The sequence below is a fragment of the Thalassophryne amazonica genome, chromosome 10, assembly GCF_902500255.1.
Source record: "Thalassophryne amazonica chromosome 10, fThaAma1.1, whole genome shotgun sequence".
Classification (NCBI taxonomy): domain Eukaryota; kingdom Metazoa; phylum Chordata; class Actinopteri; order Batrachoidiformes; family Batrachoididae; genus Thalassophryne; species Thalassophryne amazonica.
Window position 1 is genome coordinate 48556009 of NC_047112.1, and position 229661 is coordinate 48785669.

A 229661-nucleotide genomic window follows, 5' to 3' on the forward strand; every position below is an offset into this window, starting at 1 on the left:
GCAGCCATCTACCAGGAAGTTGTAGAGCATTTCATGCTTCCTGCTGCTGACCAACTTTATGGAGATGCAGATTTTTATTTTCCTACAGGACTTGGCACCTGCACACAGTGCCAAAGCTACCAGTACCTGGTTTAAGGACCATGGTATCCCTGTTCTTAACTGGCCAGCAAACTTGCCTGACCTTAACCCCATAGAAAATCTATGGGGTATTATGAAGAGGAAGATGCGACATGCCAGACCCAACAATGCAGAAGAGCTGAAGACCACTATCAGAGCAACCTGGGCTCTCATACCACCTGAGCAGTGCCACAGACTGATCGACTCCATGCCACACCGTATTGCTGCACCGTATTTCATGATATTCTAATTATATGACCAGCACCTGTGTCTGTGTGTCTATATATATATATATATATATATATATATATATATATATATATATATATATATATATATATATATATATATATATATATATATATATATATATATATATATATATATATATATAATTACAACACGTTATTATTGTATTATTTTATTTGGGCGTTCTCGTATCGTCACGTGGCTGTGTTTATGTACGGAAAATTTCCGGACGGATATATTGACAGATCATCCGTCCAATGAAAAGAGAAAATCTGTGAGCGTGCATGTTTAGCAGAAAGAAGAAGCTAACGCGGATGGTCTTAAACCACCATTTAACAAGGAAGAACCGTATCCAAAAACCGTCGCTGCTGTGATTGTGTGTTCTCATGGAGCACACCAACGGGTTATGATGTCGTTACTGGCAGCTAAATTTGTGGACAAGATAACGCTTCTGTCAGAATTCGAGGTAAACACCGCCCCTTGTCGGCTACCTGCTTTAGCATCATGCTAACCCTAGTGCAGACGTTTTGTACAGATAACCGATTTACTCATTTAGGTAACAGGAATGATTAGTCACGTGAAATAGTTTGATATTTACAGTACAGGCTGTTTCTGCAGAAAACGCTTCGTTTGATGATAAACAGAATGTTAAAGGAGCCTTAGTCAATGATTTGGGCGAGTAAAGTTTACAATGTGTCATGATGACAGCAAGATAGGTCATGTGCCCTTCTAGCCCCATTAATGTGTGTATTCATAACACAGCATTCCTTTGAGATGACTGCAGTTCTGTTTATGAAGCATTAAGTAACAGAAAACGACTTAATTGAGAAAAAACTATAGTTCTTTGAATACTTTGAATATGTTCTTAATATCTCCTTTTAAATTTTTTTTTTTTGGGTGGGGGGGGGGGTAAAAAATCAGTCTGTCTGATTATTCAGTTTGAATTAAAGATGTTCATTATATTTTAGTCTTAGACTCATTTTGATTGTCTTTCAGTAAAACATAACAGATGCTGTCATAGAACGAAATATCGATGCACTGCACAAATAGAAAACACAGGATAAAACACAGAATACCAGTCCAAGGTGTGTAGGCCTATGCTGCGTTTACACCGGGTGTGACCAGACGCCACAAATTCGCTTCGGTCGAGTGGCGACGGACGCACCACCATCGCCCGGTGTGTCGCTCTGCTTTTGCTGTGAAAATTCACCCCAGTGTATCATCAAATAGGAGGAGCTTCCATTCCGCTCGCCGGCTCCGGTTGTCAGTCAAGTTAACATGACGGACCTTGATCACACGGAGCGAGTTGTTGTGGAAAGCTCCCAATTCGGAGAGTATCATCATTTGCTGCAGGAGCTGCGTCTGGATGATGGCCGCTTTCAACGGTCCTTCCACCTCTGCAGGACCCAGTTTGAGGACCACCTGTCCCATTCACGCGCGCACATGTAAACAATTAAAAAAAAAACTCTGCTGCTTGCTGTGGGGCTGCTCCTTGCTCTTCCCCAAAAAACTCTGTCATAATTATGTTTAGAAACCAGTCACCATTTGTTTTATTATACATCTGTGTAGTTAATAAGTAAAATAATCTTCATGGATGATTCGCTCGCGCGCACGTAAAAAAAAAAAAAAAAAAATGTCACAAACTCCGCACCCCCTCCTGCGGGGCTGCTGCTTGCTCTTCCCCCAAAAACTTTGTCTTAATTGTGTTTAGAAACCAGTCACTATTTGTTTCATTATACATCTGTGTAGTTAATTAATAAAATAATCTCCACGGACGATTCACTCGCGCGGGCACGTAAAAAAAAAAAAACCTCCGCTGCTTGCTGTGGGGCTGCTCCTCACTCTTCCTCAAACTCTGTCATAATTGTGTTTAGAAAACAGTCACCATTTGCTTTATTATACATCTGTGTAGTTAATAAGTAAAATAACCTTCACGGACGATTCGCTCGCGCGCAGGTACAAAAAAAAAAAAATCCTCTGCTCCCCCTGCTGCGGGGCTGCTGCTCGCTCCAAAAACTCTGTCATAATTGTGAAATAAAGGACAAAAGGGACGTAAGTCCTGCTCACAGGCTGGCTACCAGAGACAGGACATGTTCACATCCAACTCAGTCAAACTCCAAACATCTCCATGTCACTACATATTCAGTCCCTGATTGGTCATCGCGGCGTGACAAGACGAAAAAGTTCAGATTTTTCAACTTGGGGAGGAGGGCGACGTGACGTGACGCGACGCAATATCGCACCACAAATGCACCAATCGCTCAAAATCGCTTCACTCGCATCGCTTCATTCGCATCCATCGCGTCGCGCTGCGTGGCTTGGCGCCAAAACGCGTCCTTCCATAGGGATTACATGGCAACCTGTCGCTGCTGACGCTTGCGTCGCGCCCAGTGTGAACGCGTGAGATTTCTTTAAACCTGTTGATAACTGTCTTTGCATCTGTGTATACACAACATTCAATAATAAATGAAGAGTTCCGATGCAAAACCCAGTAAGTGTTTTTTTCTTTTCAAATGGAGAAAAATACAGTTGAAAATGGAGATTTAAAGGAAACCCTATTCGGAAATGCACAGACTCGTCAATAAAATGAAAACAGTTTGTTCAAATTCTTTCATATTTTGCACACTAATGGTCCCCCTGACAGCCAAGTACATGTTGGCTTCAACTAAAACTTTATTGTTTTGGAGATACTGGGTTTAGCATCTGAACTCTTCAAATATAGGACAAGTGATATTGCACATATGAAGATGCTACAAGGATAAAGTTGCTACAGTGTATTCTATATCCTGCATTCTATATTGCACAGTTCTTTCTGTCAATTTGTATTTAACTGTCTTATGGTGGTGAGTAAATGCTGCCCCTGAATCTGCACATTTTGCAACTCAGGCTACGGTTCTGTCTGTCTGAGGGCAGGAGGGAAAACAGTGTCATTGTTAGTGGTATTAATATACCAAAGTGTAATTTTATGCATTTGAAATAAAATATTGACATTCCACAAGTTAATGTGATTGTTGTTGCCATTACCTATTTAGTTATCATATACTGACAGTTGTCACGGGTGCTGTTACTTTCACTTCTTGTTTACTTTAAGCTGTTGAGTAGACCTTGCTTGTTATATTTAACTCTTTTGGGTTAAATACATTCATCCTACCCTCTGATAAGAATTCACTGATTAGAATTCATTCTTCAGTGGTCCTGGTAAGCAGACGCTCAGAAACTGGAATACTCATTATTTTCCAGGGCTGTGGACATTCAGCTCGACGCTCTGCTCAGTGATCTCACAGCTGCAACTCCTTTCATGTTAACAGAAATTCTTTTTGTGGTTGGATCCAGAAGTGCACAGAGCCTGTCTGTAGCGAATCTGGAGCTACAGTTTCCATGCAAGGCTGGTTTTTAACTTTTTTTTTGTCTGTATTCATCTTTGACTGCCCACACTATAGTGAATTGTTTCTCCCATGTTGCTGAGGGTCATTAGGGTGGATCCGATATGGATCTGCACATAGATTTAACATAGGATGTACTCGAATGCCTTTCCTAACACAGCTCCAGATATACATGAAGAATAGGACACGGGTAGCCTCAAATTAGGAATCTTCTTGTTGGCAGGCAAACATAGTAATGGCTTGAGCCACCGTGCCTCCACTTATGCCACTTTGCTCTAACTTCTCATGCTATACGTACCAAAACTGTCACAATTTGCCCTTATGTATCTGATTAATGAAGAGTGCCTCTTGGAGACGTGAGGGGGACCTAAAATGGCAAGCTACCAAAGAGTTTTGTTACACCAAATTTTACGTTTTGATCATTTTTGGTTATTAGTGACCTTTGCTGGGTTAAAAAAGTAAATATATTCATTTGGTGGTAGGTATGTCCTGTAACATAAGTTCAAATTAAATCTGAGGTTGCTGCAATCACAACCTGTTTGACTCACAGAAAAAATGTATCTTAAAAAAAAAACCCCCTTTCATTATGTATAATCATATTTGTCATATTTTGAATATGTATTTATTTTATATTCTGTACAAATTAAAAGTAAATCAGGCAACATTGCAAATAATGTAAAAACATTCACATAACTCAAAATAATACAAATGATCTGTTAGTGTATATGATATTCACAACAAATTTAATACAGCCTGAATGCAGTTGTTTCAGAGGTGACTGAAAATGACCTGCATAAATCCAAGGACTGCTCCAATGACCAGGGTCAGCTGCCTTCTCCCCACAATAATGTTTATCTTTTATTTTTAAAACCAAAGAAAGGAAGAAGAAAAAAAGAACTATTCAACTTTGGTCAGCTTTTTTTTTTGTTGTTGTTGCCATTTTATCATATTTTTTTTTTTTTTTTTTTTTTTTTGGTCACATTGTTAGCTGAGGAGCTCCCTGTACAGCTCGGGAGGACGTATGTCCCAAAACTGTCATAAAAACTCACTGCCACTGCCAACCCTCCCCTCTCTTCCCTTACTTTCCATGTGCATTTATTTTCAATTGAGCCAATGAACTCAATCTGTAGAACTCAGTCAAGAAAGCAACAATCCACAGAAATGCATAGAGAACAGGAACTGAAGTTCCAAGAAAGCCCGATCGAGGTTGACCCGAGTGGAACCCCTCGTTCAGTCAGATGGTCTTTTCCTCTTCCTCTGACAGCAGTTTTTTTGTTTGTGTGTTTTTTGCCAGCTCTTCCATGACAATGAACATGTAAGATAAGCCTTCTTTTGGCTTGTTCTTATAGCTGCTAGTTCAGCTATAAGAATTGTGAATTGTGTGGGGCATGAATTGTGTATTATTGTCATGCTGTAAAGCAGTTTGTGGTTCTTCTGAGACCTGAGGCTCTTGTTCATAGGACATTGGGTCGTGTCCTTGAAGTTGCAAGGCTGTTTTCTGCTACAAGGTGCTTGGTTGGGACAGAAGCTCCCATTCTCCTGATAAAACAAGTAATTTAGTGATTGCAGTTACTCTGAAACTGTAAAATTAAGGTAAAAATGTTGCATTATTCCTCTTTAATTCTCAAATACTGCCTTTATTTTGCAGCTTGACAAAACAACGCAGTTGCCTAAAGCCGGGCAGGCCTGTGTCTTAGTTTCTTCTGACCAAATCACATGTTGTCCTCCCTTTTGTTAGCTCATACACAGTTTGTTGTGTAACCTCTCCTAACCTAACCTAACCTAACCTCGCTTCTCTTTTAACAAGGCAATTGTTTGGCAAGAAAAATAAGACACGCAGACATACAGTAGGACCACTGCAGCAAAGCTCACAAAGTCATCTGTGGATAGTTCAGTTAAAACAGACTATTTATGAGTATTTCCTTTATCCAATAGATTCCAACAAACTGATAAAAGAGATTTGACATCTTGCTTTGTTTGATTGACTTCTTGACTTTTGATTGACTTTCTTTGTTTTGTTGAGTTGTATATTTGGTGTGTTTGGATTTTGGACTATCCGGTTGTTAAGTGTGATGTAACGCATCATGTGATTTTCAACTTCTGGCTCCAAACAAAAAAGGCGCGCTGTCATTAACATTGAAAACTGCACTGAGATGATCTAATCAGGCTGCACTTAAACCGCTGAACACGGACAACAGCATTAACAACGCAACATAAAACTCTTTGTATAAAACTCTCCTGGTTATATTAACTGGGTTTTTAGACGTTGTTACTGCATTTGTTTTATGTAAAAATGAAGACGCTCAGGTTGCTTCTCTGTTATTTTCAATGGGAGTTGCTGCGAGCTGTGATCGCTTCCTGTTTATGTCATTCAGGGAGAAAGTGAAGTTTGCACTTTAACATCCTGTTTATTGTAATAAAAAAATTTTTATTAACAGACATGTATATTTTACCTGTGCATAATAAAATATATAAAGCAAAAGAAAAAAAGTTTCATTAAGTGTTCTGACCATAGAACCAGACAAATCCGGTTAACGGAGGTGGAGGCGGAGAAGGGAGGGACGGAGGTTTGCGCACAATGTAAACACAAACTAAACTTAAACTGTAGATCCTTAAAAGGATCAAACAGACATAACTTTAATTGTAAACTTGCAGGTCTTTGGACCCGGAAACAGATTCATCACGTGATGTGTTACGTCAGCGCTTAACAACCGGATTGGTACCACAAACATATTTGAACCTAATGTCATCTTGCGGCCCTGCTGTTGAGTGCAGTCAAAAGAAACAGTGGGGGGGAGGAGGTTCTCTTGAGTAACTTTTCAGTGTTTACTCAAGTCTTCTTCACGGCATTTACGGGTCAGCCACAATCATGAATTTTGCAAAGACTGTGATTTTTCACTTTTATCATATGTTGAGCAACTCGTGTCCAATGCAGAATATTGTTATTTAGGGATATTGGTTCAGAATTTCTTGGGGCATCCTCATCACATAAAAATTTTACAGTTATGCATAAAATAACCATGTTTGCATTTTCTGGCATTAACAACTAACCATACAGATTTAGAAAAAAACATGCATACATTATCATAATTTAAGATGGCCTCTTACATAGCAAGGTATTGTTTAGACAAATACTATGATTTGAGAGAATATTTTGACATTTGTATGATCAGTTCCGTTGCAGACCCTACAGCCTGACTATGAATACTATTTGCAGTCTTTTTTCGCCCCACAATTTTATTAACTTAAGATGTTTGTATGAAATGTATTCTAAGCACAAACATGCTCAGAATACAACAATATACATGTTATGTTTAATACTAAAATGAACTTCCATTTTCATTATGAGACTATTATTGACTCTCCATAAATCCCTGGATACAACACACAAATGCTGTTTGATGGCTCTTTTATAGCGCACAAATCCTCAGACAGTTCATATTACCTTACTGTATTTTAAGTTTCAAAGCAAATCAAAGTATTTATATCAAGTCATATTATCAGTTATTTGCAAATTCGTAACACTGAAAAAATACTTGTCAGGGTTCAGATTTTTGCTTCATGTTTGCTCTGCTTTGCTTTGTTTAGTTATTTGGCCTGGTTAGCTTTTCTATCCATGTTAGTTATCTTGCTGGTCTCTTTCCTGCTTGGGTTTTCTCTATTCCTATCTCTCTTGTCTTCCTCTTGGTGCTTGGTGGTGGGCTTTTCACTCTGTCTGCCCACACCCTCGTTCTGGTGCTTTCCACGCACACCTGTTCCTAATTTGCAGCACATCACTTGGGTGTATTTAAGGTTCACAGGTTTCACTAGTCCCTCGCTAGATCAATGTGCCTTCTGCCTCTTTCCAGCTCTGTTCATGTGTTTTCTAGTCTGACTTTCCTCATCGTTTTTGATCATCTGCCTGTGTACCCGACTCCGCCTCTGCCTGATGTTTTTTGTACTGCTGCGTGTTTTGGATTGCCTCAACGTGTACCGACGTCTGCTTGATAACTCACTAAACCTTTTTTGAACTACAGAGCTGTTTGTCTGAGTCTTGCATTTGTGTCCAACCATTCCTGACCATTGAACCTGATAGATTGATCTGGCCAGCCATGGATGACTCAGACGCATTTCAGCGAGTGGTACAGCACTGCAGTCGGCACCTAGCGCTTCAAGGGGATCAGCTGACTACGCTTAACTCTGAAGTTAGTGAGCTGGCTATTAGCAAGCTGGCTAAACACCAGGACCTGTTCATGTCCTCTGTAAGCACTCAGATGCAGCAGCTCTTGTTCAAGTTGGATCATCAGGCCAGCCCGGCTACAGCTACCGGCACCTCTCTTCCGGGTTCGTCAGCAGCCGCACCATCTTCCGTACCCGTACCTGAGTTTTGCAATCAGCTGTCTTGACCCGAATGATTTGCCAGAGAAATTGGTGACGTCAGACCCTTCATCACACAGTGTGAGTTACTCTTTGAACTTTTGTCATCAATGTTTCCATCCGAAAGGACGAAGATAGTATTCATGATAACTCACCTGACTGGTTGAGCAGCGGTATGGGCCGCGGCAGAATGGAGTCATCAGTCTGCTTCCTGCACATCCCTGAGTGCCTTCATGGCGGCTCTGCAACAGGTGTTCCACCATACATCTCCGAGGTGCAAAGCTGCGCTGTTATTGATGAGGCTGAAGCAGGGCAGCCACCGCATTGCAGACTACGCTATAGACTTCAGAATTTTGGCGGTGAAAAGTGAGTGGAACCCAACAGCCCTCCTCTGGGTTAGCCAAGGACATCCATGATCAACTCATCACCGTCAAACTCCCCGAAGAGCTCGACCAGCTCATTGCACTGGCAGTCCGGACCGACCATCGACTGGCAGAGCATCCTCGTCACGAAGCTCGTCATCCTGCTTGCCGATCTGCCACGCCGCTGACCCAACAGCTCCATCTCCCTCTCTTCCCCTCACAACATCGAGGAGCTGATGCATTTTGGCAGAACACGCCTCTCAGCTGAAGAGCGACAGTGGTGCAGATAGGAAGGATTGTGTTTTTACTGTGGACAGTTGGGTCACATGATCTCTGGTTGTCCGGTCAGGGTTGCCACCGCGTGGTCCAGGACCAAATTGTGGATGAGTCAAAATTGTATTTCTCCTTCTTGAACTCAGAATACAATTCCTGCTAATTTAACATCTGACCATTCATCCATTTCAGTATCTGCATTTATCGAGACGCTAATTTATTGTTGTCTTCTCTCGCCAGGACCCTCCGTTTTAAGCTATTTCAGCTCTCGCACCCTCTGGTGGTGTGTGCGGTGGATGGTCATGAACTAGGTCAAATAACCCACTGCACTCACTCTGTTCGCATGATTGTAGCTGGTAATCATTAGTCCATTAGCTTTCATAACTTTGATCAAATGACTGACCAGGCAATCCTGGGGCACCCCTGGCTCCAACAACATAGTCCGAATTTCAATTGGTCTAAAGGTCAGATTAATTCATGGAGACCGGCGTGTAAAGATAACTTTCCTCTGAAACCAGAACCTTCTCCACCCAGTTCTAACCCAGATTTAGCTAGGGTACCTCCTTGTTACTATGATCTGGCTCCCGTTTTCAGTAAAGCTAAAGCCAAGTCTTTGCTGCCACACCGTGACTATGATGGTGTTGTCAAGCTTCTCCCAGGGGCTAGTCCCCTCCTGGGGAAGCTGTTTTCTCTATCAGCACCTGAATGCACCACAAGGCACGAGTATATTCAGTAGTCTCTCGTGGCCGGTTTAATTTGTCCATCCTCCTTGCCCGCAGGGGCGGGGTTCTTCTTTGTTGAAAAGAAAGCTAAGTCACTTCGTCCATGTATCGACTACTGGGGTCTTAATGACATTACTGTAAAGAACCGTTACCCCCTGCCACTCATATCCTCAGCATTCGAGTTGCTCCAGGATGCCAAGGTTTTCATGAACCTTGACTTGCGCAATGCATACCATTTACTTAGGATAAAACAGTAGGATGAGTGGAAAACTGCTTTTTACATATCCATCAGGGACTGCGAATATCTAGTCATGCCATTTGGTCTCACGAACGCGCCAGCTGTTTTCCAGAATTTAGTTAAAGATGTACTATGCAAATTCTTGAATAAGTGCACTTTCGTCTACCTGGATGATATACTGATTTTTTTTTTTTTTCTCTCCCGATCTTGATTTACTCATCCAACATGCCTGTGCTGGTTTGCAGACATTATTACGTAATGACCTGTATGTAAAACCGAAAAATGTGAGTTCCATCAATCCACCATGTCATTTTTGGGATTTGTCCTACCGAGGGTGAAATAAAAATGGACCCTGTCAAGATAGCGGCTGTGTGTGAATGAGAGGTTCCTGGCAGTCAGAAGGAGGTCCAGAGGCTTTTGGTATTTGCCTGTTTGTACCACAAATTTATTCGCAACTTAAGTATCATCGCAGCTGCGCTACATGAACTTCACTCCGGCCGTTCAAGTGGACCCCGGAGTGTGATGAAGCCTTCCAGGTCCTCAAGCATCATTTTCCTGCGGACCCCATGTTGCTCCTCCCTGACCTGGCCCTGCAGTTCGTGGTGGAAGTTGATGCATCCAGTGTGGGGGTTGGTGCCATTTTGTGTCAAATTAATCCCTCAGGCAAGTGGCTGCATCCATGTGCATTCCTGTCCAGAAAACTTACCACAGCTGAATGAAATTATAGCATCTGTAATCATGAACTGCTTGTTATTAAGGTGGCCTTGGAGGAGTGGGGCCACTGGCTAGAGAGGGCGCAAATGATGTTCCTCGTTAATACCGACCACAAGAATCTTGCGTATCTGCGAACTGCTACACGATTAACTGCCAAACAAGCTAGATGGGCCATTTTCTTTAGCCGACCCGGGTTGAAGAATGGTAAACTGGACGCGTTATCATGACAAGGGGATCTGCTGGATGCGTCCTCTGACTTGGGTATGATTCTACCAGAGTCCTGTTTTGTGTCAGCTATAACGTGGGAAATAGAATCCTGAGTTAGGTCTGCGTTGTATAATGAGACCCATCCTCCTGGTTGTCTTCAGGGCAAGTTGTTTGTGCCTGCCCCTCTGAGGGGGGAAGTCATTAAGTGGGGTCACGATAGTCATTTTGCTTGTCACCCGGGAATCAAAAACAATTAACGTGCTTCAATTGTGCCAGTTGGCTCTGGCCGGTCTTCTGCACCCTTTGCTTGTCAAAATGTGCCCATGGTCACACTTATCGATTGACTTTGTAACCAGTCTGCCAGCCTCTTAAGGCCAACACAGTTATTTTGACTATTGTGGATAGGCTTTCTGGGATGGTTCATTTTGTTGCTCTACCTAAGCTCCCTTCTGCCAAAGAAACGGCGGAGTTAATGTTGTCTCATGTTTTCAGGCTGCACGGGTTTCCCCAAGATATAGTGTCAGATCGGGGACCTCAATTTGTTTCCAGTTTTTGGAGGAAATTCTGCTGCTTACTCTGGGTCACCTCCAGTCTCACCTCCGGTTATCACCCTCAAGCTAACGACCAAACCGAATGATTAAACCAAGAGCTGGAAAAGGGTCTCCGGATCCTAGCTTCGCAGCAGCCCACTTCCTCATCTGCTCAGTCATCTTGGATAGAACTTGCACATAACAGTTTATCTACCTCTTCAACGGGGTACTCTCAGTTCCAAGTGGTATATGGTCATCAACCATCCCTGTTTTCTTCTGCCATCTCACACTCTTCTGTCCCCACAGTTCTTGGTCTCATCATCCGTTGCCAACGAACCTGGGAGTGGGCTCGACGAGCTCTGCTTCATTCCTCCACAACTTACAAAGCCCCGCTGACCTGAAACAATCCCTGGCACCTCTCTATGTGAATGGACAGAAGGTGAGGCTCTTCACGCGTACCTGCCATTTCGAAGAATGCCCGGGAGACTCGCTCCCAGGTTCATTGGCCCATTTCTTGTCTCCAAAGTCATTAATCCTGTTTCTGTCCATCTCTGTCTTCTGAGGTCTATGCGTATCCACCCCACATTCTACGTCAGCCAGGTGAAACCCGTCTGTTCCAGCCCTTTGTATTTCAAAGGGCTGGTTGGTTCACAGGCTTCACTAGTCCCTCGCCAGATCAGGGTGCCTTGTGCCTCTTTCCAGCTCTGTTTGTGTGTTTTCTAGTCCTGCTTGCCTCGTCATTTTTGATCACCTGCCTGTGTACCCGACTCCGCCTCTGCCTGATGTGTTTTGGACTGCCTCAACGTGTACCAACCTCTGCTTGATAACTCACTAAACCTTTTTGAACTACAGAGCTATTTGTCTGAGTCTTGCATTTGTGTCCAACCATTCCTGACCATTGAACCTAATTATTTATACTTTAATTTGCATTCTGTTTAAATGAAAAAAAAAAACCTTTCAAGGTAATAATTTAATACATGGATAAAGTACATAGTTGTTAGTGTTATAACCAAGAAAAAACACAGTTACTATTGGAAAACTCATCACAGTAGAACTGTAACAACAAAATATTTTGTTTGGTGTTTGCGTCTTCCAGAGGATGTAAACCCGTGGACAGGGATACCTAAGTAATAGTAGGAGACATTTCAGTGGGGGGCTGGAGCCTATCCCAGCAGTAATAGGGCTTGACAGGAGCGTAGAAAATGGGAGAATAAAAAAAGAATTCTAGGGGCCCATGATTGACAGGGACGCAGAAAGGCCCCTAATACAATTATAATTATAACACTCAGTTATAAACTTACAACCACACATATATTTTATTTACAAGGTATTGGTAACACTAAGTTTATTTGTTTTGGAAACATTTCTCAATGCACATCTCCCCCACCCTCTGTATTTACGTAAAATGCTTCAGTCCACCTGCTGCTCCATCCGAGTTTGGCTGCAGCCAGACTGTGCACTCTGACTTCTCATCTACTTGTTGTTGTGCTGAGCTACAGGGCTGTGCTCTGAGTTCTGTTATAGTTCATCTTTCCTCCTTTGACCATGAGATGCGCGCGCATGCGAACGAACCGTCAAGCAAATTTGGAGATGTCTGGAGTTCTTCTTGGTGTTGCATGTCCTGTCTCAGGACTTAAGTCCTTTTTTGTCCTTTTTTTTTAACTGTAATGTGAGAATTTGAGCAGAGAACAAGGAACTAATGCCTGCAGCCAGACCTTTTTTTTGTTCACATGTGCGCGCGTGAACATGAGTCCATGAGTGGACGAGAGATGTCCGGACTTTTTACTGGATATTTCTGGCAATCAGTCTGCATTTTTTTTCAGTTTTTTTTTTTTTTTTCTTTTCAGCATGTAGTTTTTACTGCATTAAGTACACGGTATAAAAACAATCCTGTGTGATTTATACAATGGAACACAGCAGGAATCATAAATTGGCTTTGAGTCATGTCGGGTAACGCCTCTTTGCCCCGAGTTACGCCTCTTTGCCCTGACTTGCGCTGGAACCACTTCCTTTCTGCATCAAGCACAGGACGCCAAAAAATTAAACATGCTTAATTTTTCGGTGCCCAACTTGCTTCCCCCTTTGCGCCCCTCGCGCCGAGCTGCATCGTCTTGGCACTGAGTTGCTGCCACTCGGCATTGTCATAATGATGCAAGGCGCAACTGGGAGCACCCCCGGTGTGACATGGGCTTTAGTCTGTTGTCTGTTCCTAACTTTGTCCATAAACTAGTTAACTTGTCGACCCCATATTATGAGGTCATATTTCTGAAGAAAACTCTGGATTTATGCATTTCACTGTTGTCAGTTAAATAATCAGTGCAAGCAAACATTTAGCAAGCTTGCTCAAAAAAGGACCCCCCCCCACACCTGAACAAGCCCAGGAATCCCTGAGGTGAGCAGCTGTGTATTGAATTAATCGATTATTATGGAGAAAAATATTAAAGAATAAAAAATTGTTCTGAAATAAAATGCCTATAGTCTGTATTTATTTCAGAAAGATTTTAATTGTTTAAAGAGCACCAGCTACCATTGAAATGTAATGTTTGGTCAGTAGTTGTGGCTCTCATCCTCCTGAACTGAGTGCGTGCAGACTGGATGACTGCTCTTAATCCAATCAGATAAATATTAGCATTTCTGGAAATCAGAAGATTAAATAGCAACAACCAGTCTCATGTATGCATTTTTGTCACTCTACAATATCAGTCTTGTATTTTCAGTGCTTCACCTATCAAGTAACTGTCAAGTTGCATTTTTCTTTTCACTTATATGGGAATAATAATCAAAAATAGCATTAAAATGCGTAGTTTATGTAAAACAGTATTAAAATTTTCCTCTGGGGAGGCCCTCTACAATTTCTCTTCATGGGGCCCAAAATCCTTGGTGGCGCCCCTGGTGCGTGAGGCGGGGTACACCCTGGACAGGATACCAGTCTGTCGCAGGGGCACATATAGACAAACAAACACATTCACACACACATGCACACCTACAGACAATTTAAATTTTCCATTCTACCTAACCTGCGTGTCTTTGGATGTGGGAGGAAGCCGGAGCAGCTGGAGAGAACCCACCCAAACATGGTGGATAAAATGCCAACTCCATGCAGAAAGGCCATAGGTGGGAATCGATCCCGTGACCTTCATGCTGTGGGGCAACAGTGCAAACCACTAAGCCACCGTGATGCCCAATTTGTGTTCTAGGAGTCCAAATTATAAATGGGCATGAACAACTGACATGTAAAATACAGAAAAGATGCAAAATCTCATCCTTGAGAAGCTCTAACCAAATTTGACTTTTTTAAATAAACAAAGGTGATGATGTGTGCTGTAAAAGATTTTTTTAAGCTGCTTGTATGTTACTTGGCAAATTATGTGAAGTCGAAGAAGAATTTACGTCTGTGATATGAGCGTTTATTATGTTGTAAATTTATATGTATTTGCTTGTTTTTGTAGGCTTGACGGCAACAGGCGTTGCACTGGGGTTTTGCTGCAGGCCACCGTGTGGTTGTCTATGGGGTTTTAAGGTGATGCAAAGATGCTGCTGTCCCTGGGCATGCTGATGCTGTCAGCCACTCAGATCTACACCATCTTCACCGTTCAGCTCTTTGCGTTCCTCAACCTGCTGCCTGTGGAGGCTGATATTGCTGCTGTGAGTCAATCTCGTATACCCAAAATGCATCACTCCAGACTGTCAATAAAGGTTGATGCCACACAAAGTGGGTTGATCTTAAAAAACAATCTCATAATGATTAATAATTTCCTCACACTGAGCAGTGTGAGCCTGGAAGGCTTCTTATTTGATTGGTCTTTAAGTAAAAGTTCTTGTGGCATCAAGCACATCGAATTGAAACGGAATATTTAGATATTTAGGCCATTTCCTGAGTGACTTTTATTTTATTTTATTTCCTGAGTAATTAAAAAAAGTATTTATTTTTTGGTCCATATCACCCATCCTTAATGCAGAGTTGAATATTATGCAAATAATGAATGTTTATGAGTTCAGTGGTACGAATATTTCATGAGGTGAAAGCTGGAACAAACCATTCAACACGGCTTTGCCTTGTTGAATGGTGTGTTCCAGATGGAAAAGCTCTATTGAAATACAGTCCATTTAAATTGTAATTATATATTATGTACTTACTATTATGTAATTACTTTCCTTTTCTTGTTGATGTTTTTTTATGTTTCAGTACTCATTTGACAACAGAACAGAGAACTTTGATGACCGCTCTGCACGGTTTGGCTATCGGCTTCCTAGTGATGGATTGAAGGTGAGTTGAGTAGGGGATGATGTTCCCACCCACAGTTGTGGTAAACCAACTTGATTTTCAGTATTGTTGCGACATTTCCACTTTACAGCTCCACTGAATTCAAGATTAACCAAAGGATCTTTGTTTTTAGATTTTCTGAGATAAATGAACATGCATATAATGTGTATACAAAGGAGTGGCGTTGCGAAGAATATTCTTGAAAATAAAACATGTATTTTCAGCTACAGTTTCCCAGAAGGCACATGGCTCAAGTCTCAGTATGATCTGTTATGATAATAAAAGCTTTCCTTTCCACTTTACCACAAAACTGTGCAGCTAGTGATGCAACAGACTAAAATTATGCTGTGCACAGTTTCGACAATCAAAATGGTCATGGTGTGTTGGTGGCTTCCCTCACTGGTGTCCTTCTTTCACACTCTCAGATTTTAACCCTCTGGAGCCGACGCCATCGTATATGATGGCTGGGACCAAGCTTTACTAAATTATAAATAACTTTTTAATGATATGAGATAGAAACTTACTCTTTTTTTTATGCTGAAAAGTTAACTCCGTGGACTTTTGATCCACTGTCAGCCATCTTTGTACTCCTCATAGAGGCTGTGTGATGTCGTGCGGAATGTGTGTGTCCAGTCGAAATTGGTTCACCATCACATGGTTTTCCAAAATCCAATCGTAGGGCAGATTTACCTCACGTGATAAACCAAAGATTTTTTTCAGGAGTGATATCTTACGAGTTGGCCCATTTGAATAGGCCCCCTAACACCTCCAATGCGCCCTGCACCATTACGCACAGCGAAAGTGAAAGCAGATGGAGCAGACGGAGAGCCTCGCATGACAGTCTCACATGCTCAAACAAAGAGTTTGTAACTATCAGGATTGCTCCACTAGTTTGCATTCGAATGTTACTGGATTACTCTGTGGCGCTCTCTCTCTGGCGTAAAGCACTGTTTACCATATCAATGAGGTGAGGGAGAGGGGCCGCTCCTCAGACTGGAGCATAAACACATAGACCATTTTGTATATATTGCTCAAAATGTGCATTTGTGTTTATTGTTTGAACTTTTTTGTTGTACAGTCTTTCACACAAGACCTCAAATTACCTTTATAAAGTGTCAAAACAGTTGTTTATTATAGTTTGCTGTGTGTTTTGAATAAATGTGTGTGGAAAATTATTTCCGCTTTACTTTTTCCTTTATTTGTGATTGTAAACCTTTATTACACGTATAAAACACAACAAAAGCATATATATTATGAAAGAACAGGTTGTCCTGCAAAAAAGACATAAAACTTGATTGTGGGATGCAGGGAGAGCTCTTAACAGCAATAATAAAACGTATATGCCAAGCGAGTGAACTGTCCAAAAAATGCCCTTGGACCCCAGAGGGTTAACTAGAACAGACAGATTGAACATGCTGTTTCTGTTGCTTAATGATGGATGCAAATGAAACCCATGAAACATTCAGTGACTTGGGAATGTTCATACACTCAACAAAAATATAAACGCAACACTTTTGGTTTTGCTCCCATTTTGTATGAGATGAACTCAAAGATCTAAAACTTTTTCCACATACACAATATCACCATTTCTCTCAAATATTGTTCACAAACCAGTCTAAATCTGTGATAGTGAGCACTTCTCCTTTGCTGAGATAATCCATCCCACCTCACAGGTGTGCCATACCAAGATGCTGATTAGACACCATGATTAGTGCACAGGTGTGCCTTAGACTGCCCACAATAAAAGGCCACTCTGAAAGGTGCAGTTTTATCACACAGCACAATGCCACAGATGTCACAAGATTTGAGGGAGCGTGCAATTGGCATGCTGACAGCAGGAATGTCAACCAGAGCTGTTGCTCGTGTATTGAATGTTCATTTCTCTACCATAAGCCGTCTCCAAAGTCGTTTCAGAGAATTTGGCAGTACATCCAACCAGCCTCACAACCGCAGACCACGTGTAACCACACCAGCCCAGGACCTCCACATCCAGCATGTTCACCTCCAAGATCGTCTGAGACCAGCCACTCGGACAACTGCTGAAACAATCGCTTTGCATAACCAAAGAAGTTTTGCACAAACTGTCAGAAACCGTCTCAGGGAAGCTCATCTGCATGCTCGTCGTCCTCATCGGGGTCTCGACCTGACTCCAGTTCGTCGTCGTAACCGACTTGAGTGGGCAAATGCTCACATTCGCTGGCGATTGGCACGTTGGAGAGGTGTTCTCTTCACGGATGATGCGAAGGAGATGTGTTACACTGCATGAGGCAAATGGTGGTCACACCAGATACTGACTGGTATCCCCCCCCCAATAAAACAAAACTGCAGCTTTCAGAGTGGCCTTTTATTGTGGACAGTCTAAGGCACACCTGTGCACTAATCATGGTGTCTAATCAGCATCCTGATATGGCACACCTGTGAGGTGGGATGGATTATCTCGGCAAAGGAGAAGTGCTCATTATCACAGATTTCGACTGGTTTGTGAACAATATTTGAGGGAAATGGTGATATTGTGTATGTGGAAAAAGTTTTAGATCTTTGAGTTCATCTCATACAAAATGGGAGCAAAACCAAAAGTGTTGAGTTTATATTTTTGTTGAGTATATTTCCATCCCCTAACCTGTCTGCAGAAAGCTGTAAAAGTGATGATTTAGTTGTACATATAATTGTTGTACTTAATGGTGCACTTATATATTCCATTATTCTGGCTTTGAGCAAATTAGCAAAGCCTGAATTGTTTTTAAAATTTATTTTGGTGTCATTAAATTTTTTTAAAATGTGTTAGAGCCCAAAGGTGCCCAAGCCTTGTCGGTCATTGTATGTGATTTTGTTTTGTTTTGTTTTTTTTTTTTTTTTTAACAAACTTAAAGCTACTAAAAAGTGCTGAGGTATATATTGATTGGTGATGGTGGTAGTGATGTTGTGAAGATTGTTTTTACCCCTCATCCTGCTGTCTTCACATGTTGATCCACACAGCACACAAACAGTAGGGATGATTCATGTCTGCTATCTAAGCTGGTCATTGTGGTGTTTCCCCACAATCAAGAGCCTGTTTATTGTTGTACAATGGCTTTAGCTATTTCATAGCAAAATGCATTGTGCACTGTTTTGTCTTTGTGTACATGCAGTTGTCTATAATTAGTTCAGGCAATTATGTTTGTGCATTAGCAATCACTGGCTGCTTTGTCTGAACTCAAGTACATTCCATCATCATGGCCATATAATTTTGGTGTCAAATGCTGTTAAACAAAATATTTAAATGCAACTTTGCAAAAAAGGCAAAACATTTATTATTGTTTAGAGTATGACTATCCCAGATAAACAGTTTTTGTTTTTTTGTTTTTTCTTGAGTATAAAGCCCTGTTTCCAATGAGTGATCTAGGTTGGTACGGCACGGTACGGCATACTATTTTGTGCGTTTCAACAAAATTTGCAGAATGTGGCTGTCCACTGCTCTTAGTGATTGGATTGTATCTTAACTGTAATTAGGATGGGTTAAAGGCAGAGGTCAGATTTCATTGCATGTATGTAAAATGAGAATTTCAATTTTCAATTTATTTTCATTTATATAGCGCCATATCACAACAAGGTTGCCTCAAGGTGCTTCACACAAGTAAGGTCTAACCTTACTAAACCTCAGAGCAGCACTGGTAAGGAAAAACTCCCTCTGAGGAAGAAACCTCAAGCAGACCAGACTCAAAGGGGTCACCTGCTTACAAAACAATTCACAAAAGGAGCATACAGGAAATGTTGCTGGTGCACAGGATGGTTTCCTGAACAGATACCACACCCATCTCTGGATGGAGCCGCACCTCAAACAGAGAGAAAAGAAAAAAAAAAACAAATAATCTTGATTTAAAAAAACAAACAAAAAAGTTTACAGTGTGACCTGTTGTGCAAATAGAACTTCGGATCTGGCAGGTTGTTGTACATTGACTGAGGTTTGTGTTTTAACTTGAGATCTGAGTTAAAACAATGACTGTTTTCAGTTGCAGATGCTTTGGTATATCCCAAATTTCTTCAGATTGTGCAATCGTCCCATAAATGCATATGCTGTAAGGTGAAGGGCATATTGTGCTGAAAAGTGTGCAGAATCTGATTCCAGGCTACTAACAAATGAGGGACAACTCATGCCGCATCCTGCCCTGAGTTATTTGCTTTACATAACACTTTTGCAACCAGAAGTGACTTCTAAAGAAAAAGCAAACTGTTTTTTTTAATTGATTTTTATTGAATGAACCAGTGATCATAGTTGTATTATTATAATTTTACCCTCGTTTTAGTGGTAGCCCCACAGTACAGCAGCAACCGCTAAAATGTCTGGAATCACAAGCCTGTTTGTCCCGAGAGGATTCCCAATAAGGAATGGGGCTTCAGAGCTTTTTCTGTTCCTGCTTACACAACCAAAGCTGTTTACGGAGCCTCAAAAGCCACTTCAAGCCTGGGTCCACCCACAGTACATTACAGTTGTGTTTTGTTCTACTTGTGATCTGTAAATGTCATAAGATGGTTATTGATATCAAAGTGGAATTTTGTCAAGAAATAAGGATGCATACATTGAGTTAAACAGTCTCTGGCTCAGACTCGTTCTCCCGAACATCAGGCACAACAGCAGGTGGAGCACCTGTAAGACAGCACTGAGGAGCATTGGAATGAGTCTTAGCCGAGTTGGCGTCACTGTCCTTCTTCAGCACGGTGCAGCAGGGTTTATTAATGATGTTGGGGCCTGTAGTACTTAAGTTGGTACCACCCCATATTTTAAAGGTATCATCTACTTGTTCTAATGGCAATCCTTAACAGAAGAGATTTCAGAGATGATATTCTGATAGAGGATGGTCTGACAAATCTTAAAATGTATAGTTTGCTTGTGTTATGTCTTTTTGTTTTTCTTTCTGGAATTCTTAAAGACCAAAAATTGGCAAAAAAGCAGTATTTTCCTGTTTAATTTCAGTATTGCCTGTTCTGAAGTTGGTCATAGTAAAAGGAATACTCACTCAAATCTGCTACTTTATGGCTTTTACTCTTGTGTTATGATGCCTATAAATTAAAAATACAAGGCTAATCATTTTTGTCTGGGTATTTTTTGAAGTTTTTATGTTTATGTCAAAAAAGGTAATATTTTTCAATTTTCACTAAAAATTCATATTTTTAAAATTCTGATTTAATGTTAGGGATGGGTATTGATAAGATTTTATCGGTATCGATACCATTATCAATCCATTTCCTTATCGATTCCCTTATCGATACCTCCTGTGACTTTTCTGTGTACTACAAGTAGGCTTTACAGGTTTCTATGTCAACAACATTTTATTGAGTCTTATAGTAAATAAATATGAAATTGGTCACTGGATCTTTGATCTCTGGACATAAATAGAAATAAACACAATCTGTAGTCTTTGTCAAAAGCATTTCCTTTCAGACATTAACGGCATGGATGTGTCTCCATACATCTGAGCTGAACTCAGCTGACTGCTGGAGTCTGCAGGTCTGCAGCCATACAGTCTTGGGCTGCTACACATTGGCGCAGGACATCTCATTTTGGGAGAAAAAAATTTTTTTGATCGATTGCAGTTTATTGTTTGTATTACAACGTTTGGAAAGATTTAATTAATTTGATTTAAAGGGTGATTCGCTTTGAAGTTATTTATTCCGACCGGACTCTAGACTCAGTAGAGAGCGGTGCAGCGTTTGGAGCTAAGGAACGGAGGACGATTTTTGTTTCTTTCTCACAAGAAGACAGGAGTCCCAGTTAGTCACTTTTATCCACACAAAAGTGACTCACGATTGACATAATTGAGAGGGTTAAGAAGAGGAGTTGCCGCTTCTGAATAGGAGCGAAGCATTGAACCAACGAAGCAGCGGATTGAAGCACTGCTTCGTTGGTTCAAGGTTCAAAGTGGAACCGCGCTGCAGAAACTGTTGAATACAGACCCGCTGCAGGGTCTGTAATCAGTATAGAGAAATGATCAATGATCACCGACAAACACCCTCAAAAACAACAGCCGCTCTGAAGGACTGATAAGAAAATCATTAAGTAAAAATGCTGTTGATGTCGGTGGATCGAATAATTTTTTTAACGATACCCGAAAAGAACTGGTTCTCGATATTCAACCCTATTTAATGTATTAAGATAATTAGTTTTTGTGTCTTTTAAGGGTGATTTGGTGATTCAACATATCCCTAGTCAGACATCCAAAGATCACAGTAGTTGGAGGCATACAACTTGGTTGAAAGACATCCTAAAACTGCCCTGTCACATTTCAGACTGTACGTCACATTTTGGTTGTTTTATACGCCATTGCCTCATCTCTACATCTGCTAAGACAATCAAGCTTTCTGTATTAAGCTTATGTGACTGGTTTGTTTTGTCTTTGGTACATAGCATAGGATCATAAACTTAATGATGAGGATGCACGATGGAGATGAATATCACATGACATTTCAGCGATCTTTCACATTTCAGCCATCCTTTATTGACTGTCCTGAAATTCTGCCTGTGGACAGCATAGCTGTGGTGAGATCAGATGAGGAGCTCACTCCCTATTACTTGTTCAAATTAATAAAGGCTCCTCACACTCTTGCAGTGTCTGTGACTGACTGCTATAGGTACACTTTTGAAGCTGGATGTACAGTTATTGCAGGTCATTATTTTGAACTTGTACCCAAACAGGATTTTGAACACTATATTGATAATAGGGAGGTGGTTCAAAAAGGTTAAGTGTCTATTCCCCATGGTTTGCCCCCAGTTGGAAAACATGGGAAAGAGACAAGTGTGAGGTCAGCTAAGAGATCTATACAGTGAGCCTTGCCACACATGAAGAATTATTAAGCTTCCTTATCTAACCCATTTGAGGTGTAACTGAGATCCCTTTTCTCAATCTATTGATATATGTGTTTTTGAATCGGTTGAGATGTGTGTTACTGTTTCCCAAGAGCTGTGTCTAATACACCCAGAGTGTATTTAATTGTTAAAGTTGACAGTATGACAGATATTGTAGTGCCTTTCAAAATTAAAGAACTGATATTCTCCAACTGTATGTCACATTCTGGAACTTTGTAAGTGACTTAATAAATGGAAGCCCTGGATTTGAAATAGAAGTTTGTAGTATTTCTTACTTTTAGCAGGACTGTGGCACTGAAACCCATAACAAAAGCAGTAGTACTTTCTGAGCCTAATAAGTTATTGGCCTGGGACAGCTTTAAAAAGCTTTGTATTTTGAAGTTTTGATGGTGCATGATTTTTGTTTAGTGACATAAGACAGAAGCATATATCACATGGTAATATTTTTCTAGACATTTGGGGCCTAAAAAATGATAGTAATTGTTTTTTTTTTTTTTTTTTTCTTAAATGATAAAGCTATTTAAATGTTTCTAACAGTATGTGACATTTTTGGTACAAAGAGTATTGGTGATAAATGTTGACTTTACAAAACTTTGAATTTATATATTGGTTTTATTGCTCAAATCTATTAGGACAGCCACTGATGCATCTAAAATGTACAGTGAATATTTGTATAGAGGTTCATTCTTGATCTGGAAAAGAAAATGAGACTTTTGTAAAACAAAGTTACTTTTTTGGAGCCTTTTTGGAATCAAGTTCTGCCACACTGCATGGATACCAGTCTTAACATTCCAGAGTAGTATGAGTAGGCATACATGATATATAATTTTTTGAGCACATTCTTTTCACAAAGAATTGACTGTAGAAAAATACCTGGACAAGAATAAGCTCTGTAATTGTCATCGCTTTTGCCTTTGAAGTGTATGTTTTCATGTGAAATACAGTTACAGACTGAAAACAGAAGTGGATTTTTTTTTTCCCCTCATAAGAAACATTTTTGTACCAACGTATGTGCTACAAGCTGAACGAAGGGAAAAAATAAAAAAGTCACAATTCGTTGAGAAAAGATGGACGAACGAGTTTTATTACCAAATAGCCTGTGAAACAAGAGCGCAAAAGGGACACAAGAGGAACTAAATGAAACCGAAGCGAACGTTGATCTCGACTCTTTAAGTGAAACGCGCCTGGAGCCATTGCTGGAGCAGTGTGTGTCTACATCTCTGTGTTCCAGGACTCGGCGCTGGGACGGAGCTCATAGCACCGAGTCCTGGTGAAACTGCAAACAGAAGCTGTGGAGATCTGTGTGCATGTCAGTAGACCACCTGCTCTGGTTCCTCGTCCAGAACAAAAGAGGGATCATCTCCTTCATCATCAGAATCCTCACTGTCTGACGATATGCTGTGCGCTGCGTCTTGCTCCAATTAAAAAAAAACAAAAAAAAACAAAAACAAAAGTGTGCCGTGGTCACTGCTGTATTACGTTACTAAGCCATATACATTGATTTATAACAGAAAACTGTCAAAAGGGGGAATAAATATAAGCGTAAAGATGATTTGAATATATCAGAGCAGTAAATTGATCAGTCCATGTGAACGCTGCACATTGAATCCCCATGTGCAGTTATTTCCACTAGCTGATCACTGATCCGCAATGTGAATTTTGCCTTCCAGAACAGCTCTTTATATCATCATTTGAATCATTTACCTGTTGCCACATGTACATAAGGGCCGGATTGTCATTCCTACACTCATTGTTTAATAAAAAATAATAAGCGCATGCAGGAGCTGCTGCTGTCGCTGCATTCCAGTACTGTAGGAAATTACACAACTTTTTTGTTGTTTCAAATTCAGCAGTTGCTTGAGGCATAATAATTGTATCCGCACAAAAGATTAATTCTGGCCTATATAAGGTGCCTGAGCCCATTGAAGCTGACCCCCTCCACACAGATAAAAAAAAAAAAAAAAAAAAAGCAAACCGGCTGAGTTTGCCCTGTAATTTCCGATGGTCCATGAATGCAGCTGCAGCAGCACCACTCAGAAATGGCTTCTGCACTGTGTGAAAATGTCCAGCTGGTCGAATGATGTCTAAGTAAACGCTAATGTTACAAAAACTAAGCAAATGATTTAAAAAACGTCAAGAACAACAGCAAAATCAAATACGGACAAATTGACGTTTTCGATGCCCTTCGTATAAATTTTTGCGACAGTTCAAAAACCCTGATGAAGCCAACACTTCAGGAACGAAGCTGCGTGAAGGTTAAACGATGCCAACGAAAGTCCAGATTTCTTGTTTCGTTAGGGCTTCGTTGCCCTTCGTTAAGTGTCATGTAACTGGTCTTTTAGGTTGTTCTGTTGTTCTGATGTTATTCCACAAAACATTATGTTTGCACTTTCCTGAAAATAAATGTTTTGCCATAAATACTGTTACATGTCTAACATCATACACTCAGGGACATGCACAGAATTTAAGAATCTCAAAGTCAGAAAAGAGCAACCTTGAATATCTTTAATGTGAGCACTCGAAGTGCACGGGCAAAATTTTTTTTTGAATAGCTCAGTTCCTGCAAGAACCTAATCTTACTTTCACTCCTGTCTAATAGTCAACTGTGTATCCTTTTTTGCTGGATAACAGCCTGCAGTCCTTTGTTTTTCAGTAAGTCTCAGACTTGTCTATTGAGGAATCCCAGCCAATTCTTCTTTGTGCAGGCCAGTAATGATATTTACTTTGGTCTTCTGGAGGTAGCTCTTCACCAGGAGTGACAAGTATTTTGGGCCGCTGTCGTGTTGGAAGGCAAAGCAACAAACCAGAACTAGTTTTGCTGCTGTCTGCTTGAGGTGTTCTTTCAAAATCTTCACATATCCTTCATTCCTTGCACCTTGAGGAGATTCCCAGTTCCAGATGCATTATACGCTCCCCACAGCATAATAATCCACCACTGTGTTTCACTATGGGGATGGTGTGCTTTGGGTAATACACCTCTACCTTATTTGTTCAAACATAAAGCACCATATCTGTGGACAAAGAACTATTTTCGGTAAGCCATTCACTTGTGTCTTCGCAGTTTTTCTAGGGTGTTTAGACACATCTCTTACTTGTTTTCTTGCCAGAGTCTTTGAAATTTTTCACTTCCTACCTCTGCCAGGCTTGTTCTGTACTGTGTGGCTCTCTTTGAATTTCTTGATGATGCTTCTTACTTCAGTTCTTGACGCTTGAAAACAGTGATAACTCCTTTTTTTTGAGCATCAACAGTTCTTTTTTCTCAAGGCTAAACTGATTTTCCTTTGATGCTTTCTCAAGTGACACCTTAGACCCTTACTAAAGTTTTTATACAATGTGTACATTGGAAGATAACCTGATTTTACAAGCTTTGAGCATTACAAAGTTAAAGAACATCATTGCACAACAGCAGTCTGTGCTATGGTACAGCAACAGGTCTGTTCTTAAGTGGCTAATATTTTTGACCTTTGTAGTTTTTAGTTTTTGTGAAATAATTTTGTTTTGCTGTGCAAAGTAAAATAATGTAAACATTCCATATAAACCCCTTGCCCTGTTAAAAAAAAAATCACTTAGGAAAATTTGGGAGAAAACATTAAATTTCATAGGGGGCTAATAAGTTTGTCCTCATCTCTATCAGCGGATTCAATTTACTGTGCTCTCACCAATAGCTGAGCCATGTATTGATTGCATTTTATGCATTGTGATTTTGTGTGAAAGCATCTTGTCATGTTTCCGTGTCCCCATCCTGGTCTTTCCACATTCTCTGGAACTCACCACAGACCATACTTTTTTGCATGTGTGCACTAAACTGCTTCTCCATTTTAATGTCACATGCCTGATGGAAGATCTGTCCAGTTTATATATATATATATATATATATATATATATTCAAACTGTATATCTTGACCACATTACAAAATAATGGAGATTTTAGTTTGACTAATTTTGATAAAATTGTCAAAAGAAGTTTTGCTTGGCCATTAAAGAGTTATGTACGGGTGGTGATAGGAATCTTTTTTTATTTATCTTGTTGTTGATGTTCCTTTTGATCTCTTTTGTTTTTAACATTCTTGCCTTTATGACATCAAAAAGACACAAACGGGGTTGGGGAGGGCACATTAGTATTATGGTTTTACAAGATGGTGATCTATGAGCATGATTCATGTATGTATTTATTTAGTTATTTTATTTATTTATATTTAGTATTTGGAGGATTCCCCATAGTTTTTTTTCTGTTTATGCTCTTGTCCATAGAGGTGTGTGTGTGTGTGTGTGGTCTTACTTTTCCCCAACAGAGGGCAGTCTTGCACTGAAGTAGAGCCTTTGGCACTATGATGTCATTGGGAGGTGACAGTGCCGTGTGCACAGGGCAATTCCTTACATGTCCTTTCTGATTGTTGTCAGTGATGTGAGATTTCAGACACCCAACCTGCTGATGACGTGGCGGTCTCTGACCTCAGCGTTTGGTGTGTCACAGTGAATTTAACGTTTGCTTATAACCTGGCAATGCATCCTTTTGTCTCCTCTGACAAGGAGACATAGCACAGAGTGGAATGTCTGCTGTTAAATGTCATGTGTCACTGTGTTCATTTGGCATGTGAAATTCTGCTGTTCTCGTCAGGTCACTGCAGTGTGGCAGGAAAAGGCTTCTCTTACGAGCTCATTCGTCCTCACAGAAAAGCAGTTTGCTGGTGGTTGAGAGAAAATGCTGACATTCTCTGTTAGCCAGTCTGGGGTTTCCAGAGAGACAGCAGTCTGTATTTCCTGTCTACCAGCCTGCCTGCGACACACGCGGTGATAGATGGTGTGACTTACACTAGGTTACGAGCAGCAGTGCTTTAGATGTATGTATATATACTGTAGGTTATTACATCAGCTGTCCCTCCCTCCCTTCCTCCTCCTGTCTGCTTTTTTCATCCCCTTCACCATTTTGCCGTTCTGCTCCCTCTCTTTCCTCGCCCGACTGCCTCTCTTTGTCTCTATTTCTGCCTTTCTCTTGTTTCCTCTTCCGTATTTCTGTTCATGTCTGCTAATCTTTGCTTCCATATTTGCACGTCTTTCTGTTTGCTGCTCTTCCGTTTCCCTTTGTCACCCTGTCAGCTTCTGCATGTCCCTTCTCTTTGTCTCCTTCTCACCATCTCTCTCATTGGTTGCATCGCAAATGCTGTTGCTGGAAAGAACCGAGACAGCAGGCATGGGGAGAGGGAGAAATAGATGGCAGAAACAAGAGCCAGAGGTTTTCAGGCAGCGAGAAAATGAAAAAGGACCATAGCAACATCTGTGAAATTTGTTGGACTTTGTACGTACATGTATATACTCAGGCTTATATGTCTGTTTACACTCATGTTGTCATATATTCAGACAAGGATCTTTTTTTTTATATCTTTTGTAATTTCCATTTCATCTGAAGGGTCTGTATTTATTATACATCCACAAATCATATTAACCGCTTGATGTGGTTGTGATTTTGGGCTGCAACAGAACTGTTTTTTTTTTTTTCTTTTTTTTTTCTGTCTTGTCTTCAGTTTGTTTTTTATGTTCAGTGGTTGTCTGTGGTCGAGGAGTGTTGGAAAATGGAAGTTGGTGCTCAGACTCTGTCTGGGATGCTAAGGTGCAGGAATGTTGTGTGTCCATATGTTGAAATGTACAAAAAAAAAAAAGGTATGAAACTTGTTTAGATACAAAGCCAGCATAACTTGTCATATTTTAATTATTTCATCTTAATATGATATTTTACTGTCCAATCCAGTTTAGAAGTGAATATTGATGTACCTTGGAGGTGTGAAAGAGTGAGCACGAGTATCATTTGGACTCTGCACACATGATGGAAATTTCTAAAATGGAAAAATAAACACTTACAGACACTGACGTAATGACTTTGAAGCAAGGTTACCGCTTGCTTTGACTAAATAAACAAAAACTGTTTCAAAGTCATACCTTGCTTACTTTAAAATACAGATGTTCATTTGACTTAAAGCTCTTTGCACTAAAGTGCTGTGCAAAAGTCTTAAACGCCCCTGAGTTTGGGTGGATATAGTTTTTACTAGCATGCCAGAACATCTGAATGTTAACGTTCAAAAATGACAGTGACAAATAGAGAATACTGTATATGTTTGAAAGAAAGTAGTACATAGAAAAAGTATGACATTTTGAATTAAAAACAAAATACTTTATTATTTTGTAGGGTAGCACCCCAGTGCGCGATTCCCCAAAGACAACAAACTGGCTAATAATAAGCAAGTCCCTTACTTAGTCACCATCGCAGAGCCAAGATGTAACTGAATGTTGATTTGGCACAAGTTTTACGCCGTATGTCCGTCCTGACGCACCACCACATTACATGGAGAAATGGTGTGGAGTTTGAAGTGGGAACCTTCCGCAGTGATACCAAGTGCACTACCACTTGGCCACCACATTCTTAACAAACATAGGCTAATAATCAGTGAATACTGATTTGACCAATGTGATGTTCTTGCACATCTGTAGATGTTTAATAGCTATTCAGATGATATATTTAAGCCTTTGATGCTTAGTATTCTGTATTGTAAATCATATTGAGTTTTTAGAATTGTTTGCAGTATCTTTATGGTTGTCCTTCCCCATGCCTAAGATTTATGCACAGTATTGGCTATTTGAATTCTTTCATTTCAGTAGTTGACTAACAGGACTTTGATGTTTTGGGGATTACTCTCTTTCTGTTTTGTCAGTTTGAGTCTTAAAGAACCACATTCACTTGTACTGAGGTATGTGTGAGTTTATGCCTTTATTGATCTGGTACAAGAATGATTGTTTCATGTTGTATCTGATAATGTCATTATGCCACAGGGCTTCCTGATTGGTGCAAGACCAGAGAATGGGTGTGAGCCCATCGAACCCCCTCCAAAGGACAACTTGACAGGTTCCTTCATTGTCCTCATCAAGCGCCTCGACTGTAACTTTGATGTCAAGGTACAGTTATTGCCACTGTGATACAGAGCCCTATCATCAGTATAATTCATTAACACATCCAACACTTGATATTAATAAGGTTAGTGTTGTTTTATTTTAAAAAAAATTTTTCAAAGCCAAAATAGCATGTTGGCACAGGAAGCACCAGGAAGTTATAAAAACCAGTTCATTCCTGCAGCTGGTAACTTATGAGGGCAACCAGCCATAAGTATAACAATGCGTGCAAGGTTGACTCATACGTGGTTCATGATTAGCTCAACTGAAGCCCTCAGATCACCTCTTTTGGGCACAAAAACAGGAAGGGGCCATTTCCTGCGACACAACTTTCTGCATGAGCATCTACACCTCTGTTATGTCATCTCCTTAAGCTAATGTGGTTGTGTTTGGTGTCAGACTTGTTGAAAAGCTTTTCTCCTACTACATCTGTAACAAAGCTCTGAAACAGAATTTCCATTGGTCAAGGGAGGTGTCATACAAATGTGAAGCACATAAAAGGGGAGCAAAAGAAGCAGTGGAAGGGGAAGGCAGTTCCTTTGCATTGATCTGACACAGAGGACTGATTTCTGTTCAATATTCGCCAAGAGGTTAATTTAAAGTGACGAGGGTATTTTAGCGCGTGTGTGTGTGTGTGTGTGTGTGTGTGTGTGTGTGTGTGTGTGTGTATGTGTGTGAGAGCTTCAGACCTCACTCAGAATTTACTGCATGTTTCAATGTTTTTGCAAGATCAATGTACAGTACAAGATGTCTGTAATACTTAATATAACTTTAAAATGTATACTGTAATCAATTAGTTCAGCTATTATCTTTTATGGTTTTACGTTCAGAATAACATCTTCTTTAGTGACCTTTTTTAAAAGTTGTACACATTAATTATTGCCATACACTCAGGGAATCTGCACCCATTAAGTCTCCTTAATTAGAAAAACTTGAACTATGTGGTCTGAAAGAGTATAAATTTGGCCTCGGCGATGGCAGCTAGTGAATTACTGAGTTGCATTATTAATACAGCGCCCATGCCTGATTTTGTGCTCTGTGCCAGAAGTCATAATGTTAAAAAAAATGACAAGTTTTTTTTTTCCCTTCACTTTTTTTTTTTTTTTTTTTGTCAAATTATGTTTTTTTTCTGTTGCAGGAGGGCCACGGGTGGTGCATCTGTTCCTAAATGCACCTTAAACTGATGTTGTTCATGAATTCAGAGTAAAGTGACATTTAATAGAGTGAGGTGAACAGATTTAGATGGCGAGAGAGAATGAATGAGTAATGGGGTAAAAGAGGAAAACAGCTTTTTGGAATTTTTCTCCTTGCCAGCTGTCTCTCTCATTCCTATTTCAGCCTCAGCTCTCAGTTGTAACCGTTAGACTTTGGCGGTCACCACCTTCAACTGTTCGCCATCACATTTCCCCTCTCTCTTTTTGAAATCAGTTTTATTAGCAGTCTTTCCTTACCTCACTGTCATTTTCCCTTGTGTTCATTCTTTTTTTACTTCGCTCTCACTCTGTATTTTCTGTTGCTCTGCGATTCGCCCATGCAGCCTTATAAGGTCTTACTGCATCATTCTCAACCCGTCTCACTTGCACAGCGACGGGCAGTGAGGATTTCCTGAGCTGAAACATAACCATACTTGACTCCACATAGCTGTGTGTCAGCCACACACACACACGCATACAACCATATACAGTGCACACAATGAAACACACACTTCCATCATGCTGGTATTTCTCAAATTGTGCCACCATTCCAGAGATTGAAGTAATCAGAAGCAGGAAGCACGAGCCTTCTTCAATTTCTGGTATTTTGTAGTCCAAATGATGAAAGGTAACCACACAGGCACAAAACCGGTCCATCCCCATCTCTGTGGTAACCATCTATCTGCTGCAGCCAGGTGAAATGTCTGAGAAAATGTAGTAAACCATGCAAAGAATGTTCTCCTATTTACACCCTATAATCCAGTTGTTAGCTGTCCATGAGGTTAGTTATGTTATAGTGTTTGCAGTATTTATCCTAAATACACCAGAATATACCTAAATCACTTTACCATTTTTAGTGAGCTAAATACTAGTTCACATTTACCTCACGTCTTTGCAAACAAGGGTTGGGATTTCGACCATGGTGAAGTATTATTGTGTACTCATCCTTAATGTGGATCCATCCTAAATGTTACTTCTCCTTTTCCTACCCTACTAAGTATGAAGTTAAATTTCTTGCCTTTCTGTCAGTTTCAAATTTTATATTTGCACAATTTTCAAAGACTACTTTTTTCTCTATTATTGCGAACATGGTATCCAATGCAGCTATCTATCAGCACTGCTGAACATATCCTGAACATGGCACAAAGCAATAAGGTTGATTTTGCAACTATTTCCACACTTACTCCTGTCGCGACCTTTTCTTCCGCCACATACTTTGACTTGTAGTAAGATGTGACAGACATATTTTACACAGTGGCACCTATACCTGATCATAATTACAGTATGATTGAATATTTAATATATGAATATTTAATATTCACAAAATGTTTTGATCAGACATTCAAGTACAGTTGATCTTTTGTAGGAAACGACTACAGTTGGTGTGAACTTTTACTTGTCTTCTATAATTCAGAAAATGTGAAAATGGATGATTCTGCGATGTTATTCTTGCGTAGCAAGGAGCAGAAGTCTGCTGTAGTTAGTTAATCGCTTATGTTAGCTCCATGTTATTCAACAAGTGTATTCAGATTTGTTTTTTTTTTTTTTTTAGTTTTTTAATGTAGGTATTCTCAACACACTAGGCACACATGGGCTGCAAATCAGATTAGTATGCTGCAAGGGTCTAAAACACTTTACACAATGGTCCATTTTTTTATATAACATATGGCCAAAAAACAGCAGACATACTTTATGCAGCTTCATGAACTTTTATTTTTATGGTCCTTTGCATTCGTGATGTAAGGTATTTTTCTAAAATTTTTATGGTGAAGCGAAAATCAACTTTCCACATTGTGGGCAGTATATATTTTGTATCATATCAAAGTACATTTAATCAGTTTTGTGGTGAATCTAAGGGAACTACACCTTTTAACTGTTTCGGACTCTGCCCTGTATATAGTGATCTGGTCAGGCTGTGACTGAGACAACTAAATAAAGATGGCTAATATGTTAAATGAAAAATGATTAATACACATTAGTCTCAGTTCACAAATATTTGTACACAGTGTATCTCTCTGTTTCTAGGCACTTCAAGCACAAACATGATTCTATTCTTTCTTCTGCCGCTCCCTTTCCTCGGGCAGTCTTTTGTGTCTCTCTTACCTTTCAGTCCTGCTGTTATCTCTCTCTCTCTCTCTCTCTCTCTCTCTCTCTCTCTCTCTCTCTCTCTCTCTCTCATCCTCCCTTCTAGTCTGTCTCAGTTCCCTCCAGAAGCTGCAGGGGAAACAAAGGAATAATGGATACCATCTTGACTCAATTGAGGGGTGCACTTCTGTTTGCGCATGCGTGCGCACACTCACACACGCTCATGCGCATGTGTGTGTTGGGCTGAGCACAGGGGTGTTACCCCCTACATCCCCCAGCTTCATTCCGTTGCCTTCCATTTCATTCTCACCTTCTGCAGCCTCCTCCTAGCATTTAGCTGTTAGCATCCATTGAGAGAGAATGTAGCATTTTAATGGCTCCATGACCATAATTGGTAATAAAGCGAGCGCTGTAACACTTAAACCCTCAATCAAGTGTTAACGGCGTGTATGTATGTCTGTGAGAGAGAGCGACAGAGAGGGTGAGAGAGACACAGAGAGAGTGAGACAAAGGGTGGAAAAAGTATGTGTGTGGTGCAACAAGATATTGAAGATTGGTGGTCAGTTATTGGGAGGGAGAGTATGGGACTGGTCGGGGTGGGTTTTCAATTAATGTGTGTGTGTGTGTGTGTGTGTGTGTGAGAGAGAGAGAGAGAGAGAGAAAAGAGGGACAAAGAGAGCGTTTCCACATCCTGGGGGAGCTTCAGTCCTAACCTTTCTAACCTTTTGGTTGGAAGGGTAAAGGGGTGGTTGAGGCAGGAAATGTAATACCCCACCCCCTTCCTGCCCCCCCCCCCCCAAAAAAAATCCTCAAACCTAAAATGTCACTCTGTCTTCTTGCAAGATGGAGAGGGAACAGGCATACCCTGCATCATCCATCCGCCACCACCTTCGACTAACACACAGCGCACACCCTGTTGTCCGACAGCACCCACAGCACATCTACGTTGAATCATAATGTTCATGTTAGGCAACATGTTCTGAAATAGGTGCAGCTTTGTGAAACCACAATGTCCTTCCTGTTCTCGTCTCTTGCTCTGCATTTCTACTGCCTTCCACCTTCTCATGCACAGTGACAATTGTCTTGGCTTAGATTATCAGGCAGGTGTAGCAAATATCCTGACTGAAGCAATCTTGAACATGTTGGTGACTTACATGAGACCCTTGTCCATGGTTGGCGATCAAGGTTTCAATTATCTTTATTTTTTAGTTATCACATATCTTAAACACTTCAAGCTTGAAGCTAATGATGGTTACATAAGTGCAGCTGCATGCTGGTGCGGTGAGCCACAATTTAGGTATGATCCAATTAGTTGACTAATTGCAAAAATAATCGGTGACTAGTAGATTCAAAATAATCATTTGTGGCCTACTAGTTTGAGAGGACTGGCTACATATACACCGGTGTGACTTATATACCGACAGATCACACATTCACTATCAATAATAATTATAATGACTATTTATATGGGACTTTCTCAGGAATCAAACCACTAAACATAATAAACTTTAATAATAAAAGAAGACATGGTAATAATAAAAGTACACTATAACAATGCGCAACAATCCCAAATGAAAGACCTGATAATACAGAAATAAGGTGCAACTTATACTTCAGTGTGATGTATACTCTGGAAAATACGGTAGATTTTCTTTTTTCTAGCCACAGCCACAGTTGCTTAGCATTTGTCTGAGGTCTGGTATTTCCCATCTGACTTTGCTCTGACCTCTGACTTAAGAACATTTGATCATCTGGCCTGTTTGTGCTGCAGAAAATCTGCAGGCGCTGCGTTAGAGACACAGACTTCAGTCTTTGTTTAAACAGTGATTCAGCTTGCTGCACTCACTCTCTGTCTCTCATGATTGGGAATGATTCTGGCTGACTGAATTTATGTCTCGCGTGTGTTGGAGTGTGTGAGCAACGAGCTGCCATTTGTCTGCCGGGCAGCGTCGATTTCTAGGCTGTTATGTCTGCTGTGTTTTTGTTGTGGCAACAAATATTCCAGCCTGCTCTCTTTGGTCTGCAAGATGAACATACACATGCAGAATTTTAAAATTCACCACACTATGAAGCTTATTCATTTGTCTTACTTGTTAGGGCAAAAAAAATAATCCTCAAATTTAAACACAAACTAAATAAGTGCGACCTGAGTTACACCTGTGCAGCAATATCAGTGTAGTCGTCCCCTCCCTGCATTTTGTGGTTTTATTGAACTTTATCTAATCAGTTGTATGGTCCTTGAAAGTGTAGTTAACTCTGTTCCATGCAACATTCTTTTGAATCACCAGTGAGAGACGGGAGGGGTTGAACAAAGGGGAGAGATGACTGAGAAAGGGGGGGAGGATAAAGTTTCACGAGGGACTGGGCAGCATTCTGGAGACGTTGGCATGTGACAGGAAAAGGAGGATGACCAAGCAAAAAGTTGGCCAAAGGAAGAAAAGATGGGAGGGGAAAGCTTGTGGAAGAGAAAAATTGAGACAGAGAGAAGAAAGAGGGAGGGGAAGTGAAAGGAAACAATAATGGAGTTTAGAGAAGAGCTAAGAACAGTTGAACATGGCTGATCTAAAAAAAAAAAAATTAAACTTTGTTTTTGGGGAGCTTTTTGGTTGTTTTTTATTTTTACTTCTTGCTGACAGTTTCAGTAAATTTCACCATACATCCACCAGAACATTGACATTTGCCATTCAAACATCTGTGTTTTCAGCCTCATTTTTAAACATTTTTAAAGCATTTAATGGTAGAGCGTGGACTACACCAGTCTGATGTGGGTGGGACGAATGAAGCACAAACACCCTCCACCTATCTTGAAGTTGCTGACCTAGCTAAAGTTAACATGCTAGGTCACGAATTCAGAAGATTGATTAATACATTTTTTTTTTTTTGCATATGAGGCAGGAGTTATTACAGTGGGTGGCTTGAGTGCGGGGTATCTACAATCGGCATATTGCCTCTATAAAAGTGGCACTATCACTGTTGCTACCATCAGCAGCCCGACATACAAATTAAATAATACTGGAGCACAGACTTCTCAATTACCCACATAACAAAGCATATTATCTCAGATATTTGTAAAATGCGGTAAAACTGCAAACCTGGTTGAGGCTACAGCAGCCAGCAGCAACTGCTAGCAGAGCCTTTGGCCTGTCACACTGTCACTCAAAGCCACCACACCCCTAATTATTGTAACATTGGCTTATAATGGCTTAAATAGATGAATTGTGTAAAATTTCCACTACACCTACACCTTGGTTCTGATATTCTCACACAAACAATCTTCTTTGGTGCAACTGCTATTTTTGTAATGATTTGACAGCACACTAATAGTCTTATTTTGTAATCTTACTGGCAATCTGCTGACTGCAGCATGACGTTAAAAGCTCCTGCTGCGGTCCACATCAGCGCAGTTGGAACTTTTGGTAGAAAGTGTCAGGCATCTCAGTCTGACACCTACTCCACAGATTTAAGTCAGACATTAGTTGGACAAAATAAAAAAAAATAAAAAAACCTTTCACCTCCACCTCTGTGTGTGAACAGCACACCGTTTGCCGTTCAAGCTCCACAATAATTCATTTCACACCAGAATCAGCCAATATGCCATTAAAAAAGCATAAAAGTCTGATTGTTAATGTGGTTTGAGTGATGGCTTGTGGGACGGCAAGTCTGCCATTCTGCAGCACAAGAATGGGAGTTACTAAGTCACGACCCTTCACACTCGGCTGCAAACCACCCCAGTGCACGCTGAAGGTCCTGGTTTGACGAAGCCAACAGGACCACATCATCCGCAAACAGCAGAGATTAGATTCGGTGGTTCCAAAACCGGACCCCCTCTACACCCTGGCTGTGCCTAGAAATTCTGTCCATAAAGGTAATGAACAGAACCGGTGACAAAGGGCAGCCCTGGCGGAGGCCAATGTGCACTGGAAACAGGTTTGACTTACTACTGGCAATGCGAACCAAGCTCCTGCTGCGGTCATACAGGGACCGGATAGTCCTTAGCAAAGGACCCCGGACCCCGTACTCCCAGAGCACCCCCCACAGGGCGCCTCGAGGGACACGGTCAAACGCCTTCTCCAGATCCACAAAGCACATGTGGACTGGTTGGGCAGACTCCCATGAACCCTCGAGCACCCGATGGAGGGTGTAGAGCTGGTCCATTGTGCCGCGACCAGGACGAAAACCACACTGCTCATCCTGAATCCGATGTTCGACTATCGGTTGAATTATCCTCTCCAGTACTCTGGAATAGACCTTACCGGGGAGGCTGAGGAGTGTGATCCCCCTGTTGTTGGAACAGAGGGTTCCACCAGTTGTTCCCAGCAGACCCTCACGATATGTTTGGGCCTGCCAGGTCTGACCTGCTTCCTCCCTTCCCGGCGGATCCAACTCACCACCAGGTGGTGATTGGTCGACAGCTCAGCCCTTCTCTTTACCCAAGTGTCCGAGACAGGTGGCCGAAGGTCAGATGATACGACTACAAAGTCGATCATCGACCTCCGGCTCAGGGTGTCCTGGTGCCACATGTACATATGGACACCCTTGTGCTTGAACATGGTATTCGTGATGGACAAACTGTGGCTAGCACAGAAGTCCAACAACTGAACACCACTCGGGTTCAGATTGGGGAGGCTGTGCTTCCCAATCACCCCCGCCCTCCAGGTCTCACTGTCGCCGCCCACATGGGCGTTGAAGTCCCCCAGGAGAACAATGGAGTCCCTAGTCGGAGCACTATCTAGTACCCCTCCCAGGGACTCCAAGAAGGTTGGGTACTCTGCACTGCCGCTCGGCCTATAGGCCGAGACAACAGTGAGAGACCTTTCCCCAACATGAAGGCGTAGGGACATGACCCTCTCATTCACCAGGATGAACTCCAACACATGGCAACTGAACTGGGGAGCAATAAGCAATGCTACCTCAGCTCGCCGCCTCTAACCGTGAGCAATGCCAGAAAAGTGAAGCGTCCAGCCCCTCTCCGGGAGTTGGGTACCAGAGCCCAAGCTGTGCATGGAGGTGAGCCGTACTATCTCTTGTCGGTACCTCTCAACCTCCTGCACAAGCTCAGGCTCCTTCCCCCCCAGCGAGGTGACGATTCTGAACTGTCCTTAGTCTGGCCTGTCACCTAGGACCTGTTTGCCATGGGAGACCCTACCAGGGGCACGAAGCTCCCGACAACATAGTTCCTAGGATCATCCAGGTATGCAAACTCCCCCACCACGATAAGGTGACAGTTCGAGGGGGAGCGGAATAGTGGATAAGCGGAAGAAAATGGATGGATGGAATTGAGTATACAAATTACGGGCGTTTGTTGTTGTCCGCAACAAAATTGGCCAAAAATAACAAATGTCCCAGTATGAATTACGACAATATTAATAATGTATAATGAATATATGAGGAACACTCACGGATGTATAAAGCATGTATTGAGGAAACGGATCGGATGCATTGCGATTATCACGGAAATATTACAGATGTATTGTGAATGCATCGCGCACGTCTTGTGGAAACAGCGGTTGTATTGCGTATGCGTGGCATCTGCATTGCGGTCATAACAGAAGCGCACTTGGGCCTTTCAGCATCACTATTCACACCAACACCACAGCCTCTGGAGCAATTGCTGGACTTGGACACGTTGAGTGATATGTTGTTGGATGACAGCAACTATCACACTACGTCTTTGGGGATCCATAACTACATCTGTACGTCTCCACAGCTGGACTGGCAGTGACTGGCAGGTATGTCGATTTCTGTTTGTTATGCATGGGCAAACTGTCTGCAAATCAGATGCAAAGCTTACATAATACAAACACTTTATTCGTGGACAATCTGTATGCATTCGCTACAACTTATTTTAGTTTGTGATGTGGACATGATATGCACGCTATATATCCATTTTACACACTGTCCCAGTCCGCTGCCAAGCTGCAATACCCTGTCAGTTGCGGATATCAGCGGATAACGGCGGATATACAGTGCATAGATGAGTATGTATTGAATATGTAAGGCGGCTGTCATCCGCAACCAAAATTTTGTGCAGCTCAAAAATCCTGGCAACAGAAAAACGTGCCTCTGCGAATAATTGCGGACGTGTGCGGGTGTCGGCCGATTCATACAAGCATGTTTCACTGATATTGTGGATGTTTAGTGAATATAAACCACTTTTGTGCGCAATTCATACGCAAATCTTCCTAAATGCCAGTGGGACCGGGCCCTAAGGCCCAGCTTCCTTTTCTGTGGACTTAAACTTTGATGAAAAAGTGAGTGCACGTGCACTCTCGGAGCTGTCAGTGATTAGTAGGGGTATTCTGACAGTAAATATGAACATTAAATTTTGCTTATGTGACGGAGGCCAGCAGGAGTTGCTGTGCAATAGGAGTCAGTAAAAGTCACTCCCCAACAGCTAATAGGACTCTCTGGCCACAGGGCCAGACACCCGAGTTTTTGGACTTCTGGTTAGAGCATCCGCCTCCCATTCAGGAGACGGTAAGTTCGCGTTGTGAGGGGAGCATTTGAGAGGAGTCACACACAGCACAATGCAGAAGCAGAGTATAAGCTGATACACCTATACCCAAATATTCTGAACAACAAAAGAAATAGAAGTATATTTTACAACCCCAATTCCAATGAAGTTAGGACATTGTGTAAAATGTAAATTAAAAACAGAATACAATGATATGCAAATCCACTTCAACCTATATTCAATTGAATACACCACAAAGACAAGATAAGATAAAATGTATTGTTTTTGTGCAAATTCCCAACTTTTTTGAAACATGTTGCAGGCATCCATTTCAAAATGAGCAAATATTTGCACAAAAACAATAAAGTTTATAATTTTAAACATTAAATATGTTTTTATTGCTTTATGAGTAAAAATTCTGTCCGATTTTGTACATGATGTCGCATACAGTAGTAAATGAAGGTGTGTTTGAGTTTCTTGAGTCAATAAACAGAAAGGTAACATTCTGGATTAGATCACAACCAATAATGTGTGTGACTGCCATGTGCTGCAATTAATGCAGTTAAACTTTTGTGCAAAATGGTGAATTTCCTGTTGTGGAATGGCCTACCAGTCCTCCTTCAAGGCATTCTGGACTTGAACAGCAGTGTTTGATATTGGGATATGAGTGCGAACACAACTTTATAGAATATCCCATAAGTGTTCTGTGGGTCTGTCGCGCATCCTCCACGTGTCACAGAAGCTCCTCCTTAATCAGCTGATAGTTGATTCATGAACATTTAAGCTTGTGGCTATGTTCCGTGCTGTCAAACCAGTATCCAGCATGCCAGTGGTGCGTTAATGAAGAGTTTCAGTGAGGTGTGGCATGACAAAAATGCAGCAAATTTAAAATTTTATCATTTATAGGCCCCTCATACCCCAACAAAATCGCCATTCCTAATTGTTACTGATAGCGAGTCATTGGTCAAAACATGCCACGCCTCTGTAATTCTGTCCGGGTGTTCGCCACCATCCATAGTTGAGTTTGTTTGCAAACACATGTTCTGTGACTTAAAACTCACTATTGATAATCTGCATCTCCGTGGTAGACTCAAAGTGACAATTACTTTTCTTGCCGCTTTTTGTACAAAAACCTGCATTTCTTTTGTTGTTTGTAGTCTTTGCACCCATGCAGCTAATGGTGTGTTTGGTGAAACTTACACTGAGTGATCCTGTTCTTTTGGTATTCTTTAATATGAAAAATACTTGTTTTGTTCTGTGAAAACTAGGTTTTGTTTTGTTTTTTCTTTTTTCCATTTACTGTAGCACTATTGCACAAATGATGCGCATGCAAATTCCTGCTGCCCAAATGTTTAGCTCATGTGGTTCACAGGTTTGACAGCATGGAACATAGCCACAAGTTTAAATGTTCATGAAACAACTGTCATCTGATTAAGGAGGAGCTTCCGTGACACGTGGAGGATGCAGTCAAGGTGGAAAAATATCATACGCCAGTTGAGGTGGACTTTAACTGCATTCTGATTGTATTCTAAATATTTTTAGTGTCATAACAGCAATAAAAGCAGGCTTATCGCTTTCAAGGGGACGTCAGATTTTTCAGGCATGTCAAATCCTGCCAGCATGTGCCAAATGTGCAATGGTGCAGCCCGACTGCACCTCCAGTTCGAGTCATTTGGGGTGCAACAACTTGCCCAAATTGAGTCAGAGTGACCCAAACTGCCTATGGTTATGACTACTGTATATTATGTACGTATGTCATGGTGGTGTTTGTGGCTTACTGGAAGTGCAGACATGCACACCGTTCCCGGAACGGGACATGAAAAGCAGACCGCACTCACCTCTCCAGCCGGACAGTGGGACACGCCACAGCTCTGTGGGGCTGGTTGTATCCCATCGCCCCGCGGCTCTTTGGGGCCAATTGTATCCGAGCGCCCTGTGGCTCTCGGGCTGGTTGTATCACACCGCCCTGTGGCTCTCTGGGGCCGGTTGTATACGATCGCCCTGTGGTTCTCTAGGGCTGGTTGTATCCGATCACCCCACTGCTCCATGAGGGCTCATAATAATGGGAGGGCAAGAGACCGTGAGTGACTGAAAGAGAGAGTTAGAGAGAGGGCCAGCGAGTATCCGAGCGCACACTGTTCTTGGCATTTGTATGAAGACCTGCTGTCCCTCCTTTCGGGATTTCGAAGGAAATCCTATTCATGACCTGAAACGTGTAATCCAGGACATTCTGATTATGGGATTAGTGAAATGCATCACTTACTGGTGGCTGGCCTGGTAATTACACATGAGCAGATTTGTGATATGATGACCGCAATAATCTGATCACTCCGTTTGCATGCAAAACAGTACTGCTTTAATCAGAGGTAACCTGGTTAACATGATTTAATTTCATAGATTGGATGTCATTCCAATTGCAGAAGACAGTAATGGCAGGTCTTGAAAGAAACCACAGAAGACGGCACACGGTCCGTCCTCCCCTCCCCTTGCTTGCCTTCCAGACTGCAGGTGGCAATTGAACCGCACCCGTACGGCATTCGATGTGCATTCTTATTATTCTTACTGCATTCTGACAGCATTCTTAGTATTCCTACTCTGTTCCAACTACATTTGAACTGCATTTGAGAGTTTACACACGGAATGTGCACAAATCATTCGAGGCGGGTTCCGCCTACATTCTTAGCATTCATACGCCATTCTTACACAGCTTTCAGAATATCTGTCCCTTCCAAATGTGTCTCAAATTTTGGCTTTTTTTCCCATTCCGCCTGACTCTGCTTTATTCCTGCTCATTCATACTAACTGTGATGGGGCCTTTAACATTAGATTTTGCGTTTCTCAATGCAAAAGCAAGGTGCATTTGTTTTTCATTATAATTTCTAGTATCATTAAAAATGTATTATCTCCTTATCAAACAACTCCACCCAAGAATCAGAATTTGTTGTAACTGAGAAACAGGAAGATGAAGTTAAACATTGAGAAAGCATGAAAGAATAGCACCACCTAAAGAAGAAAAATATCTGTCCTGACTGTCATTTGGCATTAGCACTCTTGTTTTTTAGATTGTGTCTGAATTGTTTACAAATTTTTCCAAATTTGAGTTTTTGTTGTACCAGAAGGATACTTGATATGATTTTTCAGCAGTGTTTGCTTTGTTATTTCTGTCTGGCGTACATGTTATGTTTGACTTAACATGTATGTACTATGCACTTGAAATTGACATTATAATGCATATTTGCATTTTTTACTACAAATCCTGCTGTCACCCCACTGCTATATAATCACACCCCCACCAAAAAAAATACCTCGAGCTGCCACTGACATTAAATTCAGGTTGCTGTCTGCATTCACTGAGGCTTTACATGAAGACAAGGTGGGGGAGGGATGGAAAATTAATATTGATGGATGAGGCAGGAGAAAAGACAAGGAAGCTTGTGGAGGAAGAGTGAGAGTAGGAGGATGTATAGAGAGGAGGTCAGTGATGTAGGAGAATGAAGAGGCGAAAATGTCACATTAAGCAGGGAAGCGAGGTTAACATTAGACTCTCTGAACACAGTCTGTGTCCCCAGTTTGAACCCAGGATATGATGTTTTCAAAAAAACCTCATCCACAATGGTAGCTTTAATATATCAGACCTCATAAGATTTCTGTCCAGTTGCTCTTTCTGTTTATGTAAAACACGATAATGTTTCTGGTAAAAGCACAAGGCAGAGTCAGAAACATGAAACATTTGTGTAATTTGTTCTTCTGTTTGACTAATAAACCAATGACAGAAGCCTAGAATGCTGTTCATTTAATTTTGGACAGATATACATTTGATGTCAGAACCTTACAGTTTACATATGTATATTCTTGATGGCAATATTGGGCTTTCAGTGAAAGTCAGAGTTCAGTGGGGGGAAAACTGTGTGTGATTTGTTTCTGTGACAACAGTAGATGGTTAAAAACTATTATTGTGTACAGAGATTTAAAAAGTACTCGCCCTCAACAGGAACTAAACATCAGTCCAATGTGCTATTACAGATCTTTTTTGTTTTGATTTTTTTGTCTCCATTGTGATAGATTTTGAGTGGCAAATCAGCAAAAGTAAATTTCAACTCCAGGCAGTGGTGGGCACTGTTCAGCTAAAACGATAACTGATAATTATCGAAGCTAATGTTTTTGTTAGTGGATTAGCTTTTCAGATAACTTTTAAAACCATCATCAGACCAATTATAATCTGATAAATTTAGTTCTGATAACTTTCAGTCCACTAACATTTTTTTTGCTGGTAAAGTGAGCAAAGTTTGATCAGTGGTTTATGGCAGACTGGCTGTCGCATGCTGATGACATCATCATTAATCGCAAGATGTGATTGGTCGGTCGACGCAGGGAGTATTGTGGGTAGTGTAGTTTATGTTCACTTTGGACGTTACGTTGTTGCCATCCGCTCGACACAAACAAAATGGACTAAATTTAACATTATTTTATTTTATTTCTTTGTGACACGGGATAATTTAATCACAGAGACTCGGTGGGAGAGAGGAGATCTCACGGCACAGCTGTGAGGGACTTTTCTTCACTGTTCACCTTCACCAGGACGCTTTATGTGGAAGATTTTCTTCAGAATTTAATGAATCCCAGTGAAACTAACAGGTAAGAATTTATATTTACTACTTGTCTTTTACTCTGCCAATCAATGCATTAATGGACGTATTTCAGTTGTTTAAGCCACAGGGTTCAAAGCGTGTGAAAAAAGCAGAAGCTTTTAGTTTGCAAGTGATGGTGTATATAATAGATAGATAAACTGTGACTTCTAATTAGGGATGGGTATTGATAAGATTTTATCTAGCAATTCCGCTTAACGATCCGATTTCTTATTGATTCCTCTTGTGAATTTTCTGTATACTAATAGTTGGCTTTACAGGTTTTCTATGTCAGCAGCATTTTATTGAGTCTTGAAGTAAATAAATATGAAATTGGTCACTGGATAGTAGAGAAGCTTGAATCTTCGACTGGACTGGGTTGCTTGACGCGAGGACGTTTCGCTTCAAATCGCAGAAGCTTCCTCAGCTAAAATTCTTGCTCTGGTAGTCTGACTTCTGTCTTGACTCTTGTAGAGAAGAAAATACAGAAGCCAACAAAAGCTGGAGTTTTTTAAACCTAACCAGACCCCTCCTACCACTGGATACTTAAACTCTACATGGTGGATCTCACAGATTATTGGCATGAATGTCTTTCCAAACATCTGAGCTAAGATCTTGCAGCCGGCTGTGCTGCACGTCAGGATGTAATTCATAAAAAATGCAGGACATCTCATTTTGGGAGGAAAAAAACGTTTTAGTCAGTTGTAGTTTATTGTCTGTATTACAGCGTTTGGAAAGAGGTGTCATTTTTTTAAAAGTGGCAATTCATTTTAAAGTTATTAATTCCGACCGGACTCTGCGAATGGAACGGAGGATGATTCTCGTTTCTTGACTGCAACAAGACAAGAGTCCCGTGAACCAATGAAGCACTGCTTCGCGCTGTAGATACAGTTGATTACAGAGCCGCTGCGGGGTCTGTAATCAGTGTAGAGAAATGATCATTTTCCTGACAGATACACTCAAAAACAACAGCCGCTCTGAAGGACTGATAAGGCAATCGTTAAGCAAAAAGGTGATTGATGTCGGTGATCAAATCAATTTTTAACGATACTCGAAAAGAACCGGTTCTCGATACGCAACCCTACTTCTAATACTCTGTTTTACTGCTTTTGAAAGATGATGACAGTGTTTGAGGTTTTACTTTTTTATTCATTCATTTTTCATGTGTTCTTTTTATGTTTGTGATCCTTGAACTTACCCAGCAGCCCCTGCGGCGCTTAAAGTGAAACTGGTTTATCAGGAGCCGACAGTGTAATCTGATGTGGCCGCGTCCAAATCAATACTAAAAGTTAATAAAGATTAATTTTTTTTAACAGTTTGTCGGTTTAGCGTCATAAAAGATGACTTTTCAGTAGATTCTGTTCCAGTCTCATTTAGAACAATTGAAATAAGATGCTGGTGCCCAGAAAAAAACAAAAAAGCAACACTACATGGACACTAGGCCGCTTTGAACTGTCAATTTGGTGCTGCTGAAATTTTCCAAATGTCTTTCGACTTGCCAAGGCATCTTATTTTCCTGTTTGTGATCCCAAGACTACAGCTGGTATTTATTTATTTATTTATTTTGGTGAAAACATAAAAAACAGGTAATTGGACTGACCAGCACACAGTACAATGTCAGGGTCTTCTCTGAGGTTCAAAAACTGTAGGCCACTGTGGCTAATTGGTGGCAGATGCAGCTAGCCACATGGGAATTTGAATAGCCGCATATTCATTCCAAAGGGAAAAAGATGTGATATGCTACAGCTTAGATGCGTCTGTTCTGATTTCAGTTCACACTATACTGCTCTGTAGTCTGAAGGCTCCTCTGTGCCTCAGTCAGACTGAACTCTGTCGCTCCTTGATACCATTTGTGTGATAGGTGCATTTACTGTATATTTGTTTGTGTTGAGTTGTGGTCGGGGCAGATTAAAGTGGCCACAGGTGCCTGGGGTACATTTCTTTGTGGATCCTCAAAACCCCATGATAGCCACAGAATTCAAGTAAATAGTGCTCACTTAAATTATTGCAAACAATATATATATATATATATATATATACACACACACACATACTTCCATACATACCTACAGACAGACAGACATAAACACACACACAGTACATACATCATACATAACACATATGCTATAAGTAAGATGTACTTAACATTCTATAATACATGCACAGCTAATTATACACACATGCTATATGGATTAATACGTATAAACATACACACATAGCCAAATACATTCATCCATTAACACATGTACAGTCCCACATAAATCTACATGTACCATACCAACTCAATACACACAGACACCACAAAAAAGACTAGCAAAACTGGCCAAAGCAAGTAAAGAAAAGAATTGAATAGAAATAACCAAAAAAAATTACTAGACATTTGCCCCTAACAAAACGTAGAAAACTTAGTGATGGGCCACACCTCCTTCATCCTCGTACCTTTTGAAAATCATATTTTTATACAGCATTTTAAACTGTCTCATATTTGAACATTGCTTTAATTCCACACTAAATCCCTTCAGAAGTCTCACCCCACATACTGATAGAAACGTTTTCTGGTCATACGAAATCTTGGTTCTTTAAAGTTACATTTTAGATTGTAACACTCTTCATGATTTTTTAACAATTGTTGACTATTCCCTGGTCATAGATTATTTTTTGCTTTGAACATTATTTCTGCTGTTTGGTATTGCACAGTGTCAGTAAGCTTGAGTAATTGTGACTTTAGAAATAATGCGTTTGTGTGATCCTGATAGCCAGCTTTGTGAATGATCCGTATTGCTCTTTTCTGTAGGATTACGTTACTGATCGGATTGAATAGTTTCGACAATTTATTTGCAGGTGATGCTTCTTTTTGTTCAGTATTTTAAAAAAAGTCTGTGATATTTGTGAGTAATTAATTGGAATGTTTTGTTTGCACTCTTTGATGCACTGGAAAGTGAACAAAAGCCTCTGTGTGCTCTTTTGCGCACACACTTATTTAATGTGGCTATTCCACAGGGTGCTGTTCCTTCTCGTTTAATCCCGAAAAGCAAATTGGGGCACAATTTGAAGCATCACAGTAACTTTTTGATCTATCTTTGACAACAAACCTGGTATAGGTAGTAGTTAAGGCTGCCATCTGCATCAGTTTTGAAATCGGTGTCATATTTTTGAACTGTTAAAAAATTTCATCCATTTTGCAAAATCGCTGCTTGCGCGTGAAACTGGTACAATCCAAAAAGTGGATGGAATAATGAACAATGTATCTACTACAGCCAGGTAATATGCGAGCATCCCTTGGGACTTTTCTATAACCTGGGAACCTCAACAGGGATACATTTGCATGCTGGATCATGCCCAGGGCAACATGCCACATTGCCAACATTCATTTCAATTAAATTGATTCATACAGTGGAAAATCACAGCATACAAATGAGCAAGGTTTAATCCTTGTCTACCCAAATGGTCAAAGTTGAGGTTCCCTCAGAATACAGTAATTCTGCTGGAGAAAAGGACTGCACATTACAAAACTATAAAACGTTTACTGCTCTGACAAGTACTGGCAACCAGATGGCAGATATTAAGCAATCCTGAAGAGTCTTGTCTTGTTTGAACAGATGCATGAAAGAACGTTGTTGTAACAGATCGACATTGGAAAGATAGAAGGCAAATTATTGGCGAGTTAATGCCTGCAGCATTGCTGCTTGCGTGTCTGAAAAGGGTTCAAATATTTTAGCTGCAGCACCACATGAGGGAACTCTGCAGCCCTGGCAGCAGTACACACTCATGAGAGTGACGATGCAGTAATTACACACACCACACACACACACACACACACACACACACACACACACACACACACACACACACACACACACACACACACACACACACTGGTGATGCAGCAATACTCTGTACTTGGTGCTGTTGCTGTCAGCATTCTGTTCTTGTGACATATGCTTAACGATAGGCCTTTAATGAGCTATTTTCCATCACAAAATGTTTTACATTGCAACAACATACACATTGTGTAAACCAGGTATGATAGAGTTGCACTGAAACAGAATGAACAACAGTTTTTGGTTTCCTGAGGTAATGCATTTTCAGATAAAGTGAGACTTTGCACAACACCAATATGATTAGAGAGACCATTTCAAAATGGGTGGGACTTAGCAAGCCCAAGCAGGCAGTGAGCCAAAACTACATACCATCCTGCTTTGAATAGCTGGAGATTAACATTACCCTGTTCTACCTCCAACTCCCTCACTCCTGTTATTGAGCTTGCCATGTTAACATGAACAAGTTTAGCCACCAGCTCTATAACTGTAGCAATTTAGCAAGTGGAAGTATACAATTTTGTCAAATTGACTTGTCTCAATACTCACTTGCTTCATGAGCAGCAACAATTGAAAGTGTGTGTGTGTGTGTGTGTGTGTGTAATATATATATATATATATATATATATATATATATGTATATATATGTGTGTGTGTGTGTGTGTGTGTGTGTGTATATGTATATACACACACACACACCTTCAACCGCTTAGTCCAATCAAGGGTCGCGGGGCCCAGCAGTCATAGATTGTGAGGTGGGGTACACCCAGACAAACAAACAAACACATTCACACCCACTTGCACACTAAGCCACCGTGCTTCCCCCAAGCATTATAATGTATCGGGATCGATGCATCACTAGTTCTTATGTCTCTCTATAAAGTCATTAGTGTCCTCTTCACTGATGTCTCACCTAATATCTTTTTACTTCACTGTGTGTGCACGACTCTGGCCTCAGCATTTACACACACGGACACACTCATTTAATTTTCTTTTTACATTGCAGAAAGCTGCGTGGGAGAACGGCAACCGAGCCACAGCTTTTGTTGTTTTTCACACAGCCTCTACACACTACACTCCACATTTATGGTACCGGCAAATAACACAACCAAACTATTTGAATAAATTTACATATTCAGATGGTGGCGTGGACAGGAAGGTGTTTGGTATGTCTGTGTATGCACTCAATTCCCCGTTGATTGGGATGTACGAAAGGATGGTGCTTGGATCCATTCGTATGCACACTTTGACACATCTGATTTTTTTTTTTTTTTTTTTTGGTCCTTCCCATTACAGTCCCTCATTTGCATGGAACACACACTCTGTACAAATACAAAATCTACCGTTGTTCTCCCCAAACACCAGCAAACCCTCTTGCTTAAGGCATGTAAACTTATAAAACTGTCAATATTTGTGGTAGAAAGTACTTGTGTAGGTTTGCATGGTAAAAGGATATGTACGGTGTTTGGAAAAATGAAATGAAATTCAAGAACAGCTTTTGCCGTCAAAATTAGGTCAGGGGACCTCTATATGGGATGATGAGAAAAAAAGCAACAGTTTCTTTTTATAATTCTGGCCTTGTCGTACATACTTAACGTGGAATGTTGAAGGCAGAAAAATAACCAAACTATAACTTTGTCATGTCAAAATCACTTGATTAAGACACTTCATCTGAAGATGGTCTAGTCTTTTCAACAGTACTGTGAAACTGTACTATTTACTGAGAAACATAATACTCAGCCACCCTTCTTGGTTAAATAAAGTTGTTTACAAAGGTACACTAAAGGTCTAGGACTTACGCTGATCTCACACTGAAGGCATGGGCGTGGTGTGTTAGTGGCAACCATTGGTGTGTTGCTATACTCACTGTACACACGCCTGCAATGAGTGAAGTTAAGGTATGAGTGTTTGGAACATACACTACAAAACATTTGTCACACCCTGAGTTTGGTGGCGAGTGCTACATGCACCTCTAAATGCCACGCACACGCCTTCTCTGCAAGAGCAGCTTTGTTGTTGCCATATTTTTACAGCCTTTTATATTACCTTTATAATAAAGTTGCTGATTTGAAATATTCTAGGAGTACAATACAGTCCCCCCCCCCCGCCCCATTTAATTAAGACAACCAGAAATTTTTAGTCCAGCCCTAGTTCCCATGTCTATATAGCAGGTTCCTAATTCTGTTTTTTTTTTTTTTTTTTTTTTTCTGGGCACCAGTGTTTTCTTTCAGTTGCACTAAATGAAAATGAGTGTATGTGGGCACTCCAAACTATTTTGAGTTGAAAATCCTGGAACTTTTCAGAAAGAAGCTGTGAAGTCACTGTAGTGTCTTTTCAGGCAACCAGGAGGAGAGGCTTAGAGGCTTATTTTTGCTGTGTGTCTCTCTATAGTCAGTGTCATTCCAAATCTATCACAATAGAGACAAATAATAATATTAATAATAATCATCATCATCATCTGTAATAGCAGATGGGGCAGACATTATGTTCCTGCTGAGGGTTAGTGGTTTTGTCACTGTATACATTATAAGCTCGCGCAGCACCCTCCCCCCCTAAATTTATGGATGCTCTCACAGCGCTTTTCTGCAAGATAGAATTATTATAGACACAGGGCCTTAGTCATATGAAAATGTTAAAAATCTGTTCTTAAAGTAGCGTTCTCTCTGGAATTCAGAAACTGTTAGCCATTGTGGCTGATGGGTGGTAATTTCAAATAACCATTTGAAATTTTTTTGACACTTTTGATCCTTTTATATGTGTATGTCTCAAATCCAACTAGTCATTTAACATCTATTATGGCAGTACTCCAAAATTGTGGCTGTTTTTCTGGGTATAGACTTAACATACATAAAAGTGAATGCTTGCCTATAAATGTAGCTGCACAGTGACTCAGACAAACTGATCTTTCTTTCCATACTCATTCTAGTTTTAAGTATTTGGGAGTAAATATAACTGGTTCTGGTTCTAGGGCTCTGCAGGCCACAAAGTTTACTCTTTCATTGTCCAGTATAAGGTCAGCTTTCAAAGATTTGCTAATTTACTAGTATCTCTTTTAGGTAGGATTAATATAGTGAAAATGATTGTTTTACCCTAGCTTTTATACCTATTTCAGTATTTTCCTTTCTTCTTACCCAAAACCTTTTTTAAATCTCTCACTCAAATCATTTCCTAATTTATATGGGGAGGTAAAACTCCAAGAGTATGTAAATAATTATTACAAAACATCTGCTTAACGGAAGTCTGTCTTTACTTAATTTGATGTTTTATTACTCGGCAGCTAACATTCAAAAATAAATTTGCTGCCTAAAAGATCCTCATACAACTTGAGGTCAGTTAAAAGCTCAGTTGTGATTGTCTACCTCTCTCCCTGCCTTATTATTTTCATCCCTCCCTGTGTCCCTGTCTCAGTACACAGATAATCCTGTTGTACTTGCCTCTCTTAAAATATGGTATCAACTTCAGCTTCACTTCGAATGTGTTTCTGCTTCTTCTCTTGGCCTATTATGTAAGAATCACCTCTTTCTTCCCTCCTTCTTAGACACTGCATTTCATCTATTGGGCAAAAAGGGCATTAAAATTTTCAATGAACTTTTTAAGAAATATCTTTCCTAATTTTACCATTATGTCTTCCTTTTATGGCTTGCCCTCATCTCATTCCTTTCTTTCTTTCTTTCTTACTTTCTTTTCCCCTCCAAATTAGACATTGTGCATCTGCTATTTTTATGAAATTCCCCCTCAGTCCCTAAACATCCTTGGAAGGACCTCTTTGAATGTATGCTCCATAAGAAAGCTCTTATATCACAGATGTAAATCTTGTTCTTTCAATGGACAATCATCCAGTCAATAAAAGTGTCTATAATTGGGAACAAGAGTTGGGTCTGGAATTCGGGGAAGGTTTTTGGGATAAGGCAGTTGACAGGATATGTACATGATTGTCTTGTACAAGGCTTTCCTTAATTCAGTTGAAAGTAGTACACAGGTTGCATTTTTCAATGTCCAAATTATCCAAATTTTTTCCCAATGTTTCTGATCTGTGCGACAGATGTGACTCCTCTTCCTGTGATTTAAGTCATTTGGGTTTTTTTTTTCTTTGCCCTAAACTTCAGCCATATTGGATTTCGTATTTTGATGTTATCTATCATGTTGTTGGCGTCAGGCTGGAGCCTTGTCCGCTGATCACTGTTTTTGGAGATCCTGAAGTCCCCACTATTGTCCCTTACTAACTCACAGGCAGATGTAATTACCTTTACCTCATTGTTAGCATGTCGCAGAATATTATTGTCCTGGAAAGTTACACTTCCCCCATCTATTTCTTTATGGTTGAAAGATGTTATCTTTTTTTAAACTTGGGGGAAAAAAATCAAGTTTAGTCTTAGAGGGAGGACCGATGTGTTTCTAAAAATGTGTCAGCCATGTATTTCTCATCTTAGATCCTTGAAAAATACTGGATCTGATTGAAATAATTGTCATGGGAGTGTGTTATTATTGTTATTATTATTCATTTTAATTGTTATTATTTTGGAGGGCCTGTGGTTGGTATATTGGTGTTGGATATGTGTGGTGGTTTGGGTTGTGCCACATTTACCTACTTCATTGCACCTTCATTGTATTTGCACTTTGTAAGTGATGTGCCGGTGTTTTTTGCTTTGCTCTGTTTTTTTTTTTTTTTTTTTTGTCCTTTGATTAAAAAAACATAAATAAATTTAATGAAAAAAAAAAAAAACAGTTGCGGAAATGAGAAGAAAACATTAAATTTCATAGTGAGACTAATAATTTTGTCTTCATCTGTATGTTGGATGTTTTTTCCTCTCTCTCTCATGGATTAACTTCTAAATCAAATTTTTCAAAAACGTTTTCTCAGAAATGATGCATTCCTCAAAGGTGAGTAGAGGGCTCAGAGGCTTAATTGTTAACAGTGTTTTAAGATGACTAGTCCACTAAGATTACTAAATAGGCTTGAAGATAGTGTTACAAATTACATGCAAGTGGAACAACCAAGAAATCACCTTATGCTAAGTAATCTTTTGTTGATGCATGTCTTTCTTGCTTTGGCCATTCATGCTCATGTTCTGTTTGATTTCTTTTTATTTTAACAGACTTGATGTCTTGTTCCCTATTCCCTCTGTGTTCTGTCATTTCTTCTCTTTTAGTTTCAGGAATGTGCAAAATGTTCTGATCTCTGCCCATGCAAACACAGGGGAAAGCCAAGCAACATATGTTGAATTCCTGTGCAAGTGTAGACACACCTCACTGACATCTAGTCAGCCTGCAGCTCAAAACAGCTCCTTACATTTTGAACAGCCCTTCAGGAACTCTGAACCAGAGTGTCAGCTAGCTGGAGTGTTGAGAGAACACAGGATATCAAACTTTTGCATTGTCTGTTGTATCTCTAACTGGGCCAAATTAATCTTGCAGCTCTTAACATTAATTTTCCATCATTATGCAGAGAAAAAACTTGGGACAAAAACAGACACAGCAACTACAGATACATATTTCGTGTGTTCAGCTTCATTTAATTTAATATGCATCCATTCCAACATTTTAAGGCCTGCAGCACATTCAAAAAAACATTGGGATGCTAAAGCATTTACCACTTCGTAATGCTGCCATTCCTTCTCACAGCACTTACATGTTTGGACATTGAAGATACCAAGTGATAAAGCATTTAAAGTGTTATTTTGGTCCATTCTTTCTGCACACATGTCTTAAGGTGTGCAACAGTATGGAGTCATCGTTGCAATTTTGCTTCAAAATTCTCCACAGATTCTGTACTGGGTACACGTCAGGACTGCAGGTAGACCAGTCCAGTTCCTGTCCCCTCAGTCTCTGCAGCAATGCCTTTGTAATGTGTGTAGAATGAGGTTTTCTGTTGTATTATTGAAAAATGCATGGATTTCCCTGGAAAAGATGTCATTGTGAAGGGAGAATATGTTGTTCTAAAATCTCAAAAGTACGTTTCCACATTAATGCTGCCATCTCTGAAGTGTGAATTACATTTTCCCAAGTACACTGACTTAACCCCATGCTGACAGAGTCTGGCTTTTGGACTTGTTGCTGATGGTCTGGATAGTTCTTTTCGTCTTTTGTCTGGCACACACAGCAGTCAGAATCACATAAAAGACACCTGGAAACCCTCCAGGTTTTTTTTCTCCCAAGCCTAGATAAGATGCTTCTGACATTGCCTCTGTTTTAGGAGTGGTTTGACATGTCTGTACATGGTTACTCTTGATGTACAGACTCCAGCCTCAGTCCCCTCCTTGTGATGCTTCCCCAAGTTCTTGAATCGGTTTTGCTTGACAATCTTCTTAAGGCTGCAGTCATCCCTGTTAGTTGTGCATCTTTTTCTTCAACATTTCTCCTTTATAATGAATTTTCCATGAATATGCATTGATACAGCACTCTGTGAACAGCCAGCCCTCTCTACAATGACCTTATGTGGCTTACCCTCCTTCTGGAGAATGTCAATGAGTGTCTTCTGCACAACTGTCAAGACGGCAGTCTTCCCTATGATTGTGGTTCTGTTTACTGAACCAGACTGGGAGATTCATGGTCTGTACACTGCATGAACAGTTATTCAAGCTTGTTACAGTTATTCAAGCTTGAAATTAAATGTACTGCACGGTATGGTAAGGGTTCAAACGGCTAAGTCTGGCTTGGCTTGCATTTCCACCACCAGCAGAATTGTTTTGTCTGGCAGGCGGAGCATGTGGATGTTGACATGCATGTCATTGAGAGTGCATACGCTGTCGCTCGGTCTCGCCTCCTCCACACGGAGGCTAAACAGAGTAATTTAACATTTTAAAAAAATGTTATTAAAATTTTATTTTGTCCTGGTGGATCATAGGATTTATTTTCATTGCGTGCAGAATGCTGATGAGTCGACTGCTGCCTGTGGTAAATGCTGCCATGAATGAATGAGGTGCTGTGACCCTTTCAACTTTTAATTTTCTTGTTGTGGCACAAAGTGGCAGCTTCCTCTCCTCAGGCGGAGAAACGCACCAGGAGCAGACAAACACAGAGGGACTTCTTTTAAAATGCTACATTTCTTCAGCCCTGAAAAGGAAGGAAGTATTTTCAGATGTCATTTTCCAAAATCAGTACGATTTATGTGGATAATTTTTCATCAGGCCGTGATGATGAATCCAACTGAAAGGACGCAGCAGGTCAGATTAAGTCTTTATGTTTACTCCTTGTGTGAATGGTTTTAATATTTGAAACAGTCTGAACTGTTCTCATGAGGACTGCAGCTTTCAGTTGTTGATCCAATCAGTGGATGTATTTAGACTTATGAGTAACTTACAAGTAATGTGTCTCAACAATCGCATAACTTACCTACCGCTTATGTCCAGCGTATGTGGGACATATCAGCCATGTGTCGAAAATATTGTGCATACTCAAAATTTCTCAACTAACTCACTGTACTATATACCAGTGTGCTTCAACATGCTGTTATACAAAATGCTCAACTTTTACATAACTTACCCATAACTTATTAGACATACGAGGTCTGTCAATAAAGTATAGGTCCTTTTTATTTTTTTCAAAAACTATATGGATTTCATTCATATGTTTTTACGTCAGACATGCTTGAACCCTCGTGCGCATGCGTGAGTTTTTCCACGCCTGTCGGTGACGTCATTCGCCTGTGAGCACTCCTTGTGGGAGGAGTCGTCCAGCCCCTCGTCGGAATTCCTTTGTCTGAGAAGTTGTTGAGAGACTGGCGCTTTGTTTGATCAAAATTTTTTCTAAACCTGTGAGACACATCGAAGTGGACACAGTTCGAAAAATTAAGCTGGTTTTCAGTGAAAATTTTAACGGCTGATGAGAGATTTTGAGGTGATACTGTCACTTTAAGGGCGCCGTCGTCAGCCTGTTTCAAGCTGAAAACCTCCACATTTCAGGCTCTATTGATCCAGGACGTCGTGAGAGAACAGAGAAGTTTCAGAAGAAGTCAGCTTCAGCATTTTATCGGGATATTCCACTGTTAAAGGAGATTTTTTTAATGAAAGACGAGACGCAGCCGGCGCGGTGCGGCGGCACAGGAAAAACACCTCCGTGTTGATAACCATTTGTAAAATCCAGGCGGCTTTTGATGGCTTTCAGTGGAGTGAGTATATGAGAAATTGTTTAACAGCTGGACATGTTCCAACTTGTCCTTAAGGCTTCCAATGGAGGTGTTTTTCCTGTGGAGGAGCGTCGCAGCGGCTGCGAGCCAACGCTGCAATCCGTCCGCACGTCTTTCATTAAAAAAAATCGCCTTTAACAGTGGAATATCCGGATAAAATGCTGAAACCGACTTATTCTGAAACTTCTCTGTTCTCTCACGACGTCCTGGATCAATAGAGCCTGAAATGTGGAGGTTTTCAGCTTGAAACAGGCTGATGACGGCGCCTGGGACCGCTGCACGACGTCCCGCTCTGTGGGAAGTCCTTAAAGCGACAGTATCACCTCAAAATCTCTCATCAGCCATTAAAATTTTCACTGAAAACCAGCTTAATTTTTCGAACTGTGTCCACTTTGATGTGTCTCACAGGTTTAGAAAAAATTTTGATCAAACAAAGCGCCAGTCTCTCAGCAACTTCTCAGACAAAGGAATTCCGACGAGGGGCTGGACGACTCCTCCCACAAGGAGTGCTCACAGGCGTGGAAAAACTCACGCATGCGCACGAGGGTTCAAGCATGTCTGACGTAAAAACATATGAATGAAATCCATATAGTTTTTGAAAAAAATAAAAAGGACCTATACTTTATTGACAGACCTCGTACGCCAGCATATTCGGTATATTTTTCATACGTCGTCATACGTAGGCTAATTGTCAAGCTTGACAGGGCATTTAGATGTAATGAGTCTGGAATGTATAAAATTTTCACATTCTGAAATAACTGACAGGAAAAAAAAATCTAACTTTTTGCACAATATTGTAATTTTTTTATTTTTATTTTTTTACTTGCACCTGTATTTTCTTCTCTCATATTAGTGGCTGGAGCATTCTGGTCCTGCTTGTCAGTGTTAAAAATGCATATGTAGGCTGTGTGTTTCCAGACACACAGTAGCTATTGATACAGCCACACAAAACAATCTCTCAGACAGACAGACAAGCTCGCAGTGCTGCCGCTGCTGTTCCACATTCTGCTTCTCATATGCTTGAGCATAAAATTACAATGACAAGGAACTAACAAAAGACAGTGTTGTTCCATGTTAGCGTGTGTGCAGGCCCACACCCTGCGAGTTTACTTGTCCAAAGTAATTTTCTTCCAGACTCCAGGCCTGACACCTGATACACAGCTCCATCTGTAATCTGCTTCTGTTACTTAAAGTATATACAGCAAAGTATATAAGGTATAAAGTGGATGACTTTTAAGCTCAGACTTTAACTCGGGAAAAAAAAAAGAAAAAAAATCTTCCTGTTTTGCAATGGCACATTCAGCCCACGTGTCAGTGTGTCACTGTCACTGCCTGGCTTTGAGTTTGGTGTTAATTTTGCACAGGAAGGTAGCACAACCTCTGATGAACAATCCTGGTTTGCAACCTGGGGTTCAGGACCTCTTTAGAAGGTGGTCAAAGATCACAGGGAGGTCATGAGCATTTGTCTGATTTAGAGTTGTCAAAATTAGAAGTGCACATGCTATATAAAGTTATCATAACTCACTTATTGGATAATCAACAGTAATTAAAAGATTACTATTTTTCTTTGGATAAACCAAAGAGAAAGGGGGTGGAGAGAAACTATAATCATACATTCATTCATTAATTTTCTGTTCCCGCTTACTTTAAGGGTCAAGAGGGGCTGGAACCTATCCCAACTGAAATTGTGTGAGAGGCGAGACACACCCTAGACAGGTTGCCAGTCTATTGAAGGGCTGACCTACAACCCCAATTCCAGTGAAGTTGCGATGTTGCATAAAATGTAAATAAAAAACAGAATACGATTTGCAAATCCTCTTCAACCTATATTCAATTGAATACACCACAAAGACAAGATATTTAATGTTCAAACTGATAGACTTTTTTGTTTTTTGGCAAATATTTGCTCAATTTGAAATGGATGCCTGCAACACATTTCAAAAAAGCTGGGACAGGGGCAACAAAAGACTGGGAAAGTTGATGAATGCTCAAAGAACACCTGTTTAGAACATTCCAAAGGTGAGCAGGTTAATTGGAAACAGGTGAGTGTCATGATTGGGTATAAAAGGAGCATCCCCAAAAGGCTCAGCCGTTCACAAGCAAAGATGAGGCGAGGATCACCACTTTGTGAACAACTGCTTGAAAAAAAAATAGTCCAACAGCTTTGTTTCTCAACGTTCAGTTGCAAGGAATTTAGGGATTCCATCATCTATAGTCCATAATATAATCAGAAGATTCAGAGAATCTTGAGAACTTTTTCTACACGTAAGCAGCAAGGCCGAAAATCAACACTGAATGCCCGTGACCTTCGATCCCTCAGGCGGCACTGCATTAAAAACTGACATTGTGTAAAGGATCTTACTGTGTGGACTCAGGAACACTTCAGAAAACCATTGTCAGTTAACACAGTTCATCGCTACATCTACACGTGCAAGTTAAAACTCTACCATGCAAAGCCATACATCAACAACATCCAGAAATGCCACCGCCTTCTCTGGGCCCGAGCTCATTTGAAACGGACAGAGGCAAAGTGGAAAAGTGTGCTGTGGTCTGATGAGTCCACATTTCAAATTGTTTTTGGCAATCATGGACGTCGTGTCCTCTGGACAAAAGAAGAAAAAGACCATCCACATTGTTACCAGTGCAAAGTTCAAAAGCCAGCATCTGTGATGGTATGGGGGTGTGTTAGTGCCCATTGCATGGGTAACTTACATATCTGTGATGGCACCATCAGTGGAGCAACGCATGCTGCCATCTAAGCAACGTCTTTTTTAGGGACGTCCCTGCTTATTTGAGCATGCCAATGCCAAGCCACATTCTGCACGTGGCTTCATAGTAAAAGAGTGCGGGTACTAGACTGGCCTGCCTGCAGTCCAGACCTGTCGCCCATTGAAAATGTGTGGCGCATTATGAAGCGCAAAGTACGACAATGGAGACCCCGGACTGTTGAACAACTGAAGTCGTACATCAAGCAAGAATAGGAAAGAATTCCACCTACAAAGCTTCAACAATTAGTTGAATTCCTCAGTTCCCAATTGCTTATTGAGTGTGGTTAGAAGGAAAGGTGATGTAACACCTTTCCTTTTTTGAAATGTGTTGCAGGCAAATGTCCAACAAATGTCCAGGAGGTGCTGCAGTACATTAATGAAGTTGCAGTATCTGTGAAGACACGACACAAGCTTTAATTGACAAATAACACCTGGATGACTTGTGCAATTGAACTGAACCTTGAGCTGAGCTGGGGTTCTGTTTCCATTTTACAGTTAATGTGGTTTGCTGCTTCTGTCAGGTAGTGGAAATCAGATGTGTTTACTCACATTATGTGACACGAGGCTTCTATTATCTCTCTCTCTCTCTCTCTCTCTCTCTCTCTCTCTCTCTCTCTCTCTCTCTCTCTCTCTCTCTCTCTCTCTCTCTCTCTCACACACACACATATCCACACACGATGTATTCAAGCCTGTTGGTAAAATCTGCCCGTTGTTTTCAGCAAATAGAGCAATTGTCCTTGACAATGTTTTGTCTCCTCACAGGTCCTCAATGCCCAGAAAGCTGGGTTCAAAGCAGCCATTGTTCACAATGTGGACTCTGATGACTTAATCAGCATGGGATCCAATGATTGTAAGTTTCCACCACCATCTTCCTGTCCTGCCTCATTCCGGCTCACAAACATTTGGCATGCTTACATTTATCTGATCACATCTGTCTGACAGTTTATTTTTCTGTTTATTTATTTTTATTCCCAAACCTGAGGAGAAGCTGAGTACTTTATAACACTAGTAGTAATAATACTACTACTTTGGTCTCGATCCTTGTTTTGATTCTCCATCAGACTGGCAAATCACTAAGGCGTCTTTGAGCGAGATCCGTAATCTCCAAATTGCTCCTGGTTTGCAGTTGAGCTATTTGAATGGTAGCATGCTGACTTTAGTGGTCAAGGTGAATGGGTTCATCTGAGGCATCATTGTAAAGTGTCTGCATCAGATCCAGTCACACTATACAAATTCAGTCAGATCTGTACATATTTAGACAGTGACACAATTTTTTAAAATTTTGCATCTAATAGTAATTGATTAAATCAGTGAATTTAAAACACCACCAGCTCTTGGACTAAGACCTAGGAACCTCTCCGATATTTGAAGTCTGTACTTTGTTGAGGATTTGCAGCAGTCATGAAATATTCAGAATTATCCAACCTTTATAATTGCTTTGAGAATTTCCCTTTTTGGGTCCCTATCCTAAAAGGCTTGTAATACTAGTTGTGGCTGATTGGTTAGAGCTTTTTTTTTTTTAAAGTTGTCTAATATTTTTGGTTTATGTCATTAAGCAACTTCTTTGCATTAATGAGAGCAAAGTTTGAGAGGTGGGTTTCTCTTTTTTATGCTGTTTTTATGTATTTGTCTGGAATCTGGGACATGATCTTTTTTTTTTTAACTGTCAGGTAAAATGTCATAAATCAAATCCTTTCCAAGGCACTGATGAACAGTTATACAGTACATAAATCTGTGTGTGTCTTTCACTTTTAGTGGATATTATCAAGCAGATAGTCATTCCATCTGTATTTGTGAGTGAGTTAACTGCCAACTCTTTGAAAGAAGACTACATGTATGACAAGGGGTAAGTCTGAACCAAAATCTCATAAAAAAAAAACAAACAAACAAAAACATGTCTGTTTCATCCCTTTTAATCTGTGTTGTTCTCTTTAATATATGGCGGTGACTCTTTTGTTGTTGTTTGATTGTTTGTTTGTTTGTTTGTTTTTTAGTGGACATGTGGTCCTCATGCCAGATTTCAATCTGTCACTGGAGTACTACTTGATACCCTTTCTTGTCCTCGTGGGAATCTGTCTCATCCTCATAGTTGTTTTCATGGTAGGCAAAATTAATATGGTTTTTATTTTTTTAAATCCAAACTAAAAATATTCTCTGAAGGAGTTATGAAGTGTACTTTACTCTGGAACCCAACTTTTAAATCTAGTAGAGGGTGTTGTACTGTTAAAGTTGAGTCCTAATCTGTCTCCCCAACCCCCTCCCTGGTTCAGATCACCAAGTTTGTCCAGGATCGAAACAGAGCTCAAAGGAGTCGCCTGCGCAAAGACCAGCTGAAGAAACTTCCCATCCACAAGTACAAGAAAGGTATAGAATCAGTTCCAACTCCTACTGACTGCACCTTTGCCTTTCGTAGCACACTCTTTTAAATAGTTGTCATATGATGTATCAACCTCAGAACCTCAGATTCAGGAGGAACAATGCATGTTCTGTCCTGGCCATGGAAGGGTGGCCTGACTGTTTACCTTGCAAGGATATTAGAAGGGTCTTGGGAGTATGACCAAGCAGTCTACATGTGTTTTGTGAACTTGGAAAACCTGTATGACTAGGTCCCTTGTGCTGTCCTGTGGGGGAGTGCTGCAGGAGTATGGGGTACCGGAACCACTGCAACATGTGATCCGGTCTCTGTATGACCAAAGTAGGAGCTGTGTCCACATTTTCGGCATTACATACTTCCCTCTTATAACACCCTCTTTGTTAAGGGGCTAGACTTCGCCAGAGCTGCTCCTTGACACCAATCCTGTTCATAATGTTCATGGACTGGGTTTCAAGGTGCAGTCAGGGACCAGAGGGTGTCCAGTTTGGTGACTTCAGAATTACATCTCTTCTTTTTGTGGATGATGTGGTTCTGTTGGCCTCATCAGGCAGTGGCCTCCAATGCGCACTGAGCAGGTTTGAGACCAAGTGTGAAGACACTGGAATGAGAATCAGCACCTCCAAATCTGAGACCATGGTCATCTGTTGGAAAAAACTCCCAGGAAGAGTTAGAGGATTTCGTCGAGGATAGGGATGAATAAATGTTGCAAGTCTAAACATCATGCAAATATGGTGACTATTTCATTATTTTTGTACTCCTTTAGGTCTCATGTCCATATGGATTTATCTTTTTTGGCAGAAAAGCACTGTGAAGGCACTCAGACAAGCTTCATCCCATCATCTCATTCAAGTGCTTTCTCAAAACTGAAAAGTGTTCCTTGTGGGACCGATTTTTTTATGACAACAGTAAAAAGAGAAAAATTGGCTTGTAATTTATGGTGATAAAAGCATCTCTCCAATCCGCTATCACAGATGAGTTTTTTTTTGTGTCTGTACTGTGATAGATTTTGTGTGACAGATGAGCTGACTATTGATAAAAATGACAAGAACAAACTTCTCTTTCTGCAAGAGTAACAAATTTTGCTGTGTCTGATCGGTTGCAGTAAAGGCTGCAGTAACGTCACAGCACCTTTCAGAAAAATTCAGAGTTTTTCAAATTAAACCGCTCTGAAAAAAGGCGTTTGGTGTGGCACTTTATCTCAAGGTGGCTATATATGCTCTGTTCTCCTTTAGAGTAATAGAAAAAGATACTGGTGCTCAGGAAAAAAAACACACTATACAGACAAGGGGCCTTACTTGTGTATTATTCCTAAAATAACCAGCTGAAAACCTCTGACTTCAGGATTGGTAGAGATCCTATACCATGCTGCTTTTCTTACCACAATTTGGCGTGATAGAAGGCTGGAATATCATCAGTCCTTGCCGGTGTCCTGCATTTGTGAGGTATTCAGATTAAAACAGTCTTGACTGGCTCAGTGAGCCATCCATGGCAGATTAGAGCACCTCTGTGACAAGACAGGACTCATGACTGATTAATGCAGCTTTGGTCATCTCACACAAGCCGGATGAGGTTGAAAGTTATATGCATCTTGTTTTCATCACAAACCTATTGTCAGTTGTGGAATTTCTCTGGGACATTGTAGATTTAACTTGACAGTTCCGCTGTTTCAAGAGGTCCATTTCTGCCTTTATGCTCCAACTGGCTTTATTATTACTTTGAAATGCAGATCCTCTTTGTTTTGTTCCAGCATTTTTTTTGTATGTGTGTGTGCATGCAGTTTCTTTTGGCAGCTCCATTTTGTAGAAGCACCTGCTGCTTTGGTCTGGAAAAGCCCCTGATGACAATCAGCTGTGCAGGGGAACACCAGGGAGCTTTATAGAGAATGGCTGCTGCATGATAAGTAGCCCCTGCGCAAAGCTGCTAATTATGGGGGTTATAAGGCAAGCTGCTCCTCCCAGTCTGGCACCCGCAGTTGCACGTGCAGCACAAAGCTAACAGCAGTGCATGTTGCTTTTTCTGTTGTCAGGTTCTGTGGCTTGCATGCCTGCGCGGCTGTACCTACAAATCCTGAGCACTCTGACTCAGGCTTTTCTCTCCTGGTGACCTTGGCCGTGTCAGGGAGTTCGCATATCCAGGGCATCGTCTGCGCTTCTTCTCGCTGAGTCAAAATGTTTGGCAAGAGAGGAAAGGACACCAAATCTCTGCCTAATCATCTTCTCAGTCCAACACTCTTTTGCAGCAGTCGGGTGACAGGGAAAGAGGAACCGGGTTTAACGAGGAGGATCACCATCAGAGACACAGCGACTCCGCTGTCTGATGGGGTTTACTGTTAGGCTGTTTTACAATGGTTATGAGTAAGACCACAAAGGTACTGCAATTGCATGTGATAAAATTTAAATAAGTTAAGTCTCTACATTTTCGCAGGCCTGTCATTTGGCCGCATAACTACAAAATATTACGGAAGAGGGAGGACGAGGAAGGGCCGCTTCTCAAAATAGAATAATTCTTTAATGTCCACCGATGTGGAAAATTGTCTTCAGCTCACCAGCACAAAAAAGACAACACTAAAATACAAACTTAGTCATACAAACACACGAATAAAACAAAAGATAAGATACATAAAATACATAAAAGTAAAGGAAGAAGTAGAGTAAGACCTAGTAAAATAAATAAAACGTAAAATAAGATCTAATAAAATCAAATAAAACAGAAGTAAGGCAGTTCAGGTTTTATTTGTGGAGTGGTCACTTTTTTAGTTCATTATGGCGACAGCATTTGGTATAAAAGATTTTTTAAAAGAACCTTTGGCCAGAGGAGCTCTGTAGCGCCTCCCAGACTTCAAGAGCTCAAACTGACAGGACAGAGGATGAGAGCTGTCTGCCAGGACTCTCTGAGCTTTCCTCCTCATCCTGTCAGTGTAAATGTGGGCCAGAGGCTTCTGGGGTTTTCCCACAATTTTCCCCGCCATTTTTACAATTCTATTTAATTTGTCCTTACACTTACAACTCAAGTGACCAAACCAAACACAAAGATGAAATGTTAAAATACTCTCAATATGTGCAGAATACACATGCTCTAAAATCGCCAAGACTACTCAATCTTCTAAGAAGACTGTGTCGCTGTGAGCATTTCTTAAAGATAAAATCAGTGTTTTCAGAGAAGCTCAAGTGACTGTCAAGAACTGTACCAAGATATTTAAAAGTTTCCACTGTTTCAACAAGCTGGCCATCGAATGAAACTGGCTGCACTGTCAGTTCTTGCTTTGTGTAAAAAAACAAGCTCCTTTGTCTTAGACACATTGATTTCCAGCTGGCTGTCAAGACACCAAGCTTCAAGAGCCTTAGTGTGAACGAGATAGGAGGCTTCGCCAGAGGAATCAGATTTCTGTAGCAGGCCGACAAGGGCCATGTCATCCGCGTATTTAATCAGTTTAAAAATGGTGTAATTCACTGCAAATTCATTTGTAAAAAGAGAGAAGAGTAAAGGTGAAAGAACGCTACCCTGTGGGCAGCCAGTGCTTATGATGAGCTCTCCTGACACAATGTTGTTAGCACAAACCCTTTGAGGGTGACAAGACAGAAAGTCTCTGATCCAGAGCATCAGGCCCTTTTCAACATTTAAATCAGCCAGCCTTTTCAGAAGAATATGTAATTTCATAGAGTTAAAAGCTGCACTGAAGTCTACAAACAAAACCCGAGCATATGCTTTAGCAAGTGAAAGCTGCTTTGAGATCATGTCCAGCAAGATCAGTACGGCATCATCAGTACCTCTGTCCCTCTTATAGGCAAACTGCAGAGGGTCTAGTTCACCAAACACTGTGGTGGTCAGGATGTCAACTAACACTCTCTACATAGTTTTACATAATATGGAGATTATGGCAATGGGCCGAAAATCTTCAGGTTTGCTTGCCCCTGGCTTTTTTGGTATAGGCCTTATTATGGAGAATTTCCTGGATTTGGAGAGGACTCCTTTTAATTGAGGACAGTCTTTGAGTAGACGGGCTTTCAGGCCATCTGGGCCAGTGGCCTTGTTTGGCTTCAGTTTAGAAAGACTTTTAGCCACGGCATCCTCAGTGATGGCTGTGGGGGCTCCTGCAGGAAGATTTTTACAGATCTCATCACATTCCTGTTTATCATCCACTTTATCAAATCTACAGAAGAAACGGTTTAACTCATCAACAAAACATTGATTGATGGTTGTAAGAGCATCACATTTCTTACTGGATTTGCCCATCAGTGTATTTAGACCTTCCCAGGCTTGTTTTATATTGCCACTGAAAAATTTACTTTCTACTTTATTCTTGTACTCAATTTTTTGCCTTAAATATATTCCCTCTCAGCTGTCTCCTTTTTTCCTGCATTAATTACACATTACCAGAGCAGAAGGCTGCCTTCTTTTCATTAAGACAGATTTTCAATTGTTTGGACACCCAGGGTTTGTTATTTGGGAATATTTTCACAGTTTTAGTCTCTGACACATTATCCTCACAGAACTTAATATAAGATGTGATGGTGTCAGTGAGTTAATCTCCATCCTGACAGGATTCAAAGAAAATGTCCCAGTTTGTTTCATCAAAACAGTCTCTGAGTTGCTCTTTGCTTTCCTTGGACCACACCTGTACCTGCTTATTAACTGTTTTAATTCTTTTGACCACAGCTTTGTATTTAGGCAAAAGATGAATCACATTGTGGTCAGATTTTCCAGGAGGTAGTCTGCATGCCGCTTTATAAGCCTGTGGGATGTTGCCATAGCAACGGTCAAGTGTCCGATGTAGACGTGTGGGACAGTCTACATATTGCTGTAGAGTGGACAAGTGGTCAGACAGATTGCAGGAGTTAGTCACCCAGAATGAAAACGAGCTGGTCAGTGGAGCGGTTGAGTGTATTATTATAGCTCTCTGCTATTCTCTCTCCCGTCATTTGGACCGGGCACGTATACGAGAATGACAGTGATCTGTCCGAACTCCCGCGGAAGATAAAAGGGTCTAAAAGATACAGTCAGTATCTCAGTCAGGTGTGCATACTTGCTCTCGTATGCTGTATTGAGTGGCCCAGCTGTTATCCACAAACAAACACAGACCCCCTACGATGGATTTGTGTGCAGTGCGCACGTCCGCTCTGACAGCGGTGTAGCCTGACAGGCTCGGTGTATCGTGATGATCTTTAAGCCATGTTTCCGTCAAACACTAATCAAATATTGTGTATTGAACAGTGAACAATCACTCCTTGTGAATCATGCTCCTTGCTCCAAGTAACTAGTGTCAGTAATGCACATCCATTTGTTGGCAACCACTAATAAACTCCCCAGAAGAAGTAGTAGTTGCCTCACCATCACACGGTGATTTGTGGCCATTAGGCAATGTGAACAGGACCAGCGAAACAGTAGTAGATGGTGGCAAGAATTGTTGACTGAAGGGAATAAAACAGCGAGAGAAATTGAGGAAGTACTCAGGGTAAAGTCAGTGTGCTCAGCGAAGACGAGAACTTTATTACATGGAGGAGAGAAAAAACAATCTAGCAGAACCAAACGTACGACATCAGCTGTGTTCACATGCAAGGACCCAAACCTGAAGTTCCAAACAGAAGGGACTTATCCCTTTGTTGGAGAGAAAAGCACGTATTGAAGCAAGTCCAAGTTTAAATTATTATAAGAAACACTTTGAAGTGAAGGCTTGGATGTTTTGATGAGGGAGATCATGAGAACTGAAACTTTGGTATAAAAAAATGTAACTATACTAGTTTTTCTAAAAAAGCTTACATTAGCCAATTCAGAGTCCAACTGTGTCATGAAGCATCTCTTCTTTCGCACTAATTCAGGTACAGCTTGCAATAACGTTGTCATTTTTAATAAAATGAGAGCTGACCAAAAAAAGTACATCGCAGAGCATTGTTATATTTTAGCGTTGTTACTGTAATGTTTTGTTTTCCAGTTTGCACACACTAATATTAGAGGTCTTCAAATGGTTCAGAATGCTGCTAGAGTTCTGAACAGGATCACGACGTTTTACCATATTTTTGGCCTTACTTCATTGGCTCTCTGTTAATGTGATAAACAATTTTAAGGTTTTATTGTTAATTTATACAATTTAAATGGATTAGCACCCTCCTACTTTGTAGCTTTAGTAAAACCTTATGTGTCGTCCTGTGTTTGGCACTCAGATTGCAGGATTACTGTTTTGCCAAAGATAAAGACAAGGCCTGCAGGCCATTGGACTTTTTCTTACCATTTACCTTTTTGATGGAAAAGTCTGCCAGGTGGGATAAGACATTCTGATTCTGTTGAATCTTTTAAATCCAGACCGAAGACACATCTGTTCTCCTCAACATATGAGTTATGAGTTGTACTGTGTTTGTCTAAGGCAGCACAGTGGTTTAGTGGTTAGCACTGTTGTGTCACAACGAGAAGGACATGGGTTTGAATCCCACCTGTGGCCTTTCTGTGTGGAGTTTGTGTGTTCTCCCTGTGTTTTCATGGGTTGTCTCCGGGTGTCCCCGCTTCCTCCCACATCCAAAGACATGCAGGTGAGGTGGATTGGAAACTTTAAATTGTCCATGGGTGTGCATGTGTTTGTGTATATGTGGCCCTACACCCTGGGTGTACCTGTCTTGCACTGTATTACTGCTAGGATAGGCTCCAGCCTGCCGCGACCCTCAATTGGACTAAGCAGTTGGAGATGTGTGTGTGTATGTGTGTGTCTAATTTTTATTGTTCTTAGGGGATACCCACATTTCATCTGGCTGTGGCAGATATAGTTATTTTGGAGTTGTGAGATTGGATGGGTTGACTGCCTGTGTAATTTTATATGTCAAAGCACTTTGAATTACAACTTGTACTAAAATGTGCTCCATAAGTTGTTATTATTATCATCAATGTCATCAGATTGTCTTAAAAGGATGTGAATGGATTTCAGTGACATTTGGTGGCGAGGTAGGCCTTGGGTCCAGTTAGAATCAATTAAATTTCAGTGTGGATTCAGATCAAGGGGAGAGCCTGCTTTTGCTCTGTGATCTTGATTTCTTTGATCCTGATATGTTTGAGCTTCATCCTGAATTTGGTTTTTGATCATGATACTGATTATAGCGATACTGATGGCAGAATCAAAGCAGTTAGTATCGGTGATAGGATGCTGAGAAACAACAACAAAGCAATAACCTCCTTGGTGAGTTTCAAAGGTCACATGTCAGGATCAGAGATCAGCTGACACTGTGCTACCATCCAAATAAAAAAATAAATTCTTACAGCTCATATAGTGGATTGTTAACACACAACATGCTTACTGAGCGTTTCAGTTCCAGGCAGAGCTCAGTGTTTTTATCCTCACATGGTGTTTCAGTTCATGTGGTGTTGTATCGTGTTCTCTTTTGTTCAATTTGCAGTACTGCTGGCAGTCAACACATGCTACATAAGAATGTAGTAACCCCTCCAATCACTTCATATTAAAACCCATAAGCCTCAGTTTGTTTTTGTGCAGACACGGCAAGGCTTCCCTGTTTAGTGGAACCGTTAAACCACAACGTCCCTATTGGTCACTAGATAGTAGCATCAGAACTTTGAATAAAGTGATTGAAAGAAAAATGTCTTAAAATACAAACTTAAAAAATGCAATTGTAATGCGATAATACAGTTTTAGTAGCATTGCCATTTCATCTGATGTTTAACTCTGTCACACCATGATAGACATTCATGTCTTTGGTCTGTGAGGTTGGGAGATGAGGTTGTGGATTCACAAGGTCCCTGAGCAGAGATGTTTTGAAATACTTGAGAACAGTCCTGGTGCTTCCTGTCTTTCACTAAAGTTGTGAGACTTTGAATGCTAACCAGTGAACTAAGGTGATGTCTGTGGTACTAGGTCTCTTCGGAGGATCCTTGGGTACCGCTAGAATGACTTTGTGTCCAGTGAATAGTTGCTTAAGGAGACATAGATGATGAAGATTTCACTTGCATTGTGAGGGAACATCAGCAATGAAATTTTGGCCATGTGACGTGTTTCTTTGTGCATGATCCAGCATGCAGGTGCCCCGGTGGTCATGAATTGAATAATATACTTGATGTTGTTCGAAAGAAACTTTATTGGTTACAGTGTGATAATGGGTACCCTCATCTGTGAATGGGTAGAACACGTATAACTATGTAAGAGGTATGAGTGCAAAATTAACACAACATAGTTTACCTGTAAAGACATTAAATTATATCTATAGCAGTTAAATGTGGCTGGGCCTTCATGTTTTGCCACCTCAGCCTCCCAAAGCTATACATCTGTGCTTGTAGCAACTCTCCTCCTGTAGACATAAATTTAACTCCATTTTCCAGCCAGTGCAAAGCGGTGCACAACGCAGTTTTTTTCTGACCACAGAAACAACATAGACTGTGCAAAGCGTAAATCCAAAACAAACCCTCACGTGTCTCGAGACGGTGTCGCAGACCAAACGGTCCCCCCCTAAAAATCGGTCTGTCTGCCTTTACTGCGCATGTGTCATTTGAGACCACAGCAGCTTGTCTGAGTCTGACTCTTCACCCAAAGCGATCAAAGGGAATAATGTGATTATTAACCATCAGATGACAAATTAAAACCTCTTAAATCATTCTAAAATCAGTTTTAAACAGAAACGAGGTCGTTTTAAGCAGAAATGAGGCAGTATTTGGTGACAGCTGGCAGCTCGTGTAGCCGCGGTGCTCTGATCACTTCATCCGTCTTTTATGATGAAATAATGCTGAATTTATGTGGATATTATTGTACAAAGCTTCAGATAGCTGTTGCTGAGATAGGTGATGACTGGAGTGCAGTTTGAAGCAGAAACAAGGTGATAATCAGTGAACCGCTGCTGATGACACATGCGCAGTGAAGGCAGGGCAGACCGATTTTTAGGGGAGACCCTTAATTTTGCGACACCGTGTTTGTGCTATCGGAGGCTCCAGTGTGTTCACCTCAAAAGCGCTGTGTTGTGTGACTCCCAGGCCACTTCTCATTTAACAGTTTGTAAATGTAGCATGGGTGAAGTCGTTTTGGGGAAGAGGTTAGCTGTGTGATTAGCCATGATCTCGCCAATGCTGTGCTGGCAGAATGCCTTTCTTCTGATGCCGATGAGCCAGTTTGTCAATTATCTTCTTTTCTCGGAAGGATCTATCCATCATCTCTGCCAGCACGTGCTTGTCACTCTGCATTCTTTTTGCATATGCTCACTGCTGGGTTTGCATGTATTTAAATTCATATTAGATTTATTGTGTCAATTGTTATCAACTGACATCCCGACAGTGTGTGTTCATCTGGGGTTTGACATGATATGTGTTGAATGTATAGACAGTGGCTTCCGTAGGCTGAAATAGTATATCAACGTAAACCTGACAAACAAAGCAAAACAAACAAAGTAGCAGTTGCAGCACATATGACATAGGATGTGTGTCAGTGTGCGTGATTATGTAATAACAGCCGTCCCTGCTGTCAGCGTGCAGCGGCATTATTCCATTAAGCTGCATCACACGGTGAGTCTATTACAGCCCATTGCGTCATTCCTTATTAAGCTGTGAGCCTGACGTGATTTTTGGCCCGACGGTTGTGACTGGACAGTGGCCGTTGCCAGAAAGAAGCTTGTAGCAGATGTGGGAGCCAGAAACTGCACAGGCACACGACGAGGGGCTGAAACGTAACGCAGGAGCAGAGTTGAGCCAACGGGTGGAGGGGAAGGAGGAGGATTATTGTTATCCGTCCACTCAGACTGAGGCTGGACACTCCCTCTGATCTTTGACCTCCACTATGATCCCTCCCTGTGGGTGATGACTCACCCCTCCCGGAGAACCAGAGCAGCTGCAGGGTGTGAGGCTCATTGATGTCAGGGGAGTGCAGTCTTTGTTTCAGCTCGTCCACATCAGCGCCAGTTGCCCTCGTCTGGTCGGCTCATGCAGCGACAAACTGCATAGAAGGATTTTTTTGTTTTCTTGGTCTCAATCTCTTAAATTCACTGCTTCTCTGTCTGTGCTGCGTTCACTGCTCATACAAAGTTCAGTAGGACATTGTGGTTCCTCTGAGAGCCAGCATGCTAGCAGGCTGGATGATTAATGGAAATGTGTGTGTGTGTGTGTGGGGGGGGGGGGGGGGGGGGGGGGGAGTCTGCTCTGCAGCGTCTGCTCTGCAGCGTCTCCTGATTCTTGTTCAGATGTGCTCATGGCCCAAAAATGTAAAGGGAAGGGAATCCCAGCATCTAAAATTACACATAGCTTCAAAAACGTGGCCTGAGTGTGTGGAAACTATTCTATTAGCTGACCTGTCAGCTCGAAAGAGGAGCTGTGCAGTATTTAGTCTTGAGTTGTTGTTAAAATAGTTTAAAAATCACTAAAAATAATCTTGCCTGGAATATTCCAGAAATTTCCACATGCTGCTCTTTGATCACACAGCATACTTTAGTTTGGTCCGTGATGAGGGATGACAAAGTTGGAATAATGTTCTCCTGTAAATTGCTTCTCACTGGGCTACAACTCCACATGAATGAGCCTTAAGTTTCAAGTTTTATATTCATCAGCACACGTTTCTTTGTTAAATGTGTTGTTCTTTCTCTACAACAGTATCTGATGTTCAAAACATCCCAGTAGACTTGAGTTCTGTTGTGAAGCGCTGATATGTATTTATCGTAGCATGTGACTAAGCAGACATGATGATACACAGCGCAGCCTGCATGTTCATTGGCTTTGTTAGTGCAGCGTAGAGTTAATATGCAGTTGGCGATTCCATACACAATACAGCCAACAGGAAAAATGTTCTTTTACCAATGATGTGAGTGCTTACATAATGTTTTCTTTGAAACAGTTGTACCTGCTAATTCCAGGTCTTTCTGAAGCTCTCCATAAGTGGTTCTTGGTTATTGGACAACTCTTCTGATAAGTCTTTTCACTCCTCTGTCAGAAATCTTGTGACCAACGCACCATGCACCTGGTCATGGCCAGTTTGTGGTGAAACGATGTTCTTTCCTCTTTCAGATTATGGCCCCAACAGTGCTCACTGGAATATTCAGAAGTTTAGAAATCCTTCTGTAGCTAATGCCATCAGTATGTTTTGCAATAATAAGGTTGCGATGATTTTGAGAGACTTCTTTGCTTTTACCCATTGTGAGATGTTTCTTGTGTGACACCTTGGTAATGAGACACCTTTTTGTAGGCCATCAGTTGGGATGGAACCACCTGATATTAATTTGCACTGACAAGGGGCAGGACTGCTTTCTAATTACTGATAGATTTCAGGCTTTCCATGTCGTTTTGCAACTCTCTTTCTTTGGGTGTTTCAGTGCTTTTTCTTGTGTCATTTCACATTATTGCACATAATTGATGTACATCTGTGGTTTGATTTCTTTGCACGTGTGGATGACTTGGGTTGTTAACGACATCTGGTGAAAATTTCATGTCAATAGCACCTTTAGAAATGTATTTACTAAGAAAATGGTGACGTGTTCACTTTTTATTTTACCCTGTGTAAATTCTATTCATTTGGGTTCCCAAACTCTTCCGTAACTTGACAGACTTTCTCATACTTTCTTGCACCTCACAAGTACTAATTTATTCAGCAGGTTTGGCTTGTTAATGCTCATTAGATTTGTGTGGGAACAAAACATGTTTGTACTCAACAAATTACAGTAATAAATTATGAGCTGATAAATATGCTCGCGGTACCGTGAGTGAAACATTTGTGATCTTTTCTGAGTTCAGGGAGACTGAACGTTTCTTTGTCTGTGCCACGCTTGAGCATTTCCTGAATGTGAGTTGGATTCGTGCCTTTGTAAACGTTTCTGTCTTTCGGCCACAAAGTTTAGCACTGCGTGTACGGCCTGAGATAGAGAGAGAGAGCGAGAGAGAGAGAGGAAATGACAGAAGAGAGAACAAGGAGTGTTAAGATAGAGAAAAGAGGAAGGGTGGTGGCTGTGATGCTTTTTTGTGAAGGGGGGGAACACCACAAAGTGTAAAAGGAAGAAGTTGAGCTGAAGTCACTGATGCTTGGAGAACTGGAAGAGGGAGGAAGAGGAAGGGCCGCTTCTCAATACGACTCCACGTCCTTATACGGTCACATGCAGCTCAGTCTGGGGAAGCGTGTGCTCCTTTAAAAACATCCCAAAACACCCGGCACACTCCTCCATCCAGACCAGGAAGAGGAAGGCAGAGGATCGCTGTGGAATTTGAATAGAATCACCTTGATGAATTCTGGTTTCACTGTGTAAAAATCAGGAAACGGCATGCCGGCTCGTTTGCTGCGTCAGGCCTTCTGTCTGTGGTTTGAAACATTCAGCACCATGTTTGGTAAAAGAGACTCATAAAGAAATGACACGTCGTGTGAGGTTCAGCGTCACGTCCGTGCTCAACTTCAAAGAACGCCTTGAGGAAAATGTGTGTGTTCAACATCAAGCCACAACGACCATCTTTCATATTTTTCTTGCCGTGTAAATTTAAACAGAGAAAGTGAACTTTCATTCTAGTCATCATTCTAGTTGCTTGCATTTATTATTTATTGGTGGCGTTAAATCGTTTGTGATGAAACAAAAATTGGTTAACCTCTATGTTGAAGAGCCCAACAGGTCTCGTTTATATTATTGAAAAATATGTATACTCACCCCCCCCCCCCCCCAACAAATTATCTCCCCTTGAAGACATCAACCTAGAATTATTTTAATTTATACACATCTTTAAACAGTATGTGAAATTTCAATGAAGACACAAAGCAGTTTAAGAGGTGTTCTTACCAGACTCAGACTGATGGACAGGGTTTTTCCAATATACAGCCTCCTCCTAAACCCTTGTGTGTGTGTGTGTGTGTGTGTGTGTGTGTGTGTGTGTGTGTGTGTGTGTGTGTGTGTGTGTGTGTGTGTGTGTGTGTGTGTGTGTGTGTGTGTGTGTGTGTGTGTGTGTGTTGGGGAGGGTGGTAGGTTGGTTGGTGTAATTACACATGAAAGCTTTCGAGAGATTACTACATTTCCATGTTCGGACCTTACCGCTGGAATGATGTTGTTTCACTCAAACTAATAGTTGAGATTAAAAGGAGGAGCATCTGCTACAATATTTTTCGTGTTTCTCGGTGCTTCATCCAGCATGAAGGTGGCTCAGTGTTGAGGAATGCAGCAGCTGGAGAAGGCCAAGGAGACGCCCCTGGTTCACCTGGCTGCAGCAGATACTAAATCGTTACGTTTGAGAAGTGGGGATGGGCCACTTGTCTGCCTTGGTGGTTGCCATCCAGGACCATCTGTGGTGTGCTTGATGCGGTGACGTGCAGCACAGCAGTTGCTCCCAGACTTAACTTGATGGTGAGTCTGGGAGCACAAAGAAATTATGTTGACAAATGGCGCGTTTGACGCACCAAGAACATAAAAATAACCACCAGCCACAATTGACAACGGTTAGCATCACCGTTAAAAGACAAGCTCACGTTTTGAAACCTTATTTATTTTAAAACAGTGCTGTCAGTCAAGCATGTGACAGTTGAGTTTTTTGAGAGAAATCTTATCCATTGAAAAAATTCTTACAGAGGATGTATTTGAATATCTGTTTGTCCAAACCTTAACACGACGTGGTGCGGTTATTTACATATCCTTGCATGATGACTTGCAGCATACAGGTGCATCTAAAAAAAAAAAAAAAAAAAAAAAAAGAATATCATGAAAAAGTTCATTATTTTTTGTCCGGTATTTCAGACCAGAAATATTACATATTCTAGTTTCAATACATAGAAACTAAAGTGTTTCAGGTTTTTTTTTTTTGTTTATTTTAATTTTGATCATTACAGCCTACAGCTCCAAAATATAGAAAATGCATATCTCAAAATATTAGAATATTTTAGCAGATCAGTTTTTAAAAAAGGATTTATAATACAGAAATGTCTAACTTCTGAAAAGTATGTTCATTCCTGCACTCAGTACTTGGTTGCGGCTCCTTTTGAATGAGCTCCTGCTGTGTAGTGTGGACGTGATCACCCTGTGACACTGCTAAGGTGTTCTGGAAGTCCAGTTTGCTTTGATAACAGCTTTCAGGTCATCTGGATTGTTGGATCTGGTGTTTATAATCTTCCTCTTGACAATACCCCATAGAGAATCTATGAGGACAGTCAAGTACAGTCACACTGTGGTCACCAACCAGTTACTAGTACTTTGGCACTGTGGGAAGGTGCCAAGTCCTGCTGGAAAAGAAAGACAGCATTTCCATGAAGCTTATTAGCAGATGGAAGCATGAAGTGCTCCAAAACTTCCTGGTAGACAGCTATGTTGACATTGGACATGATAAAACAGAGTGAGTGGACCAAAACCAGCAAATGACATGGCGCCAAACAGTCACTGATGGTGGAACCGTTACACTGAACTTCAAGCACCTTGGATTCAGTGCCTCTCCACTCCTTGTCCAGACTCTGGGACCTTAATTTTCACATGAATTGCTAAATTTATTTTCATCTGAAAAGAGGACTTTGGACTGCTGAGCAACAGTCCAGTTTTTATTTTCTTCTTCTTCTAGCCCAGGTAAGACATTTTTGACATTGTCTCTGGTTCAGGAGTGGCTTGGCACCACAAATGCAATGCATGTAGCCCATTTCCTGGACACATCTGTACACGGTTGCTCTTGAAGCACGGACTCCAGCCTCAGTCCGTTCCTTGTGATGCTTCCCCAAGTTCTAGAATTGGCTTTGCTTGACAGTCTTCTCAAGGCTGCAATCATGATCTCTGTTGCTTGTGCATCTTTTCCTTCCACATTTTTCCTTTACATTGAATTTTCCATGAATATGCATTGATACAGCACTCTGTGAACAACCAGCCCTTTCTGCAATGACCTTCCACAGCTTACTCTCCTTCTGGAGGGTGTCTGTGAGTGTCTTCTGCACAACTGTCAAGTTGGCGATCTTCCCCTACAGTCTACTTTCCATGACTATGCTTTGATCCAGAACTCTGAACAGCCAGAGCTTTCATCAGTGACCTTCTGTGGTTTAACCTCCCTATGGACAGTTGTCTTCTGGACAGTTGTCAAGTATTCCCCATGATTGTGGTTGTGTGTACTGAACCACATTTGAGAGATTCATTGTATTCATACTGCATAAATAGTGACTTGAAATGAAATATTGTAATATTTTGAGATATGCATTTTCTATTTTTTTGGAGATGGAAGCTGTAATTATCAAAATTAAAATAAAAAAATGACTGAAGCGTTGTTGTTTCTATGTATTGAAACTAGAATATATAACCATTTTCACCCTCTGAAATTCCTGAGAAAAAATATAGAATTTTTTGACGATATTCTAATGTTTTGAGATGCACCTGATATTGTGCTTGATGTTCAGTTTCTGTATCATACCAGATTATGCTCATTATGTGCAGGGAGAAATAGAAAATGTGCATTACTTTGGGTCCCAAGCCCCAGGATTGGAAACCACTGTTGTTTAAAATGAATAAATAAAAAGTGAACTTAACTTTAAGTGTGAGGCTGATTGTTGGTGTCAGCCACAGCAGTACTCTCCAAACCCAGGAACCTGGTAATTTCCAGAAAACAATCAAAACTTACAGAGTGTGACGAGAAATGAAAAGTCCATACTGAGGAACTGTACACTTATCTGAAACTGCACTTCCTCTAACTCTGTAGCACTTCCATATTCTGTGTTCTTATGAATACACTTGTATGGCTAAATGCGTTACTGTTGAACTTATTTTGCAGTTTGTCTGTTTTGATCCAGGGGACAGTTATGATGTGTGCGCCATCTGTCTGGATGAGTATGAAGAAGGAGAAAAGCTCAGAGTCCTGCCGTGTTCTCATGGTGAGCCCAACCTCTTCTGCACCTGATATATACTAACCAGACCTCAGAGGGTTCACATCACCTGGTCGCCCCACTTAGATGAATCCAGACCCGGTTATCATCCTGAATGTAAAGCATGGTGTTGAAGGATAAATTTACTTTATTCAAACATTTAAAGGAAATGCAGAGTATCAGTCGCACACCTGTGATAGAGCGCTAAATAAACTCAAACTGCTTTTTTTCTGAACCTTAAAATTGCATAGTGTCAAGTCTTAATTCTGTTGATTTTTGGGAAAACTGATTTGGATGACAGGGCTGTCCCGTGATACATTTGAAGAATTCACGTGATCCCTAATAAATTGCTGGACATCATAGCTAACCTGTACAGAAGTACTCTGAGTCTCTGGTCCCCTCCCTCCTGGGTACTGATGAGGCGTTTAGCAGGCTGGCATCGTTAAATAGGTGGCTGGCGCAGTTTTGTAGACAGCAAGGCTTTAGCTTTATTGATAACTGGCCTTCATTCTGGGGCCGCTGTGGCTTATGCCAGAGGTGTCAAATCCACCTTCAGAAAGTAAAAGTCCTGCCACATATTTGTTCCATCTTCCCAATAAACCAGCTCATTGTAATTAGTTCAGCTCTTCAGGCAGGTGATTAAGCTAATTATTGAGATAACCTGTTTTAGGTGCACAGGTAGAAGCAATACATGGGAGGGATTTTACTTTCTGAAGCTGGATTTGACACCTCTGGCTTGTGCCGCCATCTTGTCTGCGAACAGAGATAGAGCTCTACAGGGAGGGTAACATTAGGAATTTACAGCAGGCCACGGAGCAGGTGATTAGAGACCCTGCAAGGCTTATGACAAATGTGGGTGTGTGGAATCCATTATCTTAGCGGGGAAATTAGTAAAGAAAATCCACTATGGTGATAATGCAGTTTATCTGCCAGGGAGGGAAATTCAACAAGTTGAGACTGTGGCCTGCTTCCATAGACATCTCCATAAAAATCATAGAGGGATATGCTTTGCAAACTTAATACCCATTACTACATTGGATGATGTTGAAATTGAGGATGGCCCAAGGGTTGTTCCAGCAATATCAAAGATTTCGTGTCTGCTACCTACAACGTGTGTGGAATGTCTCAAACCTAAACCTACTTCTAGGCATTTTATATATGCTACTCTGGAACCACCCCTAAACCCAAACAGTTCAACTGTCAACCCCACTGAGGTCCTTACTCTGGGTCTCATTAACATAAGATCACTGTCCTCAAAATCATTGTTGATTAATGATCTAATTATTGATCATCACTTAGATATGATTGGGCTATGTGAAACCTGGCTTAAACCTACAGCTGTCCTCCCCTTAAATGAGGCCTGCCCACCATCATATACATTTAGTCCCGTCCCTCGTGATGCGAAGCAAGGTGGGGGTGTTGCTCTTATTTATAAATCTAGGTTTCGCTTATTAGCTGTTGGGGGTTACAAATATAACTCGTTTGAGCATCTGATTGTCCGCTCTGCTCAGGATATTATGCATTGCCAAGGTCAGAAGAATAAAAATCAGCTGTATTACTTTGACACTCTATATAGGTCTCCTGGCCCATATTCTGAATTCTTAGATGAATTTGGTGCGTTCATCTCTAACTTGTCAACTAGTGCAGATAACATTCTGATCATTGGTGACTTTAACGTTCATATAAATAAGCCTTCTGATCCCCTCTGCAAATCATTTATGTAAATTGTGGATGCATTCGGATTTCGGCAATGCATTTGGGACTCGACTCACATTAGTGGAAATACACTGGATTTGGTTCTCGCATGTGGTATTGCTGTCACGAATATTGACATCATGCCTCTTACATCAGTGGTCTCTGATCACTCACTTATTAAGTTTACAGTTTTGCTGCCATGTTTAGTGGAACAACAACCTTATTTATCATTATGGCGATGTATCAACTCCTCAACTAAGACTGAACTCAAAGCTAGACTGCCTGATGTCTTAGCTTCACATTTGGCAAATACCCAATCAGTAGACACTCTTGTGGATAGTTTAAACTCAGTGCTCAAAACTGCACTCGACATGATTGCGTCACCTGTGTTAAAACTGCGCTCCCCCAAAATACAGTCACCTTGGTTCAGTGATTACCTGCATGACCTCAAGCATAAGGCTAGAGGTCTACAATGGAAATGGCGTAGTTCAAAATTAGAAGTATTCCACCTTGCGTGGCGTGATGCTATCTTAGATTATAAGCATGCACTACTGGCTGCAAAGCGGACCTATTACTCTGATTTGATCAACAAAAACAAGCATAACTCAAAAGTTCTTGCTTGACACGGTGGAAACACTTATTCATGGACAACCACCTGTAGTTCGCTCTCCTTTTACAGCACAAGATTTCCTGGATTACTTTGAGAAGAAAATAGAAGACATTAGGTTAAACATATCCCAGCATGTCTTATCCCAGCCACTACACCCTGCTATTGAGGTGGGTGCCACTACTGAGGTATTACCTAGATTTACAGAATTTGAGAGTATCTCTCTAGGCATGCTGACAAAACTTGTAACATCAACAAAAAACACAACCTGTTTATTTGATCCTATACCACCAAAAATGTTTAAGGACCTGTGGCCCACTCTTGGGCCGACTGTGCTGGAAATGATAAATTTTTCTTTAACTTCTGGATCTGTTCCTAAATGTTTCAAATCTGCAGTGATTAAACCATTACTTAAGAAACCTAATCTTGACCCTAGTGTATTGAAAAACTATCGGCCGATATCAAATCTATCATTTTGCTCTAAAATTCTGGAAAAACTGGTGTCACGGCAGCTCGTGGACTATCTTACTGAAAATAATCTCTTTGAGCCACTGCAGTCTGCTTTTAGAAAATATCATTCCACAGAGATGGTTCTCACTAAAGTGGTGAATGAGCTTCTGCTTACGATGGATTCGGATACCACTACGGTTCTGGTGTTGTTAGATCTCAGTGCTGCATTTGATATTCTGCTGGAGGTTTCTTCCTGTTAAAAGGGAGTTTTTCCTTCCCACTGTCGCCAAGTGCTTGCTCACAGGGGGTCGTTTTGACCGTTGGGGTTTTTCCGTAATTATTGTATGGCTTTGCCTTACAATATAAAGTGCCTTGGGGCAACTGTTTGTTGTGATTTGGTGCTATATAAATAAAATTGATTTGATTTGATACCGTGGATCATCATATTCTACTTGATAGGCGGGAAAATCACTTTGGGATTACTAGGAGTGCCCTTGCATGTTTGACGTCATACTTGACCAGTCGTTCTCACTGTGTTGTGTACAGTAACACTACCTCTAATCTTAGTGACATGAAATTTGGGGTTCCACAGGGGTCCATCTTAGGCCCCCTGCTTTTCTCCCTTTACATAGCACCCCTTGGGCACATACTGCGGCGTTTTGGGATTACCTTTCACTGCTATGCTCATGCTACTCAGTTATACATGCTGATAACTGCTGGTAATCTCAGTCACATAAAATCCTTAGAAGATTGTCTTGCATCAGTGAGAAGTTAGATGTCTAGAAACGTCCTACTTTTAAATTCTGATAAGAGTGAACTGATGGTTCTTGGTCCAGTGAAACATTGGAATCAATTTGACCAGCTAACGTTTAGCCTAGGCTCATGTGTCATTCATCACACCGACAAAGTGAGGAACCTTGGGGTAATTTTTGATCCTACATTGTCCTTTGACCTCCACATTAGAAATATTACGAGGACTGCTTTCTTCCACCTGCGAAATATAGCGAAGATTCGTCCCATCCTGTCTATGGCTGTTGCTGAGATCCTGATCCATGCGTTTATCTCTTCTAGATTGGACTACTGCAATGTTCTGTCCAGTCCAGCATTAGAGGTCTCCAATTGGTTCAAAATGCTGCAGCCAGACTTTTGACACGAAGCAGAAAGTTCGACCACATTACACCCATTTTGGCATCCCTTCACTGGCTTCCTGTCCCAGTGAGATCAGATTTTAAGGTTCTGCTACTAGTCTATAAAATTGTTCATAGACTGGCATCTCCCTACCTAGTTGACCTAATTAAACCTTACGTACCGGCCCAGGCTTTGCATTCTCAGGGTGCAGGACTACTTTGTGTCCCTAGGGTGAATAAGAAGTCTGCGGGTCATAGAGCTTTCTCTTATCGTGCCCCTGTTCTGTGGAATGATCTCCCTGCATCAATAAAACAGTCAGATACTGTGGAGATTTTCAAGTCCAGACTTAAGACGCATTTATTTTCCCTTTCGTATGGCTAGCATACTGGCATAGTATAGTTCTGCTCTTTTTATTCTGTTAATTCATTTTATTAGTAAATGGAGCATGCCGCGGCCTCAACTTTACCTAAATTCTGGGTCTTTTAGTGAAGCTTAGGGGTAGTGGCCGGTGATCACCTTAGTATTTCCTGTTTTTCTTGTTGTTTAATGCTGACAAATTATGCTGCATTTCTTGTCTTTCTGATGCCTGATTTTGTTTTGTCTCTCTGTTTAAGGTGCAGCTCCATCCAGAGATGGGTGTGGTATTTGTGCTGAAAACCCTCCTGTCCTGTGCACCAACAGCATTTCTTGTATATTTGTCTTGTGAATTGTTCTGTAATTTGTGTCTGTAGCATGGTCCAAGCAGAGGGTCACCCCTTTGAGTCTGGCCTGCTTGAAGTTTCTTCCTTAGAGGGAGTTTTTCCTTACCACCGCTGCTCTGGGGTTTAGTAAGGTTAGACCTTACTTGTGTGAAGCGCCTTGAGGCAACTCTGTTGTGATTTGGTGCTATATAAATGAAAATTAATTGAAATTGAAAATGTGCGGAGTCAAGAGGTTGGGTGCTCATCGGGGATGTGTTTCCGGCTCTGTTCAGTGCCAGCATAGACTACGTTGTTGGTTAAGGTTGTGGATTCCAGCGGCTTTGGTGCCCTTGTCAGGGAGGAAAGTTTCACCCACCTTGAATTTATGGAATCAGAGGATGTGGACGTGTGATTTTTGTGATTGTCCTGGACCAAGACCAAGATCCAGGGTTTCATGAACATTCTGTATTCAGCCATCAGAAATGAGTCTGTTTGTTGTGAAAATAATGAAGTTGGTGAGTTTGACATTTCTCTGCAGTGGTCTTCACTGTGGTAAACAAACGGACTAATGTGATTTGTTGCTTGTTGTTTTCCCTTTCAGCTTACCACAGCAAGTGTGTGGACCCCTGGCTGACCAAAACCAAGAAGACCTGTCCAGTGTGTAAGCAGAAGGTGGTTCCGTCACAGGGCGACTCAGACACAGAGTCAGAGGAAGGAGACAGCGGGCCAGAGAATGAGGAGGCATCAGAGAACACCCCGCTACTACGCTCTTTGGCCTCCACCAGTGCTCACTCCTTCGGCACCATGTCCCATTCGGAGCAGGAACAGGAGTCCTCGGAGTACGAAGATGAGGAGTTGGACAGTAGCGAGAGCGAGGAGGAGGTTACTGTGGAGACCGCAGTGGTCCAGATGCAGACTTCTTGTGAGGACAACTTGGCCCGTGCTTGACTGTCACTAAACCCCGCCTTTGACACCCTAATTAGAGACGGACCCCCCCCACCCAAAAAAACAAAACAAAACAATAGATCGCCCTCAATTTTCAGTAACATTTAACATGATTTCTGGACAGACACCTCTTCCATCAGAGGCTTGACTCTTCTGATAGGAGCAGAGTGCACGACACAAAGTCACACCAATTTAGAAAGCACTGCATATATGAAAAGGATCACAATAAACCTAAACTGATTTTGAATTCTCTCCTGTGGGGTGAAGTCGTTTGTGCGTGCGCATGTCTTCTTGGCTCACTTTGAATTGTGTTGTGGAATCTTTTGTTGTATTTAAAATTCATTTGATGTCACAGTAGAATGGATCTGGAAGTTAATCCTGAGTCTGATGTCTGGAAGCCCCAGTGCTCCAGGTTTTTTTTTTTTTTGGGGGGGGGGTATGTGCACCACATTGGGTAGGTCTGAGAGCATCCGCTGCACCATGGAACCACCCCAGGTCCTGGACAACCAGGTAAAATGTGTGCATCTTCTTGGCTTTTCCCAGTTGTTGCAGGTCCCGCCCCCCCCCCCCCCCCCCCCCCCCCAAAAAAAAGCACAACGAATGGCCAAAATGTGGTAGCTCATGTTCAATCACTACACGAGTGATATGCCTCCATGAAGCAACTGTTTGACAGCCATTGTAGTGGGACCCAAGCTCCACCTACTCCTGTGGAAACTGGAGACACCAACACAATTCCTAGCATCAAACAGGGTCTGTCACAGAAGAATTCCAGTATTCCATTCAGATCTCCAATTGTGACCATGTCTGTAAATCCTTCAGATAGATTGTGTACGAACCCCCATGAAACAGTCAGATCTTGACCTCAACGAAGCCACAAGTCTGGTAGGCACTTCTACAGACCGTCCAATCCTGCAGAAGTCAGCAGCAATTTCCCATGAGAACATGATTCATCTCATTTGCAACATTGCTGGAATTATAATACCACATCCAGCACTGCTGCTCCACATGATGAAATCATCCACCTGTAGACTGGAGGACCACCTATAGTCCACAGATTCAGAATAATGTCATGCACAGAATTTTTATTTTCGATGCAGATGTAAATTTTATGAATAAAACCATTAAAAACAAGAGCAATCAAAGATTTCTCACGTCCACCAATCCGGATCCAGATCACCTCCAATATTCAGTGGAGTCTTCCATGGCCTAATATTTATCTGCGGTGAAAATTCGTGAAATAGTTTTGACGTAATCCTGCCAACAGACAGACAAATGCCATCCTTGGCAGACGTAATAATTACAGGTTATCTTATGATGGTGGATGAATGACAATGGAGCTGCTGCAGGTGGTTACACAACTTTTATTTGGATTTTTTTTAAACTGTGAAAATGAAATGATTGACTTGATCAATTTCACGTGAACTGGAAATTATTTGTCAGGAACCAGAACTGGCTTACACTTGAGCCTTCACAACAAAGACCAATTTAATGAAACATTTGAATTGTGGGTACAGCGCTCCACCTTAGAGGTTCCTCTGGTTGGTATCAGATCAAGAAAAAGCACAAACCACTTTATGATGCATTGATAGTTTCTGCCTGTGGTGACCCACGTATTGGTTACTAAGCCTCTGTATCCTAAAGTTGGACATCTTAATACTTCAAGAGCACTGTACATTATCTTAAATTTATTCTACATGTTAGTCTTTTACTGTCTACATACAGTTCTGTTAAAAATAGTAGCAGTGTGTTTAAAAGAAGACGAATTACAGCTCAAAATCCCTGAAATAGCTTTTATTTCCATACATGCTGCATTGGGAACTCTGGACATTCTATTCAAAATCAAAACAAAGAAAACCTGATCAAATTTGTTATTTACAGAAAGGGGAGAAAAAGGCATATTAGGCTACTCCCCCCCCCGTAAAAAACAAACAAAAAAATACCAGTGTTTGCATTTTCTTTCTGTCGCCCTTTAGTCTTTAGATGCATAAGTGGGTCAAAAATGACCCAATGAGGTCTATTTTCTTGCAATATCTTTATAATTAAAAGTTAATTCATATTCCAGCTATTCCTCAAAAAACGTTTTTCATACATTATTAAAAAAAGTTATCTTTTTATAATTTTTATTAAGAAATTGTAATGATATGATATCATATAATGATATCAATGATAAAAATGACCCACATGCATTTCCTACAGAATCTCATGGGAACCTGTGATTCTTATCAATTGTGGTTGTCAGGAATATATTTATCAAACAGACTGTCAGGAATGTCATCAATCAGGAAGATTATTTTACACAGCAAGACCTGATACATCCTAAGTATTATCAGCATTTTTACCTTAGAATAACTCTGATGACATCAAATTGATATAGTTCAACATACTTGCACATTATGAATTGACTATTATGACTTTCATATGTTGGTATATATAATATGTAGCTGTCGCGGACATGAACGAGCAAAGCTCCTCAGCATCTCACTGTCATTTAGGTCCAAAGCCCCCAGAACCCCTAACTACAGCCCTCTTAACTCCCTGATGATGAAGGAAATGTCATTTAAAATGACTGCTGTCTGCGTTCAGCAGCTTGATAGCAGAAGGAATAAAAGATCTAGAGTATCTGTTCGTTCATCCCAATGGTACATAACGGTGGCCTGAAGACATCACTGTGAACTGACCGGACAGCACGTGATCAGGTTGGCTGAGAATACACTTAGATTTGTTCTTCACCTGATTCTCACAAAATGAATGCAAGTCTCTTTGCTTGACCCCAATTATTTTAGAGCAAACCTTGACAAGCCATTCAGGTGTTTTTGTCCTTAATAGACAATCTATTGACCCAACAAATACAAGAAAATGTTAACTTTCAATAAATGAGCAATAAAAGTTACTTAAAATCCTCACACTGACACTGAAAGAACTCCGCTTCCTCATCAGATGGATTCTCTGTTGTCCACTTTGACAACAGACTCAGTGTTGATGTAAAACTTGAGTTGAGAGTCAAACACTGTTCCAACGTATTTATAAGACTCAACCATCTGGACCTCTACACCGTGTATGACATTAGCTTTGTGTCCTGTGTTGGCATGTCTGAAATCAGTGAACATTTCCTGAGTTTTATGTTCTATGTATCTAAGATGTTCAATTCAGGAAGAACGTGTGAAATTTTGAATACAGGGTCATTTGCAAATGCTGAATTAAAAAATGAGGTCTAACCCACTGATCTGTATATATTACTGGATAGCTCATTGGCCCACACACTCCATACAATCCGCTGACGCAAACTGGCGGCCATCTTGACAGCGTATTTGAACGTCAACAATTTCAAGTAATAACTGAGCTGATTCTCTCATTTACTTATTTTTGTTCTTTGGATAATGTAAGATTGATGCCTCCTAATCTATGCATGCCATGATTAGCTGTTTCATTTATTTTCTGTATTTTATTACTTTGACACTTTCTTCTCTTCTAATTCTCATTTACTTGTATCTCACTGGGACAAATACTCAATTCTATAAATTATCATTCCTTAAAGTTTTGTGGAATCGTCAGCGTGTGTATGTATTGGTACCATAATGAACAAAAGTGGGTGGATAACAAAAGTCATGATGGATAACACAGAAATTGTGGATGTTTTAAGTAGTTGCACTAAAAGGATAAAACACCATGTAACTACGAGGACAGTTAGTTTTTCCTGCAATGACAACATTTATTACACACAGCTGTGAGCTTCAGCTTAATATAAGTAATAAAGCTCGTAGCAACGTCTAAAGCTCCAAAACTATGCACAAGTAGACCTAATAAATATCTTAAAATAGTTGGTCCAACACAAAACATGTGGCTGCACATTTGAGTTAATAAGCCACTTATTATCTTTTCCTAAATGCTGGAATAAGAGATAGAACTCTTCAAATTATTGTTCATTACTTCCCATTTCAATCATACTCACAGGTGAAATGTTCCTCCACAGCCTTTGATCCGGCAATTTGCCCAGTTTATAACTACACATGAAGGTATTTTTAACAAAATTACTAAAAATAAAGTTGCGTGCCTCATTAAAGATCAGTAGGAAAGAGCGTTCAAGAGTGGAACATCAGAGTAGCAATATGGCGGCCAGTTTGTTTCAAAAATATTGCCCGGTGAGCTATCCAGTATTCTACAGAGATCAGTGGTCTAACAGTTGGGTCAGCAATGGAAATAGAGACTGGAATGGACGTCACGTGACTAGCAGCGTGCCACACGGCGGCCATTACTGACGGACTTTGAGCCTGTTAAACAGAAGCGAAATGAGGGGGAAAAAAAGGCAGCCAGTGCTTCACCATCAACTGCACCAACTACAAAAACAAATTCTCCAATACTAAAATGAACTGTACAATAGCCTTAATGTAATTATGCAAAACAAATGTCTATTTTAAAGTCGTTATGTCGCAATTTAATATCAATATACTGAGACTATAACTCAACGGCGTAAGTTCTTTTCATTAAGCTGCGTTCACATGCAGACAGATATGGAAACAAAAATGTTTACATATGTTTAAACGTTAAATGTTTAAATGTCTATATATATATACTTGCAGTTGTTTAATATGATATGTACATGGTGGTCACAGGCGGCATTTAAATTTTAACAGTGTGGTTGGGGGGATGGAGGAGGTACTTTTTACCCTGACTGAGGGGCAAAAGTTATAAATTCTGAATGGCTTTATATCTACTTGTAATAAAATGTTAGTAAAAATCATATATATGTTGTCATTAAAAGACTAGCCATAATATTACAGTGGAAAAAGCAGCAAGGTAAATGACCACAATGGCAAGACATACTTCAGATTTATATTTTAATACATAAGGATTTTTTTTATCCAGGCATGTATGGGTTTGTTAGAGCTTTTAATCAGCTTGAATACAACTTACAAGGCTTCATTTATAAAACTCCATCGAGAATTATGATGACAGGAAAAAAAACCATCACAGTAAATGAACAGAATGGCATACTATTTTCCCCAAATTTCCACACTTTACACAAAACGTTTTTTTCTACCCAGACATGTATGGGTTCATTAGAAAGAGCAATTAAAGGGCTTTAAAACAAGCCTACTTTTATTCAAATCTGTTAACAAATAGCGACAACAGAGAGAGAAAAGCAGCAGTTTGTCATAATTTCCCCAAATTTCTGCATTTTACAAAAGTTTTTTTTTTTCACCCACGCATGCATAGGTTCATTGGAAAGAGCTTTCAAATGGCTTTAAAACAAGCCTACATTTATTAAAATTCGTTAAGAAGTAGCGATACGAGTGCAAAAAAAGCGGTCAGTTTATTATTGATGATCTGCACATCTCCACCCTTAGTAATGGCGTCTTCCTGTCCTGAGCGACGCTAATAGATTGAGGCGCGCACGTCCATTCCAGTCTCTATTTCCATGGGGTCAGCTGCCATCTTGAATTCCAATATGGTGCTATGTTGAAACATTAATAGTCACTATCTTGGTTTCTAAAGTTACTGAAATTTGGTACACAAGAGTATTTTGATATGCTGAATAAATAATACAGTTAATACATAATCATTTATACATTAGTTATTAATACATAAGTTAATTTAATTCTACTCTACATTCCACCTGCCACCAGATACCATCACAAGTCCTGAAAAATAAAGAACATAAGGAAAAGGAATTATTGGAATGAAGAGTGCCAGGCCTACTGTTAGCCAAAGCTTCTATTACCTTTGAAAATATTATTGTATTATTAACAACCTGAAATACTCTTTAACAAGCCTTTCACATAGGAATAGCCACCTAGTCTTAAGTGTGAAATATCTGCCTAAATTACCTGTAAATGTACTAGATGATAGTCTATTTCATCCAAATATTGTTGCATATAATTTGGCCTTCATCAAAACCAACAGATTTAAACCTGTTGAAACATTGTTAGCATGTTTACCCAGAACTTCTCCTTCAGATCATTTGAACAACCCAAATTAAAGGAGAAATGCCACTTTTAACAACCAGGACCTCATTTCTGCCATAAAATACGGTCGTTTACTCACCAGTATAACTTTGGTGTCATTAGGAGTCCATGGTTCAGACGATGTGTTCAGGTCCAAATCTGGCTCAAAGATTTTTCTTCTTCTACTAAGGTGGATTAGATCACTTTTGTGGAACACAGTGCCAACTACTGTACAGGAGGGACCTAGCAGTCAATGTGTCACCGATTTCAAAATGGCTCTTTTCAACCAGACGTGAGGTGCCGTGACATGTCAATCATCTGGGTGGCACCTGGGAAGTCCAATCAGATTTCAGGAGAGTCCAGTGCAACCCAGCTACACCCATGCCAGGAAGTGTTCAACATTTGACATTTCCTGTTTCACTGTGGACTCAAAATTTAGCACTTCCCATTTCAGTCTCAACTTGCCACTGAAATCCTGCGAGATTCCATGAGATCTAGTATATTGTCAAACCAGGAACTGTCGATCCAGGAAGTATGAGACAAACAATAGGATTAAATACAGCAGCAGAAACAACATACCAAAGAACAGATTAATAAAATAAAATTAAATTAAAAAAAGCTTTCTAAAGTTAAACACATTTGACAGTTATTGTTTCACTGTGGACTCAAAATTTGGTATTTCCTGTTTCAGTCTCAACTTGCCACTAAATTCCCATGAGATCTCCTATATCAGGGGTGCCCAAGTTCAGTCCTCGAGATCTACCCTCCTGACACTCTTAGTTGTCCAATGAAAGAGTCTTTCATTGGATTCAGGTGTGTCGGAACAGGGAGACAACTAAGAGTGTCAGGAAGGTAGATCTCGAGGACTGAACTTGGGCACCCCTGTCCTATCCGGTTGTTAAGCGCTGACGTAACGCATCACATGATAAATCTGTTTCCGGGTCCAAAGACCTCCAAGTTTACAATTAAATTTACGTCTGTTTGATCCTTTTAAGGATCTACAGTTTAAGTTTAGTTTGTGTTTATATTGTGCGCAAACCTCCGTCCCTCCCTTCTCCGCCTCCACCTCCGTTAACCGCATTTGTCTGGTTCTATGGTCAGAACACTTAAAACTTTTTTTTTTTTAACTTTACATATTTTATTATGCACAGGTAAAATATACGTCTGCTTGTTAATAAAAAATATTTATTAAAATAAACAGGACGTTAAAGTGCAAACTTCACTTTCTACCCGAACGACATCAACAGGAAGCGATTGCAGCAACTCCCATTGAAAATAACGGAGAAACAACCTGAGCGTCTGACATTTTTACATAAAACAAACGCAGTAACAACGTCTAAAAACCCAGTTAATATATCCAGGAGAGTTTTAGGCACAATATACAAAGAGTTTCATGTTGCGATGTTAATGTTGTTGTCCGTGTGCAGCGGTGTAAGTGCCGCCTGATCAGATTGTCTCAGTGCAGTTCTCAATGAATGTTAATGACAGCGCACCTTTTTTGTTTGGAGCTGGAAGTTGAAAAATCACATGATGCGTTACATCACACTTAACAACCGGATACTGTCAATCCATGAAGTGTTCAACACTTGACATTCCCTGTTTCACTGTGGGCTCAAAATTTGCACTTCCTGTTTGGGACTCAGTGTACCATGAGCGAGCTTTGTGCTGTGTGGCGCTTCCCTTGTATCATCAGATTAGCTTACTTTATAGTTAGCTAACTCTAGCTATCTAACATTATTGTATGTGCATATGTGTGTACATCCTCACAAAATATTTGATGTCATCAAATTGATATACTTCAACATACTTGCATATTCACTTATCTCCAAGAGAATAGGAGAAAGGGAGGAAATGTCAATTACAGTGCATCCAGAAAGTATTCACAGCACTTCACTCTTTCCACATTATGTTACACATTCATTCTAAAATAGATTAAATTCATTTTTTTCTGAAAATTCTACACCAAATACCCCATAATAAGCAAGTCCCTTTGGCTGCTCCCTTGTTTGCATTCGGGGTCGCCACAGGAAATCCAAGGTGGATCTGTGTGGCAGGTTTTACACCAGAGGTCCTTCCTGGCGCAACTCCACATTACATGGAGAAATGTGGCAGGGGTGGGGTTTAAACAAGGAACTTTCTGCACTGAAACCAGGTGCACTAACCACTTGGCCACCAAGCTGTGAAGTAGTGCTTCAGGACTGCTTTGGCTGTAGAAATTGGGATGGGTTTAGAACTGCAGCTTTGAGAGGTCGGTACTGTAGACTTTGATAAATGCATATTCATCAAAGTCTACAGTATCTCTGCTGTTATCAACTACACTAGCACATGCGGATAAACTGTTATTCCCACAAAACACTGCAGAAAATACCCCAACAAAAAACTCTGGGTAAACTGTGACGCAAGAGCCAAGCTATGTGCACGCTCAGATGCATTTGTCTCAGGCATTGCTGAGGACTATAAAAAGGCCAGATATGACCTGAGCAGAGCCATCAGAGAGGCCAAGCGACAATGTAGACTGAAGTTGGAGGGTCACTACTCCACCTCTGACCCTCAACGCATGTGGGAAGGACTCAAACATCACGAACTTCCTGCAGAGGTGCAGGGCAGTCACATCCAGCCAAGCCACAATGCCAGATAAACTGAACGAGTTCTACAGTCACTTTGAAGCCCAAGATGCTGATCAGCAAGAAAGGATGTTGGGCAAGAAGACAATACAGGACACATCACTCATGGTGACATCGGCAGATGTGCACAGAGTTCTGAGCAAAACACAGCCACAGAAAGCAGCTGGCCCAGATAACATTCCTGGCCGCGCACTCAGGGTTTGCTCATCAGAGCTAGCTGATGTTTGCTGACATCAGCTAGCTGCACAAGCCTCTGTACCCACCTGTTTTAAGTCCATCACTGTAATGCCTGTCCCCAAGAGAAGCACTGTCAACTGCTTAAATGACTATCATGCCAAAGCACTCGCCCCAATCATAATGAAATGCTTTGAACGGATACTCATGACCCACATTAAAAAGACCATCCTAGACACTGTAGACCCCCGACACTTTGCATATCGCCAGAACCAATCCACTGATGATGCAGTTAACACAGCTATCCACAGAACCCTCACACACTTTAGAGGGCAGGGACATACATGTCAGAATGCTGTTCGACTACAGCTCAGCATTCAACAGTCATTCCCCTTAAACTCACATAAGCTCCTCACACTCGGACTGACACGTTCCCTCTGTAACTGGGTGATAAACTTTCTAACAGGCAAACCCCAGTCAAAGTTGACAACCGCACATCTAGCATAAGAACTATGAGTACAGGGACACCCCAAGGTTGCGTGCTGAGGCCCCTGCTCTACACACTCTTCAGGTGTGACTGTTTAGCCTCCCAGAACACCACCAGCATCATAAAAATGTGCAGATGATATTAGTCATCGCTTTTAACACTGGTGGAGATGAGACAGCATACAGAAGAGAGGTGGCAGTTTCGGTAACGTGTCACGACAATAATCGTTACCTCAGTGCAGACGAGACCAAAGAGATGGTTATTGATACGAGGAGTGATGAACACACCACTATACATTGACGAGACAGAGGTGGGGAGGGTGAAAACCTTCAAATACCTTGGTACTCAGTGGTTCTCACCTGGGCTTACAACACCCAACAAATCATCAAGAAGTCCCAACAGAGACTGCGTTTTCTGAGAAGACTGAGAAAATTAGTAATGTCAGCCAAAATTCTCAGAAACTTCTACAGGTGTACGACTGAGTGTCCTCACCGCTGCCATCAGTCTGGAATAGTGATTAAGATCGCACAGTACATCTCTGGGACATTGCAGGACATTTACCAAACCAGAGTCCTAAGTAGGACACACAACCTCATCAGGGCAGTCCACACTCCTACCATCAAGCAGACACAACAGGAGTCTTAAGTCCAGGACTGCTAGACTAGCACACAGCTTTTATACACAGGCCATTAGGCTTCTCAGTAACTCTTACACACTGACCCTCTCCACCACCCGAGTGAACTGTTAGTTCAGTCATTCTCATTCTTCTCAATTGTCTATTTTTCATAACAGCTCTGTTCACTATTTATGCACCCATGCAGCTTACGACTCCTACACTGCAGGAAATGCTTCTTAAAACTACACCAAATTGCATAAAATTGCCAATACTCCATTAATTGCATTCTCTAAACTGTACATCCCTTAAATAGTGTACGTATTATAATGCATTCTTCAGTCTGTATTTTTTTTTATTTTTTTAATCACCAGATGTGAACTTTCTACATGCAATTTTTCTAGAGAGAATGAACAGTAAAAATTTCAGTGTGTTCTATAATTTTTTATTGTGCACAGGTGACCAAGAACCCGATGGTCACTGTCAGGGACCAACATTCCAATGTTGAGAATCTGCCAGGTCAACAACTGCTGCAGCAATCCACCAATCAGGCCTGTATGATAGAGTCGCCAGGCGGAAGTCACTTCTTAGGAAAAGGCACAGAGCAGCCCGCCTGGAGTTTGCCAAGTCACCTAAGGACCCTCAGACCACAAGAAAAATTCTGTCTTCTCAAAGTTTGAACTCTCGGGTGAATGCCGGGTCTTGTTTGAAGAAAACCAGACACCATCCTTACAGTGAAGCATGTTGGTTGCAGCATCACACTGTGGAGATGTTTTCCAGCAGCAGGAACTAGGAGACTAGTCAGGATTGAGGGAAAGATGAACATTTTGGATGAAAACTTGCTCCAGAATGCTCTTGGACCAGAGTGGGGTGAGCTCATCTAGCAGCAGGACAATGACCCTAAGCACACGGCCAAGACAAAAGGTAGTGGCTTCAGGACAACTCTGAATATCCTTGAGTGGCCCAGCCAGAACCCAGACCTGAATCCGACTCAACAGCTCTGGAGAGATTTGAGAATGGTCGTGCACCGACACTCCCTAACCAACCTGACGGAGCTTAAGAGGTACTGCAGAGAGGAATGGACATAACCACCCAAAGATAGGTGGACCAAGCCTGTGGCATCATATTCAAGAATACACTACGTGACAGAAGGGCCTGCAAGTGGATCAAAAATGCAGATTAGAAATTTAATTACCATCTAATGCAAGCGCTGCTTATTTGAGACATACAAGGTACATCAAGTCTATTTCACATTTACAGCTACGTAGTGATGTGCAGCGCATCCTTAAGTTGTAGCACAAAGCTGAAAGGTCTTGGAAATTGAAATGGCTTTTGTTTTTTAATACAAGTACACTAAGTTCCATTGTGGTAATGTTGGTGCTTGTGTCAAAATAAAAGCTTATATGCATTTGACTGCTGCAGTATTTGGCAGAATCAGTCTGTTCATTTTTCTTGAATTGGCTTGTTGCCTGTCCATGACAGACCATCACCCAAAACTATGGTGTTCTGTACATACAGATGCACTCACAAATGTTGCCATTTTTAAGCTTTACAGTAGTCAAATACACTCAACAAAAATATAAACGTAACACTTTTGGTTTTGCTCCCATTTTGTATGAGATGAACTCAAAGATCTAAAACTTTTTCCACATACACAATATCACCATTTCCCTCAAATATTGTTCACAAACCAGTCTAAATCTGTGATAGTGAGCACTTCTTTGCTGAGATAATCCATCCCACCTCACAGGTGTGCCATATCAAGATGCAGATTAGACACCATGATTAGTGCACAGGTGTGCCTTAGACTGTCCACAATAAAAGGCCACTCTGAAAGGTGTTTTATCACACAGCACAATGCCACAGATGTCGCAAGATTTGAGGGAGCGTGCAATTGACATGCTGACAGCAGGAATGTCAACCAGAGCTGTTGCTCGTGTATTGAATGTTCATTTTTCTACCATAAGCCGTCTCCAAAGGCATATCAGAGAATTTGGCAGTACATCCAACCAGCCTCACAACCACAGACCACGTGTAACCACACCAGCCCAGGACCTCCACATCCAGCATGTTCACCTCCAAGATCGTCTGAGACCAGCCACTCGGACAGCTGCTGAAACAATCGGTTTGCATAACCAAAGCATTTCTGCACAATGTCAGAAACCGTCTCAGGGAAGCTCATCTGCATGCTCGTCGTCCTCATCAGGGTCTCGACCTGACTCCAGTTCGTCGTAATCGACTTGAGTGGGCAAATGCTCACATTCACTGGCGTTTGGCACGTTGGAGAGATGTTCTCTTCACAGATGAATCCCGGTTCACACTGTTCAGGGCAGATGGCAGACAGCATGTGTGGCATCGTATGGGTGAGCGGTTTTCTGATGTCAATGTTGTGGATCGAGTGGCCCATGGTGGCGGTGGGGTTATGGTATGGGCAGGCGTCTGTTATGGACGAAGAACACAGGTGCATTTTATTGATGGCATTTTGAATGCACAGAGATACCGTGATGAGATCCTGAGGCCCATTGTTGTGCCATACATCCAAGATCACCTCCTCATGTTGCAGCGGGATAATGCATGGCCCCATGTTGCAAGGATCTGTAGACGATTCTTGGAAGCTGAAAATGTCCCAGTTCTTGCATGGCCGGCCTACTCACCAGACATGTCACCCATTGAGCATGTTTGGGATGCTCTGGACCGGCGTGTACCAGTTCCTGCCAATATCCAGCAACTTCGCACAGAAATTGAAGATGAGTGGACCAACATTCCACAGGCCACAATTGACAACCTGATCAACTCTATGGGGAGATGTGTTGCACTGCATACGGCAAATGGTCACACCAGATACTGACTGGTATCCCACCCCATAAAACAAAACTGCACCTTTCACAGTGGCCTTTTATTGTGGGCAGTCTAAGGCACACCTGTGCACTAATCATGGTGTCTAATCAGCATCTTGATATGGCACACCTGTGAGGTTGGATCGATTATCTCAGCAAAGGAGAAGTGCTCACTATCACAGGTTTAGACTGGTTTGAGAATAATATTTGAGGGAAACGGTGACATTGTGTATGATGAAAAAGTTTCAGATCTTTGAGTTCATCTCATACAAAATGAGAGCAAAACCAAAAGTGTTGCATTTATATTTTTGAGTGTATATCCATAGACGCACAAGAGGATACAAACTGCCCTGCAGCATTTTTCTACTACACTTTTACACACCTTGAAATTCTTAGCAATTTCCTTACGAGAGACTTAATGTAAAATACCCCCCCCCCCAAAAAAAAACCATAGTGAATGCAAGAGAACCATTTAGCACATCATGTACAGGTATCAGCTCTTAAATATCCAATTAAAGTGTGACTTCAGCTGACTTACACCTTCTGTGCTGACAGGATAACTTATTCTGTGCTAAGGACAAAAATGCAGTGAAAACGGTTTTTACACTGCGCGAAGCTCTGCCTTTCCTTAAAATCCAACAGCTCACACTGCAATCTAGAAAGAATGAATTGGCACAAAAAACAAAAAAAGACAGCATTTTGCAAAACATGTTGGTAAAGGCTGAACGTTTTGACCACAATTGTAATCACCTGAGAGTCAGTAACATGAGGTTAAAAAGGGAGAGAATTTATTTTAAGAAACCCAGACACTCATCCATCTGTGGTACCAAATGGACCGATTCCTGCAGAGGGCAAATGCTTTTTGTTCATCTCCTTTAACCAGGTAAAAGCCTCATTGAGATTAAAAATCTGTTTGGAGAGTGAACTGGTCCGGAAGGCAACATGATTGTAATATAAACACATCGAGATAAAGAGTCAGTTTGTAGTCAAAGAGTAAATGTCACTTGGGCATGTTTAATGAAAACTGCTGCACAAAAACCAGGAGACTATATTTTTTGGAATACATTTTATTTGATCTGTCTGTAAACAAGGTGATAAATCAATTTATGGCATTTTAGTTCTATGCATATGAAATTTGATGTATCTTGACTATCTCAGATGCAGCAAAACAAGTGATGCAGAAAACAAAAATCAGCAGAGCGGGCTTTAGACAGGTTTTAAGAGGATGAGTCTCATAAGGACCAATGGACCTGAGGCTTAAAGAAAAGTGCCAACAAGATGACCCCTTGGTGGACAGCAGGTACAATCCATCTTGCAACAGATCTCTCTACATTATGGCACAGCATACAAAGATTCTGCAGTTTGTTTCAAAACAAAAATCCTTATTCTAACCACTTTCAAATTCAGTGTCATTTCTACTCTGACAAATTTTTATTTGCATGTTACCAGAACTGAACAGACACAGCTCAGTTGACCACAAGGCAAATAGTTTTACTCCTCCACACAGCACTGGTTTATACAAATGCAGTTACATTGTCAAACATGTTTTTAAATTTGTGCCACATCACACCCCTTACACAGAAGCAACTGTTACAATCTGTTTAGTCTGTATGAGGGGAGGAAAAAAAAGTCACCTTTTAACAATTCATACGAATTACAACACCTGGTTTGCAACTACAGTTGGTCCTATTAAAAAAGTTATATGCTGAGATATGTTCTGTCAAAAACCAGCAGCCATTAAAAAAAAAAAAAAAAAAAGGTGGCTGCAGTACAGGGTTTACCTAAGTACTAAGAGTCAGAGCTGCTCTTGTAATGTCTAGCTATTCCATGATAGGTGACACCAAAGCCCAACACCCCCCTCAGAGGCATCTGTCCTCACTGACAGGATAACTGGGAGCACTTAAGACCAGTTTTTTTTGGGGGGGGAGAGGATTTACAGCACTTCCTGTTAGGACACAACAGAACCCAAAGGGGTAGGCAAGAAGTTAGGGGGCGTGGCAACATGACCTTTGTTGCTGTTCAGTTACTCTAAAGGTTGTTTGGGAAGAAATGAGTGGTTAGGAAGAATGACAGCAGAGATTAAACTGATGCGAGGGGAGAAATGCTTGGCGTCGACACTGTTTAGGTGTGATGCTGTTAGCAACATTATCATCTCAAACGTGTGGTGCTGAGGGAGTTAAGACAATGTGGAAATGACAAAAAAGAAAAAGGGGGTGGGGTCAGCCATGTCAACACAAAATGGATAATAAGAGAAAAGAAAATACCAGCTGGAAGAGTGAATTACGATGAGAAGCTGTGATCTTGAGCCATCAATTCATGCTGCTTTAGAAGCCACTTTGTTGCAGGTACCTCGCAGTCTCGAACGCTTTTTTGTTAAGTGTCCCTCCAGGAATACCGTTCTTCCCCTCGACAATAACCATAACTGGAGTCCGGTGAGGGGGTGGGGGGGTGGGAAGAAAATTAAAAGCAGGAAAACATTTATACTTTGCTTGATGTGGAGCTACAATATTCAAATTCAAGACAGACTGAAGACACAGAACTCAAAAAAAAGGGGGGGTGGGCTTGACAGTTAACATTTGTATCTCATTTTTTTAATTACCATCCTCCCCAACTACCTTGAGCCACAACTAAATTAAAACCCTGACTCCCGCAAGTATTTTGCCATTGCGTATGACTTCTTATTCAAGCTGCCTCCATGGATCCCTTCTTTGCCCATTACCAACACCAAGACTGGAAGAAAAGAGAAAAGCAGCATTAAGAGAAAGTGCAGACACCACAAAAGCAACAGGTGGACCAGAGTACTGCGCAAAAGGAACAAAACAATGCACATATTTGAGTACAAGCATTCATCAACCCTGCTGCTGGCAACTGACATGGGCATCCCACACTTCCCTCAACAGCTTGTCACAGTAGCGTGGTCATATGGGGGGGAAGCATACACACACACACACACACACACAAGAGCAGGGTGTGCAACAGAAGCTTCAATGCTGCTGCTGGAAGAGCATCATGCTGGAAAAGGAGTTAAATCAGCAGTAGTTTTACACATTTCACCAGCAACAAAAGCCAGCAGTGTTTGGAAAGTGGAGGGAACAGCTAATAACATAGCAGCACTTCATAAAAGTCAAAAAGTAAAGCACAGCAGTGCGACCACACTGGAAGGCTTCAGTGGAAGCCCAGAATACACACGCACAATGCCAGCAGCAGAGATCATGAAGGTGAATGCTTCTACTCAATGCCAACACCCCACACACATTTAAAGTACCTTTTATCAATGCACCTTACTCCACCCCCTGCATCTCAAACTGTACTAGGAACAAAGTTCAAGCCAGAGAAACATGAGAAAAAAAAACAAAAAAAAAACAAAACAAGTCCTTGCCAGTTTGACAGTGTAAACAGCCATGCAGTAGAAATCCCAGATTTTTTTCTCCAAAAAAAAAAAAAAAGGGGGGTTCACTGTCAACTGGACAGTGAGCCACCCCAAGAATCTTCAGCATAGTATAGAGGGTATGCACTTCAAACCACACCCTGAGACAGGTATACCTCCATGTTGGGTGGAAAACAGCAGAATGGAAACAATTGTTTGCAGCAGCTGAACGTTCTGAATTTCTGCCATCCAACAGCAAAAACCCTTCTGTGGTGAAGTCAGATTGGTAGGTGACAAATGATGTGTGTTAACTAGTGCTGAAGACCCATATTTATAGTCTTATGTTTTCAGAGGCACCGTCACGCAAATCTGTCCCCGATATCCAGCAACTGGGCATCTACAACTATCCTGTCAGGTATGCAAATACTTCATTGCGGGATCTGGAAACGAGATCATAAGACAAGTCTCAGATAATCATGTCATCATAGCAAAAGTGAGTTGCATTGTGTAGTTAATAAATCACGGCAAGAAAAAAAAGTGCCTCCACAGCACATGGGTTAGTTTGTCAGTCCTCCTGCTTTGTGAGACAAGCAGGTAAAGTAACAAATACTTTCTGTATCAAAGTAACTGCCTTTAATCAGTCATTGTTTTATCAAAATGCTGATTTGGCCTTGACTGTTAAACAGCTCCGACAGGCTTAAGACTGTTTGCTTCATGTCACATGGACCGTCTCATCCACATTCTGAGATCCGACAGTTTCCAGGTGAGTGAACACTTAACCAGTTGCTCCGTTTACCATACAGCATGGTGGTATACTGCCAGCTTCTGTTTAACCACGTCACGTGCATACCCTCTTGCTGGAATTTGGCCCCTTAACAGATACTTAAAACTGTGGCACAGCCCTCAAACAGTTTATATCTCCTAATCTGAAATCTTACAAACTCTATTGTAATTATGTTAAAGCATCTCTTATTATAAGCCAAGTGGATTTTATGTACTAGCAGAAGTAAATAAATTAGCTAATAACTAGTAAGTGAAAGACTGCGCTTAATGTGTATACCTCCCAAACATCAGTTTAGGCAGTAAATCAACTGCAGCACTCATTGTTCTTAAATACCATGTGCTTTGTTTCCCCTCCCCCATAGCTTTTCCCTTGATGAAGGCATCCATGTGCTACTGTTTACAACTTTAATGTTCTTATTCCAAAGATGCACTAAAATTAAATGTACCCTGTAGCTCCAGATGTACAGGTGTTTTTATTGGCAGGAATATGCACTCTAAGTGCTGTAGTTCTTTGTAGCTGAAACCCAACGCTGATTTCAACGTCTTGACATTTTTTCCTCCTACACCCAGTAGTTGCAAGTTCTTTTGACTTATAAGTAACTTGTATCAATCACATAACTTGCAGCCCCTGTATGAGGGATGTACAAGACATAAGATGGCATGTGTTAAATATTGCGCATGCCTAAAAATTTTTTTGGTGTACACCTGTATATTTTTCCTACATCAGCATATGCAGGGTGAATTGTCAACGTGCAACAGGCCTGTATTTGTCTTAAATGTGTGCTCCTTTTCCACAGAGTGATGTTTGTGTAATTTCATTTGGAGACATTTATGCATTATGTATTGCAGCTTAGCTGATGTTAGCACCACTCAACACCAATGACAGTGGGGCAGTAATACAGAGAATCAGACTTAACACAGCCAGCCAAAATGCCTTAAACAATAACCCCCAAACCAATGTTTGCCTAAGTTTTTGTTGGCAACACTGGCATGGTGGTGTTTGGCCCCCACCCAGGGCATTCCCCATGCTCCACTGCTTAAGGCATTTATGGGTTAGCCATGAAGCTAGTCATTACCACAAAATGGCTATACATAATGTGCAGGTGATGTATGCTCATACTGGACAGCAACTTCCGCATTGTATGAATGGCAAATAACTGAACCTTATGTTTAGCAGGTGTACTCATTTGCTCCATTTACAACAGTTTACACAAGGATTGTGTTTCAATGTTGTCTATATGATTGCACGAGCTGTCAAATGAAGGTCTCCGGAGGATTATTATTTTATTTTTTTTATAAATTGCTTTCTTGCTGCTAAAGAGTGGTGTGAAAAGTGACAGTTCACCATTGCATCTTTTTTGCAATTTTCCTGGATTAATTTGTCCCTCTCAACCTCCAAAACAAAGGTAAGGTGTACAATTTCCTCCACAGGTTGAGGGTCATTTGAGCGACTTTATAGTGTTGTGAAGTTGGTCATATTTGCGGACTTTGCTGCCAAATTTATTTGATCCATGATCAAAATGCAATCAACAGGCACACTGCAAAAACAAATATGACAGGAGAAGGAGTAAAACTAACAAATCAGACTTTCGTGGTGTCCGATTTATTTAGCAGGTGCACATCAGACTGTGTCCCATGTCTGAGCATGGGTTGGGGGAACCCAAACCAAATGGCCACTCTTAAAGGAAATACGTACCAACTTTCCTTGAACTTTAATTTCGTACCTCCAGACTGCTCTGTCCAACATGTATGAGAGTTTTTTTTTTTTTTTTTTTTTAAATAGAAATGGATTGTTTCGTCCAATGCAAGTGAAAATCAGTTGTACAAAACATGTTATATATGGTGTTTATTATAAGGAAAGCCATACAAAAGCATGGGGACATTTGCTTTTGCCTGGTGAGTATCAGATTTATACGATGACAGTTTAGGCAGGTTTTACTCTTTGGGCTTTTATTACCAAGCTGTCATCAGTAACCTGACAGACATATGCTGCACCCATCCAGCTGCAAAGAAGCTGTAGGCATCCAAACATATGCTTTCAGGGCTTCTCCCATGTAGGGTGACGGTGTTGAAAATGTCTGGATACGTCATGTCTGGCTTCTGCTCAAAGGAGATCAAATGGGTGAACTTCAAGGGAAATATTGCAGGGATCCACGTTGATTCTCTAAATACCTCTTCTGAAGTTTACACACTTTAGCTACGTCAGAAATGAGCTTGGCCACACAAGCCATTAGCACCAACACCACCCCCCCCACCCCAAAAAAAAAAAAACACTAATTCGGTGTTGATAGACCACAACTGTAGATTGTCGTTCCTTAGGTCAAGGGCCAAACCACACACACTACTAGCGACATTGAGGCAAGAACCCACGTGAGAACTTTATCTCTGGAGTCAGTTCCCAGAGAAAGCCAACATGCCAACTGGTTTGGTGTTATTAAAGCACATTTCTGCAGCTGAAGTTATCGCTTTATTCATCAAATGGCTTTGACAGGGTATTACAAGTTATGGCCATTGCCTGTACAAGTTTCTGTTGAATGGCACAGCTAAGCTACTATACCTGCTAACATGCCAACATCAGATAAATTACCCAAGTTTCATAGCAGAAACACTTAGAGCCACTACAACAGTTAATCAGACAAGCAATTTTTTTTTTAATACAATGTTCAGAAATGCTCATGCTAAAATTAGCATCACACTAAAGCTAGCGTGAACTTAATCCACTGTGAATCACTGCTTTAATCTTCTGCAGTCGTCCGACATGTCTTCACATCAAAGACATATGACCGAATTAAGCGGATGTAACATCCCATCTACAGCAGTCCGAAACGCAGTTTGAATGTGTATTGAAAGTGTGGACTTCAAACTACACTAGTTTATAAGTTCTGTTGATAGGCCTAGTATAACTTGAATCATGAACAAACTTGCAGCTTTGTCCTGAAACTTGGTCATTTTTGGTGTATTTGCTGAAATGCACACTAAACTGGACTCATTTCCTTGTTGAGCCAGCTCTGTCAGGCTGCAGAAGTGGGAGGAGAAAACTGCATCCCCTTTATCATTGGCAGAAAAATGCACAAGCTAAACCAATCAAAGTCACCAACCCCACGTGGGTTGCAAACAGCATCAAAAGCTGACTAAAGTACCAACACTGCCTCCAGGTGGACAACAGGAGGAGTGACACCTGTGGGTGATGTTTGTGTCCCCTTCATCTCATTTTGGACAGTAATTGCTTTTCTGAGTGGCACAAATTGTGTTATGCCACGTTCACACCAGGCACGACGCGAGCAACAGGTTGCCATGTAATCCCTACGGAAGGAGGCGTGGCAGCAAGCCACGCAGCGCGACGGATGCGAATAAAGCGATTTTGAGCGACTGGCGCGTTTGTGGCGCGATATCGCGTCACGTCACCCTCCTCCCCAAGTTGAAAAATCTGAACTTTTTCATCTTGTCGCATCATGACGACCAATCACAGACTGAATATGTAGTGACATGGAGATGTCTGAAGTTTGACTGAGGATGTGAACATGTCCTGTCTCTGGTAGCCAGCCTGTGAGCAAGACTTGTGTCCCTTTTGTCCTTTATTTCGGTTTCTAAACACTGACAGTTTTTGGAGCAAGCTGCAGCCCCGCAGAAGGGGGAGCGAAGCTTTGTTACGTGCGTGCGAGCAAATGGAGATTTTACTTAACTACACAGATGTATAATAAGACAAATGGTGATGGTTTCTAAACACAATGACAGTTTTTTGGGCAAGAGTGAGGAGCAGCCCCACAGCAAGCAGAGGAGGGTTTTTTTTTAACGTGCGCGCGAATCGTCCATGGAGATTTTACTTAACTACACAGATGTATAATAACACAAATGGTGACTGGTTTCTAAACAATGAGTTTTTTTGGGGAGGAGCAAGGAGCAGCACCACAGCAAGCAGCGGAGTTTTATTGTTTACATGTGCACGCGTGAATGGGACAGGAGGTCCTCAAACTGGGTCCTGCAGAGGCGGAAAGACCGCTGAAAGCTGCCGTCATCCAGACGCAGCTCCTGCAGCAAATGATGTTACTCCCCGAATTGGGAACATCTCATGACGTTTGTCAGCTTTCCACAACAACTCGCTCCGTGTGATCAAGGGTGTCATGTTAACCGGAGCCGGCGAGCGTAATGAAAGCTCCTATTTGATGACGCACTGGGATGAATTTTCGCAGCGAAAGCAGAGCAACACACTGGGCTATGGTGGCGCGTCCGTTGCCACGCGACCAACGCGAATTTGTGGCGTTGGATCGAGCCCGGTGTGAACGTGGCATTATATCTTATTGTTTTGTAATTTGTATAAAAAATGCCCAAACCATTTCTTGCATTACATGTTTTTGAAATTTACATTTGAAGTTCTAAAAATTGTATGGTTTTCAGTAAAAAAGTAAAAAAAAAACTTTAGGGGTATATACTGACAATTATATTGGAGCACTTGAAGAAAAAAAAAACAAAAAAACAGTTAAGCACTCTCAATCAGTACAGAGTGCATACTAGGGCTGCCTCAAACAATTATATTGATAACTGACTAGTCAGATTTGTGATTGACTAATTGGATCATGTGTAAATTGTGGCTTATCGCACCAGCATACAGCCATTATTTGCGTGATGGTGTGCATGTTGGCTTTGTAACAAGGTTGTCCATTGAAGAGGAACACTTTTTTTAGCACTGTAATGTAGCATTATTATATTCCCTATTCAAAACATGACGTCGCTGTTATTCCATTACAGCAAACGTGTGCTAAGGCTAATGAAATGGTCATTGCTAATGTTAACAGCTATCAATACAAGTAGCTCACTACATATGTTAAAGTTAGCGGCTAACCAATAGGGCAGTGCAGTGTTGACATGATGGGATTTGATCACTTATGGGGAGAGCTGCTCCTGTTGTGCAATATATACGAGGTCTGTCAAAGTATAGGTCCTTTTTATTTTTCTTCAAAAACTATATGGATTTCATTCATGTTTTTACGTCAGACATGCTTGAACCCTCATGCGCAGGTTTTTCCACGCCTGTCGGTGACGTCATTCGCCTGTGAGCACTCCTTGTGGGAGGAGTCGTCCAGCCCCTCGTCGGAATTCCTTTGTCTGAGAAGTTGCTGAGAGACTGGCGCTTTGTTTGATCAAAATTTTTTCTAAACCTGTGAGGCACATTGAAGTGGACACGGTTCGAAAAATTAAGCTGGTTTTCGGTGAAAATTTTAACGGCTGATGAGAGATTTTGAGGTGATACTGTCGCTTTAAGGACTTCCCACAGACCGGGACGTCGTGCAGCGGTCTCAGGCGCCGCCGTCAGCCTGTTTCAAGCTGAAAACCTCCACATTTCAAGCTCTATTGATCCAGGACGTCGTGAGAGAACAGAAGTTTCAGAAGAAGTCGGTTTCAGCATTTTATCCGAATATTCCACTGTTAAAAGGAGATTTTTTTTAATGAAAGACATGCGGACGGATCCGCGCGTCGGCTCACAGCCGCAGCGACGCTCCGCCACAGGAAAAACACCTCTGCTGGAAGCCTTAAGGACAAGTTGGAACATGACCAGCTGTTAATTTCTCATATACTCACTCCACTGAACACTGAAAGCCATCAAAAGCCGCCTGGATTTTACAAATGGTTAACACAGAGGTGTTTTTCCTGTGCTGCCGCACCGCGCCGGCTGCGTCCCGACGCGGACCCGTCCGCACGTCTCATTAAAAAAAAAAAAATTTTCTTTAACAGTGGATTCCCACTGACTGAAGATTCCTTCAGTACTGGCAAGAACCCATTGCCGAATCCAACAGGTGGGCACGGGGAAATGTGGTGCACAGAAGACCGCTGCTGGCCCGGGGGCCTAAGTCCTGATCAAAGCTCAGTGTGAGGCCAGTAGTCAGCCAGTCAGAAGGAATCCACAGGTTGATGTCACGCAATCCTGAGGGAATCCCCTCAGTAGTGGCAAATGAAGAGCTCTGCTACTGAGGGAACCCTGGGTGCCCTTCTGATTGAGCCTCAGACAGTGTACGGTGCAAGGCCGGTAACAAACCCCACAATGTTGGATCAGGTCAGCCTGGACTCTGTTTGGGAATGAGATGGGGTAACTTGAGCTAATGGGTAATAACTAAATTAACCAGGTGGACTCTTCAGATCTGAGGTCGCAGCCAGAGGGTGTTTGTTTTTTGTGCGCGTAGCTCCCCAGGGGTGACTGCTGCGCGTTGACCAATTAACCAATAATGTGGGCAGACGGTGCACGGAGGTCTAAAAGCAGGCTGTAAGCTAAACTATTTTAATGAGGCTACCTCTCTGCACCACTGCATATGAGAAATGAGTTTTGCCCAGAATGGAGTTAAAGATATGAAGATGAGTTGAACTTCCCGTGTTATGTTTTTAAACAAAGTTTGTCTTATTTCTTAGATATAGGTTAAGGCTCATTTTAATAAGCCAAGCTTCTGAGGTTCAGTAGACTGAGGTTTAGTGTTAATCAGAGCAATGGTCTGGGCTGCACAGTCAGTTTGCCACATTTTGCTAATTTGTGAAAAACCATTTTGGCAGAAACAGGTGTGGCCTAAGTCAGAAGATTCATCTTGAGCCAGTGAATGTGTCCATATAAGGCACTTGAATATGCAATGCAACGTTTGGGAGTTGTAGGCCAAAATACAAACATGCTGCTGTAGCACCCTCAATAGGCAGATTTGTTAAATTTTTTTGTATTAGTTTGTTGCAGGGTTTGTAAAATGGCACCTTTCCAGCTTGTATAGTGTAGCCTGCTGTATTGCATGGGGGGACTGCAGCAACAACAACGATACACACGGAATCAAAGTCCTGTATGTGAACCACCTCCTGAGCTCCAGCAACGTATGATGCAGCTGCAAATGTGGGCCTGACCTGCAGATGTGATGGTGCCGTCATGCCAACTTTGCTATCAAGAGAAATAAATTTAAGTCCATACTGCTCTAGCATGTATACTGAATCATAACCTTTGCTTCCACCATGTGCATGAAGTGTTGTGCATGCAGATAACTATGCTGTAATGAATTCTGTAAGTCTATTTACACCAAGTCACTTCAGCAGCTACCTTGTTTTCACTCAGGGTTGCCATATGTTGATTTGGCACAAGTTTTATGCCAGATGCCCTTCCTGACAACTCCGTTTCAAACCCAACCATGGAGATGTGGCAGGAGTGGTTTTTGAACTGGGAACCTTCTGCACTGAAACCAAGTGCAATAACCACTTTGCTACCATTTATCAATATTCAAAGTCTAATTTACACATTGTTCAACCAAGTGTTTTACCAAATGGCAACACAAACATTGTTTAATGGTACACATTAAGGCCAGAGGTTATTGGCTGAATAGATCTGTATTTAAATATTACAATCACAGTATCAGTCAAAGGTGCTTCTGTGTAGTGCTCAACATGACTCATTCCCTGAGCAAGCACATTGGGAATAGTGTCCGGGATGGACAACTTCCTCAGGAATTTTGATTATAGCAAGGAACTGCAAGCACACCAGACTCAGTGTGGTGACTGTCCTTGCACCTCCCTCATTTACTTCTCTGCCACACCAGACTTCCTCATACAATACCACACCTTTTCTCTTGGCACTCTGTCAAAAGCTTTAAGTCCAAATCCATGCAACTCCTTCTGGCCTTCTCCATGACCACAGAGCAAATACTGCATCCTCAGTGCTCAGTCTACTCATACTGAAAATTTTTAAACATTGCTGGTCTTTGACAGACAAGTTGAGGCATGAAGTCCATGGGTTGTTTTTTTTTTTAATGCATCTAATTTCAGACTTACTTTCCCACTTGTGGCACCAACTACTAAGACAATTTGGCAAGCAGATTTTTGTTCATTTTTCTGTCACTGGACTTAACCATCTTAAACACATGAGCATTCACTGAATAAATGTGCAGGTTGCAGTATGTACGCCTCCCAAGCCCGCACAACTCCCTACATTTCAAATGTTGGGATGTGGGGCTGACCCACAGAACCACACCAGTGATAACACCATAGTTTAGTGTTAAGAGGACAAACTTCAGCCAAAATGTCTTCAGCACAATAGCTGTGACTCCCACAAATTCAGCAACCAGTGGGGGATCCTTCTCTCTGCCACTCTTGTGAGGCACTCCAATTCAGTGTCAGACCACCCCCTCAAACTGTCAATTATGTTATAAACCAGTCACCATTTGTTTTATTATACATCTGTGTAATTAAAATCTTCACGAATGATTTGCGTGCATGTATGGGGAAAAAAAAAAAGGCTGCTGCTGCACTTCCTCGCTTCCCCCCCCAAACTGTCATAACATGGCAACCTGTCGCCTCCGCTTCATAAGCCAGAAATCCGGCTCAGGCCGGAAAAATACCAGGCCTGTTTATGTGGGTGTGTATCTAAAAATTTCAGCTTGATAGTTTGAATGGTGAGCCATGCCCACTTTTCTAATTCAAACAATAGTGATGTACTTGCGCATTTCAATTAAGAAATATCCCAAGATTATCCATGTCAACTTTGGTACAATTCCGATTAGCCAATTTTGAGACAAGCCGTAGAGGCTTGAGGTGCCCACTAGTGTCCAAATGAAGCCATTTTGTACAGGTCAGATTGTTACAAAGGCAAGTCCAACTTCTGTTTCACATGTTCGTAAGGGGAAGTTCGTCCTGTATTTGTCTGGTAGGTTAAGGTCCATCGAGCTTATTTTTAATAAGTCTACTGGACCTCAGAAGCTTGTGTGCAAGGTTTGGTGTTGATCAGAGCAACGGCCTGGGATGAGTCAAGTTAAATGTTCGCCACGGAAGTAAATACCTGGATTTCTGGGAATTCCCAGAAAACAAAAGGCAGTTTAGCTTCTGATGTCATGAAAATGTACAGAATTATCAGTTTTTGCTTTGCAAGTCACAGGACCTCTCAAACTAGTAATAAAGGACATGCTTTGGAAAATGCACTAACTTAAATGAGAAAGTTACTGCAAATTAGCATATACGTAACACTAAGGTCTGCTCAAGTCTTATTGATATGTCATGTGTGACAACTGGCAACCTTCCCCTTTGCCACAGTTTTAAGATACCCGTGTGCTTGCAAACGGACAAGTTCTGCAGAAGACAGATGGGATTGCTTTTTTTTTTTAATTATTGGTCGTGTGCACTGTCAGAGGCCAAGGCCAATGAGGGAAAGTGCATTTAATAAGCTCTCAATCTGTTGCTACTAATAAGTTACTAGTTAAGGAACAAATATGAAGCTGGGTACATCTTGAAGTGACAAATATACAAAACATTTACCATGAACTCACCTTGGCCAGCTTTTGCTATAGAAATGTTGCATGTGGGTCCTCCGGCAGGATCCTTTGTCCGCAAATCCATTGTATGCTGCTGGTCTATGTCCAACTCGTCTCTGATCAAAGAGCATTTTGTTTTTCCCAAACACACACCTTCAGTGCAGAGTTTGCCTCGCTCCTTTGATGCCAATGCATCAATTTGCTCAGCCTAAGGAAGAAAATAAAATTAAGTCAATGTTGTAGTATACAGCAATAATTTTATCCTTATAAAGTCCTGCCCTGAGTAGACAAGTGGGAATCTAACAGGGAAAAAATGACCATCTTCAGACTGGAACTTAGGGCAACTTTTTTTTTTTTAAAGCAGCCTACTGCTCCTCCAATCAACATTGCAACAAGTCACTAACTTACTGACATAAGGGATGGGACCAATTTGATCGCGGATCGCTATCGACAGACAATTCATGCATCGAAAAATACTGATCCAAGATGAGCCATTTTCCGATACCAGAGAAGAGTCACTGCGAATCCTCTAAACTGTTTGCTCTCTGCTTTGTTCACTGCAGAACAGGAGGGGGGAGGTTTTATGAACCCAGGCTGTTTGACAGAGCTCTTCCGCAGTGTTGTAGCTGCAGTTAGCAGCAAATTTCTGCTCTGTTCCCAATGGTCTGTCAAGCACGGATTTTTCATGAATTGAATTGTTGCTGAAAGCGTGTGCTAAAAGTTAGCCGCTTCACTGTCCCAAGGCTGTAAAACGCCACCTCAGCGTGCAGCCAAATAGAGATTCTGTCAAAAGGGAAAAAAGTCTCCATTAAAATCCTGTGTGAGCTTCGATGATACATTTTACAGTTGAAAGGCTTTGTGTTTCCCAAAGTTCGAAGTTTGCACAGCAAAAAACAGCTGTTTGAGGGGAAGAAAAGAAAGACAAAGGGAGAGAGAAAGCAAGCAAGAGAGGGAGACAGAGAGTGGTGTCTTTTCTCCAAGTCTAAAAAAAAAAATAAGTACTTAATTCTGTCACCAAAACATTAGATCTAAGCTTTCATCTTAGATATACCTTCTGGTAAATTGGAACTCAACTTTCAGGTCTCCTTTTTAAAAACAAAATCCTCAAAAAAACAATATTAAAGCAAACCGAGCTCTGGTGTCCAACTGGAAAAGTTATCACCAGATCCAAATTCAGGTATTGGATCGGAAGTAAAAAAAAAAAAAAAAAAAAAAAAAAAAATGCGACTCAGTGCGTCCCTAACTGACATTACCCACAAGCTCCTCAGGAGTACATGTAGCCCATCCAATTTTTAGGCAAGTACTTGAAGTTACTATGCTGATGTGTGTAAGAACCTGCATTGATAATCACTGTGCTGCACCTGAAGCAGAGATGCAAACTAGAGGTCGGCTGATTACTGGTGCAGATATTCAGTATTTTTTGGGGATTATCAGTATCTGCTGTTTATAGCAGCCGATAAGGAAGACCCTTCGGATGCTCCCTTATTTTCCACTTGGGGGTTGACATTTTGCGCTGGATGCCGTTCCTGACAACTCCACATTAAAGAGAAAAGTGGGAAGGGTGGGGGTTTGAACTGGGAACATCTGCATGGAAACCAAGCAGATCAACCACCTGGCCACCACTCCTGCTTTACACGCCACTCTCCAATCAAGGCACTCTAAACTAGCCCCCCCACCAAAAGGCTGTAAAGTGGATGCAGAGTATGCATCAGCCCCCAATGCCTCTCATTTTTAAATCTTTCACAGCAAGTTGACTGCCAGCTATTGCTGTGTCAGAACCAGACTATTAAATTAGATTGACAAGTAGATTTAATTCTAAAATGGGCCTGAAAATGCTTATGAGCAGCCAATAAAGCCCTATGTAGTTTCTCAAATACTGTATACACACCATTAAACCTGATACTCAATACATCACAATAGAGACAGGTGCTTGATACTGCTTATATAAATTTTAAATGCATGCATAAATTGTGTGGACCTAGCTTTTGAGGTGTTATACTGCCAAATGTGTGTTGTATTAGCATTTTATTTTGCACATTTTCTTTGCTTTTACGTTATCCCAACCTACATGTTTGTGTAAGACTACTAACCCCAACACCCTTAAATCATTCTCATATTTATGGCTTACTTAAGCCTAACAGTTGTTTTTAAAGCTAGAACCCCAAACAGACTCAGTTATATGCTAGCATTTGATAAAGTGCTTTTGGCTTCTCCCTTTTTCCACAATAGATCAAATATGGATCTGAATGTTGATTTTGCCAAATTTTATGTCAGAGGCCCTTGCTGATATAAATTCACACTAGTCCTGTCAGCAGGCATACACACAGTCCAAACCCTATATGCAGACCACCTCCCAAGCCCCACAAGGACCATTTGATTTGTAACAATACAGCAGCAACGTGTGGGCCTAACCCACAGAACCACATAGGTGACAGCACTGTTATGCCAATTTTGCCGTCAAGGACTAAATTTAAACCAAGAGGTCCAAGCATATCCAGTATGCATCAAAATCTAATTTACCTTCATATCTGCTCAGCCAAGTGTTCCAAATACCACCACCACAAATATTTTGTGGTACAAAGGTCAGAGGTAATTGGGCTGAAAACTGTTTAATACATACATGCACTTTTAAAAATAAATACGACAATCACAACTAGAGCACTGCACTTATAGAGTGCAAACCTCCGCCAACACCATTTCCCAGTTCCACAAGTTTTTACCTGGGGGGGGGGGGGGGAATTTAAGGTCAAAGTTCTTTTAGAAGTGGCTTTTCATAAGCTAAAATTGAATACAATATATCAAAGTGATAAATGGTTAAAAATAATCAAATGTGCTAAATCCACAATATGGATCAAAATTTGTCTCATTGTGTGTGCCAGTTTGCACCTCACTGCCAAACATATAATGCAAAATGTACACCAAATGGGTGGTTCAAGATTAAATTCAAATGTTCACAAAATCCACTATGCGGATCAACTGTCAGGCAATAGTGAGTGCCAGTCCGCACATTTGATTACGATATAATGTAAGATACATTAAATGGGGTTTTCAATGTTAAATTTAAATGGCCACAAAATGTGTTATCTGGATCAGATCAAGCTGTCAGTCAAAGGATACCATTTTACATAATGCTGTCAAATATGAAATGAGTTTGACAGTTATTACATTTTGAAAATTCATTCAATGTTTAAGATAGGGGTTTTTTTAACCCAATTTTCCAAGATTTTTCCTGACCTTGCAGGCATCGACATTAAGCTTTTTAGTGTACCTGTCCATAGGACAAGTAACCCTGGTAGTTTACTTTTCCTATAGGAAAAGCTGGTTGTCCGATTAACCCGTGACAGATTCAAATTAAATATCACTTATTAAAAACCTGTCATACTTTTGTTTGTAAGTACTTTAACTTTAATATTCCAACATAATTTCAGCTGAAATAGAAAAATCATTACATTTCATCATTTTAGCAGGGGTGGTGGCAGCACATGGATTCAGTTCAGAAGGCTCTGGGTTCAAATCCCACCCCTGCCACATTTCTCCATGTAACGTGGAGTTGCATCAGGAAGGGCATCCGGCATAAGACTTGTGCCAATTCAACATGCAGATCCACCTTGGATTTGCTGTGGCGACCGAGTGCAAACATGGGAACAGCCGAAGGGACTTAATATTAGATTTCAACATTTTCTGTGACTGAGATTCAGATTAAATATTTATCACATCTACTTTGCTGTCACATATCACGACATATCATGAAAAAGTTAATACGGTCACTCCTGTGTGGGTGGTAAAATTCAATTTCCAAAAAATAAATATTACATATTGAATGCATAACCTCTAGCCTTTTAATCCGTTAACCAAGACATAACTCAATATTTCTCTCCTGCGATTGTTCATAATTGGGGAAAAATTTAAATTAGGGACACAGCTATCCATTATTTTAGTAATGGAGTATTCTATCGATTAATCGGATAAAAAGTACTTTTGCATTTTTAAACATCAATAGTCCAGGGCTCTCCCTAAGCAATGGCACAATGTCACTGTGCTAAAGTGTTGGCATTTTGCTGAAATGGCGATGGGATGTGGCTTTGTTTTGTTTTCTCCAGCTTGTAAAATTTAACAATTTTTAAGGTTTTTTTTTTTTAATAAAAGTTGATGGACTGGGTCCTTGCATGATTTTTTTATCCCCCTCTGTAATTCAGCAGATGCATTTCAGCTGGAGGTTGAACATGCAGCCTCGCAGTCAGGTTTTTTAATTATTTTATTTAAGTTACTGTGTTTGTGAAGTGTGTGTTGCCCAAATACGCAAAAATTAAAAAGTCAAACACTCAGTGTGAGTCTGAGGTAAACACAGACTCACTGTTCGTCAATATAGCCGGGGACAGAGCTGTGACTCGCCCGGTCTGACAGCCCCTCACACTGGGCAGAGAGAGACAGCAGCCGGCCACCAGGTCAATAGTCCCTCCACACAGAGCAGACTTTTTTTTTTTTTTTTTTTTTTTTAAACTAGACAAACGCACAGTCTATTTCAGATGATCAGCGTGGACCATCTTTCTCTTAAAAGGCTTTATTTTACTCTGTCATGCTGGAAAGCGGTAGCTATCGTTGCTAATTTGACTAGCTGTTATGCTCTAGTCTTGTTTTTCCTGCGGCCGTTGCAGCACCACACACAGGCCTGGCATATGTACTACGTTAAATGAAGCTTCAAGGTGCAGAATTTGCCACAAGCATTTTTGTAATCGAATTACTCAACTAATCGTTTCAGCCCTATTTAAATTGGTAAATGCCAATATGCATCTGCTTCTGTTTCCTGAATTCATCACTGTTCAACCCACTCCTGTACTGCTCCCATTTTTTCCTTTTAGTTTAGGCTTTAGTGTTCTGCAGTTTTATTTCAGAAGATGTGGCAACAGAAACAGTTAATCTGTGGTAATACAGGGAGGCACTCATTGCCTTAATCCAAAAAAAAAAAAAAACCTAAACAAAAAGACATTAAATAATGCATGGCCTGTGGTCAGTTTTTCAAAATCTGGTGGTGATGGACATGTAATGATCCTGACATTTACTTTGTCTTCCATTTCTGTAACAGCAGACTGTATGAAACCAACATTTCATGTTTTGTTAGGTCAGCTTTATTTTATTTTGTTAATATACATCCATTCCTACATTTGAGGCCTGCAGCATTTTCCAAGAAAAAAAAGGTTGGGACAGGGCAGTTTATTGTTAATGGAAGAATTAAATATTTACAGCCAGTTTTCTTGGGAAATGCAAGAGAATGAATACATGAACATTTCAGACTATTTACATCATTCAGAAATGTGTGGTACTTTATGGTAAATGTATGTCAGGTAGGCAGTTCTCAAAAATCTGCAGAAATAATTCAATAATATGAAGAATTGTGGGTTCCAGGCTGTTGATAAACAGGCAATAACATTACCTCCAGCAATTAAGGTGGAGAAGGTAACCTGAGCAAGCACATTGGGAATAGGGTTCAGGAGAGAAAAAAAAAAAAAAAAAAAAAACACTTCCTCAGGAATTCTGATTAAAGCAAGGAACCTCAAGCACACCACTCAGTGTGGTGACTGTGGTTGTACATATCCTGTACCTCACTCAGACAATACCACCTTTTCTCTTGGCACTGTCATAAGTCCACAACAAAAAAATGCAACTCCTGGCCTTCTCCACACTTCCTCATGAGCAAATATGGTATGAGCTAAGTGTAGGTTGTTTATTTATTTATATATATATATAGTGCAGTTGCTGAAGACAAAATGTTTTTTGAACTGCATGCCAGTAAAAACCAGGGCCCGTATCCACAAAGCAGCCCAAGGCCAATAGAAAAATCTTAGAATTCCTCGAGTTCTTAGACATCTTAGAATTTTCCCTTGGTAAGATGAAAGTTGCCTACAAAACACCTTAGGACTTAAGAGAGCGCCTAAGGTGCCAAGCTAGTATGAGTAGAGAGGGGGACTTCTAAGAAGCCCAAGAGTGTCTTAAGCAGACAAGATGGCGGAAAAGACGGGAAGTAGAGACATTCTCTGTATGTAGGATGACTGAGTCACTAACGCACTACCGGCTTGATCCACGTAATTGTTAATTTCCTGCCTTAATGCATTTATAAATTGTTATATTCACACAATTTCATTATTTTTATATTACTTGTATTTTGTCATTTGATTTTTAAATGGCGCACAATGGAAATAAGTGTTTTCACTGTGTTAAGCATGCATTTACAATTATATTATGTACTTACATTGAACTTGTTAAACAAGTAATATGTAGATAACCAGCATGTGAATGAGATGTTTGAACATCTTCAATCTGTTTAACAATTCATTTTGCATAGAATAATGAAAGACAAGAGCTTTTGTCTTTGACACTTCTGTTAGGAGGCGCTTTTATTTTTCAGCTAAAACAGGGACTGCATCAAACACAATACACTTTCACTTATGGTGACACTTAAGTCACTAAACCAACAACACTGACACTGTTAAACCACAACATTTAAAGCCTCCAAACTCCCATAATGCATGGCAGCACAACAATTTACAGGTTTAGCGGCTGGACCGGCAATCACTCCAGTTTAGTTTTGCCGAGTATCAACATGTCATTAAAGTATTTTCACAATTACGCATTTCAGGTTACATGATCGGTTGATTTTACTGTTCATTCATATGTAGGCGTGTAGAGGGCATTTATTTTATTTCCTTCCCTTTGACAACCAAGCACAGCTCTTGCAGTACCATGTCATACCTAGCAATGGGGTCAACCCCACCTCCTCACTAAGATAGAAGTTTGTCAACTCCATGCCTAGAGCTGCTATCAGACACCTCTTGGGTCTCAGGCTGGGAGTCCTTGGCAGGATATTTTAGGCAAAGTTAGGAGCGCAGATGTACCAAGGATACGGACAGAATATAGTACATTAACTATTCAAGAAAAACTTAAGTGGCTGATACTTTCAGCCCCTCATGTAATTTCAGATTTGAAATGTACATACATGTTTTAAGCAAAAAGCTCTAGACTGTCACTTTTCTGATGTCAGATGTTAAAACTATTTTTTTTTTTAATCAACTGATTACGACAACAGCTGGCAAAAAAAAAAAACTCCACCGGCATGCCGAAATCACCTGCATTATTTATACAACCCCTGGCAAAAATTATGGAATCACCGGCCTCAGGATGTTCATTCAGTTGTTTAATTTTGTAGAAAAAAAGCAGATCAGACATGACACAAAACTAAAGTCATTTCAAATGGCAACTTTCTGGCTTTAAGAAACACTAAGAAATCAAGAAAAAAAAACTGTGGCAGTCAGTAACGGTTACTTTTTTAGACCAAGCAGAGGGAAAAAAATATGGAATCACTCAATTCTGAGGAAAAAAAATTATGAAATCATGAAAAACAAAAGAACGCTCCAACACATCACATACACTTTAAAGCTACTTTGATAAGTTGAGATATGAATTCCATGCACTTAGTTTCAGATTATTTCTCAATTTTTGACACCAATTTGTGACTTTTTGCTCATTGGACCATGTTTCATCTGTACTGGACTTTTCCCTGTTTTGACTGCTACCTGCAGTGGATTTTTTGTATAACTGGCAGCTTTTGAGCTACCAAGCTCTTAACATTAGTCCTCGAGTGTCCACTGAATGTACATGCAACTCTCATGACCAAGGCAGGGGTTGAAAAGTAGGTTTTATGCAAATCCATGTCAGAATGGGCATAGCCCAGTATAAAACTTTCAGCACCCTTAGATTGTGGGCATGTATGAATTCTGCAGTGTTGCGAATGGGCAAAGAAAAACTCTGAAAATCAGCGGGGGCCGGGGCAGCGCCCCGGGTGGGGGCCCACAGGTTTTGAGCATTTTAGAGGAAATTCGGGGTGACGACAGACCTAATTTCATGAATTTCCATTTTAGATTTTGCATGTGAAGGTATGTGGAAACCTGACTAATAAAAGAATTTGTCCATGTAGAGCTTCTTTCAGTGATACCTGCCTCATGCTACAGCATATGTACTTACTATAAATTCCATCGCATTGGACAGATATCACTGAACTTGCCAAACTATTCTTTAAGTGTCTTGCCTTAACTTGCAATTAGCTCTGAAATATATTGAAACTTCATGCAAGTATGTGCACATCATTTAAAGAGATTAAAACATTTGTGGTATAAAACAGTGACTATTCAAATTTAAATGTGAAATGTATGCTTACAAATTATTGCCCCATAATAAATTCTGAAAGCACACCATGTGAGGTTGCACCCTGACTACTTATGCCAGTCACCAGGAAAACCCCACAGGCACATACAGCATTGTAACATTAAAACACATCCTGTGCACCAGCTGTACCGCAGTCTGAAATTCACCCAAATAAAATTGATGCAGGCCAACTGTAACATGCAGGCAAAATATTGTCATTTTTGAATGGTTTATCTATTAAAGACTAAAAACTGAAGGAATTAAATTTTAAGGCCTGAAAGAAGTTTCTGTAGGACGTATTTCAGCCATTAAGGTCAAATGAGAGGGGAAGTGTTAGCTTTTCAAATACTTGAAAGACACTTGACTGAGGATTTCGTGCTGCTATAATGGACTGATGCAGCAGGTGGTAGTAATGCAACAATAAGGAGGCACGCTGCTGTTATACGCCATAAAAGAAGGGTTTGTTAGTTTTTCTCCACAGGGTCACGTTTTGAGAAAAAAAAAGCATGTTTTGTGTCTAAAAGCCATAAAATACATAATTTTTTAAGTTAGTGGTTTTGTATGACAAAATAAACGGAACATGGAAACAAACGACAAAAATCTGTATACAAATGCTGGTTTTGCAGCACTGAATTGCACTTCAGTACGTGCACAGTATGAATAACTGCACCACACTTAGTTTAATATTAATTTGATGACATGTTTCTTCATCTTGCAGTGTTCTACCAAGGTTTTGTTGAAATCCAAACAGCATGCAGAGAGCTTTACTGGGAAATTCGACCTTGTGGACAAATTCACGTAGTCTTGCCTTTGTCCACCTCCCAATCCAAACAGGTCCACTTAAACCTTTTAACACCGCTATCAACAATGTCTTTAACATGGTCTTAGTCTTTTCTCTTGGTAATTTTGGCCATGTTACAGATGCAGCTCGACAGACCAAAGCTTGCAGAAATTCAAAATGTCCACGTCTGGGTACTTTCAGTGACTTTAGATATTACAGAGTCTGATTGGCTGAAAGTTCACCGTTGTAGAAAACTAACCAATGACGTGCGCATTTTAACTTGCAGTTCCGGCAGTGCTATTATGGTTCCAATGCATGAGGAAAGATTTAACTCTGGATGGATGACCTGCGCTGCACCCCCCAAAATTTTTCTCAACAGATTTACACTGGTCTCAGAATTGGCCCAGAAAATTCTGAAATCCATGGATAATTCTCATCCCTGATTTTGACCGACCGTTGACTGACTTTTGCAATGTGCATTTCAGCCCAAAATGCATTTTTTTTTCTTCATAGCGACACATGCAGGTGAATAAATGTAATGTGGTATGAGTAACAGACCTTTATTATTCTTAAAAATTTCAGCTTCATAGGTTTGTATGTGTGGGCCACACCCCCTTTAAAATTGCAAGTCTTACGTATTGTGATAAAAAAAAAAAAATCAAGTTGGACCAAAAGTAAAAAGTTAAATACTTAATTTCTACATGACAATGTAAACTTTGCTGGTTTTTGATGCAATATGGAAAATTATTTTTAATATGATTTTTCAGGTTTTGAAAACCAGAGTGACAAACTTCAAAATAGATCATAGGCACCAATGCATTAGTTTGTCTTTCTTCACTGGATATGCTTAAAGGTTTCAGTTCTTTTGTCAATTTGAGGCAATAGATATTTTAGTGTAATTTGCATAATGAGAGGCCCACTTCATGCAACTATCACCAAATTGTAGGGTTCAACTCAGACATGACGATTATGCCAAATTAATTTTGTGCAATTGCATGCACATTTTTTCAGATTGTTCTTGTTGCATTTACAGCTCCCTCTAGTGATTTTTACCTAATCCTGGTATGTATCTAAATTATGTATCCCTATGGCAGGTTTCATGTTTATAGGAGGCACTGCTGCAGAGACTTATAAGATACTATTGTGACTGGTCCCTGTGGTCCATTCTTTATAAGGTTTGCATCTTAGTTGAGCTATGCTACAGCTTGTCATTTTCAATTAGAAATAATAATTAAAGAGACCCTCTGGTGATGCCCCCTCCCCCACATACAGTCAATTGCCACTATGCTGTAAATTTCTGGGAAAGCCCCAACTTAAGCTCTATTTGTCCATAGATTGGACTTACAAAAAAAGTGTCATTTTTGCAATACAGCGTAAAAATGGAAGATAGAAATGTGGCCTACATCACAAGATATGGCACACACCCAAGAATGTAAGGATATATGAAAATTTGAAAATTTTAGTTGGATAAGATTAATGTGTGCACCATGCCCCCTTTTCTAATTAAAATACTAAAAGGCCACACCTTGATCAATCATGATGTACTTATGAGATTTGGGTAAGAGTTGTCCCATGATTACCATGTTTTTGCAATTCAGCCCAGCCAATTCTGATATAAATGTTTTAAATTTATGGCACCTCCTCGTGTCCAAACAAGAAAATAATCTGACTGTCTACATCATTACTAGTCAAAATCCTGAGGCTAATCTTGATTGAGGCTACCATTGTGAAGCTAGGCCCAACTTCGTAGGTTAGCTGCTTGGAACAGGAAGTCCTTCCATAATTTCTCAGAAAAATTGAATCCCCATCAAGCTCATTTTTATAACTTCTACTCATCAGGGTTGACAGACTACGCAAAGTTTGGTGTCCATCAGAACAACAGTCTGACTTGTCAAGAACTCTTGTATATTATGTGAATTTGTGCAAAATCTACTGTGGCAGAAATTTGGCATGGCTTGGCTCATGATTCTCAAGTCACTGAACCTGTCTATATAGGACATTTTTGTGACAGTTACACAAAAGGTTTTGTTCCAGACCTGAGAATGCCACATCCAGAGCAAAAACAATGGAGCACCCCGACAGACTTACTTACAAACCCCACGTACTCCGTTTTACAATCCAACATGGCTGCTCACTGCAGCAACAGTAGTTACTCTACCTGGTCTGAGAGGCTTTCCAGGCAGTAGGGCTGAGTTTGCTCTTTGTGGATGGACCATGTTTAATTTTTGGTCATCTGAAATCCCCCTATTTAATGATGTAGTTGAGATTCTGTTTTTCCTTTAAGAAAAAAATAAACCAAGAACTTCAAATGCTCATAACTTTCTTCAACCACACCATTTCTGTTACAATTCCCTTGACTTTAATTTGTCACATACCTACAGTAGTCAACCTTTTTTTTTTGTGGGGGGGGGGGGGGGGGGGGCATACTAAAATACAAAATGGACAAAACAAAATGGAGCCTAATATTACAATACATTTTGTTGCATACACTCAATGACCAAACAAGTTTTATATCAGATTACTCAAAATATGCTTAACACAAAATTGATGCTACAGTGGCAGCACATTTGATCCCATTTTGCATGTTATTTCCGATTGTTGCGTATTTCATGAAATTAACGTTGACTACCCCCATTTCACTCCATTTTGTATTTTAGTATAGCCGTTTTTTCCCCCCTCAGTACTTCTGAATTTTGTGTACAATTTAATAAACCATGCACACAGTACCGTCCTGATCACCGTCTGTGGACCTGTTGCTGTAAATTACACGCAAAATACTACATAAAGTGGTGTTTTCCCCATATAGGCTAACCCAGGGGTGAGCAAAGTCATTCCCTGCTACGACTTACGCGGTAAGTTAAAGGCAGCAGCATTAACAGCTACATACGGATAGCCACTTCACAGCAATACACTACATCCGTTTGGCCTCTGTACGGGGTAGTTGGGTTGACAAGCCTCGATTTAACCTTAACTAGCCATTTGCGAGGTACACGACGTCGCTACACTTCATTCGCAAAATGCTTAAGTACTGAACACCGACAATGCAACAAGATGGAGGCACTCAAAATCCCGGAGACAGTTTATTAAATACACAATAACTAGGTGTTCCAATACAACGCGCGATAATTACTTACGCTTCTATTTCGGTGTGTGGTGTTAACACACGCTTTCCTCGACTAAGCGCCTCGAAAAGCTTCCGTGATCTGACTGAATAAGAAAATCTGCGCCATCTTGGAAAAGAAGGGCGGTAGCAGCGCCTCAAGAGCAGCTAATGCTAATTCAGCGCATGTTTTCCAATCAAGGCTGCTGGAGATAACCATACCGGATATTAAAAATAAAAATCCTCGTGTCGCGGATAAACATTTTTACAGATAAGTGTTTTTACTTGCAAGTTACCGCACCTGGTTCATTTAGCCGCGAATTTTAGCGTTGCTAAATTAGCTCTTAGCTCGAGTCAGTACTTATTTGCTAGTTTCCGGGTGCCGCGGGCTTCCCGTTTCTAGAATGAGATGAACGTCGATCAAAAAAAAAAAAAAAAAAAAAAAAAAAAAAAAAAAAAAAAGCTATTCTGTAATAGACACGGTGCTTGTAACCTACAACACGAAAAGCAGTGACGTAGAAAAAAAAAAAGATGCCGAATGACCATGTGTGTACCACAAGGCCTGTTTCAGATACTAAACGCCTCGGAAAAATACAAGAACGCAATAGCCACCTTCAGCTACTGAAAACAGTGTACTAACCGTTAGTTCTCTAAGATGGCCCACAGGACCTGACGCCCAGACGTATTTATTTTCGCAGTATCCAACAATCGCCGCGTCCTCGCAGGTGCCATCAGCCATCAGATTGTCTACGTAGCTTTGCCAGGTGTTGCCAGACATGTTACTCGTGATTCTACAAGACAAAAAAAAAATTAAACCAAATATACTACGCAAACCTTTCAACAGACTAGAAATGGAGAAACCAACAAACACTACAGACCTTCCAGCAAGTGAACCTCCGACTGGGTCACGTCACAGCTTTCTTCTGTTCCCCACAACTGGTAGAAGAAGCCTCTGCAATCAGAGAGACGCCTGGGTGTAGTCCCTGTCAAATCACTCCGCCGGGGTCGTTGTTCAGTCTGCTGCTTTGCGGGGAACTATAACACGCAGCGGATGGATACATGTCAGCCGATCAAGATGTAAGATAAGCGAGAAAGTGCATACTTCCTGCTTTTCTTTTTTTTTTTTTTACTTGTCCGTGCCTGCGAATTCGAGCTCAGTTCTCAGTTTGAAACGCTCATTCAGTTATTCCGATCCAACATAGTTTCATAACTTTTTCCCCCAAGATAGGTAATTTTCAGAAACGCAATTTGCTGTTTTTGCGTCAGTTTTTTTGTTGTTTGTAGGCTTCGGAAAGCAGGAATGTACGCTGTAAATGCAATGAGTGATAAGTGAATGAATGATCCCTCCACTTAACACTAACAAAAATAAATTCTGTCATTTTGTAACTCACAGAATTAAAAGAGTATATAATGGAGTCCTTATTTCATCTCGTAATGTACCACATCAGTTGAAAAAGCTGTTTTATTTATTTATTTATTTATTTTTGCCTATATGCAATATGCCATACACGTTTTCCACCGGCTGGATGATTAGTGCAGCCTGGATTGATGATGGATTAGGTGAGGCTGTACAGAAATGTTGTAAATCAGAGAAGTAAAACATTATGTTCTCACTGTTTTGTGCCAAAAGAAGTTTTTAGTAGAGGTGCAGATCGATCCTAATATCGATACCAATGCTGGTATTGATATTGAACGATCCTCTTGTAAAAAGATCGATACTCAAGCTTTTATTCTCTCCCACACGCACTGACTGCTGCGCATGCAGATTCATCAAAGTCTACTCTCTCTGTAAGAGCAGCGCTGCGCTGTGTCACACAACACGTAGCAGCGCACCCTTGTATTGTGGTTTGTCAGCCCGCTACCTCAGGAGATTTTGTTTTAAGTTGTGTTGAGTGATATTTTTTTTAAACAAAAATGTTGATCAATCAATCAATCAATCAATTTTTTTTTTATATAGCGCCAAATCACAACAAACAGTTGCCCCAAGGCGCTTTATATTGTAAGGCAAGGCCATACAATAATGATGTAAAACCCCAACGGTCAAAACGACCCCCTGTGAGCAAGCACTTGGCTACAGTGGGAAGGGAAAAACTCCCTTTTAACAGGAAGAAACCTCCAGCAGAACCAGGCTCAGGGAGGGGCAGTCTTCTGCTGGGACTGGTTGGGGCTGAGGGAGAGAACCAGGAAAAAGACATGCTGTGGAGGGGAGCAGAGATCGATCACTAATGATTAAATGCAGAGTGGTGCATACAGAGCAAAAAGAGAAAGAAACAGTGCATCATGGGAACCCCCCAGCAGTCTACGTCTATAGCAGCATAACTAAGGGATGGTTCAGGGTCACCTGATCCAGCCCTAACTATAAGCTTTAGCAAAAAGGAAAGTTTTAAGCCTAATCTTAAAAGTAGAGAGGGTGTCTGTCTCCCTGATCTGAATTGGGAGCTGGTTCCACAGGAGAGGAGCCTGAAAGCTGAAGGCTCTGCCTCCCATTCTACTCTTACAAACCCTAGGAACTACAAGTAAGCCTGCAGTCTGAGAGCGAAGCGCTCTATTGGGGTGATATGGTACTACGAGGTCCCTAAGATAAGATGGGACCTGATTATTCAAAACCTTATAAGTAAGAAGAAGAATTTTAAATTCTATTCTAGAATTAACAGGAAGCCAATGAAGAGAGGCCAATATGGGTGAGATATGCTCTCTCCTTCTAGTCCCCGTCAGCACTCTAGCTGCAGCATTTTGAATTAACTGAAGGCTTTTTAGGGAACTTTTAGGACAACCTGATAATAATGAATTACAATAGTCCAGCCTAGAGGAAATAAATGCATGAATTAGTTTTTCAGCATCACTCTGAGACAAGACCTTTCTGATTTTAGAGATATTGCGTAAATGCAAAAAAGCAGTCCTACATATTTGTTTAATATGCGCTTTGAATGACATATCCTGATCAAAAATGACTCCAAGATTTCTCACAGTATTACTAGAGGTCAGGGTAATGCCATCCAGAGTAAGGATCTGGTTAGACACCATGTTTCTAAGATTTGTGGGGCCAAGAACAATAACTTCAGTTTTATCTGAGTTTAAAAGCAGGAAATTAGAGGTCATCCATGTCTTTATGTCTGTAAGACAATCCTGCAGTTTAGCTAATTGGTGTGTGTCCTCTGGCTTCATGGATAGATAAAGCTGGGTATCATCTGCGTAACAATGAAAATTTAAGCAATACCGTCTAATAATACTGCCTAAGGGAAGCATATATAAAGTGAATAAAATTGGTCCTAGCACAGAACCTTGTGGAACTCCATAATTAACTTTAGTCTGTGAAGAAGATTCCCCATTTACATGAACAAATTGTAATCTATTAGACAAATATGATTCAAACCACCGCAGCGCAGTGCCTTTAATACCTATGGCATGCTCTAATCTCTGTAATAAAATTTTATGGTCAACAGTATCAAAAGCAGCACTGAGGTCTAACAGAACAAGCACAGAGATGAGTCCACTGTCCGAGGCCATAAGAAGATCATTTGTAACCTTCACTAATGCTGTTTCTGTACTATGATGAATTCTAAAACCTGACTGAAACTCTTCAAATAGACCATTCCTCTGCAGATGATCAGTTAGCTGTTTTACAACTACCCTTTCAAGAATTTTTGAGAGAAAAGGAAGGTTGGAGATTGGCCTATAATTAGCTAAGATAGCTGGGTCAAGTGATGGCTTTTTAAGTAATGGTTTAATTACTGCCACCTTAAAAGCCTGTGGTACATAGCCAACTAACAAAGATAGATTGATCATATTTAAGATTGAAGCATTAAATAATGGTAGGGCTTCCTTGAGCAGCCTGGTAGGAATGGGGTCTAATAAACATGTTGATGGTTTGGATGAAGTAACTAATGAAAATAACTCAGACAGAACAATCGGAGAGAAAGAGTCTAACCAAATACCGGCATCACTGAAAGCAGCCAAAGATAACGATACGTCTTTGGGATGGTTATGAGTAATTTTTTCTCTAATAGTTAAAATTTTGTTAGCAAAGAAAGTCATGAACTCATTACTAGTTAAAGATAATGGAATACTCAGCTCAATAGAGCTCTGACTCTTTGTCAGCCTGGCTACAGTGCTGAAAAGAAACCTGGGGTTGTTCTTATTTTCTTCAATTAGTGATGAGTAGAAAGATGTCCTAGCTTTACGGAGGGCTTTTTTATAGAGCAACAGACTCTTTTTCCAGGCTAAGTGAAGATCTTCTAAATTAGTGAGACGCCATTTCCTCTCCAACTCACGGGTTATCTGCTTTAAGCTACGAGTTTGAGAGTTATACCATGGAGTCAGACACTTCTGATTTAAAGCTCTCTTTTTCAGAGGAGCTACAGCATCCAAAGTTGTCTTCAATGAGGATGTAAAACTATTGACGAGATACTCTATCTCCCTTACAGAGTTTAGGTAGCTACTCTGCACTGTGTTGTTATATGGCATTAGAGAACATAAAGAAGGAATCATATCCTTAAACCTAGTTACAGCGCTTTCTGAAAGACTTCTAGTGTAATGAAACTTATTCCCTACTGCTGGGTAGTCCATCAGAGTAAATGTAAATGTTATTAAAAAATGATCAGACAGAAGGGAGTTTTCAGGGAATACTGTTAAGTCTTCTATTTCCATACCATAAGTCAGAACAAGATCTAAGATATGATTAAAGTGGTGGGTGGACTCATTTACTTTTTGAGCAAAGCCAATAGAGTCTAATAATAGATTAAATGCAGTGTTGAGGCTGTCATTCTCAGCATCTGTGTGGATGTTAAAATCGCCCACTATAATTATCTTATCTGAGCTAAGCACTAAGTCAGACAAAAGGTCTGAAAATTCACAGAGAAACTCACAGTAACGACCAGGTGGACGATAGATAATAACAAATAAAACTGGTTTTTGGGACTTCCAATTTGGATGGACAAGACTAAGAGACAAGCTTTCAAATGAATTAAAGCTCTGTCTGGGTTTTTGATTAATTAATAAGCTGGAATGGAAGATTGCTGCTAATCCACCGCCCCGGCCCGTGCTACGAGCATTCTGACAGTTAGTGTGACTCGGGGGTGTTGACTCATTTAAACTAACATATTCATCCTGCTGTAACCAGGTTTCTGTTAGGCAGAATAAATCAATATGTTGATCAATTATTATATCATTTACCAACAGGGACTTAGAAGAGAGAGACCTAATGTTTAATAGACCACATTTAACTGTTTTAGTCTGTGGTGCAGTAGAAGGTGCTATATTATTTTTTCTTTTTGAATTTTTATGCTTAAATAGATTTTTGCTGGTTATTGGTAGTCTGGGAGCAGGCACCGTCTCTACGGGGATGGGGTAATGAGGGGATGGCAGGGGGAGAGAAGCTGCAGAGAGGTGTGTAAGACTACAACTCTGCTTCCTGGTCCCAACCCTGGATAGTCACGGTTTGGAGGATTTAAGAAAATTAGCCAGATTTCTAGAAATGAGAGCTGCTCCATCCAAAGTGGGATGGATGCCGTCTCTCCTAACAAGACCAGGTTTTCCCCAGAAGCTTTGCCAATTATCTATGAAGCCCACCTCATTTTTTGGACACCACTCAGACAGCCAGCAATTCAAGGAGAACATGCGGCTAAACATGTCACTCCCGGTCTGATTGGGGAGGGGCCCAGAGAAAACTACAGAGTCCGACATTGTTTTTGCAAAGTTACACACCGATTTAATGTTAATTTTAGTGACCTCCGATTGGCGTAACCGGGTGTCATTACTGCCGACGTGAATTACAATCTTACCAAATTTACGCTTAGCCTTAACCAGCAGTTTCAAATTTCCTTCAATGTCGCCTGCTCTGGCCCCCGGAAGACAATTGACTATGGTTGCTGGTGTCGCTAACTTCACATTTCTCAAAACAGAGTCGCCAATAACCAGAGTTTGATCCTCGGCGGGTGTGTCGTCGAGTGGGGAAAAACGGTTAGAAATGTGAACGGGTTGGCGGTGTACACGGGGCTTCTGTTTAGGGCTACGCTTCCTCCTCACAGTCACCCAGTCAGCCTGCTTTCCCGGCTGCTCGGGATCTGCCAGGGGGGAACTAACGGCGGCTAAGCTACCTTGGTCCGCACCGACTACAGGGGCCTGGCTAGCTGTAGAATTTTCCACGGTGCGGAGCCGAGTCTCCAATTCGCCCAGCCTGGCCTCCAAAGCTACGAATAAGCTACACTTATTACAAGTACCATTACTGCTAAAGGAGGCCGAGGAATAACTAAACATTTCACACCCAGAGCAGAAAAGTGCGGGAGAGACAGGAGAAGCCGCCATGCTAAATCGGCTAAGAGCTAGTAGCTACGCTAAGCTAGCGGATTCCTAAAAACACGCAAAGTGAATAATGTGTAAATAATTTAGAGGTGATTCAGCAGAATGAGTGCTTTAGTTAAGGCACGTAAAGATTACACTGGGAAACAAATCGTAATCTAGATAACTAGATCAATCTAACTGCGCAGATTAAACAGCTAACAGATACAGAAAAACACTGCTGTGCTCCGGAACAGGAAGTGATACTGATTGATTGTGATACTAAAGTATTTTGTTGTCATGTACAATGTTTGGCAAAATTCTGTCCTAGGTCTTTTGGATCCTTTGGATCTTTGAAGCTTAAATATGAAAAAGTATTGGTACCGGTATCGATATTGGCGATACTGGGCCTATATTTACTTGGCATCGGATCAAAACCAAAATTCCCGGTATTGCCCACCTCTAGTTTTTAGGAATTTAGCCTAAAGAACGTGAGGGGGAAAAAATCGCAGGTGGAGGGTTGCATTTAAAAAAAAATTGTCAGATGTCATTGCTTTTTTGATAACTATTTGGTGTTTTGTCTACCTGTTATGCAATGTATCACAATGCAATACTGCTATTCAATAGTGCATGCACGCAAATTTACTCTTGAGTTATTTGAGTTCTTGAGGTTTCAAGCAAAATGCACTGAATAACAGTTATTGACAGTTGCAGTTTGCTTTTGACAGTCTCCTTAAGCTTTGGCAGTGGTGTCAAAAGTACACACATTTGTTACTTAAGTAGAAGTATAGATACTGCAGTTTAAAAACATTCTGATAAAAGTTGAAGTATCAACTTGACCTCTTTACTCAAGTAAAAGTGAAAAAGTATGTGCTCCAAAACCTACTTAAAGTATAAAAGTATAAAGTAACCTTTAAAGAAAAGAAAAAAAAGGTAGATGCCACTATATGAATTGAAAGCTTAATTTAAAAACTGATTCGTTCTACATGTGGCCCAAGACCCAAAACCCAAAATTACCCCCCAACAGCACCTGCACGCAAATGTTTCAATTCTAGAAGCTCTGAAATGCAATCTGGGACTATTCCAGACAATAAACTGCAGTGAGTGCAGCATCCATTTAGTGAAGGGAAAAAACAAAAAACACAACTTTCCTTATTCAAATCCATTCCAGTAGTATTCTGCTCTTACTAGGATGCAGCAGTTTTCTAGTTTGGCAGATAGTTCTGGAGGAAATCACTGAAGAAATTAACAAACTGAAAATATGGTTTGACCGAAACAAACTGTCATTAAATAAGACAGGGATGAAATGGAGGTGTAAGAGTCACACCATAGGGGAAACATTTATGTATGTATTTATTTATGTATGTTCATTGTTAGTTGCTTTTATATTTTCTGTTGTGTTTCTATTCAGGTTCTTTTTGCCTCTCTAAAATTGTATATAATAATCATTAGATTATTAATACATAAACAAAAATAAATGTAAGAAATATTACAATTTGAAAACAAATGCACCCGAACGTGATGACAGCTGCAATTGCTTAATGCTAACTTTTAACATTGAAAATGCCATAGACATGCTAACGCGTTAGCGTCGCTCCCGTTTTTAAGTTATAAAATACATCTATCAACTGTTTCAGAAGGCCATAACAGGTCGGTTTAACACAGAAAAGGTAAATAATACTCACAGAAGTATGCTCTTTAGGGTTTTAGCGGGGGAAAATTAAGCGAAAGAAAGAAGGAATAAACGAAGCAATAGGTCGAAGCATTGCTTCAATCTGCGAACCACTGCTTCGATTGGTTCACGGTTCAAAGCAAAGCCGTGCTGCAGAAAAGTTGATTACAGGCGCACGACGTGAAATATATATATATATATATATATATATATATATATATATATATATATAAACATTAAACTGAAGCCAAGAGTAACGAGGCTGTTTGTTTTAAAAATGTAAGGAATAGAAAGTACAGATACTTGTGTGAAAATGTAATGAGTAGAAGTCAGAAGTAGGCAGAAAAATAAGTAATGGAGTAAAGTATAGATACCTAAAAAGTGTACTTAAGTACAGTAACGAAGTATTTGTACTTCGTTACTTGACACCTCTGAGCTTTGGTGATGTTAGGGTAGTCATATTCCTGGAAGTTCTGAAATACTGGTGTTGAAAATGTGAATCCCTGGAGAAACACAAACCAATGATTTTGCATACATGCTCCACAGTGCCATGCCACATTGCATTATATGGGTAATGACAAAACACTGCCTTGTTGCTGTTTTACCCCAGTCTATTGATTGAGTCTGCTCATGGTAGGGCCATGGCCCTGGAGGATTACAGGTCCTGTAGGAATGTCAGATTGCAGTCAATTTGTTAACATCTGCAGGAAACTCCTGTGGATGGTGTACCAGTCCGTAGTAGCCAGCGTCCTCTTTTACACTGGTGTGCTGGGGTGGGGGGCAGCACATCCAAGAAGGATACATCTGGGCTGGAAAAACTGATCAGGGGGCTGGCTCTGTGGTTGGCATGAAGCTGGACTCTCTGGTGATGGTGGCAGAGACGAGAACACTGGACAAACTGCGGGACATTATGGACGATGCCAGTCACCCTCTGCACACCATAATCAGCAACCAGGGGAGCCTCTTCAGCCACAGACTGCTCCTTCCCAAGTGCAGGACCAACAGGTTGAAAAACTCCTTTGTCCTTCAGGTCATCAGACTGTAAAACTCCTCACTCGGGGAGGAGGAACAGGATAACAGGATGGGACTAAAAGGAACAAGAGTAGCCAGTAAACCAGTATTGATCAGTATGTCTGGTATTTTTATTGTGTTCTATATTTATATTTGCAAACTGTTTTTCTTCTTTGCTTTCATTTTTGATACTTTGTGTGCTTCTTACCCTGTGTGCTACTATACAATGCTGCTGGAACCTCAATTTCCCTGAGGGAGTCTTCCCAAGGGATCAATAAAGTTCTATCTAATCTAATCTAATCACCTTCTCTGCTGGGTGGATGATACGCTATAGTCTGCTCCTACAGGTCATCATCATATCATACAGATTATGTCCCCACATAACCCAGCAGAAAGGATTTTATATGACTTTAGGCTCAAAAGAAAAAGGGAGTAAGAGCAATTATCCAGAAAGATACACAGTGAATGTGGTCTGTGACAGAGACAATTTCCACTCAGAAATGTACAACACCAAATCAGAAAAGGTTGTGATGCCCTCTGCCCTTTTCACCATTCCCTGCTGCTCCTCCTGCCCCACCACCCCCACCGACCAGCACCCCCCACCCCCCTTGCCTGTCCCTCTCATTAATCCAGGTGACAAATGAGCTCAGAAGATGAAGGTGAAGAAGGCAGCTGGTCCTGACGGCATCAGCTTCAGGCTCCTCAAATCCTGTGTAGACCAGCTGTGCAGGATTGTGGAGCACATCTTCAAAATGAGCCTGAAACTTGGGAAATACCTCAGCTGTGGAAGCCCTCCTGTGTGGTACCAGTTCACAGATGCCACTCTCGCGTATTTCCCTGTGCATCTCGGACAGAGAGCTGGAAAAACCACACCTAAGGTATAATTCATCAACATTAAACAACAGGAAAGCACAGAAAATACTAAGGTGAGTAGGAAGGCCAGCTCTGTCCTGGGAAGTCCCTTGGACTCAGTGCAGGAGGTGGGAGAAAGGAGGATGATGGCTAAGCTGTCATTCCTGCTGGAGAATGCTTCCCACCCCATGCGCGACACCCTGACTTAATTAGAAAGATCCTTCAGTGACAGACTGCTCCACCCAAAGTGCGAGAAGGAGCGATACTGCAGCTCATTCCTTCCTGTTGCTGTCAAACTCCACAACACACACTGTTCCCAGCAGACCACTCAGATCACTCGGATCATTAATATTGTTACAGTAACAATTTTTCAGCCATTTGTAATAATACTATACATTCTGTGCAATAATACTTGTACAACTCCAATTCCATTGAAATTGGGACAACTTAATCATAAGTGTAGCCTTTTGGTAGTGTTGCAAGGGCTACACTTCGCTGTAGTCAGTCATTCTTCAGTTTTGTATAAAGTTGCGGCTGACCACAAGCGGTCAATCGCTCCTGCCTATTCTGCAGGCCAAAAGGTTTGGTTGTCTGCGCACCACTTATCTCTCCGTGGGGTTCCACGAAAGTTAGCTCCCAGGTTTGTTGGTCCCTTCCCTGGATCCAAGGTTATAAATCCCGTTTCTGTTTGTCTCCGGTTGCCCCCATCCATGTGCATTCATCCCACTTTTCATGTTAGCAATATCAAACCTTTCTGGTCTAGTTCTTTGTGCCCTCTGGCCGTTCCCCCACCTCCACCTGGTGCATGGATGGGGGGCCTATTTTTTCTGTTCGGTGGCTGCTTGCTTCGTGCCGTCACACCCTCATTCTGGTGTATTCCAGGCACACCTGCTCTCAATCTGCACCTCATCACCTGGGTGTATTTAAGCTCCTCATTTTGCTTTACTCCCTCGCCAGATTGATGCGCCTAGTGCCTTCTCCAGCTCTGTATCTTATCTCGTTCTGCCTACTTCATGTGTCTGTTGACCACCTGCCTGTATTCTTGACCACGCCTTTGCCTGATGTTCCTAGTTTTGTTATTCCTGTTGGACTGCCTTACTGTGTACCGGACCTCGTTTACTGTTTCAGTAAACTGCTTTTTTTTTTTTTTTTTTTTGGTCATTTAAGTTTTTATTGTTATTTTAACAAAGAACATAAAAAACATAACAAAATAATATTTTACAGTGGCACATTTCAATTAAAGTACAGTAAATTCAGCAGAGTTAGATCCTTTTACATCCATCCATCCATCCATCCATCCATTTTCTTCCGCTTTATCCAGAGTCGGGTCGCGGGGGCAGCAGCTCAAGCAAAGCCACCCAGACCTCCCGATCCACACACACCTCCCCCAGCTACTCCGGGGGAACCCCAAGGCGTTCCCAAGCCAGCCGAGAGATGTAATCCTTCCAGCGTGTCCTGGGTCTTCCCCGGGGCCTCCTTCCCATGGGACGTGCCCGGAACACCTCTCCAGCGAGGCATCCAGGGGGCATCCGGAAAAGATGCCCGAGCCACCTCAACTGACTCCTTTCGACATGGAGGAGCAGCGGCTCGACTCCGAGCTCCTCCCGAGTGACCGAGCTCCTCACCCTATCTCTAAGGGAGCGCCCAGCCACCCTGCGGAGGAAACTCATCTCGGCTGCTTGTACCCACGATCTCGTTCTTTCTGTCATGAGCCAAATCTCATGACCATAGGTGAGGATCGGAACGTAGATCGATCGGTAAATCAAGAGCTTTGCCCCGCTACTCAGCTCTCTCTTCACCACGACGGTCCGATACAGCGACCGCATCACTGCAGACGCTGCACCGATCTGTCTATCGATCTCACGCTCCATCCGTCCCTCACTCGTGAACAAGACCCCGAGATACTTAAACTCCACCACTTGAGGCAAGTACACTCCACCGACCTGAAGAGGGCAAAGTACCTTTTTCCGGTCGAGAACCATGGCCTCGGATTTGGATGTGCTGATTTTCATCCCGGACGCCTCACACTCAGCTGCAAACCACCCCAGTGTACGCTGAAGGTCCTGATTTGACGAAGCCAACAGAACCACATCGTCCGCAAACAGCAGAGACGAGATTCTGTGGTTCCCAAACCAGACCCCCTCTACACCCTGGCTGCGCCTAGAAATTCTGTCCATAAAAATAATGAACAGAACCGGTGACAAAGGGCAGCCCTGGTGGAGGCCAACATGCACTGGAAACAGGTTTGACTTACTACCGGCAATGCGAACCAAGCTCCTGCTGCGGTCGTACAGGGACGGATAGCCCTTAGCAAAGGACCCCGTACTCCCGGAGCACTCTCCGCAGAGTGCCCCGAGGGACACGGTCGAATGCCTTCTCCAGATCCACAAAACACATGTGGACTGGTTGGGCGAACTCCCATGAACCCTCGAGCACCCAATGGAGCGTGTAGAGCTGGTCCAGTGTGCTATGACCAGGACGAAAGCCACACTGCTCCTCCTGAATCTGAGGTTCGACCATCGGTCGAATTCTCCTCTCCAGTACTCTGGAATAGACCTTACCGGGGAGGCTGAGGAACACACCCTCCGGTCCCCCTTCTTAAACAGAGCGACCACCACCCCGGTCTGCCAATCCAGAGGCACTGTCCCCGATCGCCACGCGATGTTGCAGAGGCGTGTCAGCCAAGACAGTCCCACAACATCCAGAGACTTAAGGTACTCAGGATGGATTTCATCCACCCCAGGAGCCTTGCCACCGAGGAGCTTTCTAACCACCTCGGTGACTTCTGCCTGGGTAATGGATGAGTCCGCCTCTGGGTCCCCAGTCTCTGCCTCCTCTTCGGAAGACGTGACGATGGGATTGAGGAGATCCTCAAAGTACTCCTTCCACCACCCAACAACATCCCCAGTCAGGGTCAACGGCTCCCCACCTGCACCGTAAACAGTGCTGGTGGAGAGCTGCTTCCGCCTCCTGAGGCGTCGGACGGTTTGCCAGAATCTCTTCGAGGCCGACCGATAGTCCTCCTCCATAGCCTCCCCGAACTCCTCCCAGACCCGAGTTTTTGCCTCTGCGACCGCACGGGCTGCGGCACGCTTGGCCTGCCGGTACCTGTCAGCTGCCTCTGGGGTCCCACCTACCAACAAAGATAAGTAGGACTCCTTCTTCAGCTTGACGGCATCCCTTACTTCCGGTGTCCACCACCGGGTTCAGGGATTGCTGCCACGACAGGCACCAGAGACCCTTCAACCACAGCTACGAGCGGCCGCATCAACAATGGAGGTGGAGAACATGGTCCACTCGGACTCCATGTCTCCAACCTCCCCCAGGATCTGGGAGAAGCTCTCCCGGAGGTGGTAGTTGAAGACCTCCCTGACAGAGGGTTCCACCAGTCGTTCCCAGCAGACTCTCACAATATGTTTGGGCCTGCCAGGTCTGACCGGCTTCCTCCCCTCCCAGCGGATCCAACTCACCACCAGGTGGTGATCGGTCGACAGCTCTGCCCCTCTCTTTACTCGAGTGTCCGAGACGTGGCAGAAGGTCAGATGATACGACTACAAAGTCGCTCATCGACCTCTGGCTCAGGGTGTCCTGGTGCCACATGCACTTATGGACACCCTTGTGCTCAAACATGGTGTTCGTGATGGACAAACTGTGACTAGCACAGAAGTCCAACAACTAAACACCACTCGGGTTCAGATCGGGGAGGCCGTGCTTCCCGATCACCCCCCTCCAGGTCTCACTGTCGCTGCCCACGTGGGCATTGAAATCCCCCAGGAGAACAATGGAGTCCCCAGTCGGAGCGCTGTCTAGTACCCCTCCCAGGGACTCCAGGAAGGTCGGGCACTCTGCACTGCTGCTCGGCCCGTAGGCCGAGACAACGGTGAGAGACCTGTCCCTGACCCGAAGGCGTAGGGACGCGACCCTCTCGTTCACCGGAGTGAACTCCAACACATGGCGACTGAACTGGGGAGCAATAAGCAATGCAATCATAACATTCTGATAGCTTTTTTTCCAATTTCTTAAGCTCAGTTTCAATTGTATTTACTCTTTGCATTTGTTCTCTCTTTTTTTTGTTGTCGCATATGCAATCATTTCCCCCCGTATATAGGCTTTTGATGCCTCCCAAACTGTACCAACCTTTTCTGTTGAACCCATGTTCAACTCAAAAAAATTCTCAAGCTCCTGTTCCAAGTATTTACATAACTCAGTATCCTGCAATAAAGATACATTTAGTCTCCACCTACTCTTTTTGATTAAATCCGGTTCCAAAATCAAACCCAAGTGCACGGTGGCATGATCTGTCAATGCAGTTTCCACCAATTTATTGCTAATTAAAAAGTAATCGATTCTGGAATAAGATTTATGCATATGAGAATAGAATGTATATTCTCGTTCTTTAGGGTTAATCACCCGCCAAATATCTACTAAGTTGAGATATTTCATTATTAACTCGATCGCCATTCTGTCCTTGGGTTTGCCTTTAGAGTAGGTAGTTTTGTCTAAAACCCCATCAATGACCTGGTTAAAGTCTCCTGCAATGATAGATTTACTAGTCGTTATGTCCCCAGTCATTTTGTTTATGTAATGGAAAAAAACTGCATCCTCCAGATTTGGTCCATAAATATTGCATAAATTAACTTTTAGTCCATTAATTACAGTTTCTAAGCATATCACTCTGCCATCTAAGTCTTTTTGCTGTTTTAAGACAGTAAGATTCAGTTTTTTATGCACTAAAATAGCAACTCCATGTTTTTTTTATTACTGTAGGAGCTATGGAAAACTTTCCCCACCCAGTCTCTTTTTAATCTAATTGCTTCTGAGTCTAATAAATGTGTTTCTTGTATAAATGCTAATTGAGCTTGTTGGGATTTTAAATATGTCAAACATTTCTTTAGCTTTATTGGGTTTTGCAGCCCATTCACGTTCCAGGATATCATTCTTAAACAGTTAGCCATTTCTACTCTTGTGACTTGGTAACAGTCCTGCTGTTAAATAAAACAAATGTGCTATTATTACCAAAACAAAAACATCCTCTGATGTAAAACACACATCAGGAAAACTAAACTGAAATAAACTCCTGAACATGGAAAACCCCTCCCTCTCCCTTTCTCTCACGTAAGAGAAATCCCTCCCATAAACACAGCCCATGAGACACACGAGTGATCGCCCAATTGAAGCCCCCTCTTCCCCCTTTTGTCTCTCCTAAACTTAGGAATTATAGTGACAAATAAAATACCTACAATTAGGTGTATTGCAGAAGCAATATAATAGTCTTAATCTTAATTTCAATGAAACTGTAAATAACTGTTTATAAGAAATTGTAGTTTTTACAAAACAAAATAACTTAGATCGTTTCCTTCAATATAAAACTGTGTTTTGCAGCTTAAAAAAAAAAAAAAATCTCCTTTACTCGCTGTCTGCCATTTGGTCCATAATCCACGTCATTCTTGGTGCTCCTCCTCTTCAGTGTGAGTGTTGTTTAGAAAGGCCAGAGGTTTACGGTGATCGGTGAATCTCATTTGCTTGTCTTCCCACGTGAAGCGCAGCTCAGCCGGATAAGCCAGAAACGCACATCCAGCTCATGTAGTCTCCTCCTGGCGTCCGTGAACTTCTTTCGTTTCTCCGCTGTTTCTCTCGTCATGTCAGGAAAGAAAGGCAGCCTACAGCCTCTCCACGCGATGGTTTCTTTCTTTTTATACTTCTCTCTTGCCGCGTTCAACACCCGCTCTCGTTCCAGGAAACTTAGGAATCGCAGCACAATGGGTCTGGGAGGTCTGTCCTCGTCAGGGACTGGTCCAGCGGTACAGTGGACCCGCTGCAGCTGCGTGCGGTCAAGCTCAACACCGAGCGCCTCAGAGATGATCTTTCTGACACACTCGTCCAACTTTCCACCCTCAGACTTCTCTTTCAGACCTATTAAGCACAGGTTTTGTCTCCTGTCCCGATTAGCTGCGTCTTCAATGGCTTGGTGAAGCTCCACGCACTTTTTAGCACTCTTTTCTGCAGACGCGCACAGCCTGAGATTCTCGTCTTCTGACTGGGAGATGCTGCTTTCTGCCTCGTCCAGTAGTAGCATAATCTGGTCAACATCGTTCCGTATCTCTTTGTTAGCTTCTTTTACCTCATTCACCTCTTCTTGCAAGGTTGTCAGAAGCTGCCCAACTTTTCCCATTTCCTCAGTGGCTTTCTTGAGAGACTGTTGCATTTCAAGCAGAACACTTGCTTCTGTGGTTTGGCTAGTGGGTTTACGATTAACTCCGCTAGCTGTAGCCGTAGTACCGTGTTTGGCAGATGCTGTTCTAGTTGTCATTGCTCCAAAATGAGTGACAAACCCAGCACAGAACCACTTATTGTCGCTAAATGCAAAATATTTGTCCGAAGAGACCGGATTTAATTAGCGAATTTAGATCAAATTAAGGGCTTTGACGGGCAGCTCCCACTCAAGCGACCATCCTGCTCGGTGCTCTCACGTGACCTCCAGTAAACTGCTTTTACATACAGAGCCAGTTGTCTGAGTCCTGCATTTCTGTCCTGCCTGAACCATCACTCATACCCGATAAAAGCATTTACCTCTTTGTAATATTGTCAGGGTTTTGGATGTTGATCACGTGTTTTGTGGGATTTTGTCTGTTTCTTGTCTGCTTAGGTTTTGTCGCACTGCTTTTTCTTGTTTGTCACTTGGGTGCTTGGTGGTGGGTGGTTCCTCTTTCTGTTTGCCACACCCTGTTCTGAACTTCTGGATCTTTCCTGCACATCTGTTCCTCATCACCTTCTTATCACACCCTGTATTTAAGCCTCTCATTTCACTCTCTTCCCTGCCAGATCATTGCGCTTTATGCCATTGCTTCATAGCCCTGTTCCTTGTGCTTTTTCCTTGCTGTGTTTTTTACTGTCTGCCTGTTTTTTGGAGCACACCCTTGCCTTATGTTTCTACTACTGTTGCTGTTTTTGGAGTGTCTTTTTGTGCACCCGACCCTGCTTGTTGTATCAGTAAAACCTTTTGACTGAACCTCGTCTGAGTCTGAGCTTAGCTTTTGTGTCCAGCCTTTCCGTGCCACCTGGTCTAATAAATATTGCCATTTGTTCTCACAACTTATTTTGTCATTGTGAATACCAAGGAATGAAGTGTTCTTATTTTGTCCTATTCTTCTTGCAAGCATGTTTTAAGGTGTGAAACAGTATGGTGTTTAAACAGGTGTGTAAACACAACTATGATGCATTTTTCATTTCAAACTTTTCCACACAGTCTTTACTGGGGACAGGTCAAGACTACAGGTGGGCCAATCCACTATCCTTATGTTCTTCTTCCACAGCCACACCTTTGTAATGTGTGCAGAATGTGATTTTGCTTTGGCTTGTTGAAAACCACATGGATGACCCTGGAATATATGCTGTCTTGCAAGACAGCATATTGTTCTAATCTCATTGCACGTTTCTCCATTAATTCTGGTGACCCAGAAGTGTAAATGACCTTTGCCAAGGGCATTGACACAACCCTATACCATGACAGACCCTGGCTTTTGCACTTGTTGCTGATAAGAGTCTGGATGGATCGTCCTTTTCATTCTTATTCTGGAGCACGCACTGTTCATTTCTTCTAAAAAACATCTTGAATACTGATTCCTCTGACCATAATACACATTTCTAGCCTGACAGTCCAACCCAGATGCCTCAGAGAGAAACTTACTGCCTGAGATATTACAACCTCTGAATGCAACTTAACAGCTGTTGAAGTAACTGGACAAAAAAGTTACTTAATAATCAATGATTTTCTTTGCCTACATCACCTGTATTTTCAATTAAAACAGATGAAAAGCAAATATTTAGAAAAATGTAGATTGAGAGTTACTGACAAACTGCAAGAAAAGTGAGAGGAATATAAATCAGTTAAATAACACTGTAGGGGGGAAAACATTTGGACGTAGATCAGTCAAAAATGAATATACAGGAAGTGGAAAAACTACAGACAACAGTCTCAAGTGATAAGGTTGCGCTGAACTCCTTAAAGTCATGAAGCGGTTATTGCTGCACTGCAGACGTTCTGCTTTTTCCACCGCAGCTTCCTTCCGCTGTTTGAACCCCTGGAACACGACAGGTTCATCTGTCTCGAGAAAGGTCTAGCTCATTCTCATTTTGCACCTTTCAACTGTTAAAGGGACACGAGTACAACAAAAGTTATTAATTGACCAGACTGCAGGAAGTGTACAGGCAAGAACCCTGTCAATCACTCAGCCACACCCAGACTTTAGTCCCTCATTAGATACTGTCAGTTTCCATGGCCACCTCTGTTTTTCACTTCTGCTTTGTCAGGAAAAAAAAAGCCAAACTGCCAAGCCTCCATATGAGTCACAGAGATTATATATATACGAGGTCTGTCCGTAAAGTAACGGTCCTTTTTATTTTTTTCAAAAACTATATGGATTTCATTCATATGTTTTTACGTCAGACATGCTTGAACCCTCGTGCGCATGCGTGAGTTTTTCCACGCCTGTCGGTGACGTCATTCGCCTGTGAGCACTCCTTGTGGGAGGAGTCGTCCAGCCCCTCGTCGGAATTCCTTTGTCTGAGAAGTTGCTGAGAGACTGGCGCTTTGTTTGATCAAAATTTTTTCTAAACCTGTGAGACACATCGAAGTGGACATGGTTCGAAAAATTAAGCTGGTCTTCAGTGAAAATTTTAACAGCTGATGAGAGATTTTGAGGTGATTCTGTCGCTTTAAGGACTTTTCACGGTGCGAGACGTCGCGCAGCGCTCTCAGGCAGCGTCATCAGCCTGTTTCAAGCTTAAAACCTCCACATTTCAGGCTCTATTGATCCAGGACGTCGTGAGAGAACAGAGACGTTTCAGAAGAAGTCGGTTTCAGCATTTTATCCGGATATTCCACTGTTAAAGGAGATTTTTTTAATGAAAGACGTGCGGGCGGATTGCAGCGTCGGCTCGCAGCCGCCGCGACGCTCCGCCACAGGAAAAACGCCTCTGTTGGAAGCCTTGAGGACAAGTTGGAACATCTCCAGCTGATAAACAATTTCTCATATACTCACTCCACTGAAAGCCATCAAAAGCCAACTGGATTTTAACAAATGGTTATCAACACGGAGGTGTTTTTCCTGTGCCGCCGCACCGCGTCGGCTGCGTCCCGACGCGCGGACCCATCCGCACGTCTTTCATTAAAAAAATCTCCTTTAACAGTGGAATATCCGGATAAAATGCTGAAACTGACTTCTTCTGAAACGTCTCTGTTCTCTCACGACGTCCTGGATCAATAGAGCCTGAAATGTGGAGGTTTTAAGCTTGAAACAGGCTGATGACGCCGCCTGAGAGCGCTGAGCGACGTCTCGCACCGTGAAAAGTCCTTAAAGGGACAGAATCACCTCAAAATCTCTCATCAGCTGTTAAAAGTTTCACTGAAAACCAGCTTAATTTTTCCATGTCCACTTCGATGTGTCTCACAGGTTTAGAAAAAATTTTGATCAAACAAAGCGCCAGTCTCTCAGCAACTTCTCAGACAAAGGAATTCCGACGAGGGGCTGGACGACTCCTCCCACAAGGAGTGCTCACAGGCGAATGACGTCACCGACAGGCATGGAAAAACTCACGCATGCGCATGAGGGTTCAAGCATGTCTGACGTAAAAACATATGAATGAAATCCATATAGTTTTTGAAAAAAATAAAAAGGACCTATACTTTACGGACAGCCCTCGTGTATATATATATATATATATATATATATATATATATATATATATATATATATATATATATATATATATATATCACCAATCTATCTTTATTAGTTGGCTATGTACCACAGGCTTTTAAGGTGGCAGTAATTAAACCATTACTTAAAAAGCCATCACTTGACCCAGCTATCTTAGCCAATTATAGGCCAATCTCCAACCTTCCTTTTCTCTCAAAAATTCTTGAAAGGGTAGTTGTAAAACAGCTAACTGATCATCTGCAGAGGAATGGTCTATTTGAAGAGTTTCAGTCAGGGTTTAGAATTCATCATAGTACAGAAACAGCATTAGTGACGGTTACAAATGATCTTCTTATGGCCTCAGACAGTGGACTCATCTCTGTGCTTGTTCTGTTAGACCTCAGTGCTGCTTTTGATACTGTTGACCATAAAATTTTATTACAGAGATTAGAGCATGCCATAGGTATTAAAGGCACTGCGCTGCGGTGGTTTGAATCATATTTATCTAATGGATTACAATTTGTTCATGTAAATGGGGAACCTTCTTCACAGACTAAGGTTAATTATGGAGTTCCACAAGGTTCTGTGCTAGGACCAATTTTATTCACTTTATACATGCTTCCCTTAGGCAGTATTATTAGACAGCATTGCTTAAATTTTCATTGTTACGCAGATGATACCCAGCTTTATCTATCCATGAAGCCAGAGGACACACACCAATTAGCTAAACTGCAGGATTGTCTTACAGACATAAAGACATGGATGACCTCTAATTTCCTGCTTTTAAACTCAGATAAAACTGAAGTTATTGTACTTGGCCCCACAAATCTTAGAAACATGGTGTCTAACCAGATCCTTACTCTGGATGGCATTACCCTGACCTCTAGTAATACTTTGAGAAATCTTGGAGTCATTTTTGATCAGGATATGTCATTCAATGCGCATATTAAACAAATATGTAGGACTGCTTTTTTGCATTTGCGCAATATCTCTAAAATTAGAAAGGTCTTGTCTCAGAGTGATGCTGAAAAACTAATTCATGCATTTATTTCCTCTAGGCTGGACTATTGTAATTCATTATTATCAGGTTGTCCTAAAAGTTCCCTGAAAAGCCTTCAGTTAATTCAAAATGCTGCAGCTAGAGTACTGACGGGGACTAGAAGGAGAGAGCATATTTCACCCATATTGGCCTCTCTTCATTGGCTTCCTGTTAATTCTAGAATAGAATTTAAAATTCTTCTTCTTACTTATAAGATTTTGAATAATCAGGTCCCATCTTATCTTAGGGACCTCATAGTACCATATCACCCCAATAGAGCGCTTCGCTCTCAGACTGCAGGCTTACTTGTAGTTCCTAGGGTTTTTAAGAGTAGAATGGGAGGCAGAGCCTTCAGCTTTCAGGCTCCTCTCCTCTGGAACCAGCTCCCAATTCGGATCAGGGAGACAGACACCCTCTCTACTTTTAAGATTAGGCTTAAAACTTTCCTTTTTGCTAAAGCTTATAGTTAGGGCTGGATCAGGTGACCCCAAACCATCCCTTAGTTATGCTGCTATAGACTTAGACTGCTGGGATGTTCCCATGATGCACTGTTTCTTTCTCTTTTTGCTCTGTATGCACCACTCTGCATTTAATCATTAGTGATTGATCTCTGCTCCCCTCCACAGCATGTCTTTTTCCTGGTTCTCTCCCTCAGCCCCAACCAGTCCCAGCAGAGGACTGCCCCTCCCTGAGCCTGGTTCTGCTGGAGTTTTTCCTTCCCACTGTCACCAAGTGCTTGCTCACAGGGGGTTGTTTTGACCGTTGGGGTTTTTCCGTAATTATTGTATGGCTTTGCCTTACAATATAAAGCACCTTGGGGCAACTGTTTGTTGTGATTTGGCGCTATATAAATAAAATTGATTTGATTTGATTTGATTTGACGGTGCCTTGATGCTGTTTTATGCAAATGGAACTCCGTGGAATAGGGGTTTTAGCGTTTTTGTGTGCTGACATGTTGTCTTATGTTATCTAACTAGCATCTTCTTGATAGAGTCTTGATGGTGTCACATGGTGGTTCTTGGTTTGTTTGCAATGAATTGTTTTCTACATTGTAACAAGCTCAGACTTAGACTGCTGGGATGTTCCCATGATGCACTGAGTGTTTCTTTCTCTTTTTTGCTCTGTATGCACCACTCTGCATTTAATCATTAGTGATTGATCTCTGCTCCCCTCCACAGCATGTCTTTTTCCTGGTTCTCTCCCTCAGCCCCAACCAGTCCCAACAGAAGACTGCCCCTCCCTGAGCCTGGTTCTGCTGGAGGTTTCTTCCTGTTAAAAGGGAGTTTTTCCTTCCCACTGTCGCCAAGTGCTTGCTCACAGGGGGTCGTTTTGACCGTTGGGGTTTTTCCGTAATTATTGTATGGCTTTGCCTTACAATATAAAGCGCCTTGGGGCAACTGTTTGTTGTGATTTGGCGCTATATAAATAAAATTGATTTGATATATATATATATATATATTATATTATAACACCAAAGTAACTCAGCCACATGGGGTGTGCAGCCAGTACATTCTGAGTGCCGGTCCCAAGCCCGGATAAATGAGGAGGGTTGCGTCAGGAAGGGCATCCGGCGTAAAACAAGCCAACCCAACTATGCAGACTCAGAATCGAATTCCCATACCGGATCGGTCGCGGCCCGGGTTAACAACGTACGCCACCGGTGCTATTGCCCAACAGGGTGCTGGTGGAAATTGGGCTACTGCTGGGCGAAGATGACGAAGAAGAGGAAAACGTTGCCACGAGCAGCGGGAGAAGAAGAAAACTAGAAGGGTGGAAATGAGAGTGGGGACTTTGAATGTTGGTAGTATGACTGGTAAAGGGAGAGAGCTGGCTGATATGATGGAGAGGAGAAAGGTAGACATATTGTGTGTGCAAGAGACCAAGTGGAAGGGAAGTAAGAGCAGGAGCATCGGCGGTGGGTACAAGTTGTTGTACCATGGTGAGAACAGGAAGAGAAATGGTGTTGGGGTCATCTTAAAGGAAGAGTATGTTAAAAGTGTGTTGGAGGTTAAGCGAGTGTCTGACAGGGTGATGAGTGTGAATTTGGAAATTGAAGCGGTGATGATGAATATCATCAGTGCATATGCCCCACAGGTAGGTTGTGAGATGAAGGCGAAAGAAGATTTCTGGAGTGTGTTAGATGAGGTGGTGGAGAGTGTGCCCAAGCATGAAAGAGTGGTGATAGGAGCAGACTTCAATGGGCATGTTGGTGAAGGGAACAGAGGTGATGAGGAAGTAATGGGTAGATATGGTATCAAGGATAGGAATGGGGAAGGACAGATGGTAGTTGATTTTGCAAAAAGGATGGAAATGGCTGTGGTGAATACCTACTTTAAGAAAAGGGAGGAGCACAGGGTAACATATAAGAGTGGAGGAAGGTGCACACAGGTGGACTACATTCTTTATAGGAGATGCAAGCTAAAAGAAATCAGAGACTGTAAGGTGGTGGCAGGAGAGAGTGTCATTAGACAGCATAGGATGGTTGTTTGTAGGGTGACTTTAGAGGTAAAGAAGAAGAGAGTGAGAGCTCAACAAAGGATCAGATGGTGGAAGCTGAAGGAGCAAGACTGTTGTGTGAAATTTAGCGAGCAGGTGAGAGAAGCACTAGTTGGAGGGGAAGCAGTTTTGGACAGCTGGAAAAGTACTGCAGATGTGGTGAGGGAGACAGCTAGGGCAGTACTGGGTATGACATCTGGACAGTGTAAGGAAGACAAGGAGACGTGGTGGTGGAATGAAGAGGTCCAGGAAAGCATAAGGAGAAAGAGGTTGGCGAAAAAGTTTTGGGATAGTCGGAGAGATGAAGAAAGTAGACAGGAGTACAAGGACATGCGGCGTAAGGCGAGAAGGGAAGTGGCAAAAGCAAAGGAAAAGGCATATTGCGAGCTGTACAAGAAGTTGAATAGTAAGGAAGGAGAAAAGGACTTGTACCGATTGGCCAGACAAAGGGACAGAGCTGGAAAGGATGTGCAGCAGGTTAGGGTGGTAAAAGATGCACATGGTAATGTGCTGACAAGTGAGGAGTGTGTGCTGAGAAGGTGGAGGGAATATTTTGAAGAGTTGATGAATAAAGAAAATGAGCGAGAGAAAAGGCTGGATGATGTTTTGAGAGTAAATCAGGAAGTAAAAGAGATTAGCAAGGAAGAAGTGAGGGCTGCTATGAAGAGGATGAAGAGTGGAAAGGCAGTTGGTCCAGATGACATTCCAATGGAGGCATGGAAATGTCTAGGAGAGATGGCAGTAGAGTTTCTAACCAGATTGTTTAATAAAATCTTGGAAAGTGAGAGGATGCCTGAGGAGTGGAGACAAAGTGTGCTGGTTCCTATTTTCAAGAACAAGGGTGATGTGCAGAGCTGCAGTAACTACAGAGGCATAAAGCTGATCAGCCACAGCATGAAGTTATGGGAAAGAGTAGTAGAAGCTAGGCTTAGAAAACAGGTGAAGATCTGTGAGCAACAATATGGTTTCATGCCGAGAAAGAGCACTACAGATGCAATGTTTGCTCTGAGAATACTGTTGGAAAAGTACAGAGAAGGACAGAAAGAGTTACATTGTGTGTTTGTGGACTTAGAAAAAGCTTATGATAGGGTGCCACGAGAAGAGTTGTGGCATTGTATGAGGAAGTCTGGAGTGGCAGAGAAGTATGTTAGGGTAGTGCAGGACAGGTACAAGAATAGTGTGACAGCGGTGAGATGCGCAGTCGGAATGACAGACTCATTCAAGGTGGAGGTGGGATTACACCAAGGATCAGCCCTGAGTCCTTTCTTGTTTGCAGTGGTGATGGACAGGTTGACAGATGAGATCAGACAGGAGTCCCCATGGACTATGATGTTTGCAGATGAAATTGTGATCTGTAGTGAGAGTAGAGAGCAAGTTGAGTCTAGTCTGGAGAAGTGGAGATATGCTTTGGAGAGAAGGGGAATGAAAGTCAGTAGAAGCAAGACTGAGTACATGTGTGTGAATGAGAGGGAGCCCAGTGGAATAGTGCAGTTACAAGGAGTAGAAGTGGTGAAAGTAGATGAGTTTAAATATTTGGGGTCAACTGTTCAAAGTAATGGAGAGTGTGGTAGAGAGGTGAAGAAGAGAGTGCAGGCAGGGTGGAGTGGGTGGAGAAAGGTGGCAGGAGTGATTTGTGACCGAAGAATATCAGCAAGAGTGAAGGGGAAAGTTTACAAAACAGTAGTGAGACCAGCTATGTTGTATGGTTTAGAGACAGTGGCACTAACAAAAAGACAGGAGGCAGAGCTGGAGGTGGCAGAGCTGAAGATGTTGAGATTCTCTTTGGGAGTGACAAGAATGGACAAGATTAGGAATGAACATATCAGAGGGACAGCTCAGGTGGGACGGTTTGGAGACAAAGTCAGAGAGGCGAGATTGAGATGATTTGGACATGTGCAGAGGAGGGACCCAGGGTATATAGGGAGAAGGATGCTGAGGATGGAGCCACCAGGCAGGAGGAGAAGAGGGAGACCAAAGAGGAGGTTCATGGATGTGCTGAGAGAGGACATGCAGGTGGTTGGTGTGACAGAGGAAGATACAGAGGACAGGGTGAGATGGAAACGATTGATCTGCTGTGGCGACCCCTAACGGGAACAGCCGAAAGACAAAGAAGAAGAAGAAGATTATAACACCAAAGTGTGAACTAGTTGCACTTTAGTAACATGTGATTCTATAGATCTTTCTATACGTAATAATGAATAAATACTCCCTTGGGTCCACATCTGAACGCTCTATCTATATGTGTCACTAACTGTAATTCATAATTAATTTTATTGTGTAAAAAAATAGTATACATGATTTTTATATCATGACACATCATAACTGCTAAAATACAACATGATAAATTCAATTCAATTCAATTCAATCAATTTTTTTATATAGCGCCAAATCACAACAAACAGTTGCCCCAAGGCGCTTTATATTGTAAGGCAAGGCCATACAATAATTATGTAAAACCCCAACGGTCAAAACGACCCCCTGTGAGCAAGCACTTGGCTACAGTGGGAAGGAAAAACTCCCTTTTAACAGGAAGAAACCTCCAGCAGAACCAGGCTCAGGGAGGGGCAGTCTTCTGCTGGGACTGGTTGGGGCTGAGGGAGAGAACCAGGAAAAAGACATGCTGTGGAGGGGAGCAGAGATCGATCACTAATGATTAAATGCAGAGTGGTGCATACAGAGCAAAAAGAGAAAGAAACAGTGCATCATGGGAACCCCCCCAGCAGTCTACGTCTATAGCAGCATAACTAAGGGATGGTTCAGGGTCACCTGATCCAGCCCTAACTATAAGCTTTAGCAAAAAGGAAAGTTTTAAGCCTAATCTTAAAAGTAGAGAGGGTGTCTGTCTCCCTGATCTGAATTGGGAGCTGGTTCCACAGGAGAGGAGCCTGAAAGCTGAAGGCTCTGCCTCCCATTCTACTCTTACAAACCCTAGGAACTACAAGTAAGCCTGCAGTCTGAGAGCGAAGCGCTCTATTGGGGTGATATGGTACTACGAGGTCCCTAAATAAATAAATACTCATAACATGGTGGTGTTTCTTGTGGAAAAATAACTATCATATCTATTTTTAAAAACGTTAACACTTGGTGAGAGTACACAGTAAAATCACCAGTGTAAAACTAACACAGTGTTAAATTAACACTGCCACTGTACATATGGTCCTACTCTGGCCAGAGTGGGACCATATGTAAACTAACTGTTAATTTAACACTGGTGATTTTACTGCGTACCACTTCATTCGGAAGTCTATTCCATGATTCTACAGTCCTGATGCTGAAAAAGTTTTTCCATACATTTAGCCTTGCTCTTTTCTCCTCCAGACTCATCTGGTGGCCTCTAAGGCCAGCATACCTTCTTAATTCAAAAAAATTCATATAATCAACATTCTTGTAACTATTCAAAATTTTATACACTTCAATTAAGTCACCTCAAACACGTCTGTCTTCCAAAGAAGTTAAACCCAAATGGGCAAGACTACTTTCGTAAGGAAGATAACATAACTCAGGAACTAGCTTAGTGGCTTGCCTTTGAACTTTTTCTAAGACTTCTTTTTTTATCTTGTTCAAAATTAGGAGACCAGGCCTGCACACAGTATTCTAGGTGTGGATGTACGAAGCTTTTATAGAGAATAAGGAAGGACTCCTTGTTTAAATACGAAAAGGCTCTATCTTTCCCAAAACACTGCTAGCCTTAGCAGCCGATACTGCAATATACCTGGAAAAAGAAAGATTATTTGAAACTAACATGCCAAGATCCTTCTCTTCCATAGCTGTTTCAAGAATTCTTTCATTCATTGTATAATCATAACACATCCCCCCCATATGAAGAACTTTGCATTTTTGTTCATTGAAACTAAGTAGACTGTCACTTGACCATAATAGATTATATCTTTCTGGAGTTCTTCTCTATCAGCTAAGGAGAGAATGGGGTGATATACCTTAGTATCATCAGCAAAAATTTTACACCTCAAATTGTTTGCGGATGGCAGTGTTATGTTTCAGACGCGGTCGGAGCACCGACCCAGCGTTTGAAAGGACCCAGCATAAAATAAGCAGAGCACGGTTCAAAAGATAACAGAATTTAATAAACATAACAGTGTGTGCAGTGCTAAACAACTAAAAAGTCCACGGTCTGGTGAGGTGGAAACACGGCGCGCTCTCAACAGCGCAAACGGCCCGGAGCCACAGCAGTTCGGACCCAGGGACCCCGCCGACACCCCCCAGGTGGCCGCGACAAACCAAGTCTGTGAAGAAAGAAAACATGAGGTGAGTCCATCTCCACACAGAGAGACACAACTCAAAGGTGCACGCAATCAGCAAACACTTCCTGGCTTAAATCTATACATCAGCTTCTCACCCTGCAGGCACGGAACAACTCAGTTCAAATCTCCACTGCAGCAGAAGCTGATTAGACAATTAGCATAACGTGACAGCGCACTAACACAAGGTGTGAGGGACACCAAATCCACTGTCATTACTTCATAAAAGTCACCAAAAACCGAATTACCTCAGGAAGTGTGCTGAAGAGCGTGAGACCTCACCCAATCCTCCTTCACAGACTGTGGCGTCAAACCTGGAGCGGTCTCTGCGTCCGTGATAGTGAGATTGTTCTCCTGACGTCGATCTCACACGTCTGCTCACAAGGTCGAGTCTCTGGCAATCACACACTGTGCATTCAAGGTTTAAATGCAGCAATCTCTGATCAAGACAAAATACACCACAGCTGTGAGTCCTGATGACCTGCATGTGAAAACAAGCCTCAGGTGTTCAGGGTGAGGTCCTAATGCTCAGCCAGTCAGTCCTGAATGCATACCACCTGGTGGGAGAAACAGAAAACAAAAACCAAGCCAGCCAAACACCCAGCCCACAACAGGCAGGTCATTAATAAACAAAAGAAACAATACCGGTCCAATGACCAACCCCTGGGGGACACCACTAGTGACCTGCATCCAAGGTGATGGTGTTTATTAATACAGACACACTGCTGTCTGCCCCTAAGAAAATCCTCCATCCAGTTACAAAGCTTGCCACCAATACCACATTTTCTTAGTTTGTAAACCAATCAAGCACGAGGCATGGAATCAAATGCTTTTTTTGAAATCTAGGTAAAGGACGTCAAAAGGTAGTCCTTCATCATAAAATTTTGTCCACGCTTCCAATGTAGCAAGCAAATTAGTCAGACACGACCTGTCTATATGCGTCACTGAATTCATTCATTTTCTATACCTGCCTATTCCAGTTAAGGGTCACGGGTGAGCTGGCCCTTGTGCCAGTCGTCATTGGGAGAGAGGTGGGATAACCCATGGACAGGCCACCAGTCCATCGCAGAGCCACATATACACAGACAAACACATTCACACTCGCACGCACACCTACGGTCAATTTAAAGTTTCCATTTCACCTAACCTGAATATCTCTGGATGTGGGAGGCAGCCGGAGCACCCAGAGAGAACGTACACAAACACAGGGAGAACATGTAAACACCAGACAGAAAGGACCAGGTGGGAAACAATCTCACAACCTTCTTGATTTGAGGCAACAGCGCTAACCACCAAGCACCATGCTGCCCATCATATATTTATTTCTCATAAAAAAAAATCATCATATTTGAATTTATAGATTTCCTTAAAAATATTAGCAATGTGATGAAATGGTTTGGTTTATACTGAATCCTCATTATCTCATTTACATGTTGGTATGAGGCATTTTGCATAAAGATACATTCACTATTCTTCAAAGAAATTACAAAAAAAGCCCCCAAATATCTTATCTCGCAATATTAAAATTTTAAAAAATGCAAAAAGAAAAAAAATATATATATATTTTATAGGCATTTATAACTTGTTTCAAGTTTTGCTGCGCACTCCGGTAGCCAAGCAACGACATTTCGTTGCCAGACTCACTGTGTTTTTGTGCAATGACAATAAAGAAAGTCTAAGTCTAAAAGATTTAACATACTGTAACTACTGGAGAAGGCACTCAGAGGGTCCTTACCTCTAAAATGGCCACATGTACTGTATGTTCCAGAAAAAATAAAATTGTCCATCTGATCACCAAATTTCACCAACGTGCTCTCACAAATTTTTGAGTTAAATGTTGCTCTGTACCAAACATTCTTCTAGATCTCAGTTTCAGAATGTATTCCAGATCACCTGCAAAACTGAATCAGTCGTTTCCTGGAACATTATCTATCTGCTCATCACATTTCTTTGAAATCATTCATTACTTTGTAAGTGATCCTGTGAACAGACAAACAAAAAGTATTACCTCCTTGGCAGAGGAAACAAAGTGAGGAGAATTAGATTTCTGGAAATTGGTTTTAAGTGTAGCAATACTGTATTTTTGGAGTATAAACCACACCGGAGTACAAGTCGCATGTTTTTTCTGTTTTATCAGCTCTTTCATTTGAAATTTTTGTGCATTGATGGAGCACTCTTTTTATTATTGCCATTTATTATTTCATTCTTGAAGTTTATCCTGTTTAGTGCTTTGATTCCTGGGAAAGCCCTACATGAACAATTATTATAAGTATTATTGTTTAATAATAATGAACGTGTGATATTTCGGTGCACCATAAATTGCAGGACTTTCCAAACAGGTAAAAACCTGCCACTTACACTCTGCAAAATATGGTAAGTATTTCTTGTCAGAAATGGTTGTAGGTTTTACAAAACAAGCTGCCAACATTGCCAACAACAACAACAAAAAAACCCTCCTCCAAAGACAAGCTTTCCATTGCCATTGGTTGCAGGAGCGGCCTGGTTGTAGAGCATTACATATTGAGCGGCAGCAGGAAGGGTAAATGGGGCTTTGGTGCAGATCCACCAGAAAATAGCTCCTCTTTGCTCTCAGGGTCCCAGGTCTGCCACAAACAAAGGAAATCAATACCAGTCACAGCTTTGGAAACAAGGAATGCTTGTGTCATTTCATTTTAAGAGATACAGAGGATAATACAGATAGATAAGTTAGCAGAAATCAATTTTATTGGCTATTTGTGATGAGTGTCCCTTCAAGAAACCTTATGAAAGAGCAGAGCTGGAAAATATCTGTCATGTGATAACATATCTTGGTCAAAAAGAAGACATGACTCCTGTGGCCTTTGCCCTGAAACAAAAGGCCAGCATGAGAAATTAAAGGTTACTCATCTGCACCACGGGTGGAGTTTATCCACCTGTGTTAGATACAGTGAGACATTCAATGAGTCACCCGATCATATCTGTGGAATGGTTCCACACCACTACTGATCATGACTGGTGCATGTGTTTAATACGAGGTCTGTGAGAAAAGTATCCGACCTTTTTATTTTATGCAAAAAATATATGGATTTGATTCATATGTTTTTACGTCAGCCAAGCTTGAACCTTCGTGCGCATGCGTGAGTTTTTTCACGCCTGTCGGTTACTACCGCTTTAAGGACGGCCCACAATGGTGCACGGCGCGCCGCGCTCCGAGCCACGATCGACAGGCAGAAATCACCAGATCATTTCTAAACGGATGGGTGTGTTGAACCGGGACCGTCGTGTGCAATTTCTCTGGTTATCACAAGAGCTGGACATCAGCCATTTTCCGGCAGATTTCACTTTTAACAAGAGATTTTGTCATGGAAAGCCGCGCGGAGGCTTTGCGCATCATGACGGAGCCGCTGATGGAGCGAGACAAAGAACACCTCCGTTTTGGAGTGTCAGAGGACAAGTTGGGACATGCCCAGCTCTCCACAATTTCTCTTATACTCACTCGACTGGTAAGCCACTGAAAGCTGAGATAGGCATGTCCCAACCTGTTCTCTAACACTCCAAAACGGAGATGTTCTTTGTCTTGCTCCATCAGCGAATCTGTCGTGATGCGCGAAGCCTCCGTGCAGCTTTCCATGACAAAATCTCTTGTTAAAAGTGAAATCTGCCGGAAAATGGCTGATGTCCAGCTCTTGTGATAACCAGAGAAATTTCACACGACGGTCCCGGATCGACACAGCCATCCGTTTAGAAATGATCTGGTGGTTTCTGCCTGTCGATCGCGGCTCGGAGCGCGGCACGCCGTGTGCCATTGTGGGCCATCCTTAAAGCGGTAGTAACACTCCTTAATTTCTGTGAAGCCCATAAAATTTTCACCGAAAGCCATGTGAATTTTCCGAATGGTTTCCAGCTGCCTGTCTCTAACAGTTTCTGAAAAAATTCTGATGGAACAAAGCCCAAATCATTCCGCCATTTCCTCGCAATGAAAAAACGACAAGAGGGGTGGACCAGTGCTCACTCAAAGCCTGCCCACAGGCAAATGACGCAACTGACAGGCGTGAAAAAACTCACACATGCGCACGAAGGTTCAAGCTTGGCTGACGTAAAAACATATGAATCAAATCCATATATTTTTTGCATAAAATAAAAAGGTCGGATACTTTTCTCACAGACCTCGTATGTGCATTTGCAAATATCTTCTGAAGAATCGTGCACACTCACATACACATGGTGGGAAAATGTGCCTGTGACACCCCCGTCACACCTTGATGATTTAGCCAGCGTATGCCGAACATATTAAAAACACTGGGATATGCTGGCATATGTCTAATAAGTTATGGGTAAGTTTTGTGAAAGTTAAGAACATGTCGAAGCATGCTGATACGAGGGCTGTCAATAAAGTAACGGTCCTTTTTATTTTTTTCAAAAACTATATGGATTTCATTCATATGTTTTTACGTCAGACATGCTTGAACCCTCGTGCGCAGGCGTGAGTTTTTCCACGCCTGTCGGTGACGTCATTCGCCTGTGAGCACTCCTTGTGGGAGGAGTCGTCCAGCCCCTCGTCGGAATTCCTTTGTCTGAGAAGTTGCTGGGAGTCTGGCGCTTTGTTTGATCAAAATGTTTTCTAAACCTGTGAGACACATCGAAGTGGACACGGTTCGAAAAATTAAGCTGGTTTTCAGTGAAAATTTTAACGGCTGATGAGAGATTTTGAGGTGATTCTGTCGCTTTAAGGACTTCCCACGGTGCGAGACGTCGCTCAGCGCTCTCAGGCAGCGTCGTCAGCCTGTTCAAGCTGAAAACCTCCACATTTCAGGCTCTATTGATCCAGGATGTCGTGAGACAACAGAGAAGTTTCAGAAGAAGTCGGTTTCAGCATTTTATCTGGATATTCCACTGTTAAAGGAGATTTTTTTAATGAAAGACGTGCGGACGGGTCCGCGCGTCGGCTCGCAGCCGCCGCGACGCTCCACCACAGGAAAAACACCTCCATTGGAAGCCTTAAGGACAAGTTGGAACATGTCCTGCTGTTAAACAATTTCTCATATACTCACTCCACTGAAAGCCATCAAAAGCCACCTGGATTTTACAAATGGTTATCAACACGGAGGTGTTTTTCCTGTGCCGCCGCACCGCGTCGGCTGCGTCCCGACGCGTGGACCCATCCGCACGTCTTTCATTAAAAAAAATCTCCTTTAACAGTGGAATATCCGGATAAAATGCTGAAACCGACTTCTTCTGAAACTTCTCTGTTCTCTCACGACGTCCTGGATCAATAGAACCTGAAATGTGGAGGTTTTCAGCTTGAACAGGCTGACGACGGCGGCTGAGAGCACTGAGCGACGTCTCGCACCGTGGGAAGTCCTTAAAGCGACAGAATCACCTCAAAATTTCTCATCAGCTGTTAAAATTTTCACTGAAAACCAGCTTAATTTTTCGAACCGTGTCCACTTCGATGTGTCTCACAGGTTTAGAAAAAATTTTGATCAAACAACGCGCCAGTCTCTCAGCAACTTCTCAGATAAAGGAATTCCGACGAGGGGCTGGACGACTCCTCCCACAAGGAGTGCTCACAGGCGAATGACGTCACGACAGGCGTGGAAAAATTCACGCATGCGCATGAGGGTTCAAGCATGTCTGACGTAAAAACATATGAATGAAATCCATATAGTTCTTGAAAAAATAAAAAGGACCGTTATTTTATTGACAGCCCTCGTATACATCCTAATACGGTGAGTACAGTACATCAAAAGATTTTGGGCATGCACAATATTTTCGACGAATGCCAGCATATGGCTTATACATCCTGCATAGGGTTGGGTATCGAGAACTGGTTCTTTTCGAGAATCGTTAAGAAATGTTTTGATCCACCGACATCAATATCCTTTTGCTTAACGATTCCCTTATCAGTTCTTCAGAGCGCCCGTTGTTTTTGAAGGTGTTTGTTGGGAAAATTATCATTTCTCTACATTGATTACAGACCTTGTAATCAACCGCTTCTGTATCGGCTCCCCTTTGAAGCTTGAACAAATGAAGTAGTGCTCCGACCCACTGCTTCATTGGTTCTTTGCTTCGCTGCTTTTTAGAAGCGGCAAGTCCACTTCTTAACCCCTCTCAAAGCCATTAAAATATGTCAACCATGAGTCACTTTTGTGCAGATTAAAGTCACTAACTGGGACTCTTGTCTTGTTGCAAGCAAGAAACGAGAATCGTCCTCTGCTCCAAGTGCTGCGCTGCTCTCTGCCGAGTCAAGTTACAGTCTGGTCGGAATTAATAACCAAAGCGAATCACGGTTTTAAATCAAATGACACCTCTTTCCAAACGTTGTAATACAAATAAATTACAATAGACCAAAACGTTTTTTGTCCTCCCAAAATGAGACATCCTGTGTTCTTTTTGAATGACATTGATGCTGACGTGCAGCGCAGCTGGCTGAGCTAAGCTTAGAGGCTATGGAGTGACATTCATGCCATTAAAGTCTGAAAGGATGCTTTTGACAAAAACTACAGATTTTGTTTCTATTTATGTCCACAGATCAAGGACCAGTGACCAATTTCATATTTATTTACTTTAAGACTCAATAAAATGTTGTTGACATAGAAAACCTGTAAAGCCTACTTTTAGTACACAGAAAATTCACAAGAGGTATTGATAAGGGAATCGATAAAGAAATGGATCGATAAGCAGAATCGATAATCAATCAATCAATCAATCAATTTTTTTATATAGCGCCAAATCACAACAAACAGTTGCCCCAAGGCGCTTTATATTGTAAGGCAAGGCCATACAATAATTATGTAAAACCCCAACGGTCAAAACGACCCCCCTGTGAGCAAGCACTTGGCTACAGTGGGAAGGAAAAACTCCCTTTTAACAGGAAGAAACCTCCAGCAGAACCAGGCTCAGGGAGGGGCAGTCTTCTGCTGGGACTGGTTGGGGCTGAGGGAGAGAACCAGGAAAAAGACATGCTGTGGAGGGGAGCAGAGATCGATCACTAATGATTAAATGCAGAGTGGTGCATACAGAGCAAAAAGAGAAAGAAACAGTGCATCATGGGAACCCCCCAGCAGTCTACGTCTATAGCAGCATAACTAAGGGATGGTTCAGGGTCACCTGATCCAGCCCTAACTATAAGCTTTAGCAAAAAGGAAAGTTTTAAGCCTAATCTTAAAAGTAGAGAGGGTGTCTGTCTCCCTGATCTGAATTGGGAGCTGGTTCCACAGGAGAGGAGCCTGAAAGCTGAAGGCTCTGCCTCCCATTCTACTCTTACAAACCCTAGGAACTACAGGTAAGCCTGCAGTCTGAGAGCGAAGCGCTCTATTGGGGTGATATGGTACTACGAGGTCCCTAAGATAAGATTGGACCTGATTATTCAAAACCTTATAAGTAAGAAGAAGAATTTTAAATTCTATTCTAGAATTAACAGGAAGCCAATGAAGAGAGGCCAATATGGGTGAGATATGCTCTCTCCTTCTAGTCCCCGTCAGTACTCTAGCTGCAGCATTTTGAATTAACTGAAGGCTTTTTAGGGAACTTTTAGGACAACCTGATAATAATGAATTACAATAGTCCAGCCTAGAGGAAATAAATGCATGAATTAGTTTTTCAGCATCACTCTGAGACAAGACCTTTCTGATTTTAGAGATATTGCGCAAATGCAAAAAAGCAGTCCTACATATTTGTTTAATATGCGCTTTGAATGACATATCCTGATCAAAAATGACTCCAAGATTTCTCACAGTATTACTAGAGGTCAGGGTAATGCCATCCAGAGTAAGGATCTGGTTAGACACCATGTTTCTAAGATTTGTGGGGCCAAGTACAATAACTTCAGTTTTATCTGAGTTTAAAAGCAGGAAATTAGAGGTCATCCATGTCTTTATGTCTGTAAGACAATCCTGCAGTTTAGCTAATTGGTGTGTGTCCTCTGGCTTCATGGATAGATAAAGCTGGGTATCATCTGCGTAACAATGAAAATTTAAGCAATACCGTCTAATAATACTGCCTAAGGGAAGCATGTATAAAGTGAATAAAATTGGTCCTAGCACAGAACCTTGTGGAACTCCATAATTAACTTTAGTCTGTGAAGAAGATTCCCCATTTACATGAACAAATTGTAATCTATTAGACAAATATGATTCAAACCACCGCAGCGCAGTGCCTTTAATACCTATGGCATGCTCTAATCTCTGTAATAAAATTTTATGGTCAACAGTATCAAAAGCAGCACTGAGGTCTAACAGAACAAGCACAGAGATGAGTCCACTGTCCGAGGCCATAAGAAGATCATTTGTAACCTTCACTAATGGGTCAAGTGATGGCTTTTTAAGTAATGGTTTAATTACTGCCACCTTAAAAGCCTGTGGTACATAGCCAACTAGTAAAGATAGATTGATCATATTTAAGATCGAAGCATTAATTAATGGTAGGGCTTCCTTGAGCAGCCTGGTAGGAATGGGGTCTAATAGACATGTTGATGGTTTGGAGGAAGTAACTAATGAAAATAACTTAGACAGAACAATCGGAGAGAAAGAGTCTAACCAAATACCGGCATCACTGAAAGCAGCCAAAGATAACGATACGTCTTTGGGATGGTTATGAGTAATTTTTTCTCTAATAGTTAAAATTTTGTTAGCAAAGAAAGTCATGAAGTCATTACTAGTTAAGGTTAATGGAATACTCAGCTCAATAGAGCTCTGACTCTTTGTCAGCCTGCTACAGTGCTGAAAAGATACCTGGGGTTGTTCTTATTTTCTTCAATTAGTGATGAGTAGAAAGATGTCCTAGCTTTACGGAGGGCTTTTTTATAGAGCAACAGACTCTTTTTCCAGGCTAAGTGAAGATCTTCTAAATTAGTGAGACGCCATTTCCTCTCCAACTTACGGGTTATCTGCTTTAAGCTGCGAGTTTGTGAGTTAAACCACGGAGTCAGGCACTTCTGATTTAAGGCTCTCTTTTTCAGAGGAGCTACAGCATCCAAAGTTGTCCTCAATGAGGACATAAAACTATTGACGAGATAATCTATCTCACTCACAGAGTTTAGGTAGCTACTCTGCACTGTGTTGGTATATGGCATTAGAGAACATAAAGAAGGAATCATATCCTTAAACCTAGTTACAGCGCTTTCTGAAAGACTTCTAGTGTAATGAAACTTATTCCCCACTGCTGGGTAGGACATGTTCCAACTGTATGGCATCAATATCGATAAAATCATATCAATACCCATTCCTAATCCTGCATACACACAGGGATGTCTCGATCCAGATTTTTTGGCTTCCTATCCGATCCAATATTTTAAATAATTAGTCTTGCCAATACCGATCCGATACCTATTTTGAAAGCATTAAAAAACATAACCATTATTACTTCACAGTTTTTATTTTGCTTGAACATGACCAACAATATTGCTTGGCTTTTGTAATAAACAGCGTCTGAGTCTGAGACATCTGAGCTCAACATTCAATATATAACAACTTTGTATGTATCAGTTTTTAACTTATTCAAATAACATACTAGGTTATCATAAACATAGCTTTCTTCTTATTTTAATATATCTAAAAAAAAGCAGACTTTCAAAACACTGAGAGTCACATCTGTAACACTGTGTCACTGAAATAAAAACGCCTAATGTTTTTTCAGTTTTTCCCCTCAGAAATGGTGATTTGTGCAGTAAAAGGATGTGGCAATGGGGACTAAAAGCTGAACACCTGGAAAGCAAATGCATGTAATCTTCATCCAGGAACAAATAAAGGATGCGGAAGCCTGCTCGCCTTTGTGACTCAAAGACACATTCACTAAAAATGGTCTTTTCCCACAAAGTTTTGTCTTTTTGGTATATTTCATACTTACTTGGCGTACTGAATGTGATAGTTAGTGGTTTCCAGTCCAAGAGATATTTTGGGGCCCCTTTTCAATGCAACTCTGGACTTAATGCTTTCTTTTTAGCACCGGACACAAAGTCAGAAACATTTAATTGTCAGAAGTTTTTTTTTTTTATTTATATGGTGATGGGTGGGGTGGGGTGGTGGATATGCATGAAGATTTAGCAGATGAGACCTTGGTCATCCAAACACCATCGTTGTTATGTGTAATGTTCATATTATTGTAACTGAATATTATATTTGTACATGGGCATTTATAATGCAGTTCTTAATCATTTGGCTGGTAATCCAAACAAACCAAGTGCAGTAGCCACTGACAACCTTCCTTGTCTTCTTTATGAAACATACTCAAACTTTGTGTGGAAGCTTGTGTATGTTCATAGAAGGGGTACAGTCTACTTTTAAAAAGCAGTACATGGAATCGTTGGAGACTGGATGGTAATACCACTTTAAATCGAAGTATGAGTTGGCTTTTCCTTCTTTGTAATCTGTAACGAGCCTTGTCTGCAGGTCCTGCTCCCCTCCACTGATGAGATGTTCCGATATGTTGCAGGACACACACGATGGCCGGTGATGGATTCCTTTCTCCTCTCCTGTATAACATAAAAGTATACGAGGTCTGTTAGAAAAGTATCGGACCTTTTTATTTTTTGCAAAAACCATATGGATTTGAATCACGTGTGATTGCATCAGCCAAGCTTGAACCTTCGTGCGCATGTGTGAGTTTTTTCACGCCTGTCGGTTGCGTCATTCGCCTGTGAGCAGGCTTTGTGTGAGCAGTGGTCCACCCCCCTCATCGGATTTTTATTGCGAATAAATGTCTGAACGATTTGGAGCTTTGCTGCATCAATTTTTTCCAGAAACTGTGAGAGACCTCCAGGTGGACACCAATCGGAAAATTCAGATGGCTTTCAGGGACCATTTTATGGGGATTACACAGATTAAGGAGTGCTCCAGCTGGTTTAAAGACCGCCCACAGCGTCTGAGATGGCGCCGCGCTCCAAGCGCCGATCGTCAGGCTGACACCCCGCTGAAACAACCAGATCATTTCCAACGTGAAGGCTTTGTTGATCCGGGACGTCGGCTGACTTCCACAAAAAAGGCATAAGACGTGGACATCAGCACTTTTTCGGCACATTCTACTGTTACAGGAGTTTTTTTCATGGAAAAAGAAGCGGACAGATGCGCCACCGTGCCGCTCATGGCGCGGGACAAAACCACCTCCGTGTTGGTCTCACAGGACGGCTTTAAGATGGATTTCAGACGGCTGTCGGTGGCTTTTTAGTCATGTGACTATCTGAGAAATTGTGCATGAGCTGGACATGTCCCAACATGTCCTGTGAGGCTTCATCACGGCGTTGCTTTGCTCCATGCGGCTCCGCCGCGACGCGCGGAATTCCTCCGCTCCTCTTTCCATGACAAAAACTCCTGTAACAGTGGAATGTGCTGTTCATTTCTAAACTGGACGCTGTGTTTTATCTGGGACGTCCTCTGACTAGCACAGAAATTGCGGAAGACGTGGACATCAGCACTTTTTCGGCACATTGAGACAGACATGCGGAGGAATTCCGTGACATGATTTGACTTAATTTGTCCATTCATTGCATGACAGAAAGTGTGGTCAAATATACATAGTGTAAATAAAAATGGAACTAGGAATAACAGATAAAAATATAATGGATAATCAAAATTAAAATATTGACACAGATGAATGTAAATCTCATGAAGTGCTGAGAACACTCACCACTCCTACATTTTTTTTATGCAGTCATCAGTTTTGCACCAGACAGGAAACTTAAACTTGACTTGAACTGGTGTAACAGTGCTGTCTGTTTACCATTAAACTTCTCTTAATCACTTTGAATTAACTTTTTCAACTGGAGTGATGACTGTTCTAAGCGTGTCATGAACTTTATTTATATTTATGATAATATCTTGATTTTTGTTTGCAAGCTGACGAGCTTCCTACCGGTGTGTAGTTTTTCTGGGTGATGCCAGCCACGACACACACATGCCAGAAGGAAAATAAAAAATATTACAAGTGCCAGAATGTGATCAGCTTCATCTCTTATAAATGCAGTAACTTACCGAGTGAACTGTTAGGGAAGTCGGCGAGTGGATCGGTTAAAATGATGCCGTCGACTGTCAGTAAACTGATTTGCTCAGAGTTGATTCTCCTCTTTTTCCGTGGGTTTTACTGGTACACCGAAAGCAAACTTGATCCTGGGAATGTGCAATGTTTATATGCATTAATCTTTGAAAGTTTGAACTTACTCACTGCGGCGCTGAAAACTCGAAACTGGCTTATTTGTATTACGTCTGGGTTTACAGCAGGCGTGAAACTCGACAACGCTGAAAAGTAACATAAATCAGCCCAATACCATTCCCAAATCCAGTACCAACAGATTCTCGCAAAATAGCCATATCGGCATCTGATACCAATACTGAGTATCGGCTCAGGACATCCCTACATACGCGGACCATAAGTTGTAGGTAAGTTAAACGATTGTTGACAAATCTTACTTGTAAGTTACTCATAAGTCAAAATACTTGCATTGATGTTGTCCGTTGATTGGCTGCGCAACTGCTGCAGTCCTCATGAGAACAGTTCAGACTGTTACAAATATTAAAACCATTCACACACAGAGTAAATATTAAGTCTTAATCTTACCTGTTCATTTCAGTCAGATTCTGATTTTGGAAAACGGCATCTGAAAATAGTTTAGTTCCTTGTCGTGGCTGAAGAAATGTAGCATTTTAAAAGAAGTCCCTCTGTGTTTTGTACATTTCTCAGCCTGAACCACAGAATGCCGGTGCTTTGTGCCACAACAAGAAAATTACCTTATTTTAAATGTTAAAAGAGTCACAGTGCCTCATTCATTCACGTCAGCATTTATCACAGACAAAAACAAGCAGATGATCATGCTGTGATGCTGTCTTAAGAAATTTTACTAGAATCTTGTTCAAGTCTTGATGGTGCCTTTTGCAATCTTATAGTGGTCTTGATAAAGTCTTCATGGTGTCTTGTGCTTCCTGTCGCGACCCCCCGCAGTCGGGTCCGGCCCGACATGCGACTCTGCCCGCACGTTCTTTCATTACAAAATGTCTGTTAACAGTGGAATGTCCGAGTGGACTCCTCATACCGGCTTCTTCTGAGGGTTCTCTGTTCTCTGGCGACTTCCTGGGTCAACGGAGCCTGAAATGTGGAAGTTTTCAACTTGAAACGGCGAGACGCTGCCGCCTCGAAGCGCAGATCGCTGTCAGGCGCCGTGGGCTGTCCTTGGGGCGACACTACGGACCAGGATCTCTCATCGGCCGTTGGGATTTTTACCGAGGACCGGCTGGATTTGTCGAGTGGTGTCCGCTCTGTTGTGCCTTACAGTTTTTGAAAAAATTTTTATCAAACAAAGCAGCAGTCTCTGAGCCATTCCTAAACAATGAAAAAATCGACAAGAGGGTGGGCGGCTCCTCGCTCGGGGACTGCCCGCGGGCGAGTGACGTGGCTGGCAGGCGTGGGCGAGCTCTCGCATGCCCACGGGGGTTCACGCATGTCTGATGTGGTCACACGTGATTCAAATCCATATGGTTTTTGAAAAAAATAATAAGGTCTGTTACTTTTATCACAGACGTCGTACATAGAGCCTCTAGCACAGTGGTTAAGACAGACAGAAAGCATCAAAGGTATAACTATAACTCAAGAAGAGCATAAAGTTGCCTTATACCGTAGAGACGGTGCCTGCTCCCAGACCACCAATAACCAGTAAAAATCTATTTAAGCATAAAAATTCAAAAAGAAAAAATAATATAGCACCTTCAACTGCACCACAGACTAAAACAGTTAAATGTGGTCTACTAAACATTAGGTCTCTCTCTTCTAAGTCCCTGTTAGTAAATGATATAATAATTGATCAACATATTGATTTATTCTGCCTTACAGAAACCTGGTTACAGCAGGATGAATATGTTAGTTTAAATGAGTCAACACCCCCGAGTCACACTAACTGCCAGAATGCTCGTAGCACGGGCCGAGGCAGAGGATTAGCGCAATCTTCCATTCCAGCTTATTAATTAATCAAAAATCCAGACAGAGCTTTAATTCATTTGAAAGCTTGACTCTTAGTCTTGTCCATCCAAATTGGAAGTCCCAGAAACCAGTTTTATTTGTTATTATCTATCGTCCACCTGGTCGTTACTGTGAGTTTCTCTGTGAATTTTCAGACCTTTTGTCTGACTTAGTGCTTAGCTGAAATAAGATAATTATAGTGGGCGATTTTAACATCCACACAGATGCTGAGAATGACAGCCTCAACACTGCATTTAATCTATTATTAGACTCAATTGGCTTCACTCAAAATGTAAATGAGTCCACCCACCACTTTAATCATATCTTAGATCTTGTTCTGACTTATGGTATGGAAATTGAAGACTTAACAGTATTCCCTGAAAACTCCCTTCTGTCTGATCATTTCTTAATAACATTTACATTTGCTCTGATGGACTACCCAGCAGTGGGGAATAAGTTTCATTACACTAGAAGTCTTTCAGAAAGCGCTGTAACTAGGTTTAAGGATATGCTTCCTTCTTTATGTTCTCCAATGCCATATACCAACACAGTGCAGAGTAGCTACCTAAACTCTGTGAGTGAGATAGAGTAGCTCGTCAATAGTTTTACATCCTCATTGAAGACAACTTTGGATGCTGTAGCTCCTCTGAAAAAGAGAGCCTTAAATCAGAACTGTCTGACTCTGTGGTATAACTCACAAACTCGCAGCTTAAAGCAGATGACCCGCAAGTTGGAGAGGAAATGGCGTCTCACTAATTTAGAAGATCTTCACTTAGCCTGGAAAAAGAGTTTGTTGCTCTATAAAAAAGCCCTCTGTAAAGCTAGGACATCTTACTACTCATCACTAATTGAAGAAAATAAGAACAACCCCAGGTTTCTTTTCAGCACTGTAGCCAGGCTGACAAAGAGTCAGAGCTCTATTGAGCTGAGTATTCCTTTAACTTTAACTAGTAATGACTTCATGACTTTCTTTGCTAATAAAATTTTAACTATTAGAGAAAAAATTACTCAAACCATCCCAAAGACATATCGTTATCTTTGGCTGCTTTCAGTAATGCTGGTATTTGGTTAGACTCTTTCTCTCCGATTGTTCTGTCTAAGTTATTTTCATTAGTTACTTCCTCCAAACCATCAACATGTCTATTAGACCCCATTCCTACCAGGCTGCTCAAGGAAGCCCTACCATTAATTAATGCTTCGATCTTAAATATGATCAATCTATCTTTACTAGTTGGCTATGTACCACAGGCTTTTAAGGTGGCAGTAATTAAACCATTACTTAAAAAGCCATCACTTGACCCAGCTATCTTAGCTAATTATAGGCCAATCTCCAACCTTCCTTTTCTCTCAAAAATTCTTGAAAGGGTAGTTGTAAAACAGCTAACTGATCATCTGCAGAGGAATGGTCTATTTGAAGAGTTTCAGTCAGGTTTTAGAATTCATCATAGTACAGAAACAGCATTAGTGAAGGTTACAAATGATCTTCTTATGCCCTCAGACAGTGGACTCATCTCTGTGCTTGTTCTGTTAGACCTCAGTGCTGCTTTTGATACTGTTGACCATAAAATTTTATTACAGAGATTAGAGCATGCCATAGGTATTAAAGGCACTGCGCTGCGATGGTTTGAATCATATTTATCTAATAGATTACAATTTGTTCATGTTAATGGGGAGTCTTCTTCACAGACTAAGGTTAATTATGGAGTTCCACAAGGTTCTGTGCTAGGACCAATTTTATTCACTTTATACATGTTTCCCTTAGGCAGTATTATTAGACAGCATTGCTTAAATTTTCATTGTTACACAGATGATACCCAGCTTTATCCATCCATGAAGCCAGAGGACACACACCAATTAGCTAAACTGCAGGATTGTCTTACAGACATAAAGACATGGATGACCTCTAATTTCCTGCTTTTAAACTCAGATAAAACTGAAGTTATTGTACTTGGCCCCACAAATCTTAGAAACATGGTGTCTAACCAGATCCTTACTCTGGATGGCATTACCCTGACCTCCAGTAATACTATGAGAAATCTTGGAGTCATTTTTGATCAGGATATGTCATTCAATGCGCATATTAAGCAAATATGTATGACTGCTTTTTTGCATTTGCGCAATATCTCTAAAATTAGAAAGGTCTTGTCTCAGAGTGATGCTGAAAAACTAATTCATGCATTTATTTCCTCTAGGCTGGACTATTGTAATTCATTATTATCAGGTTGTCCTAAAAGTTCCCTGAAAAGCCTTCAGTTAATTCAAAATGCTGCAGCTAGAGTACTGACAGGGACTAGAAGAAGAGAGCATATCTCACCCATATTGGCCTCTCTTCATTGGCTTCCTGTTAATTCTAGAATATAATTTAAAATTCTTCTTCTTACTTATAAGGTTTTGAATAATCAGGTCCCATCTTATCTTAGGGACCTCATAGTACCATATCACCCCAATAGAGCGCTTCGCTCTCAGACTGCAGGCTTACTTGTAGTTCCTAGGGTTTGTAAGAGTAGAATGGGAGGCAGAGCCTTCAGCTTTCAGGCTCCTCTCCTCTGGAACCAGCTCCCAATTCAGATCAAGGAGATAGACACCCTCTCTACTTTTAAGATTAGGCTTAAAACTTTCCTTTTTGCTAAAGCTTGTAGTTAGGGCTGGATCAGGTGACCCTGAACCATCCTTTAGTTATGCTGGTATAGACTTAGACTGCTGGGGGGTTCCCATGATGCACTGTTTCTTTCTCTTTTTGCTCTGTATGCACCACTCTGCATTTAATCATTAGTGATTGATCTCTGCTCCCCTCCACAGCATGTCTTTTTCCTGGTTCTCTCCCTCAGCCCCAACCAGTCCCAGCAGAGGACTGCCCCTCCCTGAGCCTGGTTCTGCTGGAGTTTTTCCTTCCCACTGTCGCCAAGTGCTTGCTCACAGGGGGTTGTTTTGACCGTTGGGGTTTTTCTGTAATTATTGTATGGCTTTGCCTTACAATATAAAGCGCCTTGGGGCAAGTGTTTGTTGTGATTTGGCGCTATATAAATAAAATTGATTTGATTTGATTTGATTTGACGGTGCCTTGATGCTGTTTTATGCAAATGGAACTCCATGGAATAGGGGTTTTAGCGTTTTTGTGTGCTGACATGTTGTCTTATGTTATCTAACTAGCATCTTCTTGATAGAGTCTTGATGGTGTCACATGGTGGTTCTTGGTTTGTTTGCAATGAATTGTTTTCTACATTGTAACAAGCTCAGGCTGGTGTCTTGGAGAAGAGTCTCATAATTTGCCAGTATGTGGTCAAGATTCACTACATCATGACATGATGTACTTGTGGACAGTTGTGGCCAAAATCATGTACTGTGCATCTGGAAAGTATTCATAGCACTTCACTTTTTCCACATTTGTTGTGTTACAGCCTCATTCCAAAATGGACAAAATAATTTTTTTACTCAAAATTCTACACACAATACCCCATAATGACAATGTGAAAAGTGTTTTTTTGTTTTGTTTTTTAGATTTGAGCAAATTCATAACCCCCCCCAACAACTAGGAACTCATATGCACGTAAGTATTCACAGCCTTTACCATGAAGCTCACAACTGAGCTCTGGTGCATCATGTTCCCACTGATCATCTTTGAGATGTTTTTACAGCTTAACTGGAGTCCACTTGGAATAAATTCAGTTGATTGGACATGATTTGGAAAGCCCAGCCTACATATAAGGTCCACAGTTGAGAGTACATGTCAGAGCATTGTAGACCTGAGAATCAGGATTGTCTTGAGGCACAAATCTGGAGAAGGGTACAAAAACATTTCTGCTGCTTTGACGGTCCCAATGAGCACTGTGATATCCATCATTCGTAAATGAAAGAAATTCAGATCCACCAGGATTCTTTCAAGAGCAGACTGCCTGCCTAAACTGAGTGATTGGGGAGACAGGTCTTAGTCAGTGAGGTGACAAAGGACAAGATGGTCACTCTGTTAGAGCTCCAGCATTCCTCTATGGAGAGAGTAGAACCTTCCAGGAGGCCAACCATCTCTGCAACAATCCATCAATCCGGCCTGTATGGTAAAGTGGCCAGATGGAAGCCACTCTTAGTAAAAGGCACCTGACAGCCCACCTGGAGTTTGCCAAAAGTCACCTGAAGGACTCTCAGACCATGAGAAACAAAATTCTCTGGTCTGATGAGACAAAGATTGAAATCTTTGGTGTGAATGCCAGGAGTCTTGTTTGGGGGAAACCAGGCACCATTCCTACAGTGAAGCATGGTGGTGGCAGCATCATGCTGTGGGGATGTTTTTCAGTGGCAGGAACTGGGAAACTAGTTAGGATTAAGGGAAAGATGAATGCAGCAATGTACATTGACATCTTGGATGAAAACTTGCTCCAGAGCACTCTTGACCTCAGACTGGGGCAACAATTCATCTTTCAGCAGGACAATGACCCCAAGCACACAGCCAAGATATCAAAGGAGTGGCTTCAGGACAACTCTGTGAATGTCCTTGAGTGGCCCAGCCACAGCCCAGACCTGAATCTGATTGAACATCTCTGGAGAGATCTGAAAATGTCTGTGCACCCCATCCAAACTGATGGAGCTTGAGAGGTGCTGCAAAGAGGAATGGGCAAAACTGCCCAAAGAGTTGATTTTAAACTGTTAATGTTTGTTTTTAAAGCTGTAAATGGCATTGCATCTTCTTATTTATGTGACCTGTTAAAAACACACAACCCTGTCAGAGCACTTCGGTCTGCTGACCAAAACTTTCTGGAGGTTCCCAGGTCCAGGTCCAAACAATGGGGTGACCTTCCTTTTGCAGTAGCAGGTCCTAAGTTGTGGAATGCATTACCTCCTGAACTGAAGTCCATTAATAGCTTGCCTCTGTTTAAAGCTAAGTTAAAAACTTACTTGTTCAGGGCAGCTTTTTGCACATAATTGCTTTGACACTTTTTTGTCTATTTTTATTCTATTTTGGATGCTCTTATTTGTTTTATTGTGTTTTTCATACTGTTCTTTTTATTTTATCTCTAGCTGGTGCTATTGGAAAGCACTTTGGTTCAGTGAAACCTGTTGTAAAGTGCTATAGAAATAAAACTTGATTGATTGATTGAAAGATAGGTGCACAAAGCTTGTGGCATCATATTCAAGAAGACTTGAGGCTGTAATTGCTGCCAAAGATGCATCAACAAAGTACTGAGCAAAGCGTGTGAATACTTATGTACAAGTGATTTCTTTCTGTTTTTTTTTTTATAAATTTGCAAAAATAAAAAACTTTTTAATGTTGTCATTATGGGGTGTTGTGATTAGAATTTTGAGTAAAAAATGACTTCATTTTGGAATAAGGCTATAACAAATAAAAGGTGGAAGTGAAGCACCCTCCGTTCTGACTGTCCTTTGTTGCAGCTTTATGCACCTCTCAGCAAACATTTTTTCCATGTCAGTAACTTCAGATGTAACTGAAACATGAAATACTAAGAATGAAAGTCACAACGAGAAACAGAGGGAGTCATAATGAGAATACAAATAAGACTATGAAACTGCCCAAAATAAGACTCACTTCGTGAATCATAACTATTCATTTGTGCAGAACAGTGGCGCTTTATATCCAGGCTGTGCATCGTACAACGTGACTGGCATAAGTAGGACTGGAAATATTTTAAACATGCTCCTCTGCAGAACCATGCACATAACAAATAACACCAAGTTAACTTTACTTAAAATGAACTGTGACCAAACACTTCTGGTCACATGTTCAACTGTAGATTGATTTGTTTCTTTTTGGTGATTTAGTTGAAGATCTACCATTTTTTTTAGCACCAATTTATTATTAACAAGTAATTTTATTTATTTATTTATTTAAATTTTTTCTGCAAACAGTGCTCATTTTCATATTTATATGCGTAATTATTTGGTCTGTAAAATATCAAACAATAGTAAAAATGCTGTAAATTATTTATTTTTGTCTTGATGCAAACAGTGATGATTTACATCTGTAAACATTACATTAAAATATCAAATAATAGTACAAATCCCGCAAGTTCTTGCATTGTTAAAGCTGGCTACTGTGACTGTTGTGCTGCTTTTAATGAAGGGTTTTTTTTAAAATAAATGTTTCACACAGGCAGTATTATTGTGCATGAATGGTGACAATGGTCAATATCAGTTTGTACAGGGGTCAAAAGTTAAAGTTCCCCCAATTTTGGTAAAACGTGATGCAAAATAATTGGTTAATAGGGTTTTAAAAAGGAACACTTTGCACCATGTGTCATGCTTAGTTATCATGTTACGGGGTAACATATGTCGCATGCCATAGAATCCAATGGACGTTGACATTGTTTGACCTTTACTTTGGAGACCAAACACTCAACACAGTCAAACCACTTCCATTTATTAATCAAATTAAATCAAATTAACTCAACCAATTCATTTGAGTTAATTTCACACACGCTATCGTTATTGTAATTTTGAATGATTTTAAAGAATAATGTGGAAAAAAATGCACAGGATTACAGCTGCCGGTGCCAGTGGACCATACAGTAGGTACTCAGTGCAGTGCCTGCTTTACTTCTTGGCTCGGAATAGGAAGGGATATCAATGACAAATGTGAAAAAAATATTTTGAAGTCACAATATGGTCTTCCAAAATGGTCTTTATAAAAATAAATCTCAAATTTTACTGCTACAACCATCTTCATCTATCAGGTGTTAACATGAAAAGGCAGGAAACATACTGTTTGAAGTGTTTAACTTTTATCAGTGAGCAAGAATTTAATTTGTAGGCACCTGATCTCTTATCAGGCCTTATTACTCACACTGCTGAAAAGAATTTGTTGCCCCACTTCAGTTAATATGTCAGCAGCTGTCACACTGTGATGGACTGAGGAAAATGTATGAGTAACAGATATCTGTTTGCATTCGTTTTTGTCCTGTACAAATCTTTTGTCATTCGTTAAATGCGTTCCATGTTGGCTGATGTCAGCTGATGTCCTGCGAGTCCATTAAAAAGTTTTGTGCATGCTCAAAACTTTGAGCAGCTATCTGACAGAGAGCTGCCCTGGTGGTTACACTTTTTAAAATTGTTTTGTACTGTACGTGTTCATTACCTTGCCAGGGGACGTCCGGTAGAGACGTTAGTTTATCTGTGGGTTATCCGTTCCTCTTCTGTTCACGTCTGGAAGCACAGCACACCCACATTCTGTTGTTGTCCACTCATTCCATCAGAGTCCCAAATCTACCCAAAATTATTTCCGTCTGTTATAATCAGTTTATCTGTCACAGTGTGACTACTCCTTAAAGCATCAAGGTGTCAGCAATGTAAAGTTGACACTTAGTCAAGTAAATACTTTTTACAGTGCACTGACATGAATGAGGAGGCAATGCAACCTCTTTACAGCCGTCACTGTGGGACTGTGCTATATGTGATGACCATAACATTTACATAGTTCCAAGAATTTGTGTGCACTATAAATAATATTCACTGTAGCAATGACTGCAAAAATACCATCTTTCTGTTTTGTTTTTTGTCCTTAAGCATCATTTAAGTATGTAAAATACCACATCAGTATATTGCAAGTGTCTTTTAAATGTAAAATTTACATTTGACATGACATATGGATTTAAAAGAATAAATACAAACAATAATATGCACATAAAATATGAAGCAAATAGGTAAATGGTTGATTCATAGTTAAAAAAAACAAAGAAAACTGACATTTAAACAACATTTACAATGCTAAAACAAAAATCTCAGCAAGATAACTAATCTCAAACAAAGGCAAGATATGCTTGATTTTTGTCTATCTAGATATTTCTTTTTACTCGTGTTAGTGTATCACTTGTTTCAAAGCAAATGTACTTTTCTCCTATTTTTATGTTTGTGTTTTGTTTTTGAATAGGTATCTGGACACTTTATTTACTGTCTATTTGTGCAAATTTGAATAAATAAAAACTTCAATTCCAAAAAAGAAATGTTATTTCAAGTCTTTTTTTTAGTGTTCCCTTGTGACATTTTTATTTATACCATGTGAGACTTCTTGAAGGCCCACTAGTTAGCCTTCTGTTTGTCATTAGTTGCAGAAGGTTGACTGGGTGCTGCACAAGTCATAAGCTTATTCATCCTCTTCAGTGGTCTCAAAAAGAGATTTGATGTTGCTGGGAAAGATTATATTTGTGCCAAGTTTGGTACAAAATGATTTGAAAAAGTTCAATTTTGACCTTTGACATCAATGACCTTGACTCCAGTGATTGCATTTTTGTAAATCTAATCTCGCCTCAGTAATTTCAGAATAAACCTACGTACATATGTGGGGCAGGTTTAGCAGATACCAGACTAAAGATAAAGCAAAATTTTGAGCTTTTGACTCCAGTGACCTCAGCTTTTGCCAGAACAAAACCCTTAAAGGGCAATTCTGGGGCCACCCTTCATCCATATACCAAGTTTGGTGGGAACAGACAGCCAAACATTTCTCAAGTTGTAGTATGATTTAGAGTGGAACCATATGTACAACCCCTGGCAAAAATGATGGAATCACCGGCCTCGGAGGATGTTCATTCAGTTGTTTAATTTTGTAGAAAAAAAGCAGATCACAGACATGACACAAAACTAAAGTCATTTCAAATGGCAACTTTCTGGCTTTAAGAAACACTATAAGAAATCAAGAAAAAAAGATTGTGGCAGTCAGTAATGGTTACTTTTTTAGACCAAGCAGAGGAAAAAAATATGGAATCACTCAATTCTGAGGAATAAATTATGGAATCACCCTGTAAATTTTCATCCCCCAAACTAACACCTGCATCATATCAGATCTGCTCGTTAGTCTGCATCTAAAAAGGAGTGATCACACCTTGGAGAGCTGTTGCACCAAGTGGACTGACATGAATCATGGCTCCAACACGAGAGATGTCAATTGAAACAAAGGAGAGGATTATCAAACTCTTAAAAGAGGGTAAATCATCACGCAATATTGCAAAAGATGTTGGTTGTTCACAGTCAGCTGTGTCTAAACTCTGGACCAAATACAAACAACATGGGAAGGTTGTTAAAGGCAAACATACTGGTAGACCAAGGAAGACATCAAAGCGTCAAGACAGAAAACTTAAAGCAATATGTCTGAAAAATCGAAAAATGCACAACAAAACAAATGAGGAACGAAAGGGAGGAAACTGGAGTCAACGTCTATGACCGAACTGTAAGAAACCGCCTAAAGGAAATGGGATTTACATACAGAAAAGCTAAACAAAAGCCATAATTAACACCTAAACAGAAAAAAAAACAAGGTTACAATGGGCTAAGGAAAGCAATCGCGGACTGTGGATGACTGGATGAAAGTCATATTCAGTGATGAATCTCGAATCTGCATTGGGCAAGGTGATGATGCTGGAACTTTTGTTTGGTGCCGTTCCAATGAGATTTATAAAGATGACAGCCTGAAGAGAACATGTAAATTTCCACAGTCATTGATGATATGGGGCTGCATGTCAGGTAAAGGCACTGGGGAGATGGCTGTCATTACATCATCAATAAATGCACAAGTTTATGTTGATATTTTGGACAATTGAAAGGATGTTTGGGGATGATGAAATCATTTTTCAAGATGATAATGCATCTTGCCATAGAGCAAAAACTGTGAAAACATTCCTTGCAAAAAGACACATACGGTCAATGTCATGGCATAGGGTCAATGTCAACGAGCAGATCTGATTTGATGCAGGTGTTAGTTTGGGGGATGAAAATTTACAGGGTGATTCCATAATTTATTCCTCAGAATTGAGTGATTCCATATTTTTGTTCCTCTGCTTGGTCTAAAAAAGTAACCATTACTGACTGCCACAATCTTTTTTTCTTGATTTCTTATAGTGTTTCTTAAAGCCAGAAAGTTGCCATTTGAAATGACTTTAGTTTTGTGTCATGTCTGTGATCTGCTTTTTTTCTACAAAATTAAACAACTGAATGAACATCATCCAAGGCCAGTGATTCCATAATTTTTGCCAGGGGTTGTAGTCACTGTAGGGTCTATGTAACTCTGTAAAACTGACTGTGCACACACAGATCCTGAACAACACCACATAAAGAAAAAGAAACCAGTCACAGCCTGCTTGGTGGAATGAAGGAATGTACAATTCCATACAGGTTTGAACCTGCAAGAAGCGTCATGCTCCTAACAGACCGCTGCCCGTTTCTTGTTCTGACACCATTGGTTAACTTGTGTATCATTTCAGAAGCAGCACTTTGACACACATCCATCACTCCCCCAGTTTGCACTTCATCTCTTCATCTCTTTACTCCTACAGGACGTAGGCCAGTCAGTCAGCTGCCCCACCTTTGCCATTATTCCATATACTTTGTTTAGGTAAAGACTGGCCAACATGCCTCAAATGGGAACAAGTCTTTGCTCCAATCAGCCACTTGAGTGGATGATTTCACTCGTGAATTCTACTTGAAGTGGATGCGACAAGCTCTTCAGCTCTATAGTCAGACCGGTGTTACAGGCCAAATGGTCCCCCCTAATAATTGGTCCACCCTGCCTTCACTGTGCCTTCACTGCGCATGCGTCTGAGACTGACTCTCTGAGTCTGACTCTGAGTCTGACTCTCTACACCCAAAGCGATCAAAGAGAATAAAGTGATTATTAACAATCAGATGACAAAGCAAAACCTCTTAAATCCTTCTAAAGTCAGTTTTAAGCAGAAACAAGGCCGTTTTAAGCAGAAACGAGGTGATAATCGATGAATCGCTACTGATGCTCCGAAATGACGTAGGTGCAGCAGCATGAAAATTCAGTAAGGTATATCTTCTATTATACATTCCAAATCTAGCAGCCGGTCTGCTCTGTTTCAGCCTGATCCTGTCAGATCTCAAAAGCTAAGCAGTGCAGGATCTGGTTAGTACTTGGATGGGAGACCTCTGCGGAACACCAGCGGCTGTGTGTGTATCTCCAGGTAAAACTGGAGTTGAGGCAGGAAGGGTATCGCAGCAGCATGGACAACGACGACGACAACATACATTCCAAATCTAAATCTAAGCTTTGTCAGACTGGGACATGCTGCTGTGGTGCTCTGATCCATCCCCCGTCCTTTATTATGAAATAATGCTGAATTTATGTGGAAATGATTGTTGTACAAAAGCTTCAGATATCTGCAGTTTTAAGCAGAAACGAGGTGATAATCTGTGAATCACTGCTGACGCTCAGAAATGATGCTGGTGACGCTTTGAAATGACGCATTCACAGTGAAGGCAGGGAGGACCCATTTTTAGTGGGGATCGTTCGGTCGGTGACACCGGAAATAGATGTTTCAGTTTTTGGAAGGTGTTGTTATCTTACTTTATATATAATATTTTGTATGGCTATGGCAGTCTGACATTTGATCCCAGTGACCTTTACTTTTACCCAAATGACTGACCTCTGGTTGTCCTCGCAAGGGCAATTATGGAATCCACCTCAGTGTGTGCCCTATTTTGGTCCAAATCAGATTTACAAAAAAAAAAAAAAAAAAAAAAAAAAAAGGAAAAAAGCATTGACATTTCTTGTATTTAAAGGCATTCTTTAACATAATGCTGGAAAGAATGTTTTTATATAAATTTCATACAAAAATTTTTTTTCACGAATTTAAGGATAATTCTGCACACAGGTGAAGCTTTGACTGTCTTAGGAGAAGTAAAAATAAAAACCATGTGCTTGCTGTTGCTGTAAGTGACCTAAAAAAGATAAAAAGACTTCATGCTTTGCAACCAGCACCTTTGTGCAGAGGAACTGAAATTTAGTTTGCCATACTTCCTGCAGATGAGTTCCCAAGCTTGATTTGAGCTCTTTTTCCAATTATTAGTCAATAAAACTGTCAGCTGAATGTATAAGTGATTAAATATAAAGTAGCACACAAAAGTACAAATTTGCATAAATCAATAATTTAATAACATTTTGAGAAGTACGTATATATTTGAGGAGAGGTGGTGAGGATTTGAGATTATGTGTATTATGACATTCTTTCAAATGATAAAGATGTATTTTTTTTTCTTTGTATTGTTAGCTGACTGATATCACATTTTAAAAATCTTTAGGATTTTTAACTGGGCCTCCTATCTACACATAGCGCCACCTGTTGCATAAAAAGATTTGTTTTTTATGAAGGTACAGTCATCAAAATTCAAAGGGCCTGTAATGATTCTCAGATATGCTGACAAGTTTTGTCATACAATGGCTGAATAAAATACTTTTGTTTTGTTTTTTGTTTGTTTTTTTTCTGATACAGGCTTGTTTGCTATATTGCTGACCTAACTGCTTATTTCTATTATTTAATGCATAAAGTTATCATTTATAGCATTAGTTTATTTACTCGGGAGAATGCACATATATAAACAAATAATGTGTGACCAGATGACTTATTTTTGTTGCAGGGCTGGTGGTGGGATTTGAACACGGGATTGCTCACACTCAAGACCAAGACTTTACCAGGTCAGCCAAAGAGGAATTCCCCATTAGTCCAGCTAGCAGGAACATCTTTTCAATCCGGACTTCACCTTGCTACAAATGCATCACAGTATCCACAGCCTATTTTATCTGTCGTCCCTGGAGAGACATCTTAGAGTCACCATTAAATCAAATTATAAGCTTGGCACTGCAAAGTTATTGAAATCATTTATAAGCATGCTGCACAATAATAAGAAGAAATGGGAATACTATTAATAAGAATGTAACTGAACACACCCTTGTATACCCTTGCCAATCCAATGCAGGGTTACTTCCCCAGCAAAAGTCGGTTCCCATTTACAGGTGAGTGGACTGGGAGAATGGAGAAAACTGTGTTGTTCAAGGACATAGACATGCATGACCAGAAATCAAACCAAGGTCTTCATATTGGTACCCTAACTCCTTACCCACTGAGCTACATGCTCTGCACCAATTTTAACTGAGATAAAAGGGCATTGTTCTGCAATGTTTCACACTAACTGAAACATGCAAAGCAGAAACATCAATATAAAAGGCATGTAAAATATATAAAATATGGAAATGGAAATGTTTGACACACAAAAAAATCCCGGGATACAGTTGCATGCAAATACATGAAGGCAAACTGGCAACAGAAAGATAACAACAGATAGCAGCATGAGAACTTCAACACAGAAAGATTGAGGACAATAAGGTGGAGGTGAATTTTAACTTAGTACTACTACTAGTACTAACCATTTCTTTAAGTTGGCTCGAAATACACTGTATGGCCACAGGTCTCTTGATTTGCATTATAGTGGAGATTTTACGGGGTATAGCAGAGCAGTTCAGTTACACAGTTCAGCTATCCAGCTCACAGCTAATTAACAAAGTTAACTTTTTGTCTTGGTGATTAGCTTTTCAGCAAACTTTGAAAACCATTAGTGGACCAATTAGTTTCCATTAAATTTAGTTCTACTAACTTTAAGTTGAAGTGGTTTGGGTATCTGGTGTGGATGCGCCCTGTAGGTCTTCCGGGAACTTCTAACTGGTAGGAGGCTGCGGAGAAGACCCAGGACACGTTGGAGAGATTACATTTCCCAGCTGCCTTGGGAACAGCTTGGAATCCCCCAGGAAGAGTTGGAGGACTTTCGCCAAGGATAGGGAAGTGTGGAATGAGCTGCTTGGTCTGCTGCCACCACGACCTGGACCCAGATAAACAGCAGAAAATGAATGAATGAACTTTAAGTCAGCCAATATTTAAAAAAAATAAAATTTAATGCTCAAAAACATTTGAAAACACTAATATGTGTTTGGTCCTGCTGGTGCTTATACACTGATCAAATAATCAAAATCTACACATTGTGTGAAGACAGCAAGGATCACCAGGAGGAGATGAGGTCAAACCACAGAAGACGTTAGTTACATTATTATTAGAATTGTTTTTCATGTGCATTTTTTATTTCTAAATAATTATTATTCATTTGATACTTCATGTACTGTGAATAAACAATATGTTGAATTTAAACTAATGCTCAATTAAATTATATAATTATTATGTACATTTTGATCATCTGATCTTGGAATGCTAAATCCTCCATTTTTACACTTCAGCATATTAAGATTTCTGCTCTTTAGCCCTGTTTTTTGGGGGGTTTGGGAGGCAAAAAAAAAAAAAAAAAGGCAGAATGGGGGGCTAAGTTCGTGTAATAAAAGTGAGTGGTAGCTTCAGCTAAATGTTTTCACAGTTTTTTTGGTTTAGTATTATCAGTTAGGTTTTCAGTTAGCATATTAGCGATGACCGAAGCTAACTTCTATGTTAGCTGGGCCCAGAACTGTCACAAACAATCCTGACTGACTGAAAGTACTTTTTCTAACTGACACGACGCAATCTTCTCTTGCTGCACTTCTTAGAAACAGATATGCAGTTGATCTTAGTTTAACAATCTACATAAGTGGAAGACAAGCTTATACACAAGACAAATATCTACCTATTTTACCGTGTGTATATAAAAAGATATATTCGTCTTCAAACGTTTGAATTTTCACGGGGTTTTTTCCTTGTCCGTGCTGACATCTAGTGGTCATTAGAATTTACTACAACCATAATTTGCATGGAGTCATGAGGAGGCTGGACCATAGGTGGCGCACAAGGTTTGATGATGAGGACGCATAAATCAGTGCAAGAAATAAAACGTGTGTGAGAGATTTTACTTGTCAGTCAGTTTAGTCTTTGCAAAATTAATTTACCCCCAATGGATTTCTTTCTAAACATGTATTTGTTTTTGAAAGTTTGTAAATGCCCCAGTATTTTGAAAAACATTATCACGTTGAATTAATGAGATGAATCTCTGCACAAATTCCCCCAAAACAATCCAGACAAGGAAAATGAAATCGGATGGATGGAAACAGTCACCTTTCAGAACTTCAGCTATAGCATGTGAGGAGTTATTTCTTTTAGTATAATAACTGTGATAGAACATTTTAAATACAACATGTGCATTTTTAAAATTAAAAACAATGAAAAATCACCAATATAATCCATACAGGTTTTTAATAATCATTTGTTCTCACAAATATTAAAAAAGACAAAAAAGAAATGATTTTCATTAAAGTTCATGAAAATATGAGGTCTGGCCTGGAATAGAACCATGACAAAAGCATTTAAATAAATGTTACAGCATAGTCCCTTAAGTATGTATTAGTTCAGCAATATATTACTAATACTGACATATTCATAATTATACAACAGAAATAAATGGACAGATACACGCACTGATATCGGGGTGCTGTCATGCAAGGTGCGCAGCTGCACACCAGAAGCAATTTAGACATTAAGAACCTTAATGACTTCCTAGTCTGAGCATCCTCTCTTCACTTCCAGGACACCACCTCCCCAGAACTCTAAAATAACAGCTTCCAATGACCTGTAAAAGACAAAAATAAAGATTTCTGTCCCTGTCAGATGTTTGTGACATCATAAGACAAGATAAGGTTAAAGACAGAATTCTCTGGCTAGGATATGTGTAGGTCTTTGTGATGTCACATGGGTCTTTCTTCAAATGAGTCTGGCTGTGACTTTGTTCTTTGAGTTACAGAAGGTGACTGGACTTGCACATTCCCACAACTGATTTTAATAATGTCCGTTAATCTGCCTCTTCATTCACTAAAGGATTTTGTTGTGTGGGCCGCTGAAGAGGAGGTACTACTGGCCCACCACCACCAGATGGCGCCCTGCTTGAAGTGCGGGCTTCAAGCAGGAGAGGGCGTCATAGCAACCGGGAGTGACAGCTGTCACTCGTCATCAGCACCAGCTGTCACTCATCCACATCACCACCACCATAAAGGCCGGACTGCAACTCCACCTCCCCGCCGAGAAATCAGCTACCTTGGAGGTAATTTCTCTGCTAAACTTAACTCTGAATAATAGTCTGATCTCATTTGCAGCTATTTTCCTGTGAAGTGTTCCTTATCTGCTGTATTGGCGTTTGGTGTGGACTGCGACGGCTTCGCCTCCCACCCCAACCAGATAAGTGGTTTTCACAGGAGCTGTCCGAGTGTGTTATTGGAGGTGGAGGTTCTCCCTCCTTACAGAACACAGACTGTGGGATTATTGAGTGTGCGTACTCACACTCACCTGTGCTGTGTCTGTTCTCTGCCAGCAGTACCAGGTCTGACAGCTGGAGACGGTGACCACCTGGGGACCCAGGACTTGGCGGCTCCGGTGTTCTTCAGATCCATTGGCGGTGAGGGCCTTGTGGGATCCGGCTCGGTTCTGGACGGGCGTCTCCTATCCTCAAGCCTGCCCACACGTCACCCAATGTGTAATTGACTATAGTCCCAAACTGATTGTTGTCTGTATTCCGTTGTGCACAATTTACAACATTAAATTGTTACTGTTTGGCTTATCCATTGCCCGTTCATTTAACGCCCCCTGTTGTGGGTCCGTGTTCCTACACTTTCACAACAGGATTTCTCGGCCAGCGTCATGGATCCCGAGGGGCGTCAACCATCGCTTGAACAGCCAATGGAAGAGCGAGGTGCACAGGCGCCAGCAGGAGGCGTGTTAGGTGAGCTGCAGCACATCTTAACCGCTTTTACTGCTCGGTTGGACTTAGTTACCGAGCAGAGCATTGTTCTCAATCGAAGGATGGAGGCTCTCACCGCCCAGGTGGAAGCGCATGCTCAGGGCGCTGCTGCAGCACCTCCTCCTGCTGACCGAATGCCAGAGACAGACATTCCACTGGTCGTTCAACGAACCCCCCCACCTTGAAGCATACATAAGCCCTCCGGAGCCGTACGGAGGCTGTGTGGAGATGTGCGCGGACTTCTTGATGCAGTGCTCGCTCGTCTTTTCACAGCGTCCCGTCATGTACACGTCAGACGTTAGCCGGGTGGCTTACGTTATAAATTTGCTTCGAGGAGAGGCACGCGCCTGGGCTACGGCGCTCTGGGAGCAGAATTCATGGCTCCTAACGATTTACACTGAGTTTGTGAGGGAGTTCCGACAGGTGTTCGACCACCCTCAGAGGCGAGACCGCTTCAAGCGTGCTGCTGTCGATAAGACAGGGGTGTCGAAGCGCAGCGAAGTATGCAGTCGACTTCCGCATCGCGGCAGCGCGGGCCGGCTGGAATGCTGTTGTGCTCCGCGCCACCTTTGTAAACGGACTGTCTCTGGTCTTTAAGGAGCACCTGGTGGTGAAGGACGAGCCGCGGGATTTAGACGGGCTTATCGACCTGGTTATATGGTTAGACAACCGATTAACAGAACACCGACGGGAGCGAGACGAAGGGCGTGGTCAGGCACAAGCCGTCACTCTTCCTCCCGGGTCCGAAAGGGAGCCGACTTCCCCACGCTCCACAGCCAGGGCTCTCCACGTGACGACAGCTCCCCCTGCTGACGTTGCTATGGAAACGAGCATAGCCAAAAAGCGATCACATCAGAGACAAAGGAGGCTGATCCGTGGAGAGTGTTTTCTCTGCAGCTCAACCGAGCACACACAGAGAGAATGCCCCAAACAGTCAAAACAGCAGCACTCGTCCTTAGAGACTGGGCTAAGGGTGGGTCACAATACCCACGCGGGGAGACCCCGAAAATCTGCACGTATCACAGTCACGATCCTGAGTGGGGATCTAACCCTTCACGCCCCAGCACTGGTGGACACGGGGTCGGAGGGGAATCTGCTGGACAGCAGATGGGCAAAGGAGGTTGGGCTCCCTCTAGTGGCCTTACCATCACCATTGTCGGTGCGGGCACTAGATGGCACCCTTCTTCCACTAATCACACAACAGACACAGCCCGTGACTTTGGTTGTATCTGGGAATCACAGGGAGGAGATTATGTTTTATGTAACACCTTCTACCTCCCGAGTGATTTTGGGTTTTCCATGGGTGTTAAAACACAATCCCCGGATTGATTGGCCGTCTGGGGTTGTGGTTCAGTGGAGCGAAACCTGCCACCGGGAGTGTTTAGGATCCTCGGTTCCACCCGGTGTGACAGCTAAGGAGGAGGTTTTAGTCCCCCCCAATCTGGCGGCGGTGCCAGCCGAGTACCATGACCTTGCTGACGTCTTCAGCAAGGATCTGGCACTCACGCTGCCCCCACACCGTCCGTACGATTGTGCCATTGATTTGATACCGGGCGCTGAGTACCCGTCCAGCAGGCTGTACAACCTCTCACGTCCGGAACGCGAATCAGTGGAGACCTACATCTGGGACTCGTTAGCTGCCGGGTTGATCCGGAACTCCACCTCCCCGATGGGTGCTGGTTTCTTTTTTGTGGGCAAAAAGGACGGCGGACTCCGTCCATGCATTGATTACAGAGGGCTGAACGAGATCACAGTTCGCAACCGATACCCGTTACCTCTGTTGGATTCAGTGTTTACGCCCTTGCATGGAGCCCAAATTTTCACAAAATTGGATCTTAGGAATGCTTATCACCTGGTTCGGATCCGGGAGGGAGACGAGTGGAAGACGGCATTTAACACCCCGTTAGGTCACTTTGAGTACCTGGTCATGCCGTTCGGCCTCACCAATGCGCCCGCGACGTTCCAAGCGTTGGTTAATGACGTCTTGCGGGACTTCCTGCATCGGTTTGTATTTGTATATCTAGATGATATACTCATCTTTTCTCCGTATCCTGAGACCCATGTCAAGCATGTACGTCAGGTCCTACAGCGGTTGTTGGAGAACCGGCTGTTTGTGAAGGGCGAGAAGTGCGAGTTCCACCGCACTTCTTTGTCCTTCCTGGGGTTCATAATCTCCTCCAACTCCGTCGCCCCTGATCCGGCCAAGGTTGCGGCGGTGAGAGATTGGCCCCAACCAACAAACCGTAGGAAACTGCAACAGTTCCTCGGTTTTGCAAATTTCTACCGGAGGTTCATCAAGGGCTACAGTCAGGTAGTTAGCCCCCTGACCTCCACAAAAGTCCCCTTCACCTGGTCGGATCGGTGCGAAGCCGCGTTTAGGGAGTTGAAACGCCGGTTCTCGACTGCACCGGTTCTGGTGCAGCCCGATCCCAATCGCCAGTTTGTAGTTGAAGTGGACGCCTCTGACTCAGGGATAGGAGCCTTGCTATCCCAGAGCGGGGAGTCCGACAAGGTTCTCCATCCATGTGCCTACTTTTCCCGCAGGTTGACACCGGCTGAAAGGAACTATGACGTCGGCAATGGGGAACTTCTTGCGGTGAAGGAGGCTCTTGAGGAGTGGAGACACCTGTTGGAGGGAGCATCGGTACCATTTACGGTTTTCACAGACCATCGGAACCTGGAGTACATTCGGACCGCCAGGTGTCTGAACCCCAGGCAAGCCCGCTGGTCACTGTTCTTCGGGCGTTTTGACTTTCGGATCACCTACCGCCCCAGACGAAAAACCAATGATCTGACGCCCTGTCCCGGGTGCATGAAGAGGAGGTCAAGACCGCGCTGTCAGACCCGACGGAAACCATCATCCCCGAGTCCACTGTCGCGGCCACCCTCACCTGGGACGTGGAGAAGACCGTCCGGGAGGCCCTGACACAGAGCCCGGACCCGGGGACAGGTCCGAAGGACAAATTGTACATCCCACCAGAGGCCAGGGCTGCGGTCCTAGACTTCTGTCATAGTTCCAAGCTCTCCTGTCATCCAGGGGTGCGAAGGACCGTGGCAGTGGTCCGGCAGCGCTTCTGGTGGGCGTCTATGGAAGCCGACGTCCGGGAGTATGTCCAGGCCTGCACCACCTGTGCCAGGGGCAAAGCCGACTACCACAAGGCCCAAGGCCTCCTCCAGCCTCTGCCTGTGCCTCATCGCCCCTGGTCTCACATCGGCCTGGACTTTGTCACGGGCCTCCCGCCGTCCCAGGGCATGACTACCATCCTCACGATAGTGGACCGGTTCTCCAAGGTGGCCCACTTGGTGGCCCTCCCGAAGCTCCTGACGGCCCAGGAGACTGCAGACCTCCTGGTCCACCATGTCGTGCGTCTGCATGGGATTCTATCGGACATTGTCTTGGATCGTGGTCCTCAGTTCTCCTCCCAGGTTTGGAGGAGCTTCTGCAGGGAACTGGGGGCCACCGTAAGTCTCTCGTACGGGTACCATCCCCAGACGAACGGGCAGGCAGAGCGGACGAACCAGGAACTGGAGCAGGCCCTCCGCTGCGTGACCTCCGCGCACCCGACGTCCTGGAGTGACCATCTGGCCTGGATCGAGTACGCTCATAATAGCCAAGTATCATCTGCTACTGGCCTCTCCCCGTTTGAGGTGTGTTTGGGGTACCAGCCCCCATTGTTCCCGCTAATGGAGGGAGAGGTCGGGGTGCCCTCGGTCCAGGCCCATCTGAGGAGGTGCCGTCGGGTGTGGCGTACCGCCCGCTCTGCCCTGCTCCAAGCCTGGACGAGGGCCAAGAACCATGCAGACCGCCGGCGTGCCCCGGCCCCTACGTATCAGCCTGGGCAGGAGGTTTGGCTTTCCATGAAAGACATTCCCCTGCAAGTGGAATCCCCAAAGTTAAAGGACAGATACATTGGACCTTTCACCATAACCAAAATCCTCAGTCCAGCCGCAGTGAAGCTGAAGCTGACAGCTTCACTGCGGATACATCCGGTTTTCCATGTGTCACGTATCAAGCCTCACCACGTTTCACCCCTCTGTACCCCCGGACCAGCGCCGCCTCCTGCCCGGATCATCGACGGGGAGCTGGCTTGGACTGTGCGCCGGCTCCTGGATGTCCGTCGGAAGAGCCGGGGGTTCCAGTATTTGGTGGACTGGGAGGGGTATGGACCCGAAGAACGCTCCTGGGTGAAGAGGAGCTTGATCCTGGACCCGGCCCTCCTGGACAAGCCTGGTCGGGCACCAGGAGGCGCCCATTGAGGGGGGGGGGGGGGGTCCTGTTGTGTGGGCCGCTGAAGAGGAGGTACTGCTGGCCCACCACCACCAGATGACGCCCTGCTTGAAGTGCGGGCTTCAAGCACGAGAGGGCGTCATAGCAACCGGGAGTGACAGCTGTCACTCGTCATCAGCACCAGCTGTCACTCATCCACATCACCACCACCATAAAGGCCGGACTGCAACTCCACCTCCCCGCCGAGAAATCAGCTACCTTGGAGGTAATTTCTCTGCTAAACTTAACACTGAATAATAGTCTGATCTCATTTGCAGCCGTTTTCCTGTGACGTGTTCCTTATCTGCTGTATTGGCGTTTGGTGTGGACTGCGACGGCTTCGCCTCCCACCCCAACCAGATAAGTGGTTTTCACAGGAGCTGTCCGAGTGTGTTATTGGAGGTAGAGGTTCTCCCTCCTTACAGAACACAGACTGTGGGATTACTGAGTGTGCGTACTCACACTCACCTGTGCTGTGTCTGTTCTCTGCCAGCAGTACCAGGTCTGACAGCTGGAGACGGTGACCACCTGGGGACCCAGGACTTGGTGGCTCCGGTGTTCTTCAGATCCGTTGGCGGTGAGGGCCGTGTGGGATCCGGCTCGGTTCTGGACGGGTGTCTCCTATCCTCAAGCCTGCCCACACGTCACCCAACGTGTAATTGACTATAGTCCCAAACTGATTGTTGTCTGTATTCCGTTGTGCACAATTTACAACATTAAATTGTTACTGTTTGGCTTATCCATTGCCCGTTCATTTAACGCCCCCTGTTGTGGGTCCGTGTTCCTACACTTTCACAACAGATTTGTCTCCTTTCTCCCTGCGTCCTCCATGAACACTTTGACACCCCTGTGCACATCTCACCCTGTGGTAAATTGCCTGATGGCCACGTTAGACTCAGATTCTCCATTAACATGCGATAAATCGCCCTAAATCTGGCAGTAAGGATAATAAATTCTTTAGGATTTAGAAAATGATAGAAGATTAAAATATAGAAGCACACCTGCGACTGTAAACATGATTATATCCTGTCAGTTCAAGGAGGGCAGAGTTATGCTTTTTTATGATCAGTGACAAGATCATTCCACAATTTAAACAAAACATAATATCTATTTTCATTCTGTCATGTCTTCAATATCAATATAATAATGTGTTATTGATATTATCAAGCATTTGCCCTCAATACAGTTAGATTTTGTTATGTGTCGGACGCGGGCGGAGGACCGGCCAGCGTTTGAAGGACCCAAGCATAAAATAAGCAGAGCACGGTACAAAGGATAACAGAATTTAATAACATAACAGTGACGTGCAGAACAATAACAAATAAGTGCGCGGTCTGGCGAGGTGGAATTACGGTGCGCTCCCAGCAGCACAAACGGTCCGGAGCCAGAACAGTTTGGACCCAAGGACCCCGCCGACACCCCCCAGGTGGCCGCGACCAACCGAGTCTGTGAAAGAAGAAACCATCATGTGAGTCCACCACTCCACACACAGAGAAACCACTCAAAGGTATACATAAACAGCAAACACTTCCTGGCTTAATTACCAATCAGCTTCCCACCCTGCAGGCATGGAACACCCAGTTCAATTCTCCACTGCAGTGGAAGCTGATTAAACGACTAACATAACAGCTCAATATAATAAGGTGTGAGGGACACCACATTTACTGACTGTACTCATGTTAGTCACAAAACCTAAAGTACCTCAGGAAGTGTGCTGACGAGCGTGAGACCTCACCCCCTCCTCTTTCACAGACCATGGCATCAAACCTGGTACGGTCTCTGCATCCATGATGATGAGATGGCTCTCTAGACGACGATCTCACCCGTCTGGTCACAAGGTCGAGTCTCTGGCAAATACACACTGTGTACTCCAGACTTAAATGCAACCATGCCCCAATCCATAAAGATGCACCACAGCTGTGAGTCCTGACGAGCTGCACATGACAAGCTTCAGGTGATCAGGGTGAGGTCCTAATAACTCAGCCACACAGCCACTCAGTCCTGAACGCATGCCACCTGGAAGGAAAAACAAAAGACAGAGAACAGAAGACAGAAACAAAAGGCAGCCAGGCACTCCAGCCATACAACAAGATTTATTGCTAAAGGTTGGTGTTTCACAGTGTTTCATTGGCCTAAAATTACAAGGTGTACTCAGCAGACCTAATTTAGTGCCTAAATTGAGAGAGTGACAACATGACGAGTCAAAAACAATCGGCCGCGTGACTCATGGTGCCATCTTGGGTTCAAAATAGCGTTGGCTGTTAATCTATCTGCATGTAAATCCAGCTATTTTATTTATTTATTCGCTGAAAATGCCGAGTTGTTGTGCATTTGGATGCACATATAGACACAACAAGGGCTTCAAGATGTACAGATTCCCTTCAGATCCAAACAGAAGAAAAACTTGGGAAAATAAAGTCAGCCGTGTGGGATGGAAGCCAACTTCATCATCAAAGCTTTGAGAGGTAAATTTATTGTTCAGTCTCATGTACAGTAAAACTCACCTAATATAAAGCATCATCGCATAAACTGGATATTTGCAGTCATCGGCCAAAAAAGTCCCAAAAGTTTTTGTATTTTTTCCATGTAATAAACACTGTATATAACAGATTTTGTGCAACGGCTTTTCACTCACATTGGATAAAATGTCCCATCCGATGGCAATGTATTTCCATTAAACCTCTCGCATGTGGGACCGGAGTCATTTCCATGATTAAAAGCTTGACCGTTTATTTTTTTCACACCGTGCTCAGGCTCAGAGCCGCAGCCTGGATGTGCACCTGTTAAATCAGGCACAAAAGGCTGTGATTTCACACTTTGCTGCTTTCACTGCTTCGTCTGCCATCATAGTATTATAATAGTTTTTGTAGTGTGCATGCTCATTACATTTTGATAATGGATCAGAAAAGTCCGCACATTTACAGCACAAAGTCGGTAAAAGAGGAAAATGTACAACTTACCTTTGACTTGGAGGTGATGATTATAGAAAGAAAACCTTGTTGAGGGTCACATTAGTCCAGAATAAAGCAAAACCCAGAGACGGAGAACTTTAAACTGTCACGCACGTCATTGCATGAGTTCAAAGCTGCAGCTGCATAAATCAGGCTTTAAATTAATTAAATAAATCATCATAAATTGTAAATTTATGTAAATGTGATAGCTTAACTAGTTTTATATTTATTTTGATAGCACCTGTACCTGGATGTGTTGCTGTATGTGGTTAAATGATTTTAAAAAAATGTTGAAAAAGGTTAAAAGGTTCATTCAGTAGTTCAGCACAGTTGAGCCCAAAATGGTGCCATGTTCTTTGCACACACACACACACACACACACACACACACACACACACACACACACACACACACACACACACACACACACACACACACACACACACACACACACACACACACACACACACACACACTAGAAACAGTTTGGGGAGGGTTTCAAAACATACCCCTGTTATTACCTGTAGCTGTAAGTATTACAATATGTTTCCCATATTTATGCCTGGTGGAATCTTGTAACTTGATTTCAGACACCCTGAAAGCATTTCTTAACATTAGGTGAACGTCTCCTGTGCCTGTCTCACTCCCGCCTATCGCTCGGAACATTATTTATCTGCTCACCAATATCAGTCAAATCCGTTGATTAGTTTTTAAGTTATTCTGCTAACAGACAAACAAACAAACAAACAAACAGACAGACATATAAACAAACAAACAGACAGACAAATGCCAGTGAAAACATTACTCCCATGCTGAAGGTAAATATAAATGTAATGACCTAATTTATTGAAACAGCAAAATAAAATAATAATAATAATAATAATAATAATAATAATAATAATAAAAGCAAGCAAAAACAACAAAGAAAAAAGGGTCTCCTGCATGAAAATTAAGTAGGTATATCTTATATATTATATTCCATTTCTAAGGTGGAACTATGCTAGTATACTAAGGTGTATATAAATATCTAAAAAGGAAGAGTAAAATAGAAGAGTAGAAAAGAGTAGAGTAGAGCCACTTAGGCGCCTGGTCTTGAGAACCAGGGATGGTAGGTTGAAAAGCTTTTTTGACCATGACCATGTGCACTGAATAATAATAATAATAATAATATGCAAATTTGACAAGTGTGTTCTTTTATTGAAGAACTAGCTGGGGTACCCGGTAAACCTGTTTTAGACATAAGCCAAACACCAATCATTTTAATCAAAACAATTGCCCAACATTTGTTTTTGTAATGCTGATGTCTTATAATACTTAATGGGCTAAAGTTTGTCCAGCAGAACTATAAGAGGTGGACTCCCCAAGCTAAGTGGAAATACTTGGTTAAAAGACAAACACATTTGAAGTCCTTCATGTAGATTTTGTTTTGCAATCAAATTTATAACAAAATTACACACAAAATGTAGGTAACAGTAAATGTAAATATCAATGACTCAAAATTGAGGTAGTGGTGTATTTCACTGTTTTTACATTGCAATTTTACAAACATAAAATGAATGTATTCAGACAGGAAGGCAAACTGGATTGTACAGGACAGTCAGGTGTGTAGTGCCCCCGGCTGAATGATGGTCAGACTTTTTGACTGATGGATCACGGTGTTTATTTTTAAGACCCTTAAGAACACTTGAACACACCGTAAGACCTATAAATTGTCTGTTATGCAAAATGTCATTTACAAGGTGCTTAACAGCTGAGAACATAAAGTAGCTGAAGGAAGGGATTAAATAAACAGAGATGAACAACACATATACAGGGCTGGAAATTTGAATCTGCCTGGTCATACCCACGGCCTCAGCCTAAGCATGTTGTTGTTTTGCTGAGTGTGCTGTGGCTGTGCTGTGCTGAGTGTGCTGTAGAAAGGGATGGCCAACACATATACAGGGCTGGAAATTTGAATCTGCCTGGTCATACCCACAGTCGGCTATTTTGGGGGTAATTTCCAGTTCAACTTTTTTAAAAATGGTACCAGTTTGTTTCCCCAAGTCACGAGGATTCAGAATATATATAGTTTTTAGGGCTACATATCAGATTTTGTTTTACAATCAAATTTATAACAAAATTACACGCAAAAGGTTGGTAACAGTAAATGTAAATATCAATTAATCAGAATTGAGGTAATGGTGTATTTCACTGTTTTTACATTGCAATTTTACAAACATAAAATTAATGTATTCAGACAGGAAGGCAAACTGGGTTGTACAGGACAGTCAGGTGCTTAACAGTTGAGAACATAAAGTAGCTGAAGGAAGGGATTAAATAAACAAAGATGGCCAACACATATACAGGGCTGGAAATTTGAATCTGCCTGGTCATACCCACAGCCTCAGCCTAAGCATGTTGTTGTTTTGCTGAGTGTGCTGTGGCTGTGCTGTGCTGAGTGTGCTGTAAAAGGGGATTAAATAAACAGAGATGGCCAACACATATACAGGGCTGGAAATTTGAATCTGCCTGGTCATACCCACAGCCGGCTATTTTGCGGGTAATTTTCAGTTCAACTTTTAAAAAATGGTACCAGTTTGTTTGCCATGTCATGAGGATTCAGAATATATATAGTTTTTAGGGCTACTTATTATAGTTTGGGAGTTTATCCCGGACAGACAGACAGACAGACGTAATCCTTTATGTATATAGATGAGAACTTGATGCCAGTGTTGTGTGTTGGGGGGGGGGGTTTGGCTGGCCAAGATACTGTTTGTGTGTTTTGTGTATACTTCGGGTGGTTTGTGGGGGGCGTGTCTGAGGCTGTGATGATGGATGAAGCATCTCTCACCCTCCACTGTCATCATGCCAACCCCATGCACCTGATGAGCAGTTCATGTGCAGATCTAGAGGACTACCAGCTGAAGAGGATGTACCTGATGAGCAGTTCACGTGTAGAGCTAAAGGACTTGTTAGGGTCCCTTCAGGTTGTTTTTGAGGTCTTGTATTTTGTCTTCTTCCTTGTCTGTCTGTCTTGTCTTCTGAATGGTCAGTGTCCAAGTTTCTGTTGTATTTGCTCTGTCCATGACTTCTGTCTTTGTGAATCTGTGGGTTTGTCATTTGGATGAAGGAGTTGGAGTCAGGTGTGTGTGTGTGTGTGTAGGTGCATGTGCACGTCTGGTTAGTGTGCTCAGCTATATGTGCATGTGTCCTGGCACGCCCCCCTCCTAGTCCATATTGACATGCATGCTGGCCCTCATCTGTGTGGATGTGTACGTCTGTGTGTGTGAATGCAGTTATACATGATTTCCTCAGACGCTCAGTCCTCACTTCTTGTCTTTGTCTCCTCTTCTGTCTTGCTGTGTATGTGTGCATATTATCCCTCCTTCCTCTGTGTTGTTCCTGGTGCATGTGCGCGCTCTGTGTCTAGGTACTTCTCACTGAGCGTGCAGTGCTGTCGGTCTGGTTAGACCCCGCCCTTTGTTCACATTATGTTTTGTCTGTTCTCTCACCTTTCTTTCCAACCAAGTTTGTCCTACACTCCTGTGGTTGCTTGTGTCTTGGTCTTTCCACTGTGTGTTTATCATTGTTCCTTTCTATGTCATTAGGCTTATTAGTATGTTGGGTCACTTCATGTTTGCACTCTTCAGTCATGTATGTTCTGTTCTCTGCCGCCATCTAGTGTCTTAAATTAGTCTTCACACTTCTTCTGAGTTTTCCAGCTGGAATTAATTCACTCATCATACTCTGTATTTAACCTCACCTGTGTTCATGTCCCATGCTGGTCCATTGTAGCTGTTTTCCTGTGGTAGCTGATTCCTGTGCTGCTTTTTGTCTTTGTCCATGCAGCATGCTACTTATCATTCTGTTGTTAAAGTGACTGCTCACCTTTTCTGATGTCCTGTGTTCTCCACTGCTCCCTTTTTGTAAGTACTCAGTTCTGGTTTTTGCACTCCCTGGAAGATTGTCAACTTAAGTTTTGCTTTGTCTCCTCACGCTCTGGATCTCCCCACAACCTGAGTGGGTGAACTTTGTATTTTGGTTGTTCCTGCTCCTCCACTGTTTTTGTATCTTGCCACCAGTCCAGCATTAAACCTGGTATTCTTTAAAAATTCAACCTTTTGTCTGCTCTGCATTTGGGAAATCTCAGCCTTTGTTCAGATCCTGGCCTCAAATCATAACAGGACTACCAGCTGAAGTGGATATCCTGATCAGCAGTTCACGTGCAGTTCCAAAGGACTTCCAGCTGAAGTAGATATCCTAATGATGTACTACATTTAAGCCATGACTGCTCTGTGTAAGGTGCTGGGGACTCAACCTTGTTGCTGCTGTGTGACGATCGTTTGTCTAACGTGACGCTGAGGATCGCTCCAGGTTTGACGCACCGTGCCTGTTAAGGAGATGGGTGAGGGACATGCTCCATCAGCACACTTCAGAGGTAACTAAAGCTGTGAATGACTTTGAGTAATTAACAATAGTAATTTGGCGTTTTGTACGCAGCTATATTTGAGCTACTCTGATAATTGTGTAAATTCGCTCTTCACAGCCGTGGCGTGCGGATTGATGGTCCTCCACGGGCTGTGAGAGCTGTTTCTGTAATTTGAGTCTGAATTAGAACCTGAATGTGTTTGCTGATGGTGTGAACCCTAAACAGTATTTGTGTGAACAGTGTTGACTTATCTCACCTTTCATCCTTAACAGGCGCTGTCCGATTCATTAACCACCTGGGGGGTGCCGGCGGGAATTTCTGGGTCCAGAACTGTCGGGCTCCAATCCCTTGGGCGCTAGGAAGAGCGCGTCGTCCTCCACCCCGCCAGGCTGTTAATTCACTTTTTGTTTATATTTGCACTTGAAATAAATCTGTTATGTTCTTTGGAACCGCTCTCTGTTTCTTTAGCGCTGGGTCCTTGTCAGACGCTGGTTCGCTCCTCTAACCTGCGTCCCAACATAACAGCCAGAACAAGTTGAGCAAACTGATTCTGCTGCGCGATGACGATAAAATCTGACTAAAACCATGATGGATGATCAGCACAAGTTTCTGCTGAAAATACATTTCCTGATAAATATCTGCTTACACTTGTGGCATTTTCAGGAGACAAAACTTCCTGTAGCACGTCACAACACACCCTCAGTAATTCCAGGAAAGATGTGAGTTGTTGTTGTTGAAACACACACATAAATAAAACGAGAGCGCCGTAGCGTTCCTGTTCCATGCTGGGCATCACGTCTGTAGATTTATGAGTCACTGCTTCATTCACAACCGCTATCCTCACTGCTGTTCTTTCTGTTGATTCCCCCAATTTTCGAGGTAATTCATATTATTGTCTGACTTACGTGTAGCCAAGGGTGGGCCTGGATGGGCCTGGGCCCGCCCACTTGTCAGCCAGGCCCGCCCCATCCAATAAGAAGGCTGAGTCGACACTCGACAGTCACCTGTTGTTGCCTCATTGTATTCCTATATATGGTATTGCATTAGCACTGAGCGACAATTAATAAATTTTATCAAATAATGTGGTTCATCTTCTGTGATTTTTATTAATTCATTTTCAGAGTACAGTGATCCCTCACTATAATGCGGTTAACCTTTGGCGGCCTCGCAGTTTCGTGGATTTTTTTAGTGCAATTTTGCATGCTTTTCTTTTTAAACGGCCTCCTGCCTCCTTATCAGGCGGGCTGTTCGCGGCACCGGTCGGCATCACCGTGATTGCTCTCACTGGCTCCGATGCCCTTTCTGTGGGCTCAGTAAATGCCGCAGCGGGCCCTCCTGTCTGCTGTGCAGAATTGCGCCAAATTTGGCAACAGGTCCAGAGACTACGCTCGCTGTTTTGATCCGGATGTTGATCACAGCCGCAGAGCTCCGTGGCCACCGAGAGAGGACTTGGATTCTTTGCGGGTCCCGCATCCGTTCCTCCGGAGGCAGCGAGTGAAGGGAGAGCCGCGCATTGTGTTCTGCGTGTGTCTGTTTATAATCTTCTCGCACAGAAGAAAAAAGAGTGTTTACACAAGAGAGAAAAGTGAGAAAATGTTAATGCCTGTTTGAGAAAAGTGTGTAGTGAGGGGTTTTACAGCCTTAAAGCATCTATAATTGTAAAAACTAACGCTGACTACTTCGCGGATTTCGTTTATCGCGGGTTATTTTTGAACGTAACTCCCGCGATAAATGAAGGACCACATTTTTCCTCAAATAAATAGTTTTCTGCGGGCCCTCATCACAATGCCAATAACAACATGCACTGTCAAATGGCTGTTTTCTACTGTTAATCGGATAAAAACATCCACCAGAACATCCATGTTGACTCAAAGACTGAATGCACTCTCCGTGCTTTCCCTTGAAAGAGAACTGACCAAATCGTTGGACTATGATGACGTGATAAGAGAGTTCAACAAAAACCCCGTCGTCTCCTGCATACATTAAAAGGATTCATCAAATGTAAGTGTGAGACCATTAATTACTTTTTCTTGTAAATAGGCCTAATTGTTAATATTATATTGCAACTGTCACGAATCATGTTGGTGTCCGTTCTGATGGTTTTTAATTTGGCCGCCGAGCCATCATTTCCATTGTTTATCAATTTCATAATTTGGTCGCGGAGCCAACCTGTTTTCATGTTGCGGATATATTTTGAGTTTTTATTTTAAAGGACTTTACATGACTAAGAGTTGCGTTGCTGCTTGCATTGTCCATGGGGTGCTTGTGTCTGACACTTTGCGTCTGTGTAACTGTGCACACAGCGTCTGTGCAGTTGGCTGAGATGTGTTCATCATTAAACTTGGAATTCATTTTTGAAACAATGCCTTATTTAAATACCTATTGACGTTTTGGGTTTAGGCCGAGCCAAGTAGGCTACCAGACTTGCACTGAATGTGTGTGTGTGTGGCGCTGCATTGCAGCTTGCATTATCCATGAAGAGTACTTGTGTCTGACGTGTCGCGTCTGTGTGCTCACTTTGCCAGTACTGTAGGCTAAGTGATAACGTTGCTTGCGATGTCCAAACGAGACATACTTTTTCAAACGGTGTGTTATAATACCTACACCTTACCTACAACCCCAAAGGTTGGGCCCGTCTGATTTTTTTTTTCTGGGCCCACCCATTTTATGATTTCTGCCTACGCCCCTGTTGTCTGAGTGATATTTTTTTTAAGACTCTATCATCCTGAACATTGTATGTAATTTTTGGTGTCTTTTGATTTGAATGATATTCTGCTAATACTCTATTCCTATGACTATTGCAAAATAAACATGTAAGAACCATTTTCACAATTCTGCAGGTTTAAATGTACATATCTACCTCTCAGTAAATTTATCAAGCAGTCAAAATTTCAAAAGCAGAAATCTATGTGCAGGGTATGTTAACCCCCATAAAATACTTAAACTGGAAAAAAAACAAAAACATATGAATGATATTCATTCATGTCATTCATTCATTCTGTGTTCACGTATTGTAGACCCACGTTCACGTTTTGGGAGGTATTTTTTCAGTATTCACATTTTGCAATGAACGGTTTGCGGATAATTCACGATTTGCTGCTGATTCACGTTTTGGGGGTTAACAACTCATCCTGACAAACCGTAGTGGGGTTCTTCCAGCACGAGGACGACACACACTACAGGGAGGAGGTGAGACTCTTCACTGATTGGTGCAACAACAACTATCTGATCCTGAATGTGGAGAAAACCAAGGAACTGCTGGTGATTGACTTCAGGAGAAGATCCAACGCCCCCGCCCCACCCGCATCCCACCCATACACCAATTTCCATTTCCACCAGGGACTCTGCTGTGGGGATTGTGCAGCAATCAAAATTCCTTGGGGCTCATGTCTCCGACAACCTGACCTGGACTCTGCACGTATCCTCTCTGGTTAAAAAGGCCAACCAGCATCTGCATTTTCTCTGCAGGTTAAAGAATGCACTGAATGAATTGACTTTAGACTTGACTTGAGACTTGCTGAGGGTTTTAAACCGAGGATCCTCTACTCTCAAGCCCACTGCTTAACCACAATCACATACTATACCAGGTCTGTCCGTAAAGTATAGGTCCTTTTTATTTTTTTCAAAAACTATATGGATTTCATTCATATGTTTTTACGTCAGACATGCTTGAACCCTCGTGCGCATGCGTGAGTTTTTCCACGCCTGTCGGTGACGTCATTTGCCTGTGAGCACTCCTTGTGGGAGGAGTCGTCCAGCCCCTCGTCGGAATTCCTTTGTCTGAGAAGTTGCTGAGAGACTGGCGCTTTGTTTGATCAAAATTTTTTCTAAACCTGTGAGACACATCGAAGTGGACATGGTTCGAAAAATTAAGCTGGTCTTCAGTGAAAATTTTAACAGCTGATGAGAGATTTTGAGGTGATACTGTCGCTTTAAGGACTTTTCACGGTGCGAGACGTCGCGCAGCGCTCTCAGGCGGCGTCATCAGCCTGTTTCAAGCTTAAAACCTCCACATTTCAGGCTCTATTGATCCAGGACGTCGTGAGAGAACAGAGAAGTTTCAGAAGAAGTCGGTTTCAGCATTTTAGCCGGATATTCCACTGTTAAAGGAGATTTTTTTTTAATGAAAGACGTGCGGGCGGTTTGCAGCGTCGGCTCACAGCCGCCGCGACGCTCCGCCACAGGAAAACCACCTCTGTTGGAAGCCTTGAGGACACGTTGGAACATCTCCAGCTGATAAACAATTTCTCATATACTCACTCCACTGAAAGCCATCAAAAGCCGCCTGGATTTTACAAATGGTTATCAACACGGAGGTGTTTTTCCTGTGCCGCCGCACCGCGTCGGCTGCGTCCTGACGCGCGGACCCGTCTGCACGTCTTTCATTAAAAAAATCTCCTTTAACAGTGGAATATCCGGATAAAATGCTGAAACCGACTTCTTCTGAAACTTCTCTGTTCTCTCACGACGTCCTGGATCAATAGAGCCTGAAATGTGGAGGTTTTAAGCTTGAAACAGGCTGATGACGCTGCCTGAGAGCGCTGCGCGACGTCTCGCACCGTGAAAAGTCCTTAAAGCGACAGAATCACCTCAAAATCTCTCATCAGCTGTTAAAATTTTCACTGAAAACCAGCTTAATTTTTCGAACCATGTCCACTTCGATGTGTCTCACAGGTTTAGAAAAAATTTTGATCAAACAAAGCGCCAGTCTCTCAGCAACTTCTCAGACAAAGGAATTCCGACGAGGGGCTGGACGACTCCTCCCACAAGGAGTGCTCACAGGCGAATGGCGTCACCGACAGGCGTGGAAAAACTCACGCATGCGCACGAGGGTTCAAGCATGTCTGACGTAAAAACATATGAATGAAATCCATATAGTTTTTGAAAAAAAATAAAAAGGACCTATACTTTACGGACAGCCCTCGTATGTTCTGCTAGGCTCCAGAATATCCTAGCAAGGTCAAATTTACCAAAAGTCAATCATTACGATCATGTCCGTCTATCTGTTGGCCTACCCCTCTCAGGTCCTTTTGCTGATTTGTTTGATTTATACCAAACTGTTTCTCTCAGTGAAGGTTGACCTCAATATTGCCCTTGAATAACTAATTTTGGTAAAGGTTAAGGTCAAGAATTTGATTTTCAATCTGATTCTGATCCAATATGGCACACACTTTGGTAAACCCCAGAACTGCCCTGGCAAGGTCAGCCAGAGATCAGTTATTTGGGTGAAGGTCAAAGTCATTGAAGTCAATCATCAGGTTGCTGGTGCAGTTACTGTCTTCACTATTATCAAGTTGTACTTAATCACAAAAAAATAAGTTTTATTGGAGAATGACTCTCTGCCACAATCTGCTTTACTTGTAATTGAAAACAAAATAATAATAAAAATAAATAAATCTCTCTTATACAGTAACTGACTGACTTCATTTCACTATGGCACTGCGTGCTGATAATAGGATGCTTTGACTTGGTCAAAATGATCAAAAAGCATGAGAAACGTTGGACAACATTATTTCAAAAAGGCTTTCATTTGTCCTGGACAGCACTGTACCGAAGCAACTATAAATTAAATAAATTATTTTAACTGCAGTTAACACTTACTTTTATTAGTAGTCAGACATGCGGACATAAGTTACCAAAATCCACACTAGCAAGCAGATGAGTGTTTTTCTGGAAAAAGGGGGTCTAACAAGGTTCACGTGCATATAATTATTTGAGTTTCTGGCCTGTCCAGCCACCCTGAACCAACCTCTTGTACTCTTCTCTCCAGGGAAGCCCTTTTTTAGCATGTGTTGAGTGATGTCTGGTCAAACTATTTGTTGATCGTGCATGTTAGGACCCACAATGCTCTGCAAGAGGCCAGAGGTCTCCCAGGTTGGGCTGCTGAAAATGACCGCTGGCCAGAGCCTCGAGCCCTGAAATATAGACAACACAACGCCTGTCTTGTTACTGTGGTTGTACGCTGAAAGTGGACCGGGCACCTTATTGGACAGCAATGTACCGAAGCACAGCCTAGTAGTCTTTGCTCTCAGACCAGAATAAATATACAGAAGCAGCTACGCAAATACTTTGGCTAAGGCTAGGAAAACCCACACATAGCCCGTTACTAAAGGAGGCCGTCTAAGTATAGACGGCTTGGTGAGTCGATGTCGCAACATTGTTTTTCAAGGGTGTTGTTTCCAGGTTTCAATTTCACAGCACTCAGAAGACGTTTGACTAATAAAAACATATCTAATCTCGAAACACTTCTGATTCATCCCAGAGATAAAGCTTACAGTTCTGATCTGTGTGCCCCTCAGAGGTGGAAGGTATTGCAAGTATACTCATTACTTGTACTAGCTGAATCAAATAATAAATAATTTCATAATGTTAATGCCGGTGTCTGTTTCCCAACCTTATATGCTATGTGATGCTCTGAGTTGATATTAAGATATTTTCCATCTGTCTTATCCGACGAGAGCATGACATTGTTTTTGACAGACAGACCTTGTGAGTCCATGCCCGAGGATTATGCAACCATGTAATTCAATGATTAGTCAGTTGCGTCAGAGAAATTATTTTGCAAAGCTCCGTATGTGCAGCTACAGTGTTCATCACTAATGTCAACTGAAAAAAAGGACTTAATATTATTTCATATATATATATATATAGCTTTTAAGTCATAGTACATGCCATATGAGAAATATACTTTATTGATCTCATAGTGGAGAAATTATGTTTACACTCCAGTTACCTCAGACAGCAATTAGTCCACAATTATTACTTGTTTCCAGGTAATAATGGCACACATCAGAATTAAAGGCAACACATACACATTTGACATTGTTTATGTGCAATAAGTTTAAAGAAGTCTGTTATCCGAATTGAGGCAAGTGGGTGAAAGTCACGCAGCAACCCTGAGATGCGCCGCCGTCACCTTGGGGGGAAGAGCGGGGGCTGCAGCTAAAACTGCACCGCCCCCGCCGAAGGGGAAAGGAGTGACGTTTAGCAGGTGCCGGGGGGGGGGGGGGTGTTGATGGGGGATAGGAGGCGGGTGAAGGGAGGGAATGGAGCATACTTCAGTCCTGTGAAAAGCAGTTTATTGTCTTTGTGAGTTGAGGTAAGAAACAGCCAATGTTCCCCAGGCTGAAAAAAAAAAATTCCTCTAGAGGAAAACAGTCGGGCAATTTGACCTTCAGGCTTGATAACCCTGTAATGTTATGGTTTGAGCAGTGAAAAACACTTTTTAACAGTTCCACTTGCACAGCCAAATCCCAATTATGAATTAAGAATATTCACCGGCCTCTGAAGTCTTCAGCTTCAACTGCAAGGCACGCATCTGCTCCAAGATGTCATCCAATTTGTGTCTGAGTTCAAGAGTCATCGCAGTCTGAGAATGCACTGCCTTGCCAATCTCGTTAATCATGACAGACAAGTGAGGGGCCATGGTGTCTTGCCAATTTTTCGGTAGATCAGGGCAGCACATAAGCCAAAAAGTACCAGCCCTGCTACCATAAGACCAAAAATGAATAAATCCTTGACGTCCTCAATGGAGAAAGGCGCCAAGCATGCCACACGCCAGGAACTCCAGGAGTCGAGAACATAGCCCGCAGGATATGTTCCATCTGGGCAGGTAGGATCCCCGGTCCTGACCTTCTTGTAGAAAAAATGGTGTCAATAGCATTCAGAGACCAGCTGATCAGTTCCATGGTTAATCCAATAGTAGTCCAATAGATCCAGAATCCAATATAATTTGAGGAATTCACAGTCTGGTGAAGTAGGGTCTTGAAGGTTAAAGGCAGAGAACAGAGACAAGGGAGAGTGGAGGAGATGCGACCGCCCTCGTCAGAGTCCCAAGCTTACATCCATATGCTTGATCTCAAAAGATTTACTGACAAAGGCTCTATTCAAAAGTAAATTTTTGTACACCAGAACTAGATTACAGTCTAGATCTGGACAATAGTACAATATTGGAAAGACAATTATAGGATCTTGGATACTCACTTTTTAGTCCAGTTTATTATGTTGAAAATTTTATAGCTTAACAATAAATTGCATGATTACAGTTTTCCAAGATGTCATTTGGTGCTTATAATAGTGTGCCATGAAAGAAAAAAGTGGTGCAGGTTTTCCTTACTCCAGATAACCTCAGCAGGTGATTTCACAGTTGATCTGTTGTGTGCTGGGGGGCTGGGGTGGACATGTTTTTTTGGATCTGTTTATTTTCCTTCCTAGGTGGTTTGGAACTGATCTCTGGGAAAGATGTGCTGCAGAAGAGTCTCTCACCTTTATTATGATGATTGGCTGCACCTGCTGTGATCTCGTGCGACTCTCCATTAGGAGGAAGTTACGACACCTGTGATGTTCACGTGCAGATCTAAGGGCTTTCAGCTGGTACCTATGTGGTAATGAGAAGCTGCATTTAAGCCAGCAGTGAGTTGGACTGGATTGCCGGAGAATTGAACTTTGTTGCATTCTTGTGACGAGTATGTGAGGACGCCGAGGGCTGCTCCAGAGGCTGACATCACGTCTGTGAAGGAGGATGAGGGTGAGAGGCAAGCGCTGTCAGCACACGTCAGAGGTGATTATTCCTAAAAGCTAAATTGTTCATATGTTGTGGCGTTTGACGCAGTTAAAATTAAAGAATTGAAGATAATTGTTCTGATTGCTCCTCATGGCTGTGGTGAAGGGATTGATGATCTTCCACTCGCTGTGAGCAGCTGTTTGTGTGAAGTAGGTCTGCAGTAAGATCTGAACGTGTTGCTGATAAGTGTGCCTCTGTGGAGAAAATTGTGGATAATGATGGTATGAATAACCTCACTTCTGCTCCTCCTTCACAGAGCATTGTTCTGGAAAGCCACCTGGGGGGAGATGTTGACGGAATGATTGAGTTCAGAAGATTCGGGCTCAGATCTGTTGTGGCTCTGAGAGAGTGCGCCACTTGTCCACCTCACTAGACTTTTATTATTTAGATTTTATGTACAGCACAGGGTGACAGTAATAAATCTGTTTTTTTTCTTTCTGGAGCTGCTTCTGGTCAATTAGTGCTGGGTTCTGTTGGACTCTGGGCCGCTCCTCGGTCCGCGTCCCTCACATGACATGATCAGTGTTTTTATTAAATTATTAATAATTTAATAAAAACACCTGCTGAGGCAAATGATTGCCAGGAAAACTGGCGCCACTTTGTTGCCCACCCCTGATCTATCTGCTCTAACTAAGTGAAACATGGGAGTCCCCTTGACCTTCTCCAGCTGCTGGGGTCTTCTTAACAGGCTTCCTGTGTTCAGTATTTGTCAATAAATGCGTGTGTAAATTGTGAACGTAATACTCTCAGCAGAGGCGCGCCTCCCCTTTTTTAATGTCAGTGTGTGCGCGCTTGTTCTGCGAGTTGGTCCCACAAACATTTTTTCAGTTTCATGAATAATCCGTTTGACAGCGTACCGAATAAACTGTCCCTGCGTGTCTCCATGTAATTTCCAGTCATCTATAGTATAATTTCTTTCCTGTGTTCATGTTGTCTGATGTGACATCGTGGGGACACCCTGCTCCAAGGACCTATTTACATGAAACTGCATATTTAAATAGGGCATGACCAGGGAGGAGTTTGGTTCCACACTCAATGGAATGTACAAAGGGAACATGCGTGAATTCATGGCTACGCACACTTTGATACATCTGAATATATTTGTGCTTACACCAGATTCAGGGTTTTGGTGTACGCCAACTTTTAGTAGAAAGTCCACATTAGTCTTTGTACATGAGGCCCCAGGTCCTGTTAGATCTCAGAAGTTCAGCAAAGTACATACTGATTAATACTTGGCTGGGAGACCATTTGGGAACATCAGGTGCTACAAGGGGCAAATGAGAAGTTTTGAGCCTAACCCAGAAAAAGTAAGCCGTGGTTCTCCTCCTTTTTCATTCCGAGAAACCAACATTTCTCAACTTTGCATCCAGTAAGTCAAAACCTCACACATTCTCAAGAAATGTTGGTTTCTCACAATGTAAAAGATGGGAGACCCACACCCTACTTTTTCTGGGTCTGGATCAAAACCTCTAAACCACCTCTTGTATACATGCTTCTCCATGTAGGAGTTACATCGGGAAAGGCATGCGGTGTAAAACTTGTGTCAAATCCCAATGTGGATCTCTCCCAGATTGGCTGTGTTGCCCCAGTAACTGCGAGCAGCTGAAAGCAGGTACTTGCATTAATGGCTGTTGTATGTTAATTGATGCTGGCACACAGATCAGGCTTTAAGAATAATCTCACTTAGATGCCCCACATTTTTCAATAATGTTAAAAGACATTAAAGGAAATTTTCCCTCACAATGTTACAGGGGTATGTAAAAGTCTGGGCACCCCTGATAATTTCCATGATTTTCCTTTATAAATCATTGGTTGTTTGGAGCAGCAATTTCAGTTAAATATATCATATAGCAGACAAACATGGTGATATTTGAGAAGTGAAATAAAGTTTATAGGATTTACAGAAAGTGTGCAATAATTCTTTAAACAAAATTAGGCAGGTGCATGAATTTGGACACCCTAACAGAAAAAAATACATCAATATTTAGTAGGCGCTCCTTTTGCAGAAATAACAGCATCTAAACACTTCCTTATAGCTTCCAATGAGAGTCTGGATTCTGGTTGAAGGTATTTTGGACCATTCTTCTTTACAAAACATCTCAGGTTTGTCGGTTTCTGAGCATGGACAGCCTGCTTAAAATCCATGGGCGCAATTGGGTGGGGGGTAGGGGGGGCATGACCCCCCCCACCTTTTCATCCAGGGGGGGACAGAATATGGTATATCCCCCCCACCTTCTGACATACATGTGTGTACTTGAAACATGCTATGCCAGTCTTATGTGCAAACCATGTCAGTCTTATGTGCAAAACCATGTCAGAATAGTATCTTTGTTTCTGCAAGTTTGTATTTTTAGCAGCATTGACTTGTTTACAACAACTGTTTCTTGTTTGTCACATTCGGAATTTTCTGGGACTGCATTTGCCCAGATTTGAAACCAAAAATAGTTGCCTCTAGGGACTAGTGTCTACACATAAGTATCAATGGACCATATGCTAATTTACTAAATTCTGAAAGCTAGAAAAGGAAATCAGAAAAGCTATCTGGGACCTCAGAAAGCCCATCTGCAATTATTGTTTGATCTCCAAAATCAGTCTATGCAAGCGAAATTATGTTCAGTAGGAGTGTTGTCATTAGTGCCACTTCGAAAATTAAATTCATGATAAGATTGATGATATGATTATCCTAAACTTATGGTCTGTTGTTTTTTTCAAACTTATGCAAAACAAATCTTGAGAAAAAAAATACAGTATGCGATAGTTAATAATTATTAAGAGCCTGTTCTTTCATATTTATGAATACATTTTACCACATTGCAGTTGTTTTTTTTAATGAGAACTCAACCTATCATTCTTTTTGAGTTCTACACATGTGGTGATACCTTATTTACACCAGGATGTTAATAAAATCAATGCTGGCTATTCTCAGAATAAAGTACTTATATCCACAGTTTCAAATTGTATAAGTCAAATGGTGTCCACTTTATGGTCTTCTCAAAACATTAAAATTACTGTTCTGGATGCTCACAATGCATCTGAGCTTATCTAGAAACCGCGGGCCTCGCACTCCCCCCCCCCCCCCCCCCCCCCATTTCTAGTTCTAAATTGTGCCCTTGTTAAAATCACACCACAGATTTTCAATAATATTCAGGTTTGGTGACTGAGATGGCCATTCCAGAATGTTATAGTTGTTCCTCTGCATGAATGCCTTAGTAGATTTTGAACAGTGTTTAGGGTCGTCTTGTTGAAAGATCCAGCCCCAGTGCAACTTCAACTTTGCCACTGATTCATGAACATTGTTCTCAAGAATCTGCTGATACTGACTGGAATCCATGTGACCCTCAACTTAACAGATTGTCAGTACCTGCACTGGCCACACAGCCCCATAGCATGATGGAACCAACTCCAAATTTTACTGCATGTAGCAAGCATTTTTCTTGGAATGCTGTGTTCTTTTTCAGCCATGCATACCGCCCCTTGTTATGTCCAAATAACTCAGTTTTAGTTAAATCAGTCCACAGCACCTTATTCCAAAATGAAGCTGGCTTGTCCAAATATGCTTTATCATACCTCAAGCGACTCTGTTTGTGGTGTGTACACAGAAAAGGCTTCCTCTGCATTACAGCATCACTTTGTGCAAAGTGCGCTGTATAGTTGAACGATGCACAGAGACACTATCTGCAGCAAGATCATGTTGTATATCTTTGGAGCAGGTCTGTGGGTTGACTATGACTGTTCTCACCATCCTTTGCTTCAGCTTATCTGAGATTTTTCTTGGCTTGCCACTTCAGGCCTTAACTAGTACTGTGCCTGTGGTCTTCCATTTCCTCACTATGTTCCTCACAGTGGAAACTGACAGCTGAAATATCTGAGATAGCTGTTTGTATCCTTCCCTTAAACCATGATGTTGAACAATCTTTGTTTTCAGGTCATTTGAGAGGTGTTTAGAGGCTCCTATGTTGCCACCTATTAGAAAAAATGCAAAGAGGGGAAACATTTGCAAATGGCCGCCTTAAATACTCTTTCTCATGATTGGATTCACCTGTGTAAGGAGGTCAACGTTCAAGGTCAACCAATTTTGTGTTTCAATAATTAGTGCTAAATGTATTCAAATCAGTAAAATCACAAGTGTGCCCAAATTTATGCACCTGCCTAATTTTGTTTAAAGAATTATTGCACACTTTCTGTAAATACTAGAAACTTCATTTCACTTCTCAAATATCAGTGTGTTTGTCTGCTATATGATATATTTAACTGAAATTTCTGATCCAGACAACCAATGATTTATAAAGGAAAATCATGAAAATTATAAGGGTGCCCAAACTTTTGCATACAACTGTAAGTAATGACATAAGAGTAAAATTTTGTGCGGCAGATTGAATAACTACCAAAATTTAATCAACTTCTCTCTGTTCCCAGAATCATTTCCTCACAAGATGTCACGAAATACATCTATTGGATTTTAGATATACACAAACAGACAAATACTTATCCAGATGTGGTGGCCACATAACCTCTACCCTCCTCTCTTGGTTGGTGAAATTACTGAATTACTCAAAGCACATGGTGGCCAAGTGGTTAATGCGCTTGGTTTCAGTTCGGAAGGTTCTGGGTTCAAATCCCACCCCTGCCGCATTTCTCCATGTAATGTGGAGTTGCGTCAGGAAGGGCATCCAGCGTAAAACCCGTGCCAAATCAACATGCAGATCCACCTTGGATTTGCTGTGGCGACCCCGAGTGCAAACAAGGGAGCAGCCGAAGGGACTTACTTTTACTTACTCAAAGCACATGTTCATTTTTAATGTACAGGACTTAACTGTTAAGTCATGTCTGTTTACCGATGTAACTGTTAGTTTGCAGACACATTGGATTTAATCTTATTAAGCCTTATCTCAATGCAGGGGAAAACAAGAAAGTGTTGTCTATTGCATAATCACAATTATGCCCTAGAAACAGTTGCACAAGCCATTTATTTATTTATTTGTGTCATGGGTTGTCTCTTGTGACAGAACATCCCATGCTCACACAACATTTAGTGAACTTACTTTTCTGATATAATGACCTTTCCTTATCGGTTCATGACTAATGAATCACAACTTGCAAACAATCAATGTGCACAAAATTACATAAAATTGTGTGAAGGTTCTTTGTCCTGAGCTCTGCTTCCATTCTCCAAATGATCAACATTTCTCTGCAGTGGGTGCACTGATCGGTCATATAAAGAAAGCAGCAGAGGGTAGAGTTCAGGTAATCAGCTAAGTGCTAGTTAGCGAAGCTAATATTTTCATTAGCAAATTAGCTTTTTAGCTAACTTTGAAAGCCTTGGTGGACCAGTTAGTGTCAACTAGATTTAGTTCCACACCAAACATTTATTGAGTAACAGTCAAAAATGTTTTTCCAAAAATGTACGTCTGTTCCAGTTGAAGCTTAAACTTTAATCCAAAAAGCAAAATCGACACATTGTGCGATGGCAACGAGCATCACCTTGAGGAAACAGATGTGCAGCAAAACCCAGAGAAAATGCATTAATTAAACTATTAACTTATTTCAATGTATATGTTTTATTTCTTAACAGTTTTTATTTGTTTAATACTTTCTGTACTGTGAATAAATTGTACAATTATCACATGTTCACTTAATTATTTATGTACATGGTAGGTGGACTGCATTATATAGCGTTTTTCCATCTGCATCAGATGCTCAAAGCGCTTTACATATAATGCCTCACATTTACCCCGATGTGAGGGTGCTGCCATACAAGGTACTCACTACTCACTTGCAGCAACTTGGGGATTAAGGTGTTGGGCTTGAGTCCAGAAGATCATGGGTTCAAATCCCCGCCTGACTGGAAAATCACTAAGGGCCCTTGGGCAAGGCCTTTAATCCCCTATTGCTCCCGGTGTGTAGTGAGCGTGGAGCAGTAGCGGCTGGCCCATAGGGGGCGCTAGGGTGCTGCCCTCCTAGATGTGGAGGGGAAAAGTCATAATATATATATATTTAAAAAGTATTATCAATGTCAGTTTTACTTAATAGTATGTGCCTACATGTAATATGAATGATTAAAACAACACTTCCTCCAACTGACTCTCATTCAACAGTGCATTTCCACCGACAGAAGCAGAGAACGTATCATTCCTCGTCTTGGGCGATCATTCAAAGCGCCCTTGAAGTGCAGCGAAATAACCAATTGTATGTAGTTGCTAGGGAAAATTACTAAATATCTGGCAAATCAACATTGCCAAAATTAATGGCTTTGGGGCGCCGGAATTTTAGCCCTTGCTACAAAAATGCGGGAACGTTAGATTACAGTCAGTGATATACGTGACGCTGCAGCTGTTGCTGTCAGTCAGACAGGAAGAGATGATGGTGAAGACGATGTTTGGGTTATATTTATTTATTTTTATTTTGTCTCCGTGTGTTTTGCTGGAGTAAGTTGAAGAACTCTTCGGAGGTTTAAAACGGGACAAAACTAATCAAATCAAATTTTCGTGGGGATCCTTTTGGAGGCGCATGGAGATGCGCACATCAGATCTTTCTCGTGGTTTAATGACAATTGCACATCCCGGTTGGAGGAGAGTCGTTTGTCTGACTCGTTATAAACCGTGTCAGGCTTCATTCACACTGTCAGCGCGCGCACGTCACGGAGGCTGCAGATCTACGCTGGTGGAAAGGAGCGCATCCACCTCTGCCAGCTGCGGACTGACTCCTCTGGATTCAGCTCAGGTGAGCTGACGAGCTGCTCGGATTTATTCCCGAATGTTGCTCCTGGTGTGGAAACGAGGATGAAAATTTAAGATAAAACGAATGAGTGATGTTTTTTTGTTTGTTTTTGTGGGTCAAAGCTGTGATCTTTATTGGGACAGCAGACCAGTTATAATGGTAATAGGGGAGGCTGGGGCTGTTTGTAACAGTGTTCAAAGCTGCAGCCTTGCTGGTATTTTGATTTCACTTTACATGTTATGAGGATCAGTTCACAGAAGTGAAATATTCTTTGGAGTATTCCACACTCTAAAACAAATTATTTGCTCAGTTTAAAAACAAAACAAAACAAAACCCTAAAATAGCAATTTGCATGTGTTTTAAAGAAATTCTAACTCAGCCACTGAGTTCACACAAGACACTTATAGTAAGACAAACCCAAGTTTAGCAACGCATTTAATTAAGTGGTTTTGTATACTTAATTTGCTTTGTCCTCTACACTGTTAATTAATTTTAACCAAATTAATTTAAAGGTTTTGGTGTTATTAGTTAAGTTATTTAATTTAAGTTTTTCAAGCTTCTTTAGTTTGCCTCCATTCCACTCAGTAATGTTCATGCAAAATATTACCTTAATTTTCTCTCGCTCTCTCTCTCTCACACACACACACACACACACACTCTCACACTCTCTCTCACACTCTCACTCTCACACACACTCTCACTCTCACACACCAACACTCTCTCTCTCTCTCTCTCTCTCTCTCTCTCTCTCTCTCTCTCTCTCTCTCTCTCTCTCTCTCACACACACACAAACATTTTCTCTCTCTCTCTCTCTCTGAAGGTGGTGTGAACATTGTAATATGTACATAATGTTCTTTTGTCAATTGAAGAATTTTTCCATATTTTGAAAGAGTGTAAATTTGGTGATATTTTCTATTTTGTTAAGGTCGGTGTCATTGTGAACCCCAGGATCTGTTTGTCTGAAGATAATGGCATTGCAGTACAGTTTGGTGTACTATGTGTGTAATTGGTGTCAAATGGTGAGTGTTGCATTTGATACTGTTCCTTTCCAAAGTAGAAATGGGGCCTAATATAGCTGTAAATGGTTAACTTGATCTGTAAAACTGCTGATTTTGAGGAGGACATGAAATGATTATTGTGGAATTGTAGTAATTTTCCCACTGTTCACTTGAATGCCTGTACTGGACAAGGCAAGGGAATCTATTGGCACAGCAGCCCCACCAAGACTGTGTTTCACCAACCGCCACTGGCGTGGAGTGTGGAGTGGCTCGCTCAGAGTCGCTCTGTAGCCGGAGCAAAGAAGAGGTTTAACTGGAGCGAAGAGGACGTATACCTGCAGGGATCAAAATTTTCATGTTGAATCCTGTGTTACCATTCTTTCAGTTTGGGCATCAAAACCCCTGAAAGGTCCTCTGAGCACTGAGACCACTGTGGACTTTACCTTCCAGAATTCGTTCACACTGGGCGTGACGCGAGCGACAGCAGCGACGGGTTGCCATGTAATCCCTATGGAAGGACGCATTGTGGCGCCAAGCCATGCAACGCGACGCGATGGATGCGAATGAAGCGACGCAAATGAAGCGATTTTGAGCGATTGGCGCGTTTGTGGCGCGATATTGCGTCACGTCGCGTCATGTCACGTCACGTTGCCCTCCTCCCCAAGTTGAAAAATCTGAACTTTTTCATCTTGTCGCGCTGCGATGACCAGTTGGGGACTGGATATGTAGTGACGTGGAGATGTCTGGAGTGTGACTGAGTTGGATATGAACATGTCCTGTCTCTGGTAGCCAGCCTGTGAGCAGGACTTATGTCCCTTTTGTCCTTTATTTCACAATTATGACAGAGTTTTTGGGGGATGAGCGAGCAGCAGCCCTGCAGCAGCGGACAGTTTTTTTTTTGTTTTTTTTTTAATGGTTTACATGTGCGCGTGTGAACGGGACAGGAGGTCCTCAAATTGGGTCCTGCAGAGGTGGAAGGACTGCTGAAAGCGGCTGTCATCCAGACGCACCTCCTGCAGCAAATAATGATACTCCCCGTGAGGATGTTGTAAACCCAGGGATGGCACCACTGGCGACGTTTGTCAGCTTTCCACAACAATTAAGAGCACAGCAACTCGCTCCGTGTGATCAAGGTCCGTCATGTTAACTTGACTGACAACCAGAATGGAAGCTCCTCCTATTTGATGACGCACTAGGGTGAATTTTCACAGCGAAAGTAGAGCGACGTGTGACCAGACGCGACTGAGGCGTCTGGTCGCGCCCAGTGTGAATCGGTTTTTGACAATTATTAAGGCCCGATAAACAAGGTTGGGTAGGATTACTTTGAAAGAATACATGTGGACTACATGTATTTGGATTACTTGTAATCTGATTACTTTTGGATTACATTTCAATGTAATCCTACCCAACCTTGCCCATAAATAAAAACACTAGTTTATCATCAGAAAAAAAGGTGATGAGGGCAGGTGGATTTTTATTTCTTAAAAACAGGTACAATACAGTAAAATTTTGAAGTTGGAAAATTAAACTTACCCTTGTAATATGCTGGAAGTATCCTAAGAAAAATATGTTTGTAAACTTCAGCTGTCTTCAGCCAAAACAAACTCGCCACCTAGCGGATGTGTCGGTTCTTGCACCAGCTACACCACTGTCAGTGAAATTTGGCCAAAATAAAAAGTAAAAATAAAAAATATTGATTTCAGCATGCGGGCCTGGATGATAAACATTTTTTTTTTGTTGTTTTCTTATGGGGCCTAACCTCTCTGGCTTAAATAGTTAATTGTGGCCCTGGCAATGAAGTAATCAAAAATAATCACAATGTTACCAATAAATATTTAAGTAATCTGCATTTTCACATTCTCCTGAAATGCGTGAGAAACCACCTTGTTTGAGACAGGAATTTGCACGCTAGAGGCTGCAGAGAGGGCCTCAAGGTAGCTGTGGATCTGAAGCAGGGATACATGGAACAACTAGCCACTTGGACACAAACCGGGGCCTGATCAACCCCGGCTGGCTCACCCAGATGAGGGTGTATGAGGATTAAAGACCCGGGTTCTTCACTGATGATGTGTCCAAGTAGCACCGGAAGGTGTATTAAACGCCCTCTTTTCCTGAGTTAAAAACAAAAAACAAATTTTATTTTATTTTAGACAGTATGGCAAGTTTTTGAAAGCAAATATTTCATACTTTTTCTGATGTATATTTATCTTCACTTTTGTCAATGGATCTAAATGGGTTAAATTTTATTTGGGTTTGAAGAAGCAACAGTTTCACATCATTACTGACATTAATATTCTTAAAAATGACCTCAATTTAAATTTGCTGATCATTTCAAAAGGTCAAAGTCAAAGGTCAATGTCAAAAGGTGAATGACATTAAACAAGGTGATACTACACACAGACATGTGCATGTTTTGAAAATGTGCATGTTAAAATCAATGATAAATTTATGTAACAACTTTTTTGTAGCCTCCCCAGTTACTTCCCGTTGGAACAACCCCCCACCTCCTTCACCCTGCCCCCCCCAACTGGCCGAGGAGTCCTTCCTGTCATCGTTGTCCTTCAGGGGAGATCCTGCTGTACAGGATGACCTTCTTGGGGTCATCAGGTTGTAGACAGACGATGTCACAGACGTCTTTTAGTAGATCCACATTCTCTTGGACATATTCAGGCAGTTTGGTCTGAAAAAGATACAAATATATTAGAGTTAAAAGCCCATCACCTAACTTTTCATTAGAGTTCTCACAGACCCAGTCTGTTTTTAATGACGTGGTGTTTTTTAAAGTAATTTATTGATCACAGCTGCTCTGACTGATGAAGAAGGTAAAAGCAGATGGAGTGTTTCAGAATGTCACTTACTTTGTATTTGTCCTGGAAAACTTTTGGCAGCGCCTTGGTCCACAGTCCATGAGGGAAGTTCTTCAGCAGCTCCTTCAGCTTCAGCTTCAGTTCTGGGCTGAGAGCTGCAAGGGAGGAAGGAGGGCTGGAGAAAGAAGACAGGAAAGAATTCATCAGATGATTCTCTCTGTGACACTTTACCATCACTTCACTGTGTGTGACCTGAGTTTCATCTCAGCTTTAATTCAACATTTCAACTATTTCACTCCCTCACTGTTCCCTCTTCTTGTTCCCCACAGATGCTGATTTACCCTCAAACATCAGACCATCACCTGAACTTTTGTCCAAACTTGATATGTGGATGACAGTCAGCTCCAGGGTTTGTTTTGGCAAAGGTCAAGGAGAAAGGTCAAAATTTTGTGCACCAAACACAGCACACATTTGGAGGTGGATTCTGGAATTGCCCAGGTCAGATTAAATTGATGAAGGTGAAGGTCATTGTTGTCAAAAGTAAAAAAAAAAAAAAAAAAAATTAAGTTCCTTAGTCTGATTTACATGAAACGTGGGACACATTTGGAGGTGGTTTTTGGAAATAACCAGCAAGTTTACATTTTCCTGACCTCTGTCATTGGGGCCGAGCTCGTGTCTTCCCGTCATTGTTGGCTGACTCCTCCCAGGTCCTTTTACTGATTTCTACCAAACCTGGCATGTCAATGAAAGCTGACCCTGAAACTGCCCTGAAATAATTACTTTTCACAAAGATCAAGGTAAAGGAATTTGATTTTCAAATCACAATCGGGTCTCCATGCAACCAAAGTCGAGACTGTGTCCAAATTCTTGCCACTTCACTGGACCTGTTTCTTGTGGCTGTTGGACTGTCCCAGGGCTGTCCCTTGTCAACAATCCTGTTTGTGATTTTTGTTTTTTCTTATGAACAGGATTTCAAAGCTCAGTCAGAAATTGGAGGGTGTCCAGTTTGGTGACCACAGAATCACATCTCTGCTTTTTGCAGATGATATGTTTCTGCTGGTGTCAGACTGAGACCTCTGATGTGCACTGGGCATGTTTGAGGCCCAACGTGAAGCTACTAGGATGACAATCAGCACCTCCAAATGGTCATGAGCTTTGGGTAGGGACTGAAAGAACAAGATCATGAATAAAAGGGAAATGAGGTCCCTTTGTACGGTATTCCAGTCTTACACTCAGGGACAGGGTGAGACATTTAAACAGTGAGAGAGACTTGGAGTAGAGCCATGGATCTTTCAGACTGAAAGCAGCCCATAAAGCTGGTTCAGGCATCTAATGAGGATGCCCCTGGTCATCTCCCCCACCAAGTCTTCCAGGCACATGGGAGGAGGCCACAGGGAAGACCCAGGACATTCTGGAGGGATTTTATCGCCACGTCTTGGGAATACAGAGGGATTTTCCCGAAGGGGGTTAAAGGTTAGAACAGGGAAGTTTGGGTTGAGCTGCTTAGTTTGCTGACACATGACCCAGATAACTGACAAAACTCAATGAATGAATGAATGAATTTGTAGCAAATGTGAGTTAGACTCTGGAATTGCCTTGCCTAGGTCAGCAAGAGGTCAGTCATTTGGGTGAAGTCACGGTCAATACGGTCAAATGTCAGACTGCACAATAAGTCCTCTTACTGAGTCATACAAAAAAAAAGACACAAGGAACCAATGCAAGTGTGTAAGTCCAACTGTAAATCACATCATTTACTCACTGTGCTGAAAGGGGGCGTGAGGACCGGCGTTCTGATGGGACCATCCTGATGTCCCTCGTCATGATGATGCCGACATTCTGTCCACTGGAGTTGGACGGCCTGTGAGGGGTCTGAGGTTTGTCTGCAGAGAGAAAGAGAGAAACAGTCTTCAGCTAAAGTCCAGACCTGCTGAGACAGAGACGTGTGTCTGTCTCACTGCTACTGACTGTACAGATCTGCAGAAATCTGATCTATCAAACACAATAATAATTCAATTAAAGGTGACAACATAACGAGACACTGACAAAATAAATGACCACGTCTCTCCTGGACTCAGCAGCTGCACACAAACATTTCCTCAGGTTTAAAGTTGTATCAGGTAAATATGGTTCAGGGTTGTTTTATGCAAAGCACCAAACCAAAAGATTTACAGACTTTTCCAAACTGTCTGAAAACCTTTGTCATGACTTTAATGTCATTTATTCTAAGACAACACTGCACATACAGCATTCATACTGTCTAAAAATTAAGAACATGGATATGAAGAATGTTTTGTTTTTTTCCTGAAAAGGGGTTCGATCCTCAGAGTGACAGACTCAGGAACATCTTGATTGTCTGTTCAGTTCTAATCCAGAAATGTCACTTATGGTTCAAATGGAAAGAAAAATGTACAATAAACAACAAGCAGCAGAAACAGCTGCAAAGGAGTTTGTTTTCAAATATGTTTATCTGTTTGTTTGTGAGATTACACACAACTTTTCAAGAAGTTTCCAGAATAGTTCAGAAGAACGAGCCCCTCTGCGACAATCGACTTGTAATTTCTTCGTGTGGAGCAGCGACAGCAAAGTAAAAGGAGGGTGAATTAACGCACAATCATTTTATAAGTTCTTCACATCTTTCCCTTTGTCCTCGGGTCGTCACAGCAGATCCACATGTCGATTCACTGTTTAAGGGCACATGACATGGAAAACCAGCTGGGGTGGCCTTGAACCAACAACCCTACGCGCCGGAAACAAGTGCACAAACCGCTTGGCCACCTTCATTTTAAAGAGCATTTTTTTATGTTTACTGAGAAAAACATGCACACGTGTACGTCCACAGAAAGTCTCTTCAGCCGACCAGACGTGTCTGATAAGATTTTCGCTGATTCAGTTCCAACATTAAGGGGTTAACTTTGAGCTTGCCCCGTACTGTTACATTGTTTAGCTGTTTAGCATGTGATGGTGTTCATGTTCTAATTCAACAATGGAACAGTTAAAATCATTTTGTCCCAAGTGAAAAGTTGAATCTAAAAACGTATAAAAACATTGCCCAGGTTGAAAAATCCCACAGTTCCCCTTTAAAAGATTATTCCAAACCAAAATTTACCGTTGAATACTTGGGGTGCAGCTGGTCTGACCCTCACATTGGCGTTGACCTGGTGTGGTTGATTCATCTTTGAGACCTGCTGAGGGCTTCTCACCTTGGCAGTTGGGGGCTCAGTGGATGAAAAGCACATCATCTGCAAAAGAGTCAAAAACAAACATTGACGTGTATAATCCAGGACCATGACCAGCAGTAAAATATCAGTATCTGGTGTAATTATATGGATGTTGGATGGTATCATAATGGCACATATTGTTTTATCAGCGTAAGTTAAAAATCAAAAATGTATTTTTACATGTTGGCTGTAATCTTGATGTGAGACACCAACTGCTACTTTCAGCATATCAAGTTCATTTGACAAAATATTTCAGCTATTCTCCATAATTTATGTTTATTTTATGCACCTTGTCTTATAGATATGCTGTGAAACAGAAGCTACAGTCCCAATTTCATCACTTTCCTCTGTCTGAGGTTGGAACCTTCAGCATATGATGGTTCGTAAACAAACTGTAAACTTAATTCTGATGTGAAAAAATATTCAACAGGCAGTATAATACACAGTAAATTCACCAGTGTAAAACTAACACTGGCAGTGTTAAATTAACACTGCCAGAGTGCCTATGGTCCTACTCTGCTCAGAGTGGGACCATATGTTCAATGGCAGTGTTACTTTAACACTGGCGATTTTACTGTGTACAGAAATATGTCCAAAACATTGGACACATGACAGTTCTTCAGTCAGTCTGTTTTGTCCTTTCTTTGATTTTCCTTTAGGATCTCACAAGATCACTTGCTTAATATGACTGAAGTCTGATTACTTCCATTTATGGAGAATCATCCCAACTTCCATCATCTAATAAAGACTTCGGCATTCAGAGGTTTGGTTCAGTTCTTTCAAGAAGAAATTTGAAAAGTGAATTTATAGGGTTTGATACAAGTTTCACTTCAAGACCATGTAGTTTTTGGATCAGCATTGATGTAATCAACCTGAAGTCATGTACGTTTGATAGAGAAGTGTGTGTGTGTGTGTGTGTGTGTGTGTGTGTGTGTGTGTGTGTGCATCAGACACACACACTAGCATTGCAATATAAATAACCCAAATTACTTACTATACATCTTTCCCTTCATTATGTTGTTTCACCGAATTAACAATTAAATTGGCATCCTACAAATAATAAAGTGTGTGTGTGTGTTGTGTGTTTGGCAGGAATTTGCCTGTTTAAAAAGTTCTTTCTTGTTGAAATGTGGCTGACAGACACTGATCAAGTCAACCATTTGATCCAAACAAATCACGAACCTCTCCAAATCGATTTTGCTCCATGTGGACGATGGAGGGCATGCTGAGGAGCAGTGACATCATTGTTCTGTGTCCCATTTGTCTAAAGGCGATGTGTTCTCCAGTTAGCAGCCTGTATTCTGATTTGAGTCGGATGAGTGACAGTTGCCCCTTGTTCATGTGGAGGATGGCTCGGAGAGTCTTCTGAAACAGTTCAAGATCGTCCATCTGTGGAAAAACAAATTCAGAGATAAACAAACAAATAAACAAGCTGAAACAGAAACTCACAAATTTAAAGTTGGAGATGGAGAAAGTGAAAATTATCATCCGTGTCATATCATATATAGAATGTGTAGTTTATGCTCCACTGATGGATAAAGTCAAGCTTGAGTAAATCTGCAGTTACTTGGTGGAATATCACTTTAATTTCTCCAAATTATTTTAACATGGCTGAATATTTTGACAAATCATTTCTATTCTGTTATTTTAAAAATCTTATCATTAAAATGTGACTCAATTCAATGCATTTTAATCAGCAAAGAATGATCTGAATCAATGTCCCCTGTCTGTCTCTGTCTTTATTTACTTGAAGTAAAAATGTGAACTTGGGCACAGACCCACAGACAGTGTCAATTTAATTTAATTTGACCTTTATTTAACCAGGTAGGTCCCAATGGGAGACCTAAAGGGAGAGCATTACCCAAAACTCAGAGAAAGAGACTTTGAATGTTCACAATAATTGGAAATAATTATTGAACACATCCGCTGCCCTTGATTTCTTGTTTTTTTTTTTTTTTTTTTTTTTTTTTTAAAGGTTTGATCGGAGCTGGCCAATGACAACTAAACATCTGGAACAGCAAATAAACAGAAAACAAGTCGAATGGTGCGAATATTTTAAGAATTCTTACTTTGCTGTAAACAGGTCATGATGTCCAGTTGTTAGTGTTGTTTAAAGCGCATCCAACTGCTAACTAGTTTTGTGAACTCCTAACTAGTTGCATTAACCACTGCTGAGTGACAAATAACATTGGAGCAAGCTGACTGTACCCATGGCAACCAAAAAAAAAAAACCCAAGGTATGTTAAAATAAATTTCTTTTGAAACAGTTACTTGGTTTAGAATTGTGAGTTTAACTGTAAACAAATGTTGACAAACTGATTTAAGTATCAGAACGCTTGATTTATTTTCACTCGATAATTTCTGTGATCAGACCTGTTCAAGTGAAACACAAACATAACTACTTACTATCAACTAAAACCGTTAAAACATTAGCTGCACCTGATTTTGTAATTTTTATTTAGTTTTAAAGGTATTACTGGAGGTCTAGCAATAAAACTCATTACATACCTGAAAACAAGTTAGCTGCTCTGAAGACTGTAAAAGTCCAGCTGTTGAAAGTCTTATTTACTGTGAACAGGTCAAGATGTTCAGTTGTTAGTGTTGTTCAAAGCAAATCCAACTGCTAACTAGTTTGTGAACTCCTAACTATTTGTGTTAACTACTGCTGAGTGACAAATAACGTTGGAGCAAGCTGACGTCTCCACCCTGCCTGCACTCTCTTCTTCACCTCTCTACCACACTCTCCATTACTTTGAACAGTTGACCCCAAATATTTAAACTCATCTACTTTCACCACTTCTACTCCTTGTAACTGCACTATTCCACTGGGCTCCCTCTCATTCACACACATGTACTCAGTCTTGCTTCTACTGACTTTCATTCCCCTTCTCTCCAAAGCATATCTCCACTTCTCCAGACTAGAGTCAACTTGCTCTCTACTCTCACTACAGATCACAATGTCATCTGCAAACATCATAGTCCATGGGGACTCGTGTCTGATCTCATCTGTCAACCTGTCCATCACCACTGCAAACAAGAAAGGACTCAGAGCTGATCCTTGGTGTAATCCCACCTCCACCTTGAATGAGTCTGTCATTCCGACTGCGCATCTCACCGCTGTCACACTATTCTTGTACATGTCCTGCACTACCCTAATATACTTCTCTGCCACTCCAGACTTCCTCATACAATGCCACAACTCTTCTCTTGGCACCCTATCATAAGCTTTTTCTAAGTCCACAAACACACAATGTAACTCTTTCTGTCCTTCTCTGTACTTTTCCAACAGTATTCTCAGAGCAAACATTGCATCTGTAGTGCTCTTTCTCAGCATGAAACCATATTGCTGCTCACAGATCTTCACTTGTTTTCTAAGCCTAGCTTCTACTACTCTTTCCCATAACTTCATGCTGTGGCTGATCAGCTTTATGCCTCTGTAGTTACTGCAGCTCTGCACATCACCCTTGTTCTTGAAAATAGGAACCAGCACACTTCGTCTCCACTCCTCAGGCATCCTCTCACTTTCCAAGATTTTATTAATCAATCTCGTTAGAAACTCTACTGCCATCTCTCCTAGACATTTCCATGCCTCCATTGGAATGTCATCTGGACCAACTGCCTTTCCACTCTTCATCCTCTTCATAGCAGCCCTCACTTCTTCCTTGCTAATCTCTTTTACTTCCTGATTTACTCTCAAAACATCATCCAGCCTTTTCTCTCGCTCATTTTCTTTATTCATCAACTCTTCAAAATATTCCCTCCACCTTCTCAGCACACACTCCTCACTTGTCAGCACATTACCATGTGCATCTTTTACCACCCTAACCTGCTGCACATCCTTTCCAGCTCTGTCCCTTTGTCTGGCCAATCGGTGCAAGTCCTTTTCTCCTTCCTTACTATTCAACTTCTTGTACAGCTCGCAATATGCCTTTTCCTTTGCTTTTGCCACTTCTCTTCTCGCCTTACGCCGCATCTCCTTGTACTCCTGTCTACTTTCTTCATTTCTCTGACTATCCCAAAACTTTTTTGCCAACCTCTTTCTCCTTATGCTTTCCTGGACCTCTTCATTCCACCACCAAGTCTCCTTTTCTTCCTTCCACTGTCCAGATGTCATACCCAGTACTGCCCTAGCTGTCTCCCTCACCACATCTGCAGTACTTTTCCAGTTGTCCAAAATTGCTTTCCCTCCAAATAGTGCTTCTCTCACCTGCTCGCTAAATTTCACACAACAGTCTTTCTCCTTCAGCTTCCACCATCTGATCCTTTGTTGAGCTCTCTCTCTTCTTCTTCTTTACTTCTAAAGTCATCCTATAAACAACCATCCTATGCTGTCTAGTGACACTCTCTCCTGCTACCACCTTACAGTCTGTGATTTCTTTTAGCTTGCATCTCCTATAAAGAATGTAGTCCACCTGTGTGCACCTTCCTCCACTCTTATATGTTACCCTGTGCTCCTCCCTTTTCTTAAAGTAGGTATTCACCACAGCCATTTCCATCCTTTTTGCAAAATCAACTACCATCTGTCCTTCCCCATTCCTATCCTTGATACCATATCTATCCATTACTTCCTCATCACCTCTGTTCCCTTCACCAACATGCCCATTGAAGTCTGCTCCTATCACCACTCTTTCATGCTTGGGCACACTCTCCACCACCTCATCTAACACACTCCAGAAATCGTCTTTCTCCTTCATCTCACATCCTACCTATGGGGCATATGCACTGATGATATTCATCATCACCCCTTCAATTTCCAACTTCACACTCATCACCCTGTCAGACACTCGCTTAACCTCCAACACACTTTTAACATACTCTTCCTTTAAAATGACCCCAACACCATTTCTCTTCCTGTCCTCACCATGGTACAACAACTTGTACCCACCGCCGATGCTCCTGCTCTTACTTCCCTTCCACTTGGTCTCTTGCACACACAATATGTCTACCTTTCTCCTCTCCATCATATCAGCCAGCTGTCTCCCTTTACCAGTCATACTACCAACATTCAAAGTCCCCACTCTCATTTCCACCCTTCTAGTTTTCTTCTTCTCCCGCTGTTCGTGGCAACGTTTTCCTCCTCTTCTTTGTCGTCTTCGCCCAGCAGTAGCCCAATTTCCACTGGCACCCTGTTGGGCAATAGCACCGGTGGCGGACGTTGTTAACCCGGGCCGCGACCGATCTGGTATGGGAATTCGATTCTGAGTCTGCATAGTTGGGTTGGCTTGTTTTACGCCGGATGCCCTTCCTGACGCAGCCCTCCTCATTTATCCGGGCTTGGGACCGGCACTCAGAATGTACTGGCTGCACACCCCATGTGGCTGAGTTATTGAACTTACTAAATAAAATCATTAATTATGTAAAAACCATACAATATGATTTTCTGAATTTTTTTTTTCGATTCTTTACAGTTTAAGTGTACCTACGATAAAAATTACAGACCTCTCCATTTTTTTGTAGGTGGGAAACTTGCAAAATCGACAGTGGATCAAGTGCATTTTTGCCTCACTGTAGATAATAATAGCCAAGTGGCCTCTGCATGCATGTATGTGCGTGTGTATGGCTTTGATCACGCAAAAACCTGTGGAGAGCTGACATTTGCCGTTTGGTATACTTATTGTATGTATTTTGGGTCAAGGATGAATGCTGCGAAAACAGAAAGTTAATAGGACAAATATATTTTGAGAAATTAACAATTTTGGCTAACCAGCAAACAATGGACATTGCGCTGCAATACACCATGGGAGTTTGGGGTTTTTGAGGTTTTAAATGTTCTTATTGTGGTTCATGTTAGTTTAACAGTATTGTTAGTAGTTCAATTGGTTTAGTCACTTTAGTTAAGTGTTATGTTACTTTTATCATGAGTGAGTTAGGTCTCATGTTGGTACCATGAGTGAAAACAGTAGTGATTTTAATGTCTTCAGTCACTATCTTTTTTTGTCAAATTAAAAGCATGTGTGCATGTATACTCAACAAAAATATAAACGCAACACTTTTGGTTTTGCTCCCATTTTGTATGAGATGAACTCAAAGATCTAAAACTTTTTCCACATACACAATATCACCATTTCGCTCAAATATTGTTCACAAACCAGTCGAAATCTGTGATAGTGAGCACTTCTCCTTTGCTGTGATAATCCATCCCACCTCACAGGTGTGCCATATCAAGATGCTGATTAGACACCATGATTAGTGCACAGGTGTGCCTTAGACTGCCCACAATAAAAGGCCACTCTGAAAGGTGCAGTTTTGTTTTATTGGGGGGGGGGGATACCAGTCAGTATCTGGTGTGACCACCATATGCCTCATGCAGTGCAACACATCTCCTTCGCATCATCCGTGAAGAGAACACCTCTCCAACGTGCCAAACGCCAGCGAATGTGAGCATTTGCCCACTCAAGTCGGTTACGACGACGAACTGGAGTCAGGTCGAGACCCCGATGAGGAAGACGAGCATGCAGATGAGCTTCCCTGAGACGGTTTCTGACAGTTTGTCCAGAAATTCTTTGGTAATGCAAACCGATTGTTTCAGCAGCTGTCCGAGTGGCTGGTCTCAGACGATCTTTGAGGTGAACATGCTGGATGTGGAGGTCCTGGGCTGGTGTGGTTACACGTGGTCTGCGGTTGTGAGGCTGGTTGGATGTACTGCCAAATTCTCTGAAACGCCTTTGGAGATGGCTTCTGGTAGAGAAATGAACATTCAATACACGAGCAACAGCTCTGGTTGACATTCCTGCTGTCAGCATGCCAATTGCACGCTCCCTCAAATCTTGCGACATCTGTGGCATTGTGCTGTGTGATAAAACTGCACCTTTCAGAGTGGCCTTTTATTGTGGGCAGTCTAAGGCTCACCTGTGCACTAATCATGGTGTCTAATCAGCATCTTGGTATGGCACACCTGTGACGTGGGATGGATTTTCTCAGCAAAGGAGAAGTGCTCACTATCACAGATTTAGACTGGTTTGTGAACAATATTTGAGGGAAATGGTGATATTGTGTATGTGGAAAAAGTTTTAGATCTTTGAGTTCATCTCATACAAAATGGGAGCAAAACCAAAAGTGTTGCGTTTATATTTTTGTTGAGTGATCACAGAGAAACTGTGGACAGTTGACATTTGCCATTTGGTGTGCTTACATATTTTGAGTCAAGGATGAATGGTACCAAAATGGAATGCTGATAGGACAAATATTTTTGGAGAAGCTATGGATATTAGCTAACAACACTGAACAACGGATGTTGCTAACTACATTATGGACTCACACACCATTCCAGCAGGAGGTGGTAAGTCATTATATTAAAAGCATAAGTGTGTGAGCAATTTTATTTAAAACACTTATTTCCATTGTGGTCCATTTAAAAATCAAATGACAAAACAGAAGTAAAAATAAAATAATAATAATAATAATAATAATAATAATAATAGCGTGTATGAGAACAAGAACCTAAACAAATTATAAATACAATAAATTAACATTAAAAAATACATAATTAACAGAAATATTAACAGAAAATAAAAGGGTTGAGTTCCTCTTCTAAAAACTGTTGAGATCTAAATGCAAGAATGTGCAGAAACTGGGCCGAAACGGCAAAAATTGCCATAATCGGATGCAGTCGGGAGTGAAAGAGGCGTGGTCAGCTGTGTCAGAATGCATCCAGATTACCTCGTCCACAACTGCACAATGGCATCCAAAGCGTATGTGGACAACAGGTAGATGACACAGACTGCCATCAAACGGCCATAAAAGGAGCTGAAGACTGCCCAATGTCCAAACATCTGGATGGCAAACACAAGACCGGAGTGTGAGGGAGCACTGTGTTCCTCCCTTTGCTCAGTCCCTGCCAGTACTGGACACTGAAGTACAACCAACATATGGACCAGACTCACTCCATATGTGTCCAAGCTGCGTCTTACACATGGTGTGACTGCTTGGCCTACTGCCAGCAAACTTTCAGCAAAGTTGTCCAGTGGCATGCACGCATGTGTGCCACATGCGCATATGTGCCCTGTGTGCACACTTAGTGGCTCATGCAGCTGTTATGAACACACACACACGCAGACAGCTGAGTGATCATTCCAGCCCCGCCACCAACGGATCTGAAGAACACCGGAGCCGCCAAGCCCTGCGCCCCAGGTGGCCACTTTCTTCAGCAGTCAGACCTGGTACTGCTGGCAGAGAACAGAAACAGTATTGATGAGTGCGAGGTCGCACACTCAGTAATCCCACAGTCTGTGTTTAGTTAGGAGGGAGCACCTCCACCTCCAATCACACACTCGTACAGCTCCTGTCTAACCACTTATCTGGTTGGAGTGTGAAGTGAAGCCGTCGCTGATCACACCAAACGCCAATCCCACAGATAAGGCAAACACTACAGGAAAACGGCTGCAAAAGAGTTCAGACTATTATTCAGTGTTAAGTCAGCAGAGAAGTTACCTGAATGGTAGCTGATTTCTCGGCGAGGAGGTGGAGTTGCAGTCCGGCCTTTGTAGTGGTGGTGATGGGTGACAGCTGGTGTTGATAGGTGACAGCTGTCACTTCCAGCGGCTCCAACACCCTCTTGTGCTTGGAGCCCGCACTCCAAGCAGGGTGCCATCTGGTGGTGGTGGGCCAGCAGTACCTCCTCTTCAGCGGCCCACACAACACTATATGGATTTCATTCATATGTTTTTACGTCAGACATGCTTGAATCCTCGTGCGCATGCGTGAGTTTTTCCACGCCTGTCGGTGACGTCATTCGCCTGTGAGCACTCCTTGTGGGAGGAGTCGTCCAGCCCCTCGTCGGAATTCCTTTGAGAAGTTGCTGAGAGACTGGCGCTTTGTTTGACCCGTGCGGACGGGTCCGTGCGGACGGGTCCGCGCGTCGGGACGCAGCCGGCGCGGTGCGGCGGCACAGGAAAAACACCTCCGTGTTGATAACCATTTGTAAAATCCAGGCGGCTTTTGATGGCTTTCAGTGGAGTGAGTATATGAGAAATTGTTTAACAGCTGGACATGTTCCAACTTGTCCTTAAGGCTTCCAACGGAGGTGTTTTTCCTGTGGCGGAGCGTCGCGGCGGCTGCGAGCTGATGCTGCAATCCGCCCGCACGTCTTTCATTAAAAAAATCTCCTTTAACAGTGGAATATCCGGATAAAATGCTGAAACCGACTTCTTCTGAAACTTCTCTGTTCTCTCACGACGTCCTGGATCAATAGAGCCTGAAATGTGAAGGTTTTCAGCTTGAAACAGGCTGACAACGGCGCCTGGGAGCGCTGTGCGACGTCCCACTGCGTGGGAAGTCCTTAAAGCGACAGTATCACCTCAAAATCTCTCATCAGCCGTTAAAATTTTCACCGAAAACCAGCTTAATTTTTCGAACCGTGTCCACTTCGATGTGTCTCACAGGTTTAGAAAAAATTTTGATCAAACAAAGCGCCAGTCTCTCAGCAACTTCTCAGACAAAGGAATTCCGACGAGGGGCTGGACGACTCCTCCCACAAGGAGTGCTCACAGGCGAATGACGTCACTGACAGGTGTGGAAAAACTCACGCATGCGCACGAGGGTTCAAGCATGTCTGACGTAAAAACATATGAATGAAATCCAAATAGTTTTTGAAAAAAATAAAAACAACCTATACTTTATGGACAGCCCTCGTATGTATATTACAGCGATGAGATCCGTTCAGCTCCGTGTCTGACGTGCGCTATGATGTATTCCTGCACATGAGACCACAGAGAGGCGCAGTGGTGCACACTACTTTCAGTTTGACTGGGCGCTGTTCACATTCACTGTATAGGATAAATGTGTGCCACATACATGTTATTACATATCAACATTTCCTCTGCCCTCCCTGGCCGGGGTCCAGTGGAGTTGGACATCCCACAACATGCCGGCAGGCTTTGTTGTGACTGATCGATCTCAGAGCTCAATCAACCGCGATCAAATTGTTTCAGATGTTGTTTTGATGCCCTCAGAAAATGTAGACTCCAATAAGATGATGTCAAAACTGCATATCGACCGCCGTCAGATCTGCGTTGCATCTCGATGGCGCCAAGAGTGTTTTGAACATGTGCAACACACTCGGGACAGCCGAGCAAATGGGACCAAATATGTAGATGCTCACAGACTGCCGTTCATTGGTCTTCAGACCGCACCTCAGTATTTCCCGACTGTAGCTGGATGTGTCATTCTGACGCAATTCAGCTTCAATCGGCGTATGTATGATGGGGGTAAAAGGTTCTAAGAAAATTCTGGACTCACACACCATTGCAACTCATTATCCAAGCTTTGTTTAATGTATTACCACCCTTGAAAAATGTCAGCTACCTATTTCATAAACACTACCCAATCTACAGGCAGCACGCTAGCAATATAGAAATTGGTGTAGCATTACCACAGTTAACTCTTCACTTTGCAGATTAGTAGTTCTTAATGCTAAATTTTACATTAGTTGTGCACACCAGTACCACAGAAAGAATGTCATCGGCGTCCGTTACCAAGGTAGAAAAACACAAACATACTGTGAGCATTCATTCTTGTAACACAGGGCACAAATGTAATTCGCTGGTGACACCGCAGCTACATTGTTTGTATTCAGGAGGAAACTCAAGCACATGACTGTTTTCCATGTAGAAGTAATGTGGCATGTGGCCTCTGTAAGTACAAAGCCACGGGCTGAAAACACTGACACCACAGAGACATACAGTGCAAATCCAGATATGCAGACAATGCATGCTGGTATCTGCAATATTTGTGGATTTAAAGCACATTTCCTCGAAGCATGCACTTTTTCTCAAAGTTAGTTTTTCAGGTCATCACAATGGAGGATTTTACATACACACTTCAAGAAGTGATTTCTTCTCCTTCTTGGACAGGACTGCACAAACCCTCGCCACCCTCCAAATATTGTTATACTGGAAATTCAAGCTGCAGTTTATTAAGCAGAGAAGGGTGGAGGTGCTGCTGATGTCCACAAAAGGGTGGTGGTTATAGATGATCATACTGGTTTCTGTTCTTTATTTATTTCTCTGTATGCCAGCAACAGGACTCTGTGATTACCAACAAGGTTCCACAAGCAACTTGATTGGCCTGTCTGATTTCATTTTATGTAATGGTCATAGTGCAGGTTAGAAGATGTCAACATGACCCAAAATGGGAGGATCATTTTCCTCACAGGTATCTATCAGAACCCTAAATTTCAGAGCAAAATGTAGTTTATTGCACAACTACTTAGGGAAGTTTTGCGGATCTACAACAAGACTCAGTCCGATGCCTGCCCTGCTAATCACAGCAAACAAGTCATCTCAAAGTCACTGATTGGTGAAGTTTTGTGGAGAGATTGTCCTCGGCTTAGGACACAAAATGTCAGATTTTATCTCTTTAACATTCCCAAATAGATTCTCACTTAATATCTCCTTTAGCATTCATGATTTATGACATTACAATAATCTATAACCTCCAACAACAAAACAACAATAGTAGTAGTAGTACTACTACTAGTAACAACAACAACAACAGTAATAATAGTTGTTAGAATTACTGTATATGTCATTCCAACAATGTGTGACTCATCAAATTTAATATCAGGAATAATGATAAAATATTCAAAAACATGGTTAAAATTAATAAACGAAAGAGTCTAAATTCCAAGCAAATAGTCACAAGATGATACTACAGAAAGGCAGCCCTTCAAATTTCTTATCTATAGCAGTCAGTTCTTTTTCCCACTTGTCTTTGCAAATGCTGGAAGGATGCTCACATGCAGCATGACTGGGACACCTGCACTGAACTTCATGAAGACTTTTCACATCTTCAGCAGAGCTGAAAATACAGCTCATGGGGATGTATTCAGAAAAAACTTCAGAAAAACTGCCACCTCATTTACACACATGGACAAAATTTTGGGTACCCCAATATTTTATGTAAATTTGGCTTTGGAGAGTTACTTATTCATTGGATCACAACTCTATATAACTCACCAAAGGCCACAGTCACAACTAATGAGATTTCCTCTCAAAGTTTCACTTTGCAAAGAGGGACTAGACAAGGCTGCCTACTCTCACCACTATTATTTGCAATATTTACAGAAGTAGAAATACGTCAGAACGTCAACATCAAGGGTATGAACTCTTCAATCTGAGCACAAAATCAATTTATATGCTCATGATATCATATTATATCTCCAAGAACCCTCAAAATCACTACAAGAAGTATTTAAACTGATCACTACTTTCTCACAACTATCAGATTACTCTGTTAACTGGTCAGAATCGATGATACTTCCTTTAACCGAGGATTCATGGAATCCTTCACCTCAAGATCCACAATATACCTTTCCCACTGGCAATATTAAGTACCTAGGCATAAACATCTCTTCTAAATTAGGAGAGCTGACCCATTTGAACTTCGCCCCACTCACTGACAAAATCTGAAATGATTTGAAACGATGGAACAACCTCCAGATCTCCTTATTAGGATGGATAGCAACTATCAAAATGAAAATATTACCACAAATTAATTACCTTTTTTCAATGATTCCATTCAAGCCCACAGTCAAATGGTTTCAGACTTTAGATTCAGCCATTTCAACGTTTTACTAGAAAAATAAAAAAGCTAAAATTAGTCTCGCTACTCTTCAGAAAAATAAATGTCAATGGGGTCTGGAAGCACCAAATTTACTCCATTATTATCTGGCTAACCAGATACAATACTTGATTAAATGGATTCATCCTGATCCAGTCCACAGCTCCTGGATTGAATTAGAACAGTTAGAATGTAACAACATCAAATTCTGATTTACCCTTTATTACTACTTCCATTAAATGTCATAAATGTTTAAAAAATCCGTTGATTTCTTCCACTTTGACTGCCTGGTGGAAAACTTTAGAAATTACAAACTCACTAATGGAAATCTGTATAGATGCTTCTATCTGGCACAACCCAGACTTTAAGATCAATAAAGCAGCTCTTTATATCAGCACATGGGAACAGAAAGGAATCCCACAGCTTCATCACCTCTTTCAAAATAAAAGGTTTATACCATTTAACAACTTGATGCAGAGGTTTGGAATTATAGGCGGGAAATTTTATTCATTACCATCAAGTAAAGAAGGCTGTGATGTCAAAAATTCAGACGCATCAGTGCCCACCAGAACCACCCACATTAGTAACAGACATCAAGAACCTCCTCCCAATAAAGAAAACCTTGTATAAGGTATATAAGTTAATACCATGCGTGAACACTGTCTTACATTTACCCAATTTAAAATGGGGGGTGAACTTCCTCCTCACCTCTGACCCTGACCACTGGACACAGATTTGTAAAAACACATTTTCAGTGACAAAAATTACCATCTTACAACTCATCCAATACAAAGTTCTTCATAGAACTCACATCACACAATATAAGATGTATAAAATGGGCTTCTTCAACTCTGATGTTTGTTCACAGTTTGAGCTAAACACCACTGATACCTATTACGTATCATGCTCTTTGGCTCTGCTCACCTGTCCAGTGTTTTTGGTCAAAAGTCACTGAAAAATTGTCCTCTATATTGGGGTATAGAATTCCCTTATCTCCTAATTTATGTTTACTTGGAGACACAACAATTATTGAACTGCCAACTAAACAATCTAAAATTATACTTGTAGCACTTACTATAGCCAAAAAAACAATTTTGCTGAATTGGAAAAATAAACGATCAATCAATATTAACCACTGGTCAAACCTCCTTATCGAATATATATCGATGGAAAAAATAGCCGCTTCATCAAAAAACCAATTACCAAAATTTAATGAAACATGGTCGTTATTTATCAATTCATTAAATTTGAATTTGGAGGGCTAATAAAATAAATAAAAAATAAAGTTCTTTTCTTTTTGCCTGTTAGAGAATGGCACTCTTGCACCTGCACTGTATTAATATTAGATTATGATTTGTTCCTATTATTGTTGACCTACTGACTTTTCTCTCTCTTGTGCCGCTGATCCAAGTTGCAGTTCTTTGGGGTACTCTTGTTGTCAGAGACTGATACTGTGTGTTTTTTTTTTTCTTCTCTTGAATATGATTGAATTAGTGGAGGAGAGAGATTGTGTCTTTTAGAGTGGCTGGCCCCTCGGGTGCGACGGGGCTGTGCGGCCTGGCCGTGTATGGATGGTCTGGTGTCCAGGTGTGGGGTCCTGGACTTGCTTGGGGATTTGGGGTTGGGGCTTCGAGGGTCCGGGGGGGTGGTGGTTTGCTTCCCGGTGCTGCCGGTTGGCGCCACGGGCTTCTGGAAGGGTTGGGTCGGTGCTGGCCTGTGCTCCCTTTGGCTCCTCCCTTGCAGGGTGTGGGTGATTCCAAAAAGCTCTATTCTGGTCTCATCTGACCACATGACCTTCTCCCATGCCTCCTCTGGATCATCCAGATGGTCACTGGTGAACTTCAAATGGGCCTGGACATGTGATGGCTTGAGCAGGGGGACCTTGCTGCCCTGCAGGATTTTAAACCATGACAGCATCATGTGTTACTAATGTAATCTTTGTGACTGTGGTCCCAGCTCTCTTCAGGTCATTGACCAGGTCCTCTTGTGTAGTTCTGAGCTTTCTCAGAATCATCCTTACCCCACAAAGTGAGATTTTGCATGGAATCCCAGACCGAGGGACACTGACAGTCATCTTGTGTTTCTTCCACTTTCTAATAAATAATCATAACAGTTGTTGTCTTCTACCAAGCTGCTTGCTTGTTGTCCTGAAGTCCATCCCAGCCTTGTGCAGGTCTAGTTTTGTCCCTGGTGTCCTTAGACAGCTCTTTGGTCTTGGCTATGGTGGACAGGTTGGAGTGTGATTGATTGAGTGTGTGAACAGGTGTCTTTTATACAGGTAACAAGTTCAAACAGGTGCAATTAATACAGGTAAAGAGTGCAGAATAAGAGGGCTTCTTAAAGAAAAATGAACAGGTCTGTGTGAGCCATAATTCTTTCTGGTTGGTAGGGGGTCAAATAGTTATTTGCAGCAGTAACATACAAAAAATTATTTAAAAAATCATACATTGTGATTTCCGGATTTTTTTTTTTTTTTAGATTATGTCTCTCACAGTGGACATGCACCTAAGATGAAAATTTCAGACCCCTCCATGATTTCTAAGTGGGAGAACTTGCAAAACTGCAGGGTGTTCAAATACTTATTTTCCTCACTGTATGTGGCCCCCCGTGCCCCGACCTCTCCCTCCGGGTTTGTGGGGCCCGCCTCTCTCCCTGTGGCTCCTCTGCTGCCCCTGCTGCCCCAGGATCCCATCTTGCACCTTCCCTTGTTCGGGGACCTTTTGGCCTGTCCATCTGCGGCTCCCTGGCCCCCTGTCCCCCCTGTTGGTTTGCTCCTCCCTGGGCCTCCGGTGCTCCTCTGGGGCTACCCGCCTCCCCCCGTCTCGTGGTTTCGCTGGCACCTCTGCCGGATCTGGGGTTGGGCTGGGGGCCCAGTGGGGCCGGTGTATGTGGTCCGCTCCCTGTGCCGCGCCTCTCCTTCCGCCTGCTGCTTGGGGTTGGGCCTCACATGTCACACCCTTTTAATGCACTTCACCACGTTAGTACCTGCACGTACATCATATTGGGTCGTAAGTAGCACATTGTAGGGTTCATATAGATTTGCGGTAGGGTGTTGGGGATGGGTTGCAGGGCAGTCTGTGGCGCAGCTGTGCGCTGCAGCCTTCCACTGAGATCTCCATCTGCCACTACTGCCTTGCAGTTTTAATGCACACACTTTATTTCTACACGTTTAGTAAACACCTTCACTAATTTAGAGTCGGGGTAACTAGTCGGTGGTGGGTTTGCAGGGCAGGCTGTGGTACAGCGGTGTGCCGCGGCCACCCATGGCAGTCTACCACCTGCCGTTTCTTGCCCTGCTTTTAATGCAGCACTTTATCTTTTTTCACTTAGGGGGTCGTACACAGCAAGGGGGATTAATTATAACAACTATGGTGGGGTTGGTAGGTAGGGTGAGTGTGGCATGTGGGGTTGGCCCTGGGTGGCTGTGGATGTCTGGGGCTCTGGGTAGGGGGTCTGCCTCGCCGATTCTGCCGGGGTCCCGTGGCCCTGCTCTGGGCCTGTGGGGCCCGGGGTCCTGCAGCCCGTTGTGGGGGTGGGTGGTGGCGGTGGGGCACGAGTGTTGGCACTGGGGGGTTGGCGGCTGTGGGGTGGGGCTGTGGTCTCCACGGGGTGGACCCTGCTCTCGCTCGGGCAGTCTCCTAATCATGGGCTTTGGTGTTTGAGGTGGGTTGGGGGGCCCTGCTGGCTGCGCTGGGGGGGCCTGGCTGTCGGGGAGCCTTGTGCGCTTCCTGGCCCCGGGGTTGGGCCTTGCCTCATATCTAGGGGCTGTGTCCCGCCTTCGTATGGCTCGGTGGTCCCTACCTTGTGCTTTGGATTCGTTTGCGGTGGCTCCTTTGCCCTCCGTCCTTGCCGCCCTGGTGGTGTGGTTCTGGGGCTCCCCCGATTGGTGGGCCTATGCTGACACCCTATGTGCTTCCCTTGTGTATGGGAATGCTCCCTGTGCCTCCGTGAGGAAGGGTGGTGTCGGGGGTGCGTTCTGGTGCCATCGGGCCACTCCCCTGTTGGTTTGCCGTGCTGCCTGGTGGCTCTGGGGGCTGCCTTTCCTGGCCGCTGTGCCCTTCCACTGCCCTTTTTCTCATGGTTCCCCCAAGGCCCTGCGTCCTGGACCCATTTCCGTCAGCGCTCGCGGCCGGCCGCATGGCTTCTGACATGCCGGAGGGGTCCATGTCATATGGTAAGGTTCTGTACTCATGTCTTGGCCCAACACACCAGCCACAGTAGTGATCAGATATTTAACTGTGATCTGGGTCTCTGTGTGTGGATGGTTGCGTATTTGTGGCCGTCACCACAATTCGGTTTTTGGGTGCTCTTAAGGGGATTAACACTACGGTGTTCTAGATTAGGTTATGGATGCTCACTAATTAGACAACAAACTGTTGCTGTCACTGTTTGTTCATGTGTGGTTGTTTGTCATGGTATATGTTGTATGGTTGGGGCCCCGTCTCCTCGGTGTCTCACGTCAGTTATTGTCTTCATCACTCGTCTTTTGTTCTTGTCTGTCTTTGTGTTGTTTTGGTGGTTGGCCCTTCCTGATTGAAGTTGTCGGTTGGTTTAAAGTAGGATGTTGTAGGCTGATCAGGAAGGGCAGATGGGGGTCACACACACACACACACACACACACACACCACATTCACTCACGCACCACATACTTTCTGTCTTGTAAGAATAAATTGCATATATGTGTATTAATGTTCATAAATGGTTCTGCCAGTGTGGCATTTACCATTACTATATATGCAGACGGGGAAAAAATTAAAATCAGGAATAATGATAAAATTTTCAAAAACATGGTTAAAATTAATAAACGAAAGAGTCTAAATTCCAAACAGTCACAAGACGATACTACAGAAAGGCAGTCTTTCAAATTTCTTAGCAGGCAGTTCTTTTTCCCACTTGTCTTTGCAAATGCTGAAAGGATGCTCATATGCAGCACTGACTGGGACACCTGCACTGAACTTCATGAAGACTTTTCACATCTTCAGCAGAGCTGAAAATACAGTTCATGGGGATGTATTCAGAAAAACTTCAGAAAAACTGTCACCTCATTTACACAACCCCAATACTCTATGTAAAATGTAAGTCCCTTCGGCTGTTCTCTTGTTTGAACTCAGGGTTGCCACAGCAAATCAGAGGTGGATTTGCATTTTGATTTGGCAGAAATTTTACGCCAGATGCCCTTCCTGACACAACTCCACATTACATGGAGAAATGTGGCAGGGGTGGGGTTAGAACCAGGAACTTTCAGCACTGAAACCAAGTGCATTTTATGTGCATGTTAAAATATGGTCAGAAATAAATGCAAACAAACCATTTTCTATACCTGCTTACTCCAGAGAATATCCCAGCAGCCACAGGGTGTGAGGTGGGGTACACCCTGCACAGGACGCCAGTCTGTCGCAGGGCCACATATAG

At 41.8% G+C, this 229661-nt stretch overlaps 2 protein-coding genes and 1 long non-coding RNA gene across 5 annotated transcripts; 1 reads left to right on the forward strand and 2 right to left on the reverse strand.

The window, feature by feature from the left end:
• The first annotated feature begins 626 nt into the window (after positions 1–626).
• Positions 627–81966, forward strand: rnf13 (ring finger protein 13). 2 transcript variants are annotated; one of them, XM_034179970.1, is made up of 10 exons: positions 627–832; positions 14601–14796; positions 15338–15418; positions 29079–29201; positions 59026–59113; positions 60019–60109; positions 60258–60363; positions 60534–60627; positions 76317–76397; positions 81550–81966. In XM_034179970.1, exons 2-10 carry the CDS (start codon positions 14683–14685, stop codon positions 81894–81896), a joined length of 1125 nt encoding a protein of 374 aa, XP_034035861.1. In that variant the 5' UTR covers positions 627–832; positions 14601–14682; the 3' UTR covers positions 81897–81966. The 2 variants fall into 2 exon arrangements, with proteins under 2 accessions (XP_034035861.1, XP_034035862.1); XM_034179971.1 differs by lacking the exons at positions 627–832; positions 14601–14796; positions 15338–15418; positions 29079–29201 and adding exons at positions 49003–49007; positions 55287–55292; positions 56923–56925.
• Positions 19626–19943, reverse strand: LOC117518755. Its single transcript, XR_004563066.1, has 2 exons — positions 19899–19943; positions 19626–19856 (listed from the first exon to the last, which is right to left on the reverse strand). It is a non-coding gene; the product is annotated as an uncharacterized LOC117518755 (long non-coding RNA).
• A 13655-nt stretch (positions 81967–95621) lies between the features above and the next one.
• pfn2 (profilin 2) lies at positions 95622–121086 on the reverse strand. 2 transcript variants are annotated; one of them, XM_034179974.1, is made up of 4 exons: positions 120933–121086; positions 120695–120845; positions 107993–108185; positions 95622–96992 (listed from the first exon to the last, which is right to left on the reverse strand). In XM_034179974.1, the coding sequence occupies exons 2-4, from the start codon at positions 120830–120832 to the stop codon at positions 96895–96897; spliced, it is 429 nt and encodes a 142-aa protein (XP_034035865.1). In that variant the 5' UTR covers positions 120833–120845; positions 120933–121086; the 3' UTR covers positions 95622–96894. The 2 variants fall into 2 exon arrangements, with proteins under 2 accessions (XP_034035865.1, XP_034035863.1); XM_034179972.1 differs by lacking the exon at positions 95622–96992 and adding an exon at positions 97161–97300 and having other exon boundaries at positions 120933–121084.
• Between the last annotated feature and the right edge of the window lie 108575 nt (positions 121087–229661).

Coding starts and splice junctions, on each gene's coding strand:
- rnf13 (XM_034179970.1), top strand. CDS start 14,683: ATGCTGCTGTCCCTGGGCATGCTGATGCTGTCAGCCACTCAGATCTAC. Junction 60,364..60,533: donor TCCTCATAGTTGTTTTCATG/GTAGGCAAAATT, acceptor TCCCTGGTTCAG/ATCACCAAGTTTGTCCAGGA. Junction 76,398..81,549: donor AGTCCTGCCGTGTTCTCATG/GTGAGCCCAACC, acceptor TTTCCCTTTCAG/CTTACCACAGCAAGTGTGTG.
- pfn2 (XM_034179974.1), bottom strand. CDS start 120,832: ATGTCTGGCAACACCTGGCAAAGCTACGTAGACAATCTGATGGCTGAT. Junction 108,186..120,694: donor GCCATCTTAGAGAACTAACG/GTTAGTACACTG, acceptor TTTCTTCCTTAG/GCTGAGCAAATTGATGCATT. Junction 96,993..107,992: donor TATAGCAAAAGCTGGCCAAG/GTGAGTTCATGG, acceptor ACCGGACTCCAG/TTATGGTTATTGTCGAGGGG.